This window comes from Mobula birostris, chromosome 16 (genome assembly GCF_030028105.1).
Source record: "Mobula birostris isolate sMobBir1 chromosome 16, sMobBir1.hap1, whole genome shotgun sequence".
In the NCBI taxonomy this organism is placed as follows: domain Eukaryota; kingdom Metazoa; phylum Chordata; class Chondrichthyes; order Myliobatiformes; family Myliobatidae; genus Mobula; species Mobula birostris.
Window position 1 is genome coordinate 75223219 of NC_092385.1, and position 288358 is coordinate 75511576.

The 288358-nt window shown below is 40.6% G+C and overlaps 3 protein-coding genes and 1 long non-coding RNA gene across 20 annotated transcripts; 1 reads left to right on the forward strand and 3 right to left on the reverse strand.

Moving 5' to 3' along the window:
- Positions 1–4593: 4593 nt before the first annotated feature.
- setd5 (SET domain containing 5) lies at positions 4594–189365 on the reverse strand. 10 transcript variants are annotated; one of them, XM_072280862.1, is made up of 26 exons: positions 188877–189365; positions 139698–139741; positions 138897–138952; positions 131398–131576; positions 115522–115627; positions 109005–109216; positions 108169–108227; positions 105405–105592; positions 104314–104352; positions 97889–98131; positions 97241–97389; positions 96717–96834; positions 83274–83383; positions 81824–82073; positions 79026–79121; positions 69731–69982; positions 65745–66053; positions 52186–52428; positions 49115–49256; positions 46372–46463; positions 35139–35195; positions 28324–28872; positions 22163–22506; positions 17793–17968; positions 11943–12052; positions 4594–6401 (listed from the first exon to the last, which is right to left on the reverse strand). In XM_072280862.1, the coding sequence occupies exons 4-26, from the start codon at positions 131466–131468 to the stop codon at positions 5763–5765; spliced, it is 4554 nt and encodes a 1517-aa protein (XP_072136963.1). In that variant the 5' UTR covers positions 131469–131576; positions 138897–138952; positions 139698–139741; positions 188877–189365; the 3' UTR covers positions 4594–5762. The 10 variants fall into 10 exon arrangements, with proteins under 10 accessions (XP_072136963.1, XP_072136961.1, XP_072136955.1 ...); XM_072280860.1 differs by having other exon boundaries at positions 4594–6392; positions 46372–46622; XM_072280854.1 differs by having other exon boundaries at positions 46372–46622.
- An 864-nt stretch (positions 189366–190229) lies between these two features.
- LOC140211235 (uncharacterized) lies at positions 190230–197476 on the forward strand. 2 transcript variants are annotated; one of them, XR_011889403.1, is made up of 3 exons: positions 190230–190577; positions 191886–191962; positions 194941–197476. It is a non-coding gene; the product is annotated as an uncharacterized lncRNA (long non-coding RNA). The 2 variants fall into 2 exon arrangements; XR_011889404.1 differs by lacking the exon at positions 190230–190577 and adding an exon at positions 190683–190711.
- LOC140211234 (probable peptidyl-tRNA hydrolase 2) lies at positions 191618–211725 on the reverse strand. 4 transcript variants are annotated; one of them, XM_072280871.1, is made up of 7 exons: positions 211641–211725; positions 207919–208010; positions 205972–206037; positions 201277–201369; positions 198535–198635; positions 196214–196328; positions 191618–195063 (listed from the first exon to the last, which is right to left on the reverse strand). In XM_072280871.1, exons 2-7 carry the CDS (start codon positions 207994–207996, stop codon positions 194977–194979), a joined length of 540 nt encoding a protein of 179 aa, XP_072136972.1. In that variant the 5' UTR covers positions 207997–208010; positions 211641–211725; the 3' UTR covers positions 191618–194976. The 4 variants fall into 4 exon arrangements, with proteins under 4 accessions (XP_072136972.1, XP_072136973.1, XP_072136970.1 ...); XM_072280872.1 differs by having other exon boundaries at positions 211597–211654; XM_072280869.1 differs by lacking the exon at positions 211641–211725 and adding an exon at positions 211552–211638.
- A 16423-nt stretch (positions 211726–228148) lies between these two features.
- Positions 228149–277607, reverse strand: LOC140211233 (SRSF protein kinase 3). 4 transcript variants are annotated; one of them, XM_072280867.1, is made up of 13 exons: positions 277275–277607; positions 267034–267075; positions 262004–262102; positions 258467–258575; positions 254249–254336; positions 251198–251285; positions 249771–249877; positions 244041–244197; positions 243213–243313; positions 242065–242172; positions 240113–240182; positions 234636–234728; positions 228149–228465 (listed from the first exon to the last, which is right to left on the reverse strand). In XM_072280867.1, exons 3-13 carry the CDS (start codon positions 262056–262058, stop codon positions 228266–228268), a joined length of 1176 nt encoding a protein of 391 aa, XP_072136968.1. In that variant the 5' UTR covers positions 262059–262102; positions 267034–267075; positions 277275–277607; the 3' UTR covers positions 228149–228265. The 4 variants fall into 4 exon arrangements, with proteins under 4 accessions (XP_072136968.1, XP_072136967.1, XP_072136966.1 ...); XM_072280866.1 differs by lacking the exon at positions 267034–267075 and adding an exon at positions 267241–267391; XM_072280865.1 differs by lacking the exon at positions 267034–267075.
- Positions 277608–288358: the final 10751 nt, after the last annotated feature.

The window sequence follows — 288358 nt, forward strand, 5'->3', positions numbered from 1 at the left end:
CCCACTATCCTGAGGCTGTGCCCTCTTGTCCTAGACTCCCCCACCATGGGAAACATCCTTTCCACATCTACTCTAACCTTTTAACATTGAAAACGTTTCGATGAAATCCCCCCCCCCCCCCCCCCCGGTTCTTCTAAATCCCAGCGAGTACAGACACAGAGCTATCAAATGTTTCTCAAATAATAACAGTCTAATTCTCAGGATCATCCTTATATAACCTCCTCTGAACCTTCTCCAAGGCCAGCACATCTTTTCTTAGATGAGGAGCCCAAAACTGTTCGCAATACTCAAAGCAAGGCCTCACCAGTGCCTTGTAAAGCCTCAGCATCACATCCCTGCTCTTGTATTCTAGACCTCTTGAAATGAATGTTGACATTGCATTTGCCTTCCTCACCACCAAGTTTACCTACAAGTTAACCTTTAGGATGTTCTGCACATGGACTCTCCTCCCTTTGCATCTCAGATTTTTGGATTTTCTCCCCGTTCAGAAAATAGTCTGCAGTTATTTCTACTACTAAAGTGCAAAATCATGCATTTTCCAACATTGTATTTAATTTGCTACTCTCTTGCCCATTCTCTTAATCTGTCTAAGCCCTTCTGCAGACTACCTGTTCTCTCGACACGACCTGCCCCTCCACCAATTTTGGTATCATCTGCAAGCTTGGCAACAAAGCCATCTATTCCATAATCTACATACAACATAAAAAGAAGTGGTCCCAACACCGTCCCCTGCGGAACACCACCAGTCACTGTCAGCCAAACAGAGAAGGATCCTTTTATTCCCACTCGTTGCCTTCTACCAATCATTACCACCTGAGACAAAAAGAAAGCTGTTGGCTTTAGTAAAGATTCAGGATTCTTTTTGATGGTTGAAAGCAATCAGTAAAGCCTTGCAAGAACTAGTTACTCCACTCCATTAGTCAGCAGAGTTTAACCAATTCCTGCTCCTACTTCCACAGAGCGATGAGGAATCCTACACCATCTACATATGACGCTTCTAATACTTTAATAAACATTACCAAAAATGTTTCTTTGTCCTAAATGTATAATGTTCTGTGTTCCTGAACTGCCCATCCATGGAACCATAACACTGTTCATTAGGAAGGTTGTGGGTTACCAGGGCCAGATGGTGTTCAAGGCTTTCTTGATTAAATTACCAAACCAGTATTCCCAAGGCCTGAATTACTGATCAGAAGCCAGGAGTTAAAATTCCATGAAGGCCAAGATATTTAAATCTGGTTAACAATAAAATTATAGACAATAGACAATAGGTGCAGGAGTAGGCCATTCGGCCCTTCAAGCCAGCACCACCATTCACTGTGATCATGGCTGATCATCCACTATCAGTATCCAGTTCCTGCCTTATCCACACAACCTTTGATTCCACTATCTTTAAGAGCTCTATCCATCTCTTTTTTGAAAGCATCCAGAGACTTGGCCTCCACAGCCTTCTGGGGCAGAGCATTCCATATATCCACCACTCTCTGGGTGAAAAAGTTTTTCCTCAACTCCGTTCTAAATGGCCTACCCCTAATTCTTAAACTGTGGCCTCCGGTTCTGGACTCACCCATCAGCGGGAACATGCTTCCTACCTGCAGTGTGTCCAATCCCTTAATAATCTTATGTTTCAATAAGATCCCCTCTCAGCCTTCTAAATTCCAGAGTATACAAGCCCAGTCGCTCCAATCTTTCCACATATGACAGTCCCGCCATCCCAGGAATTAACCTTGTGAACCTACGCTGCACTCCCTCAATAGCAAGAATGTCCTTCCTCAAATCTGGAGACAAAACTGCACACAGTACTCCAGGAGTGGTCTCACCAGGGCCCTGTACAGCTGCAGAAGGACCTCTTTGCTCTTATACTCAATTCCCCTTGTTATGAAGGCGGTTCTGTTCTGTTAAAATTGTTTTAACAGAAGGGACAGTATCAGCAAGTGACCATGAAACTATTGAAATATTCTAAAGACACATCTGGCTCAACAAGTGCCATCACAGAAGGAAACCTGCCATTCTTACCTGTTTTAGCTTTTACTTAAAACAGCAACATGGATGTTTATTCACTACATTCTGGCAAAGACCAAGGAAGCTACTCATTTTAAGAGCAATTGAGAATGAATAATAAGAGCCCAGTCAACAATCCATCCTCCATGAAAGAATAAATAAAAATCAATAAACCTTCAAATAGGTTGTCTTATCTGTGGATCAGCAAAAAAATATTAGTTGTTAGCTCATCATGAAAGTAACAAAATCAGAATTAAAAGAAATTCAGCCCATTATGGAAGCGAAGTTCCAGCATTTGCCTCATTCCGAATCACGTGTATTAACTAAAGGCTCAAATTATTCTTTTTGAAAATATAACCTCAAGTTACATTGGCAACTCTTCCAAAATTATTGAAGAGACCATGAGATGTATCTTTTTATTGCCAACACATTTTGTTGATGTTAAAATTGTATCAATAATAGTGTCTGCAATAGGTTTTTCAGTCATTCAAGCCTAAAAGCTTTCTCAATTTGTCCATGTTCTCCCTGATGGAAGAGACATTTCTCAGTTGATATATTCCCCTGAAAGACAATAATAAATGCAATACAAAATGGGATTGCTAAAAGCCATTGCAAATCCAATGCAGGGACACTGCACATTTTTTTTTAAAGTTAGGAATCAGTTTATGGAATTTGTCATGGATACTAGTCTCTGATTTTAAACTGACTCAGAGCTGGATGCCTACTGTTCTTTTTCTTTTTTTCTCTTTTCTTTTTTCTTCTTTCCTTTCTTTCCTCTGTCTTTTAAGTTTTTTTCTCTCCCTCCTTTTTTCTAAATGCAGGGAGATGGTGTTGGGATAGGTGTTTTTTTTCTCTCGGACTTAATGTATTTGAAGTAATTTTTTTTTCAATATGTATTAATTATCGTATTGAGTCCTTATATTTCTTCTTTAAAAAATTAAAAATATATAAAAATTAAAAAAAACTAGTCTCTGCAAAACGTATAGAAGATTTCCTCAAATTTAACACTTGAGAGCTGCAATAATTGGAGTTGGACAATTGAACGCCAACTAAAACTGAATCAAGTGAGACTACAGTGAGCCAATGCTGAGATACAGGAAATATCATTGAAGTGAAGTATTTCAACAGTACCTATTACAGGTTGGCATGTGTGTACTAATATTTAAAATGGGTATTACAATGGTGGAACTGATTGTAACTCACAAAGCATGGCTTGATAAGCAATTTCTCACTTCTAAAAGCAAATATCAATTAAGGAAATTTTTACCATCTGACATTTTAACAAATTCATATGAAACTTTCTTTAGTCACAATTATTCCACATTTACAATATACAAAACATTTTTTCTTGCCTTGTTCACGGAATTTCACTATTACATGTAATAAAGTTTCAGATTTCCCTTCAATTGCATACCCCCAACATTTCAAAGTCTAAACTTTGCCTCAAGTAATGAACTTACAACATATGGGCAGTTTAGAAGCGATCATATGATTATTATTAATTATTATTATATATCAGTTTCATACACAAATGTGACAAAGACAAACACATTAATTTCAGTTTAGGTGTTAACAATCAAGCCCACAAGCAAGCTTGCAATATAAAAGGCAACTAAAATACTGCTGGAAAACATTGATCCTAAGATTAAAGAGCTTTTTGGTTTTAAATTTATTACAGGTATTAGACTGTAGACGTTATTAGTAAGGTCTATTTTCTGTGTAGTAGGTGATGGTATATCAATGCAGGATGAAGGAAGGAAGTGACTTTCACCACGACTTGACAAACTCGTTCCAGGATTTTGGCATAGGATAAAACGCAATCTACAGGGGGACTGGCAATTGAAGGGGTCACCATGTCACAGTAGAGCAAAATCTCAGGTTTGGCAGTTGTTGTTAAAGAAGGATATTTTCATTCAATCTAAGGAACGCAGAGTACCCCTGAAATTAATAGCTACAAAATTAAGAATTTATCTGATCAATGGATATATATGTCTCATTTATTAAAATAAGAGCTCACCATCTTAAGTTAACTACAGAGAGAAAAAAAATCAGTCCATCTGTAGGAGCAGCTGTGTTACAAATTGTATTCTAGAATATGGTACAAGTATAAAGAATGTTTAAGATTTATTAGCAAGAAGCCATGGGAGAAAACAGTCACTGTAGTACGCACAAAAAAAATCCGAAGCATGAGGAATACTGTTCTTATCAATATTGTTTTTTGTTTCTAATCTCAACTGAGCTCCCATAGAAAATAATTGCATAGGGGGAAAATTTCAGAGAAAATCATTACGTAGCAGGTTATTTTTCCTTCTTCCTGAGCCAGTATATTTGACACAGGAAACAAAACTGAAGGCAGGTCCTGATGGAGGGTCTTGGCCCAAAATGTCAACTGTTTAGTCATTCTCATAAATGCTGCCTGACCCGAACTCCTCCAGCATTGTGTGCGTTTTGCTCCGGATTTCCAGTTCTGCAGAATCTTGTGTTTAAGAGAACAAGTAGGATGAGTTTGCAACAAAAGATAAAAAAACCACTGATCAAGCAGACGTTAAATTGTAATTTTAAAATGTAAAAGTGAAAATATGGAGAAAGAACTGCAGAAATGAACTGTTTTATTTTTGTACACTCCACAGGAGGGGTTGACTGTACATGTTTAGAAAGCAAGGCTACTGTTTCATTTTTTATTTTTTTAAAATCTCGATTGTAAATGATGTGCAACTCAGTCAACAGCTACATTCAGGAACAAACTCGCCTCATGCACATCGCACATCGAAAATTAAAAGACTGCACATGGAGATGCCCAATGGGAGATTGAAAGCTGTTGTCAAAAAAGAAAATACAGGAAAAAAAGGTGCACAAGAGAAATTATACACAAAAAATTACCAATGTACATAATGCAAAGTCAGGCAACTAAATCCTCTGAGGATAACAAGTAGCTGTGGTATATACAGAGTGTTCTGAATAAAAGAACAGTATTAAACTCCCATTATACAATATGCAGCAAGACTGCATCACTTTTTTTTTAAAACATGTATTTGTCACGTTACATCTTCAAAATGGAGATTACTTTCTCCCTTCAGTTGAACACAGACCTGAATTTAAGATTCAAATTAAAAAAAAAAATTGAGATTGTAACAGTCACTGAAATACACTTCTTCCATTCTTGCCTCAACATCAGGGAACTCACAGCATCAGGTGTAAAATAAAAACTCTTTGCAGCACCGTGGATTAAACTCCGCTGTGTGGGTAAGATAATAGCTAGCCTAGAATGGTTATATATAAAATTAGATAAATAAAATTTTCTACTCCAGGATATTACAGTATACATGTGAGAAGCTGGCACATGGAATGTGTGCCTAGACAAACTCTCCCCACCCTATCAACACCCTTTCCTCCATGCCTTTATTTTGACGCTACAAACGCTTTCATTTTGAATTTTAAAAAAGTCTTACTGCACATGACTAGTTTATTTAAAATAAACTGGAGGAAAAAAGCCTAAACAATATTTATCTGAATTATAAGCTTAAAACGTACCTTACCAATAGGTACACAATTCTTAACTCTTACTTTGTTTTTGTACAGGATTTTGTACAGTATGAAGTTCTAGTAAATGATAGCATAGGCCCAATAATCCACAGAACTCAAGGTCCATAATTTAAAGATGCTTATGCCTCACTTGCTCCATATGCTGGTGGCATATATGGAGGCACAAGCTATAGACCAGAGCAAACATCTCCCAGATGATCAAAGTTTACGTCCATCGTCTAATATGTGCTTGATTGCGTTCTTACATTTCCACTTTGGACCTGTGGAGGTTGGTACTGGCCTATCCCAGTATTTCGGTAGTGCTGAGAACTTGGTGCCGTGGGAATCTTAGCTGCAGAGTAAAGCGGTTGCCCTGACCCTGTTGGGCTTAAGGTCCATGATCCTGATTGTGATGGCCTTGCAGTCTGTGAAACAGTACAGTTTATGGTGCTTGGAGCTGGGGTAAACGTTGAGTCAGTTATGTTTTTTGTGGTGCTTTGTAGTGGGCTAGCAGCAATAGGAGTACACCCAGAATTAGTCTTTTGTTGAGTGTTACTCATTGTGTGTAAGACACTCCCAGAATGCTGCTGACCACTGTAGTATCCAGAATTCCCAATGTACTGGACCACAGAGGTATCAACGGACGCTGAATGAACTGGGCTTGAGTAGAGAGTGGAGAGAGGAGCTGTTGTTAGGCTGGAATCTATCTGATGTTGGGATCCACTCTGCCCCACTGCATGGGATGGAGAGCGATAGATATGTCCTTGTGTGAGAGTCGCGGAAACACTCGAGGAGCTGTGCGTTCTGTAGGGAGACAAGCTTTGCTGTGGAAGTACGTGAGATTCAGGGACAACTCCATCGGACTGTGCCTGTAGAAGCTGATTAAAGTTAATTAATGTAACAAAAACATATTATGCACTATTATAAATACATATAAAATAAACACTCCTTGTATAGTTCAAAAAAATAATTAAAAGAAAGCATATTCATTTGAATATCCAAATTATCCAACTTAGTCCTTTATTAACACTTTCAGTGTTAAAACAGAAAACACAGACAAAGCTTTTTTCAAGTATCACATGATCTTCCCAAGGATGAAAAAGCAAAGCTTGAATCTTGCAATAGTTTGGAGTGAATGAGAGATTAAGACGTGATGTGTACAAATGCATAATGTGGCCAATCATTCACCAAATCCGAGGGCATTCTGTCATTTGTGCAAGGAAGTTGAGTCAACAGAAAAGAAAATAAGGCTGAAAGCAACCCATCATACTCTCACAGTACAAAACAAAGTACAGTGATTTCGGTTCATTTGGTCATCGCTTAATTCAGTGGTCCCCAACCACCGGGCTGCAAAGCATGTGCTACCAGCCACGAGGAAACGATATGAGTCAGCTGCACCTTTCCTCATTCCCTGTCACGCACTGTTGAACTTGAACATAGGGCTGCCAACTGTCTCGTATTTGCAGGGACATCCCGTATATTGGGCTAAATTGGTTTGTCCCATATGGGACCGCTCTTGTCCTGTATTTCCCCCGCTAAGGTAGAGTGTTCCTATGAAACCATTCGTGCTGAAATGGTGTAAAGTGAAGAAGCAATTACCATTAACTTATATGGAAAAATTTTTCAGCGCTCCCAGACCCAAAAAATAACCAAACAAATCATACCAAATAACACATAAAACCGAAAATAACACTAAAAAAAAGCAGGAATGATATGATAAATGCACAGCCTATATAAAGTAGAAATAATGTATGTACAGTGTAGTCGGGAAGATTAAGGCAAAACCAATTTGTGGAGAAGAAAAAAAATCGGCACGTACGGTAATGCGCACATCACGCATGCGCACTCAGGTGCCCACGCAAGGCTTCATGGCCATGGTAGTCTTTCTCCGGGTAAACACTGTCCCGTACTTGACTGCTACTTTTGTCCTTTACTTGGGAACTTGGGAGTGAGAAAGTTAGCAACTCTAACTGTAAAAGACACGTTGAGGTGAGTTTAACCCTACTTGAACACCACTCCCCCCCCCCCCCCCCCCCGGGTCGGCCAGTCTGCAAGAATATTGTCAATATTAAACCACTCCGCGGTGCAAAAAAGGTTGGGAACCCCTGGCTTAATTGGTGCAGCCACTTATTTGGGACAACCTTTAAACAACAAAAACTAATTGAGAAAATACCCGGGATTCCTTTGTTTATCTGGAACACAATGCCACTTAATCGGGGAGGGGACAGCTGCCGAACGGTTTCTAACTAGCATCAGATAACCGTACTTGTGTGGCTGTTAAACAACAGTGTTTAGAGTGAACAGTTTTTCTAAAAGCATCAGTTGCGTGTGTTTGTGTGGGAAAAAAAGCAGTGATTTTTGTCACTGGTAGTTGGCAAGAAATAAGCAGCAAGACAATTCAGAACTATTTTGCTTACTTCGGTTTCAAGCATTCAGGCTCGGAGATACCAGCAACAGCTGACAGTGAAAATGAAATTATTTCCCTACTATGGAGAATTTTGAAGCTATCAATAATCATCTTGAATGTGACAATCAAAATTGAGGATGCAATTGCCGATAGCATTATATGAAGGCAGTGCATTATCTACAATAAGTGTGTGTGTTCATTTATAGTCAATCCCATGTACACTGGATGAATTTGTTCATCAATAACAATTACAAACAGAAAGTTTTATAGTTCTGCAGTAGTATTGACAGCATTCTAATTTGTTATTCAGTTTAAAGAGTAGTAGTTTGTCTTTTGATACCTTAACTATTTCCATGAAACTTTGGCTAACTGGCCCAAGATGTATTGGTCCCAATGTGTCCAAATTAACTGGAATCCACTGTACTTGGATACTCTTGTGAAAATGATCATCCAAGAATACTGTTGAGGAAGTGTGAAGTAGGTACTAAGGTAAGATCACTAAGTGCTGGTTATATGTGTAGCAAGTGCCCAATTACTGTAATTTCACAGTATCAAGGGCTCTCTGCAACTGTATACAATGGACAACAGCAAACCAGACTTCGTTGAAAGTGACCAGAATATGAGGCAAGGAACTACCCAAGTTCAAAAGAGAGGAGGACTTCACACAGAACCAGATATAATGGGTATTTCAATGTGGTGAACAAATGCGTTATTGCTAAACTTTACCTATATGGGTTTCAGGGGGATCAGGGTTTCAGTGCCAGGGGGATCAGCCCCTCCCTCAGTTGTTCAGCTGATCAGAGAGGGGTCGGGAAACTTAGTGGAGGCCCAGTGGGGGAATGGCTTGGGCTCTCTGGAGGAGCACATTACCAGCAATGTACCAAGCAACTTCCGAAAGAAAAAAACCCTATTCCTGAAGGCTTAGAGGGATCACACCCCAGGGTGTCGTTACAGATAGAGGGAAGCGATGCTAAAGCCATCCTTGACCCTGAGGCGCAGGTCAAGTTGTTGTACAGTTCGTTTTACAACCGGTGTCTGAAGCAGTTACCCTTGACAACCGCAAAGGCACCGGAGATTTGGGGTACCAGTGCCAGTAATTATCCAGAAGACGATGACTGGTTAGTGACCCTGGAGTTCATGGGGGCATTGTCTGGGCACCCAGCGTGTCGAGTTGCTTCTGAGGACGTGCGTAGCAGCCTTGAACCGGTACCGAAGTTAAACGAGACTCAACTGTGGTACGGCCTGGGGGAAGTAGCTGAGGGTGAGACCCTCTTAGTAGACGCTCCGAACTACCTCGAAGGAGGGGAGTTGACCGCTGAAGACACCTCAGTGAGAGAGAGGTCGCGACAACTGGACCCTGGCGCTGTGGAAGATGTAGACAGCCTGTGTGTGAATTATGCGACGTGGTTTAATGTGCTGGATCCGAGGAGTAGATGTTGCCAGATACCGAGCAGTGTGGCTGATGAGGAGAAGACGGTCGTTATTAGTTCCCTAGGATTCTTCCAATCCGAAAAGATGCCCAAGGACATATCCAGAGCCCCTGCATCCTTCCCGTGGGGCATGAGGAAGACCATGGGGGAAGTGAAGGTGTGTGGAGGTTTGGCGTATGTGGATGACCGCCTAGAGCTTGGATTCGCCTGGGGGGCTATGAGGCGAGGCGAGTGGCTGAGCCCGGGCGACAGAAGCGAAGTGTCAAATGTGGAGGAGTTCTTGGCCAGTGGAGTTTGGTGCAATGTGAGAAAAATGACCCGACATACCAGTTGAACTTCCTGGTGTTGGAACAGATGGTGGTGGACCTGGGGATGGAAACCCAGGTCGTCAATCGGAATGAGACACAGGGCAGAGGCGGGATTTGCACTGCTGAACTAAACGCTCAGAAATGCAGGCCGGAGATGGAGTGCTGCTCTTGCAGGACGACCATTGCAGGCTTGGAATTCACACTCGTGAAAGTGGAGAAGGAGAAACGGAATTCCGAGTCGACACTCCGGTCATGTACTGATGAATTAATCCAGCGAGATGAAACAATGACCCACCTTCGAAGGGATCAGCAGAAACTCAAGACATCGATCCTTTAAAGATTGGAAGACTTAGAGGTTGGGGAAGATCAAGGAAGTGGTCTGACTAAGGCCAACAGAAAACCGAGAGCCCAGGGACGGGAGTTTAACTACACTTCCGAGGAGGTGAAGCAATGGAGGACAGATCTTGGAAAAGGGAGGTGGACGCTTGAAAGGAACTTGAAGGTGACTATCGACAGTTTAAATGAAGTGGAAAAACTGAAAGTTGACCTGGAAGAAGTCACCAGGAAAAAAAAACTGGAGGCTGAATATCTTCCAACTGCTGCTTTTCAGGTCAGGGTGGAAGAAGCTGGTGGGGTAACTGCATCCCAGATTGAGATGGCCAAGAACCCTGAGTCAGAACTGCTGAGGCTGTGGAGAGAGTTGAAGGAGTCCCAGAAGAAGCTGAGGTCTCGACTGCAAGAGGCTGAAGGGGTAGCCCCGGCTAAATACTTCAGTTTGGAGAAACTCAAACAGCAGCTACTGATCGAGGGAATGAGGAAGAATACGGATTCGAAGGATGATGCGCTGGACATGTGGTACATGCTGTCTTTCGCTAATTTCCCCGTGACTGAGGAAGAGACCTTTGGCCCTTCTCCCACTGAGTCGGGTGTAGTGGGGAGGGTAGCTGTGGGCAGTCTGAATTACAGCAGGACCAGGAAGGAAAAGAAGCGGGGCCCCGGACATGAGACAGGGGGCTCTGAGTTGTAGTGGAGGCATGAGTGAGAGAGGAGTTGGCAAACAGACCTGAGGTATTTCCCGTAGGGTCCGAGCCTTAAGGGTTTGGGTGAGGGGGTACGAAGGATTAGGAAACTCCCAGATAGGTTGGCCTATGTAGCGCCTGTGCGTAAGGTCCACTGGGGAGCAAGGTCACTGTGTGTACCTGGATTGGGTTTTTGTGTCTGCAGGACTGGTTGGTGAGTTATTTAGAAGTCATGAGGACACGACTTTATTTGGTGGGGGGAGAGTGTAAGGGGTTTCTTCTTTTATGTTACTGCGTAGGTTAATTAAAATGGCTCCTTTGTTATGTTAACTGCTGAGAAAGTCCTCCCGCTAGTAGTTTGTTTGGATTATGTTATTGATGAGAGTGAACGAACCAATTGGGATAGATGTTATTCTTTCTGTGTGTCTGTAAGTTATTGTGATGCGTGGGGTTTTTGGGGGGGGGGGAGAAGAGAGAGGGAGAGGAGGGGGAGGAGGGAGAGGGGGGGAGGAGGGAGAGGGGGGGAGGAGGGAGAGGGGGGGAGGAGGGAGAGGGGGGGAGGAGGGAGAGGGGGGGAGGGGGAGGGGGAGGGGGAGGGGGAGGGGGAGGGGGAGGGGGAGGGGGGAGGGGGGAGGGGGGAGGGGGGAGGGGGGAGGGGGGAGGGGGGAGGGGGGAGGGGGGAGGGGGGAGGGGGGAGGGGGGAGGGGGGAGGGGGAGGGGGGAGGGGGGAGGGAAGAGAAGAAGAAAGAAAACAAGGTGCTGTGAGTCCGCTAACAGGGTCGGACCCTGAGCAGGAGTCCGAGGTCCAGGGTGTTCGGCGAGGAGAGGAGATGGGGACGGACTCATGTGGAGCATCTGGTCGACCACCATTGTTGGTCCCAGGCGGCAGGTCAAGGTGGTCCGAGGGGATCACAGGGTGAAGAAGGAGGGTCCCGAGCTCCAAGTGTTTGCGCACGAAGAGATTGAACTTTGATAAGTGTGGCGCCTTTTATCTTCCTTTTATATTTTTATCTCTGTTAATTATATAGTTGCAGTAATATCTATAAACTGCAATTCATTTAATCATATCTGGTGTATTGTCTGTTATTTGGGCAGGGTCGGGTACATCACACAGCATCCACACAAACTTATTACCCAGTTTGGCAGGGGCCAAGGGCTGTTTCCCTCGACGACAGCGAGCTGACTGACCCTGAGGCTTGCCAGGGGGGCTACAATAATCTGACAGAATTAGCTTTGTGAAGGAAGGCTTCCTTACCTGATGATTATATCTGGAAGGACTGTGACTATATCTCTGTGGACTGTGAATTGGGGAATTTTTAATGCGTACAAGGCCATGCGTCTCTGATCCTTCACCATCTGTGGAATCTGAAAATGCAGCATTAAAAGAGATGTCACTGATAGCAAAAGGAAATTACCACCTGCCCCAATATTATATGAATTAAGCATGAACTGCAACCAAAGCTTTTCTACCCAAACATCATTACAATCATCACTTTCTTTTCTAGTGCTTTGGATGCTATGCTAAAATGATCCCTACTGAAGTGATGGCTGGTTGGTGAGGTGGTGGTGCATGCATTATCTTCAGATTGCCACATGTAGCTTATGCCTTTTGAATGTGCTGTGATGCCAGATGCTAAGCCTTTAAAGCAACTATAAGTTCTATCGCTGACATTATTGAAACAGTATTTAACATTAATCTTTACTTTGCATCACCTCTCTACCACAGTCGCTGTTAATCTTTTATGGAAAAGTGAGCTGATTAATGCTGTGCAGTGCATTTTCTGATCTGCAGTTAAGACCTTAAAGATGGTGCACAAAAACACCAGGTTTGATACATTGCCCCTTTCACTTAGCATGACCTACTGGGGTTGTTATCTAGAATTCAAATAAATTAGCAATATGTTAAGTATACATGGATTTTAAAGGCAACAATGCTAATTGCCCTATAAATAGTGGATACAGCCCAGTCCACCATGGGTAAAGCCCTTCCCACTATAGAGCACACCAACATGGAATATGCCCTTCCAGCTGTGCCACACAGCAAACCCTGATTTAGCCCTAGCCTAATATATATATATATATTTCATTTAATATTCAGGATGCATTCCTGGAACATGGCACAAAAGGAATCAGCACTAAAAGGGATGAGTATAGCATCACAATTATTGAAAAGTGTGTTACTTACAGCGCTACGGTGTTATGAGTCGAGCATTGAATTGCTCCATGACACAGTAGAGACCACCTCTGACAGCTGGCGCTGGTTGAGCTGGGTGTGCAGAGATATGGAATCCAAAGCTGTATCATAACTGCACAGAGAACATGTCTATTGCTGGGACTGGCAGTAAAACTGCCCCATGTGCACTGTTCTGATCCTAAAATCTCTCACATTACCTTCTACAGGATGTGATTCAAGCTGTTCCCTTTCTCTTCAGTTCTCCAAAGTTTGGAGATTTCTTTATGCTAACGAGCTCAACTGAGTTGTTGGACTGGAAGATCAAGAGCATTACACCCAATTTGTATTCCACAGATTAGTGCTAATTGGGGGACCAGCACATGCAATATCCCATCTATGTCAACAATCTGACAATGACATTAGGAGCCAAAGGTATTTTAATCAGTATCACCTTGATATATTGCAGATATCAAGGGAGACTTTTAACAGTCACATCATAAAAGTGGAAAGCGGCCAGTGAGTGAGTGGGCCAGTGAAGGAGTGGAGCTTTGAGGCTTTGACTCAAGAGATTCTGGCACATTTGGCAGTTGGACTGTGCGATCAAGTCAATCAAGATTTCAATAGCTCAGACTCAGCAAAAAGCAGCTGATTGGGCAATCGAGGTAAGGTGAACAAGCAGTTTGAAAAGCTCAAACAAATAAATAGAGGAGTAGGTCAAGCGGAGCGGCCAATGAGTGAGTGGGCCAGTGAAGGAGTGGAGCTTTGAAGCTTTGACTCGAGAGGCTTCAACGAGAAGAGGCGGAGGACGAGCTTGCTCCCAGTTAGGCTTTACAATGCCTCCTGAGACGGTGATGTGCCTCTCATGTGAGATGTGGCAGTCTCGGGGGAACTTCCCTCTCCCACAGAGTCACGTCTGCCAGCAGTGCATGCGGCTAGACGACATGGAAGACCATGCAAGGAATCTGGAGCAGCAGCTGGATGACCTTCGACTCATAAGGGAGAATGAGGCAGTCATAGATGAGAGCTACAAGGAGGTAGTCACACCTAGGCTGCCGGAAGCAGGTCGTTGGGTGACAGTCAGAGGGGGAAAGCGAAGGTGAGTAGACAGGTAGTGCAGAGCACCCCTGTAGCCATTACTCTGAATAATAAGTTGACCGCCCTGGGTACTGTTGGCAGGGATGACCGACCAGGTGTGAGCCACGGTGGCAGGGCCTTTGGCACTGAGACTGACCCTGTGGTGCAGAAGGGTGGGATGGAGAAGAGGAGGGCTGTCGTCATTGGAGACTCTATAGTCAGGGGAGCAGACAGGAGATTTTGTGGATGTGAGAAGGACACCCGCATGGTTTATTGCTTCCCGGGTGCCAGGGTTCGGGATGTCTCTGACCGGGTGCACGACATCCTGGTACGAGAGGGAAAGCAACTAGAAGTCATGATACATGTTGGTACCAACGACGTAGGCAGGAAGAGGGATGAGGTCCTGAAGTTTGAGTTTCGGGAATTAGGCAGAAGGCTGAAAAACAAGACCTCAAGGGTGGCATTCTCAGGACTGCTGCCAGTGCTACGTGATAGTGATAGTAGGAATTGGAGGGGATGGCTGAGGGGTTGGTGCAGGGGGCAGGGTTTTAGATTTTTGGATCATTGGGATCTCTTCTGGGGAAGGTGGGACCAGCACAGATTGGATGGGTTGCACCTGAACTCGGGGGAGATCAATATCCTTGCAGGTAGGTTTGCTAGCATGGTTCGGGAGGGTTTAAACTAATTTGCAAGGGAGATGGGGCCCAGAGTGATAGAGCAATGGAAGAAGTGCATGGAGTAAAGCCAGATCTGACATATAAAGAGGTTTTGAAGAAAGAGAAGCAGAATAAAGGGTGTAAAGGTAGTAAGGTAGAAGAGCTGAAGTGCGTGTACTGCAATGCAAGAAGCATCAGGAACAAAGGTGATGAACTGAGAGCTTGGATATCATACATGAAACTATGATGTAGTGGCCATTACAGAGAGTTGGCTGGCACCAGAGCAGGAATGGATTCTCAATATTCCTGGATTTCAGTGCTTTAAAAGGGATAGATGGGAGGGGGGGGGAAGAGGAGGGGTGGCACTACTGGTCAGGAATACTATTACAGCTACAGAAAGGATGGGTAATGTAGCAGATCTTCTTCTGAGTCAGTATGGGTGGAAGACAGGAACAGGAGGGGAGCAGTTACTCTACTGGGGGTATTCTATAGGCCCCCTGGTAGCAGCAGAGATACAGAGGAGCAGATTGGGAGGCAGATTTTGGAAAGGTGCAAAAATAACAGGGTTATTATCATGGGTGACTTTAACTTCCCTAATATTGATTGGCACCTGATTAGTTCCAATGATTTAGATGGGGCAGAGTTTAAGTGGGTCCAGGACAGATTCCTGTCACAGTATGTTGACAGGCCGACTAGGGGGAATGCCATACTAGATCTAGTATCAGGAAACGAACCGGGTCAGGTTGCAGATCTCTCAGTGGGCGAGCATCTGGGGGACAGTGACCACCGCACCCTGGCCTTTAGCATTATCATGGAAAAGGACAGAATCAGAGAGGACAGGAAAATTTTTAATTGGGAAGGGCAAATTATGAGGCCATAAGGCTAGAACTTGTGCGTGTGAATTGGAATGATGTTTTTGCAGGGAAGTGTGCTATGCACATGTGGTCGATGTTTAGGGATCTCTTGCAGGATGTTAGGGATAAATTTGTCCTGGTGAGGAAGATAAAGAATGGCAGGGTGAAGGAACCATGGGTGACAAGTGAGGTGGAAAATCTAGTCAGGTGGAAGAAGGCAGCATACATGAGGTTTAGGAAACAAGGAACAGATGGGTCTATTGAGGAATATAGGGTAGCAAGAAAGGAGCTTAAGAAGGGGCTGAGGAGAGCAAGAAGGGGGCATGAGAAGGCCTTGGCGAGTAGGGTAAAGGAAAACCCCAAGGCATTCTTCAATTATGTGAAGAACAAAATGATGAGAGGAGTGAAGGTAGGACCGATTAGAGGTAAAGGTAGAAAGATGTGCCTGGAGGCTGTGGAAGTGAGCGAGGTCCCAATGAATACTCCTGTTCGGTAATCACCAATGAGACGAAACTTTATGACGGTGAGGACAATATGAATTAGGTTGATGTTCCGGAGCATGTTGATATTAAGGGAGAGGTGGTGTTGGAGTTGTTAAAATACATTAGGATGGATAAGTCCCCGGGGCCTGACGGAATATTCCCCAGGCTGCGCCACGAGGCAAAAGAAGACACTGCTGAGCCTTTGGCTAGGATCTTTATGTCCTCATTGTCCACGGGAATGGTACCAGAGGATTGGAGGGAGGCGAATGCTGTCACCTTATTCAAAACAGGTAGTAGGGATAGTCCGGGTAATTATAGACCACTGAGCCTTATATCTGTGGTGGGAAAGCCATTGGAAGAGATTCTTAGAGATAGGATCTATAGGCATTTAGAGACTCATGGTCTGATCAGGGGCAGTCAGCATGGCTTTGTGAAGGGCAGATCGTGTCTAACAAGCCTGATAGAGTTCTTTGAGGAGGAGACCAGGCATATAGATGAGGGTAGTGCAGTGGATGTGATCTACATGGATTTTAGAAAAGCATTTGACAAGGTTCCACATGGTAGGCATATTCAGAAAGTCAGAAGGCATGGGGTTCAGGGAAGACTGGCCAGGTGGATTCAGAAAGCAGAGGGTCGTGGTGGAAGGAGTACATTCGGATTGGAGGGTTGTGACTAGTGGTGTCCCACAAGGATCTGTTCTGGGATCTCTACTTTTCGCGAATTTTATTAACGACCTGGATGTGGGGGTAGAAGGGTGGGTTGGCAAGTTTGCAGACAACACAAAGGTTGGTGGTGTTGTAGATAGTGTAGAGGATTGTCGAAGATTGCAGAGATATTGATAGTATGCAGAAGTGGGCTGAGAAGTGACAGATGGAGTTCAACAAGGAGAAGTGTGAGGTGGTACACTTTGGAAGGACAAACTCCAAGGCAGAGTACAAAGTAAATGGTAGGATACTTGGTAGTGTGGAGGAGCAGAGGGATCTGGGGGTACATGCCCACAGATCCCTGAAAGTTGCCTCACAGGTAGATAGGGTAGTTAAGAAAGCTTATGGGGTGTTAGCTTTCATAAGTCGAGGGACAGAGTTTAAGTATCGCGAGGTAATGATGCAGCTCTATAAAACTCTGGTTAGGCCACACTTGGAGTACTGTGTCCAGTTCTGGTCGCCTCACTATAGGAAGGATATAGAAGCATTGGAAAGAGTACAGTGGAAATTTACCAGGATGCTGCCTGGTTTAGAGTATGGATTATGATCAGAGATTAAGGGAGCTAGGGCTTTACTCTTTGGAGAGAAGGAGGATAAGAGGAGACATGATAGAGGTGTACAAGATACTAAGAGGAATAGATAGAGTGGATAGCCAGCGCCTCTTCCCCAGGGCACCACTGCTCAATACAAGAGGACATGGCTTTAAGGTAAGGGGTGGGAAGTTCAGGGGGGATATTAGAGGGAAGTTTTTTTACTCTGAGAGTGATTGGTGCGTGGAATGCACTGCCTGAGTCAGTAGTGGAGGCAGATGCACTAGTGAAATTTGAGAGACTACTAGACAGGTATATGGAGGAATTTAAGGTGAGGGGTTATATGAGAGGCAGGGTTTAAGGGTCGGCACAACATTGTGGGCTGAAAGGCCTGTACTGTGTTGTACTATTCTATAAGTGAAACTAACATTTAGTTAAATTTCGATCTTGGACAACAGTCAAAACTACAATACAAGGAGTGCATCTCCTGAAGTTGCACTGTGTATTTTTCTTAATGACTGACGATAATTTAGCAGCGGAAAAATGCTCAAAAGAACATACAAGCTTCAGACAACACTAAACTACATTTTTGAACTTTAGAATCAACTCCAAATGAGTTCATACTTTCATACCTGCATCTTTGTCCCTAACTGAATCCACCGAACTGGTTTCTATTCTCCTCAGAACACGGTCCAATGTGCTTCGCTCATCTCCTGTTCGCTTCATACTTCCAATTTCCACTCGCCGAAGAACACGTTCCAACATTCCTCGATCTTCTCGCAAACGTTCTACTGATGTAGGAACCATCCTGAAATAAACACACAATCACATTAAAAAAATGCTTCTTTCCCATGTAACTACTTTGTTTATCTGTCCCTTCTGATAAAGAAAAGCCTCATGCTTGATCCTCTGCTTGCATTTGTTTCCCGTGTTGTTACTCATGTGGAATAACTGATCTTTAGGCCTTAATAATCTAGAATTTGGTTTCAAAAAGTAGATACTGAAGAATGTAATGTTCGTCTTTTCCAAATTCACTGTAAAGAGTGCAGCTTTGTAATGTCACTGATGATTAGCGCTATATAAAATCAGTGGGGAAAAAAGTTATAAAATAATGTATTTCATAGAACATAGAATGCAGCACACTACAGAGCCTTCAGCCAATCCTTTAATCTTTTTCAAGATCAATCTCACCTTTCCCTTGCACATAGCCCTCCACTTCAGATATTCAAAGAGTAAAGGGGAGGCATGAATGGATATCGGACTGCTGGAAAATTATGTTGGAGAGGTTGTAATGGGGTTAAAGAAATGGCAGATGAACTTAAGAACTATTCTGCATCAAACTTCACTGTGGAAGACACTAGCAGAAATTCCAGCGTGTCAAGGAGCAGAAATGAGTGAAGTTGCTATTACTAAGGAGAACGTGGTTGGGAAGCTGAAAGATCTTAAGGTAGATAAGTCACCTGGACCAGATGGACTACAGCCCAGGGCTCTGAAAGAGGTAGCTGAAGAGATTATAGAAGCTTTGTAATGATCCTTCAAGAATCAGTAGATTCTGGAATAGTTCTGGAGGACTGGAAAATCACAAATGTCACTTCACTCTTTAAGAAGGGTGGCAGAAAAAGGATATTACAGGCTGGTTAGCCCAACTTCAGTGGTTAGGAAGATGTTGGAGTTCATTATTAACTATGAGGTTGCGGAGTGCGTGGAGGCACGAAAACATAGGCCAAAGTGAGCATGGTTTCCTTTAGGGCAAATTTTGCATGACAATCTATTGGAATTTTTTGAGGAAATAACAGGCAAGGTAGACAAAGGAGAGTCAGTGGGTGCTGTCTACTTGGATTTTCACAAGTCCTTTGACAAAGTGCCACATATTTGCTTAACATAAGGCTTCATATTAAAGAAAATATACTAGCATGGACAGATGATTGGCTGACTAACAGTAGGTAGAGTGGGAATAAAGGGGGGCCTTTTAGGGTTGGTTGCCGCTGATGAATGGTCTTTCCCGGGGGTCGGTATCGAGACCATTTCTTTTCACGTTACATATTAATGATTTGGATGAGAGAACTGATGGCTTCGTGGCCAGGTTTGCGGACATCTGAGGATCAGAAGCGGAGAAGGTCAGTAACTTTAAATTCCTGGGTGTCACTAGTTCAGAGGACCTGTCCTGGGCCCATCACATAAACATTACTGCAAAGAAAGCACAATAGCACCTCGACTTCCTCAGGAGTTTGCGGAGATTTGGCATGTCATCGAAAACCCTGGCAAACTTCTATAGATGTGTGTGGAAAGGTTGCTGACCGGCCGCATTACGGCCTGGTATGGGAACAACAATACCTCTGAATGGAAAATCCTATAAAAGGTAGTAGATTCCACCCAGAACATCACTAGGAAAACCCTCCAAACCATTGAGTACACCTACATGAAACGTTGCCATTGAAAAGCAACATCAATCATTAAAGATCCTCACTACCCAGGCCACTCACTCCTTTCTCGCTGTTGCCATCAGGTAGAAGATGCAAGTGTCTCAGGACTTGCACCATCAGGTTCAAGAACAGTTACTATCCCTCAACCATCAGGCTGTAGAGCAAAAGCTACACTCATTTAAGGACTCTTTATATTGTTATTTCATGCTCATTATCTATTGCTATTTATTTATATCTGCATTGACACTGTTTACAGTTAACAGTTCCTGTTTACAGTTACTGTTCTATAGATTTGCTAAGTATCCCCACAGGAAAAAGAACCTCAGGGTTGTATGTGATGACATGTATGTACTTTGATAATAAATTTTACTTTGACTTTTATCTCAGGGTTCTTTTGAAGACCCTACCTGGAGTGGCATGCGGACTTCAGTTCTTTGCAGGAATGGGACCCAGTCTCGGGGTTTCATAACTGGCTGCTGTTCGGCACGCCAAGGGTGAAGGGTGAGAGTGAACCCACAGGAAGCATCTAGCCCAGACGGGGTACCTGGTCGAGAACTGAAGACCTGTGCTAATCAATTGGCTGGACTGTTCACTGAAATCTTTAATCTCTCGCTTCAGCAGTTTGTGGTACCAACCTGCTTCACACAGGTTATACCAGTGCCCAAGAATGTGGCAACTTGCCTCAACGACTATTGCCCAGTAGCACTTACATCCATGGTGATGGATTCCTTTGAGAGGTTGGTGATGAAACTTATTAACTCCTGTGTGAGAATTGACTTGGATCCGCCCCAATTTGCCACTCATCACAAAAGATCAACAGCAGATACCATTTCATTAGCTCTTCTCTCAACTTGGAATATTTGGACAGTGACGATGCATACATCAGGATTCTCTTCATCGACTACAGCTCTGCATTAAACAATATCATCTCAAAACTACTCAGAAGCTCCAACTAGCTCTCAATACCTCCGTTTGCAACTGGATCCTCAATTTCTTCACGTACAGGCAGTTCAGATAGGCAACAACCCTTGTTCCACAATTACCATCAGCACAGGTGCACCACAAGGCTGCGTGCTTAGTCTTCTGCTCTACTTGCTTTATACCTGTGTGAGGCCAAGTACAACTCAAATGCTATATTTAGGTTTGCTGATGAAACCACTGTCGATGGCCAAACCAAAGATGGTGATGAATCAGCATATAAGGAGGTGGTTCAGGTTTGGCTGAATGGTGCTACAACACGATCCCCAAATGTCAGCAAGATCAAGAAAGTGATTATTGACTGCAGAAGGAGGAAACCAGCTGTCCATGAGTCGGGTCCTCATCAGGGTATCAGCAACTTTAAATTCCTCAGCATTATCATTTCAGAGCATCTGTCCTGGGTCAAGCATGTAACTTCTATTACAAAGAAGGCACAGCAACAACTCTACTTTCTTAGAATTTTGCGAACATTCAGCACATCATCTAAGATTCTGATAAGCTTCTACAGATACACAATGGAGTGTATACTGACTGGTTGAATCACGACCTTGTATGGATACACCAAAGCCCTTGAATGGAAATGCCTACAAAAAGTAGTGGATATAGCTCAGTCCATCATGGCTAAAGCCCTTCACAACATTGAGCACACTTACAAAGAGTGCAGACGCAGGAAAGCAGCATTCATCATCAAGGACCCCAACCTTCCAGGCTATGCTCTCTTCTCATTACTGCCATCAGGGAGATGGTACAGGAACCTCAAGCTCTACAACACCAGGTTCAGGAACAGTTATTTCCCCTCAACCATCAAGCTTTTGAACCAGGCAGGATAACTCAGTCACCCTAACACTGAAATGGTTCCACAACCTATGGACTCACTTTCAAGGGCAGTACAACTCATGTTCTTGGTATTTATTGCTTAATAATATTATTATTTTGTTTTTTTTCTGTTTTTGCATTTGAACAGTTTGTCTTTTGTACATTGGTTGCTTGTCCATTTTTGTTGTGTGTTTTTTCATCTACTGTGTTACTTTGTATTATTGTGAATGCCCACAAGGAAGTCAATCTCAGTGTAGTATGTTTCATACATGTACTTTAATAATTTAAGTATTTTCAACTTTAAACTTCAACCTAGCTGCGCTTCACCCTTTATCTCCTGCATTATAGACAAAGAACAAGTATTAGAACAGCAGCCAGATATTATATGATGTGTACTTTAGCCACAATTCAAAAGGTTCCAGATTTGTGCCAAGCTAATTTTCTGAGGCCAAGTAGTATTAAAATTTAGGGAAATCATTATCAGGTCTCACAGTGCATGGCTAAGGAAAACTCAATGATGCTGAATTAATGCCTTCAAGAAAATATGGGAGAACAATGGAGTTACATAAGCAATTTAGGGAAATTATGAATGGAATTAGAATAGTCATTTAATGGAAAAATAGTTTCCATCACCATGTGCTCACAATCAGAAAATGACAGAGTAAATTACTCCAACACAAGGTAAAAACGCAGCATCACGCAGATTTCAATTCAGCTATTTAAAATGCAATCTTCATTCTTTCCCTCTGATAAAATTCTTGACTTCAATTGATTAATATACTCACCACCTCGTGCTCATGCTGTTCCTACTTTTATTGCTAGCTGCTGCAGAGAGAGTTGTATTCTTGTTGCTACCAGGATCCGTTGGACTGACCTCCTCTATCTGAGGTACTGAAGGGTGCACTGGTGACGAGAAACCGCTTGGGGGTGATGACGATCTATGGGATGACCTAGATATTGCAGTGGTATCACCATTGGTTGCTGATTGTGTACAAGTGCCGTCACTACCTCGTCTGGTTGGAGTGCCCATATTGTTGGGTGTTTTGGAAGGATCTGAGCTGAGGCTGTCTGACTTGGAGCTGCTTTCCCTTGCTTCTTGCTGACGTTTTCTATATTCCAGCAAAGATACCTTGAAGGCAAACACAACACAAGTCCTAAGAATCTCCATTTTATTTTTACATTTTTAATAGTGAATGGTGGGAATATCTTCAGGGAAGTGCAAATGGCTTACTTGTACAACTAAGCAAATCTTCTCAAATAGGCCAGGAAAAACTCAATTGCTAAATAATACTCCTGATACAAGCTAACATTTTAGTACCATTCAGTGCTGCATTGAACAAGAGGTTCTGTGTTAGAATTCAAAATGTATGGTGCCAACTATCTTTGCTTGTATTTTACATGGATGTGAAAGGACTCTGCTATAATCTTCCTTAAACCACCAGTATCAGTTACAAATTAATTGTCTCTTTGTTATATTTCCATTTGAACAGTGGTGGGGTAGAAAAAAAAATTAGGACACCAGCAGTTTAGAGATGAGAATGGAAAGATGGTGAGTTGGCTACAATGAGAAGTCAATATGCTTGAATAATGAAGGGATGGTGGATGGGCAATGGGTTGGGTGGAGATGAATTGTTGGCAATGGACATGGCAATTGCAAAGCTCCCTCCCTCCCTGCACTACCACAAATCTTCCTTTTCCACCCCCTCCCAACCCGCCCACACCAGGGCCTTCTGCCAAGCTCAGATTTGTCTGATGTTTCCACTTAGCAATTCCCTTTTAAGTTTGGCATGCACTTTGCTGGTTTTCTTTATGTCTTTTCCAAAGTGTCTGCATTTTTTTCCTGTTCATGCCAACTTTAGCAAGAGGTTCAGTGTATACAAGCATATCTAGACATTAAAAAAATGAAATTAGAATTCTAGCTCTTTCCAGCGGGAATTCACATTGCTATTTGGGCTGTATGAATAGGAAGGCATTTCATACATCATACACTCTTACAATTTCCTCTCTGAGAAAGAGCCAAAACCAGTACAAACAGCATATTCATCTCAGATGGCCAGAAAATTGTTTAGTTCCAGAGACATTCCATTTTCTTCCCTGCTAATTTACTGCATCCATTTGTTCAGTTATCTCAGCCACTGAAATGGCAAGCAGTTTGATTGACAAATGGGTAATCAACAAATTCATGTTTGTAGAGATATAACATTCACCAGCATTACCACATTCCTGTACTAAATACTCAATGTTTTTAAAATACCAAGAGTATTCCTCCTTTCTGGGAAAGGGCAGTACACTGTTACAGAATCATTACTAGTTTTTGTCTTAAAAACGCTAACCTGTGCAATTACCTTCCTCTCAGGGTGGACCATGCTGCCATTATGATTTGTGATCTTGAATCTTGAGTATGTCCTATCCTTCTCCCTCTGCTAAAACTCTGCCTTAATAATCCTGCATTGACTTTTCTTTTTCCTCTTTAACTGCAAGTAAATTGTTCCTAATATTAAAACTCAAGGGTACATTTTATGCTCCTGTGCCTGTCACCCTATGATTTTTTCAAAGAGTAGAAAGGGAAGAAAGTCATTCTTTGCAATATCTAAAGGACAAATAATGGGCTTGATCTTGTTGTAGTAAGATGTTTGCATCATATGACAACTTATTGCTTTTCATGAAACAGATCAAAAGTTTTCATAGAAATATAATTAAACAAAACTTCATAGCAAATGATGCACAGAGGAGGAAGAGAGCAGAGAGCAATCAATCCATCATTAGGGAAATGACATGTAGGACTCAGAATGATAAGTTCTTCCACTCAGAGGGTCTTTGACACCGTGGAATTTTCCATTACAGAATGCTCTGGAGACAAGTCATTGAATATATTTCAGGAGATGGATAGATTTCTAGGCTCAAAAGACATCAAGGAATATGGGGAGAGACTGGAAAATGGGATATTGAGACCAAGAGTCATGATTGTATCGAATGCAGGAGCAAGCTGAAAGGAGTGAATGGACTATTTCTGCTTTATTTTCTAGCTTGTGTGATCAAAGGTTGTTTGGAGGGTTGTTTCTGAAGAGCATCTTAATGTTGGAGAAAAGTTAAAATTAGGAAGGGAATTTAAATGCTTAGAGCCTAGGTAGTAAAGCTGTAGTCATCATTGGACAAGCAACTAAAATGTTAAGGTTACAACACTGTGTTTGGTAATAATGTCACTTGCTCTAATGTACAATAAAGACTGAGAGCATTAGAATTTCCCAACGATGTTTAAATTAGCAATAAAGGACCACTTAATCTTAACATTCTTCAGGTTTTCTGCAAAATTGAGTTTTACAGCAAATTAATATGTTGTTTTGAACTTCATTTTTTGTTCAAAAACTGCAATAATTTTTCAAAACATTAAAAGATTAGGCTGCATTTTCTGTTACATTGCTCATTAAATGTATAATATCCTACTTAGCGTAGAAAAGTAGTGAATATCTGAGTAGCCAGGGCATCAAAGGTTATGGTGAGAAGGCGGGGGAGTGGGACTAAATAGGAGAATGGATCAGCTCATGATAAAATGGCAGAGCAGACTGAATGGGCCGAATGGCTGACTTCTGCTCCTTTGTCTTATGGTCTTAATATTATGGTAGCAAGTACAAGGTGAAAAAACAATGTCCAGTGTTTCCTCCGTTAGTTTATCAGCTTTTTGATCATTACCTCAAGTGTTGGATACTCTATCCCTATAATATTCAGACTTCCAAAAATAAACCGTATCTAATCTTAAGTTTTTATTATTTATTCTTAACATTCCAATCTTGTCTTAATAATTACTTTTCTATGTATATTGTATCCTCATTTAGCCTTTGAAGGCATTAAATAACTTAAGTTTGCTCTTGAATTATGAATAATATTTTTAAACATGCCTGAAAAACATGACCCACAAATGGCTGAGACTAGTGTAGGGGGCAGGGCTTTGGGTTCCTGGATCACTGGGGCCTTTTCTGGGGAAGGTATGACTTGTACAAAAAGGACGGGTTACACCTGAACCCAAAGGGGTCCAATATCCCAGCAGGCAGGTTTAATAGAGCTGTTAGGGAGGGTTTAAACTAATTTGGTAGGGGGATAGGAACTGGAGTGATAGGGCTGAGGAAGGGGGAAACAGAAATACATCAAAGAGATGATAGAAAGGTCAGGCAGGAGATGAGGCATAATCATAGCCAGTGGGATGAGTTACAGGGCAATAGAGGCATGGTACAGTTAAAACAGAAAGCAACAAATACTGGACTGAAAGTGTTGGTATTTGAATACATGCAGCATAAGAAATAAAATGGGCGATCTTGAAATTCAGCTACAGATTGGCAAGTATGACATTGTGGCCATCTCTAAAACTTGGCTAAGGGATGGCTGCCATTGGGAGTTGAATGTCTAAGGATATACGGTGTATCGGAAAGATAGGTTAGTAGATAGAGGGGGTGGTGTGGCCCTGTGTATAAGAAATAATACTAAATCATTAGAAAGGAATGACACAGAAAGGAAGGTGTAGAGTCTCTATGGGTTGAGTTAGGAAATGGCAAGGGTAAAAGGACCCTAACGGCAGTTGTAAACAGGCCTCCAAACAGCAGCCCAGATGTGGATTACAAATTACAGCAGGAGATAGAAAAGGCGAGTCAGAAGGGCAATGTCATGATAATCGTTGGGGATTTTAATATGAAAGTGGATTGGGAAACCAGGCCAGATCTGGACCTCAAGAAAGAGAACTTGTAGAATGTCTAAGGGATGGCTTTTTAGAATAGCTTGTCGTTGAGCCCACGAGGGGATTGGCTGTGATGGATTGAGTATTGAGCAATGATCCGGAGGTGATAAGAGAGCTTAAGGTTACGGAACCCTTAGGGAACAGTGATCACAATATGATTGAGTTCACTTTGAAATTTGAGAGGGAGAAACTATATTCCAATGGAATGAGATGGGAACTGGCCAAGGTTGACTGGAAAGGGACACCAGCAGGAAAGAGAGCAGAGTAGCAATGGCTTAAGTTTCTACGAAAAATGAGGAAAGTGCAAGACAAATAAATTCCAGATAAGAAGAAATTTTCGAATGGAAGGACACTACCATAGCTGACAATTGAAGTCAGAGCCAAAGTAAAAGGAAAAGAGAGGGCATACAAGGTAGTCAAAGCTAGTGGGAAGATAGAGGATTGGGAAGCTTTTAAGGACCAATAGAAAATGACGCAGGAGATATCGTAATGAGAGGCACAGAGATGGTAGAGGAACTGAATGCGTATTTTGCATTAGTCTTCAAGGTGGAAGACATCTGCAGTATACTGGACATTCAAGAGTGTCAGGGAAGTGAAGTATGAGCAGTGAAAATTACGACTGAGAAGGTGCTCAGAAAGTTTAATGGTCAGACGGTGGATAAATCTCCTGGACCTGATGGAATGCACCCTTGGGTCCTGAAAGAAGTTTCTGGAGAGATTACAGCGGCATTAACAATGATCTTTCAAGAATCGATAGATTCTGGCACTGGAAAATTGCAAATGTTACTCTGCTATTGAAGAAGGGCGAAAGGCAGCAGAAAGGAAAATATTGACCTGTTAGCCTGACAGCAGTGGTTGGAAAGTTGTTGGAATTGATAGTCAGGAATGAGATTACAGAATACCTGGAAGCACATGACAAGATAGGCCAAAGCCAGTGTGGTTTCCTGAAAGGAAAATCATGCCTGTCTAACCTACTGCAATTTTTTGAGGAAATTACAAGTAGGGTAGACAAAGGAGATGCAGTTGATGTGGTGTACTTGGATTTTCAGAAGGCCTTTGACAATGAGGCTGCTTAGCAAGTTAAGAGCCCATGGAATTGCAGGGGAGTTACTAGCATGGGTGGAGCACTGGCTGATCGGCAGAAAACAGAGAGTGGGAATAAAGGGATCCTATTCTGGCTGGCTGCTGGTTACAGTGGAATTCCGGAGGGGTTGGGATTGCAACTGCTGCTTTTTACGATGCATGTCAATGATTTGGACTACGGTATTAATGGATTTGTGGCTAAATTTGCCGATGATGCAAAGGTAGGTGGAGGAGCAGAGAGCCTGCAGAGGGACTTAGATAGTTTAGGGGAATGGGCAAAGAAGTGGCAAATGAAATACAATGTTGGAAAGTGTGTGGTCATGCACTTTGGTGGAAGAAATAAATGGGCAGACTATTATTTAGATGGGGAGAGATTTCAAAACGCAGAGATGCAAAGGGACTTGGGAGTCCTTGTGCAGGATACCCTAAAGGTTAACCTCCAGGTTGAGTCGGTGGTGAAGAAGGCGAATGCAATGTTGGCATTCATTTCTAGAGGTAGAGAATTGTGATGTTGAGGCTCTATAAGGCACTCATGAGACCACACTTATTCTGGAAAGGATATACTGACATTGGAGGGGGTTCAGAGAAGATTCACGAGAATGATTCCAGGAATGAAAAGGTTACCATATGAGGAATGTCTGGCAGCTCTTGGGCTGTATTCTCTGGTGTTCAGGAGAATGAGGGGGGATCTCATAGAAACATTCTGAATGTTAAAAGGCCTGAACAGATTAGATATGGCAAAGTTATTTCCCATGGTAGGGAAGTCCATGTCTAGAGGGCACGACTTCAGGATTGAAGGATGTCCATTTAGAACAGAGATGCGGAGAAATCACTTTAGTCAAAGGGTGGTAAATCTGTGGAATTTGCTGCCATGAGTGGCTGCGGAGGCCAAGTCACTGGGTGCATTTAAGGCAGAGATAGATAGGTTCTTGATTAGCCAGGGCATTAAAGGGTATGGGGAGAAGGCAGGGAGTGGGGATGACTGGAAGAATTGGATCAGCCCATGATTGAATGGCGGAGCAGAATTGATGGGCCAAATGACCTACTCCTGCTCCTATATCTTATGCTCTTTCAAATGATCGTATTTCTACATAGATATCACATCTCCATTCAGATATCATGAATTTGTTTACTTGCCTTCTTTTTCTGTGGTGGATTTTGCTGGGGTGTTGTACTTCCTTCAGAATACAAAGGTTGCCGATCTGTTTGAGGAGACATGGATCCTTGCAAAGTTTCAGGCAAAAATCCTTGGCTTTGTCTATTAAAGCAGGAGTCTCCAGAAGGGCTCATGTACACAGCTTCACCAAACCCTCGCTCTGATTGTGAAGATTTCCTGTCACTGATGTAATTGGTTCTATTCTCGAGTCCTCGGTAGGGGCCCTCCAGCCGGTGTGTTGGAGTGAGGTCTCGGAGATTGGAGTTCAAAGGCGAACAGGCATATATCAAGTTAAACTCTGTCCTGAACGCTTGCTCTGTGTTTTTCAGGGATGAAGGACCATCATTATTCTTTCCTGTCAACCCAGTTTCAGATTCACTGGGGAATGTTGAAGTAGAACATGGAAGTTGAGCAGCAGAGTCTGACAGTGACCCCTCTGTAATCCGAAGAGTACTGGTGTCTGGATCAGCTTGGAGGGAAAGGTCTGAGAAGCCAGTCCTGGACTGGTCATTATCCGCTCTCAGAGGCGGCTGAAATGACAGGAGGAAGAATTATTTGTTAGTAACTTCAAATACAAATGAGCCTGATGAGGGGATTCAAAAAAAACTTTCAAATAAGAGAGTTGACTGAAATCTGCTTCTGTTTAAACACCAGCACAGTAATTTATTTGCTTTGATTATTTAGCTATAAACTGCTTAGATATATATCAAACCTTCCCCATGTATCAATTGTTTTACCCAAAGAAACTTTCTGATAAATTTATAGTGCATTTGTGATAATTACCACATCGGCACTAGTATTTTAGATGCAAACATAAATGCAGGTACAATTTTAAATAGTATTCTACAAAATACCTTTACAATGTTCTGCTTGTTTTAGCTCAAGGAATTAGATTCCTAATTTCCACTAACCCTTACTCCATGTGCATCTTAAAAACAAATCCTTGCTCATTAAATGCCAGCATCTGCAGATTTCCTCGTGCTTGCTCATTAAATGATTAGTTTCCATTTTGTTTAAAATTTGGACAGATGCACAGACAATACCAAGATGATTGAGAAAGTCTCCTCCAAGGTGAAATCTAATTTTCAGTTGAACTAACAAACAACAGTAAGCAGAGCACTGGCTGCTACATATTGAGATGATAATTCTTAATGCTCTATTGCTGGCGCTGGAAGCTTTGAACTAAAGAAAAATATACTTTATAACTTGCTATATTTTGAAACAAAATAAAAATTGACAAGATCTCTGAAGTGCATCCATTTTGAATTGGTTAGTCACATCCTCAAAATGTATTGAGGAAAAATAGAAAAAAAAAGGGGTAACGCATGCTCCCGTAACCCTCGCTGAAAAATGGGTACACAAAATATTTGGCAATGTTGGACTTGCTTCTGTGGATCAAAGATAATCAAATCTGTTGCCTTTCCCCTTGACCAAAATTATAGTCTATCCAAATGCAAACTTTTCAAAGCAGAATTGACAGAGGTCAGTAGGGGAACAATAACAGTGGTTAAGTTACCAAGCTGGCCAGAATGAACAATCTGAAGGCACGTATTCAAAGCCCACCACAGCAATTCAAAATAAATTTGGAATGTAACTAACTATTGAGAGAGAGCCTTGAAATGATCAGACTTTTAGCTGAAGTATTTTCAGTTCAATAATTCTCTACACTAATTACAAATTTTCAACATTATGACCAAATCAGACTGAAAATGCAATGATACATTTTAAATATATAATCTGAAGGGCTTGACATGAGAGAAAGCTTGAGAATTTTCCCGGTGCAAATCTGGAATTAAGTTTCATCGTTTCAGAATAAGGGAGTTGCCACTGAGAAGAGGAATTTCTTCTCAGAGGCCAATGGAGAGTTGTGGAAGCAAAGTTATTGAATGCATTAAGTTGAGACTGACAGATTTTTTTTGGACTAAAGCAGAGTCTTAGGTACTTGAAAACAGATGAGCAAACTTGAGACCAAGATCACTTCAGCCATGATCTTACTGAGTAATGGAATGTGCACAGAGGAACGCCTGGCCTGCTTCTTTTTCTCATGATACCTGTGTTGTAGCCCTTTACTGTTGTTGGATCCATACTGAAATAAATCTAGAAACTTCAAATTTAGATGTCTGAAGTCTAACAGAAGCATGATTATAAATAAATCAGCCAACTCCTCCCATCATCAGGCTTGGATCTTTTCATGCCTTCCCAAAATCTGGAATATTAAAAAACTGTGGGTGTACAGCATCTTACTAGTGTCAGTGCTGTACTTATAAAGACAATAACACTACAATTAAACAAATACCTCAGTACATTTCTTATTGAGAAAATATGTAACCTGGTGCTTTTCTGGTCACCTCCATTAGGTTAGTATAATGGCAGTTTTAATACATGTCCATTTCACAGATTCAGGCACAAGGAGTCTCGACAATTTTGTTGACAAGTAATCACAATAATTGTTATGCATCTACTGCAATGAATGTGTTAAGCCTGTTTAAAACAATCTCAGTATTCTTAAATCAAGGCAACAGATTATAGAAACGGGAAAAAATCTTATTTTAGAGAAACTACGTATTTGAAAGAACAGAAATTCTTGTACTATCATTATTTCTGAAATAAATCAAAAGTAAGGCTTAGTTAAACTGATCTCTTGAATAGTTAAAGGTGATGAAAGTGAACTCCTAACATAAACTGAATTCCTTTTGGCTTAACTAGCTACCTCCATACACTGGAAAAAAAGTTCTAAAATTAAAACTATATACACCTGTATTTAATACGTGCCAAAACACTTGGACTCAAAAGAACAGAAATTCTTTACCATTTCCTCTGGAGAATCCATTTTTATACTTTAACAAAATCATCTTCCTATGCAAACAAAGCCCCGGCCACTTTCAGACACATAAAAACAAAACTTCCAAAATATTGTAGTCTTCATCAGCCTATTTCGCCTCAGTTGCCAGAGTATACATTGGTAGTCTGAGGATTTGGCCATTCTGACACTCCTCCAATCAGGATGCAAGGATTTCAAACTGCTTGCTCTACAGGGTCTTACTTGGTCTTCTGGTCTCAAGCCAAATATCAGCCACAGTCAAATTATTAGCACTTAAAATTGACTGCTTCACATTCTTGAACTCAAAAGCCAAGAAAAAGACCGACTAACAGTGCATCTACAACTTGTTTTCCTATCATAAGCAAAGTTGGGAGCAATTAATCTGCTTATAAAGCATTTTTGAAAAAAGATTAGGCAAAAGTAAAATTGAAATCTTTGATGAGAAACTTGGAGCAGTTGTATCAGTATTTCACATTTACCTTGAAGGCAGAGTACAAGGTGAATAGCAGGATTCTTAGCAGTGTGGAGAATCATGGCGTCTCCATCCATAGATCCCTCAAAGTTGCCATGCAAGTTGATAGAGTGGTTAAGACGGCATATGGTGGTTTTCATTAGTCAGGAGATTGAGTTCAAGAACTGCAAGGTAATGCTGCAGCTTTATAAAACTCTGCTCAGTTCTGGTCAACTCATTATAGGAAGGGTGCAGAAGCTTTAGAGAGGGTACCAAGGAAACTTACCAGGATGTTGCCTGGATTAGAGAGCACATCTTATGAGGACAGGTTGAGTGAGCTTGAGTTTTCCTCTTTGCAGCAAAGTGGCATGAGAGGTAACTAGATTGAACTGTACAAGGACGATAAGAGGCAGAAATAGAGTGGACAGCCGTACCTTTTTCCCCAAAGTGAAAATGGCTAACATGATTTTAATGTGATTGGAGGAAAGTATGGGTGGGGGGGTGTCAGAGGAAGGTGTATTTTTAATTACACTATGATAAATGCATGGAACACACTGCCACGGGTGGTGTTAGAGGCAGATACATTAGGGACATTTAAGACACTCTTAGATAGGCACATGGATGAAAGAAACACAGAGGGCCATGCAAGAGGTAAGGGTTAGATTGACCTTGAGGTAGCTTAAAAGGTTGGTGCAACATTGTGGGGCGAAGACTGTAGTGTTCTGTGATCTACTGAAGGGGCAGATAAATTTGAAATAATAATCAAAAAAATTTGCAACATCGTTTTACGAAGGTGTATGCCTTGTAGATACATAACAAGGGAGTCATGTAATACCGAGCCAAAAAAAGAAATTGTATAGGCTTTACAGGTGGATGCAGCTACAAAAAAAAACTAATTGACTGGATAAGGGAATTACACTACAAAAGTCAATTGCAAGTTCTGAAAGTAACTGCCAATCAAATTTCTGAATCATCTTCAACCTCTAGTCAAAATATGTATTTTCATTCTGGTTTTCAGAATCGTAGAAACTTCTTTAATATTAGTTCAAATTCACTCACCTGCAGAAGCTAATAAATTAATATATTATCACCATAATATTGTCTCTCTAAAAGACTCCTTGTGCCTCATCTGTGAAGATGAATGGTCTACAGAATGCAATGCATCCTCAATATGAAGGTTAACATTTTAAGTTAGGGAGGCAGATGGATTTGCTACGTAATCAAAACACTTTACACACTCACAAAAAGATCACTTCAAATTGGTGACAGCTGAGAATTGATGTCCAATTCTCCTTTACAAAGCAGCATGTTAATTAGCTAACACCCATCTCAACAACCAAGGATCTGTCTGTGCATCAAAGCTTAACTATCCAATTTATTAAACACACAAGAACAGCAGACTTACAGTCTGACCAGACTGTGAAAGATTTCCTTTAAAAAATCATAAAATCATTCTTAAGTGGAACATTTTACAGTAACCATCCAATTTTTTGGAAGGTAAGCAGATATTTAGTAAATTTGCTTCTGTATTTATTAATCCACAAGCCCTCGAAATACCATAGTTCTACTGTATGTCTGTTCTGTTCCAGATTTAACAATATAGATTAACTATCCAAAAGATGACTGATTGCAGCCTGATATGTTGTCATGTCACTGTGAGTGAAGTCTTGTTGAATAGATATGGAGTACTTTTCCACAGTCAGGACAATAGCACTGAGCAAAATTCACTCATGACTTCGGGCTCTGTATAGCTTTTTTTCTGGATCCTGCAGTTTCCTCACATATGTCAAAGCTGAGATAACTACCCTTGCACGTGTCAGTACAGAAAAAAATCAAAAGGCAAAGTTGTCCATATGAGAAGTTACAAGTGAAAGTAAGAGGCAGAATGAGACCAAAAACATAAAATGCAAGAAACACCCACGTCAGGCAGTACCACTGAGGAGTTTAATATTTCAGGTTTGGGACCACTCATCATATCTTCTAATGAAGGACTTGGGAGCTGAAACAGTATCTGTTTCTTTGAGTCTTTCCAGACTCACTTTTATTTCCCATTTCTAGCATCTGCAGTTTTCATTTTTTAAAACTGAAAAACGGGACTGATGGGATTATGTTGCAGGGATTCGATAGGTCAAATTGCCTCCTTCTGTATGTACATTTGCAGACTTGGAATATTCTACAGTACATACAGCTGTTATCATTTAAGTTACTGCCTGTATGATAACAGCAGCAAACACCAAACAGCTATGTGTTCTGTGCTGCCAAACTCTATTACAATGGGAATACCACATGCACTTTCCACTAGGAAACTTACTGTGGAGCAAATGAAGGTGGGACAAGATTGCCCTAGCTCTGCAGAATTTAAGTAAACATTGGTATGTTAATTGGAACCAACCTATAATGCAGGGGTTCCCAACCCTTTTTTTTTTAATGCCACAGACCAATACCATTAAGCAAGGGGGTCAGTGGACCACAGGTTGGGAACTCCTACTATAGAGTATTGATTTAATGGACTTGCCCAACCAAATTTTCCATGTTAGTTTGTAAAACTGAGACAATTCCATTTCTCAGATATTCAAGAACCACAGTAGCCTTTGGGCGTACCTGCATTTCTGGAGGAGTAATTTTGGGCTTGGATGGTAAGTAAGTTTTTGCTTATAATTAAAAATAGGTCATTGCTTTCGTATTTATGTATTCTGAGTAGTAAGTGATAGATTATAGTTATTTTGTTATGTTGACTAAACAGACACACAGCATTGAAAATCATTGTGAATGTAGTAAAATGCAAGCTGGTGAGATATTTTAACCCAACTGAAATAAGTTTGTTTCATCACCCCAAGTGAAAGTGAAAATTATAAGTTATACTTAGATACAATTTATGAATACGTCCAACATCCTCAGTTTTAGTCCGAGAAGTTACTTTCTAAACTGATCTAGTCTGCAAGTGAGCAAAAAGGGTGGGCAATGAATGCTGGACTTGCTGGAACCGTTCATAACCCTTGATTTAAAGAAACTGAATCACACCATAAATGGATCTTTATTAGCACTCACAAAGAATTGATGTGTGTTAACGTGCTCCAGTTTAAACGCAAGATCAGCCAAATTAATGAATTGACACAACAGTTAGCAAACATGAAAATAAGTCAAATAATATTAATTTTGCCAGTCAGCATTAAATGCTTTGGAGTTCCAAGTTCCACTGGATGTGTTCCATTTAATGCTTTGCTGTCTCAGATACACAGACAGATCCCGGGCTCCATTCACTGCCTCTCTCTTTCTCCCCCTCTCTCTCTCTTTTTCTCCTTTCCAGTTATCATTACTATTTTATTCTTACCCCATATCACTCTTCTGGAAAAATCAGTGACTTAAGCTAGACATATACAAATTCAACCAGATGAATAAATACAAGAATCATGCTGTAAAAAGAATATGTTGGATCACCAACTAAGAGAGAGAGGGGGTGAGAAGAGATGCTGCAGGGGCTTATTTCAGCCTTTCTAGTCTAAGTGAGATACTAGGATAACTACCTCTGGTGAAAACGGCTCAGGCCTATGCACTGGGGAACTCTCAGGAGAGGAAATGTTCTAAGAGAAGGGAAAAGCATGTTATTAGAACACTACTCACAAGTTGAGTAAGCAAAAGCAAGAGAAAGCCACAGTCATTTATTGTAAATCTGATTTAGTTACAAACAAACTCAAGATAGAGAATATGTTTTAACTCAAAGACAACTAACTGGCAACTTGCAATCAAAGATAAGACTGGTTGTAAATACACAATGTCAAAATGCAACCTGATAATATTCTAAAACAGGGTTAATTTATTGAAACAAAACCATTTTGTAATTAAGAAGCTGGTTCAATAAGTGTTGTTTTAATAACATTGATATAAATCTACAAAAGAACCCTCAACCCTTGTAAATAGAGGAAAAAAAGATCAAATAGAGGAAACAAAGATCAGTTTCACTTAGTTGAACCTCCCTTAATTTGAGGAGCCAGACCAAAAATGAAACATTTACTAAAAGCTACATAAATAAACCAAAATTACAAAAAATTGGACTGGCATTAAAAAACTGGAATGCTTTGCTCTGCCCTCTATGCAATATCACACGATATTTGACAGATCCAGGGCCTTCTAGATAAGGCGTGAAAACAGCGACTTGCTACTATGCTATAAAAGTGTAAGAGCTGAGTAACAGAGCATCAAACATAAAAACAATGGATGTCAAAGATGAAATTTGACACTGAAAAATAAAACCCCCCAAATTAAGAGTAATTCGAAGAAAAAAATTAGCTTTATTTGTCACAAGCACATCGAAACATGAACCATACAGTGAAATGCGTCATTTGCATCAACACCAATATAGTCCGAGACGCGCTGGGGGTACCCAAGCGTTGCAATGCTTCTGGTGCCAAAACAGCATGCCCACAACTTACTAACTCTAATTCATAAGTCTTTGGAATGTGGGAGGAGACTGGAGCACCCAGAGGAAACTCACACAGTCACAGGGAGAACACACAAACTCCTTAGACAGCAGTGTGAATTGAAGCCCGATCACTGGCCCTGAAAAGTGTTACGCAACTGTGCTGCAATTAGCAAAAACCGCAACATAGAACAGTGAAACACAGCCCGCATAGAAAACTAAACCAATATTGACAATCTCTGCCAGATCTGTCCTGTTCAATGGGTTACTATAGGAAGGTGCCAATTCACCTTTATCCCTTTACGTTCATAATCAAAGATCCTTTTTTCCCCACTGTTTGTTTGTAAACCAAAGCACAACAAGAATAAAACAATAACCTGTGGCTTAATGTTAGGGTTTATTAAAATAAAATGACAATGCAAAATAAATCTGAAATGTTTCTTAATCTATGAAGAAGCATTAGAAGATTAAAAAGGGCAACATGTCAATGTTTAGACTCCATAGAGTCCGTTGTGGCAAGCATGTCAGAAGCCGGATGTGCACAATTGCAAGATTAAAGCCTTATGTTCTCAGGCTGTCAAGAATTTCTCTCAGGAAACCAGTTCCAAAATGCTCCTCGGTCTTGAAACTATGGCAATTAAAATGATTCTGTGAAATATCATGTATTAAGGTTATCAATAACAGTTCTTTATAGTTATCAGCAATATGATAGGGTTAACTCACACTGGAATGCATTTTCAATATAATCTTAAATATTCTCCAGGCTCATCAACATATTCTTCATTCATCCACTACTAGTTCAGATTGATATTCATAATATTCGTAGAGGCAATAAATTAGTAACATATGAAATTGAAAGAGCAATATTGCGAAGACAACAGCTACAAAATATCAGTATCTAGATAACCTCCGAGGCAATGCATTTAAGGAGATGGAGCTCAGGAAAATAATATTTCCCTTGATCTTTACTCATAGTAAACTTGAAATAGTTTTGGATGAAGGGGAAGATTATATTTTTTCCTCAAGGAACTTAATCAGTTCACCACTCTAAAAGTCTGGCAGAAACTGAACTCTATTCTGTCAGTATACCTCAGATCTGAACATTTTGTTTCAGTTTTTTCCACAGGTAACCTGCAGAACAAAGAGGGTGATGGCACAATTCAACATAAACACCAACATATACATACAAAACATAGCTCAGTAGGTTATTTAGGTTTTATTTCTATTATGATCTAAAACACTTACAAAATAGTATTTTAAAAGACTGATGTAAATAATAATACAAATTAAATTGGCCCATAAACCTTCATGTTGTAAAAATATAGGGTGAACTAAACATATTGTGCTTTGCCCTTATGAAATACTAAGAGCACACATCGCAAGGGGTAATTTTTAATACCTAAGCATCAGCAAAAAGTAAGGACTTACTTCAGAAATAAATACTACTTAATATATCATGGCCAAATATAGCATACATTTGCATGTATGATCATGAAAATATTATTGGTTAATTGGAAGATGCAACTATCCTATCCGAAGTCAGGAGCCAAAGGAAAATTATTCCAGATGATTCTTGCCAGTCACCACTTCAACACAAATGGGCAAGTTTGACTGGAGAGAAATAACAAACCATTAGTGGAGAAATAAACACATTAGCTTTGCTTTAGAATTCCTACAAAAGGGAGTACATCAACTTGCAGTTCCTCCTCTCTTCACAAGCTGTTTAAAAAGAGAACATTATGTAATGAAGACATTAGTTAATGAATACAGTAGATCCTTCAGATTAGTGTTAACAAGGCTGCAACTGTCCCAAAAATTAAGAATGGAATACTTTAAAAAACACCTTTGTCCACATTTCTCAAGTATCAATTAGGATCATAATTGAGGCAATTTTTTTCACGTACAGTGGCATGCAAAAGTTTGGGCGCCACGGTTAAAATTTCTGTTACTGTGATAGTTAAGTGAGTAGAAGATGAACTGATCTCCAAAAGTCATAATGTTAAAGATGAAACATTCTTTTCAACATTTTAAGCAAGATTAGTGTATTATTTTTGTTTTGTCCACTTTTAGAGTGGAAAAAAAAATGAAAGGAGCTCCATGCAAAAGTTTGGGCACCCCAAGAGATTTGAGCTCTCAGATAACTTTTACCAAGGTCTCAGACCTTAATCAGCTGGTTAGGGCTATGGTTTGCTCACAATCATCGTTAGGAAAGGCCAGGTTATGCAAATTTCAAAGCTTTATAAATACCCTGACTCCTCAAACCTTGTCCCAACAATCAGCAGCCATGGGCTCCTCTATGCAGCTGCCTAGCCCTGAAAATTAAAATAAATGATGCCCACAAAGCAGGAGAAGGCTATAAGAAAATAGCAAAGCATTTTCAGGTAGCCATTTCCTCAGTTCGCAATGTAATTAAGAAATGGCAGTTAACAGGAACGGTAGAGATCAAGTTGAGGTCTGGAAGACCAAGAAAACTTTCCAAGAGTAAAGCTCGTAGGATTGCTAGAAAGGCAAATCAAAACCCCCGTTTGACTGTAAAAGACCTTCAGGAAGATTTAGCAGACTCTAGAGTGGTGGTGCACTGTTCTACTATGCAGCGACACCTGCACAAATATGACCTTTATGGAAGAGTCATCAGAAGAAAACCTTTCCTGCGTCCTCACCATAAAATTCAGTGTCAGAAGTTTGCAAAGGAACATCTAAACAAGCCTGATGCATTTTGGAAACAAGTCCAGTGGACTGATGAAGTTAAAATAGAACTTTTTGGCCGCAATGAGCAAAGGTATGTTTGGAGGAAAAAAGGGTGCAGAACTTCATGAAAAGAACACCTCTCCAACTGTTAAGCACGGGGGTGGATCGATCATGCTTTGGGCTTGTGTTGCAGCCAGTGGCACGGGGAACATTTCACTGGTAGAGGGAAGAATGAATTCAATTAAATACCAGCAAATTCTAGAAGCAAACATCACACCATCTGTAAAAAAAGCTGAAGATGAAAAGAGGATGGCTTCTACAACTGGATAATGATCCTGAACACACCTCAAAATCCACAATGGACTATCTCAAGAGGCGCAAGCGAAAGGTTTTGCCATGGCCCTCACAGTCCCCCAACCTAAACATCATTGAAAAACTGTGGATAGACCTCAAAAGAGCAGTGCATGCAAGACGGCCCAAGAATCTCACAGAACTAGAAGCCTTTTGCAAGGAAGAATGGGCGAAAATCTCCCGAACAAGAACTGAAAGACTCTTAGCTGGCTACAGAAAGCGTTTACAAGCTGTGATATTTGCCAAAGGGGGTGTTACTAAGTACTGACCATGCAGGGTGCACAAACCTTTGCTTCGGGCCCTTTTCCTTTTTTGTTATTTTGAAACTGTAAAAGATGGAAATAAAAAAAGTAATCTTGCTTAAAATATTAAAGAAATGTGTCATCTTTAACTTTATGCATTTTGGAAATCAGGTCATCTTTTACTCGCTTAGCTATTCACAGTAACAGAAATTTTGACCAGGGGTGCCCAAACTTTTGCATGCCACTGTATCTAATAAGATTGAGGCATGTGGGTGGTCAGTAGCACTGAATGAAATTTTACACAACTGGATCTAACTACTAAGAGTACATAAACAGTATCTTTCACTACAACAATTCTGCATTAAAACAAAAATACTCAGTGCACTAAATATTTCAATAACTCAAAACACAACTCTTTCATTCTATAGATGCTATCTAATCTGTTGAAAAATTCGTAGAATGTTCTGTTTTATCTCATTTCCACAATCTGTCATATGTTGTTTTAGATTTCAAAATAAATTTGATGTCATTAATACAGTGATTTCTGTGGTACACTTCCATTCAATCCAGTGGTTATGTCTGTATGAAATCATATGGTATTCTGGAAATACTGGAAATCTCTGGAAATACTGTGTTGTTGCTGGTTTCATGGCTTATTGTATAGTTACAAAAAGTGGGGAATCTTGCTGCTTATCTCTCGCTGAGCAGAACTGTTCTACTTAATTGGTGATCCAATAAACAAACTGGGACCAGCTTAACGGTAGGACTTCGTGCACTAACAGTGTTCATCCCAGTGAGAGCAAGGAATCCCAACTTGAAAGTGTTTGGAAAAAAAGTCTCATTGTAGCTTTCAATGGGCTAATTCAGAGTACAGCTTAGTTATACTGAGTCCAGTTTGACGCGAAAGTCTCCTAGTCCCTTTTGTGATTGCTATTAGTGATAATCTCTGGAAATATTGTGTTGTTGCGGAGCTGGGAAAAAAAGATAATATTTTGCTGGAAAACCTACTACTGTCAGGTTATAAATAACAGGCTCCAGGCATAAATAAAAACATAGTTCAGTAAGGGATCTATAACTTCAAGAGATGAAAGGGAGAAAATGGATTAACTGTCTATTTCAAGCTCAACAGGATAGGTTGGGATCAGCTCTCAAACTTCAATCAGTGACATAAACTGGAAGATGCTATGAAGGATATGAAATCAGAATTTGTTTGTCCACAGTTCCCAGCCCTCGACATCAGGAAATAACATTTAATGCCAGGTTTTTTGGTCTGTTTTGCAAAGTATTTGCTGTTCTGTCTTGATACACTACAGTCTGCTCTGTACATGACCACAAATGATTGCAGACAGTTGTGGATACAGCTCAGCACATCACAGGCTTCCCTGTATCTACTCTGCTTACACTTTTTACTGCCACAGTAAAGCAGTCAGCATAACCAAAGATACACCGACATCGGGCAGTCTCTCTTTTCTCCTTTTCCATCAGGTAGAAGATACAAACATGTGCCACCAAACTCAAAGACAGGTTCTATCCTGCTGTTATGAGACTCTTGAGCAGATCTTTTATTCAAAAAGATGGACTCTTGACCTCACAATCTACCTCATTATGATCTTACAATTTATTGTTCACCTGCACTGCACTTTCTCTGTAGGCCTTTATACTTTTTGCTGCATTGTTATCGTTTACCTTGTTTTACTCAATGCACTGTGTAATTATTTGATCTGTATGAAAAGTATGCAAAGTAAGCTGATCGTTGCATGTGACAATAATAAACCAACACCTTTGACGTTCCCTTAAGGATCAAAGCAAAATTTAGCAATATATTGTACATAAAATTTCCAGTTAATTTTTACAGAAAGCATTTTTAGGATAGTTTTAGAAAATGCAAACAATACCAAAACAGTTCTAGTAGAAAGATACAAAATAGTTTGTAGTGTGCCAAAAATGACTTAAAAGAATGTAAAGAGAGAGCATTGTTCATAAACTTTTAGATATCCAAATCATAAGCTGATTGAATCAACATATGTACCAAACTGAAAGATCTTTCAATTCATCACTAGATCATCTTGTGATTTGAAGGAACAGCAAAGATGATAATGTGGACTCACACCTCTAAAATTGCATGCACATCCCATATCTTCGGCTATCAACCAGGAAGGCACCAAATAAAGTCCGTTTCAAATGGAAATATTGAAGTAAACTAATCAGTCAACCAGATCTCTTTGTGCCCCTCCTAAAATTAGGAAAGGCAGAAGTTTGGCAGAAAAATGGGGAGAAAATTTAAAGGTTAGATAACTAAATCAGCAAACATGGTTTGTCAACTGACTTGCAAGCATCTTCAATTTTCATTTCTTGTATGTCTGCAAAAATCAGGTTGTGTGAAGCAAAAGAATAATAAAGACAGTAGAAAGTAATAACATACAACTTAGTTAGCAATATCATAATGAGAGAGATAAATGGTAATATTCACAACACACAGCTTTTGCTACTTAAGTGCAAGGAGGTTTTAAGAGTGCCACTGTTCTTATTCCATTTGCACCTGAACCCGAGGGGGACCAATATTCTCGCAGGCAGGTCTGTTAGAGCTGGTGGGGAGGGTTTAAACTAATTCGGCAGGATGGTGGGAACTGGAGTGAAGGGAATCAGGATAGGACAGATGGTAAAAAAGTAAAGGTAGCATGCAGTCACACTGTCAGGAAGGGCAGGCAGATGATGGGACCTAGTTGCAACCAACAGGCTGAGTATCAAATCATTAGGGATGCAGAATCAGACAGGATAGCAAATATGGTACTCCAGGTGTTGTATCTAAAAGTGCGTAGTATAAGAAATAAGGTGATGATCTTGTTGCAAGATAACAGGTTGCCAGGTGTGATGTTGTGGTCATCACTGAATCGTGGCTGAAGGATGGTTGCAGCTCAGAGCTGAATGTCCAAGGTTAGACATTATTTCGGAGCGACAGGAAGGTAGGCAGGGGGGTGGTGTGGCTCTACTGGTAAATAACGGCATCAAATCAGTAGAAAGATGTGACATAGGATCAGAAGATGTTGAGTCCTTGAGGGTTGAGTTAAGAAACTGCAAGGGTAAAAGGAAGTTGATGGCAGTTATATACAGGCCTCCCAACAGTGGCTGGGAGGTGGACCACAGGTTACAACAGGAAATAGGAAAAATGAGTCAAAAGGGCAATGTTATGGTAGACAAGAGAAATTTTAACATGCAGGTTGATTGGGAAAATTAGGTTGGTAATGGATCGCAAGAGAGTGGGTTTGTTGAATGCCGAAGAGATAGATTTTTAGAGCAGTTTGTCATTGAGCCTACTAGGGGATCAGCTATACTGGATTGCGTGTTATGTAACCGGAGGTGATGAGGGAGTTTAAGGTAAAAGAACCTTTGGGAACCAATGATCACAATATGATTGAATTCAACTTGAAATTTAATAGGGAAAAAGTAAAGTCTGATGTAGCAGTAATTCAGTGGAGTAAGGGACATTACAGTAGTATGAGAGAGGAGTTGGCCAAAGTAAGTTGGTAGGAACTGCTGGCAGGGATGTCAGCAGAGCAGCAATGGCATGTATTTCTGGGAAAAACGAGGAAGGTGCAGGACACATGCATTCCAAAACTGAAGAAATACTCAAATGGTAAAATAGTACAATCATGGCTGACAAGGGAAGCCAAAGCCATTGTAAAAGCAAAAGAAAGGGCACACAACAAAGCAAAAATTAGTGGGAAGATAAAGGATTGGGAAGTTTTTAAAAACCTGAGAGCAACTAAAAAAATCATTAGAAGGGAAAAGATGAAATATGAAAGCAAGCTAGCAAATAATATCAAAATGGATAGTAAAGGTTTATTCAAGTATATTAAAAATAAAAGAAATGAGAGTGGATATCGGACCACTAGAAAATGAGGCTGGAGAAATAATAACGGGAGACAAGGAGATGGCTGATGAACTAAATAAGTATTTTCCATCAGTCTTCACTGTGGAGGACACTGGCAGCTTACCTGATATTGTAGTGTGTGAAGGAAGTGAAGTGGGTGCAGTTACTGTTACAAGAGAGAAGGTGCTCAAAATGCTTAAAGACCTAAAGGTGCACAAGTCACCCAGACCAAATGAACTGCACCCTAGGGTTTTGAAAGAGGTAGCGTTAGAGAATGTGGTGGCATTAGAAATGATCTTTCAAAAATCACTGGACTCTGGCATGCTGCCAGAGAACTGGAAAATTACAAATGTCACCCCACTCTTTAAGAAAGGAGGAAGACAGCAGAAAGGAAATTATAGACCAGTTAGCCTGACCCCAGTGGTTGGGAAGATGTTAGAATGAATTATTAAGGATGAGGTGATGGAATACTTGGTGACACAGGAAAAGATAGGACAAAGTCAGCATGGTTTCCTTCAGGGAAAATCCTGCCTGACGAATCTGTTGGAATTCTTTGAGGAATTTATAGTAGGTTAGATAAACTTTATCAACTTTATTGTCATTGTGCTGTGTACAGATACAAAGCCAATGAAATGTATTTAGCATCCGACCAGAAATGCAAAGAATAGTGCTATTTACAAAATAACTGTGAATAAAAAGTGCTATAGCACACAAATATAAAAGTACTGAGACAGTACAATATGGGTGCAATATTGCTTAGCACTGTGATGTGCGGTTCAGCAGGGTCACAGCCTCAGGGAAGAAGCTCTTCCTGTGCCTGCTGGTGCGGGAGCGGAGGCTCCTGTAGCGCCTACCGGATGGGAGGAGAGTTAAAAAGTCCATGGTTAGGGTGCAGTAGATGTTTGACAAGGCTACTTACCAACTTAAGAGCCCATGGTATCACAGAAAAGTTACTAACACGGTTCAGCATTGGCTGACTGGTAGAAGGCAGCGAGTGGGAATAAAGAAATCCTGTTCTGGTTGGCTGCCAGTGACTAGTGGTGTTCTGCAGGGGTTGGTGTTGGGACCACTTCTTTTTTATGCTGTATATAAATGACATAGATGACGGAATAGACGGCTTTGTTGCTAAGTTTTTTTTACGCAGAGAGTGGTGAGTGGAATGGGCTGCCGGTGGCCGTGGCGAAGGTGGAAATGATAGGGTCTTTTAAGAGACTCCTGGATGGCTACATGGAGCTCAGAAAAATAGAGAGCTATGGGTAAAGCCTGGGTAGTTCTAAGGTAGGGCCATATTCAGCACAGCTTTGTGGGACGAAGGGCCTGTATTGTGCTGTATGTTTTCTATGTTTCTATGATACCAAGATTGGCAGAGGGACAGGTAGAGTTGAGGAAACAGGTAAGATGCAGAAGGACTTAGGAGAATGGACAAGAAAGTAGTAAATGAAATGCGAAGTTGGAAATTGCACGGTCACTTATGTACTTTTAGGTCTTGCAGCTTTTTGAGCACCTCCTCTCTTGCACGCAACAAATTAGTATTTATCGTTAGTGGGAAAGTAGTAGAGAAAATGTCAGGTGTTGAATAGATGACTCTATTGGATTAGCAGTTATAGTTTTGGATTAGCAGCTATAGTTTCTTGTTAGAGAAAGACCTTGAAACATGTTACAGAAAATCTCAACAGGTTTCGACATTACCTTTTTTTAAACCCCATACATTTTCAGAAACACTGACAGTTTGGAGTGGGATTGGTTTGAGCCAACTATTCACCAAGTGAAGAGGGAAAAGATTCCTGCTTTTTATTTATTATGTGACTGCAAATTTATGTACAAATATAAAACTACTAAAAGCTTTACTACAGTATATTAAAAGAAGCTTTGAGAAGTACACTTTATGTTGCCTTGCACTTTAAACACTTCTTGGACATTCTTGTTCATATTATAGTGTTATAAAACTGTTCCAATGGTTATATTTTTATAATAGTTATATTTTCATGATAAGACAATGTACAGTGGAAAAAAAATCATGATTTTCTCCCATTCTCTTATTTTAATTACTTCTTTATACTATTGGCAATGTTTCCATGACAACAGAGCAGACTGCAATCATCCAATTCCACCCTAACTCTATCAAAGCCTCCTTAAAACTGCAGTGTCTCAGCTACAGATTAGCAGACTGATTAGTAACACACAAAAATGCATTTTTAGCATTTTGTCTGTGTTGTTCTAGATTTCTAGCATCTGCAGAAACTCTTGTGTAGACTGATTAGTAAGCTGTTTTGTATAAGCAATGAAAAAATATCGTATTATGAGAGATAAATGCAAATGCTCACAGTTTTTTTTGCTACTTAAATGCAGGATAGGTTCAAGAGTGCCACATCTACAGTTCCACTTAATACTATTTTGTATAATCAATGAAAAGGAACAGATTAAATTCAACTTTTAAACAAATTTGCAAAAAATGAATTTGTAACTTTAATCAGATTTATCCAAATTATTATTTCTATAAAGCATACTGTTGATAAAGGCATCTACTTCTATTATTGTTTTAAGACCGAGATTGCTGTTATGTAGGATAATAGCTTTCCATCATAACCACTGGGAAGAACTATTTCAATTACATACAAAAATGGTATGTCCTCCCCGGTTATATCTATAGGTTATATCAAATATCAACATTTTTAAAATAACAGTAAAAATGGGGCCTGGAAATTATATCACTTGTTCAGTATTACCTGACAAAACTGAATTCTGAAAGATGAAACATGGCCACCAGAATTCTGAAGGATGCATATTTGAAATATATCAGTTATTTTTAAAAGTTTACAAAATAGAGCACAAAATGAGATGATCATTCCCTGATTTGTCTGAAGCCTATATTTACAGACCTATTTTTAAAGGCTTAACAACTTATGTAAACACATCAGGAAATTAACAAGTAGTATGAAATCTACTGTCCAATGCTGCTGCTGATAAAATCTCAACATCACATGCATTTAGACTGTGAAGAGGCAAATACTGCTGGTATCATAATGAATCAGTGCAGTGTACTTTTGGTCAGTTGGCATAAAATTTAGCCCATTCGTATCCAAATTAAAACAATTTTTTTAAAACAAAAAACCACTTTTGGAACAGTTTTATTCATTGAGAAAGAAAAACAAAAGATTAACATGTTTCATTAGTGAAAATTTATTTACCTCAAATTGTAGTGGAGTATTACATCTGCTAGCAGCAAGGGAATGAAGGGGAGAATAAACCGTATTATATCCATTTTTCTTATCCTCTTCTCCTGGAAACAAGGTGCAAGGCATCATTATCGTCGGACTTGACATGACAGTGTCCGTGACAGATGCTGGCGCTGACAGTGGACTACAAGGTCCTGTCAAATCAGTCAAGCTCATGTCTGACAGATACCGTGTCTTTCGTTTCTTCAGAGGTGCAATCAACTCTACAAAACAGAATAAAATTATCTAACAGCCATTAGAAAGCGCACACATCTACACTGTACACAAGGTGCTGAGGTCAAGATGCAGGGCATAATGAATACATGAATGTTTCCTGCACAGCTGCTTTTTCCACTTGTTTTCAGATCTTTCATTTGTTTTGAGTCATTTTCATAAAAATTTAATATGCTCTTATCAAAATACCACAAATGTAGATTAACATGTTTACTCCTCGTTTAGAATAACTGAACATCTAAGCAACAAATTCTGATCAGGACTGGAACTTACAATCTTAACCTCAATAATTTTCAGAAAGGTTTCTTTTTAAATAGCAGAATGTTGAATAAACTAATATTTAGTAAATGCAACAAAGCTTATTTGACTCCAAACAGATTGGTTCTATGTATTTTCTGAAGTTAGCAGTGGATATGCTAACAGCAATAATCCAATATAATGAAATAAAAATTACATTTAGAACATTTCAGTAAGGATGAAAGGTGCAAGGGTAACTGTGCACATCAAAAACTATGAAAATAGCAAGAGAGGACAAAGCCAGCCAGATTCCATATGTCCTCACTAGAAGAAACTTTCTGCAGTACATACAGTATCAACAGATCATGAAAAGGAAATGGAGGAAGAAATATACAAAATGAATAAAAATAAAAGTATTATAGGAAATTACATTCCTGTTTTATTCCAGCAATGCATGTTCAATCTTGACTTCATATCCCATTTGCTTAGGGTTTTCATGTTCTAACTGTGATAGCATGGGCTTTTACAAGGTGCTTCAGTTTCTCACCTCATCCCAATGATGTTAGGTACAATACATTATCCCTGGCTTAGGTAAGTGGCAAAAGAATCACAGGGAAGTTGATGGGTATGCGAGGAAGAGGAAGTTGCAGAGTTACAGGAAAAATAGTGGAATTATTGTGCTTAGAGTTGCATGGGCTAAATTGCCTTCTCCATCATAACATACACTCAATGGCCACTTTATTAGGTACAGACGTGGAAACCCAGTGTAGGCTTCTGCTGCTGTAGCTCATCCACTTCAAAGAGTTGTGCAGTCAGATATTCTTCGATATACCACTATTGTAATGCCTGGTTATTTGAGTTATTGTCACCTTTATGTCAGCTTAAACTAGTCTGGCCAATCTCCTCTGACCTCTCTCACTATCAAGGCGTTTTCCTTCACAGAACTGCCACTCACTGGATGTTTTCAGTTTCTTACACCATCTCTGTAAACTCAAGAGACTGCTGTGCTGAAAACCCCAGGAGACCAGCAGTTTCTGAGACACTCAAACCACCCCTTCTGGCACAACAAACATTCCATGGTCAAAATCACTTGGATCACATTTCTATCCCTGTCTAATATTTGGTCTGAACAACAACTGGACATCTTGACCATGTCTGCATGCCTTTATGCACAGAGTTGCTGCCACATGATTAGATTAGATATTTGCACTGCACAAGCAGCTGTACCTAATAAAGTGGCCACTGACTGTATATTGGTTTCTCAACTAATGAGGAGAAAATGAGAAAGAATAGACAGATGAAGTGATTACAATGCTTACAAGATCTTTTGTTGACCATTTATAAGAGAATCCCATCAACATACTGCTTTAGGAAATAAAGCAAAAGATGACAAGCTGGACATGATGAACATCTTAAAAATAGTGATCACAATATAAACAAGCTTTAAGAAAATCATTAATTGATTATAGAGTAGAAAATGAGACTGGTATAGGAGGAACTGAGGAAAGAGCTTGGGAATGGAAACTGGAGAAAAAGTTTGATGACAGTGAGCAAAATTTTGAATTGGACCCGCAGAGTGCTGAAGATACAGAACTTTGCAAAAGTCCTGGATACAAAGACTTATGTAGCTAGGGAGCCCAAGACTTTTGGACTGTATTGTGGTAATTTAATGTATTGCACTGTATTGCTACTACTGCAGCAGAAAGAAAACTCATGACATATATGAGCCATGGTAAACCTGATTCTGATAGAAATCTCTACTGTGGACTGATGGTGGGAAGGAGGCAGGGAGAGGGGAATCATGGTTGGAAAAGGAGAAGGGAGCGGGAAGCACCAGAGACATATTCTATTCCAATTGTTTGGAATAACTTTCCTGGTGTCTCAGGGCTGGGTGTATCTGCACCCATGCCAACCCTCAGCCCATTTCTCTTCCACCTGTCCCATACCCCTCTGGCAGAACTCCACCCTTGCCAGTCTGAACATCCTCTTCTCCCACCAAATAAACAAACTCACTCTCTGCTTCACATTGACACAGTACTGTGCAAAAGTCTTAGGCACCCCAGCTATACGTGCGCCTAATAGTTTTGCACAGTACTGTATATATTTTAGTAAAAATAGGAATGAGATGCCCTGGATAAGGATTAAAAAATTGAATCAAAAGAAAAAAGTATATTCAAAATAGGTAAGCAATAGGTAACCACATGGCCTGTATAATAATGAATGCAAAGCTACTTTTTAAACTTACCCGTTGAGGTATGGGAGTCATTCAGTACTTCAGGCATATTGTTGTTGTCATTACTGTGGTATATGGGTGATGTCTCTTGTCCTATATTTGGTGTAAGGGGAAGTTGCACCATGGCCTCATCCATTGCCTGTTTCATCCATCTCTGAAAAGTACCAAGTTAATTATCCAAAATAGTTCAAGCACAACTCTGCATTACTTCTACCAATCTACCATCTGTTTGAAAGAGGGATCACTGAGGAAAATGCAGTATAGAGAACTATAAATAAGTTTAAAAGAAGTTTAATGTCTGGCAAAAATCTACCGTAGACAAATGTACTATTCTCAAATTTTAGATCCCGATAATAGCAAAGTTTTGGATTTCAACCAATAATGAGTCAATTTTGGACTTCAGCAGTATGAACAATGAATCTAGTATGAACTAGTATCACAATACTTGCATTAATTCTACAGTCACTTATTTCAGAGATATGGATCATAAATTTGGATCTTCTGTACCACCCCCAAGAAATATTCTATTTCAACATCATAATAGATTCAAATACACAATTTTCCAGATGGAATGGTCATGTGATAAAAACTCAAGTGACATTACCAGTAATAAGATAGACCAGATAGCAGTAAAAATCTACAAACGTTTGTATATTCTCATCCTTCAGGTAAGATATTTCTTCATTTTTTCCAAATCTCTGCCATATTGATTCAGGACACAACTACACACTTTATCTTGCAACATCAAGGAATAAAAAGTCAATTGTGCAAGATTATAGCCCATAGAACAACAGGATCTCATTCCTCATCATATTCACAATCCTACTCCTAAATTGATTTCTTAAAATGATCCATTATATCACTTGATTAAACACATAGCATAAGGATGATTCAATATCATAAGACTAAAGAGAAAAACTCCCATGTTGATTTAGTAACTAAACTAACAAATTAGATTATCAAGTTCTTTTAAACCTTGAACCTGGAGAACAGAATCAAATGAACTGTAGAACAGAAGAGATTCTGCAGATTGTGGAAATCTAGAGCAACACACACACACAAAATGCTGCAGGTACTCAGGTCAGGTAACATCGAAAGAAATGAATGAATAAACAATTGATGTTTTGGCCCGTGATCCTTCATTGGGAGTCCTGATTAACAGTCTTGGCCTGAAGTGTCGACTCTTTATTCATTTGCATAGATGCTACGTAACTTGCTGAATTCCTCCAGCATTTCCAGTGTGTTGCACCAAATTAACTGTTAATTTAATGTATCAGAGAAATTAATATTAACCGATGTACACTATCTAGTGAGAAATCCGTACTGCAGGGGAGGAGAAAAAAAATAATCCTCCTCTTGAAGTTGGGTTTGTAATTGCACATTCCGAACACATTATGATCAGATGCCATATACACAAACAAAAATCAGATCTCTCAAAAGGTCAGAAATGCATAAGTGAAATTGTCTAATTCCTCAAAAGTCAAAACGCTTGATTAAATTTGATCAACCTAAAAGCTTATAGAAAATAGCAGAACACAGAATTTGAGTCAACAATAGTAACAGTCAAAGTACAGATCTTATTCAATTTTAGCAATCAAAATTGGACACCATGCCTCAGCAGTGTGGATTGAACCTACTTTCCTAGTTCAAATCAGTTGTCTGCCGGAATGAGTTAACCAGTTTAGGTTTTTGCTGACGAGCAAAGAGGTCTGAAGCCAGACCACTATACTCAACTATACAGTGAATTTATTTAAATCTTACATCCATCCCACAACGAGGGAGTAAAATTCTTTGCGTTATAACTTCGTCGCAATGTACAGACATGTCAATTTAAAAGAATAATGGCTTGTAGAAAGAAGCTGTCCCATAACCTGTTGGTCTTGACTTTAATGCTGCGGTACCATTTGGCAGACAGAATTAGCTGAAACGGTCTGTGGTTGGGGGAACTGGTGTCCCAGATGATCTTTCAGGCCTTCTTTATGCACATGCTGCTGCAAGCGTCCACAATGGACGGGAGTTCACATCCACAGATGAACTGGGCTGTCTATACCACTCTGCAGTGCCCAGCGATCAAGGTTGGTGCAGTTCCCATACCAGGCGGTGATACAGCCAGTCAGGATGCTCTCAATTGTGCCCCTATAGAAGGTCTTGAGGATTTGGGGGCTCATGCCGAACTTCTTCAGTCACCTGAGGTGGAAGAGATGCTGTTGTGCTTATTTTGCCACACAGCCAAGATGAGATCTTTGGATATGTGTATACCGAGGAACTTGAAAAAATTCACCCTCTCAACTACAGTCCTATTGATGTGGATCGGGGCAAGCCTGTCTCCATTCCTCCTATAATCCACAATCAGCTCTTCTGTTTTTTGAACATTGAGGTTGTATTGAGGTTCTTCAATACAAGCAGACATTCTCAAAAGAATTAATTGTTTCACCTAGCTTGATTAATTGGATTTGGTCATGGTTTAGTTTCTTCTCAATTTGTTGAATTTCATCAGGGATAATACAGGCAGACATACAAGCTCCCCAAAGGATTTCACAGTTCATACTTGAGGCAAATTCACACTAAATCAACACATGGGAAATGTGAAACAACAATTGGTAATATACTGTGATGCTCTACAAAGCTCTCACTGAATTGTTGAATGCATTTTATGGTCTCCCGGTGATGCACCAGTGCCACCAACAGTAAGGAAAATGTTCCATTTGGGAACCTACATCTTCTACGTTTGAGTATAATAGGTTTCTTCAGAAAGTTGCACTTTCTGTTTGCACAATTTGCAAACAAAAATGATAGGAGAAAATTATGAGAAAGCAGTTGAGTAAGAGTATTCAATATAACTGCAGCAAACTGACCCCTGATAAAGTATGAGACTAGAATACTGGACATGTGGTTCAAACACAAATTTGATATTATGACCATAGCCTGCATTCTCTACCCGGAAGGTTTCCATTAAGATGCTTGAAAATAGCAGATAACACTGGAAATGCCAGCATTAATCACTGTTAAAGATTAATGATCTGATATTTTCAAGTTAAATCCAACATTTATCAAGTTGTTGTAGAGATAAAGAACATGCTTACCTTTTTGCAAGATCCATAATTGCCATCACACACAACTCTTTGTCTTCTTCTTTCAGGAGCAAAGGGGGAGCCAAAGCGGATGTAGTGTTTAGGGGTTGTGCAAATATGAGGACTATGGCTCAGACCTGGCAACATGTTCAGTGTTGTTGCCAATACAGTAGGATCAGTTGTGATGCGTAACGGGCGGTCATATGGGCAGTCAGAACGCTCAACCTTGTCATTTAACCATTCCGACACTAAATACTGCAACAAAAAAGCACAAAAAGTTTAGAAAAAAAATATAGCAATTCATTACAACTGTAAAGGACCTTTTCCCAATATATTTACATTGTTTCATCAAGCTGTATGCATTGACATATGACAAAATAAGACTGCCAAAAGAACTTGAGGAAGTGTGGTAGATCAATCAGTTCTTCATTTCAGTTCCACCACTCTATAAGACCATTATGATGCAATCTTGGCCTCAACACAATTTCACATTAGCTCCTCTTGCCCTTTGACTTCCTTTACTTGTCTGTAAATCTCTACCTTGAAAATGAGTGATGACTCTTTCCCCACAGCTCTGAGGCAGAAAATTCCATTCATAGCACACTAAAACAAAATCTTCATCTCCAGCTTAAATAGCTTCAAAGTGTGTTCTTCCATGTCCAGTAGATCCTTTCAACACCCACCCTGTCAATCCTATGCAGAATTTTTCATTTATCAATACAACATGTCTTATTCTGAACTTTAATGTATAGGCCCATTTCTTTGTGTCAACCGTTTCATCCCTGGAATGAATGTAGTGAACCTTCTTTGCACTGTTTCTAAAGCAAGCACCTCTCTTCTTAAATATGCAGATAACAAATACACACAATACTCAGGTGGTGATTTAACCAGTGCCTGTAAAGATGTGTAAAACTTTCCTTTCTTTATAACACTCACAACACGCTGGAGGAACTCAGCAGGTCGGGCAGCATCCGTGGAAAAGATCGGTCGACGTTTCGGGCTGGAACCCTTCATCAGGACTGAAGAGGGAGGGGGCAGAGGCCCTATAAAGAAGGTGGGAGGAGGGTGGGAAGGAGAAGGCTGGTAGGTTCCAGGTGAAAAACCAGTAAGGGGAAAGATAAAGGGGTGGGTGAGGGAAGCAAAGAGGTGATAGGCAGGAAAGGTGAAGAAGGAATAGGGGATAGCACACTGGGTAGTAGAAGGAGGCGGAACCATGAGGGAGGTGATAGGCAGCTGGGGGAGGGGACAGAGTGACATAGGGATAGGGGAAGGGAGGGGGAGGGAATTACCAGAAGTTGGAGAATTCTATGTTCATACCAAGGGGCTGGAGACTACTTAGACGGTATGGTGTTGCTCCTCCAACCTGAGTTTAGCCTCATCATGGCAGTAGAGGAGGCCATGTATGGACATATCTGAATGGGAGTGAGAAGCAGAGTTGAAGTGGGTGGCTACTGGGAGATCCTGTCTGTTTTGGCAGACGGAGCAGAGGTGCTCGACGAAGCGGTCCCCCAATCTGCGTCGGGTTTCACCGATGTAGAGGAGGCCGCACCGGGAGCACCGGATGCAATAGATGACCCCAACAGACTCACAAGTGAAGTGTTGCCTCACTTGAAAGTACTGTTTGGGGCCCTGAATGGTGGCAAGAGAGGAGGTGTAGGGGTAGGTGTAGCACTTGTGCTTACAGGGATAAGTGCCAGGTGGGAGATCCGTGGGGAGGGACATGTGGACCAGGGAGTCGCGGAGGGACCGATCCCTGCAGAAGGCGGAGAGGGGTGGAGAGGGAAAGATGTGCTTAGTGGTGGGGTCCTGTTGAAGGTGGCGGAAGTTGCGGAGGATAATGTGTTGGATCCGGAGGCTGGTGGGGTGGTAGGTGAGGACAAGGGGAACTCTGTCCCTGTTGTGGTGGTGGGAGGATGCTGTGAGAGCCGAAGTGCGGGAAATGGAGGAGATGCGGGCGAGGGGATCCTTCCTTACTAAAACTTGTGTGAATGAGTGTGTGCCTACAAAGACTTACTGTACATTCCCAAACCAAAAACCATGGATGAACCAGGAGGTACATCATCTGCTGAAGGCTAGATCTGTGGCATTCATGTCTGGTGACCCAGGCACGTACCAGAAAACCAGGTATGATTTGTGGAGGTCTATTTCAAGGGCAAAGAGACAATTTCGAACAAGGTTGGAGGTGACATCGGATGCACAGCAACACTGCAGGGTCTGCAAGACATTACTTCCTACAAAGCGAAACACAATAGCATGAATAACAGTTATGCTTCACTACCAGATGAACTCAACGCCTTCTATGCCCACTTTAAAAGGGAGAACATAACGATAGCTGTGAAGATCCCTGCTGCACCTGATGACCCTGTGATTTCCATCTCAGAGGCCAATGCTAGGCTATCTTTAAAACGGGTGAACCCTCACAAGTCGGAAGATCCCGAGTACTTGGTGAGGCTCTGAAAACCTATGCCAACCAACTGGCGTGAGTATTCAATGACATTTTCAACCTCTCACTGCTACGGGCAGAAGTTCCCACTTGCTTCAAAAAGGCAATAATTATACCAGTGCCAAAGAAGGATAATGTGGGCTGCCTTAATGACTCTCACCCGGTAGCACTCACATCTACAGTGATGAAATGTTTTGAGAGGTTGGTCATGACTAGACTGAACTCCTGCCTCAGCAAGGACCTGGACCCATTGCAATTTGCCTATCGCCACAATAGGTCAATGGCAGACACAATCTCAATGGCTCTCCACGTGGCTTTAGACCACCTGGACAACACAAACACCTACGTCAGGATGCTGTTCATTGACTATAGTTCAGCATTTAATACCATCGTTTCCACAATCCTTATTGAGAAGTTGCAGAACCTGGGCCTCTGTACCTCTCTCTGCAATTGGATCCCTGACCTCCTAACCAGAAGACCACAACCGGTGTGGATTGGTGATTATCAACACTGGCATACCTCAGTGGGATGTGCTTAGCCCACTGCTCTACTCTCTATATACACATGACTGTGTGTCTAGGCAGACTTCAAATACCATCTATAAATTTGCTGATGATACAACCATTGTTGGTAGAATCTCAGATAGTGACAAGAGGGTGTACAGCAGTGAGATATACCAACTAGTGGAGTGGTGTCGTGTCACAGCAACAACCTGGCACTCAATGTCATTAAGATGAAAGAGCTGATTGGGTCTTCAGGAAGGGTTAGACGAAGGAACACATACCAGTCCTCAGAGGGATCAGAAGAGGAGAGAGAGAGAGCAGTTTCAGTTTCTTGGGTGTCAAAATCTCCAAGGACCTAACCTGGTCCCAACATACTGATGCAGTTATAAAGAAGGCAAGACAGTGACTATACTTCATTAGGAGCTTAAATTTGGTGTGTCAACAAATCCACTCAAAAATTTCTATAGATGTTCAGTGGAGAGCATTCTGACAGGCTGCATCACTGTTTGGTATTGGGGGGGCGGGGGGGGGTGCTACTGGACAGGACCAAAAGAAGCTGCACAGGGATGTAAATGTAGTTGGCTCCATCTTGAGTACTAGCGTACAAAGTACCCAGGACATGCCCTTTTCTCACTATTACCATCAGGTAGGAGGTACAAGAGCCTGAAGGCACACACTCAGTGATTTAAGAACAGCTTCTTCCCCTCTGTCATCTGATTCCTAAATGAACATTGAACCCTTGGACACTACCTCACTGTTTAATAAATATTATTTGTTTTTTGCATGATTTTTAATCTATTCAATGTACGCATACTACAATTGATTACTTACTTACTATTGTACTGTTTTTCCTCTTTCTTCTATATTATGTGTTGCATTGAACTGCTGCTGCAAAGTTAACAAATTTCAAGATACATGCCAGTGATAATAAACCTGATTCTATTCCTTACCCTTTGCAATAATGGCAATATTGCTTCTTAATGACCTATATGCTAAATTGCAGATGTCATTACACTGCTACATTTTGCAGCCTCATTTCATTTAAACAATAACTTGTTTTATCCATTCTTTCTTCCAAAGTAGATAACCTCACATTTTTCTACATTATACAACATCTGGCAATTTTTGTTCACTAACTGAACACACTTGGAGTCCTCTTCAAAATTTGCTTACCTAGTTGTATTTAAATAGGCAGCAAGTCTGGCTGCAGTACATTGAGTTCCTTCATCCAAGTCATTAATACAGATTGCAAACATTTTTGAGCCAGCAATGAACCATATGGCATTCCACTGGTGATTAAGTGTCACATTTATTCCAAAACCATTTCCCATTCGTTAACTAATCCTTATATCCATGTTACTACATTATCTACAAATCTGATGTGCTCTTATTTTATGCAATAACCCTATATATGGCACCTTCTGGAAATTCAAATACACCACTTGACCTGCACTATTCAGTTTATACTTTTGAGTGCGTGGCAAAGTAGAGCTTCAATACTGCATGCAAGTTTGCTGATGACACCACTATTGTTGACCGAATCAAAGTTGTTGACAAATCTGCATATAGGAGGGAGGTTGAAAATCTGGATGAATGGTTTATAAAAGGAAGAAGCCAGAGGTCCATGAGCTGGTGATTATTAACGGTACGATGGTAGTGAAGGACAGTAGCTTTAAACTCCTTGGCATTAGCATTTCAGAGGATCTGTCCTGGAACCAGCATGCAAGAGTTATCACAAAGACGGCACAACAACAGCACCTCTAATTTCTTAGAGGATTGTGTAGATTGGCAAGCTTCTGGAGATGCACAGAGGAGAGCATCTTGATCTGTTGCATCAAAACCTGTTATGGCAACATTCATGTCCACAAACAGAAATGCAGTGGATACAGCCCAAACCATCACAATTAAACTTGCCACATACATCTCCATGAAACTTCCCTTGCCTCTCACCTTAAACCTATGCTCTCCAATATTTCCTAGTCCTGAAGAAGGGTCTCGGCCCGAAACGTCGACTGTACCTCTTCCTAGAGATGCTGCCTGGCCTGTTGTGTTCACCAGCAACTTTGATGTGTGTTGCTTGAATTTCCAGCATCTGCAAAATTCCTCCTGTTTGCCCTCCAATATTTGATGTTTTCATCTTGGGAAAGAGTAGCTACTTACCCTATCTATGCCTCTTATCATTTTTATACTTCTACCATGTTGCCTCTGAGCTCCCAATACTCCACAGAAAACAATCCAAATTTGTCTAGCTCTCACTCTTGATTAAACTCTTCTGCACCTTCTTCAAAGTTTCCACATCCTTTCTGAAATACAATGAACTGCATGCAACACTCCAATGTGGCAAAACAAAAAGCTTTATACTGTACATATGGAATATGACTTACCTGCTTTTATACCCGACACCCGCACAATGAAGGCAAGCATGCCATGTTTACCTTCTTTACCAACCCATCTATAGGATTTGCTTTCTTTTGTCTCCTTTCTTCCATTAGATTTTTGATTTCATCTGTCATCCATTTACTCTTTGTGCTTTTTTCTTTTTTAGGAATCACTGACTTTGCTGATTCTACCAAGGCATCCTTTAGAGAGTAAAATTTCATTTCTACATGTTTGCTATCATCTTCAACAGATTCTATTTCTAGACTTTGAAAGAATGGTTAAACCAGGAATGTGAGCAAATAGAAAGAATCCCTATTACTGATCCAAAAAGGTTACATCAACAAATCAAGAATATCACTGGTAAAAAGCTCCTCTGTTCTTCAGGTGGATGTTTGAAAGCTGAGGACGGTACCATATCATGGAAAAAGATGAAATTGTGAACAGATGGACTGAATATATTCAGGAATTGTTTGATGACAATCAAGGAGAAAAACCAGAAATTAAGAAAAACATTGAAGGTCCAAGTATTTTAAAATCTGAAGTTCGTAAAGCAATAAATAAGATGAAGGAAGGGAAGGCAGCAGGTCCTTATGAATTAGTAATAGAACAAATTATCACCCTTAAAGATTATGGAATTAAAAAAAGTTACTGATTTAATCAATGACATTTATGAGACTGGAATAATACAAGAGATGAAAAAAATCAGTATTTATCACTCTTCCTAAGAAACTTGGAGCAATAGAATGTGAATTACATAGGAACATAAGTTTAATGAGTCACATCACCAAGAATTTTGATGACAAGAGCTAAAAGTAAGATACAAGCTGAAATAGGTAAAGAACAATGTGGTTTTGTGAAAGACAAAGGTATAAGAAACGCAATATTGATGTTAAGGATACTATCAGAACGAGCTATTCAAGTGCAAAAAGATTTGTTTGTTTTATCGACTACTCAAAAGCATTTGATAAAGTGAAGCCCAATAAGTTATTCAAAATATTGCAGGAAACTCTAGACCTAGATTCGAAAGACCTCCGCCTAATCAGAAATCTGTACTGGGAACAAACTGCTGCTGTAAGAATAGATAAGTGAGTCAGTTTATGAAAATCAAGAGAGGCGTTAGACATGGGTGTGTTTTCTCCCCTGATTTATTTGATGTGTACAGTGAAACAATATTACAAAAAATTAAAGAGACATCTTGGGAATCAAAGTTGGCGGTGAAAACATCAATAATGTCAAATATGCACATGACACTGTGTTAATTGCAAGTACGGAGGAAGAACTACAAAACTTAATTGTTGAAGAAAGTGCAAAAATGGGTCTATCAATTGCAAAAAGACAGAATGTATGGTGATATCCAAAAAGGAGGAGAATCCTATCTGCAGGCTGAGAATAAACAGAGAAGACATAAAACAATAACAGAACTTTTGCTACTTAGGAAGCTGGGTGACATCAGATGGCAGGCGCAACATGGACATCAAAAGAAGAATTGGGATGGCAAAAGAGACCTTTACGAGAATGAAGAGTATACTGACCAACACTAAACTAGGCATGACAACCCGTCTCAGAGTACTGAAATGTTATGTTTATCCAGTTATGTTATATGGCTCAGAATGTTTGGACAATATCTAGTAACATGAGGAAACGAATTGAAGCAGCAGAGATGTGGTTTTTGAGAAGGATGCAAAGAATATCATGGATGAAACGAATATCTAACGAGGATATCAAGAACAGAGCAAACACAAAGAGAAATAATGTATGCGATCATGAAAAGGCAATGTAACTTCATTAGACATGTGATTAGGAAAGAGGAGTCAGAATGCACAGTAATTATGGGAAAGATTGAAGGGAAGAAAGCAAGAGGAAGACAAAGACAAATGATGATGGAGACAGCAGCCAGAGAGCTGGAAATGAATACCAATGAATTGATCCACTTGACCCGAAACAGGAGTGTCTGAGCCACGGCAGTCAAAGCTCAAACTGGGCACGGCATCTGATGATGATAATAAAAACCAACCTATCTACGCATGTTGTCACTTTCAGGAAGCTGTAAACCTGCATCTTAAGATCACATGGTATATCAGTGCTCCGAAGTGCCCTGCCATTTACCGCATACTGTCCTCTCACACTTCAAAGTGAAAGGGATAGAGGAAGGGAGGGTTGCTTGTAACACCTCATATACCGTCTAGGTAGTCTCCAGCCCCTTGGTATGAACGTAGAATTCTCCAACTTCTGGTAATTCCCTCCCCCTCCCTTCCTCTATCCCTATTTCACTCTGCCCCCTCCCCCAGCTGCCTATCACCTCCCTCATGGTTCCGCCTCCTTCTACTACCCATTATGTTTTCCCCTATTCCTTCTTCACCTTTCCTGCCTCTCACCTCCCTGCCTCCCCTCCCCAACCCCTTCATCCTTCCCCTTACTGGTTTTTCACCTGGCACCTACCAGCCTTCTCCCTCCCACCTTCTTTATAGGGCCTCTGCCCCTTTCCTCTACAGTCCTGATGAAGGGTTCTGGCCTGAAATGTCGACTGATTGTTTCCACGGATGCTGCCCGACCCGCTGAGTTCCTCCAGCGTGTTGTGAGTGAGGCCAGTTAATCTGATATCAGTGATTGGGAATATGTTGAAGTCAATTATTAAGGATGAGGGCTCAGGGCACTTGGAGGCACATGATAAAATAGGCCATAGTCAGCATGGTTTCCTGAAGGAAAAATCTTGCCTGACAAATCTTAGAACTCTTTGAAGAAATAACAAGCAGGATAGACAAAGGAGAATCGGTTGACGCTGCGAACTTGGATTTTTGGAAGTCCTTTGACAAGGTGCCACACATGAGACTGCTTAACAGGCAGAAGCTGAAACAAGAGGCGGCCATAGTTAAAACTGTCCACAGGTGGTCCGACCAATCGGCCCCCATGCTACAGAACTGCTTTGATGACATCAACTAGATGTCATGACGAGGATGCTGCCAAGTTCAAGAAAGGGTCACAAGCTTCATCTGGAAGTGCATTGAGGATGTTGTCCCCTGAAAATCAGTCGGGGTCTATCCAAACCATGATCAACAGTTCCATGCGAGCAACACTTATCACGCGAGACAGTGTTTACATTGCCGGTAATCAGCAGAAACTCAAGAAATACAGCTATGATCTACGCAAAGTCATCAAGGCAGTGAAACAATAATATAGGGACACGATCCAGACACAACTCTCCACTAACAACACATGCAGCTTATGCCAAGGTATGCAAATCATCACAGTCTTCAAAACAAAGCGCAATGGTGCTGTCAACATCACGCCCTCTCTCCCAGATGAGAACTTCGAATATAGAAATCTACAACACATTACAAGTCCTTCGGCCCACAATCTTGTGCCGACCATGTAAACTACTCTACAAACTACCTAGAATTTCCCAAGTGCATAGCCCTCTATTTTTCTGAGCTCCATGTGCCTATCTAAGAGGCTCTTAAAAGTCCCCATTGTATCTTCCGTCCGTGGACTCACTTTACACCACACGCTGTCGGAGCAGTGCTGCCAAGATAATCAAGGACACGACCGACCCAGCCAACACACTTTTCGTCCCTCTTCCCTCCGGGAGAAGGCTCAGGAGCTTGAAGACTCGTACGGCCAGATTTGGGAACAGCTTCTTTCCAACTGTGATAAGACTGCTGAGTGGATCCTGACCCGGATCTGGGCCGTACCCTCCAAATATCTGGACCTGCCTCTTGGTTTTTTTGCACTACCTTACTTTCCATTTTTCTATTTTCTATTTATAACTTATAATTTAAATTTTTAATATTTACTAATTTTTACTACTTTTAATATTTTTAGTATTTAATATTTGTAATCCAGGGAGCAGGAAGCGCAGAATCAAATAACGCTGTGATGATTGTACGTTCTAGTATCAATTGTCTGGCGACAATAAAGTATAAAGTATCTGCTAAATCGTTTTTACGCTCAGTTCGATATCACCAAGACTGAGCCCCCAAGGAAAGCCGCTGCAGCGACTGCACCTTGGTCATCTCTGAGGCTGAAGTACGCAGGCCTTTCCAACAAGTGGACAGTAGCAAGGCTGTGGAACCAGCGTAGGTACTCAGGATGTGCACGGCACAACTGGCAGGCATGTTTACAGACATTTTTAACCTCTCCATCTCCCAGTGTAGAGTACCCTCCTGTTTCAAAGCATCCACTATTGTCCTTGTACCTAAAAAGACCAAGGTAACTTGTCTGAATGATTGGCATCCCGTCGCACTCACCTCAATAATAAGCAAATACTCTGAGAGGCTGGTCAGGGACTACGTCTGCAGCTTGCTACCACCCACACTGGACCCTCTACAATTCGCCTACCGACACAACCAATCGACTGATGACGCAATAGCCACAGCCCTACACACTATCCTTACACATCTGGAAAAGAAGGATGCTTATGCGAGAATGCTTTTCTTGGACTACAGTTCAGCATTCAACACCATAATTCCCCCCAGGCTTGATAAGAAGCTTAGAGACCACCCTGCCTTGTGCAGCTGGATTCTGGACTTCCTGTCAAATCATCGGCAGGTGGTAAGAGTGGGCTCCCTCACCTCTGCCCCTCCACAGGAGCCCCCTAGGGCTGTGTCCTAAGCCCCCTCCTTTACTCTCTGTTTACCCATGATTCTATCGCCACTCACAGCTCCAAACTGTTAATTAAATTGGCTGACAATACTACACTGATTGGCCTAATCCCAAATAATAATGAGGCAGCCTACAGAGAAAATATCATCACTCTGACACAGTGATGTCAAGAAAACAACCTCTCCCTCAATGTCACAAAAACAAAGAAGCTGGTTGTTGACTACAGGAGGAATGGAGACAGGCTAACCCCTATCAACATCAATAGATATGGAGTTGAGAGGAACAGCTTTAAGTTCTTCGGCAACATATCACCAAGGATTTCACATGGTCAGGACATACCGGCTGTGTGGTGAAAAAGGCACAATAGCACCTCTTTCACCTCAGATGGTTGAAGAAGTTTTGTACGAGTACCCAGATCCTAAGGACTTTCTACAGGGGCACAATTGAGAGCATCCTGACTGGCTGCTATGGGAACTGTAATTCCTTCAATTGCAGGGCTCTGCAGAGAGTGGTGCGGACAGCCTAGCGCATCTGTAGATGCGAACTTCCCACTATTCAGGTCACTTAAAAAGACAGGTGTGTAAAAAAAAAAAGGACCAGCGGATCATTGGGAACCCGAGTAACCCCAACCTCAAACTGTTCTAGCTGCCACCATCTGGGAAGTGGTACCGCAGCATAAAAGCCAGGACCAACAAGCTGCGGGGCAGCTTCTTCCACCAGGCCATCAGACTGATTAATTCACCCTGATACAATTCTATTCCTATGCTATATTGACCGTCTGTTGTACATACTATTTACTACAAATTACTATAAATTGCACATTTAGATGGAGACATAACGTAAAGATTTTTACTCCCTATGTGTAAAGGATGTAAGAAGTAAAGTAAATTCAATTCAACAAGCTACGAACCCATGGCATTACAGGAAAGATTCTAGCATAGATAAAATATTGGCTGATTGGCAGGAGGGAAAGAATGGGAATAAAGGGAGCCTTTATTAGGGACTTATTAGGGAGAGTCAACATGGCTTTGTGCGTGGTAGGTCATGTTTGACCAATCTATTGGAGTTTTTCGAGGAGGTTACCAGGAAAGTGGATGAAGGGAAGGCAGTGGATATTGTCTACATGGACTTCAGTAAGGCCTTTGACAAGGTCCCGCATGGGAGGTTAGTTAGGAAAATTCAGTCGCTAGGTATACATGGAGAGGTGGTAAATTGGATTGGACATTGGCTCAGTGGAAGAAGCCAGAGAGTGGTAGTAGAGAATTGCTTCTCCGAGTGGAGGCCTGTGACTAGTGGTATGCCACAGGGATCAGTGCTGGGTCCATTGTTATTTGTCATCTATATCAATGATCTGGATGATAATGTGGTAAATTGGATCAGCAAATTTGCTGATGATACAAAGATTGGAGGTGTAGCAGACAGTGAGGAAGGTTTTCAGAGCCTGCAGAGGGACTTGGACCAGCTGGAAAAATGGGCTGAAAAATGGCAGATGGAGTTTAATGCAGACAAGTGTGAGGTATTGCATGTTGGAAGGACAAACCAAGGTAGAACATACAGGGTTAAAGGTAAGGCACTGAGGAGTGCAGTGGAACAGAGGGATCTGGGAATACAGATACAAAATTCCCTAAAAGTGTCGTCACAGGTAGATGGGGTCGTAAAGAGAGCTTTTGGTACATTGGCCTTTATTATCAAAGTATTGAGTATAAGAGCTGGAATGTTATGATGAGGTTGTATAAGGCATTGGTGAGGCCGAATCTGGAGTATTGTGTTCAGTTTTGGTCACCATATTACAGGAAGGATATAAATAAGGTTGAAGGAGTGCAGAGAAGGTTTACAAGGATGTTGCCGGGACTTGAGAAACTCAGTTACAGAGAAAGGTTGAATAGGTTAGGACTTTATTCCCTGGAGCATAGAAGAATGAGGGGAGATTTGATAGAAGTATATAAAATTATGATGGGTATAGATAGAGTGAATGCAAGCAGGCTTTTTCCACTGAGGCAAGGGGAGGAAGAAACCAGAAGACATGGGTTAAGGGTGAGGGGGGGAAAAAGTTTAAAGGGAACATTAGGGGGGGCTTCTTCACACAGAGAGTGGTGGGAGTATGGAATGAGCTGCCAGACAAGGTGGTAAATGCGGGTTCTTTTTTAACATTTAAGAATAAATTGGGCAGATACATGGATGGGAGGTGTATGGAGGGATATGGTCCGTGTGCAGGTCAGTGGGACTAGGCAGAAAATGGTTCGGCACAGCCAAGAAGGGCCAAAACGCCTGTTTCTGTGCTGTAGTTTCTATGGTTTTCTACGGTTCTTTTCTGGTTAGCTACTGGTGACTAGTGGTGGTCCACAGGTGTCTGTGTTGGGGCCAATTCTTTTTATGTTACGTGTCAATGATTTGGATGATGGAACTGATGGCTTTGTTGCAAAGTTTGCAGATGATATGAAGGTAGGTGGAGAGTAGGTAGTTTTGTGGAAGTAGAGGCGCTACAAAAGGATAGATGGATTAGCAGAATGAGCAAAGAAATGGCAGATTGAATAGTATTGCAAGGTGTATAGTCATGCACTTTAGTAGAAGAAATGAAAGGGTTGAATTTTCTAAATGGAGAGAAAATCCAAAAAATTGAGGCGGAAAGGGACTTGAGAGTTCTTGTACAGTATTCTCTGAAGTCTAAAGGTTAATTTGCAGGCTGAGTCTGTGGTGAAGAAGGCAAATGCAATATTAGTATTCATTTCAGTAGTACTAGAATACAAGAGCAAAGATGTAACGTCCAGACTTTATAAAGCATTGATGAAGCCTCTCATGGAGTACTGAGAGCAGTTTTCTGCCCGTATCTTTGAAAGGATGTGCTGAAACAGGAGAGGATTCAAAGGAGGTTCACAAAAATTATTCCAGGATTGAATGACTTGTCATATGAAGAGCGTTGGATAGCTCTGGAAGTCAGGAGAATGAGGGTGATCTCATTGAAACCTAATGACTGGTGAAAGGCCTTGATAAGGTGGACGTGGAGGATGTTTCCTATGGTGGGAGGGTCTAAGAGCAGAGGACGTAGCCTCAGAAAAGAGGGGCTTCCTTTTAAAATGGAGATGAGGAGGAATTTCTTTACCCAAATGATGACTCTGTGGAATTCTTTGCCACAGGCAGCTGTGGAGGCCAAGCCTTTATATATACATTTTAGGCAGGGTTGATAAATTCTTGATTGGGCAGGGCATGAAGGGATACAGGGAGAAGGGATGAGATGGGACTGAGAGGAAAATAGGATCAGTAATGACGAAATGGCAGAGCAGACTCGATGGGCCAAATGGCCTAATTCTGCTCCTATATCTTCTGGTCTTATGTGGTTCACAGTTCCAACTGTAATGTACACTTATATCATGGCTAACATAGAATCATAGAAAAACAAATCCAGCATGGAAACAGGCCCTCCAACCCAACTATCTTCAATTCAAGATAGTCTCATCTGCCAAGAACCCCTAAGGGCCAAACACTGAATATACATTGATTCATTTCATCAGGTTTTATAAATGTATTTAAAATTTACCAAATTCATAAAAATAGTTTAAGAAACTGCCCAAGAATTACAGGACCATTGAATAATGATCAACAAGTTCTTCAATGCAAATGACCTAGATCACATGTACACACACACTTACTCTTTTAGTTTTAGGATACTTGACACTGGTTCGGTTTGGCTGGGAGACAACTGTAGTGCCTGTTGTGGTCTCTACTCCTGGAGCTCCTGAACTTGGCATGCCTTCTGTAGATGTGGATTCTGTTACCACTGTCCCTGCTGCTCCCTCATCCACTGCGACCACTGGTGCTGGCTCTGACTGGCTGCTGGCTTGTCGTTGTCTACGTAGTCGCTGTGCTGAACTGGAGCGATAGCGTGAGAAACGATTTTTGGGTCGTGGCTTGTTTGGTTTTGATGCAGGAGGCTTAGCAGGCTTCTCAGGAACTTGCTCCTATTTTAAAGATGTAGGATGATTAACCAAAATAAAAACTCATCTCCAAGCATGCATTCAAAAAGTCAAAGCCTATCCCAGTAATTGTTTTTATAATATGAACTGATGACATATTGTAAAAATTGAAGAACATAACATATGGTAATCAGACCAAAAGAACTGCCAAGAAGCTAGAATTGGCTCTGTATCTTCATTTAGATTGACTGCAAAGACCTGTTTTCTCTCTTTGATAGTTTTCCCTCATGTTATCCACACTGAAGGACATTGTTGTAAAGTTATCTGATTTATTTCTTCCCTACATAAATGCATCAAGTTCAAAACATAGAAAGGTCAGGGAAATTAATTTTTAGTGAGATTAGGAAATGTTTATATTCTCTTAATCAAATTAATCTGCCTTGCGTGGGAATCTTAATTCCGCACAATTCTAATGAATTCAATCAAATATTAATACCTTGATCTCAGAAAATTTTACTTGTAAGCAAAAGCCTCATTATTTTATAGCATAATCATGTTCAAAGGGATATGGAACACATAATGGAAAGAGAACTATATCTGATTTGGATGATACGTAGACAACATCAGTTTTTTCTTCTGCACATACACATCTCATCCAGAAGAATATGGGGAAACAGTCTTCGATGGAGACATCTTCTGAATCTTTTAATACTAAAGGAACACATGAATCAATAGGACTGGTTCTCTGACCATTACTTCGCAGCTCTACCCAAGATGTTTTCAATCAACTATGATCTGAAGTCAGCTCAAAGTAAAGAAAATATGGATGCTTTAAAACTACTTACAGTATCACATTCAAATCTGAAACAGGAACTAAAATTCACTTGGTGGTCTTTTCAGTAAGTTTAGTTCTTTTCCCCACCTCATTTAAAGTGTTGAACTGGAGACAAACTGCCAAACATATAACCTTCCTGACATTCTGATCACTGCTACACAGATAGACTTAAAATTAGCTAGCTCCTGTCAACCTGAATACTACATAATCGCGAAATGTATACTGCACCAGCTAGTTTTCACCATACGCATGAATGTATATAGAAATTGAACAAAAACAGCCTCAGCGGAAATCTGTTATTTGTTTCCAAGTGGTAAGATTTATGTTTGACTTCTCCTCCAATCATCCTTCTATGCTTATGCCTGTATCAAAATTAAGGCTTATTTCTTTGAGCTTATGTTCTGCACTTTGGCCACGAAGTGCTTTTATAGGAAGTAGATGCTTATTCATCTTCTTTCACAGAAAAGGCGCTGAGTCTGTTTGTAACATCCACTAAATATTATTCTCCACATGTTGCAAGGTGCAAGTTATAGTTTTACATGAAAAGTATATGCATTCACTTCAAACTTATATTGCATAGGGAGGGGGGTCTTGAAAATAAGACCTTTTCTGGTAGAGTAGTAAAATCCACCTTGATATCTCCTTTGTAGGTCAGTTAGCCAGAGGGTGGTGAATCTGTGGAATTTGTTGCCATGGGCGGCAGTGGAGGCCAAGTCATTGGGTATATTTAAGGCAGATATTGATAGGTATCTGAGCAGCCAGGGCATCAAGGGTTATGGTGAGAAGGCAGGGGAGTGGGACTAAATGGGAGAATGGATCACCTCATGATAAAATGGCAGAGCAGACTTGATGGGCTGAATGGCTGACTTCTGCTCCTTTGTCTTATGGTAAATGGATTCTGCAGCTGAATCATACCTGAATTCCTTAAAACATCTTACTGCTATTCTCTAATTTTATTACTACCTGACAAGTCTGCCTCTTGACATCAGTCTCACCTGCTAACGTAGAATCAAAAATGACAGAAATGATAGAAAAATTAGAAAATAATAAGAATATGAAGTCTGTAGGGGGGAGGTAAAGTGGGTGAAAGGGACAGAAAATGAGTTGCCATTTCATTGTCACAGTACTGGATTAACACTAATAATAATATGAGTGGTCTGAAGTAGAAATCTTTTTGTGGTATAGGACTTAAAAGTTAGATAAATATATTGTCAACTTAATGCAAGGCTTTTTGTTCCGCTTATAAAATGTCACTGTGAGCTATAACTTCAGAAAATTTGTGTACATTTTCACTTTGGAGCAAAATAGAAATAACAAACCTAAAGCAGATCATATCAAGTAACACATGTCAACGGTGCTGGTGAACACAGCAGGCCAGGCAGCATCTCTAGGAAGAGGTACAGTCAACGTTTCAGGAAGAGGGCCTTCATCAGGACTAACTGAAAGAAGAGCTAGTAAGAGATTTGAAAGTGGGAGGGAGGGGGAAGATCCGAAATGATGGGAGAAGACAGGAGGGGGAGGTTTCGGATCTCCCCCTCCCCTTTTCAAATCTCCTACTAGCTCTTCTTTCAGTTAGTCGTGACGAAGGGTCTTGGCCCGAAACGTCAACTGTACCTCTTCCTAGAGATGCTGCCTGGCCTGCTGCGTTCACCAGCAACTTTGATGTGTGTTGCTTGAATCTCCAGCATCTGCAGATTTCCTCGTGTTAGCAGATCATATCATATGTGATTAACAAATCAAACTAGTTACTTGATTCAGGCAGTGTACTAACATTTTATAATGTGAGGGTTATTTGTGGTATATTATATACATATAATTTACACACCCGATAGATACACTTTATTAATAACCCATGTATTAATTTGTATGGAAAAGCAAAATATATAAGATGAAAATCTCAAATAAAAACATAAAACCTTGTAAATAGGTCATGAAACATCTGTGGGAAGAGTCTTAGCATTTGAAGTTGATGAGAATGACCAGCATTTTTATTTACAACTTGATGAGTTTGTGCAAAATACACTACCAGTATATTCACGGATCTATCACAAGCTACAGTCACAAATCAGAATGCCCAAGTTACTAGAGCACCAGATTTGCATCTGGAAATTGTTAGACAAATGCAGGCTGACACATCACCTGTTATAAAATTACAAAACTGAACTGTAAATAAGAGAATGTCCCCAAATGCGAAGCAATAAGCTATATTTTCTGTATTGTCTTCCACATCAATTTTGTGCATTTCTTTTAACACAAAAAAGATAATTATGCCTTCTAGATTCACCATTTTTCAAAAAATTTCCATCCATCATAAGGTGTACACTGAACTAACTCTGGATTTTTTTTTTAAATACCAGATGTTTATCCAATCTAGGGTGCAAGATAAATTCATTTCTCCATTGCAAAAGTGGAATATCTTCTCACCCATTCCCAGTCACTAAAACTACAGTTCACAAGACATCAAGGTTTAATAACTTCACAAGCTTAAACTTTTCCAACAAATCACATTAACTGTCCAAGAATCAAGGTATCCAAAAATGAGTTGATTTACAAGGGCTTGAAAAGTGAGCTTCATTCCCTCTTGGTGTGGAATAGATTCATTGTTTTACACTCTGCTGAAGAGATGAGGTGCAATGGCTACAAATCATCCTGCATGCCATCTTCACATATAACTGACTACACCCTTAGCAATGAACTACAAAATACAATTAGCTTGAGTACTCCTATAATTACAAGTAAAAAAGCAAAATCAAACCAAATGAAGCACTGACTGTGGAACAATTAGCACCAGAAAAATCCAAACCTTTACTGCTCAGAATTTACCATCAACAACAGTATCTTTCCTCATGCTGTATTAGCTCATTTGCCAATTAAATGCTCTGCTTACCCCTAACTGTGAAGTTCGCCGTGTGCTTACCCCTGCAAGCACAGGCTGTGGTGTTCTTGCCCCACTGGAGGGTGCTTCTTCGGCTGCAGGTTCCAGTTTCACCTCCTCCACATCTGTGGTTGGAGTCTCCGGATTGGCATCGCCGCCAGGGTGACTAGTACTGCGCTCAACCACCTGTTCGCGTCTTTTCTTTCTTTTCTCTAAATTCTCAAAAACCTGCATGATGGCTTCCATCTTCCGCTGCTCCCGTGACTGTGAACAATGAGCGTCAAAGAAAACAAACATAAAAAACACTTACAGGATCAAAATATTAACCTCAGCAATTTACTTTCTTTCACAGCTCGTCACATGCAAGCATGCTGCTAACTTCCTAAAGCCTGAGTGGCTTTTCTGGGTCACTAGTCTTGAAGGAACAATTGCTAACATGTTGGATCATCCTTAGTGCTCTCTATTTCTAGTTTGTTGATAGTTTTTCATCAGTGAGCATCTGTAGGCCACTACATCAATACCAGCTTATTACGGCTGCAACAAAAAAAAATATACTCAAAGGTGATAAAAACCTTCGACACCAATGTGAAGCAATATGCCCATCTACTGCACGGTCATTTTGACTTAATTTGAGTTCAGCTGACCAAAAGACAGTTTACTTCAAATCTCAGCAAGTAGCACTGTGATAAATTCAGATAAGCAAATTGCAGAAAGAGAAAGCTCTGGCTTCTGCTCATGCAGGCTTTCAAGAAGCAACGATTGTATACATTGACCCAAAAGGTAAACACATTGGTCCTCCTATACCAGCACTACCTGGCTGAGAGCATGAATGCAAAATGATCAATCTAGAACAATACTCATTATCGAGATTTCAAGAGACATTAAATCCATCAAAACTTACTGGAGCAGCAGACACAAAATGCTGGAGGAACTCAGCAGGTCAGGCAGCATCTATGGAAATTAATGATAGTTGATGTTTCGGGCTGAGACACTTCTTCAGGATTGAGAAAGAAGGGTGAAGATGGCAAAGTAAAAAGTTGGGGTGGAGGGAAGGCGGCTAGCTGGAAAAAGTGATAGGTGAAGCCAGTTGGCTAGGAAAGGTCAAGGGCTGGAGAAGAAGGAATCCGATAGGAGAGGAGAGTGGACCATAGGAGAAAGGGAAGGGGAGGTGGGGGAGAGAAACACAGAGGGAAGAAATAGGCAGGTGAGAAGAGGTAAATGGTCTGAGTGGGGAATGGAGGAAGTGGGTGTGGAGGGAAATTTGATTACTAGAAGGAAAAATTGATATTGATGCCATCAGGTTGCATGCTACCCAGACAGAATATAAGGTGCTGTTCCTTCAACCTGGGTGTAGCCTCAACTTTGCACAAGAGGCCATGGAATGATGTGTCAGAACAGGAATGGGAATCGGAAGTAAAATGTTTGGCCAATGGGAATTCCCGCTTGTGACAGACGGTGAGGAGGTTCTCGATGAAGCATTTCCTAAATTTATGGGGGGTGGGGGGGGGTCTCAGGAGGAGGCCTCATTGGAAGCACCGAACACAATAGACAACCCCAGTAGATTTGTAGGTGGTGTTGCCTCACCTGGAAGGACTATTTGGGGACCTGAATGGAGATGATTAAGTGGTGTATGGGCAGATGTAGAACTTAGGCCACTTTCAGGGATGTTCTGGTGGAAGGGATGAATGGACAAGGGAATCACAGAGGGAGCAATCCCAGCCGGTGGGGTGGAAATGGTAAAGATATGTTTAGTGGTAGAATCGAAGTGTAGGAGAATGGATTTCAGGTACTCAAAGGCTCTCCTGGGTTTTCAATGTATGCCATCCAAAGTCTTGATTAACTCTACAGCAGGAGTTCCCAAACCTTTTTGGCTTATGGACCAATACCATTCAGCAAGGGGTCAGTAGACACAAGCTCAGGAACCCCTGCTCTAGAGTGTTTTATTTTCTAAATCGTCAAAAAAATTGTTTCCCATCTAATATAAGGAGTAAAGGCTGCAAGTGTAACATACTACCCTAGAACAGATTTTACTGGAGTTGGAGAGGGCAGGGGGAAGATGAAGTTGCAAGATTAAGTAGGTATTTCTACTTCGACTGCGCAAAAGCCCTGAATTAAAGCATTTTCTACATATAAAAGTGATTGATGGACACATTACAACGGTGCACTACTCACAGGTTTCAAATCAACTATAAACAGGAACTTGTATTTTAGAACAAATTTTGCATGTAATATTCTCATCACACTTGCAAATTACATTTAAATTGCAGTTTCTTGTATAGACATATTATGGACTTAATAGATTTGACTAAAGGGGAATTTAGCATCATGATACTTACCTTCTGCAGTCTAACATCACAAAAATATTAAGCGAGAAGATGATTAGCACTTTAAAGACGCAAACAACAGGAAATCTGCAGATGCTGGAAATTCAAGCAACACACATAAAAGTTGCTGGTGAACGCAGCAGGCCAGGCAGCATCTGTAGGAAGAGGTGCAGTCGACGTTTCAGGCCGAGACCCTTCGTCAGGACTAACTGAAGGAAGAGTGAGTAAGGGATTTGAAAGTTGGAGGGGAAGGGATGGAGCCAAGAGCTGGACAGGACTTTAAAGAACCATTAGTATCTTATTGTAATTTTTTCTATTACTGGATGCAGCACAGTGGCATACTTAACATCCAGCTTTAAAGACAAATAGATACTTTATTGATCCTAAAGGAAATTACAGTGTCATAGTAGCATTACAAATGCACTGATATACAAAAATAAAAAGAGAAGTAAGAAAGAATATAAAAAAAAAAGTTACCTCAATTTAACAGGAAGGGGCCATCACTTCCCCAGCTATAGGTTGACTCAATATAAAGCTTAATGACAGAAGGCAAGATAGACCTCATATAACGCTCTTTAGGGCAGCGCAGTTGTCTTAGTCTATTACAAAAACTACTCTGCTGTTCAGCCAAGGTGGCATGCAGAGGGTGAGAAACACTGTCCAGGATTGCTTGGATTTTCCAGAGGGTCCTTTGTTCTACCACAGCCTCCAGTGTATCCAGTTTGACTCCTATAACAGAGCCAGTCTTTCTAATCAGTTTATTGAAGTTGCTGGCATCACCTGTGTTGATACCATTGCCCCATCTCACCACCGCACAGATTGTACTGCGACAACAGAAGGAGAGAACATGTGAAGGACAGCCCTGCATACTCCAAAGGACCCCAGTCTTCTCAGGAAGTAGAGGTGACTCTAGCCCTTCTTGTACACAGCCTCTGCATTGGTGCTCCACTTAAGTCCAACATTCAGGTGCACCCCCAGGTACTTGTAGGTCCTCACCACATCCATGTCCTCACCATCAACAGTAACAGAGAAGTGCCGGCTTAGTCACCATCACGATCTCCTTTGTCTTACTGGTGTTCAGCTGCAGATGACTCAGCTGCAAATAGGTCATCCAATGTAAATAATGCAACACACAAAACAGTAAAGGTGTAACATAGATACATATGTATATTATCCAAACTTGCGCACACAAAAGTTGAGAAGTGTTTTTCCTCAGGTTAAAGTGCAAATACAGTTCACGCATGTCCACAAGGACTAAACATGATTTAATGATCTGCACCTCACCTGCCTTTTGTGGTTGAGGAAACTAGCATAACATGGAAAAGTAATTCCCCATTGCTAAGCAGACCTTATCAGAGAATCAAAAGAAGATGCTTATTCAACAGGTGAGCAAAGCAGGTAGTAGGTTGACAGATTAATTTTCTAACACACCTCTTCATTCTGGGAATAAGCAAATTTATATGGAATGGAGAATAATATCAGGATCTTATATCACAGAAAGAGACCAATAAGCTTTAAGATCTCTGGTTACCAATATTTACACCAAGGAATGGTTTCCCTCTACCCAGGCTACAAAATAGCACATCATTCGTAATGTTTGTGCCCTTAGAAGGGGAACAGGAGTTTTCTAGATGTTCTGAACATCAGAAACCTTCATTTCTGGAAGTCTGAAATAATATTAGATAATTCCAGAAACTCTCAGCAGTTCAAGCTGCATTGTAGAATAAGAAAATGAGTTAAAGATTCAGCTTGAAGTTTCCTCAGAGCTAGGAAAGAGTGAAAACAAGTTAGTTTTAAGTTGTAGAGAGGGCTGGGGAAAGATAAATGGAACAAAGTGAATATCTCTATTGTTGCAAGTATAAACTGTGAGTGAAATCTGGGTGATAGGTTATTGACAGAAATTTTGAGACAACAAACACAAGAGAACTCAAAACTCGAGATGTAGGAAAGTTCCAGCAGAGTTAACGGAGAGATAACTAAACTACTGTTACAGATGGATAACAGAGCAGAAATTGCCAGTGCTGATATGCAAATTCTGTATAGTAGTAGAATTCCATCTTGAAAATGGAAGGCTGCAAGGTGGATATATAGAAGGCTTTCTATTTCTCAAGCTTATATTGGGCCTTGCTATAACAATGCAGGAGGCCAGACAGAGATCGACTAGTAATAGAACGGAGAATTAAAGTGGCAGACAATGTGAAGCTTGGGTCATCCCTGTGAACTAAGTGCAGGTGTGCCACAACGTGATCACCCAAACTGCATCTAATGTTGGAAATTAAAGAAAATGCATTAGCTTGAAAGAAGTGCACTGCTTCACCTGGAAGATGTGTGTGGGTCCTTGATAGTTAGGATGGGAAGAACTAAAAGGCAGCCATTCCACTTCCATGAGGAAGTGCCGTAAGATGGGAGTGGTTGTGGAGAGGGAGAGCAGACCAGAGTCAATAAGGGAACTATTCCACCAGAATACAGAATTGGAAGGGAAAGGAAGTACATGTTTGGTGGTGGGACCTCATTGAAGGTGGTGTAAATTACAATGGACGATCTGTATTTTTGTTCCTTGAAAAAAATTGATGGGAGAAATAGATGAGATGTGGTCAAGAGCTTAGGCAACTGTGGTAAAAGGGAAGAAATGGTTCAGAAAAAAGAAAAATATCTCAGAGGCAGCCATATGGAACATGTCATCACAAGAGCAGATACAACAGAGATTGGGAAACTAGGAGAAATTAACAGTCCTTTTTGCTGAGAATGCTGAAAGAAGTATCGTGAAAAGTGATGGCAATCTTGTAATGCATCTGTGTCACTAACATAGATAACTATTTTTCTCTCAAATATTTTCAGCATCTACAGTATTTTACTTTTCATCAAAACAGTTTAATTCAGCTAAATCTCATTTTGGAATGACTTCTTGGGAAGATTAATTATAGCACAGAACAGTCCATGAAATACTATGTCAGCACACAATAAAGATTTACTCAAATCTGAAATGATCACTTTTTAGCACAAAATTTTATTCATCACAGAAAGAAATATCATCACATGTTGACACCTGTGCAAGGTTCTGCTGGAAAGCTCTGGATGTTCTTACTTATTAATCATTACCAACTGAGCTCACTACAACAAACATTGTGGGTAGGCACAGTTCAACTGCCATCTATAAATTTGCTGACGACAACTATTGGTGACAAGAACGCATACAGGAGAGATGTAGATCAGCTGGTTGAGTGGTATTGCACAAACAAACTTATACTCAATGTCAGTAGGATAATTACTGATTTGGACTTCAGAAAGGGTTAACAGTTTCAGGATCCTGGGCCCAAAATATCGATGCAGTTACAAAGAAGGCACGACAACAACTATATTTCATTAGAGTTCAAGAAGATTTGGAATGTCATGGAAGAGATTTGCAAATTTCTACAGATGGACTGTGGAAAGCATTCTAACTGGCTGCATCACTAGCTGGTATGGTGGGGGTGGGGGTAACTGTACAGGATCAAAATAAGTTGTAAAAAGTTGTAAACCCCTGTCACCCAGGACATGCCCTTTTCTCATTGCTACCATCACAGAAGAGATACAGGAGTCTGAAGGCACACATTCAATGTTTCAGGAAATTTCTTTCCCTCAGGCAGATTTCTTAATGGATGATGAACCCATGAACACCACCTCATCACTCCCCCCCCCCCCAATTTTAGCATTAGTTACTTAAATTTTTAAATATATATACACTTCTTACTGTATTTTACTTTTTATTATGTATTACAATGTACTGCTGTTGCAGAAAAACAAATTTCATGACATATGCCAGTGATACTAAATCTGATTCTGATTTGGATAATGTTATGTACAACCAATGGATTCTGATCATATCAGAAGCTGCAATTATTGTGCAAAAATGGTAGTCAGGCCTGGAGGAGGCATAGCTTGTTGAACCATCAGGTACAGCAGTGATGACCAGGTCCTTAATTCGCATATCACAGTTTGAGAGCTCAAATTTCACTACGGTCATCAAATCAGTAGAAAGATGTGACATAGGATGGGAAGATGTTGAACCCTTGTGGATTGAGTTAAGAAACTGCAAGGGTAAAAGGACCCTAATGGCAGTTATGTACAGGCTTCCCAACAATAGCTGGAATGTGGACCACAGATTACAACAGGAAATAGAAAAGGAGAGTCAAAAGGGCAATGTTATGCTGGTCAATCAGGAAAATAAGTTGGTAATGAATCCCAAGAGAGTGAGTTTGTTGAATGCCTATGAAAAGGCTTCTGAGAGCAGTTTGTTGTTGAGCCTACTAGGGGATCAGCTATACTGAATTGGGTGTTATGTAACGAACTAGAGGTAATTAGGGAACGCAAGGTAAAAGAACACTGAGGAGACAGTGATCACAATATAACGGAGTTCAACTTAAAACCTGATAGGGAGAAAGTAAAGTCTGACGTAGTAGTATTTCAGTGGAATAAAGAAAACTACAGTGGTATGAGAGAGGAGTTGGTCAAAGTAAATTGGAAGGAGATGCAGTCAGGGATGTCAGCAGAGCAGGAATGGCACGAGTTTCTGAGAAAGATGAGAAAAGTGCAGGATAGATGTATTTCAAAAATGAAGAAATACTCAAATGGCAAAATAGTACAACTGTGGCTAACTGTGTCAAAGCAAATGTAAAAGCAAAAGAGAAGGCACAGAACAAAGCTAAACTTAGTGGAAAGACAGAATTGGGAAGGTTTTAAAACCCTAAAGAGAGCAACTAAAAGAATCATCAGGAGGGAAAAGATGAAACATGAAAGCAAGCTAGCAAACAATATCAAAGTGGATAGTTTTTCAAGTATGTAAAAAGTGAAAAATGAGAGTGGATATTGGGCCACTAGAATATGAGGCCAGAGAAATAATAATGGGGGACAAGGAATGACAAATGAACTAAAACAAATTTCATGACATCTGCCACTGATTCTGATTTGGATAATGTTATGCACAACCAATGGATTCTGATCATATCAGAAGCTGCAATTATTGTGCAAAATGGTAGTCAGGCCTGGAGGGTTCAGAGGAGGTTCAGAAGGATGATTGCAGGAATGAAAGGGTTATCTTTCGAGGAATGTTTGATAACTCTGGGTCTGTACTCACTGGAATTTAGAAAGATGGGGGGCGGGAGGGGGATTTCATTGAAACCTTTTGAATGTTGAAGGTCCTAGACAGAGTAGATGTGGAAGAATGCTTCCTATGGTGGCAGTGTCTCGGACAAGAGAGCACACCCTCAGGATAGAGGGTCGTCCATTTAAAACAGAGATGTGGTGAAATTTCTTTAGCCAGAGGGTGGTGAATTTGTGGAATTTATTACCACAGGCAGCTGTAGAAGCCAGGTCATTAGGTGTATTTATGGCACAGCTTCATAGATTCTTGATTCGATGTGGCATTAAAGGTTTTGGGGAGAATGCCGGAGAGTGGGGCTGGGATGGGGGGTGGGGGGTGAAATCATCAGCCATGATTGAATGGCGAAGCAGACTCAATGAGCCAAATGGCCTAATTCTGCTCTTATGTCATGGTCTTAAGGCAAGTTGCAAAAGTGAATTCAATAAACCTTAACTTGTGGACTAACACCAGGAGAAATAAAAGCGCAAACAGTTTCTAACCTCCAATGCAAGTTATTCCAGCGAGAGAGAAGGAGCTTCATTCACTCATGATTGATTGTTGCATTAATAATCTTTTTTATAGGATAAACTTTAATGAAAAGAGATGGACTTAGGGATGTAGATACCCAAATATGCACCAAAAACACACAAGTCTTCAAACAAAGCCAAAGTAAACTTAAAAGGTGTATCAATTTTGATTGATTAGTGGTAGTTAGGACTATTAGTATAATACAGTATTCACGTGCTTGCACATTTGAGATCAATAAATAATCAAATGCAAAATCTATTCTGAAGTGAAATCCTTCATAACAATAACCAATTCAGCAATCTAACATTATCAGTGTTAACCTGGAAACATTATAAGTTGTGTATACTAACTCCTCATTATCTGCAAGGATAAGAGCACAAACTTTCCACAGAAAACAAAAAAGGGCAGATACTATTCTCTGTACCTAAACTCTTCTTCCACCAAATACACACAAATATGCACCAAAAACAATAGCATGCTTAAAATATTTAACTACCTTAACAAAAATTATGTTATCTAACAAAATGCTTCCATTGAAATCTGCAAGCAGCAAAAGACTTGAAATCATGAGGTGTGGCTATGTAAACAAAGTCCAAACACAGCAGGGAACCACATGCCATAAGAGGTCAAGAAATTGGTCATATTTCTGCAAACAGCAGTTGGTTCCTCAATTTTTACTTGTATAAAGATATTTTTTTGATCAATAATATTTGAGACAGGACATATTTTTAGTACAAAGATCTATGAACAACAAATCAATGGATAAAAAAAGACTGCATAGTCCTGCCTGCTTTTGGAAAAGAAACCCAACTTATAGTAATAGACCTAAAATGTTATATTAATAAACAGGAACACTCTCCTAAGTCAACGCTGCAGCTTAAATGTGCAGGCAATTACATTGCTCCCATGTTATGGAAATTGTATTGGCTGAGCTAAAACATTCACATCAATGACTGTATTCTAGTTCAACGAATCCTTCAGAGTGAGCTTTTCAGAAATGCATGATTCTATAAACTTTTTCTATTCATACGTTGTTTTATCCTATTCAAAACATGTTAGTTTTATTCTTTTCTATTTCCTAAATACAGTCGCCAACATAAAGGATCTTTCTCTCCATATCAAATGACCATGTTTTCAAACACATTCCTTCCAATTGCTTTGTCACAAACATCAACAAAATAAAATGGCTTCCCTACACCTATTTCTTATATACAGTACCTAGCATGCAATATAGCACGTGCTATTAACCGCCATGCTCGGGATATGAGAAGTTTGCACGATTTTCAGTTGCAGAAAAATTCTTCCCTTTCAGTCTTTTTGACTGAATGTTCCTTACCAGTTTATTTTGTGCTAAGGCACGGAGTTGTTCATCCATCTCTGATTCTTCGTTTTCTTCTTCAACTTTTATTCGATTGCCTTCCCCAGGCCCTTCCTGTTTAACAGATTAGGCAAAGATTTAGGCAATTTAGCTGCAATTAAAAATTGCTTGCTGCACCAAGATACTGATTTCTCAATGGCATCTGCAAAAATGCACACTTTACCATCCAAAATAATATTACTCATGTCATAGCCCTTCCTTGTGACATCATAAAAGAACATAATGATTAGGTCATAAACTGCAGATACTGGAAATCCACAGCAACACACAAAATGCTGAAAGACTTCAGGTTAGGTAGCATCTATACAAATGAATAACAGTCGACGTTTTCAGCTGAGAGCCTTCTTCGGGACTGCAAAGAAAGGGAGATAAAAATGTAGGAGGTGGGGAAGGAGGTCTAGCTAGAAGGTGATACCTGAAGCCAGGTGGGCGGAAAAGGTAAAGAGCTGGAGAAGAATATAATAAGAGATGAGAGTGGACCATGGGAGAAAGGGAAGGGCGGGCGGGCGGGCACCAGGGGAGGTGATAGGCAGGTGAGGCGAAGATGTAAGAGGCCAAAATGGGGAATAGAAAAGGGGGGGGGGGGGGAATCACCAGAAGGAGAAGCCAATATTCATGCTATCAAGTTGGAAGCTATCTAGATGAAACACAAGGTGTTGGTCCTCCATGCTGAGAATGGCCTCATTGTGGGGAAAGGAGGCAGCCATAGCCCAAAATATTCATTTACTTGATGCTGCAAGACATGCTGAGTTCCTCCAGCATTTTGTGTGTATTGCAACGACTAAGTCATTAGTTTTCTTTTCCATTCCTAATACCAGTAACATTCTCACATTTTTGACAAATAAACAGCAATTGATGAATTGTTAGTTTATGAGCTGAGGTCATACTTTACAATTCCTGGAAAAATACTCAAAAAACAGTGCAAATTTTCACTGCTTTATGAGACTGGACCTATACTACCTTAGCTATTTTTTCTACACAGTAAATGTGTGGCATCTGGATATATTAGTTATTGATTGAATTGACCCAGCTAATGACATCAAAGGATTTCATTATGTTCATCGCATAGATATTTGATCTAATGCATTCCTAATATTGTTTGTGTGTGGTATTGTTTTTGCAACAAAATATTTGTTCTAAATGTTAATTATTAAGGATTATGAAGGCATTGTAACACCAAGAAACGTACGGCTATCATAGACAGCTGAAGAATCCAAATCCTCTCCCTGCTATAACTTCTCCAAATTTAATCAGAAAGACAGTTGTAAACATTTTTAAGCAGAAATGAAAAATCACAGCAGCTGTTGCAAATATATAACCTATTTACAAGCCAAGCTAACTAGATATGAGAAATTATGGAGAAATTATAGATGCTTTCTTTTATCATCTCTGCTTAACAAAGCGTACCATTAACACAAGTTGCTTCAAATACTGACTAAGGAATAAATACTGGTCTGGACATTAGGCGTAACTCCATTTGGTATTATTCCCTAAACTGTTTCAAAATAATGCCACAAGATATTTTAATGTGGATGTGCAAAAAGGGCCTTAGAGTATCATCTGAAAGACAAAACTACCAAGGTACCTGGCCCAGCCTTCTCAGCTCAAGTCTCTGGATACTGCTGGCTCAAAGTGCTACCAAATGAGGAGCACATGGAACAATGAACTAAAATTCCACCCAAAGTTAAGGAATTATCTGACTGATTGCCCCTCCTTAATGCCTGTACAGTATAAAACTCCTTTTAGCACAATTTCAAAAGTGCAGAGGGAGAGATGGAGGCATCCTCAATTTCCTGGGCAATCTTTATCCCCCAATGGACACTACTAACACACATTATCTGTTCATTGTGAGCAAACTGACTTGTTCAACATTATAACAAGGTCTATATTTATGAGTAATCCAATGGCCAGTAGGCATAAAATAGCCCATGTATGCTGATGAGAGAATAATTGAAGTTTACCATGCTGCCAAAATCTGTACTGCTGGATGATTACATGCAAAGGAGAGAAATCTCATGATCCATTGTGATATCATAACTTTCTCAATTCAGAATCAGAATTATTGTAACTAACATATATTGTGAAATTTGTTTGCAGCATCAGTACATAAAGTTACAATAAGAAATATATAAAAAATAAATAAATAGACCAAAAAGAGACCAAAACAGCGAGGTAGTGTCTGTGGATCATTCAGAAATATGATAGTGGAGGGGAAAAAGCTGATCTTAAGCTATTGAGTGATCATCTTTCGGCTCCTGTACCTCCTTCCTCACGGCAATAAAGAGGGCATGTCCTGAATGGTGAGGGCCACCAATAATAGCTGCCACCTTCCTGAGGCACCATTAATGATGAGTAATAAATGCTAGCCTTTTGATGTCATTGCACATCAACTAAACTGGAAAAAATGTGGCTGTACAATCAAATCAGCTACTACAAACTGACTCAGTCTAACTTTTTGCATTCAGTAACTGAACCAGATAGCTGGAAAACTAGTGGGTTCTTTTTACTTCAGATTAATTTTGCAGGAATATACTTACAAAATAAATTGTCTTAATATACTGTAAACTTATCGGCAACTCTACAATTTTGTTGGCGCCTCACCTTGTTCTTTTAGTTGTTATATAAAGTGAGAAAAAACAAAGGCAGTTTATCTCTGTTTTAAAAGCAAATGGATAAATATTATCGGATGTGTTTCACTCACATCTGGACACAATCTACTGTAGCAGTTACCTTCAATTACATGTGCATGCTCATACCTCACTGTCACTTGCTTGATTTTGTAAAGGTAACTCAGGCTGGTCTTTAGATTCTGCTGCTCCCTCCTGCTGTTGGCTGTTATTTTCATCAGACCCCTGATTGAGCTCCAACTCCATTTCCCATTCTTTCCGCCTGGCTTTTCTCCGCCTTGTCTCTGCACCAACAGGGGGCTCCATTGATTCCTGATTGTGTTTCTGCACAGGACAGTTCTGATTCCCCTTATGGCAGGCACAGTCAACCTTATATTTACTATTATGAATCAAAAAATTAAAAAAACTTAAGTGTACCTGTTAAAGTTTTCTTTCAGTTGCAAGTCATTGACTAACAAATATATTTTACCATATTACATAAAATAAACTACTCGCATGAAGGTGTGCAAATTCCCTATATTAATCATGGATGTTACATAAACTACAGATGTGCAAGAGAGGCAAATAAAATCAAACACAATTTACAGCTGCAGAAAGATTTGGGGAGCTCCACGGCCTAGTACATGTAAACATCAGAAGGAACAGGTGCAGCTCAACTTGCCCACTCTTGACTTTTATTTAGAACATGGCCAAACTGAAATTTCTTCAAAGACACAAAAAATCTCTAATTAAACTCATGGTTATTATGCCTCCCTGAAATTTCAGACTAACTTGCCAAGAGCATTTTCTGGGCTTTTGAGGTGCAGCAAAACTTTGATAATTCAGCCCCCATGGGTCAATGGTAATGTCAGACCACTAGAAGTTAGTCATATTCCAGACTACTGGATATTACCCAGATCAATTTTCAGTTCACTTATTTCACTTTCATGTTACACAGTAATATAATAAACTTTCCAGTGAACACTGAGGTTAAAGGGAACAGAAAAGACTCTGACTGAGGCCCAACCTTACTACCATTCCTAACCTCTGTTATTCTACCTGAATCCCAGTCACATACCCAGCCCATGGTCTGTACAGCACCTCTGTCTCCACTTTGACCCTGGATGTACACCCAACATGCACTGTGGGCCACTAGCTTATGCTCTGAATTTACCAATGAGCTAGATACTAAATTACCTGGATTCTAAACAAGTGGATGCTAGATTGTTGGAGTTGTATCTGCAAATTTGCAAAACTTTCAATTACCATTTAGAAAGTTTGTCCTATTGTGAGATAAGCCTATTTAAAAGTACTTTCCCACTACCTTCCTTCTCCAGCTGTTGCACTATTAATCCCTGCACAGTGATTATCCAACTCCATCCCAGTCTACTAACTCGTTAGTGTACAAACCCCATTTGCCCTGAAATGCAGTTAACTCCTTTTTGCAATATGAGCGAGAAGCTATGACAGGATTAACTAGTTGCATTGCAGCTGCTAAGTTGCAACTCCACTATGTATTTTTTTTCTTTAGAAGCACAAATTCGTGCTTCTAAATAAAAAGACATTTTGATAAATCTATGGTATTCCTCATCACACTTACCAGCTGCTGTATTCATAGTCAAAGCCAATAGTCACCTCATTGTCTTTTGGGATGTTTGTGATGGCATATATACAAAGGTGGATCATTCCATCAGCAATCATGTGCCGTACCTGGAGATACAAGAATGCAAGCTGTTGCTATTAGTTGTTCTTTCTTTTCAGATTCTTAAATGCTAAGTTGAATCCATTTTAATTCGTGCTACCTTCGGATTTGCATTTTTTAAAAAATATATAGTATTTGAGATAACACATTGTAAATCAACAAACAGAAACTCCAATTTTTGTTGCAGGATGCAATGACCAAAGATACAAGTGTATGACTACATCATAACAAGCACAATAGTAGGCAAAAGCATAAGAACATATGCATATGAAAATAAGATTTTAAAAATATGCATTTTAATTATATTTAAACTGTAGGCAAATAAAAGTCAGTTGAGCTCAAGTGACGAATTTTGTCTCTAGAGGACAACATTTATTTCAAAATTTGTTATTTTACTGAAATAAGTTAATGTCTTTTACGCTGGTTGCTTAGAGGAAAGGAAGCTTTGTCACATATTTGACAGGTATAATTCTTAAAAGCCATTTGGAAGATTAATGGAGAGAATTTTTGGAGGAATTTAGGTCAAGTACAGGCAAAATAGACTGGCTTAGGTTGCACGAACAAGCTAGGCTGAAGGGCCTGTTTCTGTGCTGTATAATTCTATGAGGAGAAATAAAACTAATTTAAAACTTATAGCCTCTTAAATACCTAAAGTGCTGCATGTAACTACTCACATTTTTCACTTCAGAATCAGGTTTATTATCACTGGCATGTGACGTGAAATTTGTTAACTTGAACAGAAAGAATCATGGATGGTAATCATCCTTTTTACTGAGGAATAATAAAAACAGTGGGTTTCACACTTTCTCATAACTGTATTGGATGAGATAGTTTAAAAACTAATAAACTTAACCAGAACATCAGATTAGAAATTATTTTTCTGCACGAAACTTCATGATCTGATACAATTTGTACTGAAGGCATTATTGTGTCACAAAGGATTAAGTTCACCGAACCGCAGACATGGAATATAGTTTAGGATTCAGATAACGTAGGAATAAAAGCAGGAGAAAGAGAAAGAAAGATTAGCTTTATGTGTCACATGTACATCAAAGCAAACAGTGAAATGTGTTGTTTGCTTCGAATCAAATCAACGGGGATTGTGCTGGGGGCAGCCCACAAGTATTGCAGCATGCCCACAACTTACTAACCTTAACCCTAGCTGCATGTCTTTGGAATGTGGGAGGAAACAAGAGAACCCAGAGGAAACCCACTGTCACGGTGAAAATGTACAAACTGCTTACAAACAGCAATGGGAATCGAACCCCAATCATGATTGCTGGTATTGTATATCAACTGCACTAGCCACTACGCTACCATGTCACCCTGATTGCCTGCCACATGGCTGTTCAATCCATGTCTGCCTCTCATGATGTCACTGGTTAACAGCATCCACTTATTACTTGATCCCACATCATTCTGTATAAAAACCTATCGAACACGCGATACACTTGACTACTCCAGGAATGAGCTGCAATGTTTATATTCACATTTAGACTGGTTTAACTGTAATGGGCCCTTCTAATTTTATTTTGTTTTTTGTAACTGTTTGTTAAAGCTTAAAATTTGGTGAATATGTTCCCTTGTAATCTTATGCTGGTGCACCATCTGTTAATTTTCTGGCGAATGATAGCTTTGCATGGAGCTGGAACATCCAGCCTTTCCTGTTTAGTTGAACCAGATCATATCAACCCTAAACGTATATTGCATATGAATTCTCACCACTGAGTCGCACGGCTGTTAGCAGATTTAGTTAACTATTTACCATTCACTCCATTCGGTGCCTTGAGATATGGGGGCTTAGCACTGATGAGTACCTGTATGTTGTTGAAACTGGAGCTTTCAGAAGCAGATGTTGGAGTAGCTGAGACCATTGGTACATTAGTGTTGGTCTACCCAGATCTGGTCGAAAAAGGTGAAGCTTTCGTTTTGGTGGGAACAAATACCTCCATTGTGAGAAAGTTCATGGGAGATGGCAAAAAGAGAGATGGAGAGAATTTTTTGAAACCCTGTCTGTTCACCCAGTGTTCAGAGCTGCTTTTGGGAAGGTGCAAGTTCCTCCTAAGCATGGTGATGTGCACAAACGAGGAACTGTGTGGCACACCCAGTCCAAGCCCTTCATGTTGTTCTGGGGAAGTAGCCAGAGTGATGGAAAATGTCAAATTCCCCAAGTGCTTGATGCCGAGGCCCTCCTGGTGAATGCTGCAGAGGATCACGGAGAAGAGTCACGCTAACCAGCTGGAGTGCTGGTGAGCTGTGAACTGCAAAAACCTTCAGCTGCCCATGCAATCAGGATGACTGTGATTGTCGGGAATACCTTGGAGAGAGACGTTACCCACAGATGTGGGATGCAGATGGCACGTCTCTTCCCTGTGATGGTATGTCCAGTTTTTTGGTGAGAAAACTGGGAGAGACAGTCTTTATGATCGGGAAAATTAACAGCAAAGTCATTCAATTTTAGTGACTCCCTGGTACCTGAGGAATGGAAAAGGAGACTAACAGAGAAGACGTTGAAGCTCAAAGATGTATTTTCTACTGACAAGTTTGATGTAGGTTGCTCCAAGAGTACTCGTCACACTATTAGAGTGATGGAGGACACCCCTTTCAGAGAGAGGTCTCGATGGTTGGCACCAACGGTAGTTAAAGATGTTCAACAGCACCTGCTGAAGCTGAAGGAATCTGGAATTATTACTGAGTTGAGAACACTCAGTGTGTCACCTATGGTGGTGGTGAGGAGGAAGAATGTGAAGGTATGAGTGTGTGTTGATTATCACACACTGAACAAACGTGCTGTCCCTGACCAATATACTGTTCCATGGATCAAGGTTGCTCTGGCCTGCCAGGTGGAGCAAAATGGTTCAGTTTATTGGGTCTTGGGAGTGGGTATTATCAGATACCCATGAGTAAAATTGATAACGAGAAGATGGCTTTCATATGTCCACTTGTGTTCTTTCGGTTTGAAAGAATGCCTCAGGCATATCAGGGTCACCAGCTACTTTCCAAAGTGTCATGGAGAAGACTGTTGGGGACATGGACTTGTTTGAGGTACTGATGTACTTGTACTCTTAGTGTTTGGATCAGCACTGGAGGAGCATGAGGCAAGGCTACTGAAGATGTTGGAGTCCCTGAAAGCTGAAGGTTTAAAACTGTCACTGGACAAGTGTGAGTGCTGTAAGAAGTCAGTAAGCTATACTGGTCACATTGCACATCGTCCCTCAGGATGGAGTGTCTGTGCTTTGTCTATGTCAATGAGTGTCTATGTCTATGTTAGGCTAAAGGAATCGGGGGTATGGAGGGAAGGCTGGTACAGGGTTCTGAGTTGGATGATCAGCCATGATCATACTGAATGGCGGTGCAGGCTCGAAGGGCCGAATGGCCTACTCCTGCACCTATTTTCTATGTTTCTATGTATATGAAACACCCTGGTTTCTTTGGCTGCCGAAGTCTAGGGAAGGCAAACTCTGGCCCCGTCAAACTGATGAGATTGAGGCACGCTCAATCCCACCCTAAACCCTGGTTTGTGTGGATGCTTTGTCATTCGCTACCCAGTTACGAGTCAATGCCATGAAATAACAGACAGTACACTGCATACGATAAAAGGAATCACATTTATGAATCTTAACTCAAGGGTTAGTAAAGAATAATAAAAAGGGCCCATTCTAATTAAACAGTGAATTGCGCACAAGTTGCAGCTCATCTTGAACTTCTCAGTCACTCACGTGCTGGGCCCTCGGTCAACACGAAAGCACACACCACCTTCCGAACGTTGCTTGCAATCAATCTCGAACAAATGGGTTTCCCAACGGATCCTATGCTACGACCGGTTCTCCCCAGCACCTTCTCTTCATCTCTTCTCCAACAAATCTCCAAGCCCCACCTTAGTGTCCCTCACAGAGAAACCTCCCCTTAATACAACCATCCTAATTGAACGGCACACATTCCTCCTCTCCCTCATCTTCAACAGTAAACCAAACAAGCATGAAAACAGAAGAGACTGCTCTTACAGAGCCACCAAAATGAAATACATACAGCATAACAGTAAAACTATGAACCAGGGCACTGCACTACACACACACACACACACACACACACACACACACACGCGCGCGCAAAAGTTTGGGCACCCCGGTCAAAATTTCTGTTACTGTGAATAGCTAAGCGAGTAAAAGATGACCTGATTTCCAAAAGGCATAAAGTTAAAAATGACACACTTCTTTAATATTTTAAGCAAGAAAACTTTATTTCTGTCTTTTACAGTTTCAAAATAACAAAAAAGGAAAAGGGCCCGAAGGAAAAGTTTGGGCACCCTGCATGGTCAGTACTTAGTATCACCCGCTTTGGCAAATATCACAGAATGTAAATGCTTTCTGTAGCCAGCTAAGGGTCTTTCAATTCTTGTTTGGGGGATTTTCGCCCATTCTTCCTTGCAAAAGGCTTCTAGTTCTCTGAGATTCTTAGGCCGTCCTGCATGCACTGCTCTTTTGAGGTCTATCCACAGATCTTCGATAAGATGTTTAGGTCAGGGGACTGTGAGGGCCATGGCAAAACCTTCTGCTTCTGCCTCTTGAGGTAGTCCATTGTGGATTTTGAGGTGTGTTCAGGATCATTATCCTGTTGTAGCAGCCATCCTCTTTTCAGCTTCGGCTTTTTTTTTTATTATACAGACAGTGTGATATTTGCTTCCAGAATTTGCTGGGATTTAATTGAATTCAATCTTCCCCCTGCCAGTAAATGTTCCCAGTGCCAATGGCTGCAACACAAGCCCAAAGCATGATCGATCCACCCCCGTGCTTAACAGTTGGGAGAGGGGTTCATTTCATGAAATTCTGCATCCTTTTTTTCTCCATTGTGGCCAAAAAGTTCTGTTCAAAAGGTTCAAAGGAACATCTAAACAAGCCTGATGCATTTTGGAAACAAGTCCTGTGCACTGATGAAGTTAAAACAGAACTTTTTGGCCACAATGAGCAAAGGTATGTTTGGAGAAAAAAAGGCTCACTTTGAGTTCTTCAAAACAGTAGCAGTACGGGTCAATTTTATTCAATGGCTCATGCAGCTCAGATCAAGAGACAATCCAGTAAATCCGAGGCAGGTATATTATTGCCTAAACACAGAGACCTAAACTATGCTTAGTGAGCTGTCACTGAAATTTTTAAAATGTCACGAAGACTTACTTTTTTTTATATTCCAGCCTTCCTGGAATCGAGACCAACATTCCCATTTAACTTCCCAATTACTTCATAATACATGCAAGTTTACTTCTGCTTCACAAGTTAGAGGAAAGCCCTTTTGAACATGCACATTTACCAACCAGCTGCTAAGAATTATTTTCATTTTCAAGAACAATCTCACATTTTCTATCGTTATGCTCCATCTGCCATCTTCTTGGCTACTATTTAACCTGTATATAGGCAAAAGGCCAAATGAGGAGGTGAAATTAAGAGTTCTTTGCAGAATGAATGTTAGTGTAAACACTGGTAGCTATTGTGGAGAAATGTTTCTATTCAATGAACCAATATTTGGTGTCTTGCCAAGAGTCTACTCTTGGAAGATGATAATTATTAGGCCTTCTGTATGGCAAAGTAAATAATCTATGCTGACATTTCACTTATTGTGAATACTTAAGAATGAACAGTAGCCAGTTAACTGGCTGACTAGACAGGAGGAGAAGGAAGCTTATCCTAAGGGAGGCCAAATTTTAAACCGAGTCTGTGATACTTAAAAATCTGATCAGAAATGTCAATGAATTCGCTTGAGAGGAATGTTTTTACCTATTTGCATTACTTTCCTGAGACCATAATTGTAAAACACAACTGGCTACACTGCAAAAAATAATTGTATTCAGGACAAATAAAATTAGAATTCACATTTTTATGTACAGCTGAGCAATCATATCAACATAACAAAGGCCTCCTTGAGCAAAGAAATAGAAATCAAGTAAGACAGGTGGATGAAGGCCATATTTTTGTTAATAATTTTGTTAATAAAATTGTTGCTATACTGCCTCACGTTTGGATTAGAGAAAATCCTCAAGAAATCCACTCCACATGGCAGAAAAAAACAAATTTAAACTCATCAGTTCTACGCAAATATCAAAGTCATCTGTCTATAACACCTGGCATATATAATTATATAAACATGCAACACCATAAAAATCACAAATAATGAACTTTAAAAAAAGATTATTTATATGGTTTTACAGTTGTTTCAAATGACTGTTCTGGATTAATCCTGCCATGGTCCTGCAATCCAGCTGGGAAAATTTCCCCAAAATGCAAAATGAAATGAACTAGTAACTTTCAAACTTTAACTACAATCTGTAGCACTCATTTACCATTTTAACTCGAGCCACAAGTGCAGCTGTAAATATCTTTTTCAATCTTTTTATTAGTTTCATAATAATAAACATAGCATAGTAATGGTACAAAGTTATTGGGAATACATTGTTATAATTGGCATAGTTAATTATAAAGCCAGTTGACACTTAAATGTTAAATCTCCCAATCATACAGGATACAGATCAACAATATAAACAAAGAAAAATATCTGGAAAAAATCATGAAGGAAAATATATATATATATCCCCCCCCCAAAAAAAAACTAACCTAAACAGTGTTAATCAACTAAACTGAAAAAAAAAAGACATGGGCTGTTATGTAACATCATAAAACAAAGGAACCATTAGTGTCGTCGACTCCGTTCCTCTCAACATATATTACAAAGAAATAGAATAAGTTTGGAAAAGGTCAAAATACATCATATGAAAATGTTGAATAAATGGCCTCCAAGTCTTTTCGAATTTAATAGAGGGATCATAAACAACACTTCAGATTTTTTTCCAAATTTAAACACAACATAGTTTGAGAGAACCAATGAAATGTGATCTTTCCAATTCAGCAAAATGGATCTTCTAGCCATTAATGTAAGAAATGCAATCATCCGACGAGCTGAAGAGGTTAAATGACTTGATTCTACCATTGGTAACCCAAAAACGGCATTAATTGGGTGAGGTTGTAAGTCAATATTCAAAACAGTTGAGATAATATCAAAAATATCTTTCCAATATTTTTTCAACAAAGGATATGACCAAAACATACGAGTTAAAGAAGCCATCTCGGAATGACATCTATCACATACAGGATTTATATAAGAGTAATAACAAGATAATTTATCTTTAGACATATGAGCCCTGTGCACTACTTTAGACTGTATCAACGCATGCTTAGCACATATAGAGGATGAATTAACTAATTGAAGAGTTTTTTTCCCCATTTTTCAATCGGTACAGTGATCTTAAGTTCTCTTTCCCAATCAGTCTTAACTTTATTAGATACATCAGGACATATATTCATAATTGTATTATAAATAATTGCTGTAACACCTTTCTGAAAAGGATTTAAATCTAAAATTTTTTCCAAAATATCCATTGAATATAAATTTGGAAAGTTAGGAGAAACAGTATTTAAAAAATGTCTAACCTGTAAATATCTAAAAAATTGAGATCTAGGCAGATTATATTCTTAGATAACTGTTCAAAGGACATAAAACAATTATCCGAAAGTAAATCACAAAATCGCACTATACCTTTGATTTTTCCAATCTAAATATGCTTGATCCATAGTGGAGGGTTGAAAAAAATAAATTAGATATAATAGGACTTGCTAAAATAAATTGATTCAACCCAGAAAGTTTTCGAAATTGAAATCATATATGTAAGGTATGTTTATTGGGTTATCCATTTGTTTACACAATTTAGAAAGAGTAAAGGAAAGCGAAGTCCCAAAAATAGAACCCAGTGAAAACCCTTGTAAAGAATTACATTCAAGATTTACGCAACGTGGACTCGAAATTACATCCAAGTCCCACGACCAAAATTTTAAATATCGAATGCTAATTGCCCAATAGTAAAATCTAAGATTCGGGAGAGCTACCCGTCCCCGCGCCCCCCCCCCCCATTTAGATTTCTGTAAATGTCTTTTACCTAACCTAGGGTTTTTGTTCTACCACATATATGAGGAAATCTTTGAATCAACATTATTAAAAAAGGATTTTGGAATAAAAATTGATACCGTTTGAAATACATATAAAAAATACATATAAAAGTTTAGACAAAATAATCATCTTGATAGCACTGATCCTACCAATCAATGACAGAGACATTGGTGACCATTTAGTAAACAAAAGTTTAATCTGATCAATTAAAGGTAAAAAAAATTAGCTTTAAATAAATCTTTATGCTTTTTCCTGATTTTAACCCCTAAATATGTAAAAGAGTCAGTAACCAATTTAAATGGTAGACATCCATAAATAGGAACCTGCTTATTTAGGGGAAGTAGTTCACTCTTATTAAGGTTCAACTTATAACCAGAAAAGTTACTAAATTGAGCCAACAAAGATAAAATAACTGGAATCGATTTCCCTGGATTAGAGATATATAACAACAAATCACCTGCATATAATGATAATTTATGTATTTCATTTCCACAGGTAATACCAAAAATATTAGGCGAGTCTCGGATGGCAATTGCTAAAGGTTCAAGGGCAATATCAAATAATAATGGACAAAGAGGGCATCCCTACCTAGTACCCCAAGATAAACAAAAAAAGGGAAATCTTTGATTATTAGTACAGACCGAAGCTACAGGGGTATGATATATCAATTCAATCCAAGGTATAAATATCAGACTAAAATTGAATTTTTTGAACACACTAAATAAACATAGCCATTCAATTCTATCGAAAGCTTTCTAAGCATCTAATGAAATAATACATTCCGGAGTGTTAAGTGAAGGAGTACAAACAATATTCATTAACCTCCTGATATTAAAACAGGAATAACAATTTTTAATAAATCCTGTTTGGTCCATAGAGATAATTTGAGGTAATACCTTCTCTAACCTAGTTGCTAAAATTTTAGAGAAAGTTTTTGAATCTACATTCAAAAGAGATAACAGTCTATATGATGCACAATCAATAGGTCATAAAATGATTGTAGTAATTTACCTAATCTGATTGCTTCTCTGAATATTCTAGACAACCAAGGAGACAGGATAGAGGAAAAAGAATTGAAGACCAGGTGCTTTGCTGGAATTCATTGAATTGGAGTTTCTAATGTTGAACAATCTTCGAGTGATAATTTCGGAAAGTTCAATTTTCACAAAGAGTCGTGCATGATGTTAGAATCATGAGGAAAATCAGAATGGTATAAAGAGGTATAAAATTCTTGAAAAGTTTTGTTTACCTCATCATGATCAACTGCCAAAGTATCACCATATTTATGGATCTTAATAATTTGACATTTAACCAAAGTAGTTTTCAATTGATTAGCTAATAATTTACCCGATTTATCACTATGAATGTAAAACTCACTTCTAGTTTTCATTAATTGATTTTCAATCGAAGATGTTAATAATAAACTGTGTTCCATTTGGAGTTCAACTCTCTGTTTATAAAGCTCCTTGCTAGGAGCAATAGAATATTTCTTATCAATTTCTTTAATTTTATCAACCAACAGAAGTATTTCATTCTTAATATGTTTTTTCAAACCAACAGAATAGGAAATAATCTGTCCACAGATAGAAGCTTTAAAAGCATCCCATACTGTTCCGTTGGAAATTTCTTCCGTAATATTAGTTGAAAAGAAGAAATCAATCTGTTCCTTCATAAACTTAACAAAGTCCAGATCGTGAAACAAATTAGAATTAAATAGCCATTGTCTATTAGTAAAAGAAGTATCCATTAACTTAATAGAAAGTTTCATTGGAGCATGATCTGAAATGGTGATAATGTCATATTTGCAATCAATTACAGATGGAATAAAACGAGAGTCAATAAAAAAGTAGTCAATTCGAGAATAAGAATGATAAACATGTGAGAAGAATGAAAACTCTTTATCCTCAGGGTGTAGAAATCTGCAAATTTCTGAAATTCCAGAATCAATAATAAAAGAGTTGATAAGAGTAGCCAACTTGTTCGGTAGAGCCGGACTAGATATGGATCTATCCACCATGGGATTTAAACATAAGTTAAAATCACCGCTCATTATCAACATATACTCGTTTAAGTTAGGAAAGGAAGTTAATAGGTGCTTAAAAAATTCAGGATAATCCACATTTGGGGCATAAACGTTAATCATAGCAACTTTTTTATTAAAAAGTAACCCAGTAATTAACAAAAATCTACCACTAGGATCTGAGATAATGTCTTGATGAGTAAATGTAATTGAGGGATCTATAAAAATTGAAACTCCTTTCACTTTAGCTTGGGAATTCAAGTGGTACTGTTAATCTTTCCAAAGCTTAAAGAAATGTTGGTTATCCTCTTTCCTTACATGAGTTTCTTGTGCAAAAATAATGTAAGCATTCAGTCTTTGGAATACTTTAAAAATCTTTTTCCGTTTTATTGGATGGTTTAAACCATTTGTATTCCAAGGAACAAAATTAATAATGTGAGCCATAACTTAATGTTGACCCTCTGGTATATAAAGTTAACCATAATGTGAACTCATGAGATCGGAAGAGGAATAAATATTCAGAGCGGAACCAGATATCACAACACTGCAGACATCTTTGTAGTACTAAATCGGCCCAATAGAAAAAATTAATAAATAAGGAAAAAGAGAACCCCCCCCACCCTCCACCCCTGAAATCCCCGAACTAAGCCAGAGAAGGTTGAAAAAAGAACGAGGAACTAACACTAAATCTAACCCCATTTCTGCAAGAGACAACTCCAAAAATATATGTTATAAAGAAAACCCCCTAAAATCCAATAAAAAAATTAAATACTGTACTATAATAATCTACATATTGTGATTTCTAAAATACACGAGAAAAAAAAGTTAGCGCCAATACATATGATTAGTCAATTACAAACAAAAGTAATTGGAAATGTCACTTCAAAAAAGAGAGGAATTATGGGAAGAAGAAACCTAAGAAAATGGCATATATAGAAAGAACAAAGGAAATTATGAGAAAGGGGAAACAACCCGCCATTTTAATTATACAAAACCAAAAATAAAGAAAATGTTCCTCCATACAGTCAAAATTTACCATCAGATCATTGGTGACTATGTCAGAAATCAAATAGCTAAAATTTACCTAGTTAAGTAAAATCACCCGCCGGAAAAAAAACTTCAGATGAGTTATGAAAAAATACCTACATTACTAACCACAGACAAAAATCTTGAACTTATAAAAGACCTTCTTCATACGATAATTGGAGGCTTTTTTTTTAAAAAAAAAAAGCCCGAGAAAAGAGCCGATGCTGAAAACGCGAAACATTAATTAAAGGATGGTATCCGTATCGGATAGGTAGTGCTCATCCACAAAACTTCGAGCTGCACTTGTGGAATGGATGACGTGACGAGATCCGTCCGAAAGAGAAATTCTTAGACGTGCAGGGTACAATAAGGCCGGTCTGAAATTTTTTTGATAGCATTCCGACATCAAAGGTTTAAAAGCCAGTCATGCCTTCATCACTTCAGGACTGTAGTCTTCAACCAATCAGAATAAATGTTGTCAATATTTGATCATACCTTGCCGGCTGGCAATACAGATAAGTGGTTCTTTAACGCTAACATAATGGAAGCAGAGAATAACTGGCCTCGGTCTAGATTTGGCGAATACCAATTTTGGACGTGGTATACGGTGGGCGCGGTTGAGCAATGGAGGATCATTGGGAAATACAGAACTAAACACATCCTTTAAAAGTTGAGAAGAATATTGAAGGGTCTCCATCCTCAACATCCTCGGGGAGACCAATTATACGTAAGTTCTGTCTTCTAGATCGATTTTCAAGATCAATAATCTTGGATTTAAAATGTTCCAGTTGTTTAGTGGTCGAAGCTAAATTCTGCTCCAATTCCGCGATCTTTAAATCTCTCTTCTGAGATTTAGTATCCAGTTCAGTAATTTTACTTCGATGTTGCTTAACTTCACAATCCAGCAATTTCAGAGAGTCCGTGACTGACTTTAAGTCTTCTTTAAAACTTTGACATCGTTGTTCAAATTTTTCAGTTAAACTTTGATGTTGTTCATCAAATTTTTCGTTTAAAAGCTTCATCATATTTTCATAAGATAGCTCCGTTTGCTTAGGATCACCTTTTCTTTTTCCTCCGTTCCCATCGGAATCCTTCCCGTCTTTTGTTTTGGATCTTGTACTTATTTCTTTGCTCATTTCTTCAGATTTCACAGTTACAGTTCAAGAAAAGATCAGTAGAATAAAATAAATCTTCTAGTGTAGGTAAAAATTAGTTAAGTAAGGGAGATCATAAGTAAAAAAAAGATAACGGGAATGGAGCAAAGCCAAAGACAACTTCACTCCATGAGCACTCCCTGCAGAATCCGCAGCTGTAAATATCAACTTTTAGATCCATTCTCAGTAGTCAGTTCATCTTCTTCCATCAAGTTTTCTACTTTTCTCTAAACTTGCTACGATTTTACACAGTGCTATTGCTCAATTACAGATTCAAACTATTCCTTAGGAACAGAATATATATTTCTTGAACATTAAAATCATGTTAGAATGCATTTAATTATGCCCCATTCAATGCAAAATGGTAGCGTAATACACAAGTTATCATAAGTACCAAATCATTGAATCAAATGTACAGGTCAAACTATAATCCTAACCGAACATTTTTATGAAGTAGCCCCAACACGTCATATATATTTTCCTTGTTTACTGATGAGACAGACGATGGGGGAGCTGTACGGCCTCAGACATAATGAGGAACAGGCTCCAAGCCACTAGCTTGACTGTTGCAGCAGACCAGGAAGGAAACGCCAAAGGCGGTGAGGTGTGGCATCCATGCTAGATTGGAGGCTGGTCCCTCCCATCAGTGATGCCTTCCAGTGTTTGATCGAATGAATGACAAGCAGGATTGCATGCATACATTTGTCTGCACACTACTGAAAACTGTTTGTTCTTGTCAATAACACTCATGTGCCATCAATTTACAGGACATATCACTCAGGAACTTTGGCTATAATATATATAATTTTTTTTTTAAAAAGAGTACGTACATGTTTTCTGCTATCTTTTATGTGCTATATGTACCATGTGCTGTGTATGATTGTTGGCACTGTGTTTTGCACCTTGGCCCTGGAGGAACACTTTCATTTGGCTGGATTCATGGGTATTTATGTATGGTTGAATGACAATTAAACATGAACTTAAACTTGATGCGCAAGTTTAAAATAGTATCTAGGAATGTCAGAATTTTCTATCCATGTTTTCACAAAGGCCATAGATAATATTTACCTATTTCTCCTTAATGATTTTAAGTGATGATTACCATAGAAGCATAAAATTAAATAAAAGCACAGATAATTAGAAAATACTGACCTCAGCATTGGGGGCACACGACCGTCTAATGAAACGAGCATCATTCCCAAACGTTCGGGCATCAACGCACATCTCCACCTCATTGAATTTTGAGTAGAAGAGTACAAAAGGATAGGGTCTGTAATCCAAGGCGACAAAGTGTCATTGTCAGAATTACAGCCTATTTATCCAAGAGATTGTTCTATATAAGTGAGACATATATTGATAGTATATTGAATTGAAGTCAAGAAGATCAGTCATATTTGATCCCGTCTCTATTTGCTAATCGTATCAATTGTATTTTTAGCATTACTACAATTTCAAATGAGAAACTAATGACATGAAGCAAATAGTAAACATTATTAACCAATGTGCAACCCAACATAATGCAACAAATATGACAAGAAAATTAAGGGGTCACAGTTAACAAGATCTTTGAAACATAAATTAATGCAGGATTCTCCAACTGACTAAGTTAAGAAGGTAAAACCTACGCAGTTACTTTTACGTCAGCAGCATGTTACTCAAATTTTATACTGTCCTACCTTTTAAAGAAATGACCATTGACTTCAAACTGTTGCCGCAGCATCACCTTTCCACGGTATTCAATAATGAGTATGTCTGGTGTTAGGTCTCTGGCTGCTCTCAAAATTTTGCGATGCCGCTGAACTCTTGTGACTTTACCAAGCTGTAGCTGTCAAGTGAAGGAAAATAACATTCAAGCAACTAAACTACTATTTTCCTGGTGATGCTGTGAGGCCTGATGGCTTAACAACCTTTTACAACACAAAACACAAATTGAAAAATGGAAGAAAGCAAAGTTAATATATTGTCACTTTTTCTTACAAAATGTTATTAAGTTAAAATGGAAAATACTTCAGGAATATCTACAAGAGATAGCCTTAATTGATTGACATACAGCACGGAATAGTCTCTTCCAGCCTATGAGCCACCAGAAACCTCCAATCAGCCCTTGCTTAATCACAAGACAATCTACGATGACCAATTATCCAACTGCTATGTCTTTGGACTACTGAAGGAAACCGGAGTATCCGATGAAACTCACGTAGTCACAGGAGAACATACAAACTCCTTACATGCAACAGTAGGGATTGAATCCGAGTCACCTGTACTGCAGTGCTGCTGACCACTACACTACCATACCATGTAGATTGTCTGACCCCTGATCTTACCTGCATCTGAGAGCCGAGAATTGTGTTGTTGCAGGCCAATTCCGTTTTGTTAATAGTGTCCAGCATAACGTTTTTACCCACAGAGTCTTTCATTGTTAACCGATGCAGTTCCAGGAGGTTTTGTACATCTGCACTGTACTGATTTGCAAAAGATTCCTCATATTGATCAGTCCAGAGTCGAATCCTGTTCTCCCATCCTTCTGCAGTATTTTCATCCAATGCATGCGCTTCTGACAATGAATTCTAATTTAAAAAGAATCAGAAAATAACCAAACTAAACTTAACCACCTGCTGAAAAGGGTAAACAAGAAATTCTCTTAACTCTACTTAAACCTGCTTCTAGAATATTGCCCTTTTAATATGCAAACAGTGGTGGCAGTTTCACAGTCAAATCATATTTTAAATTTCCCCTTCTTAAAGCCATTTCCACTATATGATGCAACACAAGACACCTACTGAAATACTTTTCCATTGGTAAAAGATCTACCAGCTACAACTAAATCAGACTGCTCATTGAAGTGAGAATAAACCACAGAAAACAGTGGCACTAGAAAAGTTACTTAGCTCTTTTGTCTTTGCCAGTTAATCTGTAGCTACATTTTTCACAGACCTATACGTCCTCTGTTTTAAATAGTTTTCACTGAGATATAATGTATTATTTATTGAGATACAGTGTGGAATAGGCCCTTCCCGCTCTTTGAGCTGCACCATCCAGCAACCCCGATTTAACCCTAGAGTAATCACGGAGCAATTTGCAATTACCAATTAACCTGCAATCCAGTACTTCACTGAATAGTGGCAGGAAGCTGGAACACTTGAAGAAAACCCACGCATTCCACGGGGAGGACACACAGACTGACTCAGAATTTAACTCCCAACTCTGATGCCCCAAGCTGTCATAACATCGCACTAACTGCTATGTCACTGAGCCACCCACTGGAGAAACATGGTAGCATCTACAGTGGGTAGCAATTATTTTCTATAATTATGCTCTTCATTCAACAGTCTTATTCCTTGTCCTAATTTAATACTGTAAAACAATGCACAGATGGCTCCTGCATTCAAGATAGTAGAAGACAAAATTTGTTAAAAATATTGCCAATGAGAATTGGCTGTAGCAGTTTTCAGGAGTGAATGTGTGCAATCCCCTTATTGGGCTGGTATAGAAACTTGGCTGATTAACTAACTCTGCTACCAGCCACATGACTCAGCGGTGAGGCCACCTTTCATAAGTAATATACGTCTAGGGTTGGTATGATTTGGGGTTCAACCAAACTGGAAACTGGATGTTTCGGGGAGCAACACAAATTCTAGTGAATCCTGTGTAAATACTGCTCCCTGCAAAGTTATCATTGACCAGAAAATTAACAGATCGCACTCCAGCATAAAACCACAAAATAAATACATTTACCAAATTTTCAATTTTACAGGAAAAGAGAAGAAATTTAGAAGGGCATAAGATTTGGAGCTTATTTCTGGTGTATTGCTTTACTCAGGTGCTGAACCCACAGTCTGCTTGAAGGTACCTGTCACAGTATGAATTTCCCTCAAAGACCATCTCAAATGAACTGGCTCTCTCAGAAGTATTGATCCTTCCTCTTTGGAGCCATTCATCTACACAAAGCACTTCTTACAACGGGGACTCTCCTTCAAATGACATTCTGTGGCATCTTCCCTTGTCCCTCGATCCGCAGCTCCCACCAAAAAAACAACCTAAATCAGACTACAGTCCTTCAAAAAATCTGCTTCCACCCAGTACTCTCAGATGTACCACTGGACAGAAAGTTATTATATGTACCAAGATAACCGTGATTGGCTGACACTATGTTCCTAAGTAGGATAACATTGCTCCTTTATCTTTAACTGAAGCCAAAACACACATACTAGCAGGACATACTGATTTTACAGAAAACTGCTGAAGTAAAAACCTCAGACAGGGCATTACATTCTCCTCCCACCAAAGACAGCCACGTCCTCATGCCTTTGGATCTTATTAAACCATAATTAATAACACAGTATTCAAATGAATTTTGAGATTCCAGGACTCCCAATCCATTTTTAAGTGGAAGCAACATATCTCACTATTTGGATGGACGCAACACTGTTTCCCCGGTGCATCATACGCCTGTCCATCTGGGGTCTCCTGATTCTCGAAGACCTCCTTATCTCATCTTTGGCTTCAACCACTCCTTGTGACCATTCCTGTCTACTAGTGGCTGCCTTCTATCACTCAGGTCCCCTGCCACCTGACTGAGTTCAGCTTCATCCCAATTTTACTGGGACTAGGTTCCCCTCACTGTCTATATCACGTTTGACTGTCCACTGCTAGTCCTCCCCGCCATATCTGAGTCAGGGCTGGAAGATTCAAACATCTTCTCATCAATTCTTAGGGAGTTTGCGCAAGGCAAAGCATAACACACTCCCATTTCCTCATTCACTGAGTCTGTACAGCACTCAGTGGTTGGTCCCTCTTCAGGCCTTTCCACTGAAATCACACTATTTTCCGCCTGTTGCCTTTCTGTTCTCCTCCTCCTGTGCAGAGTTTTCCTACTAGTCGTAGATTCTGTGTCAAGCTCTGGGTCATCAAGCACTTCCTGCCCCAAGGGTACAAGGTGATTCTGATGGAAAATTTTGACAGGACTATTTCCATCCTCTGGCTTCATCCAGAAAACTAGCAAATTTGGCATTCGGCTCTCCGCTAGGTATGGCGTAGAAACCCAGAGGTTGGCCAATTAATGCTTCCCTAATAGCCCCAAATTGCTTAAACTCCATCTCCAGGCATCAGTTGAGAGAACCTATCTTTTGATCACATCTCCTAGTTTCCTTGATTTTGCCTGGTAGCAGAAACTGCCAGTTCATAAGCTTTTTATGGTTCTTTCCTCATGTCACACACATCTCCTTTCACGTCCAAACATCAAATAGTACGGTCAGTAGCCAGTAACTTCATCCTGTGTACAGTTGTTGCAGTGTAATGCCCAATAAAGTGACTTCACTTGTTCTTTTTGTTGGCATCCAGGGTTCCAAGTATGTCCAACAATGTCCGGTTGAACCTTTCAGGCTGAGGATCACTTTGAAGGTGATATGTCATGGTCCTTGACTTTTTGACACCAAGCATGCTCAGTAACTCACATATGGACCAACTTTCAAAACCCTTTCCTTAATCACTGTATATCGTTCTTGCCATAATTAACAAAATATTTCTCCTGTAGCATTTTGGCAACTGTGGATGCTCTCTGATCCTTTGTGAAGAAGAATTAAGCATATCTGGGGTAGTGATCTATGACAACAAAGACATCTGCAACGTTACTAGAATCAGGCTCGATAGAAAGGAAATCCATGCACACTAAATTAAGTGGTCCCATACTTTATAAATGAGATATTGGAGCAAATCTTATGGGCAGCATCTTCCTCCGAATACAATTGGATGCACATTTTAGTGCTCTTCAATCTCAAACTTTATTCGGAGTCAAAAGAACTGATCTTGGACCAATCCATAGATCTTATCAAACACCAAATGACCCGAGTCATCATGAAGTGACTTTAGTACAATCCTCCAGTACTTCTCAGGCAAAGCCAACTGGGAATGCCGAGGTCTGTCTGGAAGAGGCATGACCCTGTAAAAAAAAAACACTTTGTTTCTCAATTCTAGGTTGTCCTATTTCCTCATCAGTAGGGAATGGTATGGTAGGGTGTTTTGTCTTCTCAACTTGGGCTGTATCCCCTTTGACAACAGATGACCAAATGACACCTATACAAGGGTCATCTTGCCGGGCTGCTGCCAATTCCTCAGGACTCAAGGCGTGCAACTGCTTTGTATTCAGAGGAATGAGTGCAGGGCACTCACATTCTTGGACCTTGGCCATGTGGTTACCGCCACTATTTTGGATGAAAACATAGTAACATAGAAAATAGGTGCAGGAGTGGGCCATTCGGCCCTTCGAGCCTGCACCGCCATTCAGTATGATCATGGCTGATCATCCAACTCAGAACCCTGTACCAGCCTTCCCTCCATACCCCCGATTCCTTTAGCCTAACATAGACATAGACACTCATTGACATAGACAAAGCACAGACACTCCATCCTGAGGGACGATGTGCAATGTGACCAGTATAGCTTACTGACTTCTTACAGCACTCACACTTGTCCAGTGACAGTTTTAAACCTTCAGCTTTCAGGGACTCCAACATCTTCAGTAGCCTTGCCTCATGCTCCTCCAGTGCTGATCCAAACACTAAGAGTACAAGTACATCAGTACCTCAAACAAGTCCATGTCCCCAACAGTCTTCTCCATGACACTTTGGAAAGTAGCTGGTGACCCTGATATGCCTGAGGCATTCTTTCAAACCGAAAGAATTCAAGAGGACATATGAAAGCCATCTTCTCGTTATCAATTTTACTCATGGGTATCTGATAATACCCACTCCCAAGACCCAATAAACTGAACCATTTTGCTCCACCTGGCAGGCCAGAGCAACCTTGATCCATGGAACAGTATATTGGTCAGGGACAGTACGTTTGTTCAGTGTTTGATAATCCACACACACTCATACCTTCACATTCTTCCTCCTCACCACCACCATAGGTGACACACTGAGTGTTCTCAACTCAGTAATAATTCCAGATTCCTTCAGCTTCAGCAGGTGCTGTTGAACATCTTTAACTACCGTTGGTGCCAACCATCGAGACCTCTCTCTGAAAGGGGTGTCCTCCATCACTCTAATAGTGTGACGAGTACTCTTGGAGCAACCTACATCAAACTCGTCAGTAGAAAATACATCTTTGAGCTTCAACGTCTTCTCTGTTAGTCTCCTTTTCCATTCCTCAGGTACCAGGGAGTCACTAAAATTGAATGACTTTGCTGTTAATTTTCCCGATCATAAAGACTGTCTCTCCCAGTTTTCTCACCAAAAAACTGGACATACCATCACAGGGAAGAGACGTGCCATCTGCATCCCACATCTGTGGGTAACGTCTCTCTCCAAGGTATTCCCGACAATCACAGTCATCCTGATTGCATGGGCAGCCGAAGGTTTTTGCAGTTCACGGCTCACCAGCACTCCAGCTGGTTAGCGTGACTCTTCTCCGTGATCCTCTGCAGCATTCACCAGGAGGGCCTCGGCATCAAGCACTTGGGGAATTTGACGTTTCCCATCACTCTGGCTACTTCCCCAGAACAACATGAAGGGCTTGGACTGGGTGTGCCACACAGTTCCTCGTTTGTGCACATCACCATGCTTAGGAGGAACTTGCACCTTCCCAAAAGCAGCTCTGAACACTGGGTGAACAGACAGGGTTTCAAAAAATTCTCTCCATCTCTCTTTTTGCCATCTCCCATGAACTTTCTCACAATGGAGGTATTTGTTCCCACCAAAACGAAAGCTTCACCTTTTTTGACCAGATCTGGGTAGACCAACACTAATGTACCAATGGTCTCAGCTACTCCAACATCTGCTTCTGAAAGCTCCAGTTTCAACAACATACAGGTACTCATCAGTGCTAAGCCCCCATATCTCAAGGCACCGAATGGAGTGAATGGTAAATAGTTAACTAAATCTGCTAACAGCCGTGCGACTCAGTGGTGAGAATTCATATGCAATATACGTCTAGGGTTGATATGATCTGGTTCAACTAAGCAGGAAAGGCTGGATGTTCCAGCTCCATGCAAAGCTATCATTCGCCAGAAAATTAACAGATGGTGCACCAGCATAAGATTACAAGGGAACATATTCACCAAATTTTAAGCTTTAACAAACAGTTACAAAAAACAAAATAAAATTAGAAGGGTCCATTACAGTTAAACCAGTCTAAATGTGAATATAAACATTGCAGCTCATTCCTGGAGTAGTCAAGTGTATCGCTTTACTCACATGCTGAACCCACGGTCTGCATGAAGGCACCTGCCACAGTCCGAATTTCCCTCGAAGACCATCTCAAATGAACTAGCTCTCTCAGGAGTATTGGCCCTTCCTCCTTGGAACCATTCATCTGCACAAAGAACTTCTTACAACAGGGACACTTCTTCAGATGGGATTCTGCAGCATCTTCCCTCATGTCCTGCTCTGCAGCTTCCAAAAAATACCAGACCAGACTACTGTCCTTCAGAAATCTCCTGCCCAGCACTCTCAGATTAAGGGAGAGGTTGTTTTCTTGACACCATTGTGTCAGAAAGATGACTTCTTCCCTGTAGGTCACCTCGTTATTGTTTGAGATAATGTAGTGTCTTTAGCAAATTCAATTAGCAGATTAGAGCTGTGGGTGGCGACACAATCATGGGTATACAGGGAGTAAGGAGCCCTGAAGCCCCATTCTTGTCTCAAACAAAGGTTTATGCCCAACGGACATTCCCTAGGTCCTTCATAATAAATCACTTTCAATTTAAAATAAAAACAGAAATATAAATGCATAAATTTTTCTCTATCCATACCTTCATCCTCATAGATCTTCTGGAACCTTCTCGAAAGGCCTACAAAAGAACAATCAGAGAAGTTACAGTGAAATTGGAAAAAACAATCAGTCAGCATTTTCTGCATCCAGTAAATCTCCTCACACCCACAAACATTTCTAAAATGTTGGCAAACTTTTGAAACAAAGCAGTGATATCTACTAAAAAAAACATGGTTTTTCTTTCATACCAAGCCACACTCCTGTCTCAAACAAATGTTCATGCCCAACAGATATTCCCTAGGTCCTTCATAATAAATTACTTCCAATTTAAAATCAAAACAGTAACATTGGATACGTCTAGCAGTTCAGGCAGCATCTGTGGAAACAGAAAGAACTAATGTTTCAAGTTAAAGGCTTTTCATTAGAGTTAGAAAATTTTAAATTAATTCTCAACAAAATTACTAAGTTAACAGATGTAGCAGCTAACCATTAAAACCTACTTAGTGGAATATAATGAAGTATATTCCACAATCTTATTTCTGTGCTTTACATATTGTGCACATTGATAATTTTTCCAGTTCCTCTATCACTAACCATACGCCTCAATAACTGTTACGTTACTGAGCAGGTCTGCAAAATAAAAACTATTTCTTTCACTCTAATATATGTAAAAGCAACCCACTGTAACAAGTGTTGTATGGTAGTTCTCCTGACTGCATGTTGACCTTGTAGGCTATGCACATTAAATTAAATGTTTGAAATTCATTACTTTTCAAATGTTCTGGGTAAAATCCCTGCAGAAATTGGCACATACCTAATAATCTCATCTCTACTTTGAAAATAGCATTGCCAGTTACTAAAAAATACACTAAATAAAGACTTCTAGAAGCAATTTGCAGATCTAGCCTTAGACTGCCTTGAAGACAACCTGCCTTAACAATTATTTGTGAACACTCTTGAGTCCACAGACGTCATGTGAAAATCTTGGATGTAAATAAGTATTTATTTTGCTTTGATCTCTTCAGATGAGGTCAATCGTGGTCAAGTTGTAGCAAAATCGTTTTGTAACTTTAGGGGGGTAAAAAAAAACAGCTAAAACGTTTACATTTGCACTTGAAGTACAACACCTACCTTTATCTTTTTGGCTTTGGGGGCATTTTTTGCTTTTTCTGTACTTCTCTTTCTCTTCTTTGCCTTGGTTCTCTTCACACGGTTGACTGTGAGTGTGATGCTAGTTGGTGTGTGTTGTGTTGCAGTATAGGATACAGTTGATGGTGATACCTCCTCATCCCCACTTTCAGTTGCACTGCTATCTCCAACTGTGAGGAAAAGGTGATAACAATTTAAAATTATGTGCTTATCTTCCTTAGAATGGCCAACAGAACTATCTCGATCTTGGTTTGTTATGGTGCGAAAGGTCACGACAATCTATCCACGCTCAGTAATTTCAACACAGCAGAAGTTTTATCAATTAGTTGTTTCATCTAACCGCAAAAGTTCCTGCCATTTAGTTTAAGGTACTAAATGTCTAGTGTACAAATTACTTTTCACTCTGATAACAATGGAGAGTACTGTTCCTAAAATAGCTCAAAAATACAATTTTTATGGATTTGTCACATAGAATAACTGAAAGCAAGAAAGTGAATTGCTTGCAAGTCCATATTAAGTACACAAACCAAATCACTGCACCTGACTCCTTTGACTGACATTAGTCCCTTACATTAGTGGATCACATTTCATCACTGTTTCTATTTAATTCAAATGTTCAGTAACCCCCCCCCCCCATCGTGAACAGGGCTGAAAAAACAATATTTTAACAACTTCTTTTTCCTTGGAGGATCTAAGGAGAACATTACAACTATATATATTTCATGTCCTTTATTCCCGTTACATATTTTACAAATATTTTACATTTGATTTCTTTTTATTCTTTGGAAACTATTCAATTATACAAAAATGCATGCATTTCTAAAGTTCAAACGCATTTTAGTTGAAAGATAGTCAAGTCATTGTACTTATTTAACTTTCACAATGATACATGGAATACCTAACAAGTCAGTAAAATCAATCATATTCCTTTAAAATAGAAAATTAAAATAAAAAATGAAAAAACAAATAACAGCAGGTAAATCAAATAAGTCACCCTAAATGTTAGCAAGTATGCAAATAGTGAAATACAGTGCTGTGCAAAAGTCTTAGGCACTCAAGTGTTTTAATATAATTTTTTTGTCTTCTGCATAAGTGTCAGTAGAAAAGAGCAAATTTTAAATTTCCAAACATTAATTTTCCCAAAAATTAAAGAGAGATTTTATTGTATTTCATTAAAGGTAACATATTAAGTAATAGACCATTTTCAATAAAAATCTGATTACTTTGTAGGTATATAGCCCAGTGGATGATTCAACAAAGGTAACAAACAGGTGCTAATGATCAATGCCAAGGGTTAAATGAACTAAACTGATTAACTGAAACAGAAACAGGTTGAAAAGGAATCAAACTAGGCAAAAAAAAAACAAACTAAAAAGATGAAAATGTGGCAGATGTGTGTTTAACTTTCAAATCGTCAATTCTTACACCATGGCAAGAGTGAGTGTAGCAACAAAGCATAAGGTGGTAATCCGTATCAGCAGAGTTTCACCCAAACAGAAATTTTGCAGCGGACGTGAGTTTCAAGACGAGCTGTCCAAGCACTTCTGAAGAGGCATGAAGAGATGGGCAAGGTTAAGGACCAGAAATGTAGTGGTCGGCCACGGAAACTGAATGCAGCAGACAAGAGATACATCAAACTGATATTGCTTCTAATTTGGAAGTCCAGATGTGAACTCACAGAGATCACTGGAACTCAAGTACACCTCTGTACATTTCAGAGAAGTCTTAGCAGAAGTGGTCTTCATCTGAGAGTTGCTGCCAAAAAAGCCATTCCTCTGAAGTAGAAACAAAGACAAGAGACTCACCCATGCACAAAAACACATTTACTGGAGTGTTGAATAATGGCAACAAATGCTCTGGACAGACAAGTCAAACTTTGACATTTTTGGCTCAAACGGGGGCAGTTTGTCTGTCGAACAGCTGGACAGTACAACATGGATAAGTATCTGCAGCCGACAGTGAAGCACAGCAGAGGTTCCCTACAAGTTTGAGCCTGCATTTCTGCAAATGGAGTTGGAGATATGGTCGTAATTAATGGAATCCTAAAAGCTGATAGGTGCAAGCAAATTCTCATCACTCAATACTATCAGGGAGACACGCAAAATGCTAGAGGATCTCAGCAGGCCAGAGAGTAACTACAGAAAAGAGAAAACATCCGATGTTTTATGTGTGTTTCATGTGAATTTTGTGTGTATTACTTTGATTTCCAACATCTGCAGATTTTCTCTTGTTTGTGATATGACCATCAGGAAGGTGTCTGATCAGTCACAGCTTCATTCTGCAGCAGGAAATGACCCTAAAGACACAGTCAGGTCATAAAGAACTTCAGCAAGTAGAAGAACAAGGAGTTCTGCAACAGCTAGTATGACTTCCAAAGTACCATGATCTCAAGATCATTGAGGCTGTCTGGGACTACCTGGAGAGACATCTAAAGACTGCAGAACTGTAGTAAGTTCTCCATGATGCTTGGGATAACTTACCAGCCGATTTCTTACAAAACTGCAAAACAGCGTACCCAAGAGAAAAGATGCAATTTTAAAGGCAAGGGGTGGTCACACCAAATATTGATTTGACATAGTTTTTATTCCGTACTGTCCTTTACGATTTTTTTTGATATTTAGAAACCTAATTTCATTATTTTGAAAGTATTTTCACTTTACCACATCTTTTTTACATGTGCCTAAGACTTTTGCGCAGTACTATATAAACCAAATATAATTACTAAATCAAATTTCTTTCTTCTTACCTGACACATTCTCCTGCTTCCTGCGCTGGAGTCTGATAACCTTTCGCCTGTCTAGGCCTCTGTGATAGTCAGTGTATGCAGCAAAACAATGAGTAAGTAAGGACAAAAATTGTGAATAAATATATTAAAATCAGCCTGAATATAGTTTGCCAAAGATCAGGATAAACCATTTGAACATTTTTTTAAATACTACTTTACCCCAGAAATGTACATACTTAAAACAGAATTATTATACATTGCTAAGGCTTTCATTGAGAAATTTATGGCAACACAAAGGTGCAAGCAGATCTCTAGGTTACTAGCTTTAGCAAGCATTCAATGCTGACTTCCAAAGCTACCAGTGTGAAATCTGGTATTTTTAACGTGACCACGTGAGTTTCTTCCAGGTGCTCTGGCTTTCTCCCATGTCCGAGAGACATGCAGGCCCAAGAGGTTAATTGGCCACTATAAGTTGTATCAAGTTAATAGGGGTAGGAAGAAGAATTCATCGGGCTTGTGGTGTTGAGATGAGTTAATGTGAATTCAAGATAAAGAAGTCACAGGGAAAATTAGCAAGGTGAACGAAGTGGTCTTGCTCTGTTTTGTGAGGAAACAATTAGACAAATTATTTTGTAGTGGCTTTTAAAAACAAAATCTTGAATATTTTTGTGGATCATATCGAATACCACTTCAACACACAAGTTGACTAATTGCAGTAACTTCAACGAAACTGTTGTTGAAGTGGGTGTTTAAAGTTACTAAACAGTCTATCTGTGAACACGATGCTGTCATACTAAAGCAACAATCCATCCATGCATGCATGCAAATAAAAACCTTAATTATAAATTACTTCATACCTGCAGTTCTCACATGTGATAATAAAACCATCCTGAGTTAAGCTACAATGACACCAGGGAATGTTTTCATCTTCAGATGAACTGTCGCTATCCTCAGAATTATCATCGTATCGTTGGCAACGCAGTCTATTCAACTCTACTCGGGCAATTATAGTCTGTGCCGGTGGTGAAGCTGGGGGTGTTGGAGGTGGTGGAGCACCATAGTTATGATCCTTTAAACAAAAACGAGAATACTTTGAGAACATGAATTAAGTGATACAGAACAACAGAATATAAAGAACCAATTAACTACCCTACTACGTAGTTCCAGCTTTTAATTCCAAAACCATATTAAACACATCTCCATTTGAATCTAACAGTCATTTGTTTCCCATTTTCTTTCCAAATGCAGTGAACATCACTCAGAAAGGGATTGGCTTCCTTATTTCACAAATCAAGCCATTACTAAAGTCAGCCATTTTACCAAGAGTACAGTACTATCCCATGTAATGATATTTAATGCAAATCCAACCAAGGGATTGGCATATTAAAAAGGTTTACTTGAACTTTTCCCCATTTCAATCAACTGGTACATCTTTAGACTACGGGAGGAAACAGAAGAACCTAGAGAAATCCCACGCATTGGTGAGGCCGAATCTGGAGTATTGTGTTCAATTTTGGTCACCAAATTACAGGAAGGATATTAATAAGGTTGAAAGAGTGCAGAGAGATTTACAAGGATGTTGCCGGGACTTGAGAAACTCAGTTACAGAGAAAGGTTGAATAGGTTAGGACTTTATTCCCTGGAGTGTAGAAGAATGAGGGGAGATTTGATAGAGGTATATAAAATTATGATGGGTATAGATAGAGTGAATGCAAGCAGGCTTTTTCCACTGAAGCAAGGGGAGAAAAAAACCAGAGGTTTAGGGTGAGGGGGGAAAAGTTTAAAGGGAACATTGGGGGGGCTTCTTCACACAGAGTGGTGGGAGTATGGAATGAGCTGCCAGACGAGGTGGTAAATGCGGGTTCTTTTTTAACATTTAAGAATAAATTGGACAGATACATGGATGGGAAGTGTATGAAGGGATATGGTCCGTGTGCAGGTCAGTGGGACTAGGCAGAAAATGGTTCGGCACAGCCAAGAAGGGCCAAAAGGCCTGTTTCTGTGCTGTAGTTTCTATGGTTTCTATTTTCATTCCGCTGGGAGGATATACAGACCCTTTACAGATGACATTGTAGTTGAACTTTGAACTCCAACCGCCACACCAACCAAGTTCCCAGTTGCAATAGTGTCACACTAACTGCTAGGCTACCATGTTCTCCTTTGGCATTGGGAATACTTAGCCAGGGAGTCACCTTCAATATAATAAGCTAAGGTATACCTATACTTTCTCCAGCATGATCTACAATTTCAACAATATAAACTCTAAAAATGTTTACAAAATCTCAAGTTATTATTCTTAAATTGGACCTAATTTTAACACAGCAATTTATTTAATGTAATTTCATTGTAAGTTGTTCTTCACCTATATTTTTCAGAAAGTTTTGCCATTTACTGCCTATAACTCATTTCCTAAAAATTACCAATATTCCTCCGACAGAGATCAGTTGTAATTGGGCAGTAAAAATCAACGAAATATCGGAGTCAAGACAAAGTTATCAAGGAATATAATATTTTGAAACATAAATACTTATAAAAACAGCTTTAAGCATACTTGTTGACTAAATTTAAAAGACATTGGTTTCAAAAGGCTTTCCTTCCACAAACTGTGCTCCGAACACAGCACTGACATGATACTCCAAGACAGTTTTCTTTTCAGAAATATATTATTTTGCCCAACTTATTATTCTCATACTCATGATAATTAAAAGCCACAAATCTCCCAATTCAAGCAGAACAAAATTGCACAGCGAGATGCAAGAATTTATAATCCTGAAATTTAACTTCACTTTTAAAATACAAGGAAAATATAAAAACATTCCTGATGGAAAACAGGTGCTTAAAACCCTCCAAGGCAGCTCTTTTTCACTTGCATAGGATCCTTTTAATTTTGGTAGACTACCCACAGAGATGGAACCCAAAGACACAAGGTACTGAAATTCTTTCAACTAGTAATGGAACTATGGAGCTGCTGCATAAACAAACCCACAAAACAGGATTTTAGCACAATGTAATAAAATATTATGCAAACAATTTCACATTTACTGAAATGGTGTTATAATATTCCATTACAATATTTCACATTATAAAGTTCTCCTATTGAAAGGTCAGACACCTGCTCAGGCTCACTTTTTACTTTATTAATATACAGCAAGTAACAGGCCTTTCCGGCTTATCAAGCTGTACCACCCAGCAACCCGATTTTACACCAAGCCTAAAAATGGGATAATTTACAATGACCAATTAACCTACCAATTGCTATGTGTTTCAACTGTGGGAGGAAACCTGAGCACCCAGAGTATACACACGCAGTCAAGGGGAGAATGTACAAGCTCCTTACAGACAGCAGCGAGAATTGAACCCATCACTGGTACTGTAAAACACTGGACAATCTATGCATGTGTTTTCAGAAACCCTACTGGATGCACCTAACATATTCTGCCCTGCCTAAACCTCCTGCACTTAGGAGACCCCGGTCTATATTAGGGAAGTTGAAGTCATCATTTACAACACCTTTATTGTTTTTATACCTTTCTCTAATCTACCTTCCCGCACATCTGTCCTCAATATCCTGGTGGGATATTATAAGCTTTTAATTTGGTTTCTCATATTGGCTTTACCAAACTACATTTTCCACACCATGCTCTCTTTATTGGCTCATATGAATTTTTAAGTTAACTTATTTCCAAGTTCCACTAGTTGCTGAGATGCACGATTTCATATTTGCCCTAATGGGTTTCACACAAGGGATCAATTCTAAATAAATCTGTGTGCAGAGTAGACACTTCTATAATCCAAGTTTTTGTAACTATACCATGTTTTACATTTAATAAAGTTTTAATTAGACTACAAAAACACCTCATCTGAGGTTTTTTTTTGGATTTTATGAACCCAACACAGCTGCTTGCAAAAAAATAGAAAATCAGCAGGTCAATAGCATTAAACCATAGAAGTCGTCATTGGTCCAAAATGTTAATTGCACTTCTTTCTCTCACAGATATTGTCCTACTTACTTGGAATGTTCAGTACAGGCAATCCCCGGGCAATAAACAGGTTCATTAGATGAATATGCTCAAGCACTTGGTAGTAGAAATAAATGTGTGGACTATTTTCTAAATGGGGAGAAAATCCAAAAATCTGAGATGCAAAGGGATTTGGGAGTCCTTGTGCAGAACACCCTAAAGGTTAACTTGCAGGTCAAGTGGGTGGTGAGGAAGGCAATTGCCATGTTAGCACTCATTTAAAGAGGTCTAGAATACAAGAGCAAGGATGTGATGCTGAGGCTTTACAAGGCACTGGTGAGGCCTCACCTTGAGTATTGTGAACAGTTTTGGGCCCCTCATCTTAGAAAAGATGTGCTGGCTTTGGAGAGGGTCCAGAGGAGGTTCACAAGGATGATTTCAGGAATGAAAGGGTTATCATACGAGGAACATTTGATAGCTCTGGGTTTGAACTCACTGGAATTCAGAAGGATGGGTGGGGGGGGGGATCTCATTGCAACTTTTTGAAGGTTGAAAGGCCTAGACATAGTAGACTTGGAAAGGATTTTTCCCATGGTTGGAGAGTCTAGGACGAGAAGGTACAGCCTCAGGATAGAGGGGCGCCCTTTCAAAACAGATGTGGAGAAATTTCTTTAGCCAAAGGGTGGTGAATTTGTGGAATGTGTTGCCACATGCAGCTGTGGAGGCCAGGTTGTTGGGTGTATTTAAGGCAGAGATTGATAGGTTCTTGATTGGACATGGCATCAAAGGTTACAGGGAGAAGGCCGGGAACTGGGGTTGAGGAGGAAGGCAAAAAAGGATTAGCCATGATTGATTGGCACAGAAGACTCAATGGGCCAGATGGCCTAATTCTGCTCCTATATCTTATGGTCTCATATCTCCACAGTATTGTAATGAATGGCATACACACAGACAAGATTGAAAAGAATGAATAATTATTTAAAGTGGAGGGGGAGAGGTGTCAGCTAGTCTGCCATTCATTGGAATGAACATGTGTAAGCAAGATGGACTTCTGAGTTCAATCATATTATGACAGCTCATTTATGCAGCATGGGTTTTCACAAGTCAGGCTTTTACAACCTGGGAATTACCTGTACATCCTGTTTTGTTTTGGCAATTTTTTTTTTTTATCTTTTTTAAACAGCAGTTTGTAAAATAACAAGGGTCTAAATTCAATATTTTGGATCTGAACAGTTGTTCACATAGTTCTTTTATTTGTACAAAGTGAACTGGTGTTTCCCCCTCCCCTTTCTTTCTCCCTAGGCCTCCCATCCCATGATCCTCTCATATCCCTTTTGCCAATCAACTTTCCAGCTTTTAGCTCCATCCCTCCCCCTCCTGTCTTCTCCTATCATTTCAGATCTTCCCCTCCCCATCCCACTTTCAAATCTCTTACTGTCTCTTCTTTTAGTTAGTCCTGACGAAGGGTCTCGGCCTGAAACGTCGACTGTAACGCTTCCTATAGATGCTGCCTGGCCTGCTGTGTTCACCAGCAATTTTTATGTGTGTTGCTTAAAATTCCAGCATCTGCAGATTTCCTCGTATGTTGCTGTTTTATTTTCACCAATTTGCTTATAACAGTTACCTCCTTCTGCACTTATTAATGCAAAAGTCTTGATAGTAAAATCAAGAACTAATAATTTGTGTTGTCAAATATATCAAGCAGGAGCAGAAACCCTGACTTTCTATTTCCAGATTTATTTCAAATTGTATTCAGTTCTCAAATTACAAGCACACACTGCCTTATATAGGAGGGCAATGACAACATACCCAATATATAACTGGCCTCAATTCATAACCTGCAGGTTTAAATGACAACTACTCGATCAGTCAACAAGGATACCATCATTAATTATTTTAAGTTTACAATGGTAAAGTACCATATTTCAATGATTACAGTAAATGTATAGTGCTAATGACAGAATATTTTCTATTTTAATTAAAATAGATTTGCACACCCCAATAAAATTCCTCAATCTGAGTAAAACAGAAAACTTCAGCAGATATAACTCCAGTGTTCAGAGTATTGAATAATGAATAATTTGATAAGAAATTCTTCCTGTCCCCAAATTAAATTTTACTAAAATATCTGTAGAGCCATACCTAAATGGCACCTCCACTTATGTTGTCTGTGTGTTCCTCCAAAGACTGTTTTTGTTTCAAATTCCTTCATCTGAAGTCTTTTGATGTCCCATTGCTTTTAAGGTCTTATGGATATGAATTCCCAAATTGCTCTACGTTTCCACACCACTCAGTTAGCTTTATTCATCCAAGTATAATTAACTGGCATTTAAATTGCTTCAGCCACATTTTCGTCAATTGCACCTAATGTCTTAATGATCCTCAGAATTATTTACTGTCTCTTATTTTGGCTTATTCTGCAATTTTAACCAACATTCTTTTTAAGTCTCTTCTCAAATTATTAATGTTCCTTTCAAAGAGATGCAGCTTCAAATTGAAACAGAGCCATAGCAAATATCGCTATTCATGTGCATGTGCATTTTCTAAGATGCTATTCTTAATTCCTACTCCTCTTGTCCTTTAATCTCATTTCCTATTTGGTATTGGTTTTATTATTGTTGCACGTACCAAGATACAATAAAAAGCTTGTCTTGCATACAGATCAAATAGTTACACAGTATACTAAGCTAGAATATGGTAAAACAATGCAGAATAAAGTATTAAAACCTATTGAAAAGCATGTGGTGCATATAACCAAACAAGTGAAAGATCATAACAATGTAGATTGTGAGGCCAAAAGCCCAGTTTATTGAATGAGAGATCCATTCAAAAGTCTGATCATGGGGAGGGGGGAGGGAGGGAGGGTCATACCACCAGGATATGACCTGTCAAACTGTCCTTGAGCTTGGTGGCATGCACTTTCAGGCTTCTTGATCTTCTGCTTGATGGAAGAGGGGAGAAGAGAGAATGTGGAGAGTGGTTAGAGCCTTTGATCATACTAACTGCTTTACTGAGGCAGCCAGAAACATAGACAGAGCCCATACGTGCTGAGTTGCGTCCATAACGCTCTGCAGTTTCTTCTGGTCACGTGCAGAGCATTGCCATACCAAGCTGTTATGCATCTAGACAGAATGCTTTCTATAGTGCATTAAAAAAAATGGTAAGGGTTAGGTTTAGAGGTGTTGGTGAGCCTTTTTCGATCATGATATCAACATGCTTGGACCAGGACAGGTTATTGCCAATTCATACTCCTAAATTGTTCAAATAATTTCATACAAGGCTAACTACATCTTAGTTGTATTTCAGGGGCAAATCTGGTAGTTTGAAATAACATACTCATGCAGTTTTGTCTTAAACCAACCAGAAAGGAACGTACATGAAGTATAATATGTTTGAACAGGACTTGTATACTTACTGCATAAGGCAAACCTCTGTATCCATGATGTTGAGCACTTCCATAGTTGTGATTTGAGTAGCTGTTCTTCTCAATAACCGCAGGACTAGCTTCCACTGACTCTGGGCTAAAACAGTCAAGCCAAAATATAAAAAAAAATTTAGTTCTCTATTTTCAAGATACAGTTTTGAAGTTCTATTTTGTTAAGGTCTAAATCAAATAAACTGTTCCCTTCTTCGTCTCAGTATCAAGAGTACCTTCAAAGTGAAATTAATATACACCTTTAGTCTTAGTACCCTTGCTTTTACTGTCACCTTTGAACTGAAACAGTGGTAAACAGGTGTGTGAAAAAAGGTCACCACCCCAAATTAAAAAAGACTTGGTTTTCCAGGCCAATATTTATCATTCATGCACTGACACTAAAAAAAAGTATCTTGTACTGTTGAAGAGTATGATGATATTATTAATGAGCAAAGGACTCATGGGTTTTTGTGGGAGATTGCTGCACACAAACTGGAGACCTATTAAATATATTTGAAAGCATATGTCCATAATCTTCTTTGGAATAACTTTAACTGAAAGGAATTCTTGGAGTACATCTATATTGGGAGAGTATACGGTGACAACAGTCAATTTTTAAAGAGTGGACAAAAGAATTCAATATTTACTTCTGCTGCATCCTGTACACAGCAAGATAGAATGGCAAGATACTCAATGCTTTCCACTGATAAAAACTATTTGTACATTTTAACACCACACCCAGTCACGCTCACCAGTTTCCTGCCAGTACAAAGTTCAAAGTAAAATTGTTGAAATACAGGTGTCCCCCGCTTTTAGAACATTCGCTTTACGAAACCTCACTGTTACGAAAGACCCACATTAGTTCCCTGTTTTCGCTAACAGGTGTTTTCACTGTTACGAAAAAATCAGCGCGTGAAAACAACGCCCGATAAAAAAATCAGCACACGTTTAAAAAAAGCAGCGCACGCCCCGAGCAGCCGCTCTCTCCCGGATTCGGAACGGCATTCTAGCCAGCATTGCTTAAACACGTGCCTGTGAGCAGCCGTTTGCAAGATAAGTTCTAAGGTATTGGAAAAGCCTGAAAGAGCTCGTAAGGGTGTTACACTTAGCATAAAACTAGACATAATTAAGCGTTTCGATCGTGGTGAACAGAGTAAGGACAGTGTGAGTTTGGCTTGTGGAAGTTGACGAAGATGATGTTGAAGAGGTTTTGGCATCCTATGACCAAGAACTGATAGATGAAGAGCTGATGCAATTGCAAGAGGAAAGGATAATAATCAAAGCCGAATGCAGTAGCGAAAGTGAAGTCGTCCAGGAACTGAACGTGAAGCAACTGCGTGAGATTTTCGCTGCAATGATAAAGTACAACTTTAATTTTGAAAGGGTACGTCAATTTAGGGCATATTTGCAGGATGGTTTGAGTGCTTACAAAGAACTGTATGATACAAAAATGCGTGAGACTAAGCAGTCAAGCAAGCCTTCCACATCAGCCACAGCAGACGACGACCTCAACCTTCGACATTGAGGCAGGCAGACATAGAAGAAGATGACCTGCCTACCCTCATGGAAACAGACGACGAGATGACACCCCAGTGTCCCACCACCCCAAACCCTGGGCCGCTGACAGATACTGATCCGCGGAGAATACAGCAGTAGCCGGGAGGCACCCAGCACATCAATAAGAAAAAAGAGCCGAAATAAACAAGCTAATTAATTAGGTGCCACCGGGCACGTAAATGTTGGCCCAGATCAGAGGTGGTTGCTGATTGCGTCGCCTCTGATCTGGGCCAACATTTACATGCTGAGCGGCACCTAATTAATTATCTTGTTTATTTCAGCTTTTTTCTTAAAGACATGCTGTGTGCGTCCCGGCTACCGCTGCATGCTTTGCGGATCGGTATCGGGTCGCTGCCCAGAGGGTGGGGGCCACTGCACCACCCCAACCTTCGAGGACTCAGCCTAACACACCATCATCAGTGTGTTCGGCGCTGTCCCAATTCCGGTAAGTGATACTACACTGTACATACATTATTTCTACTTTTTATCAGCTGTGTATTTTTATGTGTTATTTGGTATGATTTGGCAGCTTCATAGTTTAAAGGTTACTGGAGAGTGCTTGTGCCGTGTTTATGCCAAGAGCGCTTGCGTGAGATTTTCGCTACAGAGAAAAGTGCAGGCAATTATTGTGGAAAAGTATTTCTACTTTATATGGGCTGTGTATTCATCATATCATTCCTGCTTTTACTACATGTTACTGTTATTTTAGGTTTTGTGTGTTATTTGGCATGATTTGGTAGGTTATTTTTGGGTCTGCGAACGCTCACAAATTTTTCCCATATAAATAAATGGTAATTGCTTCTTCGCTTTACGATCAGTGATGGGGCAAGTGAAGTTATCCCCTGTGGTCCAACAGCCTGATGGCTGAGGTGTAATAACTGTTTCTGAACCTGAGGCTCCTGTACCATCTTCTTGAGGGCAGCAACGAGAAGAGAGCATGACCTGGGTGATGGCCATCCCCGATGATGGATGCTGCTTTGCAGCACAACACTTCATGTAGATATAGATGTGCTCAGTGGTTGGGAGGGCTTTTCCTATGACAGGTCCTCTACCTTTTGTCGGATTTTCTGTTCAAGGACATTGGTGTTTCCGCACCAGGCTGTGATGTGGCCATTCAATATACAACCAGCACACACCTATAAAAGTTTGCTGCTGTCCTCAACCAGTCCAACACCCTTCCTCTCCACTAATCATCACATGCCTAGCATCTCTTGCAGACATGGGGCCACTGCCCACTATCACCCAATACTTGAATGTACCTTGTCCAATTGTGGAGAATCCAAAGTGTCCCTACTTAACACTGGTGTGGACTGAATATTACCAGGCTATCAACAGTACACTGGATCTAAAAGCTCTCAAGTTTCAGAAAGATCAATGTTTCTGACATTCAGAAATATCAAAAACATTTTCAAATATTAATATTTTTAAAAGTATCCAATGACATAAATAAATACATTAAAATAAGCTGCTTTCTGGTTTACAATCTATCTGTCCAATTCTCCACTGCAAGCATTGGGGAAATCTCAGCACCATTGATCTTCACAACTATAAACTGATCCATTGATTTGTTGTATGGAAAAAAACTGAGGCTACTTGTGTTTAAAACAGGTAAATCTTTGGGTATCAAATTTTACCAGCAAAATCTGGACAGTTAGATTGCTCACAATATCCAGGCAGTTACGCTCCACACATAATATTCATCTCCACTTTATTCACACTATCAATTCCTTCCCTGCATCTGATTGTTGATGTTCATCTAACATACAGTACTGGATAAGCAAGAAATGTTCCCACTCAAATTAAAAATGAAGCTGTTTAGCACTAGAAACATAAAGTCCTAACCAAAAGTTCCAATACTTTTACCAGTGTCCAAGCCTAAACCAGACTGCTCTCACACTCTGTGCCCATTTTTAAAAAAAATCCCGAGGAAGTTGAAGTTTAGATCCACACTAAAAATGCCCAGTTCCAAACACATACAATACCGAGAAGTGTATAATTTTAGCAATAACTGTTTGCAATCCAGTTTTTGTGAACTAAGTGCAGGATTTAAGTTTCATGCTCAGAATTACTGCTACAGAACCAAGACTCAAGACCTCTGACATCATCTACTTGGAGGACAACTATCTTGAGCATTTTGAATAGATGAATACAAAATAATGAAGTACAGAACATTACAAAAACTATTACATTCCTAGTTCCGACTTAATCACCAGTTCACAATAGGTGACTTTCTGAAACTTGCACCCATAAGATACAGGAACAGAATCAGGCCATTCTGCCTAATTCTTCCACAACTTTGTCTAAAATGAAAAGCCCCAGTGTTGCTCACTCTCCCCATTTCCCCAATTGTCCGAGGTTGCTCAGATGCCAAGCTTGCAATTCCAAGCAACATGTCAAAAACGGGAAAAAATCTTTCTCTTCCACTTTTATTTAAAAATTCTCCAAGAATTCATCCTAGTCGATAAAATATCAGGTACCAATCAACAGCTGACAGAGATAACTGGAGTGCTGAAATCTACAACTGCATGCTTGATGCATCTGCGAGATAAACTGCAGAGAATGAGCAATATGCAAAGGACAACAGGGAATCAAAAATGAAAGCATGAAGGTAAGGATCCAGATTTCCATTGTAACTGGTCGAGGTATGGGTGTCAGTAGAACCATATTAAAAAGCAATTCTGAGGAGATAGCTAAGAAAGTGGGTCACAAAGATTTTAAAACAGACGGTTGGTTGTCTTGATAGAAATGTAGGCACCACAGTAAGTTCAAGAAAGCACCTAGAAAGATAGTGTTAATGCTGCAAGTACAGAAACATGGAAATCTACAAAATTCCCTGATTTGCCTCAAAAATTTTGTGCCGATGAAACAGTTCTTTTTTTTATCATGCCATGCCTTTGCTATAAACACACAACACTATCAGGTTCAAAGAAAGCAATGGATCGCATGATTGTGTTGTTGTGTTCAAAAATATTAGGAACTGATAAAAAGAAATTGTTGGTTATTGGGAGAAGTAAAACTCAATGCTTTAAGGAGCTAAGAATGGATAGTTTCCTGATCAGGTACCAATGTATGCTGGCATACAATCAACAAATTCCTCTGTTGGTAACCATTACAAAACAAAGTAAAACACAGTTTTATAAGTACTGCAATGTTCTAATGTGTTCTGTTTTTTATTTAAACACATAATTTGTTACTCAGTTAAACAGTTTGTTTTTCCTATACCTTTTTAACCATTTCCTGAAACTTCAGGTAGTTGGGGCATTCGCTTAATTGGGCCAAAATGTACTGATCCTGATGTACCCCAATCAACCATAATCCACAGTACTATAAGGAGATAATTTCCAGGTTAGATGGGACTAGGTAAAATTGAATTGAATTGAATTGACTTTATTACTTACACCCGGCTGGTGGCGTAGTGGCATCAACGCCAGACTTCGGGACAAAAGGTCCCGGGCTCAAATCCAGCCAGCTGGTTCCCCTGCAGCTTTCCATCCGTGCTGGGTTACGAGTTGGTGATCTCTTTGGAAACTCACCCGGCAGAAGGCAATGGCAAACCACTGCTGTAAATTGCCCCGTACGTGGTTCCCCACTATGTCAGAGAGGTGTGGAGGGAAATCGTCCGCTAACCGGAGAAACTCTGGATGCGATGTACCTTTCCTTTCCTTATTACTTGCTTCCTTCATATACATGAGGAGTAAAAATCTTTACGTTACATCTCCATTCAAATGTGCATTGTGCAATTATAGTAATTTATAATAAATATTATGTACAACAGGATAGTCAATATAATGTAGAAATATAGATGCGTCAGCATTTTATTAATCAGTCTGATGGCCTGGTGGAAGAAGCTGTCCCAGAGCCTGTTAGACCTGGCTTTTATGCTGTGGTACTGTTTCCCAGATGGCAGCAGCTGGAACATTTCAACTCCTCAGACCCCCAGTGCATGTGGCATGGCATACAGGTCATTACAGGCTTCAAACCTCCAAGTACTGTGCCCCCTTCCAGATCTGCTTCCCTCTCTGATGAGCTCAATTACTTCTACACTCGCTTTGGCTGAGAGAACAAGGAGGTCACCCTCAAAGCGAATCTCCCACCTGGTGAACTGCCTCTCTCACACTCCACCTCCGATGTTTGTGCCACCCTGAGCAGGGTGAATGTACGGAAGGCAGCTGGTCTGGATGGAATACCTGGCTGTGTGCTCAGAGTCTGTGCAGGGCAGTTGGCTGGCATCTTCATGGACATTTTTAATCTGTCCCTGGCACAGGCAGCTGTCCCCACGAGCTTCAAGATCACCACCATTGTGTCAGTGCCGAAGCATTCCACTACCACGAGCCTGAATGACTTCCGTCCAATTGCACTCACCCCCATCATTGCAAAGTGCTTTGAGAGACTGGTTCTATCACATCTGAAATCCTGTCTGCCCTCTACCCTGGACCCCCATCAATGAGCCTATCGCACCAACAAGTCAACAGAGGATGCCATCTCCACAGCATTTCACTCTGCTCTGACCCACCTGGACAGCCCCAACTCTTACGTCAGAATGCTGTTCATTGACTTTAGTTCAGCATTCAATACTGTGATCCCCTCCAAGCTGATGACCAAACTTCGCCAGCTTGGTATCAGTGTATTCCTCTGCAATTGGACCTTGGACTTTCTGACTAACAGACCCCAATCAGTTGTTAGACAACCTCTCCTCCTCCACTCTCACCCTGAACACCGGCGTGCCTCAAGGCTGTATGCTGAGCCCTCTTCTGTACTCCCTTTTCACCTATGACTGCATTCCTGTACATGGTTCTAACTCCATAATCAAGTTTGCAGACCACACCATGGTGTTGGCCTGATCAGAGGGGATGATGAGACGGCCTACAGGGATGAGGTCCAGCACCTGGCCACATGGTGTGCCGACAACACCCTGGCCCTTAACACCCAGAAGACCAAGGAGATCATTGTGGACTTCAGGCATGCCAGGAGTCACACTCACGTCCCCATCTACATCAACAGAACTGCAGTGGAACGTGTATCAAGCTCCAAATTCCTTGGTGTCCACATTTCCGAGGATCTCACCTGGTCCCTGAACTCCTCCATCCTGATCAAAAAGGCGCAACAGTGCCTTTATTTCCTGCGGAGCATCAAGAAAGCTCACCTCCGTCCCAGGATACTGACGGACTTTTAACACTGTACCATTGAGAGCATACTCACCAACTGCATCTCAGTGTGGTATGGCAAATGTCCCGTATCGGACCGCAAAGCACTCCAGCATATGGTGAAAACTGCCCAGCAGATTATCGGCACTCAATTGCCCACCATTGAGAACACCTACCATAAACGCTGCCTGGGCAGGGCAAAAAGTATTACCAGGGATGCATCTCACCCTAACCATGGACTTTTTACTCTCCTCCCATCCGGTAGGCGCTACAGGAGCCTCCACTCCCGCACTAGTGGGCACAGGAAGAACTTCTTCCCTGAGGCTGTGACACTGCTGAAGCTCTCATCACAGCGCTGAGCAGTATTGCATCCGTATTGTACTGTCTCAGTACCTTTACATTTGTGTGCTGTAACTTTTTTATTCGCAGTTATTTTGTAAATAACAATATTCTTTGCATTTCTGGTCAGATGCTAAATGCATTTCATTAGCTTTGTATCTGTACTCGGCACAATGACAATAAAGTTGAATCTAATCTAAACAGTTTGTGGTTGGGGTGACTCAGGTCTCCAATGATCCTTCAGGCCTTTTTTTTAAAATTATAAACACACCCGTCTTTGTAAATGTCCTGAATAGTGGGAAGTTCACATCTATAGATGTGCTGGGCTGTCCGTACCACTCTCTGCAGAGCCCTCTCATTGAGGGAGGTACAGTTCCCATACCAGGCAGTGATGCAGCCAGTCAGGATGCTCTCAGTTGTGTCCCTATAGAAAGTTTTTAGAATTTGTGGGGCCATACAAAACTTCTTCAATCATCTGAGGTACAAAGGGCACTGTTGTGCTTTTTTCACCACACAGCCAATATGTACAGACCACGTGAGATCCTCAGTGATGTTTATGCCGAGGAACTTAAAGCTGTTCACCCTCTCAACCCCAGACCCATTGATGTCAATAGGGGTTAACCTGTCTCCATTCCTCCTGTAGTCCACAAACAGCTCCTTTTTTTTTGCGACATTGAGGAAGAGTTTGTTTTCTTGACACCGCTGTGTCAGGGTGATGACTTCCTCTCTGTAAGCTGGCTCATTATTATTTGAGATTGGCCCAGTGTAGCGTTGTCAGCAAACTTAATTAGCAGATTGGAGCTGTGGGTGGCCACACAGTCATGGGTATACAAAGAGTAAAGGAGGGGGTTTAGGACACAGCCCTGAGGGGCACCTGTGTTGAGGGTCAGAGGGGCAGAGGTGAGGAAGTCCACTCTTACAACCTGCCAGTGATCTGACAGGAAATCCAGAACCCAGCTACACAAGGTAGGGTAAAGGCTGAAATCTCTGAGCTTCTTGTTGAGCCTGGAAGAATTATGGCGTTGAGTGCTGAACTGTTGTCCAAGAATCAGCATTCTCACATAAGCATCCCTCTTCTCCAGATGTGTAAGGACTGTCTGTAGAGCTATGGCTATTGCGTCATCTGTCAAGTGGTTGTGCCGCTAGGCGAACTGTAGGGAGTCCAGTGTGGGTGCTAGCATGCTGCAGACGTAGTCCTTGACCTGCCTCTCAAAAGCATTTGCTTATTAATGAGGTGAGTGCGACAGGACACTAGTCGTTCAGACATGCTACCTTGGTCTTTTTGGATACAGGGACAATGGTGGATGTTTTGAAGCAGGAGGCCACTCTACACTGGGCAAGGGAGACAAGTAGGATCATGATATTGAAATTAATGATCAGCAAGACTGGAGTCATCTTGAAATGATGAATCGCAGAGTTATATATGTTGACATCTGTGCACTTTGATGATAAATTGACATTGAATTTTGAATGACCCAATAGCCTCATCCAGTTCACATTTTTTTATTTTTCTCTGGGACTACCGGTTTTGGAATTGCGAAAACAAAATGGAGCCTAAAAGAGTAGATATAATTAAACTTACATAAAGAAATCTAGAACAAGAAAAATAAATTCAGGAAATCTATTTATCAACTTTACCTATACAAATTATGACTATGTAGGAATGATACACCTTCTGGCAGAGGCCACAAGGTTCTTTTAACAGGCAACTGTTTTCTGTCCATTTATCATAGTGATCAGATTTAACTCGTATCGAGTAGTGCCATGGTAGCAAGCAGTTTTCACGATGCAATTACTGCTTGGGCATCAGAGATTAGAGTTCAATTCCGATGTCATCTGTGTGGAGGTTACACATCCACCCCACAGAATGTGTGGATTTTTTCCAAGTGGTCCAGTTTCCTCCCACACTTGAAAGACTTACTGGTTAATTGGTCATTGTAAATTGTCCTGTGATTAGGTCAAGTTAAATCAGGCATTGCTGTGTGCCACAGTTCAAAGAGCCAAAAGGGCCTAACTGGCACTCTATCTCAATAATAATAATAATGATGATGATGATGAAATTTTCAACTGGGGGTCCTTACCACAAACCAGCTCTTTTGGATAAGTAAATACAGAACAAACACACCAGTTAAAAGTGGTGATTACACTAATATCTTCAATTTAAACAGGCCTCATACAAGAGTTGAAACTAGGCAACTTTAGTACAGAAGGTGAATCATTATAAACTACCAGTAGATGGCAGCAAATTATTTGGTAACTTGTAGCACTGGGTGCACTTTAGTAAAATGCAGGGCTTGAGGAATGAAAACATATTACTAAATCATGAATAGTCATACAGTCATCAATACATTCTTCCTAGTGAAACAAATTTATTCCAAACTGTGTTCAATTAAAACAATTTAATTCATTAGTTTCTGTCTGCTATCCACTCTCTATGAAATCAGAAGGCATTGAGTAGATACAGCTAATACTGCAGACAAATACCTCGGAATCATGACACTGCCCGTGCCACTCCAAAGGCTTTTTGAGGAAGGACAACAATTAAAAATAACGTTGCACTGAGCACTGAGGGGCTGGGTCCTATAAGACATAGGAGAAGTACACCATTTAGCCCATCAACTCTGCTCTACCATTCCATCGTGGCTGATCCATTATCCCTTTCAACCCCATTCTCTTGCCTTCTCCCTGTAACCTTTGACACCTTTACTAATCAAGAACCAATCAAGTTCCACTTTAAACACAATGACATGGCCTCCACAGCCGCCTGTGGCAATGACTTCCACAGACCACTATCTTCTGGCTAAAAAAAAGTTTTCTCATCTCTGTTCTAAATGGACATCCCTCTGTTTTGAGACTGGACCCTTGGTCCTAGACTCATCCATTATAGGAAACACCCTCTCCACATCTACACAATCTAGGCCAATTGAACACTTCCTGGAAGTATAGTTTAAGGAGGAAATATGAATGGCTTTGATACGTTGTAACTAGAACAATTATATTATGATATTTTTTAAAATGTATGGAAGACACACTTTTATTTTGAAATAAATGCTGCTGGCCAGCACAGTCCAAGCTCCAGGACTATGTGCTAACAGGTGTGCTGAAGCTCTGTGCTACTGCAAAGAGTTTGTGGGGCAGGACCACGGGATACAGCAGGGTTGAATCCTTTCTCAAATGCCTTATAGGTATTCGTTTAAAAAGGAAACATAAATGGCATTGGTGCTTAGTAAGATCATGGCTTTGATGGCACAATGAAGGTATTGATTTGATGGCAAAATTAATGCAAGACATATATTGATTAGTGAATTACCTGCATATACATTTTTTTGGGAAAAAGGTACACTTTTACAATAAGATGATGTGGAAAGATCTTGTCTACCTCAAGCTGGAATAAAAGATCAAAAGACTCATCTGCAAAGCAAAACAGTCACGTCCTGGATGATAATTATCCTTAGGCACCGTCACAAAGAACTTAAATGTTAATGTGGCAATAATCAGTTAGGAATTATTTCTTTCTTTCTAGAGAGTACAATGCATGGCTTATTTGTCGCAATTCTTTCAAGCTGCTTCTCAATCCCTACCAATGCTATGAATTGCACACTGTATATTTAATGAAATTCACAAAAGTTACCATTCGTATTATTACTAACACCTGCAAAATTTCAATTGCATTAACAAAAGTAAACAAAAAGTTTGGTTAATTAACAGGCCTTTAATGGATAGAAAACTTGTTTCATTTTGTCCAGTAAAAAAGGCCACAGGTACCAGAATGTCACTAAACAACACTAAATGCAGCCATTTTTTGCAACGGTGTTAAAGACAGAGAGTATGTTGTTCCAGTCACCATGAAGATCTAATATCAAACTTGATTTGCCAAAAACAGTGGTTTGTATGAATAGCATGAACAGGGACATCTAGCGTTTATCAGGCAAAATTTTATAACAATTTCCAAGGTATCTGCACAATATACTTGTCAAAAGAAAAAGACACATTACATAATCAGATAGTCATGAGTTGAAATACAACTAAACTTCAGTATAAAAACATGAAATGCAAACATATTTGTTCCAGCAAATTTTTACATATTCCTTATGAACAATTCACTGCAAAAATTGAATTTATTTTCTGCTACATCCAATGAATTCTCCTAAAGATTTTAGCTTCAGATAAAAATATCAAAAGTTTACTGAGAAAAGTCACTACAGGATTCTCATTCTAATCACAAAACTTTGGAGCTGCATGGATGCATTGCATGATATACTTGGTATATCAGTAGGATATACTTTATTCTACACTTGCCCTGGGCTAGAACCTAAATTTAACTTCAATGGAGAAGACTCCAAGTTCTTTGACATAATCTTTCTCAAGAGTATTCTGAAGATGTTACACTTTGCTACTGTTTTGCCATTAATAACCTGATAAATAAAAGGGCATTTCAGATTGTTTTCCAAGGAATCAACTTTAAGCTGACATATCTTATGGTCATATGGTCTTATGACAACATACAGAATAATCAATCAAAATTAATTGACCAAGCTTACTAATTTTTTGACATAACTGAACAAGTGGCAATTTAAAAATGCCTTCAATACCTCATCCTAGAGCACACTTGTGTATGTGCAGCAAAAATATATCTTATCCCATTGGGCAAAGATGGAAGTGGACTTCCACAGGGGCTGTTGCCTTGCCTATTGCTATATACCATTGGTTTGGATGATCAGAAAACCAGTTTCAAATTTGCTGTGAGTTTAATTAACGCCTTTCAGAATAGATATGCAAATATACAAGTGAATTCCAATAGTAAGTATGTGTAAAGTAGTTCAACTTGGCACACGTTGAAGAAAGAGGACACATAGATTAGCCACAAAACTGTCAGAAAATTACCATCGAGACAAAAAAACCCCACATAACCCTTTCAATGAATTACCACTGTAAGTCCTTTACCATCAACATGCCAGTGATTACCAAAAATCAAAACCTCAATTGGACTAGCTACACTAATACAGCAGCCAAAGTACAGGTCAGTGGCTAAGTATCCTGTAGTTCGCAGCTCACCTTTAAATAAATTGAAAGCTTTGTCCACCATTTGCAGGAATCACATCAGTGGTGTGATGTTAAACTGAACAGAATAGGTGCATCTCCAACAACTCTTAAATTGAAGGGATGCCAATTAAGCCCATCATCCTCATCTTCCCAAGGCAGCTCTCATACCCTTTTCTATACTTTCCTTAGTTTCTTCTCAATTGCACTTCATCATTTTCAGTATCCTTTCTGGCTTCCTCTCAGCGTCTAACAAATATTTCTTTTTTTTTGCCTAATCCTACCTTCTTACTGCTTGTTCAAAATGCTAGAGACATTTCATTGTGTTGATGTAGAGAAGATATTTTCACTTGTGGAAGAAATCAAAATGTGGGCTTTAAATCTATAAATACGCTAGATTGTACAGATGCTGGAAATCCAAAGCAACAAACACAAAATGCTGGACGAACTCAGCATGGAGAATATGAAGTGTTACTCCTCCAATCTGAGAGTGGTTTCATCTTGTGAGTAGAGGAGGCCATGGATCATTGTGTCACGGTGGGAATGGGGATTAGAATTAAAATAGTTGGCCACCAAGAAATCCTATATTTCGCAGATGGAGTCAAGGTTCATGACAAAGCAGTTCTCCCAATTTATATCAGGTCTCACCAATGCAAAGTATTGCCTCACCTGGAAGCACTGTTTGGGGCCCCGAATGGAGGTGAAGAGGAAGTGAATTGACAGGTGTAATACTTATTTCACTTGCAGGGATAGTACCAGAAGGAAAATTAATGGGGAGGAACAAATGGACAAGAGAATCAAGGACAGAACGATCATGCAGAAAGTGGAGAATGAGGCAAAGTAAAGATACCATGAAGATGCAGAGAGGCGGAAGTTGCAGAGAATGATGTGCTGGATGCAGAGGCCAGGACAAGAGGACCATGAGGATCACTGGGGGCTCTCTTCCACCCAGAGATATTCATCAGAAGCACTGCATATGCAGGGCCCTTAGCATAACCTATGATGATCATTAATAATAAATATAAGAAACACAGGAAAAACTCCTTATCAGATAAGAATGGGAATCCTGCAACATTAAAAACAGGGATGCATTTAAAGCAGATTGGAAAACTGCAAAAGAGAAAGGAAAAAGCTGAATGCTCCACTTATGTTTTGTAATCTCTAACTTACCAAACTGTGATAGAGCATAAATTGAATGCTGGTTTTGTTAGGAAATGTGGGCCACCAAGATCTGTCAGGCTGGCTTGATTGCTTTAACAAGTCAGTGAGTAATTCCTTAGAGTCTATGTTTAACAGTGCAGTGTGATATCTCTTCTGCTGTAGCTGGAAAATGCAAGGGGGTGGGTGACTGAATGATACCACATGCATAAAAGGTCATTCGCTTTGCCGACAAGGATAGAAAAACAGTACCTTTTAAATGTGCGCTGGTTCATGAAATACAGAAAATTAACACAGCAAGCAAGGGCTGGACATGGTCTTTAGATCAAGGAGTACAGCAGGAAGAAGTGACTTAAGGAAGCCTCTGTAGGCAAGGTACATGCCTGTCATTCCACTCAAGTTATAAACCACTCCATCTCACTGAAGCAAATACCATCTCAGGATTTAACAAAGCACTGTTAACACTCTGCATTCCTATACTGCACTAGATTCCAATTGCCTCGCACACTGAATATCACATCCTGATGCACACTATACTCAAAATCTAAGACTCTTAATTTGTAGCAATTTCAGATCAAGTTTTCTGAACTTGTTGTATGCCAATGTTCCACTTCAGTTTCCCATTGATTTAATTAGCTATCAGCAGCTAACCATTCTACTACTAATCTCTAGTTTTAGGTCCATCTTTTCCCACTAGCACGCTCATTTCTTCCCCACAGTCTGCTCACTACCACATTCAAATCATCAAGTAACTGTGTTTTCCTTGCTCCAAAGTGAACCCATAAAGATGGCAGAAAAATGATGGCGATGAAGGGTGGGGTCCTTTCAAAAACATATTTTAAAAAATTAGCCTGTGGAGGACTCGCATCAAACTAAAATCACATACAAAGTTCACTAACGGTTTTGAAACTAAATCCCAGAACAGACAAATTTATAACCCTCTCCAGGTAAAAGGGCATCAGATAATACTCAAGAGTTCTGCCAATGTTTTCCACTTGAAGGCAGAACAACAGCCATGTCTGAACTCTATAAAGTGCAAACAAACTGTTGAGTATAGGAATACCTTATCTGTTTGCTTAATGTCCCAAATAACAGAAAAAACTCGAAAAAGTTATAATGCAGATTTATCTGTACCCATCTCCGAACAAAGTAGTCAGAGGATCTATTCTTATAAATATACACATTTTCTTTTGCACAAAAACATACAGCTTATGCAGATAATCTTACACAATAGGTACTCAACACCCAACAGGATGTAACTGAACACCCTGCACCAATCTGGTCTGAGCCCATGATTTACAGTAATGAATCTAAACTTAGTACTAATTCCTGTTTATAGTGCACCCCTAGTTGAAACATGATCCTGCAACTGGATTACTCATTCCCTCCTTTAGAGTTTAGCAGCAGGATAATACACTGGAATAGGACTCTTAATGTTGGGATAAAATAAACATGTTTCAGGCACAGGGTACATTATAGTGAATACAAAATATACCCTACCATCAGGTTAACTATATTAAACTTCACCAAGAACAAACCCAGAGCTCAGCTATGACACACACAGGACTTCTTCTATCTCCAGCAGTATAATTATTCTAATACATTGTCATTAAGTTTCTATGTAGAGGTTCAAAATGGTTGACAATAAACAAAAATGAAACTTAAATATTGTTGGAGCTCTTTCAAGATGATACACTGAACATTCATATAACTTCTGGTGTTCAAAACCAAGCTGCATAGGTAACATGGATCTATGGCGATTCCCTATAACCTTTGGCAAGAACAGGAAATATCCCAAAATAATTAGAAAGCCACGTTCCATTTGATTTTGAAGAAATACATTCTAATTTAGCCTAGTTTGTCAAATAATTTAAAAAATATCAAAGACAGTGGCAAGCAAATAAATTTGCTGGGGAGAAATGGAGCAGGAGGAAAGGATTTATGCAATTGTGCATAAAATTGGCTCAAGGAATGGAATGGAGCACTTGGATGACATGGGCTTGAATGGAACCAATGGCCTGGTTGAAGCAGGAATGGATCAGATCAGTTTCCTACTATTGGACAGCAGCTACGTTCAGTATCTAAATAAAGAATGGAGTACAGATTTTGGAAGCAAGATGATAATTGAAAGCTGATGAGCACCAACAATATTTCAAAGGTTTGCATTACTATTAAATCCTATGCATTGGTTGATCAGCTGTGTTGGTTAACAGGATTTCTGTACCATGAAGTATGCTCGCTGTGTTTAGCTACTCAGAATTTGCTGTTAAAAAGGTGCATTCAGATAAATATTACAAACACTTTTAGCACTTACAGGATAAAAAGATTGGTAGTGGGAAAAGGTGGGGGAAGGAAATGGTAAGGAGAAGATAAATTAACAAACAATTTGTAATTAAAAAAGATACAGCAGCATCACTGGTGAAATAGCATGGCTACGACTAAGAAAGTCACTGGTCCTTGAGACAGTAATATCTTCTTAAGCATTCAAATTATTCAATTCTTTTAGAGCTTATTGCTTTAATATGCACCCATAATTACCATAGCAATGTATTCATCCAATACCCTGGTCCACAAATATAAAAATCTCTTTCCCTGACTCTTGCTCACCCACATCTTCCAGTATCTTTATTGTACTCACTCTGATCCAGCAGCCATATCAGAGTATGAAGTATCTGGTGTAGTAACTCCAAGTGGAATTACTATGCTCATGACGTCCAACACCAAGTCGTGTTTATCACGGGGTCCGAAGCAAAATGCCTGACCACACCGAGGCCGAACAGCCGCAGTGTCGTGTGCAGATCATGGACATGAGGGAAACTGTAAAATAAAGGAAGATCGATAAATTGAACAGTTTAGACAGATAAAATTCTCATTCATCATACTCTGGGAACATTAGTATTAACATTGTGAAGCAAAACAGTAATGCTTCAAGACAAAATAAAATCAATGGCATTTTACCACCACACACTTCAATACTCATATCTAATATGTTATCTAAGTGACGCAAAAGACTTCAGATGCTGGAATCTAGAGCAAAAAGAAACACACTGATGGAGGACCTCAGCAGGTCAAGCAGCACCTGTGGAAGGTCAGATATGAAACATTGCCTATCCTTTTGCCTTCACAGATGCTGCTTGACTAGCCGAATTTCTCTATCAGTTTGTGATTTATGTTTTCAGTGTTACGGCAAGTAAATATTTTAGAAGGCACCTGAGACTCTTGTACCCAGTTGCTAAAAGATGCCCTTGAAAATCCTGACTTATGTGAAGGACCATTAATAGATTTAAGAACAGCTTGTCCAGTTTTCTTTCACTGACAACACCACAGAAAGTCTGCGCTATGTTGCAAGGCATACAATCAAAGCATGTGAAAGAAAGGGAATGATGATTAGTTACAGTACTCTTTGCTGGTAGAGGTGGGGGCGGGTCATTGTTTTGCTGCTGCTTATGTGTGGGTGGGGAGAGCCGGGAGGTGGACATTTGGGGTTCTAACATTTAAAAGTCATCCATTCTTTGGAGCTATCCTGTTTTCGTGGATGTTTACGAAGAAAAAGAATTTCAGGATGTATATTGTATTCATTTCCCTGACATTAAATGCACCTTTGAAACCTTTGAACAATGTGTTATACTGTACATATTGTTAGAAGTCAAATGTTTATAATACATTCATATACCGTTAAGTATATTATCAATTCACACATTTCTCTTTTAATCACATTATATAATGCTAACCTGGCAAAAAAAGACCTTCACTGACCTCTTTTTCAGAATATTTTTGTAAAATATCTTAAGTTTATCTTAATGGTTGCTTTGGTCAATGATTTTTTTTTGTTAACTAATGTACTTACTCCTAGAATACTTGGCTAATTCCTGGGTTTGTTTTATTATTGTTCTGAAAAGTGTCTGAAGCAATTATGGTGACAAAACACAGAGTAATCAATGACCATCTGAAGGAATATAAAGCTTTCCAATGTTTCTCTTGAAGACAAATTAATATATAGAAGTGTGCTCATAAATAAGGGTTGGTGGGCGAATATCACAAAAGCTTGATCAAAGTCTTAATAATTTTAAAGACAGAGTGGTGGAGAGCTTATATTTCAGTCAATTGAAGACGTGATCACAAAAAGAAATAGTCCAGAAATGAAGGGACACAGAACACAGCACTTAGTTGTATGGCTCAAAGCGGATAGAGATGGAGCATGGGACAACCCTGAAAGACTACCGATATACAAATTTGAACTAGGGGTTAGATATCCAAAGATAGACACATTCATTGGCTAGGAGCTCATGAAGGTCAAAAGGGGACAATTATACATGACTTAAGGCAAATCATGCTAAAGGCAGCAAAGGTTTTCTTATCTAGTGGACGGAAGATGTGCCTGATAGAACATTAGAATAATCATGGCTGCAGGTAACAAAGGTATGGTTGAGAGCTTCAAATTGCAGATGGGTTAAGATAGGATGGCAAAGTGTTTACGTAAAGTCAGTGGCCATTTTATTAACTACCTCCTGTGCCTAATAAAGTGGTCACTGAACGTAGTGACAGAGGACCACAAAGAAATGAGTCAGGAGAAATAATAACGGGGGACAAGGAGATGGCTGATAAACTGAGTGAGTATTTTGCATCATTCTACACAGAGGAAAACACTAGCAGTATGCCTGATGTTGTAGAGTGTGAAGGAAGAGAAGTGGATGCAGTTGCTATTACAAGACAGTAAGTGCTCAAAAAGCTAAAAGACCTAAAGGTATGTAAGTCACCCGGACCGGATGAACTGCAACCTAGAATTCTGAAAGAGGTAGTGTTAGAGATTGTGGTGGCTTTCAAAATGATCTTTCAAAAATCATTGGACTCCGGCATGGAGCCAGAGGGCTGGAAAATTGTACATGTCACTACACTCTCTAAGAAAAGAGGAAAGCAGTAGAAAGGATATTGTAGACCAGTTAGCCTGACCTCAGTGGTTGGGAGGATGTTAGAGTCAAGCATTAAGGATGAGATGATGGAATTCTTGGTGACATAGGATAAGATAGGACAAAATCAGCATGGTTTCCTGCAGGGAAAATCTTGTCTGACGAAGTTGAGACCATGGTATTACAGGAAAGTTCTAACAACATTAGATGATTGGCTGATTGGTAGGAGGCAGCGAGTGGGAATAAAAGGAACCTTTTCTGGTTGGCTGCCAGTGACTAGTGGTGTTCCACAGGGGTCGATGGTGGGTCAATTTCTTTTTATGGTGTATATAAATGATTTAGATGATGGAAGAGATGCTTTGTTGCCAAGTTTGCAGATGATATCAAGATTGGTGGAGGGGCAGGCAGTGTTGAGGAAACAGGTAGGATGAAGAAAGACTTAGACAGATTAGGAGAATGGACAAGAAAGTGGCACATGAAATTCAATGTTGGAAAATGCACAGTCATGCATTTGGTAGTAGAACTAAATGTGCCGACTATTTTCTAAACGGGGAGAAAATCCAAAAATCTGCGATGCAAAGGGACTTGGGAGTTCTTGTGCAGAACACCCTAAAGATTAACTTGTAGGTCAAGATGGTGGTGAGGAAGGCAAATGCCATGTTAGCATTCATTTCAAGGGGACTAGAATACAAGAGCAAGGATGTGATGCTGAGGCTTTATAAGGCACTGGTGAGGCCTCACCTTGAGTATTGTGAAGAATGTGGGGCCCTTCAGCTTGGAAAAGATGTGCTGGCATTGGAGAGGATGCAGAGGAGGTTCACAAGAATGATTCCAGGGATGAAAGGATTATCATACGGGGAACATTTGATGGCTCTGGGTCCGTACTCGCTGAAATTCAGAAAGATGAGGGTGAAATCCCGTTGGAACCTTTTGAATGTTAAAAGGCCAAGACAAAGTAAATGTGGAAAGGATACTTCCCATGGTGTGAGAGTCTAGGACAAGAGGGCACAGCCTCGGGACAGAGTGGCACCCTTTCAAAACAGAGATGCGGAGCAATATCTTCAGCCAAAGGGTGGTGAATTTGTGGAATTTTGTTGCCACATGCACCCAGGTCGTTGGGTGTATTTAAGGCAGAGATTGACAGGTTCCTAATTGGACATGGCATCAAAGGTTACAGTGAGAAGGCTGGTAACTGGGGTTGAGGAGGAGGAAAAAAGAAGGATCAGCCATGATTGAATGGCGAGGCAGACTCAATGGGCCAGATGGCCTAATTCTGCTTCTACGTCTTAATGTCTTATGTTTGTGGTCTTCTGCTTTTATAACCCATCCACTTCAAGGTTCAATGTGCTATGTGTCCAGAGATGCTCTCCTGCAAACCACTGTTGTAACATGGTTATCTGAGTTACTGTCGCTTTCCTATCAGCTTGTACTAGTCTGGCTATTCTCCTCTGACCTCTTTCATTAACAAGACATTTTGCCTACAGAACTGCTGCTTACTGGGTGTATTTTTTATTTTCTCCCACACCATTCTCCATAAACTCTAGCCACTGTAGATTATATTTCTTCCCCATTCTGATGTTTAGTCTGAACAACAATTGAACCGCTTGACCATGCCTGCATCATTTTGTGCGTTGTGTTGCTGCAATATGATTGGCTAATGAGATATTTGCATTAATGAAGTGTACAGCCGTACCTAATAAGTTGGCCCTGAGTGTAAGTGTAAGTCTCAACGACATGAAGGGCATAATTGGAAAGTGGTAATATTCTCTATACCACTTCAGAAAAGGCAGAGAGAAGCACGGAACTAGTAGCTGGTGAACCATCCTTACAGGGTAACTGGAAAAAATTTCTTTTCTAGAATGAGGTTCAAGCAAGCAGCTGGGGTACTGCTGAGGACAAATGAGGTGTTGATGAGACGACTATCAGTATACCTGATATTGATCTTGCCTTGAGGTTAATAAAAAAATATAAGAGTGTTAAGTTTTACTTTAGATGACATACTACTGGGTTATGGTCACTATTACAGTCTGCACCTGGATATGTTTTGCATTGAGTCACTGAGTTTCTAAATCTTTGGTTTATAGAAATAAAGTCAATTTGATTTCTAGTGTTATCACCTGGACTTTTCCAGGTCCACAAGCATCTTGGATGTTTTTTAAAGTAATAGAACAAATTATCGCCCTTGAAGATTATGGAATTGAAAAACCTAATGACTTAATCAGTGACATTTATGAGATGGAATAATACTAGAAGAGATTAAAAAAAAATCAGTATTTATCACTCTTCCTAAGAAACCTAGAGCAATGGAATATGAATTACATAGGACCACAAGTTTAATAAGTCATATCACCAAGATACTTCTAAGAATTTTGATGACAAGAGCTAAATGTAGGATACAAGCTGAAATAGGTAAAGAACAATCTGGTTTTGTGAAAGACAAAGGTACAAGAAACACAATATCGATGTTAAGGATACTATCAGAACGAGCTATTCAAGTGCAAAAAGATTTGTTTGTTTGCTTTATCGACTACACAAAAGCATTTGATAAAGTGAAGCACAGTAAGTTATTTGAAATATTACAGGAAACTTTAGATCTAGATTCGAAAGACCTCCGCCTAATCAGAAAACTGTACTGGGAACAAACTGCCATTGTAAGAACAAATGGAGAAGTGAGTCAGTTTACGAAAATCAAGCGAGGCGTTAGACAAGGGTGTGTCTTCTCTACTGATTTATTTAATGTGTACAGTGAAACAATATTACAAAAAATAAGAGACATCTTGGGAATCAAAGTTGGCGGTGAAAACATCAATAATTTCAGATATGCAGATGACACTGTGTTAATTGCAAGTACAGAGGAAGAACTACAAAACTTAATTGATATAGTTGTTGAAGAAAGTGCAAAAATAGGTCTATCAATCGCAAAAAGACAGGATGTATGGTGATATCCAAAAAGAAAGAGAATCCGATCTGCAGCCTGAAAATAAACTGGGAAGACATAAAACAAGTACAGAACTTTTGCTACTTAGGAAGCTGGGTGACATCAGATGGCAGGTGCAACATGGACTTCAAAAGAAGAATAGGGATGGCAAAAGACACCTTTACGAGAATGAAGAGTATACTGACCAATACTAAACTAGGCATGACAACCTGCCTTAGTACTGAAATGTTACGTTTATCCAGTTATGTTATATGGCTCAGAATGTTGGACAATATCTAGTAACATGAGGAAACGAATTGAAGCAGCAGAGATGTGGTTTTTGAGGAGGATGCAAAGAATATCATGGACGAAACGAATATCTAACGAGGATGTCATGAACAGAGCAAACACAAGAAGAGAAATAATGTATGAGATCATGAAAAGGCAGCGTAACTTCATCGGACATGTGATTAGGAAAGAGGAGTTAGAATGCATGGTAATTATGGGAAAGATTGAAGGGAAGAAAGCAAGAGGAAGACAAAGACAAATGATGATGGAGACAGCAGCCAAGGAACTGGAAATGAATACCAATGAATTGATCCACTTGACCCGAAACAGGAGCGTGTGGGCCATGGCAGTCAGAGCTCAAACTGGGCATGGCACCTGATGATGATGATGATGATGATAAGAATGTTTCAGGTTAAGGACTGGGCATTAACAGTGTTGTGTATTTAGTAAACTTGCTTATAACTAGGCAGTGAATTTGCTTATACTCAGTGCCTTTCAAATTGCAACATTCCAAAGAGCTTTACAATCAGTGAGTTACTTTGAAATAGTTTTTTTGTGTGGAGAAAATACATTGAGTGGGAGAGTTGACAAAAGTGAGATGGTGTTTATTTAGAAGTAGTGATATCATTCAAGTTAAAAAAAAATGTAAGGGATTGGCTATTGGTGGGTCATCAGGTGGCTGTAGACACCAATCTAGGATCCACATATTCTTGCAGAATGGATATGAGTAAGTGGTGCCTGTGGCTAGTGGCTGGTCTTTTGGTTGTTCAGTCTCTCGTTGCAGCTGTTGCTTATTCTCTGCAGCAGAGTGGAGGTCACTCTCATGTAGTGCAGCCCCCTCTTGAACAGATTTCCTCCATCTACTGTGTGTAAGGTCTTCCCAGTTTTTAGATGTGATGTTGAATTTCTTCAGGCTGATATTGATGTTATCCTTAAGGCATTTCCTTTGCCCACCAGGGCTCACTGGCCTTCCTTCAACTGGGAGTAAAGGATCTGTTTGGGGAGACTGCAAGCAGCTGACATGAACAGCATTTCCACCACAATAGAGCAACACAAACTCCAAACGATAAGATTATGTCATTCCAATGCCTAACTCACATCTCCTCAAACAGATCCTTCAGTTTTTAGAAAGCATGTTAATACAAAGCTGTAAAAAAAAATAGAATTTGAAATTTCACCAAGGCTTACAAGACAAGGTTCCGTGCAGACCATACGTTATGAAAACACAGCAAACTGAAGTTAAACTATATACTACATATTTCTGCCACAAGAGGAGATATAAACAGTTAAAACTATATTGAATGCAAATCTATGAAACGCTGAAGAGTTGCTGGTAAAGTCCTGGACCAACATATTCCGAAAAAATTGGTGTTGTGTTTTGACTTTGTGACCTTAGGTATTTTTGTTAGGTATTCAATTTATTCCCAATCTTGGAGTCAGATCACTAGAATCTGGGGCGGGGGGAAGCATGATCAGGTGGAGAAAGAAAATACGACATTAACTTCTCTCGTACATCAACAATAAAATGTTTTGACAACGCTGCAGTGATAGTTACCAGTGATCTTTCTCAGCTGGGAAGGTGGAAACGGATACAGCAGGATGTGCATAATTTTTGTGTCAGGTGAATTAGGATAGTAGTAGCAGAGCATATAGTTTCAATAAAATCAGGGAAATAACATCAAATATTCAAAGAGCAAAGATTTAGATCATAAATACACCAAGTATTTAAAGCACTATTCTATTTGATCAAAACATCATGTTTAATGACAAAATGGCTGCTTAACATTAAAAGACTTAAACTCTACAGATCATAAAATAATTTATATTACACGCAACAGGGAGCTAAAATGTAAAGTAAATGTAAAGCTCAAGGGCTTGAAAAATGCTTACATCTAACTGTTGGACTTATTTTGGATCTGATCCAGATCCACCATTTTGCCTTAGTTTAAAAATGATTTGGTCTGTAGACGACCATGTACCCGATGTCTTTGGTGACACAGTTAGGAACTAATTCAACCAACTTACCAGCACATCTGTCACTGTATCTGTCCTGGGGGAGGATGAAGACCAGCAAAAGCAGCCTAATTGAGAAAGGACATGAGCCTAATCATTTACAAACAGCAAAATAAAACAAATTTATCCTCTTCAGAAGGATTCACTCAAAATAATGTAGCTTTTCCCCAACTTCTATAATGCAAAGTGGCAATATATCAAGTATCAAGGTTTTGTTTAATTAGTGACAGGATTACTCAAAGACATAGAACGTTCCTGTTTCACTAATTTAGGCATTTTCCAATCAATGGGCAGATACAAGCAGCTGCTGCATTTATTTTACTGCGCTAGCAGTCACTGTCAGATTTGGGGAATACTAATTTTTATTTTTCTTCCTGTTGTAAATTAGTAAGCAGATTGATCAGGCTTCCCACCTACGTAGATGCACAGATGCATTCATTATCCAACTAGTGCTCAATTACCCAGAAAATTTAATTATGCACAGTTTTTCTACTTCAAATAAGAAAAATTAGTCTTTAGCATTGCTATTAGGATTAAAACAACTCACTGAATACAGCACCAAGGCAAAATTAAAGGCAGAAGTGAGGGGTACAAAACCCCACAAAGTACAAAAACATTGCTCCTCAAATACAAATAACACAAGATCTTTGAGAACATTGCTGACCTGTGACCTATTACTTATAAGGTACCTTTACGTCTTTTCCCCAGTTACAAATATATATCAAAGTCAAAACATTAAAAATCTACTATTAATTATATTTTTGAAGCATTCAAATTTTCTACCATCCTCTAGAAAACAATTATTTTTTTTACCTTCATTCCTGAAAGCTCAATTCTTAAGACTATTCATGCTGACCCTGGAATACACAGACAGTAAAATCAAATTCTCCATCAATCCTCCAAGTTCCCCTTTGAATAAAGAAAACTTCAAATAAATGATCCCTTAATCTAAATTCTTAATCATTCATTCTTAGTTTATGTAATCTTTCTTGCAATTATATTTGTAATTCAGGTAGAGCTGTTAAATTGATGAAGTACCCCTTCCAATTCTAATACATCCTTCCTATGATGTAATGAGTAGTCCCACCCAAAATGTGGTCTAACTCAGAATCAGAACCAGGTTTATTATCACCGGCATGTGACATGAAATTTGTTAACTTAGCAGCAGCAGCTCAATGTAATAATATCGAAGAGAAAAAATAAATAAAAATTTTAAAAATAAGTAAATCAATTATAGTGTACATATATTGAATAGATTAAAAACATGCAAAAACAGAAATACTATATATTAAAAAAGTGAGATACTGTCCAAGGGTTTAATGGCCATTTAGAAATTGGATGGCGGAGGGAAAGAAGCTGTTTCTGAATCACTAGAGTGTGAGCCTTCAGGCTACGCTACCTCCTACCTGATGGTAACAGTGAGAAGGGCATGCCTTGGGTGCTGGAGGTCCTTAATAATGGACACTGCCATTCTGAGACATTGCTCCTTGAAGATGTCCTGGGTACTTTGTAGGCCAGTACCCGAGATGGAGCAGACTAGATTTACAACCCTCTGCAGCTTCTTTCAGTCCTGTGCAGTAGCCTCCCCCATACCAGGTAGTGATGCAGCCTGTCAGAATGCTCTCAATGGTACATCTATAGAAGTTTTTGAGTGTACTTGTTGACATACCAAATATCTTCAAACTCCTAATGCAGTATAGTCGCTGCCTTGCCTTCTTTATAACTACATTGATATGTTGGGACCAGGCTAGATCCTCAGAGATCTTGACACCCAGAAACCTGAAACTGCTCACTCTCTCCACTTCTGATCCCTCTGAGGATTGTTATGTGTTCCTTCGTCTTACCCGTCCTGAAGTCCACAATCTGCTCCTTCGTCTTACTGACATTCAGTGCCAGGTTGTTGCTGTGGCACCACTCCACTAGTTGGCATATCTCATTCCTGTACGCCCTCTTGTCTCCATCTGAGATTCTACCAACAATGGTTGTATCATCAGCAAATATATAAATGGTATTTGGGCTATGCCTGGCCACACAGTCATGTGTATATAGAGAGTAGAGCAGTGGGCTAAGCACACACCCCTGAGGTGTGCCAGTGTTGATCATCATCAATTCGCACAGATTGCGATCTTCCGGTTAGGAATTCAAGGATCCAATTGCAGTGGGAGGTACAGAGGCCCAGGTTCTGCAACTTCTCAATCAGGATTGTGGGAATGATGGTATTAAATGCTGAGCTATAGTCGATGAACAGCATCCTGACGTAGGTGCTTGTGTTGTCCAGGTAGCCTAGAGCCATGCGAAGAGCCATCGAGATTGTGTCTACAGTTGACCTATTGTGGCGATAGGCAAATTGCAATGGGTCCAGGTCCTTGCTGAGGCAGGAGTTCAGTCTAGTCATGACCAACCTCTCAAAGCATTTCATCACTGTAGATGTGAGAGCTACCGGGCGAGAGTCACAAAGGCAGCCCACATTATTCCTCTTAGGCACTGGTATAACTGTAGCCTTTTTGAAGCAAGTGGGAACTTCTGCCCGTAGCAGTGAGAGGTTGAAAATGCCCTTTAATACTCCTACTAGTTGGTTGGCACAGATTTTCAGAGCCTTTACCAGGTACTCCATCGGGACCTTCTGACTTGCGAGGGTTCACTCTCTTTAAAGACAGCCTAACATCAGCCTCTGAGACAGAGATCACAGGGTCATCAGGTGCAGCAGGGATCTTCACAGCTTACTCACTCTTCCTTCAGTTAGTCCTGACGAAGGGTCTCGGCCTGAAACGTCGACTGCACCTCTTCCTACAGATGCTGCCTGGCCTGCTGCGTTCACCAGCAACTTTGATGTGTGTTTCTTCACAGCTGTAGTTGTGTTCTCCCTTTCAAAGTGGGCATAGAAGGTGTTGAGTTCATCTGATAGTGAAGTATTGCTGACATTCATGCTATTGGATTTCACTTTGTATGAAGTAACGTTTTGCAAACCCTGCCAGAGTTGCCATGCATCTGATATGGTCTCCAACCTCGTTCGCCCTTGAAAGAGTCCTCCGCAAATCATACCTGGTTTTCTGGTACAGGCCTGGGTCGCTAGACTTGAATGCCACAGATCTAGCCTTTAGCAGACAACGTACCTGCTAGTTCATCCACGGCTTTTGTTGGAAATGTATAGTAAGTCTTTGTAGGCACATACTCATCCACACAGGTTTTAATAAAGTCGGTAACAACTGCAGCATACTCATCCAGGTTTGAAGAGGAATCCCTGAATACAGTCCAATGCACCAATTCAAAGAAGTCCTGTAGGCGCTCCTGTGCTTCCATTGTCCAAAACTTCTTGGTCCTCACTACTGGTGCTGCAATCTTCGGTCTCTGCCTATACTCAGGGAGTAGAAGTACAACCAGGTGATCAAACTTCCTGAAGTGAGGGTGTGGAAAAGCACGGTAGGCATTCTTGATGGTGGTGTAGCAATGGTCCAGTGTGTTGTTTCCTCTAGTATTGCAAGTGATCTGTTGATGGTAATGGCTTAGTGATTTTTTTTCAGACTGGCCTGGTTAAAATCTCCCAAAACAATGGTGAAGGCATTAGGTGCACTGTTTCATGCATGTTGATCCCATTGCTCAGATCATCTAAAGCCTGATTGATATTGGCCTGATGTGGAATGTATACCGCTACCAAAATGACCCCAGAGAACTCCCATGGTAGGTAAAAAGGACGGCACTTAACTGCTAGGTATTCCAGGTCTGGTGAGCAGAATTGCGCGCCAAAAAGAGTTGATTGTGAGGCATACTCCATCTCTTCTGCTTTTGAGAGACTCTATTGATCTATCCCGAAAATGTACAGTAAATCTGTCGATCTGAATCGCTGCATCCGGTATAGAAGGGGATTAACCAGGATTCCGTGAAACATAGGACACACGCAGTCCTAATGTCCCTCTGATTCAGCAGCCTAGCTCTTTCATTTGTGCAGCACAGGATAGCCATTCTTTTAATCGGTCAGGCACAAGGCCAGTGATTCAACAGGTCTTATGTATGCAGATCCCAAATCACTTTTGACCATTAGTGCTTCTAGCTTTTCTTCGAAATGCTTCATGCTTTACACAAATCACATTAAATGAAAAATAAGTTTTCTCCTATCTTTCTCAAATTGGAAGGCACCTATTCCAAGTTTCAAATGTTAACTAAGAATGCCTAATTCCCAAGATATTTCTTAATGGTATAGATTCAAATACAACATAGCATTTTCAATAAGGAAAATCAGTAATACATATCTAATCAAACAGACGTAGGACTAATTGGAATGTACTTTCAAAGGACCAGCATGAGCTGAATGGCCACCTTCCATATTGTAAGTCTAAAACAATAGATTTTTGAAGTAAAAGCTACAAGTGTCAATTAACACTGAATCACAGCTTTCATCATTGTGAATCTGTCGATGCATGACAAAATACACAATTCCTTAAACAATTTCTTCTATCAGGAAAATTATCCAAATGGCCCAAACTGTAAGGTATGATGGATACATGAGTGTAGACACAATTGCCTTTCAGTCAGAAACTTTAAACATGCAATGCTTTGAAAAATTATTCGGTTCTCAACCCTTTGTTTACAGAAATACGAATTACAACCAGTGATTTTGATCAATTTAACTGGGATCATTTACTTGTGAATCACATGCTTATTTTTTTCCACAGAGCCCAAAAAACAGGGAAAATTTTAAAGCATGAAAGACTAAAATTCAAAACTGAAAAGTCAGCAGTTTAAAAGTCATCCCCCTTTGCTCAGCACTTAGTTGAACCACCTCTTGTAGCTATTAAAGCCAGTAGTCTTTTTGGTCAAGTCTCTATTAGCTTCACACAATGTGATGGAGCAAGATTTGCCCATTCCTCCTTATAAAATTGCTCAGGCTGTGTCAGGTTAGTTGGGGTACTGCGGTGGACAGCAATCTTGAGCTCATGCCCAAGATGTTCGATCAAGGTAAGGTCAGGATTCTGACTGGGCCACTCAAGGACTTCAATTTTCTTCATCCGAAACCACTTCATGGTTGCTCTGGCAGTGTGGACATGAGTGTAGACACAATCACCTTTGAGTCAGAAACTTTAAACATACAATGCTTTGAGGCAATGTCATTGTCCTGCTGAAAGGCAAACTTCCTCCCCAGTTTAAGCTTGCTGGCAGAGGCTCGCAGGTTTTTATCCAGGACATCACTATTTAGCAGCATTTGTCTTGCTGACCCAGATTTCCAGTCCCTGCTGCTGAAAAAATCCTCATAATATGATGCTCCCTCCATCATACTTTACAGTAGGGATGGCATTAACCGGCTAATGCACAGTTTTAGATTTACTCCACACATACCACTTAGTGTTGAGGCCAAAAAATTACACTTCTGTCTCATCCGACCACCAAACCTTCCTCCACATCTTTGCAGTATCCTCTAATTGACTCTTTGCACAGTCTTTACAGGCAAGGATATGCTTTTTTGCCAGGGCTTCTTCCTTGCCACTCTTCCATAAATACACTTTTGTGCAAGGCCTTGGAGATTATGGAGCAATGAACTTTTCTCCAGTTGTAGCCACTGAATTCTGCAGTTCACTCTGAGTGACTGTTGCCATCACAGTCGCCTCTCTTACAAGTGCCATTCTTCTCCAGCGACAAAGATTGGGGTGGGGGGGGGTGCACTGTGACTGTGGTTTTATATTTTTTCAAAACGGACTGCACTAACCTCCAAGGTGCTCAGTGCCCTTGAGATGATCTTGTACCCTGACCCAAATTGGTCCTTCTCTACTATAATTTCTCCGGCTACTCTTGAACGCACTTTTGTCTTCATTTTGGTTTGGTCTGTTGAAAATCTACCATACTGTTGGACCTTACAGAGAGTAGGGATATTTACAGTATTCTTATGAATTCATTGAAACAGGTGATTCTCCAATTTTCTACATTGACAAATTAGGCGAGGTAAGGTTAGGTAATATATTGTAAACACAAAATAATCTGCAGATGCTGGGGTCAAAGCAACACTCACAACACACTGGAGGAACTCAGCAGGTCGGGCAGCATCCGTGAAAAAGATCAGTCGACGTTTCGGGCCGGAACCCTTCGTCAGGACTGTAGAGGGAAGGGGCAGAGGCCCTATAAAGAAGGTGGGGGGAGGGTGGGAAGGAGAAGGCTGGTAGGTTCCAGGTGAAAAACCAGTAAGAGGGAAGATAAAGGGGTGGGGGAGGGGAAGCAGGGAGGTGATAGGCAGGAAAGGTGAAGAAGGAATAGGGGAAAACACAATGGGTAGTAGGAGGCGGCGGAACCATGAGGGAGGTGATAGGCAGCTGGGAGAGGGGGCAGAGTAACATAGGGATAGAGGAAGGGAGGGGGAGGGAATTACCGGAAGTTGAAGAATTCTATGTTCTTACCAAGGGGCTGGAGACTACCTAGACAGTATTGCTACTGAGGAAAGTTAACATAGAAATTACAAAGGGGATAAATACTTTTTCAGCCTCACAATTTTGGTTTTTAACTTTTAGTAAATTTCTGACAGGTTGCGGAATTTTTCTTTAAATTTGACATGATGCACAATGTTTTGTAGATTAGCTCAAAAACATTCATCAATATATTTTAAGTTTAAAAAAATGAGACAGTAAAATGTGAAAATAGTTGTGGAGGCTGAATACTTTTTCCAAGGCACTGTAAGTTCTAACTTTCTTAAAATAAAACAAATATTTACACCTGACAAAAGCAGAAGCAGAGAAGTATAACTTTCAACCTCACCACAATGAAATAATGTGTGTTACAGTGGCTCTTCTGAAATCAGATAGTCCTATTCAGAGCAACAGAATTTTTTGAAACATTTTGACATTATTAAACCATTCACAGAAATCGAGTGCATCAAGCGCGCCAATAACAAAATCCATATTTTAAAAACGAGGACAGAAATTTCGCCATTAATTACTGATGGGCCATTGAGTACCTTAATTTTTCCACTCCTTATTTTAACTTGGTTGAACTTGGAATTCCTTGTCCATGAAGGACAAACACTAATATCAATAAACTAGCTGACGATGGCAGTGCTGTTGTGGCTTAGAACAATTTTGCAGAGGCCAGATGTCTGCTCTCAGACTGTCTGTCATACTTCCATCTGGACCAGTGAATATCATGCCACTGAATCCCAAAAAGGTTTGAATATCAAGATTTTTCATCCACAGACTCCAACCTTATAATTCCCCAACCCTCTGCAGGCAACCTTCTCCCCAAGATCTATTGGCAGGATTGTCCCAGCGGATCCATTGTTTCAGCATATATTTTTCCTACCTCCACCTCATCCTCCAGTGGCATCTCTAAAACTTTGATAATCATACCCACTTTAGCAGTTTTCACAACAGGATGCTCTGAATCCCTTTCACTTCTTGCTTGAATACAGATTCAACCACTTCCCCTCATCAACACACTTAGATTATGAGAACACTCAGTCCTCTTTTATTGTCATTTAGAAATGCATACATGTATTAAGAAATGATACAATGATACACTTGCTTAATTGGCTGAATTCATTCTCATATTGAACAACTTCTGCAACTCTATTTCCTTTCTCCACATGAAATATGCAATTCAGATGGGTTCAAGCTTTTTTATAGGATGTATGGAACAGTTGGTATGTCAGCCCCACTCAAGCCTCCTCCCTCTACTCTTTATCTTGCACACAACTGCATTCATTCAGAATTTTCATTTTAACATCCCAACTCCCGTCCTGGTATCACCTTCACATAGTCCATATGACTGCCTTTTCCTTTCTGAATTTCTCCCTCTCAGGGGATAAGCTAGCAGCAAACACCAGTCATAAGCCCTGACACTCTGTTATCTTGCCAATACTTACTCCCACTTTGCTTTCTACAAAGTCTCCGGCTCCACTCGTGCTTCCAGTTCCTCCATCTCCATTTCAGCTGCTCCGATGACACAAATTTCCACAAAGATTCATCTGTAATTACGTTTCTTAAATGTGGCTGCCCCTCGACTATAGTTGACTGCATCTAATTTGTTCTCCTGCACTGCTGCACTTATTCTGTCTCATCTCTGAGACAGCAAAGATAAGTTTCCCTTGTTCCTCTCATCCCACAGCCTTCACATTCAATAGATCACCTCTCACACTCTCAGCCACATTCCACAAGTTTTGCAGCAACACACATAGCTTCTCTCCTCTCCTCTTTCAGCTTTTCAAAGGAGTCATTACTTTCTCAACTCCCTGGTGCTTTTCTACCACCCTGAGAACCAAAGATTCTTTCCATTTTGGTCATGTTTGTAATGCACTGTGCTATTGCTGCAAAAGCTAATTTTCATGGCATTTATACCCTGTCTATGTATGCTTATGATAATAAACTTGAACTTCAAGCAGTGATTCACTTACACGTCTTCCAATCAAATGTACTAATTACAATTGTCATAATATCCCTTCACATTGGAAAGAAATGCAGATTAGGTGAATCCTTTCAACCTGTGGAAGTGACCCTAACTGTGCAGTTCCTGTCACTTTTATTCTTCATCCTCTTCCACTTTCACCTGTTCTGCCTGTGATTTTCTGCACTGTTCCAATGGGACCCAACGAAAGCTCCAGGGAACAAATCCCCTCCTTCCATCTGGGCACATTCCAGCCTTCAGGGCAATATCAAATTCAATAATTACAGGTTACTTGCTTTTTTCTGTTTAAGAACTGTCTAATTTTTCTATAAGCTACACACACAAAATGCTGGAGGAACTCAGCGGGTCAGGTGGCATCGATGGAAATGAATGTTTTGTGCTGAGACCCTTCTTCAGGGCTCGAAAGACAGTAGACACCAGAATAAAAAGGTGGGGGAGGAAGAAGGACAGCTAGGTGGGTGGGAAAGGTAAAGGGCTGGAAATGAAGCAATCTGATAGGAGCTCTGATAGGGTTGTCAATTGTTCCGGCGTGTCTAATGAGACCTCCTCTGCATTGGTGTGACCCGTCGTAAATTGGTGGACCACTTTGTCAAACACCTCCATTTCATCATTCAAAAACTGAACTTCCCAGTGATCCAACATTTTAATTCTGATTCCTAAGCCCACTTGCCAGTCCCTGACCTCCTCTTGTGCCACTATGAGGCCACCCTCAGGGTGGAGGAGCAACACTTTATATTCTGTCTGGGTAGCCTCCAACCTGATGGCATGAATACTGATTTCTCTTTCCAGTTTTAAAAAACCTCTCCTTCTCCCCTCCTCTTCTCTTCTCCACTCTGGCCTTTTAGCTCTTCTCTACCTGCCTATCATCTACTCCTCCTTCACTTTCTACTGTGGTCCACTCTCCTCTCCTGTCAGATTAGCTTCTTCTCCAACCCTTTGCCTTTCTCAAGTACCTGGCCACCTATCACCTTTTTGACTCTGACTTCGTCCCCCTTCTTTTCCAGTCCTGAAGAAGATTAGAAGACCTAAACGTCAACTATTTGTTCACTTCCATAGATGCTGCCTGATCTGCTGAGTTCCTCCAACGTTTGTATATATTGCTTTGGATTTCCAGCATCTGCAGAATTTCTTGTGTTTATAGTTTTGTGATGAGCTTTCTATCTGTAGTGATAACTGATTTTCTTTAACCACAAGCAATGCCCAATCTGCTGGGCATTTCTGGTGTTCTCCTTGTAGTTCAAATATCAGCTCTGAACTGCATTTCAGATTTCATACATCCCTTTGTTTTCTCTCACTGCACTCTAATCTTTTATAATCAGACATTCAGATCCTCTGGCCTCATCCTATCAAACACATCCCTTTTCTCCCAGCTACACACCCAACACCCATTCTTTCCATACATTAAAATCAACTTCTTCCTACTGTTCTCAATTCTGATAAGTTACCTTGACCTGAAATTAACCTGAAATGTTAATTCATTAGTTCTCCTTCCATAGATGCTGCCTGATATTCCGAGTGTTTTCAGTATTTTCTTTTTTTTATTTCAGATTTGCAGCACTTATACAATCTTGAGTTTCAAAAATTCATTGTGGCTCATTTAAGACTCATATACATAAACTGGCAATTCTTGAAAAAGAATACAGCAAAACTACACACATTCTATTTCAGGAAGAACTGATACCTGGATATCAATGCTCTACAATTAAATATGTGCAGGTATATTGCAAAACACCTTCTTAAATGCTCTTTTCTTTCCATATCTCTCTCTTTAGATGATCATAACATCACAAATTGGCTTGCTAAATCATGAAGGAAGCCTTCGCGAGAACCACAAAGACATACTGTAAGTAGCAAGGCCTCCCACAGTAGCATAGTAGTTAATGTGACACTATTACAGCTCAGAGTGGAGTTTGGAGTTCAATTTCGACACTGTCTGTCAGGAGATTGTACATCTTCCTCATGAAAGCATAGGTTTCCTCTGGGAACTCCAGTTTCCTCCCACAGTCCACAGACACACCAGTTAGTAGGTTAAGTTGCCCTGCGATTGGACTAGGGTTATATAGGTGGGCTGCAAGGCAGTGTGGCTCATTGGGGCGGAAGGGCCTGTGCCGTGTTGTATTTCTAAAATAAATAAATAGGATTGTCACCTTCTGTTTCCACACCAGAAAGGAGTCCAGAAGGCCCTTTGATCCCACCAGCAGCAAGTTTTGTCTTTCAAAGACAAATAGTAGGCAATTTTGTTGCCAACTTTGAGGTTGATACACATCAGGAAGATCTTAACTTAAATGCCAGATATGTGCGACAGATTGAACGCAGCAGTAGCTTATTAGCTTAGAGCAGTAAATGCATCAATCATTTCTCAGTTGTGAGGTCAAGCTCCATTTCAAAATTCTAGACTGACACTTCATTGGAGAGGTTAATACGTAGTGACCTGTCAAACCCGCTGTCTTGGTTCAAGGTCCCACCAGCTCTCAGAAGGACACAACAGATCTTACAGTACTATTTTAAAGAAGAGGAGGCAGTTAAAATTGGTGTTTTGTGATAATTATCCTTTAACCAATATCACTAAAACATTCTGTCTTGTTACGATCTATAATGCTATTTGTGGGAGTTTACTATGCACAAAATGGCTACGATCTGCTACAATGCTTAATTGTTATGAGCCACTCGGCACATCCTGAGCTCATTGCTTTTATCTACTCCTTTGAGTTACAGAGCAGGTTGCCAAGTGACAAAAGTCTTTTACTGGGAAAACTATAATGGCAAACAAGCAATTCAAAAGATGCTCAATGACTTATACAATGCGCAGCTTAATACGAGCATGTAAAATTGTGGCAGAAAGACCCTTAATCACTGGAAGAAATTAAGTATTTCATTTTCCTTAATCGCTCAAACTATATCTATATTTAATTCAGCCAGAGAATTAAAATTACACAGAAGAATCAATGTAACAAATTTTTGATTTAAACACTGAGAATCAGGTGACAAAATATGATATGGAAAGAGTAAGACAGGAAATGATACCAGGTGGGGCATTAACTAACAAACTGAACAGTTTAGCAAAGACAGACAGAAATTTCACAAGATATAACAGGCTTCAGAAAAATGTTTCACTGCCACTTCATCAAGCATGGTAATAATTGGCTTAAGTTGAAATGTGTAAAAGGATGAGTCCCTACAGATTTCCCTAAACTAGAGGAGTTTGAGACATTGTTCTACTTGCTTAAGATCTCGAATATACATTATAAGTATATTGTATGACACGCAATAGAACATTTCAAAAGTCCAGATATTGGAAACACGAAATAAAAATGTTGAATACATTCAACAGGTCAGACAGCATCTTCAGAATGAGAAACAATAAATGTTTCAGTTCAAAGGCCTTTCATCAAACCTGATACCTTATCACCCATTTCCCTGCCACTTCAAAACATTTTTGAATACATGCAATATATCTAGTGTCACACCTCGCTATCAGGTGTGGGTAAGCTTGTCCGACTTGGGTCACCAGTTGGGGAAAAAAAAACAGATGGTAAGCGGCAACAGCACTTTGGTACAAAGGAGTTTTATTTAATGCCAGGAGGAAAAAGTGCAGAAGCTACATAAAAATTGTGAAGAAAAAAAGTAGTTACAAGATGACAAATGAAAAATAAACATACAAAAATACAGAGGCTTTCTTCATGACACACTTTGTCTTTAAATTTCCAATATAACTATTCATCAACTGTCAATTCCAGCCTCCCCACCTCTCCAGCAAAGCCAAACTGAGGGTTTAGATAGAAAGACAGACATACTTTATTGATCCCAAGGGAAATTGGGTTTCGTTACAGTTGCACCAGCCAAGAATAGAGTATAAATATAGCAACATAAAACAATAAATAATTAAATAATAATATGTAAATTATGCCAGATGGAAATAAGTCCAGGACCAGCCTATTGGCTCAGATAGTCTGACCCTCCAAGGGAGGAGTTGTAAAGTTTGATGGCCACAGGCAGGAATGACTTCCTATGATGCTCTGTGTTGCATCTCGGTGGAATGAGTCTCTGGCTGAATGTACTCCTGTGCCCAACCAGTACATTATGTAGTGGATGGGAGACATTGTCCAAGATGGCATGCAACTTGGACAGCATCCTCTTTTCAGACACCACCATCAAAGAGTCCAGTTCCATCCCCACAACATCACTGGCCTTACTAATGAGTTTGTTGATTCTGTTGGTGTCTGCTACCCTCAGCCTGCTGCCCCAGCACACAACAGCAAACATGATAGCACTGGCCACCACAGACTCGTAGAGCATCCTCAGCATCGTCCGGCAGACGTTAAAGGACCTCAGTCTCCTCAGTAAATAGAGATGGTTCTGACCCTTCTTGTAGACAGCCTCAGTGTTCTTTGACCAGTCCAGTTTATTGTCAATTCGTATCCTCAGGTATTTGTAATCCTCCACCATGTCCACACTGACATGGTCTGCCTTCATCTGGCCTAGAAGGACCAGGAAATTCTATTGTTGGTGAGGGGAGGGGGATACTCAAGTGGCCAGACCATAATAATTATTTCAGATGCAGAACTGGAACACTTTAAACAGGGATTCTAACATCCTACAGTTTTATTCCACAACAAATATCTTAGTTAAACCCATAGATCTGTGTCCACATGCTCAAATAAATATGAAAGAATAATGCCTCCCCACCAGTGGTATTGCCTGAGTAAGGTGTAGTGCGCCTGCCTCCACTGGAAATTTTCCACTGGATCATTTAAACCTAAATAATACAGAAAGAGTTTAGCAGCAGATGTGCTGAGCCAGGAATTCAGGTCAGAGTTAAATAGAACACCAAGAATGCAAAAATCTGACAGGATAACAAAAGACTGTAGTAATTAATTTGTCTAAAACAGCGTGCCACAATTGATAAATGCTTGTCAATGGCCAAAAATCTTAGAGATTTTATTTTCTGATGGGACACAGCTTAAAAAAAAGTTCCTAATCATCTTTTACTTATCAAATGTAGTTGGAATAATTCAGTCCTGTATCTGTGGGCACATAGGTTCACACTTTAAACATATTCAAAGTGGAAAGATCGACATATGCAAATTCCACGAGTTGAAGTTAAAATACATGTGGAGTTGTTACAATATACCTGAAAGAAGCTGGCACTGTTTCCATTATCATTTGAAGCATCTCACAACCCTCCTCCCTAAAACTTAAAATTTCACCTTAAGAGCATACAAGTTCCAGAATTACTCAACTCAAAATTAAAAATGGAAGTCCCAATGTGTTATCTGGCAGTTACAGAACATAACTGAACTGTAAAAACTGCAATACCCAGAAACGATTAACAAACTGTATCTAGTTAACTTCAACAGGATCTGCATCAAGGGTTATTAATTTGCGTAAGCACTCAGGCACAAAGAAAAGAACTGGCTAGGATTTTTGTTCCAGTAAGTCCTATTAAAATACATTTATGGTTGGAGTTAAGACAGTCATAGTGATCACAATTAGCAGTTATAACCCACTAGATGCCCACTCAACAACTACCACACAGACATGCACTTTGACAAAAAGTACCAAAATGGGGACTGCTGTTCAAAACAGGACAATTCAAAAATATCAACAGGTTTAGAATAGGAACAGAACATTTAAAAGGGAAATGAGTTTCAAGCTTAATTGTAAAAACAAAGCAATAAATATTTAACAGGTCTTTTTTATGTCATTTGTACAAATCCATTTGGTTTTGTAATATTGGCACTGCATGAATAACACCAACATATCAGTAAGGTATCAGAAAACATCCTTAAGCATGTCATGAAAATTAGGGAACAGGATTATTGAATTGTGACATTTAAGAGCTTATGACAGATTTTGAGAAGGTTTTTTTTAAGAAAAGGAACTGCAGTGAATAGTCAGAGAAGCTTGTGAATCAATTTTTCAGAAGCAACGAGGTCAGAGTTTTAAAATGTGCAAAGAGATAGAGGTAAGACATGCAACTGCAGTAAAATTAGAAATCTGCTGAAAGGGAAGAGCACTTTTCCTGTGGGTGGATGCTAGACTAGCTAGGATAAGGCCATAAGTAAGTTTTGGGATCAGGAATTTATATCTGATGAATTGAAGATCAAGCAGCCATGAGCAGACAGGACCTAAATATGCAGCATGATGCAACGGTCTAAATTCTGGACACAATGATAATGTCTTATTCCATGGGAGGATGAAATAGAAAAGTCAAGAGGCTTTGTTATACTGTCCTAATTGTTGATGTAACAATCCCAGAGATATTTTATACTTTATAGTTGCCAAACAATTGGTACTAGAACGTAGAATCACAGCGATATTTGATTCTGCACTTCCCACTTCCTAGATTACAAATATTAAATATTAAAAGTATTAAAAATATCAAAAGTTGGTAAATATTAAAAATTTAAATTATAAATCATAAATAGAAAATAGAAAAATGGAAAGTAAGGTAGTGCAAAAAAACCGAGAGGCGGGTCTGGATATTTGGAGGGTACGGCCCAGATCCGGGTCAGGATCTGTTCAGCAGTCTTATCACAGTTGGAAAAAAGCTGTTCCCAAATCTGGCCGTACGAGTCTTCAAGCTCCTGAGCCTTCTCCCGGAGGGAAGAGGGATGAAAAGTGTGTTGGCTGGGTGGGTCGTGTCCTTGATTATCCTGGCAGCACTGCTCCGACAGCGTGCAGTGTAAAGTGAGTCCACGGGCGGAAGATTGGTTTGTGTGATGTGCTGCGCTGTGTTCACGATCTTCTGCAGCTTCTTTTGGTCTTGGGACAGGACAACTTCCACACCAGGTTGTGATGCACCCTAGAAGAATGCTTTCTACAGTGCATCTATAAAAATTAGAGAGGGTTTTAGGGGCCAGGCCAAATTTCTTCAGTTTTCTCAGGAAGTAAAGGCGCTGTTGGGCCTTCTTGGCAGTGAACTCTGCTTGGTTGAACCAAGTCAGCTGCTCATTTGTGATATTGACCCTGAGGAACTTAAAGCTTTTGACCTGTTCCACTTGCGCACCACCAACATAAGTTGGGTCGTGCGGTCCGCTACTCCTTCTGAAGTCAACAACCAATTCCTTCGTCTTGCTGACGTTGAGGGATAGGTTATTGTCTTCGCACCATGCCACCAGGTTCTGTACTCAAACTCATTATTACCCGAGATATGGCCTACAATTGTTGTGTCATCAGCAAACTTATATATTGAGTTTGCTGGAAACTTAGCTAAACAAACATGGGTGTACAGTGAGTACAACAGGGGGCTGAGTACACAGCCTTGTGGGGCACCGGTGCTCAGAGTGATTGTAGAGGAGAGCTTGTCCCCTATTTTTACAGCCTGGGTCCTGTCTATGAGGAAGTTGAAGATCCAGCTGCAGATCCAAGTGCTAAGGCCCAGGTTCCGGAGCTTAAGAATCAGTTTATTTGGAATGATGGTATTAAAGGCAGAGCTATAGTCAATGAAAAGGAGCCTTACGTATGCGTCTTTATTCTCCAGGTGTTCTAAGGAGGAATGTAGGGCCAGAAAGATGGCATCTGCCATTGACCTGTTGCTCCAGTAGGCGAATTGCAAAGCGTCGAGGTTGACTGGTAGGCTGTGGTTGATGTGTGCCATAACCAATCTCTCGAAGCACTTCACAACAATTGATGTCAAGAGCCACAGGTCGATAGTCATTCAGGCATGCCACCTTGCTCTTCTTCGGCACTGGAATTATCGTTGCCTTTGTAAAACACGAGGGGATCTTAGACTGAAGCAAGGAGCAGCTGAAGATGTCAGCAAACACTCCAGCTAGCTCGCTTGCACAGGCCCAGAGAACCCGTCCTGAGACACCATCTGGGCCCGTCGCCTTCCTTGGACTTATCTTCAGGAAGGCCCTTCTAACGTCCTCCTCGGTGATGATGAATCTCGATGCCACCAGGTGCGGTTCATCCGGAGGGAGCGGGACGCTCCTCTTCTGTTCGAATCTTGCGTAGAATACGTTAAGTTCGTCAGGAAGAGAAGCGCCACAGTCTTTTCCCAGCCTTTTCTTTGCACCCAGTGATCTCATTTAGACCCTGCCATAGTCTACTGGCATCCCTTTGGTTAGCCTGGGCTTCCAACTTGGCTCGATATTGCCTCTTGGCGCCCTTAATGGCTTTCCGGAGTTCACACCTGGATTCCGTGTAGCGACAGGTGTCCCCAGACCTGAAAGCCGCAGCTCTAGCCTTTAAAAGGCACTTGACCTCATAATTCATCCAAGGTTTCCGGTTAGGGAATACCCAGATTGTCTTGCGAGACAGTCCTCCGTGCATTTCCAAATAAAGTCCGTGACAGTTGAGGCATACTCATCGAGGTTAGCTGCCGAGTCCTTGAATACTAACCAGTCCACCGATTCAAAGCAGTCTCGGAGGACCTCATCCGTTTCCTCCATCCAACGCGACACTACTTTTGACACCGTGACCTCCCACTTCAGTTTCTGCTTGTAAGCCGGGAGAAGGAGTGTGGCCTGAATTTTAGTCTTCTATTAATGATAGAAAACATACAGAACAGATGCAGTTCAATGAAGGTTCACTGGGTTGATTACTGAGACGAAAGGGCTGTCTAATAAGAAATATTCGCATATTACCTATTGTCATTCAGAAGAAAGAGGTGAAATGGGATTTAACAAGGTAGATGTTGAAAGGTTGTCCAATCACTAGAGAAAATCTGCAGATGCTGAAAATCCATGCAACACATACAAAATGCTGGAGGAACTCAGCAGGCCAGACAGCATCTATGGAAAAAAGTACAGTCGGCGTTTTGGGTCAAGACTCTTCATCAGGACTGGAGGAAAAAGACAGAGTAGAGTTAAAAGATCAGGGGAGGGGAGGAAAAACCCAACATGGTAGGAGAAACCAGGAGGGGGAGGGATGAAGTAAATAGCTGGGAAGTTGACTGGTATAAGAAATACAGGGCTGGATAAGGACTGACAGGTGAGGATAGAAGGCCATGGAAGAAAGAAAAGGGGGGAGGAGCACCAGAGTGACTTTGTAGATTGGGAGACCCAGTGGCCACCCATTTTAATTCAACTTCCTATTTCCTATATGTCTATCTATGGCCTCCTCTAATGTCGCAATAAGGTCACACTCAGGTCGAAGGAGCAACACCTTATATTCCGTCTGGATAGCCTCCAACCTGATGGCATGAACATCGATTTCTCAAACTTCCAGTAATGGTCCCCACACCCTTTCACTATTCCCCATACCCTTTTCTCACTCTCACCTTATTTCCTTGCCTGCTCAACGCCTCCCTCTGGTGCTCCTCCCCCCACTTTTCTTTCTTCCATAGCCTTCTGTCCACACTGATCAGACTCCCACTTCTCCAGCCCTGTATCTCTTATACAATCAATTTTCCAACTCTTTACTTTATCCCTGCCGGTTTCACCTATCACCTTACATTTCTCCCTCCCCTTCCTCCACCTTCTAACTCTACTCATCTTTTTTCACCAGTCCTACTGAAGGGTCTCAGCCCAAAACATCAACAGTGCTCTTTTCCATAGATGCTGCCTGGTCTGCTGAGGTCCTCCAGCATTTTGTGTGTGTTGTTGAGAGTTTGTGTCCCCTTGCTTGTGTAATCTAGAGCGAGAATTTCAAAAAAGGTCAGCATTTAAAACTGAGAATCTTGAATCTTTGGAATTAACCACTCTAGAGAACTATAAAAACTAACTCATTGAATGTAATCAGTGCTAAAATGGACAGAGTAGTGGATTATAAAGGAAAAAAATGTGAAAGTACATAGCAGCAAAGTGAATTTGAAGCCAAGTTCAGATCAACCATTATCTATTAGATCATTTGGCTAGAATTGCGGGCTGCTTACCTTCTGCTGCTCCTATGTTTGAGACAGAGAACAGGAGGATAAAAAATATAACAATGTAATCAGAACAGCCAATGTGTACCTACTTGTACCTCATTACATATTGTTTCATGTTTTGCTTATTTAATGTATATTAACCACCTATTTTGTGTGCAAAACTATCTATTGACATTTGATTTTGTGTTGCAGTTCACTGAAAAGTACTGAGTGATTAACTTGAGGATTCTATCAATAAAACGATACTATTTATCTCTAATAAAGAGACCATGACCTTAAGTTTTGCCATGACATCTTTCTAAAGAGAAAAATTGCCTTTACAAGTAACTTCACTGAAGCTTGATCAAATATTCTGGAATACATTCTGAACACCAAGTACAAATCTCATCAAATTAATGAAACTTCATAAGAATGGCAGTCAACTATTCTTCAAAAAAAAAATCAATACTGTGTATGATTTTTGTTTTAGTTTCAGCTCATAAATCTTACATCTTACAATGACTCAATACCATGTTGTTATTAATCTTAGGTAAAAAGTTGGACTTTCTGGAGTTAACCCTTCAAATGAACCATCATTTTCTGACACTGGGGCAGTTATGGAAGAAACAATGCTGTTGTAAAATTTTGTGGAATGAATCAAAAGTTTGACCTGAAAAAAAGCTGCATACTATCAATCAAATGCAGAAGAACTTGCAATGGAACAGTCTTCCAGATTTAAATTTCTAAAGCATCATTTTCAAAACAAGTATATATCCAAACACCACCTGGTGGAAATAATCCTCATTGTCCTTTCCTCCGGATAGTTAGTGCTCCATCTCTGTTATAGTTGCCCATTGTAACACAGAAATAAAACTGGCAACAGCATATATCTAAACCCAACTTCAAAGTTGATCATCTTTCCTAACCCATAAAAAAAGTCATCTGATACACTTGAAGAGTATGCACAGGTGGACTGATTGCAACAACTAGAATGACACAAAATTTATAATTAAATCAATGAAATTAGAATCATTACAACGCAAACACTATTCAACCTATCAAATTTTTGCCAGCTTTTTGTAGAAGGATTTATGCATTTCCATTCCCCAACATTTTCCTCGGGAGTATTTGCAAATTATTTCCCCTCGAATACCTATTCAATTCTCTTTTGAGAACTTCAATTGATTAATTTCAACTAACATTACTGACCTGCAATCCACTCTTAAATACAGTAGACTGTGCAAGGTCCCCTGTCCTTGAGCACAGCAGATGAAAAATACTGATCAGATCCATTCATACATCATCTGAACTCGCATCCACCTCGGCAGCAGTGCTCATTCCATCCAAGGTATGCTAATGCACAGTTAAGTAAACTTTTCTTAAAAGGGGAATAATGTTAGACACACTGAAACAAAATTCAAATAACTACTCATTAGTCTACATAGCAAATCAGCAAAATATTGCTGGTTGATTAATGGAACTGACCAGATAAAAGTGCTGTAAGATAAAAGGATTTAAGGGTTGCTTCATATACAATCAGCTGGTCACACAACACTGCCACAATAAAATTCATGAGTTTTAACAGAAACATATACAAATAGCACTATGTGCATGTTTCCAGTTCAGCAAAGCAATTAATTTAAGGTACTAAACAAAATCATTTGCTTCCAAATAGGAAGGAACTAATATAGATCTCCTACATCTTCTCCAACCCTTGACCCTTCCCCACACACCTGGCTTCACCTGTCACCTTCCCGCTTGCCTGCCTCTCCACCCCCTCCTTTTTATTCTGGCATCTTCTGCTTCCCTTCTCAGTCCTGAATAAAGGTCTCTGTCCGAAACATTGACTGCTTATTCATTTCCATAGATACTGCCTGACCTGCTGAGTTCCTCCAGCATTTTGTATATGCTGTTTTGAATTTCCAACATCTGCAGACTTTCTCGTGTTTATAATTAAAATACTTCTTTGGATCATCTCTATGAAAACATAAACTTTAATTCTCAAATCAAGTCGGTGAAAACTTCCATATGTACACTTAAGGATTCCCACTGTTATCTCAACTATACCTCTTCCCACCCTATCACCTGTAAAAATGCTATTTCCTTTTTTCAGTTTCTTCACCTCTGCCTCGCAGGATGCAACTTTCCATTCCAGGACATCCAAGTCCTCCTCCTATAAAAGACAGGTTTTCCTCTCTCCACAATTGATACTGCCCTCGCGAGCATCTCCTCCACTTCCCCATACATCAGCACTCACCCATCTTAATAGTGATGGAGTTCCTCCTGTCCTTACCTACCACCCTATCCAACACATTATCCTCTGCAACTTCTGCCATCACCAAAGGGATCCTACCACTAAATATATCTTTACTTCCCCCTCACACCCCCACTTTCCACAGAGATTGCTCCCTCTGTGATTCCCTTTTGCATTCATCCCTTCTCACTAATCTCCCTCACAGCACTTATTCTTGAAAGCAGCCTCAGTGTTACACCCACCCATATAACTTCTCCCTCACCTCCATTCAGGGTCTCAAACAGTCCTTCAGGGTGAGACAACATGTCACCTGTGAATCTGCTGTGGTCGTCTACTGTGTCCAGTGCTCCCTATGCAGCCTCCTCTACATTGGTGAGACCTGCGATAAATTGAGGGCCCATTTTGTCAAGCACCTCTGCACCATCTGCCACAAGCGGGACTTCCCGGTTGGTGGCCAAACATTTAAATTTTCATTCCCAAGTGCTGATCCATGGCCTCCCCTTATGCCAAGATGAGGCCATCCACAGGATGGAGAAGCAACACCTTGTGTTCTGTCTGGATACCCTCCAACCTGATGGTATGAATATCAATTTCTCCTTCCGGTAAACAAATTTCACCCCTCCCTTCCTTTATTCCCCACTCTGACCTTTTACTACTTCTCACCTGGCTATTACTTTTCCCTGGGTCCCCTCCTCTTTCCATTTCTCCTATGGTCCACCTTCTTCTCCAGTCTTTACCTTTCCCACCCACCTGGCTTCACCAGTTTCCAGCTAACCTTCTTCCCCTCCCACCTTTTTGTTCTAGCACCTTCCCCCTTCCTTCTCAGTCCTGAAGGGTCTCAGCCCAAAACATCAACTTTCTATTAATTTCTATCGATGCTGCCTGATCTGTTGAGTTCCAGCATTTTGTGCATGTTGCTTTCGATTTCGTGTTTATAAATACAATTTTTCTGAACCTTTCTACACATACCTCATGCAACAAAATTCACAGGTTATCAACATCCTTGACCAAGATATTATCAAGACTGTAAAGGAGCATTGTCAGAAACACTTTTGGAATTTAAATATACATAAGTAATCTCCTCTTCCTTATCTAAACAGGTTTATCATACCTAATGGGTTAATCAATTAGAAACAATCACCACTTTCCACAGAGGGTGTCAATAATATCAGATAAATCAGTTCATAATCCACAGTAAAGTACATAGCAACACACATCAAAGTTGCTGGTGAACGAACAGGAATTCTGCAGATGCTGGAAATTCAAGCAACACACATCAAAGTTGCTGGTGAACGTACATAGCTCTGGATTAGGTGTATTAACATTGTCCTAGAGACAAACTACATAGAAATTGGTTTGTGTCACTCATCAAACTGGGCAAAAGGAATTATCCCTATTTTAGAACAAGTGTGTCTAGGGTTTACTCAATGTTGTTACATCAGGCCAGCAAGCAACCAGAACTTGCTGAATATCAGTAGGTAGCTTATCAGGGAAGAGGATTTCAACTTCACTGTGGGTCACTCCAAAGAAATATCATTAATGTTTACAAATCAAATACTAGACAACTAAGTGTGCATTTGTGTCCTTGCTAGGCGTACCTCAGGGGTCCCCAAACTTTTTTGCACCGCTGACCGGTTTAATATTGACAATACTCTTGCGGACCAGCTGTAATGTAGGTAACAAGTCAATTATAAGTCACTTACAAGTGGCTAATACATACAATTTTGTTTCTAAAAGGGTTTATATAGCAAATTTAATATTAAACACACAGAACATATTTTCCTCGCATGAATATAGTGATAAGTCAATTATAAGACACTTATAAGTCAATAGCATCATAACATTCTAAGTAACATTTTGATATTAAACACAGAGCATATTTTCCTCGTATGAACATATAAAATCATTGCAACACACCAATATTGCTGAATCAGTGGGAGCCCTGGGCTTGTTTTCCTGCAACAAGACGATGCCATCGAGGGGTGATGGGAGACAGCAATACTCAAAGGGGGTTCCTTATGTCCAGTCTATTCTGCAATTTAGTTTTCATTGCATTCATTGCAGAAAACCCCGCTTCGCAGAGATATGATGTTAGAAATGGAAGCAACGTTTTCAGTGCTTTCGTGGCTACCTCAGGATATTCAGCCTTGACTTTGATCCAGAATGCTGACAGAGATGTTATACCAAACATACTTTTCAGCCCACGGTCATTTGCAAGCTCGAGGAGTTGATCTTCTTCCTGCGCTGACATGGATGATTCACCAGGAATATTCACAAATGGGTCACGGATCCATTCCTTTGCACGTTTTGGGCCATTTGCAGTTGGGAAGTAACGCTCGAATTCTGTTCACAGTGAAGATAGGTGATCGCGCACCAGCTGTGAGCCTCTTCCAAATTCAGCTGTGAGTCTCTTCCAAATTCTCAGCTAATGCTGGGAACATGTCAAATATGCCCTTGTCTACTCACTGTCCCTACAGTTCCAGTTTGGCTTTGAAAGCAGACACTTTATCTTCCAACTTGAAGACAGTTGTCATTCTCCCCTGAAGTGACAAATTGAGTTCATTGAGCAGGTTGAAGATGTCACACAGATAAGCGAGTTTTGCTATCCACTCCTCGTCACTGAAGTATGCTGCCAGTGGTGGCTTTTTTCCTGAAAGAATTCTCTGTAGTGGCTCTCTTAACTCAAAAACCCTGGCCAGGGCTCTCCCCCTTGATAGCCACCTGACTTCAGTGTGTAAGAGAAGCGTCTGTGCTCTGCATCCATCTCCTCGCTAAGCTGCTCAAACAAACGTTTCTTAGCCTTAGTAATACGGCTAGCTACTAAGTACGACGTTCTCAGAGCAACAGCATTTATGGAGGTGGTGGCTCTCAGCACTTGCTTCTGTCCCGCTTGCTCACGTTTTTTCCACTCAAAAACCTCAACGGGTTTGTCTTCAAGTGCAGGGTGCTTGGACACAAGGTGCCAAAGCAGTTTTGAGGACTTCATTGCCTCATTAGGCAGCTTGTCTCCACATATCACACACAGGGGGCTTGCAGCGTGCGAGTCACCAGTCACAATAAAGCCATATTTTATGTACGACTCGTCGTATTTTCTGTTGAAGAAAGCTTTCTTTTTTTTTGTAGTCTCAGCCTTAGCTGTCTCTGCGTTATCATCATCATACGGCCTTTTATGTCCCCTACCACCTCTTCTAAAGAAACTCTCAAGTGATGTTCGTTTTTTACTCATCATACCACCAAATCATATCGTTTCCTCGCGGCCCGGTTGCACATGCTTTGCAGCCCGGTGGTTGGGGACCACTAGTGTATCTCATAAGCAGCATATTGACTCACAATATCAGAGTATATTGCTACCATCTTTGTGACCAAATAAACACAAACTATTATCACTGCAACATAGAGATTTTATAATATCAAAAGTTGGTCTCTCCTTGGACTCAGCATGACAGGAATCAAACCTTATCTAAACAAGTTTGTGGTCCAATACCAGCTAATGGTTTCAAGCAGCTTTTAAGACTATCTATCCCCAGCATGCAAAGATCAATTTTTGATATCCCAACCACCATGCTGCAGTTGTACACAGCAGATGTATTCTTTTCCCACTTAGCTTAAACCTATGACCTCTAATTTTCCCCTTAACCTGCCCTATCTTTGCCCCTCAATATGATAAACATCTATAAGGTTATCCCTTAGCCTCCTTCACTCCAGGGAAAACAGTTCCAGCCTATCCAATCTCTCCTGAAAACAAATCCTCCAGTCCAGGCACATTCCGAAGATTCCCAAGATTCTTTTCTGCACCTTCTAACTTAATCTAATCCTTCTTGTATCTGGCAAGCAGACTTCAGACAATACTCAGAGCAGCATAACCAATGGTCTACAAATCTGCTACACGATGTCCCAACTCCTGTAATCAGTACCTCATCTGATGGAAGCAAGCATACGCCTTAAAAATTCTTTCTACCTGTATCACCACTTTCAGAGAACTATGAACTTGTGTTGCATGGTCTTGCTGTTCAACACTCCCCAGGGCTCTGCCATTTACTGTGCATGTCCTTTCACATCACAGGCCTTGCTTTAGTCCATGGCGAGATCATGAACTAGCCCTGTTTCATCATTCCTCATTGTCACCTCTTCAAAAAACAAACAAATTTTTGGGATAGTATCTTCCAATACAAGGTCTGCTGACTACCCCTAATTTTACTGATAAATTAACATTGTTATTATCTCCAAAACAACCTATCAGCCAATAGCAGGCCAAATAAACAAGGTGGCATGAAGTTCACTGATTTTATTTGTGGAAATGAATACTAAAAGGATAATTGTTTAAGAGCAAGAAAACACAGGGTCAAGTCATTTAAATATTACCTTGATCAGAACAAAGTCCAAATCCTCAAAGGGGATTTGTTGTGAAATTAACCACTTAAAATGTCATCGATGGACAGACTAAGAGACAGTCCAAGAATTTTCTCAGAGAAGGCTAAAACATTAACCAAGCTTAACAAAGTATGTAACATTAATTACAGACTCTATTTAAAGAATAACATCTTTCAACTTTAAACAGCAACTGCTACAGATGTAAATTGGAGTGACTAAATTGTTAAATCATAAAAGTGAAACTTCACTGAGTTTCTGCTCCTGAAGGAAGTCTGGTTCCGCTATCCTTTCTGAAACCACCCTAATTTAGTCAAAACCCAGCTCCAAAACCAATTTCTTAAAATAATCAGGGCTACAAAGTTGTTCAGATCTTTGGAAAACTCCGATCTAATCTGAACGATAACACTTTGCAGCAAGATCTCAGTTGCAGAGTATACCTGAAATGTATTTCATAGCCTTCCAAGCTATAGGCCACTTATAATAGCTTCCTCAGTAATAGCAACTGAAAAATTGGCATCAAGCATCATATTTTTCACTAAATGCTTAGAAACTTGAAAACACTTGTACAGTATCTGCTAATGACTTTTAGTTTGCAAATGCTTAGCTAATACACAGAAAATATGCATGTTCCATCCCATATTACAATTACAGAGGTAATGTTGCAATGTAGAAATCAATTGGATATGTACACAAGTTTCCACAAAAAGTAATGTGATAACAAGACATTACAGGACTTTTACTAACTAATTCAGAAAGCAAGTACTGCATCAGTAACCCACATCAGCCTAGATTTTTGTACTCAAATTTTTTAGAATGAACCTTTAAGACCTGGGGTCAATATAATTTAAGCTTCTTCAACTGACTAAATATATTCGACCAACACGTTTTTGCCAATAGTTCACTGCAGAATCCAGAAACATTAAGGTTACAGTTACTTTGAAACCAGTCATTTTAGTCATTAGGCAACATTCAAAAAAAAACAAGCTCAAGACTGAACAGCTTATTGACAGAATACTGGAACTGGAGTCAGTGAATCAGCTTATGGGAATGTGCTATATTTGTAACGTACGAGCAAAAGCAATGCCTAATGACGTCATTCTAAAATCCTTCCATGATCATACTTGAGCCTAATTATTTTTCCCCATCTACTGTCTGAGTGCTCTATCCACTTCATCCTTTCTTAATGTGTCAGATGAGCCAAAAATGTTTAGGCATATCAACAAACTTTCTGGTAATTCTTTCTCAGCAACACGCACAAAATGTTGGAGGAATTCAGCATCTACAGAAAAGAGTCAACGTTTTGGGCTGAGGCCCTTCTTCAAACCCGAAAGGTTGACTGTTTACTCTTTTCCCTGGATGCCCGAGCATTTTGTGTGTGTTGTTTTGGATCTCCGGCATGTGCAGATTTTGTGTTTGTGATAATTCTTTCTGTTCACTTTCTGCTTCAAAGAGTTGAATTCCAGAGGGAAAGACTGTTCTTGATATCCCCCATAGCTTTAGCCATATTCTCAGTCTTAAACATGACTTTTTCTTTGCTTCTTCTCTTGTTTAGCCCCTAGGGACCTACATCCATGACTCTATGGATACCCTCCTCCAACTGGATGTGGAGATTTTAGAGAGGGTGCAAAAGAAGTTCATCCAGGATGTTGTCTTGATGACAAAGTATTATCAATAAGAAGATAATCTCCTTGATTAGAGAATATTATTCATCAACAAACTTAAGATTGATGTCACTGGAGCATCAGATGCTGAAGGGCTACTTGCTGAAGTTTACAAAATTAGGAGGGGTACAGATGTTTCCATTTACTTCCTCCAGATATCGTTATTTTGGTACAATATAGAAAGCTCAGTACCAAGTATGCGTACTTTTAAAATAATCTCTTCAGTTTATCTTCATTCATTTTTGGGCCCATGGGCATTACTGACACATCCAGCATTTATTGTCATTCACTAACTGCTCTTGATAAGGTGATCATCAATCACCTTTCTGGTGAGTGAATTCCAGGATTTAGATCCAGTGACGAAGGAAATATGGATCGATTTAGTACTCAAGATGGGTGTTTAAATTGGAGGAAAAACTGCAGGTAGTGGTGTTCCCATGCACCATTTCCAGGTTCTTGCTGGGCAAAGCCATGCAGTTAGGAAGTAATGCAGCAGCGGTCAATCAAATATTAGCAGTGTGTGGTGTGGATGGTAAACACTACAGGCATTGTCAAATTCCTAGAAAAAGTAAATATTAAAGCTAGCAGAAAAGGTAACAATTAACTTGGCTGCTTTGTCCTAGAAGCTGCCAGGTTTGCAGTGTGCAGTTTCAGCTGCACTTGACTAGATAAGTACAGAGTTTTTTTTAAAATCACACTTCAAAGTTCAAAGTACATTTATTATCAAAGTATGTATACCTGGTACAATCTTGAAATTCATCTCTTTACAGGAAGCCACACAAAAAAGAAACCCTATAGAAGCCGTTAAAGCAAGACAGTTGAACATCCAATGTGCAGAGAGAAAAAAAAAGATTCTGCAATCAATAAAAGTAATCAAATAGCATTCAGAACTGAAGTTCATAAAAGTGAGTCAGTCTACAGCCAGGCATCACTGCAGCTGATTGAGAAGCCTGTTAGTTGCAGGCCACAGCCCCAGTTTAGTGCAGAAACAAGTAAACTTCGCAGAGCAGCCAGCTAAATGGGCCTGTCCCTCAACTCCAGCCCTAACATCCTGACCTTTTTAATATGGCCTGCACTTAAATCCTCCAACCGTCAAGTTGTTCTTTGCTACCAGATCTGGGCTTCACCTCGTCTCTGCCTCTCCCCATTCCTGCTGCATCAAATTGCCTCCAAGTCGACTCCTGCAATGGCCATACATTGGCTCATTTCAAGCTCTCTGGCCCGGACCCCGCTGCCTCGATTTGGCCTGACACGCCATGCTGCAATAGATAGATAGACATACTTCATTGATCCCAAGGGAAATTGGGTTTCGTTACAGTTGCACCAACCAAGAATAGAGTATAAATATAGCAACATAAAACCATAAATAATTAAATAATATCTAAATTATGCCAGATGGAAATAAGTCCAGGACCAGCCTATTGGCTCTGACTGTCTGACCCTCCAAGGGAGGAGTTGTAAAGTTTGATGGCCACAGGCAGGAATGACTTCCTATGACGCTCAGTGTTGCATCTCGGTGGAATGAGTCTCTGGCTGAATGTACTCCTGTGCCCAGCCAGTCCATTATGTAGTGGATGGGAGACATTGTCCAAGATGGCATGCAACTTGGACAGCATCCTCTTTTCAGACACCACCTTCCTGCACCTTCAAGACTTCAGTTCACGCCGGAAAAAAACCAGGTCACACAGCGAGTTCAAGAGCTCAACTAGGCCAGGGAAGTTACAGGTTATTACTTGCAGTGATCATTTACCAGAAAATGTGTGAATAATATTTTGTTATTTTGTTTTATTTGCCACCAGCAAGTAGTTGCTTAAACTTCACCAGTGCCATCTTAAACAGGAAGTGCACCTTGCAGAAGCTAAAAAGTTTTTAGTGTTACAAAATGAACCATTTGCAACACCTTACCCAACCTCAAATCTGCCCTTTGGCTTATAAATAATATTTGACTGGAAATGTTCAGCTTTTGGTCAATGATAACCTCCATAATAATAAGATACCCTTTGACCACCAGCAACAGCAAACATGTCTTTCATCAATCATACTAAATGGACCTTAGTCAAATCTATTAATCAAGTATAACATGATAGATTCCTCTAAGAATAAAAAAACAATATATCTGAAATATGTACCCATCAAATTAAAATAAAATGGAATTTGGTTTATTGAGAGACACACTGGAATTGAGAAAAATCTTGTAGACAATACTGATCAAATATTCCTGAACTGGTAATTTAGGATTATTTCTCCACAAATGCTGCTTGACATTTTATGATATATAGTGGATCAAGAAAATTGGTTACAGAATTATGCAATATGACAGTTATTTATCCTGTGTACTAACTTTGAAATCATACAATCTACACAAGTCATACATAACTTTGACTACTATCAACTCTTCCCTTTTGCTAATAAAATATATTTCAGCACATAAGTAGGTTCTGTATCATATTCAAGCAAGGAATTCTGTATCATCTTAGTGGAAAGCTAGCTTCAATTTGAGTCATACAGCTGGCCTTGATATCCCCAGCGATATATCAACTTCAAGGATAGTTATTTTACAATAATGATCACTATTATGTCTGTGGCTGCTATTTGAAAAGTGTGAAATGTGATTAGGTATATTTAGAAAGTGAAAAGCCTCTACAATGTTACGGGTGAGACTGCAGAGTGCTGAGCTTCTTAATACTTCAGTACCAGGAAATATCTCTATCTTTAAGACTATTTTAGTTCAAATTTGAGATTTAACTGATATCAAATCATCCTTCACTACAGCAAAAATTCCAATTAGCTGCTATACTGTGTGTAGAAATGCTTATGATTTGGCATTTGGCTCACCTGGGTTCCCTTTAAATGCACTGGAGTCCCAACCCACATTCCTTTCAAACTCACTAGTGTAACCCTGCTTCCTCCCTCCTTATAAACTCAGAGATCACATTCTCTTATGCCCTATCAACTCACAGGTGCACCATTCTCTCTGTCCCCCATAAGCTACCAAGCTCACTGGAAAATTTATTGTTCTCCTGTGAAACATCTTTAAAAATGGATTAAAAGTACACTGGTCTATTAGTAGCAGCATTATGCAATAGCCCAGAAAATCTGCTACTACAGCTGTGAAAACCAAGAGTGCCAGATTTTTGGAGCTTTACTGTGTATTTCACCTTTCATCACCTTGTGAGCTTCAGTCAATCTTTAACATTAACAAATATCAAAATCAACAGGTTTATTCTGCTAATTTATGAGTTCAAAAAATAAGCAGCTCCATGAAACATACAAGAGTGATGGCCCATTGGTTCATCTATATAATGTGTATGGGGTGTCAGGGAGGGGTAGCACCTCTGGTGGGGTAACATGTCGCGTCCTTTTCAAGGCGGTTAGTCCACCTTTGGTCCCCACCTGGCACTCAGCTCTCACCTGTGGCTCCCCGTAGCTGTTTGCGTGCGACAGCGGCCACACCCCGGGCAACGGCTTCGATAAGCTGGCTAAACCAGGTGAGGGTAGCCGACGGGTCTTGAACCCTCGGTGTGATAGGGAGCTGTCTACCCCAGCATGTGAAGACAGACTCCGGCGGATTGAGCGGACGAGACCAATGGAAGGTCCAACAGTCAAGAAGGCGGTCTCTGTAAGCGTCGTGGAACGTGTGGAGCAGGACAAGACACAGAAGACGTCCTGGTCATCCACTGCGCCTAGTCCCATCTCCAGCCACCTCGACTCTGTCTTGCCACTGGATCCAGATGGGAATTGGGAAGAGAGAGTGAGGCTGACGCTGCGCAACTCTCCCTCACTTAAATCCAAGTCACGCGCTAGCCTCGACACCATCAATAATGGTGTCGAGGTCCTCATCGACGTACAATGGACGAACAACAACATAACCAAAAAATAAGAAATAGAATTAGGAATAAGCATTGCCTATTCAGCTATTTGATAAGATTGTGACTGATCTTTCCTCAAACTCTAGTGGCTATATTGTGGTGATACAGGTAACAGCTTGGGGTGCTGCATGTTTCCTTTCTCTCCCTCAATGAACTTAAGCAGATTATTGAGCCTGACCTTTCAATAAGAGCAGCAGTGTCTGTTTGCCTTTTTCTATGCTTTGCATTGGTTTATTATTGTCACATGTACCACCCAAGATACAGTGAAAAGCTTGTCTTGCATATTGTTTATACAATGCGCGTGTTCAGCTGTTGTACAAGGTATAACAATAATAGTGCAGGTAAACAGTAAAGTGCACAATCATAACGAGGTAAACTGAGGCCATACAAGAGGTCTCTTCAAGAATCTGATAACAGTAAGAATCACAGGCAGTACTTGAGCCTGGTGGTACGTGCTTTCAGCCTTTCGTATGTTCTGAATTATGGGCGCGGAGGCAGGCGGGGGAGGAAGGAGAATGTTGATGCTTTGATAGTTGCTGCTGCTTGCGCAGGGGAGGGGGATGCGGGGGCCTTGGGTTCTCTCTTCATTTTTTGGGGGTTCTTCTGTTTTTCATGGAGGTCTATAAAGACACCTATTTCAGGTTGTATACTATATAATATGCATTCTCTGATAATAAACTGAACCATTGATGGGAGAGGAAGAATAGAAAATGTCCAGTGTGATCAGGGTTTTGATTACGCTGGCTGCTTTAATGATGCCTTTTCCTGGTATTTCTGTTAGCATTTATTACTGGAAACAATTTTTCTGCATCCACTAAGATAGCACTATACATAAAATCTTATGTTCTAGTATCCCCAGTCATATTCATGATGAAAAAGCCATGATTTGTACTTCATTCACAAGTGAAATGCAGTCATTATTAATTGATTACAAAATCAAGTACTGAAAGTTCTCTGATATTACAAATATTTCATTAGCTTTGACAAATGAATCTAGAGTAAATTAAGAGGTATCACAGCACACCTCAGCAAACCACAATGAATTAACTCAAAACTTAACAGACCAAAGGTTAGCTCAATAATTGTTTCCCAGGGATGGGAGTCATCTTAAACTCAGAAAAAAATGTATGGTGATTAATCAACATATTTCTTTTACTAACTACCAAATTATTATGGATGGATTTAGAATATGGGGAACACCTTTAAGGTTTCATATGATTTACCCTGTCTTTGAAATTTCTACAGCCCCAAGGAGAGATAACATGCATTCATGTTCCCCCCCCCATACATTTTCTTTCTTTTCAAATCTTTTTATTATCCAAAATTTACAAGAGTACATCGAAGTAAGCAAAACTTACAATGTCTCAAGAAATCCCCCCCCCCATACATTTTATCTAGGCTTCTGCATCTAAGCTATTTTGATGTGCAGCTAATATCAGAGCTAAAAACGCATTCAGGAATTTAACATTCCATATTATTTCATTGATAATTAAACAGATTTCCCAAGTCATAGGTTTTTTAAAAATATTGTTCATGGACTTATTAACATACAAAATGACTGCTTGGGCCTTGATGGCATATTTGAATCTTCACTGGCCAAAGGTGAATTGCCAGATGACTAGCGACAGCAAATGAGGTACCTTAATTCAAAATGGGCAGCAGAGGTAAGCTAGTTAATCTTATGTAGGTGGTAGGGATATTTCTGAAAAATAAATCCGAGAGGCAGGATTAATCTGCAAGTGGAAAGGCAGGGATTGATCACGGATAGTCAATACAATTTGTTCATGAAAGATCCTATCTGACTAATTTAAGATTTTTCAAGATATATTAAAGGCAGCAGTGCAGTTAATATGGCTTACATGGATTTCATTGAAACCTTTGACAGGGCCCTTCTTGGAAGGCTGGTCCAAAAGGTTACAACCCATGAGATAACTTTATGAATTGAATATGTAACAATATTATTGCTAGATATGAATATAGAAGATATGATTAGCAAGTTTGCAGATGACATGGAAAATGATGATGCTGTTCACAGTGAAGAGGGTAGTCATAGGCTGAGTGATACCAATCAGCTGTTAAATTGGGCAGAACAACAGCACATGGAAATGAATCCTCTACGTGTGAGATAATCATTTATGGAGGTTCAAATTAGAGCAGCATGTATCCCAAGAATTATTATTGTGAAACAAAGAGAGGTTGTTGTACAAGTTCGAAGATCCCTAAAGGTGGCAGTACAGAGGAATAAGGTAGTGAAGTCATGAATGATTCTCATCTTCATTAACTGAGCAAAGTATGCAAGTTCAAACTCTCAGTAGAACTTTATTTAACATTTGTTGAGCCACAGCTTTGTTTGCTAAACTCTTAGAAAGAAATTATTGCACTGGAGTAGATGCAAAGGAAATTCACCAGGATGATGCTTGGTTTGGAGTATTTCACTAATAAGTACACACCAGGTAAGTGGGCTTGTTTTCCTTGGAGTGGAGGAGATACCTGATAAAAATATACAAAATTATGAGGTATAGATAGGTAACATTGTAAAAAAAAATGTCATGGCAGTGGTGTCCAAGACCAAAGGGCATTGGTTAAAGTTGAGGAGTAACAGGCTCAGAAGGGACCCAAGGAAAATGTTTTTTTCCATTCAGAGCATGGTTGCAATCTAAAATGCACTGCTTGTGAAAGCAGGTGAGGCAGATATTCACACAACCTTTAATAAAACACCTGGATAAGTATTGAATTGCCAAGGTATAGTAGGCTGTGGACTACATGCTGGTAAATGGGATTAATATAGATAGTAACTTTATAGTTGGCACAGAAGGACCAACTTCTGCATTATATGACGCTATGACTCTGATTCCACCCAAGATGCCTGAGGAATAGTGCATGCTCGTTTCAGGCTAGCTCATGACACAGTAATTAGGTGAATGAACATTGCACAGTGCTATGCACCTTGTATTAGATATGTTGCTTTCTTCTCCAGTGTGTTGATTAACAACCCTGCATGACACAAGGTGGTTAAATGCGGCACACAATTCCAGTGGCAGCATAGACTTAATGATGAAATCACATTCCCAGTTCAAACTGATTTGATCCACTTAATGTGTGATTCTGCAGGACATACAGTATGGCCAACTTTTCCAAATTCCTTTGATTTCCTTTTTCTCAACTTAACGGTATGAGGAGTAGCAATAGATCCTATGGAAAACAGAGTCTGAAGATATGTCATGCTTACAAGTTAGGAGTGAAAAATGGCCTTAAGGACAAAAGTAATCCACATTCCACCGCTCTGAATTGTGCCCATTATCTAAAGATAGTGCATGTTACATGCTCCTGCACTCAAAAATACTATTTTAACAAAAATACAATTATTTGTTGAGTCTCTATTCATCATATAATAACTGCATCTAAGTAAAAATCACTGTTGTTCATCTTGCATGAAATATTTTTATTGTATTGTTAATCATATAAAGGCTTCTCAGTATGTGAGAACCATGGTTAGTTAGTTACATCTCTTTTCTCTCCACCTCAAATACGTACCATCTATAAAGAATTTAATTCAATTTGTTTGGTTTTCAATTGCTGGGATAATCTAAATACTGAACTCCACTCAATCCTATGCCTTCACTGCCATTCTCAGGGAAATATTTAGGACTTGAAGTTGAACATGAAAGGACGAAAATCTTCTGTTTATGAAATGGAAGCATCAGAATGTGACCAGTTGGAAACAGGCCAGACTTTAAATTTAAAGAACACTTTTCTACTTGATTGCTAACATTAATGTTACTTGTCAGACCATCTTTAAATCCATTAAAAATTTCTCTACCATTGCACATTTTGCTCCCATTCAAAACTGCTGAAAATTATCAATCTTGTGTAGGCATTTGAGTTAAGTGAAAACCAGGTTATAGCCTAAATAAAGGAAAATCTCCTAAGGTAGGCTGTGTGGAATTTTAAAACTATTCAGTGAATGCAGGGAATAAAGTATAATTGATGTACAACATATACACATTTTTATTACAAAATTTTAAATTTGAATTGCAAATATATGATGCTGGATTGACAATGAAAAAGGCTCACTGATATTAATTACAACAGACCGCATTCATGTCCTTGGTAACTAGAGATCACTATCACTGTATTTCATGCTTAAAGCAACATTAAGTACTGGATATTAATGCTCATAGTTAATTTTTTGCTTGGTATATTTCAATTCCAGAAGGAGGAATTAAACAGATTAATCAATGTAAATATTGGCCAGGCCAATATTTAAACCTATTTGCCACTTACTACCAAAAACACTGTTTTCATTAATTTTCTAGCAGAAGGCACACCCCATCCTGTTTGCCACATATTCTATTGTAATGTAGATTGAATAATACATTTTAAAAGGAGGATGTTTACAAAATTTGGAGACAAATGTTCCCTGAACCAAGAATGTTAGTCCAGTAGTATTCCAAATAAAATCTTGTATGGATTCCACCAAAACAGCCTGGCACAAGTATAAAACCAGACATTTCTAATTTATATATTCAATGACATACCTTGTCACATCTTACACCAAATTAATATGCAGTAAGTGAGCTTTAAAATAGTAATCCCAAACTACAGGATTTAGGATGTAAGAGTATTCATGCACAAAGAGGGTGTGGCACTGTGAGAAAGGGAAAGTGTAAAATCAAATTGTTCAGAACACAAATGTAGCTGCAGAAAGGACCGATTCTGAAGAATGACATGCTGGGAGCTGAGAAAGAAGAAAAAGCTATATTTGCTCCTGTTTACAACATAAAGTTTTAACGCTGTTTGTAGAGTAGGCCTCTTCTACATTAGACACCAATCAGTAAGGACAGGCAGCAACCTATTCATGATTATGATGTTCTACGAGACTGCTTCCTCAGTCCCCTAGCCTATTTCCTATACACACATGCCAGATTCTGCTCTAATTCCATTGCAAGTTTGCAGATGATATTGCCATAGTGGCTGTATCTTGAACCGGAGTACCGAAAAGAGGTGCAGAGTTTATGATACATGACAACCTTTCCCTGAACATCAGCAAAACTAGAGAACTGGTCACTGACTTCAGGAAAGGAGTGGTGCATATGCTCCTGTTCACGTCAGTGGTACTGAGATTGAGAACTTCCAAGTTCCTAGGAGTGAACATCACCAACAGCCCATCTTGATCCAACCACAGACATCACAGCCAAGAAAGCTCACCAACATCTCTACTTTCTCAGGAAGCGAAAGAAAATCGGGATGTCTCCATTGACCCTTATCAATGCATCATAGAAAGCTTTCTCTCTAGACGCATCATGGCTTGGTGCAACAACTGCTCTGCCTGTGACTGCAAGAAACTGCAGAACTGTGGACACAACAGACACAACACAGAAACCAGTCTCCCCTCTTTGGATTCTATCTTCTCACTGCATCTGTAAAGTAGCCAGCATAATCAAAGACCCACCCACCATGTATATTATCTCTTCTCCCTCTTCCATTGAGCAGAACATTAAAAAAACCTGAAAACATGTAACACCAGACTCTAGGACAGCTTCTACCCCAGTTCTCCAAGACCAGTGAAGGTTCCCCAGTACAAAAAGATGGAATTTAGAACTCAATTTACCTTGCACCTTATCATCTACGTACACTACATTTTCTATGTAGCTATTCTTTATTCTGCATTTTGATATTGTCTTACTTTGTACTGCCTCACTGCTATATAATGAGTTGATATGAACAGTATAAAACAAGCTTTTCATTCGAACCACAGTAAACAACAATAAACCTGAAGTTCAAAGTAAATTTATCAAAACACATGTCGCCACACAACCCTGCATTCATTTTCTTGTGGGCATACTTAATAAATTGAATAACCACAACAGAATCACTGAAAGACTGCATCTAACATGGCTAACAACTAATGTAGAAAAGACAAACTGTGCAAATGCAAAAGAAGGAAATAATTATAATAAACAATAAGTATCAAGAACATGAGATGAAGAATCCTTGAAAGCGAGTCCACAGGTTGTGGAAACAGTTCAATGATGGGGCAAGTGAAGTTGAGTGAAATTAACTCCTTCGCTTCAGGAGCCTGATGATTGAGGGGTAGTAACTACGCCTAAAGTCGATGGTGAGAGCCCTGAGGCTCCTGTATTTTCTTCCTGATGGCAGCAGTGAGAAGAGTTCATGACCAGGTGGTGGGGGTCCCTGATGATGAATGCTGCTCTTCTGCAATAATGCTTCATGTAGATGCGTCCAATGGTAGGGAGGACTTTACTCATGATGGACTGGGCTGCAAACATTACTTTTTGTAGGATCTTCTGTTGAAGGGCATTGGTGTTTCCATACCAGGCTGTGTTCTACAGCCAGTCAATATACTCTCCACCACACATCTATGGAAGTTTGTCAGTTTTAGATCTCATGCCGAACCTTCGCAGACTTCTAAGAAAGTAGAGGTGTTGCCGTGCTTTCTTTGTAATGGCACTTGTGTGCTGGACTCAGGACAGATCAATAATCAGCTCCTTGGTCTTGCTGACATTGAGGAAGGGGTGGTTGTTGTGGCACCACTCAGCCAGATTTTCAAGCTAATTTGTCACATCTCTGATTCAGCCAACAACAGGTTTGCTGATGACACCACTGACAGTTGCATTTACCATCTCTTCAATATTGACACCCCAGTAGACTTCAAAACAAATTAAATGATTTAACCAATTAAAGAAAAATAAGATAATTTTAAGATTTTCCCATGTGCATAATCTGTACATGCTCAACTCTGAGGATTTTTGCTCTGCAGATGTTTCTATCCAATAGCAAAATAAAAATGAAATCCAAAACATTCTCTCCCAGTTATATGCCCTTTTTTTTTTAAGAAGTTATAATAGCAGCAGAAATTCAGCAGCCAGTCTAATGAGAGTTTAGCAAAGTAAATCCTAGTGACATCGAGATAAGTGCTCCTGGTAGCTGGTCACACTCACCTAACAGAGGAGTACATACTACTGGGATGGGTACTCAAAATGGCAATTAGCATGCACTAGAAACACTGAAAAGTCTTATAGTTCTACCAGTCATTTCAATATATTTACCTAAATATGTACTTTGCACTGCATTAACCAGGGAGATGGACACAAATATTAAACATTTAATTCAATAACATGATTTGTTCCTGAACATTTTACCTAATATTGTTCTGATTTAGGCCAAAGCTCTTTCACATTTACCAATCTTCAGCCTTTTCTGAAACAAGGAAGTCAGTTTACTGACCCAATGTCCACAATAAACATGGCTCTTTACTCATTTCAAATATTATAAGATAAGCACGATCAAGCCTGGCATCATTTTTTTATCAACATAACTCTAACTTAGGCTCTGGGCAATATTCGCATTGTACTTGTTTTTTCTTCTACAATATAATGTCATTATGACTGAATCAATAGTAATAGGATCAGAATGAAAATTAACTAAAAATCAACAATTAACTAGAACATAGAGCAGAAAATGTCTAAATGTTGAATAAAGAGAAACTCAGAAATTAGAATAATGAATCACTCGTTACAGTAAATAGTCACATTACTGTCAATCTTCAGTTTTACCTCACTTTTCATTGTGGGTTACCTGTTACTTTTAACAAATGAAAACAAGTTGCCTCTGATTACTGCAACTCTTTGGCTGTGTAAAGAAGCAACAAATAATAGCAAATATTACAAGGAAATTCAAACTCAATAGAATGCTCCCTTGCAGAAAATTCATTACGTAAGAGCTGGGAAATCATGATACAACTTTACAAAACATTGGTTAGGCCACTTCTGGAATATTGTCTACGGTTCAGACGAATGTGGCATAGTGTACCTTGAGAGGTCCTTTGAGCCAGTGATGTACAGAGGGATCTTGGGGTACAAGCCCATAGCTCTGAAAGTAGCAATACAATGGATATATCAGTTTAGATTCAACTTTATTGTCATTGTGCCCGAGTACAAATACAAAGCCAATGAAATGCAGCTAGCATCTAACCAGAAATGCAAAGAAGTGTTATTTACAAAATACCTGCAAATAAAAAGTGCTACAGCACACAGATATAAAAGTACTGAGACAGTACAATATGGGTGCAATACTGCTTAGCACTGTGATGTGAGGTTCAGCCTCAGGGAAGAAGCTCTTCCTGTGTCTGCTGGTGCGGGAGCGGAGGCTCCTGTAGCGCCAACCGGATGGGAGGAGAGTAAAAAGTCCATAGATAGGGTGAGATGCATCCTTGATAATGCTTTTCACCCTGCCCAGGCAGCGTTTATGGTAGATGTTCTTAAAGATGGGTAATTGGGTGCGGACAATCCGCTTGGCAGTTTTCACCACACACCGGAGTGCTTTGCGGTCCGATATGGGACAATTGCCATACCACACTGAGATGCAGTTAGTGAGTATGCTCTCAATGGCACAGCAGTAAAAGTCCATCAGTATTCTGGGACAGAGGTGAGCTTTCTTGATACTCCGCAGAAAATGAAGGCGCTGTTATGGTGGCAAAGAAGGGAGATGATATGCTTTCCTTCAGTGTTCAGGACATTTGAGTATAAAAGTTTGACTATGAAACTTTTAGTTGACCACATTTGGAGGACCGTGTGCAATTCTAGTTGCTGGATTACAGGAATGATAAGGAGGATGCAGAAAAGATGTACTTTGATTGGGGAATAAATCTTGATAAAGATGGAATCATTTTATTGCTGGAGCATAGGGGGCCAAAAGTAAATCGGATAGAAGTACATAAAATTTATGAAAGCTATACATAAGGCAAATTCTAAGTCCTTTTCCCCCAGTGAGAAAATGGCACTGACTGGAGAGCATATATTTAAAATGAGAGGGGAAGAGTGTGAAGGAGATTTACAAAGGAATTTTTTTTTTTAAATATGGAAAGGGTAGTAGGTGCTTGAAACATGATGTCAGGAGAACTGCCAAGAAGCAGATACGATTGTTAGGAAGCATTTAGACAGACACATAAACAGGTAACCAATAGGATATGGATCTAGTGCATGCAGATGGGATTAGTTTAGACTGGCTTCACGGCCAGCTCAAAGGGCCGGTTTAAAGCTGTAATGACTCTATGGCTCTTTCAATATGGAATTAACTTTAATGTGGTTTAACATACTACAAAAAATATATATTGCCTCCTTAACTCAGTACAGAACTATATTAAGTCCTTCAGCTAAAGAAACACAATGAAATTAACAACTGTCTCCATGGACCTATACTAGAGGGATAAACAATAGTCTACAAGAGAGAGGAGTCAGCAGATGTTGGAATCAGGAGCAACAATTAGCTGGAGGAACTCAGCAGGTCAAGCAGCGTCTGCAGTGGTAAGTAATGGTCCACACTTCAGACTGAAACCGTGCATCAGGAGACAACCAGTATAAAGGGGACAGACAGAGAGAGATGAGCGAGTTGAAAAATCTACAGCTCCCTTTCACAATCTTAAGGTTTATTAAAAATTGACTAATACTGCAATTGGTTAATGATTAATGCCTGTAAAATTTTAAACAGTATTATTGCCGAAATTCAAACTCTATCTGAAAATATTCACACTATGGGTGAACAATTTGCTGGATGAAGAATTTCAGTCATTTAACAATCACTGAAAAACTACAACATAATATTTACATTGTACCATTTCTTCAGTTTTCCAGTTCACAAAAGTCATCTCTCATTTTACACAACTAGGTATCTATGACACTGAACTTGTTTGTCAATTCATTAACAGGATCTAAGCATCACTGCCAAGGGCAACATTTATTAATTATGAGAAGCAATGAACCACTTTCTTGAATGACAGACATTAGTACACCTAGAGTGTTGTTATGAATGAAATTCCAGGATTGACTGCAGCAATGTGAAGCAATGGCAATTATTTTCAAGTCAGTGTGAATGTAGGGGAACCTTCTGATGATGTTTCCAGGTGCCTGTTAGTTTGTGATGGTAACAAAAGGGCGCCACAGAAGCGTAGCAGTTAGCATGATGCCATTACAGCTCGGTATATTCCAGCATTGTTCTAAAAGGAGTCTCTGTGCATCCTCCCTTTGGAATGTGTGGCTTTTTTCCAGCTCCTCCAGTTTCCTCCCACAATCCATATACATACCCGGTAGGTTAAACTGTCCCGTGAGGAGGTTAGGGTTAATCGGGTTTCTCAGGGATTGCTGGGGCAATGTGGCTCGAAGGGCCAACTCCATGCTGTATCACTAAATAAAGCTTCAAGATTGCAGTCGGAGTAGCTCAGATAAATAACTGCAAAGTACTTTGCAGACACTGCAACCACCTTACCTATGTTGCTAAAGGTTATAATCAAGTGGGCTACTTTGTCCTGAAGAGTGTCATTGCATTCATTGATACTGAATCCATCTAGATAAGTGCAAAATATTCCATCACATTCCTGAATTGTAATTTGTAGATGATGTTTAAGTTTTGGCAGTCATTTGCTGGACACCCAGCATTACTTGAGGCCAATGTATCTGTTGGCTGCCCAGCTCAGTTTCATTGAGGTTAATGGTAGCATTCTCAATGACGACATTAATATCTGATGTCAAGAGTAAGTGATTCTCTCTTGATGCAAACAGATACTGCCAGGCATTTTTGTGCTGTAAACGTTAGTTGTTATTTCACAGCCCAACCCCAAATATCAGCTAGATTTTGATGCAAGCAGGAAAGAAAACAGTTCATGCTGAGTTAAGAACAGAAATGAACATCTTGCTATTGTTGACATGCATCTGAACTCCTAACCTCACGACAGAAATAAAGTCCTTGAAGCTGCATCCTAAGGTGGTTTAGCCTACAAAAAAAAAGCACTCTGAGTAACTCTCACAGATGTGTCCAGTCACTAGGATAACTGACCTTTAACAACCATGATCAATCAGTCTGCAAGATATGACTGCAACCAATGGATCACTTTACACCTAATACCCCATTGATTTCAATTTACCACTCATCTCACTCCTCAAATTCAGCTGCTTGCACCAAATCTGTGATGAATTCTGGAACTGAGTGTTTGCAGCAAGACTCAAAATGAATCACTAGTGATATCATTGATAATGTCTGTACAGTATCACCATCAGAAAAGCCTGTCATTGCTTTGCTCCATTTATCAGAAGAGATTTGTATAGTCTGCCCCTGATAAGCTGACTCCCACATACAGCAACATCCACAATGTTAACACACCAAATTCGCTAAATTCTAAGTGGGAAACATTCCTCCAAAAGGCGAGTTCTTTCATTAAGATGATGAACTAAAACTTGAATTTGCTTTTAAACAGTGTGAGACAGCCACTATTGATGAAAACCTGTCTCCTGTGGCCAGTTGCAATGTACTGAGATTAAAAGGTAGGTCCTTGAGGATGCTACTTAATCTCATCCAAATGTCTAGCTTTAATAAATCAATCAAATTTACTTTCAGGCTCAATAAAATCTGTGTATAACAGCTTGTGCACCCACTTCTGGGAGACACTTTTCTAAAGTCTATTCCTTGCTCAAAGAAAGGAAATGATGAAAACAAGCAGACCTTCATGAACAACTTCTTACACCTTCACCCTCTAAATTTTTTGATAACCCTAACCGATTAAAAAAATTGACTATTCTCCCTTTTAAAGATAAACTGAGAACATTTCAAATATATCCTATGTTCTTTCTCCTTCCCTGCATCTTCAGATCCTGGCACTCCATAGGGATGTGTGCTTAACCCACCACTGTACTCTCTCTGCACCCATGACTGTGTGGCTAGGCATAGCTCAAATACCATCTATAAATTTGCAGATGATACAACCATTGTTGGCAGAATTTCAGATGGGGACGAGAGGGTGTACAGATGCGAGATATACCAGTTAGTGGAGTGGTGTCACAGCAACAACCTTGCAATCAACGTCAGCAAGACCAAAGAGCTCACTGTGAATTTTAGGAAGGATAAGACAAGGGATCAGAAGTGGAGAGAGTGAGCAATTTCAAGTTCCTGGTTGTCAATATCTCTGAGGACCTAACCTGGATGCAACATTGATGCAGCTATAAAGAGGCAAAACAGTGACTATAATTCATTAGGAGTTTGAGGAGATTTGGTTTGTCACTTGCAAAAATCTAGAAATGTACTATGAAGAGCATTCTGACTAGGTGTATCGTCTGGTATGGAGGTTGGGGGGGTGCGCTACTACACAAGATCAAAGTAAGTTGCAGAAACTCGTAAAATTAGTCAGCTTCATCATGAGTACCAGCCTCCATAGTCTCCAAGACACCTTCAAGGAGCGGTGCCTTAGGAAGGCAGCACCAACCACCCAGGACAGGCCATCTTCACCATGTCACTGTTGGGAAGGAGGCACAGGAGCCTGAGGGCACACACACTCAGCGATTCAGGAACACCACCTTCCCCTCTGCCATACCATTCCTAAACGAACATAGAACCCACCAACACGACCTCACTACCTTTTTTTTGCACTACATATTTCAACTTAACTGTTATATATAACTCCATTTTTTCCTCTATGTTTATCATGTATAATGCCGGTGATATTAAATCTGATTCTATGACCACATCCTAATATCACACTGAATTCATTTTCTCTTAAAACAATTCATCCTTTTGCTTCAAAAAGCCTTCCTGTGTGTTTTTAAAACCCAACTTCAATGTTGCAAAATTTTTGATTCATGTTTGCACAGGTACAATGACGATTTTGTTTCATTCCATAGTTCAGTAATTTCTAAAACTGCAAAATATCAAAACTACCTTCACATGGACAGCACAAGTCAATACAGCCTGTGCACATGCACAAACATGCATAAGCTAGAGATCAACGATTAGGTCTGAACTGCAAATTGAGAAAATAAAAATGGAGTTGACACTACGATTGGATCAGTTATGATTAAGGAACAGCAAAGAGGGGGGACTTTATTTTTCTGGATTTACTGCATTTTAGGTTGTATTAATATTTGACCTCGGGAAGTTTCATCTTGCGTTTCTGTTTTTCCCCCAACTTTACATTACTTTGGCTTTTCTACCGCCCTTCCCCCACATTTGCTATTTCCTACAATTTTGGTTTTTTTCTGGCTAAAGAGATCTTGAAGCAGGATTCGTGGTTGAATGGATCTTCTCATTTGACTGGAACTTGGTGGTTTGCAACGGGAAGCGTAGATAACAAACCAAAAGTGATTTTGTATTTACGTGTAGGATGCCCCTCGGAGAAAGGACAGAAGAATGGCTACATTTTATTTGTGCGCATGCGGAACGTCACTACGCAAAGCTAATCTGGCACAAAATTAATGAATCGTTTACTTCCTATCAATTGAACTCCTTTTGAAGTGTTAGCATAATATGTTCCTCCATGCCCAAAGCAAACTAGAGCGATTCACTTTATCTTCGAAGGACACTTTTGAATGTATCTCCGGCCTAATTACAGATGTTGCGATGTAATTTTTTTTTGTTTACTCCTTGATATTTGTGTGGATAACGAATGAGATAATTTCAGAAAAACAAAAAAATGAATTAACGCGATCGGTTAGCTGCGATGGGATAAGGGCACGACTGCCCCGCTCCTTTATACATACGCTGCAAAAAATCAGCCGCCTATGTTTGTGCTCTCTCATAATTGGTTTATTTTTGGCTACTTTACAGCTGGAAAGGTTTTAGAGGCCCAGTGGGAGCGAGGATGATGCAATCTCTTTTGAGAACATTAATCCACCTCCAGGCACCGGCTGGCTGTTTCTGCAATCGCACACCCTGCATTCCTCTCCCTGTTGCATTGTGACATTACACTCACAATTACACAGGAAAATCCGAAGTGAGGGCAGCCATTTCCAACTGAAAATTTATTTTCGTTTTTCTTTTAAACGCAATCCGATCTCACCAAAAAAAATTAAAAGGATTGTGTACGTGCTCATTGCACTGTAAAAGATGGCGTCCCTAATTCACGGCTGCCCATAGCTTCCCATTCAGTCTTATCGTTCCCCCCCCATCCCCCATCCAACACACCCTTTGCGGAATCGGATACTAGAGCGTTACTGGGGCCAGTTTTTCAATAAATCTTCATTTAATTCAGTAAACTCTCTAAATGGACCGGTGTGTCCCCAGTCTCTCTCGCCATCAGCTATATTTCATTTCCAGGTGTCTCAGCCTTTCTGATGAGGAAATTGTCAAATACTGGAAGAGCGAAGCGATGCACGAACGAATGGTCCGGGGTGGCAGGCGGACTGTCCGCCATCGGGCACAGCACTGACCACAAAAGTTAAAACGAGGGAATATCAGTCGAACAGTTTAAAATGCTCGTCTAAAGCTTTGTAACACATTAAATAACGGATCGAAACAATCACCTACACAGACGGTTGGCTGTAGCGTTCTCCATAAAAGGAGAAGTTTGCTGTTCGTATTTGAATACGTGGAGTAAGCCTCGCAGTATTCCAACAATTATTTCCGGTTGAGGATACGTCGAAACCATGTTTAATAAAACACAATCTTAGAATATTAATCAGCAGAATTTATTACTCTTAAAACAAGCGTAGTTAGCAAATTTCTCCAAGCAAGGGCTTTGTTTTTTTAAGTTTTCTGCAATTCTTATAAATACAATCAGCCAATCAAAAGCAAATAACCAATCGCTTGTTAAAGATGAAATTCGACTTGGAAACAATCCAAACGCCTGAAGAAAATGGGACCAAAGAAGTTAATTTGCATATCTCACCATAAATCCTTATACAGGATAAGGGAAACGCAACTTGAACCAATTACCTAATGTTAGATCAACTGCGGTCTGTCAACACGCCATGATCCAAAGCTCTCAAAGGAAACAACCCATTGCAAACTAATTTCTAAAGGTGCCGTGTGTAGAACGACCAATAATTTCTTATTTGTATCATCTACTCATCACTACAGTTATGAAATAAAGTTACTGGGGTAGACTTACTTGATTTCCTTGTCTTCATATTTTATTTTATGATTGGAATTTTGCAGGAGTTCTGTAAGCCTTACCATAAAACTTTGCAAAAAAATCGAATGGGGGTTGGAGGAGAAGAGGACCGAAATTAGGAAAATTGCTATCTTAAACATAGCTTCCTTTAGTGTGAGTGCTGATCATGCCTTTGAAAATAAGTGCTTCAGTCTTTGGGATTGTGGCCATTTTTCTTTTCGTAGACGTTAGACATAAAATTAGCATTCGAAAAAGCCCACTATGATAATTATCCTTTCTCTGAAATTCCAGTACCATTTCAGGTACAAAACATTAAGTGACAGCTGTGAAGGGCAACAATGTGGTACAATCTCAGAAAACAGCATCAGATTTTACGTCCCCACTTTCCTAATTTTACTAGCACTACATATACAATATATGGATACAAGAGGCTTCCCAATAACAAACTGAAGCACTACTATTTGGATTTGCACATAATATTCGTACCCAGGCAAATTAAAACATTTTTTTCACATCAGCAAACACATCAACTCCCGTTCAATTTCCAACAAAATACAGTCACTGCTTGTAGGATGGATAATGGGGTAACACAATAGTTTTGCAATCACCAGATTTTCCTCGGAAGCTGTTTTGTTTCAAAGATAGATCAATTTCATTCAAAAATTGGTTATTACTGCAAAAAAAAACACTAAAACATTCTCTGGTGTAATTTGCACATTGAAAAAAAGGTTGTAACTCCCAGGAAACCAGTTCACAAGCAACTAGCTACTTTCCTAAAAAGGCCTACTGGAGTTTAAAGTACATTAATTTTTAAGTGATTTATTATACATTCCTCAAACAGGCAGATTAAGCCATCGGTGTTCACGGATTTTCCCCAAGATAGTATTCTATGGTACATACAATAATGTTCGAGAAACGGTTTGCTCAAATTAGAGCAATCCCGTCAACCCAGATCCGTGTATTCTGATCTGGGGTAATCAAGCACGCCAAACCCCAGGGTTGATGTGGGCCGCCACCGATCGGTGATTATTGCCTAACAAAGGTTTAAATGTAGTTGTTTATAATTTTTACAGATTGATTATAATCTCTACTTTTATTGCGATAAAATTATAGACGTTACAGCCTGAAATAATGATTTGCCTTTATCCATTGGCTAATCTACTCGCATCCTCTGCAATGGATGAAACAATTTCCTAACATCCAATTCGTCAGTTCACTTACTAAAGCAAAAAAAGGCTGTTGCTTTACTTTGTCTAACTGTTCTATACCGAAACAGGGATAATACAAAGTCCGAAAGATGTGTTTATTCTTGGAAATGTGATGTCGGAAAGATGGACCATTTATAAGCGTGACCAAAATTTAAACATAATCTTCACTCGCCACGAACGCACCACGGCCATCTGCCTATTCATTAATATGCTAGGAAATTCATGCGAGATCAAATTTCACTGAAGGCATGAGACAGTTTCTTCCACCACGCCATATTTTTGCAACTTTTCAATGAAACATGTTAAATTTTATTTCATGTACTTATATTGATAGGTCACACGTTCGAAGTAAGCGTTAACCACTCACAAAGAGAACGTCAACAGAATCCTTGAGACTGATATTAAACAAGAGGCATATTAAAATCGATTTCCTAACACCATAAAATAATGCACAAACCATGCAAATACCCAAAATATATATTTAGTCCCGGGAGCAATTTCAGCTCGTGATTCGAAGAAATGCATCACAACATTGACTACAGTATCAATGAAGTTGCAATTCTACGCTGGTGCTCCTTCCCCTCCCCCACACCCACAACTGCAACACAATTTTTAAACTAACTGTTAGGATTGTCCCGTAGCCACAAAACCACCAACTTCGGTCGCTTATACATTTACTGATCACCGGTGAAGGTAATAAATAATAAATGAACGCTTATTTGCAATATCTTAGCATTTGAAACACGTACGGTTAATAGAATAAGTGAATCATTCTGACCCACTTTGATTTTAAACTTTTTTTCTTTTTTGGGACGGGTCATAATAGCCTAAAGTCCTCCAGCTATACAGTCACTGCAGTAAGATCCGTATTCGTTAAAACACAAAAAAGATTTGCCTGGATCAAAGACTGGTATGGAACGTAACGAAAATATGGACTCCTGAACAATAAATACTTTTGCTCGTATTATATTGAAGTTTTCCAGGTAAATAGCATACTCTTGCTCCAATATCAAGCGTCTTAAATTGGAATTAAAAAGCTGCAAGCATGCAACCCACAGATCCTTTAAAGCACCAAAATATGAATAATGTCTTTTTTTAAACTTTCTTCTGACACAAACTCTGCAATCAGCACACAAAAGCGTTTTTGATATCACCAATTTTGAGCCTAAAATCTGTCGAAGGGCTGGGACTGATGGAGCCAGACTAAAATCAGTCCCCTCCCCCACTGATTCTTGTACAGGAATTCTTCCACTCACCCTCACAAAATTCATCACTAGTTTCAAAACAGCAATCTCAAAACTTATTAATAAGATAGTTGAAGCTGAAGAGGAACAGGCAAAGTACGATTCTGTTACTATATATTTCTATTTCAGTATCCAGTACGTGGTGGTTCTACACCTACCCCTCCCCCTTTTTATTAAAACTCCATGGGAAAATCACCATTAATCTCTACAACAAAATAAACGTAATCAATCCACTTTTACCATCTATATCCCAGAAAGACGAAGACCTGTACAGGTGATGCATCGACTGTTCAGCGCTAAACATTTGTGTCAGGCCCTTGAAATGCAATCCAGCCTCCCAGACATATCGGGCCTTGCCCTAACTTCAAAGCCTCAGACTCAATTTCCGCCAGCGCCGAATATAGAAAGCTTCGTTCAGCATATAGCTGAATTCTCTGTTCAGACAATAACAAGTTCTACTGAAAGAACACAATACCAACCTGTTTTCTCTCTTTTTTGAATTCTGCAATTACAACACGGGGTCCTAATAATCGATGTTATGCTTTCTCGACCACTAATATGGATTAAATTATTTTAAATAAAGCAGTAAATCAGATGTAGCTTTGTAAGTTAATACACCAAAAAAAACATATATGCAATTAATCTATACCTTTCGCAGATCTTAATAATTTCAGGAAAATAATAAGTACGGTTCTACGTATAATATCTTCAGTTAATGCCATTCTTACCTTCAATTACTACTGAAGCAATTTCCAAGAAATTTAATATTAAAACCAAATAACTTTCAAATAAGCACTCGAAGACCAACCTTTAAAAAACCTTCAGACAAAACCAACACACAGTAAGAGCAGACTACCAACCCTTCCCCCAACACCAACCCCCCCCCACACACACACACTCCTCTCACACACACACACACACAAACACGGCACAAGTTACCTCTGAAGATTTAATAAATAACTAGGTCAGAGTTTAGATTATGGGTATCCACGATTATTTTACACCCCGAGAAAATTAAGTTGCTATGCTGCTTACTATTGGAGGGGATCTACGTTGAAATGAATATCGTAGATACAAAGTTAGCAATTAGCATTCCCCTGGTCTGAAGATCTTTTTTTAAGACACAAGATTTGGCTTCCTGGTGACGCAGGGGAATGTTGCATTTACAGCGATTTATTGTTAGGCCTCTGAGAAACATCGAAATGAGAATAGAATCACCGGCACACAATTTATTACGCTAAACAAAGTGCATCGTTCGTTACGATTTGGAACCAAAGTATTGCCCCTCACCCTCCCAGCAGCCAAGATTTTAAAGGAATCCTTGGGTTCCGAGAAGAATAAGATATTGGGTTCAACTCGTGCGTCTCAGAAACGACACTGACAAAGATAAAATGCACTGACGGCGAGAATTAACACATATCATAACAAGGTCTGGATTTATGATGAAATTATCTTTTCATCTAGGAAACTAAAAGCATCTACGTTTGGAACATAACACATTTTGAATTTTGCATCTCATTCCAAAATCATTTATTGGAAAGTCTGGAATAAAAATCTATCTAAGGTAGGCAAAACTAAAACAAACATGTCATCATCAACTGGAACACCTTTCTAGACCATGTGGTTCGAAGAGGCCATACTCTATTATAAAAGATTTCCAAAAAAAGTGCTATTTCCTTCATCACCGATAATAATCAAACTATTTCTTTATAATCATCCAAAAACAGCAACAAAAATCATATCTATTTTTTTCCTTACCGGTGAAAACTGGATGCCACAATCGGATTTGAAATAAAGTCAAATCTGAAGTATTCTATATTAATTTCAAATTAATGTATCTTGAAAATAAGCCTTATGATACAATGTATTCAAAACGTCATTTCTAATAAAATTTGGACAATATAGATAACAGCATTAAGCATTTTAACATTTTGATAATTGAGCAGGTTGAATGTAAATTATGTTTTTTGAGGGGAATACCTGAGCAAGACCCCAAGATCCGATAATGTCTCCTGGCTGAGAGCTACCCTAGAGCCCAGCCCCTCTGTCCCTCCCTTTGATTTTGCATTCTAATGAAGAAAATATTAAAGATAGTTGTAGAGGTAAAATAAATCTGTCAAAATGCACATATGCTAACTAATTCATTCGTTTTAAGTGTAATTATCAAAGTCTGCAATGGAAAGAAAGGATGTTTGAAATAGGATTAAAATTATTCATAAATCTTTAAAAGTGAGTCGTGTTCATCGTGTAAACGCTATCAACACTCACACCAATAAAAACCATCAAATTCCTAGGCAACCTAATTATAAACAGGAAAACTCACCGATTTCTCTCTCAATAATCGTTTCTGAATGGGACTGCCTTCTCCCCTCTTCTAATGTTCTTTTTTTCCTCTCTCTCACACTCTCTTTCCTTCCTTGTGTGTTTATTTTTTGTGTTATTGTTAAAAGCTCAGGATTCATCCAACCAGGCCTTAAGCAGAGCCTCGGGCTTTCCTGGGGACACCGAACGAGCCTTTACAGCTTCACTCTGACGTTTCAGGGGGGTGGGGAAAAGAAAGAAGATGGGGATTGCTGAGGAAGAGGTGTGGGCGGAATTTGCAGATGGTTGAGAACGCTCTCGACTGACAAAGTAGGATCTTTAAACAAAAAAAAACTTGTTCCGAAGGGAAGCCAGGCGGGATAGAGTTTGTTGTTATTTTGGGGACTTTCGCCCTCAGGTAACCATTCGTTATCACGAGACAATTCACTCTATTTGCAGCTGGGGCCAACTCCGTCTTGCCTAAACCAGCCTCAGTCTGAGAGGCGATGCAGCTGCAGCCGCGGCTACTTCCGCAGCCCGTCCCCCTCCCTCCCTCCCTCCCGGCCCTCTCCCTCCCCCTCCATTCGCTCGGAAATGGCGGGCCCGGCCCGGCCGGGCCGCCCTGACAAAAGACGACGGGGTTCCCTAAGCCGGCGTGCAGGGCCTGGCCGGGAAGGCGGCGATTGCCACCTCCTCCTCCTCCTCGCACAGCCCGAGAGGGGCGGCTCCGCGGCTGAAACCAGTACCGCCCCCTCCACTCGCCGATTGGAGGATTTGAAATAAACCGGGTCGTGATTTGAATCTCCCCTCAGGTTCATTGGTCAGCCTGCATGCCAATCCAGGCGACATCATACGCCCCTTTTTTCCCCTGCGGGGGTGGGGTTTATTTGATCGGTAGAATCGGGTGGAAGTCAAGCGGGAGTGAGAAGGCTAAAGGCAGTTATGCGGGAAGGACATGGTTAAAGACACGTCTAGTGGATTTTCAGTACCAAAAAAACCGAGAAAAGTTGCCTTTTTTCCTCAGCTATTTTAACGGAGTGTTGAATGCCGTCCGTACTTACGTGTGGATTATAAAACCAATCACTGTTTCCAATGAAAAATAAAATAAAAGCCTGATCGGTTTGGTAGTGTGGAGCGCAGATAGCCAGGCGTTTGTCGGATTTCTGTATATATATTTTAAGAGAAAATGTACAGTTAATTTATAAAATGTATCGGAATGGCGTCGAAAAATAAAACTTAATTTGCGAGGCGAGATGTTGGCTTTGGCTTTATTTGCAGGACAAAATGGCGCTGGCGGGAGCCCGCCCCACCTAAGGTGGAGTCCGGGTGCTGCTCGCTGCTCATCCACTCGCGGTTCTTTTGTCCGGTATGTAAGTTATCTTTTCGGTTTTCACGGTGGATTCTTTTGGTCAAAGAGCTTCCCCCTTTTAAAAAAAGATGTTTTAAATGCGGGAGTTTTTGCCTCGGTGGTGCGGGAGAAATTGCCCGAATCGTCATGTCCGCTTGCCCCAGTGCCCCTTTCACGAAGCGAGTGATCTAATGGACGGCCAACACCCATTGTGGCTAGCGGCAGCCCCAAAGGCACGGTCTCCTGCCCTCCCTCACCCTTCCGTTTCCTTTTTTTCCCCCGAATGCAAATCGACTAGGGTAGAGTCTCGTGTGTTGCGTTGTCTCATGTTTATGGATTGTTTGTTACACAATACACAATAAATGTGGAATGCTGGTATGTAATTGAGAAAAGCTGTTCGCTATCTCTCTTAAATCGCACGCTGCCCACCCAGGTTTTCCCTATGTTGGCTGTGGCATCGAGTACAAAGCAAAGTTTAGCTGCGTGCCAGACTTGGCATTAGATTCATGGTAAATGCATTTTTTTAAACAAATGGACATGTAAACAATATTAAGAGATTGCAGGTCCCCTGGAGTAGTTTGAGATACTAATTCTACAGTAGGTGAATTGATGTTATTTTAGCAAATCCTTCAAGGCCTGGAACAATCATTAGGTCTAACCTTTGTTTCAGGCCTTCCTTGTGAACAATAGATGATCAATTACTAGTGGCTAACCATACCTTAAGCTTTTTGGTAGATTGGATTATGTGTTTGCCCTTGTATTGCTTCCGCTGAAAAGAAGTCCTAGTGCACATGACACTTACGATAGGAATCGTTTATGCATATTACAGGCCTATGGACTCAACTGCCATCTGTAATAAAATGATAGACTGCAAAATGTGTTTTGGAAGGGAGACATTTAGTCCAATTAGTTCACAAGATAGAATTTATTAGTTATTTACTCATTTGAATTATATACTGTAGTATCTCCACTAATGTATTTTCTAAACATGAGGGAAAAATTCAACTGCAGATTAGTTCATTTCAATTTCCAAAGGTTAAATGTGAGAGGGTGAAGGGGAAAATATGCTGTATAAGTTTCACACTTAATTTTTGTGTATTGAATTGGTGTTACGATAGAGCTAAAATGCAGGAGAATTGATCACATCATAAAGAAGTCAGTTTTTTTTTGTATCTGGCCTTGTAAAACTACAGCTAATGCCAAAATGTCCATAGCTGTTGACCTGACTTCCCCAACTCATCTGTGTGCCTGTTTTTGCCAGAGCAGTCTAACATAACTTTATAACTTCAAGGGATTGTTTTTTTTTTAAAGCTTGCTTGCTAACTTCCTTGTAAGATTAAGAATGGAAAATCAAATTAACTTGGCACTCCTTGATGATGCAATGTGTTTTGCAATTTACTGGACATATTTTTAATGAAATAATTGAGTAATTTTACAGCAAGCGCTCTAAGGGCTGGATCTAAATTAAAATGTATATGAAATGCTATAGTAATAGTTAACAATTTTACTCTTCTAGGGTAACATCAATAAATTCTATTCATTTTAGAAATTATAAATTCTTATGATACTTTTAGAATTCTAAAAACTATTCATTCACTCCAAACTTATCTATGGAAAATAAAATTGCTCCCTGTATGATTTTAAAAACATGGTTCAAATATGCATTACATACCTTGAATGCAGATGCTGTGCTACAAGTCAAGAACAATAGCTGGGCAATTGAACATAATTGTGTCACAGCAGCTAGGCCTCAGTTGTGGGTAAGTTGCACGGAACCACCCAAACATGAACAGACATTACAAACAGATCCTTACATTACAAACAATACTGGTAAAGTTATTTGTTACCATTTATAATGAACCTCCTAGAGAAATTGAGTGAACATGTTGGGACTTAATAGATGCAAAACCAGTTTACACCAGCTAGTCCGTTTTCAATTCTTGACAGTACATGTCCCCAAACAAAAGCAGAAACAGTGTGAGTATGAGGAATGCTTTGTTTTTTTTTGTAATGTTTACTGATTGGACAACAGAATTAATGTCTCTTGTAAACTTAATTTTCTGCCACAAACTGTTTATTTTCATTGAGATATAATGTGGAATAGGTCCTTTCTGCCCTTCGAGCCATACCCTGCAATCCCCCAATTTAATCCTAGCCTAATCATGGGAAATTTATAACTACCAATTAACCTACCAACCAGTACATCTTTCGACTGGAGGAGACTGGAGTACTCAGAAAACCTAGATGGTAACGGGGAGAAAGCACAAACTCCTTACAGGCTGCAGCAGGATTGTCTTCCATAGCTATGTAATGTATAAAAGTAGATTCTGGTCATTGAATTTGTTATTGTTAATGACGATCATTCGACTGTTCTCACAACAGCTTAAATTCATTACTTTTACTGATTGAAACAATTTAACTTGCCACTTTATTCAAAGAAGTAGGATTACCTATTTATCTTATCCAAAGATATGCTTAGGTTTCTGCAGCATTACACTCCCATTGTTAATAAAATGATACATAAGGTCATAAGATAACACCCTTAATTAAGTTGATTCTCACACTTGACTGTTCAGCCAATGGCTTCTTGAAATGCCTAATGATTAAGTAAAGTTTTCTGCCTCCTATCACTGGTTAATCAGCAAGTTGATGATATGTTTAATGATTTGAGACTTATGGCCATTAGTGGAACAGATTGCCAGAACAATCATGGTCATGAACCCATAAAGAGATGTCCATTGTCACCAAGTGAAATTAAAAACCAGGGACCATAGTTCTTAAGTATTTTCCCATACATTGTAAGCATCACAGTTCTTCTATCTGCATAGTAGATTAATGTCCACAGCATATATAATATATGCTTCTCCCCCCCCCCAAAAAAAGGCTGATGTTATCTTAAGTGCTTCTGTGATAGTTCCGTCAATTCTTTGTTCATCGTATGATAGTGTTGCTTATGAGGAACAGTGGACCAGCACAAGGAGCCATTCAATTGAAATGGGTGGAGAAGCCCTGACACTATCTGCACAGTGGCATTTAGTCGCAAATCCAGTCTATATCTGCATAACTAGGAGACAGCACTGTCCCGTAGCAGTTTCAATTGTACTTATTAAGCAAGGTATACCACTATAAACTGAGTGGTTGCCAGTTATACTGAGCATGTTAACCAAGACAATTTCAGCAATAATACACACAAAATGCTGGAGGAACTCAGCTCGTCAGGAAGCATCTATTGAGGATATAAACAGTCCATAGTTTTGGGCCAAGACTATTTATTCCCCTCCATAATTGCAGCAGGACTTGCGGAGTTCCTCCAATATTTTGTGTATGTAGCTCTAGAGATGCAGCATCTGCAGAATTGCTTGTGAATTGGAAACTGCAAAATCTGTTATAATTTAATTAACATTTTGGTTTAGTGAATGGTTTTTCAAGCCTGTTACAAATTCACTACATGGTTCAGGACTAACTGGTCACTACAGTAAGATAATATTTGCTCCTCTTGAATGGACATAAGCTTATAAAGGGTTGGCCATCATCTATTAACAAAAAAATCTATCACTGGCAGTTATAAAACTTTGCAAATTCATTTTTACATTTGCCTACACTATTAATAAGTAAGGGACTGCTCATTTAGAGATGGTTGAAAAGGTGCAAAGTTAAGGTTTAATTTATTTTCACAAAAAAATAGACTGGATGAAAAGGGCCTCTGTTATACATTCCACCAAGGGTCACATATACAACCATAAATCATTATGAATGTACTTACATGACAGTTTTAATACCATAGTTTTACAATACACTGACCTCTGTCATACTCAACCACACAAGATGATTTCACATTAGTTCGTTATGACTGGTTTCTGGAATTCTGAGTTGTATTCTCAGAACTAATATTTTATAAATTTAGCCAAGGATAAGTGTGACCTTCACTTCTTCCTAAAGTTGCAATGTAAGCCAAATGCAATGTAGTGTTGCTGTTTACAACAATGTGGGATGCATGTTTAAAATGTGAACTGTCACAAATGGAATTTATAAAGATGTACAGCGTAGCAATAAATAACATTTCAGCTGAATACATCTTTTCACCAGAAGAGAGAACACCTCAGAAACACTTCAGTAACAACTCATAAATAAAACTTCATAGACTAAATCCAAAACACTAGCTTTGACCGGAATGAGAAGTACCAGTTAACTTGTCATTTAACTGGATCAGAATACATGGTCATTCAATAAATAGTTGTTTATACAATGCCCATATTTTGCAGGGAACACTAAGAGCCATTTCCTTTAATTCATGTGAGTTGTTATTTTACCCTATTCATAATTTTGCACATCCTTAACTATTAAGCTTAAACAAACTAATTCAGCACAAAAAAAATTCAGGACCACCTTAAGTAGATCACCTTGTATTCAGAAGCTTAGCCATTAATCTGCTATTATTGCCTATATCTATGAAAGACAGCTCCAGCTGCTTGACAAATGTCAGTTCCTTTACCTTCACAAATGTCCTTTGTCCCAAATATTATTCAGTCCAAATGACTTTGAAAAATTACAGAATACTGAAACAGAAAGCAACTAAACCAAAAGTTGATATTTTCTTGGAAGGAAGAATCTTAACCTTCAAGTTTAAAGGCACAACAATGATAAAAAATACTTAAGAATCAAATTTTATGTCAATAAACGTATCATCACGCAGCTACTCAGCAAGTACAAGTTAACGTCTCTTTCATTATTCCTTCAGTGACACCTCTGCCGAAGCCGATATTAGTTGTTAATATCACAACACTGGAAGACTCCCTGTGACCTGATTGACCAACTTCTCCTCCCCCATGACTGCCAGGACTGTGCGGGATCCAGCTGCAATCTTGAGTTCAAAAACATATATATTATTCATCATGAAAATACCAATTTGAAACTAGAAACAGTTTTCTTGTTAACCTGAGATTAAGATTCCATTTTACCATGTCACCCTCAGTATACAATCACAAAAGTTTAGTGTAAATGGCAATGATTTTATTCCTCCTTTTATTCAAACTGAAATAATCCTACTTTCTGTCTGTTAATTCAAGTACTTACCCAGTTACAATGAAGATTTCTACACCACCATCCTTTAATGCAATGTATTCCAAATTGCCCCCAATCCATGGGTGAAGAAAATTACCCCAAGTCCCTCTTATTAACTTAAAACAATGCTCTGTAATTGCTGGTTTTGCTGGTCAAAAAAGCCAGTCACTCCATATTGAGTACACTATTTTATATATCCAAATAAAATCTCACAAAACTGTAAACATCTAGTTTTATAGGTCTTTCCTCACGCCTAAACTTCCAAATCCCTTGCATTCTCATTACTTTTCTCTAAACCCTCTCTGGTTCTGTCACCTCCTTCTTGTAATGGGACCAGTAATGCATTCAGTTATTTCACTGCAGCCTCAACTAATATTTCTGCATTTGTATGACTTCTGCATTTCTCTGCTCTAAAATTCTATACTGGGGCCATTAAGAGGAATTACCCTTTATACCTGAGCACCTTGTTAATCTGCCTTTCTGCATTCATGGGCTCCTTGATTAATCTGATCTTGCATTAATGGTCAACATTGGGAAGCAAGCTTCGGTGGTGGTTAAAGATCAGTAGTTAGTTCTGCCAACCAAAGAAAATCAGGCCCAATCACAAAGTAAATATTAATACAGTACAGGTATAACATTTTAATAGCAGTGTAGGCATTTTTAGAGAATCTGAAGAGTCATTCATCCACAAGCTGATTATCATTCTGGAATGTTTGTGGTGGGTGTTCCTTTTTAGGCAGCAGCTGACCTGTGAGGGGTCCCTCAGTTATGAAAAACCTCACTCGCTTTTGAGGCTCAAATGTCAAAAAGAGTTCCTCACAAAATCGGAACTATTCTACAGTTTTAATTAGCATCCACATAAAAATGCATAAGAAACTAATGTTCAATCCCAAATGTGATATTTATAGCTAAAAGGTATTTTTAAGTTCAAAAAGGAAATTAATATTTACCTGGGTTCTTCCTGCATCTTGCACCAAGTAATTTGGAAGTTTCAATTGGCAAGCCAATTCTTGTAACTCTAGGAGGTGCTCAGTGCTCAATCCCTTCAATACAATCTTTTTGGCTCTAAAAAAAAGTAGATAATCAAGTTTTTTTTTTAAGAGGTACTGTAAGTGGAAACAGTCCTTAAGGGAAGAAAAACGTATGTTATTTAGGCACAATGACAGTCACTTCCAACCTAATATTTTCAATGAGAGAAAGTAATACAAAATATTCTTGTTTATTCTCATTGCCCACTACTCTTCAATTTATGGATATATTAATTCATTGTAGCAAAACAAACATGAAATAAGTAAATGTTACTTAAGAGTACTACAAAGAAGTCCCATTTTGTTTGTTTCTAATATCATCCTCACATATTCCCATATTGAGCAGCTAGCAACATGAACAAGCCCAACAGTGCACTGTCGTAAATTTCTTTATTCCAGGACATCTCTTAAAATGAGAGAGTTATTATCTTGTCAACAAATAAGCATCACTTAACTGGAACGATTTAAGCATAACACCAGCGATAAAGTTCCTCCTTTGCAGAATTAAAGTTTTAATTCTGCAGGAGGAGGAGAAGATGGCGGCGCGACGCAGTGCGTGTGGCCGCTCCGAGATGATATACTATGTGTTAACTAGGGGCCGTGCACAATCTTGATTTGATGGAGACAGACATGGAGGAACACCTGGAGAAACTTCTGAAATGCCTGCTTCGCTGCCGTTGCTACTGTGTGATCGAGAATCTCCGGAGGGGAAGGCCCCAAATCCTCAGCTTTGCCTATTGCCGGGGCAGGGGTCGGGGTTGAAACTTCCAAATTACTTGGTGCAAGATGCAGGCAGAGATGGTGCTCGGTGCCGGAGGCTCGAAGTTTTTGGACGGACTGAAGAGTCGGCTATGGTCGGGTGCTTCCAGGATGCTGCATTGGCAAGTTTACAGCGCTGGAAGCTCATGGCAGGAAGAGTTTTTTTTCTTCCTTCTAATGTCTGCGTGAGATGATGGGACTTTCAAGATACCTTGAGACTTTTTTTTAACCGTGCCCATGGTCTGTTCTTCATCAAATTACGGTATTGCTTTGTATTGTTGTAACTATATGTTATAATTATGTGGTTTTTGTCAGTTTTTCAGTCGGTTTGTCTTGTGTTTCTGTGGTATCATTTCTGGAGGAACATTGTATCATTTCTTAACGCATGCATTACTAAATGACAATAAAAGAGGACTGTGTGTTCTCATAATCTAATCTAAATCTAAAATTCCAGGGATTAAAAACTAAAATCTGAAAATTGTGTTAAATCTACATCTTAAGCAAAATCTACATAGCACAAGGACGTGGTGTATATAACTTAAAGGAGTTTTATTACAGTCATTACTTACACATACTGCCTGGTATTCTCAGTCGGCCTTCCTTGACCTTTGTTAACCTCATTATTAAGCAAATTTTGTTCAGGCCTCATCTGAGGTAATGTCAGATTTTTTTCATTTCAAAGAAAATGATTCGGAGTAAAAATCCCACAGAATAACTAGTTGCTGAAATACAAATGGGATCACACCAGAGTAACAAATTATGAAGGTAGAATCTACAACTTCTCTCCTGACTTGTATATAACAAAGCAGCTGTGGTGTTATGGAACATTTTGTTAGTTCATTGTCTCTTGAAATCAATCACAAAAAAAGGTGCAGTGTTTAGTCAATAACTGCAACACCAGCATTATGCTACATGAATTTAATTTGTACAAAATAAATGGAAATCTGACAGAGTTTAGGCAAGTTCCCATCAACATTTGAGACTGATGTCTGCCATTTGCCTTGCTTTTTATTGGTTTCAATTATTTCAAAGAGCCCTCTAGTGACAGATGCAGAAGTCTGCATTAATAATGGAAGAGTGCTCAATTTGGATTTATTGTGAACCAGGCAATACGATGTAAATGATATTTTGTGCATCCCAAGCTCTAGACATATATTTAGTTTTACAGATTGTTTGTTGCAACCCAATTCATATCCTACCGCAACTTGATAGTACATTTCCAGTTCAGCATTTATTAAAACAATCATATTTTACAGTCACACAAGAGATTCTGCAATTGCTAGAATTCCAGAGTAAAACACACAAGGAACTCACATGTCAGGCAACATCTATGCAAAGAAATAAAGACATTTTGGGCTGAGACCTTTCATCAGGACATTTATATTTCACATTATAGTCTTCCCATTTAAGTTATAATGCACAGTAATTTCTACACAAGTGCACATATAATAATCCTGTGACAAGATCATACTAGCAGTGCTTACCCATCGTCATCCCATATCCTTAACATCTGCTGCCAATTGTCTGATTCTTCCATCATTATTTGATACAAGCCCAAAGCTCCATGGGCCACCTGTGCCGCAACCTACAAATTTTTGAACAGAACAGCTAATATTTAAACATCGAATACTAAATTGAAACCATTCAAAAACATTCTACCTGGTTAGGTATTGTTTACAATAAATCAAGCAAGGTTGGGCTTTAAACTACCCCTTCTGCATTTCCTCAAAGATCTGATTTATAGTGGGTGATCATTTTCACAACTCTGGTTATTCATTATTATTTTAAATAATTCTGTCCAATGTGGTCTTTGCTTTTGTACAAGACCTAAGATTACTAACTACCTATGGAGCAGTGGGAATTCTTTTGTCACCATAATCATTGTGAAGGGATTTTCATGGCAGAGTTAGGAGTTCCTGGAGATTAACCTGGCCACACTGAAGGCATAGTGTTTCGATGGTATTTTGTAACAGAATCTTAAACCCATTTCACCTTCTTAATGAGGAGAAATGAACCAGTGAGGCTATTTCTAAGATATCTTAAGGTCTTGGTTTGAGGCACCAAATGAGACTTCAATACCTCATCCATTTCTAGAGCAGAAATGCATAAATCCAAACTGCAAGCCAAGCTCAGAATAGAGATTATTTGATCAGAAGAACTTCATTTATAGAGCACTTTCCATACAGACGATATAGTTCAAAATGCTTTACAATGAGCTAACATACAAACATAGAAATAGAATATAAAATAAGAATGAACATGATAATAAATGACAAATAGATGCTAATTAAAAGCAAGGTTAAATAACTAGGTTGCGAGCTGGTGTTTAAAAGTGGCTACTAAGTCTGCATTCCTTATAGTGTTAGGTATTGAATTCCACAGTTAGGAGTGTACACATTTGTAATTCAAAAAAGCTGACCTGCCAATTATCTTTTAAGAGAGATTGTTTAAATACAAGAGACAGGAAGAAGGCGGCCTAAGAAATCGAGCTGGATTAAAAAACAAAAACAATTCTGTAACGTACTCCTGTCCTAGACTATTAAGAGCGTTAAAAACAAGTAAGGAAACTTTTTAAACAATTCTAAAAGATACAAAATACAAATGCAGAGTAGCTACTATGGCAGTGATAGGTTCCCTCATTCTACTTTTGGTTAAAAAACTAGCAGTAGTGTTCTGAATGAGTTTAAGTTTGCCAATAGATTGCTTTGGAAGGCCAGTAAAAGTGCATTGCAGTGATCTTGCCTATTCAACATAAAGGCATGAATTAGTTTCTCAGCATCGTTACATGACAGAAACGGAAGTACCTTTGCAATATTTGATATCTCTCTCCACAATCTGGAGTCTAAGTTATGTGAGTAGTTTGGAAAAAAAAAGCTGGAGCTGGCAGTACAAAACACATAAAGCAGAGTTTCTGAAGAGTAAAGTTCCTGAGTTCAGCTCTACAGCTATAAGCAGCAGTTTGATTAAGGCACTTCCAAATCACTAAGACTAGCCCAGTAGGAAGAATAGTTACTTTCTTCATAGAATTACAGCTGACTTCTAATGGGTGTTGAGGTTTAGGGTGGGTGAAAATCACCTAATTTTGGAGAGAACTTTATTTGCAGTAATCATCATTAATATCATATTGTATATTTCCATCTTTTTGAGATGCAAAATATAAATTTAGACCTTGTAATGAAATTTTCTGTTCTAGTTTTAGGTCATTTCTATCCCTATTTCCATGTAATTATTTTTTTTAAGATATGGGCAAAGTTGGCAAGATCAATATTTATTGCCCAGCCATCGGTATCTGTGGAAAAGTAGTGTCATCTTCATGAATAACTGCAATTCTTCTGATGAAATTACAACCACAATGCTGTAAATAAGGAGTTCCAAGATTTAGACCCGGGGCAATGAAACAATGGCAATGTACTTTCACATCAGGATAGTGTTCTGCAGATAGAAGTTTCACATCCTGATGCTCTTATCTTTTTGACAAGTACAGCTTGCCTATTTTGACAGATAGCTGTAGAACATTTTGAAAATGCTATGCACTGGAGTATGGGAGCTGAAGGACAGAATGAATCTTTACAGTATGGATGTGTTACCAATTAAGCATGTTACTTTGTGCTTGATGGTGTTGAACTTCCTGTATTGCTGGAGCTGTATTCATCCAGGCAAGTGGTGAATTTTCCATCATGCTCTGTGCCTTGTAGATAGTCGGAATATCTAGGTTTTCAGACAGCATATAGGAGATCCAGTCCCTGACCTGCTCACGTAGCGACACTAGCAGTCAAGTTTCTCATCAATGTGTCCCCTTGAGTATTGATGGTGAGGATCTCAGTACTGATTATGCCTTTGCTTCCAAAGGAGTTTGACTCTACATTAATGTAGATGCTTGGTGTCTGGGACTTAAGTGGCAGAAAAAAATATTATTTTAACCAGACTGCAACGCTCATAACCAACAAAAGCCACTATTTTATCTGTAGGTAGATGAGAAGAATACAAAAAGTTCCAATCCTTCTGCATCTTCCCAAGACGTGTAGCAGACACAATGAATTCATCATCACTTCTATAACACTGACTCCAAAGAGACAAATCCAATACTGATCTCCCTAAAGTCTCATCTAAAGGTTCAATAACAATTTAAATATAAACAATGATTGTAGTTTATATATACATTAAGATTTTCAATTGCGAATTAATTTGTCTATGCCTTTAATTTGGAATTGTCATAACCACAATACCTTTCCGATTCCCATGGTTAATTCCATGTTCACAACAAGCACCATCTTGTACTCCTTGTTCAAAGACTCATGAACCTCAAGCCCAGGAAACATCTAGAAATTAAAGTGTAGAAAAACAGATGAATTGAAACCTCTGGCAGTTAAATTTTCACATGCATCAATTGAAGATTTGCAATTTTGACCATGAACTTGAAGGGATATTTCGTTAACGAAGATATCACTGGGTTTTTACGGCAAATCAGGAAAGAAATAACAAGCAAAAGGCTGCAGCTATTTGAGTAGGGGATCAGCTGTCACAAATGAAATGAAGTAGTTATTGAAGCTATTATCTTAACAATGAGGTGCAGAAGTTGTATCATTATCGCATTTCTGGTAGGCATTTACACATCAGATGCTGAGAAGGATTCACAGCATGGTGGTCTAGCTAGATCAACCAGGAGCCCAGCAGGCAAATGATTCACAGCTAGTCATCCAGTCCTGAGACATGAAGAGCTTTGTCTTGGACTCAGTTCTTAACCAGGGAGCAAAAGAAAAATGCATGTTCTAATAAATTAATAAATGCTACTGAGAAAGCCAAGCACTTAGAAAACAGCAAACTTCGCTCAATGTGATTTACAGTTTACAAAGAACTTCCTGTGAATGAGCATATTAAATTCAAAGTCAAGTTTATTGTTATCCACATAAGTATACGTGTGCACAGGTGCAATGAACATCTTACAACAGCATCAAAGGTACAAAGCAGCATTCACAAGAAAAACTAATTAAATATAAATTATATGTAATTTTTAAAAGAAAAAAACAATTAGAAAAAGCACAAAGTGCATCTCTTTTGTTTAAAAAAAGCAGAAATATCAGTCCTGAAGCATTAACTCCTTTCTCTCCACAATTGCTATGTGACTTAATATATGTTGACAGCAATTTCTATTATTAATATTTCTATTGTTTCCTTTGTGCATTCATGGCAGACTGTAAGCAAGATTATTTGTATGGCATTTTTCAAACCCAAGGCAGTTCAAAGTGCTTTACATACATAGAACAAAATATAAAAATCAATCATCAAAATTCAGACAATATATTAGAGAATAAAATCACAAAAAAAATGATAAATAGAAGTTACAGTGCAGGAAATTCTAATTAAAAGCTACAGCAAAAAGAAAAAAATTAAGCCTCGATTTAAAAGAGCTTCAAGTTGGGGCAGACTTCAGATCCTCTGGAAGGTTACTGCAGATACGTGGAGCATAGTAACTAAACGCTGCTTCACCATGTTTAGCTTTGGCCCTGGGGATGGTAAGCAGACCTACCCAGAAGACCTGAGAGCTCAGGAAGGTTCATAATGCAGCAAGAGGTTGGAGATGTATTTTGGCTCTAGACTATTCAGTGCTTTAGAAGCCAGTAGTCATAATTTAAAGTCAATCCCCTGATGGACAGGAAGCCGGTGTAGCGATCTGAGAACTGAAGTGATGTGTTCTACTTTCTGGGTCTTAGTGAGGGCTCTAGCAGCAGCATTCTGAATGAGCTGCAGCGGTCTGAGGGATTTTTCACAGAGACCTGTGAAAACACCATGACAGTAGTCAAGCCTTCTAAAAAAGTAAATGCATGGATGAGTTTTTCTAGAACTTGCTGAGACCCAAGCCCTTTAACTCTCGCTATATTTTTAAGATAGTAGTGGGCTGATGTTGTAAGTGCCTTAATGTGGCAGTTAAAGTTTAAGTCCGAGTCCATCACAACACCAAGATTTCTGGCTTGGTTTGTGGTCTGTAACAACAGGGATTCTAAATAAGCACTGACTGTGAAGGAATGTGACTGGATGATTCGCATCTGGTTTCACCTCATTTAAATGTTAAATCATTTTTAAAAACAGCCAGGAAGGTACACTTCATGGCACACATTGGGATCAAAATGGCAACATCACAGAACATATTAATATAGATCACAATGACTTATAAATATTGTGGAAAGTAAGAATTTAAGGAAGACACCAATGTGGCCGAACCTTCTGGAATAGCTAAAACTTCAATATGGATTAAAAACATTGTCAAAAGACTTTCCTGTCTTAGAAAGTACTACATTGCTTGTTACAATAGTGTGGTACTAGCAGCAAGAATAAAATTAAGTAAAAAAATTAATAGCCCAAATGAAAAGGGAAATTCTGTGCTGCAAAAATAAACTTGGAATCAGGTTTATTATCACTAACATATGTCATGTAATTTGGTGCTTTACTGTAGCAGAACAGTTCAAGACATAAAAATTGCTTAAATTGCAATATAAACAGTGTAATCAAGGATTACTTAAGTGGTGGAAGGGTTGAAAAAAAGTAATGAAATGGTATTTGACAAAATGTGACATACAACAGTTAAAATCCAAACTACAGGATTAAAATAAGCTTCAATTTAAGTTGGATGCAATTGCTGTACATTCCCCACATCCTACAATTATACGAAGAGGATAACTGGTCTCAGAATATATCACTGAATGGTTAAGTGAAGCACACTGTAAAACCAGAAATTATAAAAAGATTAACATTGTAGAATGGGATAAAACACCACGTACTTATGCCACAGTATTATGGTGCCACTGTGGTGCCAAGGAAAATTACACGTAAAGCTCCAGCTTCACAGCAAAGGGGTTTCATTGAAAGACCATAGATTGTGATGCTCATTGTGATTTAAATTATATACAAAAAATATAAAACTTAAAGTTGGTATCAACATCCCCGTGGTTTTCTATCTTCAGGATCCTGATCTAAGATATACAAATGGTAGCATAACGATTAGCACCACGCTATTACAGCTTGGGGCGTAGCAGTTCAGAGTTGAATTCCAATGTCCTCCCTGTGGAACGCATGAGTTTTCTCTGGGTGTTCCAGTTTCCTCACACAGTCCAAAGTAGTACCGGGTAGGTTAATTGGTCTTTGTGTGTATTGTCCTATGATGAGGTTAGGGTTAAATCGGGGTTGTTGGGGATTGCAGGGCAATGCAGCTTGAAGAGCCAGAACGGCCTATTCCGCACTATATCTCTAAATAAATAAATACTTTCCCAAGTGTCACTTTTAGGATCATTATGTGTTGTGTATGTATGCCTGCTTCATTTCCTTCGTTGCATCCAGACTTCCCTGCAATTTAGTGCCACAAATACTTTCACACATCCTGAAAGCTGGTGCAATAGCTTCACCTTTGCTTAATTTTCACAAACTGTTCTCAGAGCCAAGACAACAGAACATTAGACTGGATATTATATTTCACCGATTCCTTGCACTTCCATGGGTATTATACTTTGTGCAAATCTCAAGCTAGAGGCCATGAAAACCCTTTATCAGGACAATTTGGAACAATTTCACTTTATTTTTTTATATATACTTATTGTAATTTATAGTTTTTATTATGTATTGCAATGTACTGCTGCTACAAAATAACAAATTTCATGACATACTCCAGTGATATTAAACCTGATTCTGATATTCAGTAGCTTCTCAATAAGGAGGAGGAGGAGAAGATGGTGGCACAATACAGCGCGCAGCGGCCACTCCAGTGAATCATATCTGTTATTGGGCAAGTAGGGTGCCGTGCACAATCCTGATTGATGGAGACAGACGTGACAGCACGGAAGAACATCTGGAGAAACTTCTGAAGTGCCTTCTTAGCTGCTGCTGCTACTGTGTGATCCAGAATCTCCAGAGGAGGCCCCGAGTCCTTGGCTTTGCTTGTTGCTCGTCGGCCGGGGTGAGGTCGAAGCGCTCGGCAGAGATGGTGTGCAGTGTCGGAGGCTCAAAGTTTTTGGACAGACTCAGAGTTGGCTGTGGTCAGGTGCTTCCAATGCATTGGCAGTTGTCGGCGCCTGGAGGTTCATGGCAGGGAGAGTTTCTCCCTTTTGCCGCCTGCTATTGGGACTATCGGGAGTCAATCGGAACTTTGAAACTATTTTTTACCGTGCCAATGGTCTGCTCTTTATCAAATTATGGTATTGCTTTGCACTGCTGTAACTGAACGTTATAATTATGTGGTCTTGTCAGTGTTAGTCTTTGGTTTGTCCTGTTTTTTTTGTGCTATCACTGTGGAGGAACATTGTATCATTTCTTAATGCATGCATTTCTAAATGACAATAAACGAGGACTGAGTATCCTCATAAACTAATAATCTAGTAATGGACTGTGTGCGTGAGAGGGCAGTACATGAAAACCAAAACTGGCGCCTCTAAAGAAAAAGTGATACTGTAGTGTATTCCCTTTTAAAATCACAAATGATCTTGACAGTGAAATTTGTTCTTTGTTTAATTACAAGAAAACAACAATGGCTATGGGTCACAACCTCTTGGTCTCTTCTGTAGCAATTACAAAAGGTGCATTGTATGTTGATATCATTACTTTCAAAATCATGACAAAGTGCCAAGTCCAATTTACTAAAACAAATGTGCTATTTATCTTTAAAAAAAAGGATGTTTTCTTTCATCTGATTTCTCATCTAATATTTCTCTGAACTCAACAATTCTTAAACCAGACCATTTAAAAAGTGACTGCAACATACCTCTTTTGCTAAAAATGGTTCAAGGAAGCTAAAACAAGTCAGGCAGTGCCTTGGAAAAATGCTAAGCACATGGCTATGTTTTTAAAATTAGATCACATTTATAATTCTGTGTTGTTGCAGAGGCACATGAACAATCACTGATTCCTCTGAGAAACATCAAGAATAGGACACTTACTTCAAGCCCATTGAAGTAAAACAGAGCAGCAGAATCGCTAGATTGATTCCCAGTTTTAATCAGAGCCTGTGACCAGACAGAAAATATTGATTAGATAATTGAAGACTCAGCAGCCTTGATAGAATGAGAACCCAACCTGATATATGAATAGAATACGTTAGCATAATCTGAGTGACTGGCTATAACAAAAGCCAAGATTATTGCAGTTTGGGTCTTTTCATTCAGCCAAAGATATTTCCTTTTAAATAAAGAAAAAGTTAAAATTAAGCAAAAGGTGGAAATCACATAAAAATTGAAAACTGAAAATGAAAATAAAAGAGGACATTAAATTGCTGAAAACTGATACCAGGAGTAATGATGAACCCATTTAAGACATTGGTCATATGCATAGATTCAGGGGAGAGAGTTGAGGAGGGGCAGGGTAGAAACAAGGTTCTAGAATGATGGAATTATAATGTAATTTCTCCCTGGCAATGAATTCTATAGGGAAAGGGGAGGATGTGATTAAAGAAGCTTGCCAGATATTCTGTAAACTTTCCATGGGTTGGAAAACAGGAACAAGGGGTTAGAAATTCAGACACAAGAAACTGGAATCTGGTGCAAAAAAAATATCAAACTTCTAAGGAACTCAACAAGTCTACCAGCATCTGTGGAGGGAGACGTTTGGTTGATGTTTTCAGAGCCTGTGTACGGACTGAGAATGTAGAGAAAAGATAGCCAGTATTTAGAAGTGAGAGGGCAAGGTAAGGCAGAGGCTAGAGAAAAGGATGGGCACATGGAACCTGCTGGACAAGGGATGGAGTGTTGAGACAGATTGATGTGATGTACGGATTGGGTTCCAAAATTCATTCTTGGACACGTGCCAAATATGAAAAGCCAAGTACAACCCATTACTGTTTATTACATGTTATGTTTAGTCCAAGTGACCATGCTTGAATTTCAACCCAAATGAGATAGACATACATGAATAAAGTTCATGCTGGGGAAACTTGCTCCGACACCGTGCAACAGGGAGGCAGGAAAAGTTATTTAAAAATAAACAAAAGCAGTGGATTCCAGTTAACCAGGACTGCTGCTTATTTGAAACAACTCTTAAAGAACAAAAACTAATCAAGAAAATAGCTGAGATTACCTTAGTTTATTTGGGACACTACGCCACTTAATTGGGGCACAAAACTGATGCAGAACAGTTTCTAACTAACATGTCACGTATGTTTGTGCAGCTGTTAGACACAAAATCATGATTCAAGTGGACAATTTTTAAATAGCATCAGTTGCATCTGTTTGTGTTTAAAAAGCAACAATTTTTGTCACTGATAGTTGATGATAAATAAGCACTAAGACAATTCAGAACCGTTTTGCTCACTGCGGTTTCAAGCATTCAGGCTTGCAGATACCAGAAATGGCTGGGAGTGAAAATGAAACAATGTCACTACTTAATCAAATTAGAAACTACTCAGAAATTTAGTTATCAACAATCATCTTGAATGTTACAATGAAAATGAAAATTTGGAGGATGCAACTGTGAAAAGCATTGTATGAAGGTAGTCCATTATCTGCACCAGGTGTCTGCACTGATTGGTTCATTGCATACACTGGATGAATTCCTCCATCCATAACTATTAAGAACTAATGCCCAGTTTTCTGGCACCTTAGCAGTGTTCTAATTTGTTCTGTATTTCATTTTAGTACATAATTTGTTTGTCTTTTTTTTTTATACCTTTTTAACTATTTCCCTGATACTTCAAGTAATTGAGGCAGCTGCTCGATTTGGCCAAAATTTACTGGTCCCAGTTAACCAGAGTCCGCTGTATTTGAAAAAGAAGAATATAAAAAGAGCTACAAAAGACATTTAGTGTAGACACCTCCAACTGAAGAGATTTCAGCCACATTAAAAAATGGGTAAATGAACATTTCCTCTGCTACAACAATAAATGTTTCACCTACCTCCTTGGCCTTTTCTTCTGAGATACCCAACTCCATCAGTTGCTGTAAAAACACCGAATTAACTTCTGTCTCTGCCATCTTTGATCATGAAACTACAGAAGGTAAATACACCATATGAAATAAATTGTAAATGGAGTTCTGATTACAAGTTGCTACTGGTCCCTACCTCTTCTGCTTATGAATTGTATTATATTCTTCACTACATGAACATATATAGATAGCTAAAATTAGCATTTCTCCTGCAACATAATTCACAGACCAAGTATGAAGCAGAGGTTGTAGAGGAAGCAAGTCCAGGAAATCTAGCTTTTTGCCAGTTTGAGTTTTCAGGTATTGGGGAGATAAGTTGTAATAAGTATTTACAGATTAAACACAAAAGTAATGACCAGGCATGTAAAGGAGGTTGCTGCATAAAAGGACTGAAGTAAGATAGTCAGTTACTAGTTCCTTAATCCAAATTTACAGACTGTAGGAGGTACAGAACCTCTATCTTAGTGTGCCACTATGTGTGGTTAATGCACATTCACTTATTTTCTTAGGCAATTCATTCACAGTACCAATTTAAGTCCATTTTCTATCATTGCGACAAAAGGTGGATAGAATCTGGACCACAAAACCAAATGCTGAAAGAACTCAGCAGGTCGATTAGGTTCTGTGGATGCAAAAGGTAAATGTTGATGTCTCGGGCTGAGATCATACTTATATCTTGTAGCCGAAATGTCTACAAACATCTTTTGCTTCCTCAGATGCTACTTGAACTGATAAGTTCTCTTAGTCATATCCCGGAGGCAACTGCATTTTATTTTGTTCAGATGCCTCATAACTAAGGAGTTTTGCAACAGTCACTTTATTCCAGAGCTAATATTACAGCCACCATATTAATTTATATTTAGGACTACAGCTATTATTTCAAATATTAGAATACAAAATGTCATCTGAAATTCAATTGATAGTTTCAGACTTGGGGTCCTTGGAGACTAGGTCACCAAAAAACATATTACCAGGGGAATACCACACTGCAAAGAGGTACAGATGTTCAGGCAAGGTATTAAACAAGCACCCCACCTGAAGATGTACCATTAGTAAAAGATTCAAATGTATAAAACAAACAACAGCATAATTGTTTTTATCCTTAATCAGCAATAGAATAGCTTTACCGATTTATTGCTATACTCTTATTAGTAGTAACCAGCTGTGTGCAAACAGACTGTTCTATTATCCATGCAAGCAGTTTTGGGCCCATTATCTAAAAATAAATTGCTGACATTGGGGAGGATCCAGAGGAGTTCACAAGAATTATTCCAGAAATGAAAGGGTTAACATGGAGTGTTTGATGACTCTGGACTAGTATTTGCTGGGGTTCAGAAGAATGGGGGGGTGGGGTTCTCATTGAAACCTATCAAATATTGAAAGGCCTAGATAGAGTGGGTTTCCTAAAGCGGGAGAGTCTGGGATCAGAGGGTATAGTCTCAGAATAGATGGACCTCCCTTTAGAACAGAGGTAAGGAGGAATTATTTTTTTTTTAGCCAAAGCATAATGAATCTGTGAAATCATTGCATACATTTAAAGCCGAGGCTGACAGGTTTTTGATTAGTAAGGGTATCAGTTACAAGAAGAAGGCAGGAGAATGGGGTTGACAGGTATAATTAATCACCGTGATGGAATGGCGGAGCAGACTCGATGGGCCGAATGGTCTAATTCTGCTCCTTTCCCATTTGTAAGAGCACAGGCAAAATCTGCAGATGCTAGAAATCCAAGCAACACACACAAAATACCAGAGGAACTCAGTAGGCCAGGCAATATCTAAGGAAAAGAGTATAGCCGATGTGGCAGGACTGGAGAAGCGACTACTCTTTTCCACAGATGCTGCCTGGCCTGCTGAGTTCCTGCAGCATTTTGTGTGTTGGTTGCATAGGATGATGCACAAGGTTTCCTTTAATATTGTTCTTCCAACATAATAAATGTACTCTCTACAGCATTAAGGTTGTGCTGAGTTGATTCAAGACTGAGCCCAGACATCAGTGCATGCGTGCAGAAATTTCTTCTCAAATACTTAGGAACTCCTTGACATTGGACCAAGACTGCATCTTCAAAACTGTGCAAAGCTGATCTACAATAGCTGTTCCACATTAAGATAATTCATCCACATCCATTCCTCTGAAATGATTTGGAAGATATTACTAATATCCAACAATTTCTTTGACCCCCCCCCCCCACCTTCAAGCAGGAGGTACCACAGCACTAGGATAAGGACTGTTAGGGTGGGAAACAGCTTCTTACCCCAAGCCATTAGACTACTAAACTCCTGGCAACCACCCAGGTCTCAGCACACGAGGCACCAGTAGCATTATACTGCTTGCATATTAACTTGTGTTGTAAATCCATCTCATCATTTGTTAATTTATTTGTGGTAATATTACCTTATGTGCTGTATGTGAGTTGTGTAGTGTTGTGCACCTTGGTGCAGAGTTTTGTTTGGTGGTATACAGGTGTATGGTTGGAACAGATTTCAAAAATCACATATCACATAAGATAATAGGATTCCTCTTCCTTTCTCTTTGGTCAAGAAAGCACAGTAGTGTCTCCACTTCCAGAGGAGATTAAGGCAAGTGAGGCTCACCCCAACCCCCTCCCATTTTAACCAATTTTTACAGGAGCACTATCGAGGTGTCCTATCCAGCTGCATCATTGTCTGGTACAGGAATTTCAGGGCAACTGACCAGAAGTCCCTACAAATGATTGCAAGGACTGTTGGGAGGATCATCAGTGTCTCTCTTCACCTAATGCATGCACAGGACACTTAGAATTGTCAATGATCCCTCCCATTCTGACAAAAGTCTCTTTGACTCCCTACCATCAGACAGGAGGTACCATAGCATTAGGACAAGAACTGTTAAAGTGGGAAATAGCTTCTTCTGCCAAGCTGTGAGACTGCTGAACTCCCTGCCACCACCCAGGTCTCATCATGTATGAAGGACCAATTACATTATACTATTTACTTTTTCACTTGTATCATATATGCACGGTAGTATTTGTTGATTTACGTGTAATATTTCTTTGTGTTATTGTGAGTTATATTTACTGTGTTGTACAGTTTAGTCTGCAGGAAGGTTATCTCATTTGGCAGTTTAGGTACGTACAGCTGAATGACAATAAACAAACTTGACCAAGTGTGCAACACCAATAGAAACATTATTTTAAAACATTTGTTCCAATATTAACAGGGCAATATTTAAAGAATTATAATGATTATAAATATCAAGAACCACAATTTCCTCATGAAATATTTTTTAAAAAATTACTTCCCTCTAGATATTATCCCCTCCCACAGCAGAAAGGCATAAAGTGTTAACAGATCACCAGAAGGCAATATAAGGTTTCTCCTTACTTCCTCCGCCCCTCCCCCGACACTTTTCGCCTTCCTCTTGATGCACACGTGCAATATATCATCAGACTCCAACACAAGAATATAGATCAGCAAGAAATATGCGTCAGCAGTGTCAAGACGAACACCCTCACTCCTGTCCGCCGCCTCTCCCTTGCAGTCCCCGAGCCCTCGGCCTCAACACTGGGCAACCTCACAGACCCCCGCCCCATCACACCGAGCAGCCCCACAGCCCCCATCCTCTCACCGGACGGCCCCCCGGCCCCCGGCCCGTCGCACCAAGACTACTAACACGGTCACCGACAGCTCGTTAGCTAACAATGGAAGCGTGCCTACACGATAATGTCCGCTTCCAGTCCGAGTCTTTAATCCATCCGGCAACGGAAGCACAACCCCGTCAAAGGGTTCCACACTCTGCTCGTTCCCAATAAAGGCTCCTATCCTTAAGCAACTTAAAATACGATGAAGGAACTCAGGCAGCATCTATGGGAGGTTTCGAGTCGAGACCTTCTCCTGTCCTAAGTATAATTTTATAATAAATACGAATACTTGTTTCCATCATTCCAACAATTGGGCGTGTTTGGACTTTGTAAATAAATTTGATATTAAATATCTCTATCAATAATATTGTTTTAACACACAAAAATCTGGAGAAACTCAGCGGCTTTGGCAGCATCCACCGAGAGTACTGTGCAGTCGACTTGAATAGCTGAAGTGGAGAAATACCGCAAGCAAAAGGAGTGGGAAAATTTAACTACAAGAGAATATATGTTAAATGTTCGGGAAAATTAATCAAACATCTTTCAGTGTGAAAATTAGTATTTTAATTTTAGGCCTAAAAGAAGGATTAGATCAGATTAAAATAAAAGTGTGGTACGGTTTTGTAGGCGCGATGTTGCTACCTTACACCTGCGGGAAGTTCGCTCGTTCTTCCTGTGGCCATATAATTAACTAGCCACGAAGACATGCTGGTAGCTTAATATTCTACTTTAAATTATCCCTTGGCCTAGGTTAATTATAAAACAAAAATCTAATGAGAAATTGATGGGCATGCATTACAGGAGGTAAAGGGCAACACAATGGTACAGCGAGTAAAGAGCTGGATTCAATCCTGACCTCCGGTTCTGCACATGATATATGGAACTGTGTGCGTTCTCTGCTTTCCTTCCACATTCCAAAAATGGGTAGGTTGTCAAGTTATTCGTATCTGTAAATTATCTTGCAAGTGGTTGAGGAGCTGAATCCCAGGGGAATAACTCGGATTAGTGTGCATGAATACTCAGTAGACCAAATGACCTGAATTCCTGCAGTGTGACACGTTAACTCTAATAGGCAGAAATTTTCTTATGATTTATTTACAGATATAGCGAAGAATAGGTCCTTCGAGCCGCGGCATCCAACAACCCCCAATTAACCCTAGGGACAATTTACAATGACCAGTTAATGTACTAATTGGGACGTCTTTCGATTGTGGGAGGAAACCAGAGCACCTGGAGAAAACTCCAGCACATGTCCAGGATGATCACGGATGGCGTCAGAATTGAACTCTGAACTCCAGCGCCTTCCAGCTGTAATGGAGCCGAGTTATGCTACTATGGTGCCAGGAATGGGACTAATAAATAGGACTGCTTTGCTAGAAGCCCGTATGCACCTAATTGACCAAATAGACTCCGTCGTGACGTCTCATTGGGAGACCATAGTCAATGCAAATCGGAAATAACGCCCTCCTCGCTAACAAGCAACAGTGGCACCCCATGCGGATGCGTGCTTAGTCCACTGCTCTGCTCTCTACATTGACGATTGTTTGGCTACGCACAGCTCAAACGCCATCTGTAAGTTGAGCAGATAATACAACTATTGTCGACAGAATTTGAAATGGTGTTGAGGAGGGAGATTATAGATCAGTGGGGTGAATGCTGTTTTGCGCTCAATGTCGGTAAGACCAAGGAAGTGGTTGTGGACTTCAGGAAGGGGAAGTCTAGTGAACATACACCAATCCTCATCATGGGATCAGCAGTGAAAAGGGTGAGCAGTTTCATATTCATAGGTGTCAACATCTCTGAAGATCTATTCTGTGCCCAGCATATTGATGCAATTACAAAGGCTCAGTAAGACCATAACAGATAGTTGCTGAATTAGGCAGTTCAGCCCATCAAGTCTTCTCTGTCATTTCATCATGGCTGATCCAGTCTCCCTCTTAACTCCATTCTCCTGACTTCTCACCATAACATTTCACACCCTGACTAATCAAGAACCTATCGACCTCTGCCTTAAATTCACCAAATGACCTGGCCTCCACAGCCACCTGTGGCATCAAATTTTACAGAATCACCACTCTCTAGCTAAAGAAATTCCTAATCTCTGTAGTAAATGGACATCCCTCTATTCTAAGGCAACCAGACTATGATCTGGAAATCACTGACAATATGTCTGGTTAAAATATTTTCATAAACACGAGATCCTGCAGATGTTGTAAATCCAGAGCAACACACACAAAATGCTGGAGGAACTCAGCAAGTTAGGCAGTATCTATGGAGAGGAATAGACAGTCGAAGTTTCAGACTGAGGCCCTTCATCAGGACTGGAAAGGAAGAAATAAGAAGTCAGAATTGTTCCCTTTCTCCCATGATTCACTCTCCTCTCCTATCAGATTTCTTCTCCAGCCCTTTGCTGTTTCCAATTATCACCTCCCTTCCACCTTCTTATCCCCTGTCCCCCACACACCTGGCTTCACTTATCACCTTTTAGCTTGTCCTCCTCTCTCTCCACCCATCTTCTTATTCTGGCTGCTTCTTTCTTCCTTTCCAGCCCTAATGAAGGGTCTTGGGCCAAAATGTTGACTGTTTATTCATGTCCATAGATGCTGCCTGACCTGCTGCATTCCTCTAGCACTCTGTGTAAAACTCTTTCAACCAAAATTTTCCAGAGGCAGTTGAGGAAAATAATTTGTAGGGTTGCATGATAAATGGCAGGAGACCAGGACTGATTGGATTTCAGTACTGAAGTACTAGCATGAACTTGATAGATTGAAAGACAAGCTTTTTATCAAAATGACTCTATGTTACAGATGAATATCCTGTAAAGACTGAAGGGACAAAAGGAAAAGGGTGAGGGAAAATAATTGAAAAATCGACAAGTTAGAGTGCGCAGGTGATTAACTGTCAATGAGGGTAGCATAAGACTAAGCAATGACTTGGAGGATGGCTGAATGCTTGAAGAGTATTGTAGAGGGAGAAGCAGCAAAAACCATATGTTCAGGTGGCAAAAAAGTATATTGAAAAGTAGGTAGACAGTAGAGTAGAGAAGTCATCACTAAATGCATATATGGAGAGTCCACCTACAAACCAAACTACAATGTTTTCCCACCTGCACTGCTTTATTCATCCTACATCCTTATTAAGTGAAGGCTATGGTTGATGGAATTTAATTTTGCTTCAATGGGATTTGAACTCATGACTGGATCAATATTCCTGGATACTAATTTAGCAAGTTCTCCACTGTGCCATGATGGAATTGAGTCCCTATGGCCAAGTCTGCAGTTAATGCAGGTGGAGGGGTAGGAGTCTGTAAAAAGATTTGGACAGATTCGGAAAATAAGCAAAGAAATTAGGAGAATAGGCAGATTAATGCAGTGTAGGGAAGTGCATGGTCACCATATAACCATATAGCAATTACTGCACGGAAACAGGCCATCTCGGCCCTTCTAGTCCGTGCCAAACTCTTACTCGCACCTAGTCCCACCGACCTGCACTCAGCCCATAACCCTATATTCCTTTCCTATCCATATAGCTGTCCAATTTAACTTTAAATGACATCGAACCTGCCTCAACCACGTCTGCTGGAAGCTCGTTCCGCACAGCTACCTCCCTCTGAATAAAGAAGTTCCCCCTCATGTTACCCCTAAACTTTTGCCCTTTAACTCTCAACTCATGTCCTCTTGTTTGAATCTCCCCCACTCTCAATGGAAAAAGCCTATTCACGTCAACTCTATCTATCCCCCTCATAATTTTAAATACCTCTATCAAGTCCCCCCTCAACCTTCTACGTTCCAAAGAACAAAGACCCAACTTGTTCAACCTTTCTCTGTAACTTAGGAGATGAAACCCAGGTAACACTCTAGTAAATCTTCTCTGTACTGTCTCAATCTTATTGACATCTTTCCTATAATTCGGTGACCAGAACTGTACACAATAGTCCAAATTTGGCCTTACCAATGCCTTGTACAATTTCAGCATTACATCCTAACTCCTATACTCAATGCTCTGATTTATAAAGGCCAGTGTACCAAAAGCTTTCTTCACCACCCTATCCACATGAGATTCCACCTTCAGGGAACTATGCACCACTATTCCTAGATCCCTCTATTCTACTGCATTCTTCAATGCCCTACCATTTACCATGTATATCCTATTTTGATTAATCCTACCAAACTGTAGCACCTCACATTTATCAGCATTAAACTCCATCTGCCATCTTTCAGTCCACTCTTCTAACTGGCCTAAATCTCTCTGCAAGCTTTGAAAACCTACTTCATTATCCACAACTCCACCTATCTTAGTATCATCTGCATACTTACTAATCCAATTTACCACCCCATCATCCAGGTCATTAATATATATGACAAACAACACTGGACCCAGTACAGATCCTTGAGGCACACCACTAGTCACCGGTCTCCAATCTGACAAACAGTTATCCACCACTACTCTCCGGCATCTCCCATCCAGCCAGTGCTGAATCCATTTTGTTACTTCAATATTAATACCTAACGATTGAACCTTCCTAACTAACTTTCCGTGTGGAACCTTGTCAAAGGCCTTACTGAAGTCCATATAGGCAACATCCACCGCTTTACCCTCGTCAACTTTCCTAGTAACCTCTTCAAAAAATTCAGTAAGATTTGTCAAACATGACTTTCCACGCACAAATCCATGTTGACTGTTCCTAATCAGACCCTGTCTATGCAGATAATTATATATACCATCTCTAGGAATACATTCCATCAATTTACCCACCACTGACATCAAACTCACAGGCCAACAATTGCTAGGTTTACTCTTAGAACCCTTTTTAAACAATGGAACAACATGAGCAATACGCCAATCCTCCAGCACCATCCCCTTTTCTAATGACTTTTGAAATATTTCTGTCAGAGCCCCTGCTATTTCCACACTAACTTCCCTCAAGGTCCTAGAGAATATCCTGTCAGGACCCGGAGACTTATCCACTTTTATATTCCTTAAAAGCGCCAGTACGTCCTCTTCTTTAATCATCATAGTTTCTATAACTACCCTACTTGTTTCCCTTTACCTTACACAATTCAATATCCTTCTCCTTAGTGAATACCGAAGAAAAGAAATTGTTCAAAATCTCCCCCATTTCTTTTGGCTCCACACGTAGCCGCCCACTCTGATTCTCTAAGGGACCAATTTTATCCCTCACTATCCTTTTGCTATTAATATAACTGTAGAAACCCTTTGGATTTATTTTCACCTTACTTGCCAAAGCAACCTCTTATCTTCTTTTAGCTTTTCTAACTTCTTTCTTAAGATTCTTTTTACATTCTTTATATTCCTCAAGCACTTCATTTACTCCAAGCTGCCTATATTTATTGTAGATCTCTTTCCTTTTCCAAACCAAGTTTCCAATATCCCTTGAAAACCATGGCTCTCTCAAACTTTTAACCTTTCCTTTCAACCTAACAGGAACATAAAGATTCTGTACCCTCAAAATTTCACCTTTAAATGACCTCCATTTCTCTATTACATCCTTCCCATAAAACAAATTGACCCAATCCACTCCTTCTAAATCCTTTCACATCTCCTCAAAGTTAGCCTTTCTCCAATCAAAAATCTCAACCCTGGGTCCAGCCCTATCCTTCTCCATAATTATATTGAAACTAATGGCATTGTGATCACTGGACCCGAAGTGCTCCCCAACACATACTTCCGTCACCTGACCTATCTCATTCCCTAACAGGAGATCCAACACTGCCCCTTCTCTAGTTGGTACCTCTATGTATTGCTGCAAAAAAACATTTTGCACACATTTTACAAACTCCAAACCATCCAGCCCTTTTACAGAATGGGCTTCCCAGTCTATGTGTGGAAAATTAAAATCTTCCACAATCACAACCTTGTGCTTACTGCAAATATCTGCTATCTCCTTACAAATTTGCTCCTCCAATTCTCAATCCCCATTAGGTGGTCTATAATACACCCCTATAAGCGTTACTACACCTTTCCCATTCCTCAATTCCACCCAAATAGCCTCCCTAGACAAGTCCTCTAATCTATCCTGCCAAAGCACCACTGTAATATTTTCTCTGACAAGCAATGCAACACCTCCCCCTCTTGCCCCTCCAATTCTATCACACCTGAAGCAACAAAATCCAGGAATATTTAGTTGCCAATCACACCCCTCCTGCAACCATGTTTTACTAATAGCTAAAACATCATATTTCCAGGTATCAATCCATGCTCTAAGCTCATCCACCTTTCTTACAATGCTCCTAGCATTAAAATAGATGCATTTAAGAAACTCTCCACCTCATACTCTCTGTTTATCCCTAATGGTTAACTTTGTCATCTTTTTCTTCCTTCTCCCCTACATCTTTAGTCTGAGTGCTCCTGATCTCTTTCCCCTGCCTATCCCCCCTCACACACTGTCTACTAGCTTTCTCTGTTTGTGAACTAACCTCCTCTCTCCTTGTCTCTTCAATTTGATTCCCACCACCCCCCAACCATTCAAGTTTAAAGTCTCCTCAGTAGCCTTCACAAATCTCCCCGCCAGGATATTGGTCCCCCTAGGATTCAAGTGCAACCCGTCCTTTTTGTACAGGTCACACCTGTGCCAAAAGAGGTCCCAATGATCCAGAAACTTGAATCCCTGCCCCCTGCTCCAATCCCTCAGCCACGCATTTATCCTCCACCTCATTCCATTCCTACTCTCACTGTCGTGTGGCACAGGCAGTAATCCCGAGATTACTACCTTTGTGGTCCCTTTTTCTCTACTCCCTTCCTAACTCCCTATATTCTCCTTTCAGGACCTCTTCCCTTTTCCTACCTATGTCATTGGTACCTATATGTACCACAACCTCTGGCTCCTCACCCTCCCACTTCAGGATATCTTGGACATGATCAGAAATATCCCGGACCCTGGCACCAGGGAGGAAAACTACCATCCGGGTCTCCTGACTGCGTCCACAGAATCGCCTATCTGACCCCCTATCGAATCCCCTATTACTAATGCCCTCCTCTTCCTTTCCCTACCCTTCTGAGCTACAGGGCCGGACTCTGTGCCAGAGGCACAGCCACTGTTGCTTCCCCCAGGTAAACTGTCCCCCCCAACAGTACTCAAACAGGAGTACCTGTTGTTAAGGGGCACAGCCATTGGGGTACTCTCTAGTACCTGACCCTTCCCCTTCCCCCTCCTAACTGTGACCCACTTGTCTGCCTTCCGTGGCCCCGGTGTGACCACCTGCCTGTAACTCCTCTCTATCAACTCCTCACTCTCCCTGACGAGACGAAGATCATCGAGCTGCAGCTCCAGTTCCCTAACACGGTCCCTTAGGTGCTGCAGTTCGGTGCACCTGGCGCAGATGTGGACGTCCGGGAGGCTGAGAGTCTCCAGGACCTCCCACTTCTGACACCGAGAACAGCAAGCTGCCCTCACACTCATACTTCCCCCTTTCCTCAAATAACAGGGTGGAAAATTGAAAACCAAACCTACTTTGCCTCGCCCATTTCCGCCTAAGCCCGTTGAACCAAAGCCCATTTCCCCCATGACAGTAGGTTTGCTCCAGGTACTCCAGTTTCCTCCCAAATTCCAAAGATATACGGGTTAATAGGTTAATTGGTCACATGGGTGTAACTGGACGGCACAGGCTTGTTGGGCCAGAAGGACCTGTTATCATGCTATACCTCTAAAATGAAAATAATAAAGTGGGGTCAATGTTAGATTGTTTTAGAGAAAAAGAAAAAATCTTGCTGATAAAGTGACAATGGCTGCTATTGTTATACTTGAATTGTAATGTAATAGGTTAAAACAATAAAATGAAAGCAGGGTACAAAATACTTTCTCATTTTTGTAGGAAAATTGCTGGAGAAAATTCTTTGGGATAGGACCTATGAGCACTTGGAAGCCCATGGCCTAATTAGGGAGTGCCATCATGGCTTTGTGCAGGCATGTTGTGCCTTACCAACTTGATGGAGTTTTTTGCCAAGGTGCTGAGAGAGATTGATGAGGGCAAGGCAGGGGATGTTGTCTGCATGGATTTTAGTAAGGTGTTTGACGAACTCCCTCATGGGAGGCTAATCCAGAAAATTAAGATGCATGGGAAGCGCAGTGAATTGGCTGTTTGGATTTACAGCTGGGTTGCGCATAGAAGACGGTGGGTGGTGTTTGAAGGGACTTATTCAAGCAGGAGGTCAGTAATTAGTGGAATTCCACAGGGATCTGTACTGGGACCTCTGCTGTCTGAAATATATATAAATGACCTGGATGAAAATGTAGATGAGTGGGTTAGTAAGTTTGCAGATGATACGAAGATTGATGGAGTTGTGGATAGCGTAGAAGACTGGCAAAGAATAAAGCACAATATAGGTCAGTTGCAAATATTGGAGAGAAATGGCAGACAGAGTTTAACCCAGGTAAATGTGAGGTGTTGCTCCCTGGTAGGGCAAATGCAAGAAAAACTACACTGTTAAGGGCAAAATCCTAAACAGTGTTGCTGAGTAGGAGAAATATTGGGATTTGAATTTATAGCTCCTTGAAAGTGGCTACACAAGTCAATAAGGTGGTTAAGAAGGCTTATGGAATGCTGACTTTTATTCATCGAGGCTTTCAGTTCAAAAGTCAAGAGGTTATGTTTCATCTTTATAAACCTCTGGTTAGGCCACACCTGGAGTATTGCATACAGTTCTAGTTGCCTCACAATAGGAAGGATGTTGAGACTTTGGAGAGGGCGCAGAAGAGGTTTACCAGAATGCTGCCTGGCTTGGAGAACATGTGCTATCTCGAGAGGCTGGATAAGACCATAAGACTTAAGAGCAGAATTAGGCCATGCAGCCTGAGTCCGCTCCACTGTTTCATCATGGCTGATCCCGGATACCAGACAACCAACAACCATATACCTTGATGCCCCGACCAATCAGGAATCTAACAACTTCCACTTTGAGTACACCCACGGATTTGGCCTCCACCACAGACCGTGGCAGAGCATTCCACAGACTCACCACCCTTTGGCTAAAAAAAATCCTCCTTACTTCTGTTCAAAAAGGTTACCCCCATTTTTAAGGCTGTGCTCTCCAGTTCTGGATACACCCACGAGAGGAAATATCCTCTCCACATCCAACTTATCTAGTCCTTTCAACATTCGGTAGATTTCAATCCGATCCCCTTGTGTTCTTCTAAGTTCCAGTGAGTACAGGCCCAATGCTGCTCATGTGTTAACCCTTTATTCCTGGAATCATCCTAGTGACCCTCCTCTGGACTCTGTCCAATGACAACACATCCTTTCTGAGTTAAGGCGCCTGAAACTGTTGACAGTACTCCAAGTGCAGCCAGACTAGTGTCTTATAAAGCTTCAGCATTATCTCCTTGTTTTAATATTCTATTCCCTTGAAATAAATGCCAACATTGCATTTACCTTCTCTATCACAGACTCAACCTGTAAATTATTCTTCTGGGAGTCTTGCACAAGGACTCCTATGTCCCTCTCCACCTCTGATGTTTGAACCTTCTCCCCGTTTAGATAATAGTCCACACTACTGTTCCTTTTCCCAAAATGCATTATCATACATTTCCCAGCACTGTATTCCATCTGCCACCTTTTTCGCATTGCTTCCTCAGCCCTACCTACCCCTCCACCTATTTTGGTATCACCCTCAAACTTTGCCACTATCTAAATCATTGACAAACTGTGAAAATTAGTAGAGCCACTACTGACCCCAGAGGAAGACTACTAGTCACCGGCAGCCAACCAGAAAAGGCCCCCTTTATTGCCATTTGTTGCCCCTTCCCGTTAGCCATTCCTTTATCTATGCCAGTATATTTCCTGTAACACCGTAGAATTTTATCTTGTTAAGCAGACTCATGTGAGGTACCTTATCAAATGCCTTCTGAAAATCTAAGAAAGTGATGTCCACTGCCTCTCCTTTGTCCACCCTGATTGTTACTTCCTCAAAGAACTAACAGATTTGTCAGGCAAGATTTCCCTTCACAGAAACCATGCTGACTTTGATTTATTTTATCATTAATCTCCAAGTACCCCAAAACCTTATCCTTAAAAATAGACTCCAACACACTTTCAACCACTGAGGTTAGGCTAACTGGCTTATAATTTCCTCTCTTTTGTCTTTCTCCCTTCTTAAAGAATGGAGTACCATTTGCAATTTTCCAGTCCTCCAGGACCTTGCCAGAATCAAGAGATTCTTGAAAGATCATGACTAATTCATCTGTTGTCTCTTCAACAACCTCTCTCAGGACTCTGGGCTGTAGTCCATCTGGTCCAGGTGATTTATCCACCTGAAAACCTTTGAATTTGTCTAGCACTTCTTCCTTTGTACGTTTGTAATAGCAACAGCACTCATTCCTGCTCCCTGACACTTATGAACCTCTGGCATACAGCTGGTGGCTTCCACAGTAAAGACCGAAGCAAAGTACTTATTAAATTCATCTGCCATTTCTTTGTCCCCCATTACTACCTCACCAGCATCATTTTCCAGTGGCCCAATATCAACTATCACCTCTCTTTTATTCTTTATATAACTGAAAAAAAAGTTTAGTATCCTGCATTATATTATCGGCTAGTTTGCCTTCGTAATTCATCCTTTCCCTTCTTATACAGTAGCTTTTTCAGTTGCCCTTTGTTGATTTTAAAAGCTTCCCGATCATCCAACTTCTCACTCACTTTTGTCACCTTATATTCCCTTTCCTTGGCTTTTATGCAGTCCTTAACTTCCCTTGTCAGCCACCGTTGCCCAGCCCTGCCATTTGAAAATAACTTCTTCTGTGGGACATATCTATCCTGTGACTTGTGAACTATTCCCTGCAACTTCAGCCATCTCTGCTCTGCTGTCATCCCCGCCAGTATCCTCCTCCAATGCACCTGGGCAAGCTCCTCTCCCATGCCTCTGTAATTCCCTTTATTCCATTGCAATATTGATACCTGATTTATGCTTCTCCCTCTCAAATTTTACAGTATGAATTCAAAAAAATAATGATCACTGCCTCCTAAGGGTTCCCTTACGTTAAGCGGACTAATAAAATCTGGGTTATTACACAACACCCAATCCTAGATAGCCTTTCCCCTAGTGGGCTCTAGCACAAGCTGCTCTAAAAAGCCATCTCATTGGCATTCAACAAATTCCCCCTCTTGCGATCTGACACCAACCTGATTTTCCCACTCCTCTGAAATCCCCCATTACAATTACCCTTATTCCATGCCCTTACCAAATCCCTTTGCAATTTTAACACTACATCTTGGCTACTATTTGGAGGCCTGTAGATGATTCCCATAATGTTTTTTTTACCCTTGCGGTTTCTTAACTCCACCCAGAAAGGTTCAACATTCTCTGACCCTGTCACTTCTTTCTAATGTAATTCCATCTCTTACCAACAGAGCTACACTGCCACCTATGCCTTCCTGCTTCTCCTTTCGATAAAGCTCAACATTTTGGGCCGAATGGCCTCTTCCTCTGCTGTACTGTTCTATGTTCCATGTTCATTCACCTCAAGACCAGGGATGTATGTAATGCGTGCGATTACTCTAATCCAGTATGTTGTTCTCCTAAGGGAGGGTGTCTATTAGTGGGTCCTCAGGTGACTGTCGAGGCCAACCTGTCTATATATAGATATTAGCAACAAACATACTACAGATATTTTATTTATAGATTTATTTGGAGGTACGGTGCGGAATAGCCCGTTTTGACCCTTCGAGCCATGCTGCCCAGCAACCCCTGACAATCTCGATTTACCCTAACCTAATCACGGGACAATTTACTAAGGCCAATTAACCTACCCGGTACATCTTTGGACTGTGGAAGGAAAACAGAGCACCCAGAGAAAACCCATGCATTCCACAGGAGGATGTACAGAGACTCCTTACAGGGGACAGCAGAACTGAACTTTGAACTCCAACGCCCTGAGCTGTAATAGCATCACGCTAACCACTATGTTACCGTGGCGCCCAGCATTTAATATTAACGACAAACAATCTGCTGAAGGAACTCTATGGGTCGAACAGCATCTCTGGAGGGAAAAAGAGCCACCAAGATTTCAGGTCCAACATCTGATTCAGGACTGAGCGAAGAGGAAGACAGCCAGTATAAAGATGAAAGGGAGAATGATGGAACATGGTAGATGACAGAGCAAGAGTGAAGGATGACAAGCTGATTGAGCCACATTGGAGCAAGGGGAAGGATGGAGCTAAGAGAGTTAGGTGTGGGTGTGGGTGTTCGTGTAGATATTTTCTGTGGAAAATCCTCCTTATGAGCTTTTGACCTGGAATACCAGGCTTGTTTTGAGGATTGTGTAGGATAACATGAAAATCTCATCCAATGGTTGAGAACTCAACAATATTTAAGGAATTACCTGTAATCCAATTTTCTCCCTCTATCACTAGCAACTCCTTGGGCGTGTGCTATGAAAGGCCGTTCCATTGCTTTCTATGCAATTTGTTCTCCTGGCGCAACAGAATCACAATCAAGTTTAATATCACCGGAATATGTTGTGAAATTTGTTGTCTTACATCAGCAGTACATTGCAATACATAATTAAAACTATAAATTACAATATATATATAAAATAAATTTAATAAGTAGCACAGAAAGAGAGGAAAATACGGAGATTGTAGTCTCTTGCTTAAACACATCCTAAATGGAATTAAAAATAGAGCTTTTATTTGTGCTTATGAGTTTTCACTTGCCATCATAGACAAAGCTCAATTCACTCCGTTGGATTTGCCAACTGCCTAATTGATCTGTCGATAAAACATTGGCAATGGTTTGGTCAAACCCCTGGCCTTGTTTCATCTCTACAGTGTTGGTCTGTTCAAAGTTATTGAACGATTAATGGCCGTTGAGTACCAGAGCCATTTGACAAGTGCAAAAGTCCTCTAGTGCATAGAAAAGGGTGCCAACAGAAAAGGCAGTTTAGGCTATGCAGAATTGAAAAAGGTTCTTCATGTCCACTCTATATAGGCCTTTCAATATTTGGTAGGTTTCAGCAAGATCCCCCCCCCCCCACTCCCATTCATTCTTATAAACTCCAGTGAGTACAGGCCCAGAACCAGCAAACTCCCCTCATACTGTATGTTAACGTTTTCATTCTCGGGAATATTCTCATAAACTTCCTTGCCAATACCAGCATTTCATTTCTGTGTATGTGTGCTCCTTTGCCAAAGTTGTAAAGACCATAAAATATAGGAGCAGGATTAGGCCATTTGGCCCATCGAGTCTGCTCCACATTTCATCATGGCTGATTCATTTCCCTCTCAGCCCCAGTGTCCTGCCTTCTCCCCGTATCCCTTCATGCCCTGACCAATCAAGAATCTTATCAGCCTCTGGCTTAATTATACCCAATGGCTTGGCCTCCACAGCTGCCTGTGGCAACAGATTCCACAGATTCGCCACTCTCTGGCTAAAGAAATTTTCTTTGTCAACTCCATTCTAAATGGATGTCCCCCTATTCTGAGGCTGTGTCCTCTGGTCTTAGGTTACCCCACCACAGGGAACATCCTCTCCACATCCACTCTATTGAGACCCAGAGTCATCAAACACTCCTCACATGATAAGCCTTTCAATCCAGGGATCATTTTCATAAATATCTCTGATGTCAGCACAACCTTTCTTAGGGGCCAACAACTGGTCACAGTACTCCAAGTGAGGCCCAACCTGTGCCTTGTAAAGTGCCTTACCTTGAGAGGACTAGAATATAAAATCCTTGATACATTTATTTTTACTTATAATTTGTAACGAATTATTTAAACAAAGAAGGATGGTTAATCAACAACATATTTACAATATTACTGAAACACTACTGAAATATTAAATACACAACACTTAATCAGGAAGTGTTCAACCTCCATTTTAAATATACTCAGCAGTTTGGCCTCCACAGCCGTCCATGGCAATGAATTCCACAAATTCACTACCTTCTGACTAAAGAAATTCATCTTCATCTCTCTATTCAGAGGCCACGTCCACTGGTCTTAGACTCTCACTCTATAGGTAACATCCTTTCGACGTTCACTCTATATAGGCTTTTTAATATTTGGTAGATTTCAACAAGATTTCCACCTCCCCACCCCCCTCACCACCACCACCACCACCACCATCTCATTCTTCTAAACTCCAATGTGTACACACCCTGAACCATCAAACGCATCTCATTCATTAATCCTTTCATTCTCAGGACTATTATCATAAACCTTCTCTTGATCCTCAAGTTCAAATTTATTGTCATCTGACTATACGTATATACAACCAAATGAAACAACGTTCCTCCAGACCATGGGACACCCACAAAACATGTGTCACACGCAGCACATAAAACAAAATATTACCACAAATGATTTAGTAAAATATAATTCCAAGTACATGTCGTGCATAGCACAAGTAGACAGTAAACAGCTCGCTGTCCTAGTGACGGGACCTCACGGTGGCAGGGAAGAAGCTGTCACCCAATCTGGCAGTCCTAGTCCTGATGCTCCTGTACCTCCTTCCTGATGATAGTGAGTCTAAGAGATTGTAGGATGGGTGATAGGAATCATCAACAATGCTTTGCACCCTTCGTATACAACGTTCCTGGCATGCTGATGTAGTGGTTAGCGTAATGCTTTACAGTATCAGTGACCTGGCTTCATTTCCTGCCACTGTCTGTAACGAGTTTGTACATTTTCGTCATGACCGTGTGTGTTTCCCCCAGATGCTCCAGTTTCATCCCACAGCCAAGGACGTTCCAGTTAGTAGGTTAATTAGTCATTAGAAGTTGTCCTATGATTAGGCTGAGGTTGAACTGGGGGTTGCTGGGCAGTGCGGCTTGAAGGGCCAGACGGGCCTGTTCCGTGCTGTATCCCAGTAAATAATTAAATAAATGTCACAAACTTGGGAGAGAGAGACCCCAGTGATCCTCTTGGCGTGTTTTCCTATCGTCTGTAGGATCTTGCAGTCTGACGCTTTGTACCTTCGTATCACACAGTGATACAACCAGGTAGGACACTCTCCATGGTACTCCTATAGAAAGTTGTTGGAATGGGAGCAGGGGAACCTTGCATGCCTGAATCGCTTCAGAAAGTGCAGACACTGTTGTGCCTTCTCGACTTGTGAGGAGGCATTACAGGTTCAGGTTAGATTGTCCGTTACGTACACACCAAGGAACTTTGTGCTGTGCAGTGGAGGGTGGTCAGCCTGTGCCTTCCTGAAGTCAACTACTGTCTCTTTTGTCTTGTCCATGCTGAGACTCAGGTTGCTGTTCTCACATTGCCAGCACATCCTCTCTTGGATGTGGGGCCCAAAACTGCTCGCAATAAGAAGCTGGCCACTCAGCCCATTGAGACTGCTCCACTGTTCCACAATATCACGGGTGAACTTCTTCCTCAATGCCATTTTCTTGCACTTGATTCACCTAATATCCAGAAAGTTTTTGCTCTGTGCTTCTCAATACTCCAGAATAATTTATAAGATGTGGTAGGGTTGTCACCTGTGATGAGAGATAAAACAGACCAAGGCTATTCTCTTTGGTGTTTCAAAGAATGGGAGGTGATCTCACAAAAATGTACAAGCTTCTTAAGTACTTTAAAACTGTAGAGACAGGGATGATGTTTACCCTGGCTTCGTGGTTTAGACCAGGGTCACAGTCTCAAAATAGAACATTGAGCAGTGCAGTACAGGGACAGGCCATTCTGTCCACAATCTTTGTACCGACCACAATGCTAATTTAATCTCTACATCTGCTGCACAAAGTCTATATTCCTCCAGTCCCTGTCTGTTCATGTGCCTGCTGAATGCCTCCTAAACGTTCCACTGTATCTGGGCTCAAGGGCTGAGTTGCTGAGTATGTTCAAGATACAGATTGGTAGATTTTTGGATCTCAATAGAATCAAAAGATTGTTGGCTGAGTCACTGAGATTGAAGATCAGCCATGATTGAAAGGCCTAGATAGAATGGAGGTGGAGAGGATGTTTCCTATAGTGGAAGATTCTATGACCAAAGGGCATGGCCTCAGTATAGAAGGATGTTCCTTTAGAACAGAAGTGAGGAGGAATTTCTTTAGCCAGAGGGTGATGAATCTTTGGAATTCGTTGCCACAGACGGCTGTGGAGGCCTAGTCATTTGGGTAATTTAAAGTGGAGGTGAATATGTTCTTGATTTGTTCTTGATATGTTCTTGGTATGGAGGGAAGGCTGGGGCGGTGTGCTGAGTTGGATAATCAGCCATGATCATAATAAATGGCGGTGCAGGCTCGAAGGGCCGAATGGCCTACTCCTGCACCTATTTTCTATGTTTCTATGATTAGTCAAGATGTCAAGGTTATGGGGAGAAGACAGGAAAATGGGGTTGAGGAGGTAAATAAATTAGCCATGATGGAATGGCAGAGCAGACTCAATGGGCACAATGGCCTAATTCTGCTCCTATATCTATCGTTAAATGGTGGAGTAGGCATGCGGAATCAAACCTGTACTCCTGTTCAGAGGAACAGCTACCAGCTGAAATCCAGTCTTTCCACAGAATGTTGACAGGTCCAAGCCTTGAATAAGACATTTGCCTAGTGCACCTTTTGCAAAAGAATTTTCATTTATGTTTGATTATGAAATTGAATTTATTGAACTTAACTTTATTCCATTGATTTACATATTCCTGCACAGATCATATCAAGCCACACTTTAGGACTCAATCAATTTTAGCAATATCCATTATCCACTGGGAAGGTATACCTCTATTATAATGGGTAATAGAAATCTAACTGAAAGAGTCTTTAGTGTTCAGCCATGGGTGTTGGAGACAATGTTCTGCAGTTGCCCTTTTTTCTGGTATAAAGCAAAGCATTTGATGAAGGAAATCTGAAAACATTGCTGCATCAGCCAATGGGAAGTCATATTTCTCGATGAGAACATCATACAATCCCCAAGGTCTTAGTGTCTTGATATGACGTAGCTCACCTGTAGATAGAAACATAGATAGAACAAGAAAGAGTACAGCACAGGAATAGACCCTTCAATCCTTATGTTCTGTGCTGACCATGTGACCGTGTTTTTCAGGTGTGTTTAGTTCCTTACCGTAAGTATTTTCCATCCCTACTGCTGAATGTAAGCAACAGGAATTCTGCAGATGCTGGAAATTCAAGCAACACACATCAAAGTTGCTGGTGAACGCAGCAGGCCAGGCAGCATCTGTAGGAAGAGGTGCAGTCGACGTTTCAGGCCGAGACCCTTCGTCAGGACTAACTGAAGGAAGAGTGAGTAAGGGATTTGAAAGTTGAGGGGGAGGGGGAGATCCAAAATGATAGGAGAAGACAGGAGGGGGAGGGATAGAGCCAAGAGCTGGACAGGTGATAGGCAAAAGGGGATACGAGAGGATCATGGGACAGGAGGTCCGGGAAGAAAGACAAGTGGGGGGGGACCCAGAGGATGCGCAAGAGGTATATTCAGAGGGATAGAGGGAGAAAAAGGAGAGTGAGAGAAAGAATGTGTGCATGAAAATGAGTAACAGATGGGGTACGAGGGGGAGGTGGGGCCTTAGCGGAAGTTAGAGAAGTCGATGTTCATGCCATCAGGTTGGAGGCTACCCAGACGGAATATAAGGTGTTGTTCCTCCAACCTGAGTGTGGCTTCATCTTTACAGTAGAGGAGGCCGTGGATAGACATGTCAGAATGGGAATGGGATGTGGAATTAAAATGTGTGGCCACTGGGAGATCCTGCTTTCTCTGGCGGACAGAGCGTAGATGTTCAGCAAAGCGGTCTCCCAGTCTGCGTCGGGTCTCGCCAATATATAAAAGGCCACATCGGGAGCACCGGACGCAGTATATCACCCCAGTCGACTCACAGGTGAAGTGTTGCCTCACCTGGAAGGACTGTTTGGGGCCCTGAATGGTGGTAAGGGAGGAAGTGTAAGGGCATGTGTAGCACTTGTTCCGCTTACACGGATAAGTGCCAGGAGGGAGATCAGTGGGGAGGGATGGGGGGGACGAATGGACAAGGGAGTTGTGTAGGGAGTGATCCCTGCGGAATGCAGGGGGGGGGGGAGGGAAAGATGTGCTTAGTGGTGGGATCCCATTGGAGGTGGCGGAAGTTACAGAGAATAATATGTTGGACCCGGAGGCTGGTGGGGTGGTAGGTGAGGACCAGGGGAACCCTATTCCTAGTGGGGTGGCGAGAGGATGGAGTGAGAGCAGATGTACGTGAAATGGGGGAGATGCGTTTAAGAGCAGAGTTGATAGTGGAGGAAGGGAAGCCCCTTTCTTTAAAAAAGGAAGACATCCGAAGAAAAGGAAGAAAAGGATCTCTTTATCGCTAATTGCCGACGGGACATCAACCGTCTCGACTTCACCGCACCTTGTCCCCATTCCAACCTCACTCCTTCCGAACACTCTGCTCTCCACTCCCTCCGCACTAATCCTAACCTTATTATTAAACCCGCCGATAAGGGGGGTGCTGTTGTAGTCTGGCGTACTGACCTCTACCTTGCCGAGGCACAGCGACAACTCGCGGATACCTCCTCTTATTTATCCCTTGATCGTGACCCCACTAAGGAGCACCAGGCCATTGTCTCCCACACCATCACCGACTTTATCCGCTCAGGAGATCTCCCATCCACTGCTACCAACCTTATAGTTCCCACACCCCGCACTTCCCGTTTCTACCTCCTACCCAAGATCCACAAACCTGCCTGTCCTGGCCGACCTATTGTCTCAGCTTGCTCCTGCCCCACCGAACTCATTTCTGCATACCTCGGCACTGTTTTATCACCCCTTGTTCAATCCCTTCCGGCCTATGTTCGTGACACTTCTCACGCTCTTAAACTTTTCGATGATTTTAAGTTCCCTGGCCCCCACCGCTTTATTTTCACCATGGATGTTCAGTCCTTATATACTTCCATCCCCCATCAGGAAGGTCTTAAAGCTCTACGCTTCTTTTTGGATTCCAGACCTAATCAGTTCCCCTCTACCACCACTCTGCTCCGTCTAGCGGAATTAGTCCTTACTCTTAATAATTTCTCCTTTGGCTCCTCCCACTTCCTCCAAACTGAAGGTGTAGCTATGGGCACCCGTATGGGTCCTAGCTATGCCTGTCTTTTTGTTGGCTTTGTGGAACAATCTATGTTCCGTGCCTATTCTGGTATCTGTCCCCTACTTTTCCTTCGCTACATCGATGACTGCATTGGCGCTGCTTCCTGCACGCATGCAGAACTCGTTGACTTTATTAACTTTGCCTCCAACTTTCACCCTGCCCTCAAGTTTACCTGGTCCTTTTCCGACACCTCCCTCCCCTTTCTAGATCTTTCTGTCTCTGTCTCTGGAGACCGCTTATCCACTGATGTCTACTATAAGCCTACTGACTCTCACAGCTATCTGGACTATTCCTCTTCTCACCCTGTCTCTTGCAAAAACGCCATCCCCTTCTCGCAATTCCTCCGTCTCCGCCGCATCTGCTCTCAGGATGAGGCTTTTCATTCTAGGACGAGGGAGGTGTCTTCCTTTTTTAAAGAAAGGGGCTTCCCTTCCTCCACTATCAACTCTGCTCTTAAACGCATCTCCCCCATTTCACATACATCTGCTCTCACTCCATCCTCTCGCCACCCCACTAGGAATAGGGTTCCCCTGGTCCTCACCTACCACCCCACCAGCCTCCGGGTCCAACATATTATTCTCCGTAACTTCCGCCACCTCCAACGGGATCCCACCACTAAGCACACCTTTCCCTCCCCCCCTCTCCCTGCATTCCGCAGGGATCGCTCCCTACACAACTCCCTTGTCCATTCGTCCCCCCCATCCCTCCCCACTGATCTCCCTCCTGGCACTTATCCGTGTAAGCGGAACAAGTGCTACACATGCCCTTACACTTCCTCCCTTACCACCATTCAGGGCCCCAAACAGTCCTTCCAGGTGAGGCAACACTTCACCTGTGAGTCGACTGGGGTGATATACTGCGTCCGGTGCTCCCGATGTGGCCTTTTATATATTGGCGAGACCCGACGCAGACCGGGAGACCGCTTTGCTGAACATCTACGCTCTGTCCGCCAGAGAAAGCAGGACTTCCCAGTGGCCACACATTTTAATTCCACATCCCATTCCCATTCTGACATGTCCATCCACAGCCTCCTCTACTGTAAAGATGAAGCCACACTCAGGTTGGAGGAACAACACCTTATATTCCATCTGGGTAGCCTCCAACCTGATGGCATGAACATCGACTTCTCTAACTTCCACTAAGGCCCCACCTCCCCCTCGTATCCCATCTGTTACTTATTTTTATGCACACATTCTTTCTCTCACTCTCCTTTTTCTCCCTCTGTCCCTCTGAATATACCTCTTGCCCATCCTCTGGGTCCTCCCCCCCCCTTGTCTTTCTTCCCGGACCTCCTGTCCCATGATCCTCTCGTATCCCCTTTTGCCTATCACCTGTCCAGCTCTTGGCTCCATCCCTCCCCCTCCTGTCTTCTCCTATCATTTTGGATCTCTCCCTCCCCCTCCCACTTTCAAATCCCTTACTCACTCTTCCTTCAGTTAGTCCTGACGAAGGGTCTCGGCCTGAAACGTCGACTGCACCTCTTCCTAGAGATGCTGCCTGGCCTGCTGCGTTCACCAGCAACTTTGATGTGTGTTGCTGAATGTAAGGCTCGCTAGCCTATAATTTCCTGCTTTGTTCCCTCTGCCCTTCCTAAGCAAAGAAACAACATCGGCTATTCTTCTGAAAAAACTTTTGCACAGTATTGCCTTCAGTCCTCAGGTAATTATGAGAGAATGTTCAGTAGCTCTACCTCCTTCCCAAATAAAAGCAGAAAATATTAGAAACACACAGGGAGTATCTGGGGAAGGAGAAACAGAATTCACATTTCAACTTGAATACCATTTGTCTGAGGGAGAGGGAGAAATCAAGTATTAAGTTGCATGGAGAATGGGGAAAGGATGGCTAGGGCAAAGGGAATATCTGCCAGGCTGAGACCAGGGACATCCTGGGGATAGACTGTAAATGAGGTCGTCTGGTTGATAGATTAAAGGAGGAAGTTAGGAAGAGCATCACTGTCTGCCTGCAACAGACCAAGGGGTGGGAAATAGGATGTTTTCCAGTCCTGATGAAGGATGTCAGCCTGAAACGTTCACTGTTTATTTCTCTGCATAGACGCTGCCTGACCTGCTGAATTCCTCTGGCACTTTGTATGTTATTTGCTCAAGATTTCCAGCATGTACAGAATCTCTTGAGTTTAGTCAGAACAGTCCTTCTTTGGCTCGTTGAGTTAAATGGCCTGCTGCGGTGACCCTTGGCCTGTGCTCAGTAGCCAATTATACCTGAAGTAGCAGGAAGGCTTTAGAATTGATTGAGATGAGGAGAGGGAATAATGGCCAGAATTGCACGAATTGGCTTTAAGACGGCTGTGCTGGAATTGTGTGTTGAGATGGGTAGTGGTAGCAGTTAAAGAAGGCAGTTCACCACTAAATTTTCCCAGAGTAGATAGGGAAGGTCAATAAAATTTGTCTTTCTCAGCAATGCTCAGATTCTAGAAAATGATGTAGATTGACTAAACAGTGCATTAATCTATCAAGCTTTATGGAGGACCTGAGTTACAGGGAAAGGTCGAACAGGTTCGGACTTTATTCCCCGAAGTGTAAGAGAACGAGGTATACACAATTATGAGGGGTATAAATAGGGTGAATGCAAGCAGACTTTTTCCACTGAGGCTGAGCGAGACTAGAACGAGAGGTCATGATTTAAGGGTAAAAGGTGAAATGTTTAAGGGGAATTTAAAATTGTTGAGCGTGGAACAAGCTGCCAAACGAAGCAGCGGATGGGGGTTTGGTTTCGACATTTAAGAGAAACATAGAAACATAGAAAATAGATGCAGGAGTAGGCCATCCGGCCCTTCGAGCCTGCACCGCCATTCAGTACGATCATGGCTGATCATTCAACTCAGAACCCTGTACCAGCCTTCTCTCCGTACCCCCTGATCCCTTTAGCCACAAGGGCCATATCTAACTCCCTCTTAAATATAGCCAATGAACTGGCCTCAACTGTTTCCTGTGGCAGAGAATTCCACAGATTCACCACTCTCTGTGTGAAGAAGTTTTTCCTAATCTCGATCCTAAAAGGCTTCCCCTTTATCCTCAAACTGTGACCCCTCGTTCTGGACTTCCCCAACATCGGGAACAATCTTCCTGCATCTAGCCTGTCTAATCCCTTTAGGATTTTATACGTTTCAATCAGATCCCCCCTCAATCTTCTAAATTCCAACGAGTATAAGCCTAGTTCATCCAGTCTTTCATCATATGAAAGTCTTGCCATCCCAGGAATCAATCTGGTGAACCTTCTTTGTACTCCCTCTACGGCAAGGATGTCTTTCCTCAGATTAGGGGACCAAAACTGCACACAATACTCCAGGTGTGGTCTCACCAAGGCCTTGTACAACTGCAGTAGTACCTCCCTGCTCCTGTACTCGAATGCTCTTGCTATAAATGCCAGCATACCATTTGCCTTTTTCACCGCCTGCTGTACCTGCATGCCCATCTTCAATGACTGGTGTATAATGACACCTAGGTCTCGTTGCACCTCCCCTCTTCCTAATGGGCCACCATTCAGATAATAATCTGTTTTCCTGTTTTTGCCACCAAAGTGGATAACTTCACACTTATCCACATTAAATTGCATCTGCCATGAATTTGCCCACTCACCTAACCTATCCAAGTCACCCTGCATCCTCTTAGCATCCTCCTCACAGCTAACACTGCCGCCCAGCTTCGTGTCATCCACAAACTTGGAGATACTGCATTTAATTCCCTCATCCAAGTCATTAATATATATTGTAAACAACTGGGGTCCCAGCACTGAGCCTTGCTGTACCCCACTAGTCACTGCCTGCCATTATGAAAAGGTCCCGTTTATTCCCACTCTTTGCTTCCTATCTGCCAACCAATTCTCTATCCACATCAATACCTTACCCCCAATACCGTGTGCTTTAAGTTTGCACAAGTTTGGATAAGTACATGGAGGCATGGACAGGATGTGCTGAAGGGCCTGTTTCTGTGTTCTATGACTCAGTGACGAGTTTGGGGACCAGCATTGCAGATAATAGGTTGTATTTGATTGAGATTAGGATTCAAATGATTTGCTACTTTACCTTTAAGGTTGAAGAAATCTTTGGAATACTTGCCAGAGAATGTACACTTCAAGGGGATTCTCCCAAGCAGCTCAATAATATGTGCAATGTGGTCTGTCACAGAGAAGAGCAGGAGGAAGGATAAGCAACAAAGGATCACAGACTTTATTTTGGCATCACTGTAAATCTGAAACCATTCTTAAACTCTAAACCACAAACGTGTTCTCTGGAGTGACACAAATGCATTAAAATCCATTTTCAGAATTAAAGTAGCCAGAATCAATTCGACAAAAAAATTTAAATTGGCATTGACAGTAAATGCATGCAAAAAAAAATTGGAGTACATTTGAATGTGAGAATGTGTAAAATGTGAGAGACCAGTAAACTTTGGAACTGGGCCTAAAATGTCTGCTTAGTCCTTATCACTTGATAGGTTGTGTCTAACCAATTTTATAGAATTTTTCAAGGAAGTTACAAAGAAAGTTAATGAAGGCAAGCCAGTAACGTTGTCTTTATGGACTCTAGCAAGGCCTTTGAAAAGGTTCCGCATGGGAGGTTGGTGAGAAAGGCTGAATCGCTTGGCATTCAAAATGAGGTGGTAAATTGGATTAGACTTCAGCTTCACAGACGCCAGAGGGCGGTAGTAGATGGTTGTCTCTCTGACTGGAGGCCAATGGCTATTGATGTGCCACTGTGCCGCAGGGATTGGTGCTGGGTTTGAGTTACTGTCGCCTTCTTGACAGCTTGAACCAGCCTGGCCAATCTCCTTAAGACACAGAAACAGAATTAGGCCGTTCAGCCACTCCAACATTCCATCATGGCTGATTTATTATCCCTCTCGACCCCATTCTCTTGCCTTCTTCTTGTAGGAGGGCCTTCCTGAAGATAAATCCAAGGAAGGCAATGGGCCCAGATGGCAACCCGGGATGGGTTCTCTGGGCCTGTGCAAGCGAGCTAGCTGGAGTGTTTGCTGATATCTTCAACTGCTCCTTGCTTCAGTCTAAGATCCTCTCGTGTTTTAAGAAGGCAACGATAATCCCAGTGCCGAAGAAGAGCAAGGTGGCATGCCTGAATGACTATCGACCTGTGGCTCTGACATCAGTTGCTATGAAGTGCTTCGAGAGATTGGTTATGGCACACATCAACCACAGCCTACCGGTCAACCTCGACGCTTTGCAATTCACCTACTGGCGCAACAGGTCAACGGCAGATGCCATCTCTCTGACCCTACATTCCTCCTTAGAACACCTGGAGAATAAAGACGCATACGTAAGGCTCCTTTTCATTGACTACAGCTCTGCCTTCAATACCATCATTCCAAATAAACTGATTCCTAAGCTCTGGAACCTGGGCCTTAGCACTTGGATCTGCAGCTGGATCTTCAACTTCCTCACAGACAGGGCCCAGGCTGTAAAAATAGGGGACAAGCTCTCCTCTACAATCACTCTGAGCACTGGTGCCCCATAAGGCTGTGTACTCAGCCCCCTGTTGTACTCACTGTACACCCATGTTTGTGTAGCCAAGTTTCCATCAAACTCAATATATCAGTTTGCTGATGACATGACAATTGTAGGCTATATCTTGGGTAATGATGAGTTTGAGTACAGAGAGGAAATTAAGAACCTGGTGGCATGGTGCAAAGACAATAACCTATCCCTCAACGTCAGCAAGACAAAGGAATTGGTTGTTGACTTCAGAAGGAGTAGCGGACTGCATGACCCAATTTACATTGGTGGTGCGCAAGTGGAACAGGTCAAAAGCTTTAAGTTCCTCGGGGTCAATATCACAAATGACCTGACTTGGTCCAACCAAGCAGAGTCCACTGCCAAGAAGGCCCACCAGTGCCTTTACTTCCAGAGAAAACTAAAGAAATTTGGCCTGTCCCCCAAAACCCTCACTAATTTTTATAGATGCACTGTAGAAAGTATTCTTCTAGGGTGCATCACAATCTGGTATGGAAGTTGTCCTGTCCAAGGCCGGAAGAAGCTGCAGAAGATCGGAAACACAACTCAGCACATCACACAAACCAATCTTCCGTCCTTGGACTCACTTTACACCGCACGCTGCCGGAGCAGTGCTGCCAGGATAATCAAGGACACGACCCACCGAGCCAACACACTTTTCGTCCTTCTTCCCTCCGGGAGAAGGCTCAGGAGCTTGAAGACTCGTACGGCCAGATTTGGGAACAGCTTCTTTCCAACTGTGATAAGGCTGCTGAACGGATCCTGACCCAGATCTGGGCCGTACCCACCAAATATCCGGACCTGCTTCTCGGTTTTTTTGCACTACGTTACTTCCCCATTTCTGTTTTCTATTTATGATTTATAATTTAAATTTTTAATATTTACCATCGATTTGTAATCCAGGGAGCACGAAACGCAGAATCAAATATCGTTGTGATGATTGTACGCTCTAGTATCAATTATTTGGCGACAATAAAGTAAAGTAACCTTTGATGCCTTGGTTAATCAAGAACGTATCAGCATCCACCTTAAATATACCCAATGACTTGACCCCCACAGCCATCTGTGCAAATTAATTCCACAGATTCATCACCATCTGGCTAAAGTCCACACCTTTATTCTTTCTACACAAGGTGCATGACCATGCACTTTCCTACAATATATTCCATTTGCCACTTCTTTAATATATACTTGAAAAGAAGTGGTCCCAACATTGACCCCTGCAGAACACCACTAGTCATTGGCAGCCAACCAGAAAAGGCTCCCTTTACTTCCACGTTTTGCCTCCTGCCAATCAGCCAATTTTCTATCTTGCAATTCCTTGGGCTATTATCTTGTTAAGTAGTCTCGTGTGCAGCAGCTTGTCAAAGGCCTTTTGAAAATCCAAATAAAGAGTATCCACTCACTCTTCTTTGTCCATATTTCCTGTTATTTCCTAAAACAATTCCAACATATTTGTCAAGGAAACCATGCTCACCTTGGCCTATTTTATCTTGTGCCTCCAAGTACTCCAAAACCTCATTTTTAAGAATAGACTCCAACATCTTTCCAATCACTGAAGCCAGGTTTCTCTCCCTTCTTAAACACTGGAGTGATATTTTCAATTTTCCAGTCCTCTGGAACCATTCCAGAATTGAATGATTATTAAAAGATCATTACTAATGCCTCCAAAATCTGTTCAACTACCTCTTTCAGAATCCTGGCATGTAGTCCATCTGGTCCAGTGACTTATCTACCTTCAGACGTTTCAGATTCCCAAGCACCTTCTCTTTACTGCTAGCAATGACACTCCACTCTTGCATTTCTGGTATTCTGCTAAGGTCTTCCAGTGAAGACTGACGCAAATACTTATTGAGTTTGTTGTCATTTCCTTGTCTCCTTTTTTCTCCTCTTACCTCTATCATTAACAAGACATTTTCACACACAGAACTGCTGCTCACTGAATGTCTGTGTTTTGCACCATTCTCTGAAAACTGTTGTGTGTGAAAATCCCAAGAGATCAGCAGCTTCTGAGATACTCAGATCCCCATCTGGAATCAACAATTAATCTGAACAACAACTGAACCTCTTGACCATGTCTGCATACATTGAGTTGCTGCCGTATGACTGGTTGATTAGATATCTGCACTGCTGTACCTAATAAAGTGGCCGCTGCCTGTAAAGTGTTGGAGAAATTCAGTGGATCAGGCTGCAACAGACAGTCAGTGCAAGACTCTTCACTTGGATAACACCAAAGAAAATCATTGGGTACAGGCCTGGGCTGGGAATGATGAAACAGTCTGGAAGGGTCCAATGCTTTAGTATTCACTATGGAAAAGGACCTTAGCAATTGTAGGGATGACTTACAGTGGACTGAAAAGCTTGAACATATAGACATTAAGAAAGAGGATGTGCTGGAACTTTTGGAAAGCATCAAGTTAGATAAGTCACCGGGACTGGACGAGATGTATCCCAGGCTACTGTGGGAGTCGAGGGAGGAGATTGCTGAGCCTCTGGCAATGATCTTTGCATCATCAATGGGGATGCGAGAGGTTCCAGAGAATTGGAGGGTTGCAGATGTTGTTCCCTTATTCCAGAAAGGGAGTAGAGATAGCCCAGGAAATTATGGACCAATAAGTCTTACCTCAGTGGTTAGTAAGTTGATGGAGAAGATCCTGAGAGTCAAAGGCAGGTCATGCCTTACAAGCCTGATTTAATTCTTTGAGGATGTGACTAAGCACATTGATGAAGGTAGAGCAGTAGATGTAGGGTATATGGATTTCAGCAAGGCATTTGATAAGGTACCTCATGCAAGGCTTATTGAGAAAGTAAGGAGGCATTGGATCCAGGGGGACATTGCTTAGTGGATCCAGAATTGGCATGCCCACAGAAAGCAAAAAGTGGTTGTAGATGGGTCATATTCTGCATGGAGGCTGGTGACCAATGGCGTGCCTCAGGGATCTGTTCTGGGACCCCTACTCTTCGTGATTTTTATAAATAACCTGGGTGAGGAAGTGGAGGGATGGGTTAGTTAATTTGCTGATGACACAACGGTTGGGGGTGTTGTGAAGTTACAGCGGGACATCGATAGGATGAAAAACTGGGTTGAGAAGTGGCAGATGGAGTTCAACCCAGATAAGTGTGAGGTAGATCATTTCGGTAGATCAGTATGATGGCAGAATATCGTATTAATGGTAAGATTCTTGGTGGTGTGGAGGATCAGAGGGATCTTGGGGTCCGTGTCCATAGTTACTGCGCAGGTTGGCTGTTTGGTTACAATGGCATACAGTGCATTGGCCTTCATCAACCATGGAACTGAATTCATGAGCCGAGAGGTAATGTTACAATTATATAGGACCACTTGGAGTACTGTGCTCAGTTCTGGTCGCCTCACTACAGGAAGGATGTGGAAACTATAGAAAGGGTGCAGAGGAGATTTACAAGGATGTTGCCTGGATTGGGGAGCATGCCTTACGAGAATAGGTTGAGTGAACTTGGCCTTTTTTCCTTGGAGCAACAGAAGATGAGAGGTGACCTGATAGGGGTGTACAAGATGATGAGAGGCTTTGATCATGTGGATAGTCAGAGGCTTTTTCCCAGGGCTGGAATGGCTAACATGAGAGGGCACAGTTTTAAGGTGCTTGGAAGTAGGTACAGAGGGGACGTCAGGGGCAAGGTTTTTTTATGCAGAGAGTGGTGAGTGCATGGAATGGGCTGCCGGCGACTGTGGTGGAGGCGGACACAATAAAGTCTTTTAAGAGACTCCTGGATAAGTACGTGGAGCTTAGAAAAATAGAGGGCTATGGGTAACCCTAAGTAATTTCTAAAGTAAGTACATGTTTGGCACAGCGTTGTGGGCCAAAGGGCCTGTATTGTGCCGTAGGTTTTCTAAGTTTCTAATGTCGCTCCTTGTTCTACACATATTCTTTTGTCTGTATGTTTCTTACATTGAAAACACTAACGCTGATTGACTTAGAGGAAGGGAATCTATTGGAGAATATATTTATGATTGGATCAATGTTCCCATTTGATCTTGATTAAAATATGCTCCCTTACCCTCATCTTCAGAGAAGGTCTTTCCAGGTCGAGGATCAAACAAGTATTCACCTGTTGCCAACTCAAATGCCTGTGTATGTAAAGAGAGGTTTACACTATTTCCATTTTGAAATGTTGAGCATGAGATGCGCAAAGCACTCGCACTTAGTAAAACACTGAAGGTAACAAAGCACTAACAACTCTAATACTGCACACAAATATTGACAGCGCACTGCTTGCAAGATTAAAGTGAGTAGATTCTCCCCTTTTTCCTAAATTTTAGAGGATTCTTCTTCAGAGACTTGGCATGCAGTGGCGTGATTCTTACTTTGTGTTTGCTCAAACTGGGCTCGTCTAGAAGATGATAAATAAAGGATGCAAATTTGGAGAGATGTGAGTTTCCCTTATAAATTCCTCTTTCCCACCTCAGGTATCCATGTGAAGTGTACCAGGGGCAGACCGCACTTGAAATTGAGTTTGGTTTGAGAGGGATCAGTGTTCAGTTTGTCGCTTACAGAATGTGGAAGTCACAGATAAGATAATTCATCTGTATTAGACCCTGTGGTCAATAAGGGTATTTCAGAGGGTAGTTTAGAATCAACCACATATCAGTGGTAACGTAATCAGATAAAAGTCAAAAGGAGGCAGCAGAAGGGTGCAGTTGCTGGAACTGCTGCCTTACAACTCCTACAATGTCTGGTACTGCCTGTGGAGTTAGCCTAATCTTTGTGACTGTGTGCCAGCTGTTAGGTCAATTAGGCACTGTAAGTGACCCTTAGTGTGTTAGTGAGTAGTAGAATCTGGGGTGAGTTCATGGGAATATAGGGAAATAGGATGGGTCAGAATCAGATTACAGTTAAGATGGGTGCATGTGGACTCAATAAACCGTAGGATCTGTTTCCATACATAATCTTATTATGACTCCTAAAGGTACTAAAGGTATAATTTATTCCCTGAAGGACATGAATGAATCAAATTGTTTTTTAAAAATTCTGTTGCTTCATGTACAAATGTACTTAATTCCTCTAGAACCCCAGGGTTCTGAAAGAGGTGGCTGAAGAGATCGTGGAGACATTAGTAATGATCTTTCAAGAATTAGTAGATTTGGGAATGGTTCTGGAAGACTGGTAAACTTCAAATGCCACTCCACTCTTCAAGAAGGGAGAGAGGCAGAAGAAAGGAAACTATAGGCTAGTTAGTCTGACCTCAGTGGTAGGGAAGATATTGGAGTCAGTTATTACGGATGAGGTCTTAGGGTACTTGGAGGCACATGATAAAATAGGTCATAGTCAGCATGGTTTCCTTAAGGGAAAATCTTGCCTGATAAATCTGTTGGAATTCTTTGAGGAAATAACAGGCACGATAGTCAAAGGAGGGAAAATCTTGCCTGATAAATCTGTTGGAATTCTTTGAGGAAATAACAGGCACGATAGTCAAAGGAGAATCAGTTGATGTTGCATACTTGAATTTTCACTGGAATTTAGAAGATTAAAGGATGACCTCAGTGAAACCAGTTGAATGGTGGAAGGTCTTGACACAGTGAATGTGGAGAGGATGTTTTCTATGGTGGGAGTCTTTAAGACCAGAGAACACAGCTTCAGAATAGAGAGGCATCCTTTTAGAATGGAGATGAGGAATAATTTCTTTAGCCAGAGAGTGGCGAGTCTATGTTTATAAACTAAATTTATGTATATATGGTCTTACTCAAACATTACTTGTTTTTTAGGATTGCTTTTATGTTTGTATTTGTGGTGGGTGTTTTTTTTTGTTTTTTAGTGTGTTCTTTATGCTTATTGTGTTTGTTTATGCTACAGCTGATCTGAAGTAACAGTCATTTTGTTCTTTACACTCAAGTGCTGAGAATGGCAATACCAATCTTGAATGTTGAACTCATACAATTTGTAATGCATTAAGTTACAAAGTAATAAGTAGCTTCAGGGAGTGTAAACTGGAAACATTGCTCTTTCTTTTACCACACAAGCTGTGCTCCAAATGTCAGCAGGAGGCCCATAACCAGCGCCAAGGATGGTCTCCAGTGCACGGTACGGTCTTGTCTGGATCTTCTCTGTAACATGTTTGAACTGGAACCAAGGTTAAAAAAATAGTTTAATAAAGAGATAAGTAATCTCAGGAGCCCAAGTCATTCAGTTTATTTATTTATTTACTGAGATACAGTGCAGAAAAGGCCATTCTGGCCCTTTGACCCAGCAGTCCCTGATTAACCCCAGCCTAAATATGGGGCAAATTACAATGACCAAATAACCTACTAAGTGGTACATCTTTGGACTGTGGGAGAAAACAGTACCACCCAGAGAAACCCCAGGCATTCCACAGGGAGGACATACAGAAACCTTAGAGATGACATTGGAACTGTACTCCAAATTTTGATGCCCCGAGCTGTTTTAGCATCACTCTAACCGCGATGTTGATAGGTTAATAGATTCTTGATTAGGTGTTAAAGGTTATGAGCTGAAGGCAGGAGAATGGGGTTGAGAGGGATAATAAATTAGCTATGATGGAATGGTGGAGAAGATTTGATAAGCCAAATGGTCTAATTCTGCTCTTATGCCTTATGGTCTAATGGTAATTTGAGAAAGTTAAACAAGGTTTTTTCGTGAGCGTATATATCATTGCTTTGTTCCATTGCTGTATGACGAATGCTGCGACTTTGGCACATGCAATGTGATAAACTGCACTGCACTTGCAGCATTATAGTTAACTGAAATCTGATTGTACTTTGTTATCACAGATGTGTGGGTCTAGTGAAATGTGATTGCATGGGTATTTTATATTGAAGTCACAATTTCTTCCAGAATCACTTCACATTGACCCCAGTAATGGTAATTAAGACACTGAATGATCTTCAGCCACATTGTAATGGTACACACTTCACACTATCATCAACAGAAAAGAGAACATAATTTATTCAAAGAATAAGGGATGATGCTTCAGGGAGCTAGAAATATGAGGTTTAGGGACAATGTTTCAGACCAAACTCAGAGAGGAGTTCCTTGGTTGAGACTTATATGCTCCAATTATGTAAACCAATATTCGAGCAATCTATATGAAGATCATCTCGACAATATTAATTCCTGTCCTTCCATGACTGCATGGAACTCACTGTCCAGCAACCGCTTCCCAGGTCCACAATCTTTACACTTATTTCTTCAGCATATTTAGGATCCAAAGGGTTCGGGAGTGAATATTCTGTGTTAATTTCTCCTGAAAATGATAACAAAAATCAGATCAAAGGAGATAAACAACATATCTCTGGTCATATCTAACATATGTCTTACCAGTATCCAAGGACCAGAGTCCTTGGACTCTGAGAAGAGTTTTGATAACAGTAGTATATTGTTGATGGAATTTTGACCACTGCTTCAGTATAAAATATACAAATGAAGGAAGACAACTCAGAATTCCTTATTTGAGGAATACCAGATTCTGTAAAGGAGGAAGGATGGAGGGAATGTAAGAAAGGAAGACAGATTAATCTGATCCCAAAAACACTTTACAACCATCAGAATATACCAAAATGTACTTGTTTTAATCCAGGAAGTGCAGTGGGGAAATACAAGTAGCAAGCTCTTGCAACAGCAAAGGGATAATGACCAATCTTTAGGTTTTCTTAGTCAAAGTAGAGATAACATCCTTGAATAACAGATTAGGAGGAAACATTTTGTGTTTTTGGTGTCCTGGTTCAGCCTTATCTTTGGAATATTAAAATATTGTGAATTTAAACACAAGAGATCCTACAGATAATGAAAGTCCAGAGTAATTCACTAAAATGCTGGAGGAACTCAGCAGGTCAGGCAGCTTCGTTGATGTTTATGGACAAGTCTTAGTCTGAAACATCAACTGTTTATTCCTCTCCACAGATGCTGCCTTACCTTTTAGTTCCTCCAGCATTTTGTGTGTGTGATATTGTAAACTTCCTGCCATTAACTACCTGTTAGACTCCGTGCTTCTTTTCCAGCTCCTGGTTGCATGGAAACAGCTATTTGATTGAGATATTGTTGGTTGACACAGAGAAGAATGTTATCTGGTTTGATATCCGTATGCAGGATCTTGCACTTGGTATGCAGATAATTCAACCCTTGTAGAACCTAAGATATGAGGACAGAAAGCAGCCTATCAGTTAGTACAGTTGAACTGCTTCCGAAATAAAAACTGAATGATCAACCAAACAAACTACAGTGGATTCAGGTTAATTGGGACACAACAGGAGCAATATATTTTGCCACAACTAAGGGGAAGCCTGAGTAACAAATACTGTATTTAAATGAAATACAAGACAAATTAAAACAGTGCTAATACTACTACAGTATTATAAAACTGTGCATTTGTTCCTAATTGTTATTGACAGTGTATAGTATGATTGTCTGCAAATGAACAAAATCAGTGCAGACATCTAATGCAGTTAATGGACTGCCTTCATACAATAATTTCGATGATTACATCCTCCAAATCTTCATTTTCATTGTAACATTCATGATAATCGTCGATAACTTCAAATTCTTTATATTGCTTAACTTATTAAAGTAACAAAATCATGTCATTTTCACTCCCAGCAGTTTCTGGCATCTCCAAGCCTGAATGCTTGAAACTGCAGGGAGCAAAGCAGTTCTGAATTGTCTTACTGCTTATTTATCGCCAACTATCAGTGACAAAAGTCACTGCTTTTTCAACACAAGCACGTGCAGTGAACACTATTTAGAAACAGTTTGCTCTGAGTATGGTGTAGTGTCTACCGGCCATAGAAGTGCACACATCTGACGCGAATTAGAAATTGTTCAGCAACAGTCTCCCTTCTCAAACAAACAACATAGTGCCCCAAATAAATGAAGGGAATCTCAATTATTTTCTTGATTGTTTTTTGTTCTTTAAGAGTCGTCCCAAATAAGCGGCTACCCTGATTAACCAAAGACCCAATTAACTGTATTATCAGATGTTAGGCATTCTGTCCAAAGTGCAAAGCCATCTAATTTTAAAAAACTAATTTACATTTTTCTTATATTTTACTGTAGAGATCCTCTGTCAGATCTATTTTCTGGCTATAGAACTGAATAAGATAGTTTGATATTTATTGGAACTGTAGAAAAGTTAGAAGTGGCTCATTGAAAGAGATTGAGTAAGAAGAGGATGGAGAGCCTGTTACTGAAACCGTTGTCTCGGGCTAAAAGTTCTGGCGTGTAAGTCTGAGTGAAAGGAATATACATACCATTCAGAATTGTAGATAATTGCAAATCTTACATGGAAACTAATGCTTAGTTTTTCAGTATTCATTGATTTTATTGGACACTAAAGGATTCAATAATATGAGAACTTAAGAACCAGGAGCAGGTGTAGGCCATTTGGTCTGTTGAGCTTGCTCCACCATTCAATAAATTCATGGCTGATCTGCTTTGGACTCAGCTCTACCTACATGCTTTTTCCCCATAACTTCATTCCCTGGCTGTGCAGAAATTTGTCTAACTGTGCCTTAAATATATTTAATGAGGTAGCCTCTATCTATGCTTTAGAAAAAGCAGATTCTCTACATCTTCATCCTAAATCTATTCCCCTGAATCTTGAGGCTATGTCCCCTACTTCTAGACTTACTTCCCAGTTGAAACAACTTTCCAGTCTCTGTCTTATCTATCCCTTTCATAATTTAGATGTTTTCATAAAATCCCCTCTCATTCTTCTGGATTTCATTGAGTCCCAGGCAACATTAATCTTTCTTAAACACGAGGAATTCTGCAGATGCTGGAAATTCAAGCAACACACTTCAAAGTTGATGGTGAACGCAGCAGGCCAGGCAGCATCTCTAGGAAGAGGTACAGTTGGCGATTCGGGCCGAGACCCTTCGTCAGGATGAAGGGTCTCGGCCTGAAACGTCGACTGTACCTCTTCCTAGAGATGCTGCCTAGCCTGCTGCATTCACCAGCAACTTTGATGTGTGTTGCATTAATCCTTCTTCATAGGTTAACCCCCTCATCTCCAGAATCAACCCAGTGAGCCTCCTGTGCACCACCTACAAAGCTAGTATGTCTTTCCTCAATTAAGGAGACCAAAACTGCATGCAGTGCACTAGGGTGTGGGCATACCAGTACCCTGTACAGTTGCAGCATAACCTCACTGCTCTTAAATTCAATCCCTCTAGCAAAGAAGGCCGACATTCCATTTGCCTTCTTGATAGCCTGTTACATCTGCAAACCAACATTTTGCGATTCACACACAGACACTTCCAAGTCCTTCTGCACAGTCACATACTGCAATCTTTCACCACTATATAATAACCTGATCTATTATTTTTCCTTCCAAAGTGGATGGCCTCACACTTACCAGTGTTGTACTCTATCTGCCAAACCCTTGCCCACTCATTTAATCTGTCGATATCTCTCCACATCCTCTACACAGTTTTGCTTTTTCACTCAATGTAGCATCATCAGCAAAACTTAGATTGCTACACTTGGTCCCCTTATCCAAATAGTTCGTACATACTTAAGGCCACTTTAGTAGGTACAGGAGGTACATAATAAGTGACCATTGAATGTATATTTGTGGGCCTAGCACTGAACCCTGTGGCACTCTGCTCACCACTGACTGTCAGCCAGGGAAACACCAATTTATCCCAACTATCAGGCAAATAGAAATTAGGCAGGATAGTGGCTTGAGAAACAGTGTCCACTGTGTTCTTATCGAATGGCAGTGCCATTGTGAGGGTCAGACAGCCTAGTCCTGCATCTGTTCCTTATTATCTGCCCAAGAGAAGGGGGCATAGATACAACTCTATCCCCATTCATGTTCCAATATGTCAGTCTATGGCTTCCTCTTCTGCCACGATGAGGCCACTGTCACAATGGAGGAGCATCACCTCATATTCCATCTAGGTAGTCTCCAACCTGATGGCATGAACATGGATTTCTTCAAGTTCCAGTAATTTCTTTTTTCCCAACCCCACTTCTTCTGTTCCCTACTCTGACCTCTCGTCTCTTCTGCTCACCTGCCTTTCACATCCCTCTTTCCCTTTCCCCTATGCTCCACTCTCCTCTCCTATCAGATTACTTCTTCTCTGGCCTTTGCCTTTTCCACCCATCACCTCCCAGCTTCTTGGTTCATCACCCTCCCCAACCCACATGACTTCACCTATCACTTTCTAGCTTCCCCTCCCCCAGCCTTCTTATTCTGGCATCTTCCCCCTTCCTTTCCAGTCCTGATGAATGCTCGTGGCCCAAAATAATGACTGTTTATTCATGACCATAGGTGCTGCCCGGCCTGTTTTTATCTTGTGTTTATGTTTATATATACAATTCTGTTAAGATAAAGAATGCACCTATTTACTAAGTCATTAGATCAGCCCAGAGCTCCGCACCACCAGAGAATAAACTTTGAAATGTAGCCACTGTTGTGTTAATGGGAAATGCAGCAGAATTTGTACAGACTGCAAGATCCCACAAACAGCCTGTTCCCGAGGGAAGGAAAATTGTCACGTTGCTGGGAAAATGCTTAGGCTTGTTTCTGATGGATGTGAAGTGTTACTGTCAGAGAAAATCGCCATAGTACTGGATAGGGACACAAAACTCAAGGGCAAGACATAAAATTCTGGAAGAACTTAGCAGGTCAGATTGCATCTATAGAAGGAAATAAATAGTTGTTTCGGGCCAAGACCCTGGAAAGGAAGAATTTTGGCTTCTTTCCCGTTCCTTTCCTGTCCTGGTGAAAGGTCTCTGCCTGAAATGTTGTCTGTTTATTCCTCTTCATAGATGCTGTCTGACTTGCTGAATTTCTCCACGCATATTGCTCTGGATTTCCAGCTTCTGCAGAATCTCTTGTGTTTTCCAAATTCAAGAGTTCTGGACAAAACATGCTAAATAACATTGAATGTAATACATCTGATCATGTCTCATAGCAGGTGAAAGAATACCCTGGACTCTAGGAAAATTGTTGCCATTTTCTGTCCTGTAGTTTTGAGAGAATGGCGAAGCATTGGTCAGGCTGCGAGTTAGGTATTGCTCCAACACTGGATCTTGTAGAGTTCAGAATGGGCAAAGGAACTTGGCATAATAGCCAATTCTTATGTTATCAACACATCAATGAATTCAACACCAGGTCTGAGGAGGTGCAAAGGATATCCTCTCCTTAACTTGAATGACAGCCGACAACTGTGAGAGCCGCAGATAAAAGTATGCTAATTTACATAGACTTTCTGATCTGTGATTAGATCTGTCCAAGAAGCTTCCAGAAAAATTCTAAGTTGCTTATTAAGTTAAGATGTTTTGAGGTTTTGAAGGGTATTTTTAAAAGTCTTAGGGTTTTTAGGAACTTCTGAGCTTTATATGTTTTCTTTAAGAATTATTTGAGCATTTTAAAAGATCTGATAACTCAGGGGGTATGATCTATTTGAGAATTTTTCACCTGCTTTGAATGTGGGACTGGATTTGGCTAACCCTCTAATGACATGGAAGCCCCTTTTAACAATAGGATCACAGTATCACAACTTTTCTATGTTGCTCAGGAGGCCACTAAGGAGTGTGGAGGCAAGGGGTGTAACTGATTAATTCACGTGTAAGTTACTATAAAATGGACATTTAGACAGAGATGTAATGTAAAGATTTTTACTCCTCATGTATGTGAAGGATGCAAGTAATAAAGTCAATTCAATTCAGATGTGCTCACCACTCACTGCATTGTGACAAATTGTTACAAAAGGTAACCAGTTTGCTTCAGGCTGTTGTCTTTTATCAGGGCAACAATGTTGGGCTGGAAATGAATAAGGGACATGTCACTATTTATATCCTGAGGCCAATTAAAAACAGTGTAGTACCAGTTTATTTGAAGCTTGTCCATAATTTCGAGTCATAGGGTTATATTACACAGAAGCAGGCCTTTTGTCACGCACATCCATGCCAACCATTTTGCCCATCTACTGCCCACTTGCCTGCATTAAGACAATATTCCTCTATGTCTTGCCTATTCAAGTGTCTGTCTGTCTAATAATGTATATACGACTACACCACCTTCTTAGCTAGTGCCATCCTTGTATCTGTGTGGGGAAAAAAAACTTACCCTTCAAATCCCCTTTAAATCTTTTCCCTCTCACCTTAAGCCTATACCATCTGGTATGTGATACCCCTACCATGAGAAAAAGATTGTGGCTTTCTACCCTGTCTATGCTCTCATAACTTTATACACCTCTATTAAGTCACCCTGTGCTCCAAGTAAAACAACCCAGCCTATCCAGTCTTTCCTTACATAGGACAGAGAACCTAGAACTCTACATCACAGTACAGGCCCTTTGGCCCACCATGTTGTGCCGACCTCATAACCTACTCTAAGATTATCCTAACTAAAGTCTTCCAATCCAAGCAACATCCCGGTGAACCCTCTTCACCCTCTACAGCACAATATTTAAGCTCCTGACTTGAGTGGATCAGGAGCTGGGCAGGAATATTCTGTGATTGGCGTGACCTAAACCCCAGGGCAGATTTAACAAAAACCATTCCTGTGGCACCAGGAGGAGCTGGTTCTCTACAGAATTCTGAATCCCATTAGTTGGAAGACAGCTTATACCGAAATATTAGTCAAGATTCAGGACAAATGTCAGGCAAGTTTCAGAGACCTCCTGATCAGCAAACAATAAGCATTTCCTATTTTAAAAAAGGCTCAGGATATGTTCTTATTCATTTCATCTTACCTGTCGAATGATTTTCTTGACACAAGGCATGGGTAGCCCCTGCCAATTGGATTTAATAATCCAATGATAAAGATGATTACCTAGTAGTTCTGTAACTAAACACACATCTGGCACAGGAGTTAAGGTGGTTACAGAAAGTCTGGACCTGATCAATAATGAGTGAAGTTATGAATGTAGAAAATTTATTCATATTGAGTTTTATCACTTCACTTTGAAACATCTCAGAGTAGTTTAAGTACAATCACTGTGGATTGTAGTGATTGCCACTATGAAGTCAGACCCAGAAGATATTTTGGACAATGTGATGAAGAGAAAAATAAATCAATATTTCCCAGCAATGTTCAGAACAAAGACAGAAGATCCTCATCTCTGAATTATTTTCACATTATCTGAATAGACAGCATAGTTTCACCTGTCACCTACAGGATGCTATCCACAAATTTGCAATATTTCTTCAAGAGATTCATGGAATCATAGAGATACGGTAGAATCACGAGGAAAACATCCAGCCCGTCAAATCCACACCAGTTTCTTGTAGAGCAATTTATTCAGTCACATTGTATAGCAAAAATCCATTTCAGAATTTTATAAACTGGCATGAAGCTAAAATTAAAAACTTTAAACTCTGAAGGCAAGGAAACTAATGTCTATTTGAGACTATTTAATACTATTTAAACTAAAAATTACTAGAATCAAAATTAATACCACTGACATATGTCATAAACTTTGGTATTTTGCATCAGCAATACATTTTAAAAAACTATAAATTACAGTATAATATATATTTTATACAACAGAGTATGTCTGAGGTGATAGGGGTCTGTAATGATGAATGCTGCCTTTTTGAGGCATCACATTTGAAGATGTTAGTTACATGATAATCTGTAGATATGGCCTGAAACCTCTAGTTATACAATTAATGAATATCCATAGTTTCTAAATCCACCATTCATGAAAACCAGACATTAAAAAATTCAACATAGTCAAACGCCCTTGACACTGGGCTCATTTATAAAGCTCTCTGATCTCAAAATACATGATTCACAAATCACTTTTTAAGGTAAACACATTCAAAATAGTCTGCAGACATTATTCATATAAATCTAGGTATCATGTGTCATGTGCAATTAGAGATAAGCAGGTGACAGTTTCCAGGTCATGCCATTTAATAAAGGTTTGCAGAGAAGGTCACAAGAGCTGCCTGGATTATTCTGTCCTCGTATTTCCCTCCCTGTGGTGACATATCTGTACAGTACTTGGAAATCTGTGTTGTAACTGAGACGCAGAGGTCGCTGTATGAATCACTTACACACTCCCTAATCAGGCAGAAAACATTTTGCTGCTGTCATCAAATATACACACGTTAAATACATCTTCCTGTACATCTTTTCACAACAAATCAGTAATGATGTTGAATTAAAGGATACGGACACCATTCAGACCGGTGATTATAAATTGATCTAATAGTTGGACAATTCGTTCCTTATCTGGATCCTTTGAGCATTTCCATCTCACCTGAGAAAATAAATATTTTTAAAGGATAAATATGTGTTCATGCAGCATGGAAACAGGCCCCCAGACCTACCAAATCAGTTCACCCATTCACTCTCATCCATTTTACACTAATTCCATTTTATTCCTCTCACATTTCCATCAATTTCTTCAATGTTCTACCAATTACCTACACTTTACAGTGACCAATTAACCTACCAACATAGACATCTTTGGAATATGGGAAGAATCGTCATGGTCAGAGGAAAGCATGCAAACTCCACACCGACAAGCACTCAAGGTGAAAATTGAAGCCAGTATATCAGAGCTGTGGAGAAAGTGATGGATTAAAAATCTTTTGCTGATGATCACTTGTTTCTAACAGTTACTTTACTGCCTGGGATTCAAGCCTCTCACACTGGGAAACTATCGGAACAACATTGTTCAATTTCCTCAGCATTCTTGATAGTAATGTGTGGAGGAAAAGTATAAAGTCATCCTTTAGGAAATAATGTAATAAATCATCTGCTTTTGATAATGTGCATGAGCCATTTTGATGAGAAATTCCAAGACTTCATGGTATTTCTTTAATATTGTAGAAATATTAACAACATCATCTCCATTTGGCATTGAGTGCTCTAATCAACAATTTAAAGGTGGTTCCAAAGGTCGCTAAGAATTGAAATTTTAGTATTATATTTTTGTAGGTTTGGTAAGAGATGGAGAGTTGTTCCTGATTTTCTGTGCAAACTTCAATTCTCTACAAGTCAGTGTGAGGCCTCTGCGTTTCTCTCCTGTGTACACCCACTCAGCCCTACATGGTTAACAAAGGGAGATGTCCAATCCAGCAAGCTAAAGTGGGGCACTCAACTGCCAGGTGCTTTACTTTAAAAAAAAGGGGATGATCTTACATTTAAACACTTCCTTTCGTAACTTCAGGACATTCCTAAATCACATGCAGAGGGTGATAATATTTATTTTTATTTATTGAGAGACAGCTTGGAAAAGGCCCTTCCAACCTTTTAGCCGCATCACCCAGCGATCCCAAATTTAACCCTCCATAATCATGGAACAGTTTTACAGTGACCAGTTAACCTACTAACTGTTACATTTTGGACTGGAAACTGGAGCACCTGGAGAAAACCCACACATTTGGTTTGTCACCTGAAACAGTCAAAAACTTCTACAGATGTACAGTGGAGGGCATTCTGGCAGGCTGCATCACTGTCTGGTATGGGGCGGAGTGGGGGGGGCTGCCTCACAGGATCAAAAGAAGCTACAGGAAGTTGTAATATTAGTCATCTCCATCATGCATATTAGCCTCCATAATATCCAAGATATCTTCAAAGAGTGGTGCCTTAGAAAGGTGGCATCCATTGTTAAGGACCCCCATCACCCAGGACATGCCCTCTTCTCATTGTTACCATCAGGAAGGAGGTACAGAAACCTGAAGGCACACACTCAGTGATTCAGGAACAGCTTTTTCCCCCCCTCTGCAATCCGATTCCTAAATGGACCTTTAAAAAAATTTATGTTTTTGCACTAATTTTAATTTAACTATTTTATATACATATATACCTATTGTAATTGATTTACTTATTTTTTCTATGTCATCATGTATTGCATTGTACTCTTGCGGCTAAGTTAACAAATTTCACGGTGTATACTAGTGATATTAAACCTGATTCTGATTCATTCCACAGGGAGGACATACAGAGACTTCTTACAGATGACGTCGGAATTGAACCCTGAACTCCGAACTCCGACGTCCCAGACTGTAATAGTGTTGCGCTAACCACTATGCTACCGTGGTGCTCAAATATATTCCAAGCGCAAGCATATAAGAAATGGCTACAAAAAATTAGTTTTTTCATTTCAATGCTGACTATATCAGTAGTCAGTTCATTTGTAGACTGTGAACTAAATATCCTTGATGCAGGGTTTCAACACAAAACATGAACAATTCCTCCCATCCTCACCCTTGCCCCATACACAGACACAGATTAATGATGAAAGATTAGCTTTATTTGTCACATGTGCATTGAAACATGCAGTGAAATGTGTTGCCTGTGTCAATGACCAACACATTCTGAGGATTGTGCTGGGGCAGTCCACAATTGTTACACGCTTCCAGTTCCACCAGAATATGCCCACAACTCACAAACCCTAACCTGTAAGTCTCTGGAATGTAGGAGGAAATCAGAGCACCTGGGGGAAACCCACCCAGGTCACAGGGAGAAGATTCCAGAGAGCAGTGGGAATTGAACCCGGATCAGTGAATATTGGTGTTGTATATTATTGCACTAACAGCTACACTATTGTACTGCTGTGCCAACAGGTCAAAATGCTCTTTGACTTGCTAAATTCCTCCAGCAGATTGTCTACTGTTGAAATCAAGTATAATTTTCTGCTATCTAATTTATATTTCTGTGTGTTGAGATATTAGGGCATGCATGTTCACCACATTAACATAGTGGTTAGTGTGACACCAATACAGCTTGGGGTGTCAGAGTTCAAACCCACTGTCTTCTGTAAGGACTTTGTACGTCCTCTCCATTGAATCCACAAGTTTTCTCTGTGTGCTATGATTTCCTCCCACAGTCCAAAGATGCACCAGTTAGTAGGTTAATTGGTCGTTGTAAAGTTATTTAGTGTTAAGTTATTTAGGGTTAAATCATGGTTTGTTGAGGGTTGCTGGGTGGCATGGCATGAAGGGCCAGAATGGCCTATTCCATGCTGTAAAATTTAAAGAAAGTGTCAACAGCTAGATCCTGCAAAAGATTGCAATGAGACAAGCTATTAGGTCAGGATACCAAGTCAAATAATCCTTCTGGGATCTTTTCCAGCTTCCTGAGAGAAATGATGGTGTTTTAGATAGTGCCACCTCTGAAAGTCACTACTCTGGAAGCAGAACTTTAGATTTTTCCTTTGGAGTGGGACACTACTGTCTTAATATTTATTTTGCACATGTTTCAGTGGTTACTCACACATCTGAGAAGCTTGATCTCGTCCTGGGCAGCCTCTGTAAACCCACTTCCACTCTTCGCCACCTTCACTGCCACACATTTATTTTTTCTGTTAGATGTAATACAATACAACTCTCATTCACTTTGCACCTTTAGTGTAGGTAAAATACGTTCAAAAGTATTTGTCAAAGGTTTAGGCATTTCTTCATACAATGATACAGTCTAAATGTAACATAAACTGATCAATCTGGGTGCCACACTGGAGTGGCAGTTAGCATGATGCTGTTACAGCATGGACATCAGAGTTCAATTTCAATGTCCTTTGTAAGGAATGTCTGAATATCCTCCTGTGGAATGTGTTGGTTTTCCCCAAGCCCTCCGGTTTCCTCCCACACTCTAAAGACGTACCAGGAAGGTTAATTGGTCATTGTAGATTGTACCGTGATTAGGTTAAGTTTAAGTCAGGGTTGTCGGAGTTGATGGGCGGTGCACCTTAAAGGTCTGAAAGGGCCTATTCCGTGCTGTATATCAAAATGAAATAAGTACAATATTTGTGCATATGTTCATAATCAACAAGTAGTATTTATGCTGCATGACCGGAGATGAGGAGGAATTTCTTTAGCTAGAAGGTGGTGAATCTGTGGAATTCATTGCCACAGATGGCTGTGGAGGCCAAGTCATTGGGTATATTTAAAGTGGAGGTTGATCGGTTCTTGGTTGATAAGGAGGTCAAAGGTTACAGGGAGAAGTTAGAAGAATGGGATTGAGAGGGATAATAAACCAACCGTGATGAAATGGTGGAGCAGACTCAATGGGCCAAATGGCCTCACTCTGCTCCTATGTCTTATGGGTTTATTGTCTTATGTGTTAATCCTAGGCTCTCCAACAGGAAAACCTAACACTTTATTCTGCCATTGCTGTGTATTTATTAATAGGAGGCTGAATTGTTCTCTAATTCACAATGAGATGGTGGTGAGCTACCATCCAGTGAAAGTTCTCTTGTGGTGCTGCTTTGTGAAAAATTCTAGGGTTTAGGTGCAGTGAGGATGAAGTAGTGGGGATTTACGTGACTTGGTGGAGAAGCTGAGAGTGTTGCTGTTCCCATGTGCCTGCTGCTATTGTCCTTTTAGGCATTAAAATAGATGAGGCTTGGAAGTATTGTAGGAGTAGTATGAGTGAGTATGTAAGGAAGGTGGTGCACACTTCAGCCAGAATACATCTGCGGCACAGAGGCTGGTGGGCACGGTGCCAATCAGGAGGGTTGAACTTTCTGAGTAATATTGGAGTCTGTATTCACCCAGGCAAGTGGGAAGGATTCTTCCACACACCTGACTTGTTGAAAGTTCAAAGTAAATTTATTAAAGTAAATTTATTATCAAAGTACGTGTATGTCACTATATACAACCTTGACATTCATTATATTGCAGGCATACTCAATAAATCTAATAACCATAATAGAATCAATGAAGGACTACACCAAGTGACCATACTGCCAGTGTGCAAAAGACAACAAACTGTGGAAAGGAAGATTAGAAGATAGATAGAAAGAAAAGCAAGCAAGCAATAAATATTGAGGAAATGAGATGAAGAGTCTTTGAAAGTGAGTCCATAGGTTGTGGTAACACTTCTGTGATGGGGCAAGTGAAGTTATCCCCTCTGGTTCAAGAGCCTGATGGTTGAGGGGTAATAACTGTTCCTGAACCAGGTGGTGGTGGTGAGTCTGAGGCTCCTGTACCACCTTGCTGATGGCAGCAGTGAGAAGAGAGCCTGACCTGGATGGTGGGCGACTCTGATGCTGGATGCTGCTTTTCTACAACAGCACTCCATGTAGATGTGCTCAATGCTTGGGAGGGCTTTACCCGTGATGGACTGGGCTGTATCCATTACTTTTTGTAAGATCTTCTGTTCAAGGGCATTGGTGTTTCCGTACCAGGCTCTGATGCAGCCAGTCAATACACTCTCCACCAAACATCCATAGAAGTTTGTCAGAGTTTTAGATGTCATGCCGAATCTTTGCAAACTACCTAAGGAAGTAGGGGTACTGCCATGCTTTCTTTGTAACTGCACTTATGTGCTGAGCCCAAGACAGGGCCTCTGAGGTGATAACGCCCAGGAATTTAAAGTTGCTGACCCTCTCCACCTCTGATCCCCCTGTGAGGACTGACTCATGGACCTCTGGTTTCCTCCTCCTGAAGTCAGTAGTCAGCTTCTTGGTGTTGCTGATATTGAGTGACAGGTTGATGTTATGACAACACAGCCAAATTTCCCTCCTATGTGCTGACGCATCACCACCTTTAATTCATCCTATGACAGTGGTGTAATTAGCAAACTTGAATATGGCATTGCAGCTGTGCTTAGCCACACAGTCATGAATATAAAGTGAGTAGAGCAGGGGACTAAGCACACAGCCTTGTGGAGCACCTGTGCTGATGGAGAGAGTGGAGGAGATGTTGTTACCAATCTGAACTGACTGGGGTCTGCAAGTGGGGAAACTGAGGATCACGTTGCATAAGGAGGTATTGAGGCCAAGGTCTTGAAGCACAATGAATAGTCTTGAGGGGATGATAGCATTGAATGCCAAACGGTAGATGATAAAGAACATCCCAATGTATGCACCTTTGCTGTCCAGATGTTTCAGAGTTGAGTGAACAGCCTTGTGACTTGAGGGAAGATTTTGCCATGTTGGGGAGTGAATCAGTCACTGCATAATTCCCAATTTTGTTTTACCTGCTTTTGGAGTTGTGCCATATCACCCTCCTGGCATTATAAATATCTAGAAAATCAATGGTATCAATTAATTACAGTTAATTCCGGTTAATTGAGCCATTGGTTAATTGGGGTACCTGCTTACTTGGTTCACCTCTTAAAGAACAAAAACTAATTGAGAAAATTGCTGAGATTCCCTTCATTTATTTGGGATACTATGCCCCATCTTTGGGGCAGGAGACTGTTGCTGGAAAGGTTCTAACTAGCATCTGTCAGGTGTACTTATGTGGCCATTAGACACTGCACAGTACTTAGAGCGAACAGTATTTAAATAGTACCAGTTGCATGTGTTTGTGCTCAAAAAGCAGTGATTTTTCTCACTAATATTTGGTGAGAAATAAGCAGAAAGACAATTTGGAACTGTTTTGCTCACAGCAGTTTCAAGCATTCAGGTTTGGAGATGCCAAAAATGGCTGGGAGTGAAAATGAGGTGATTTCACTACTTCAATAAGTTTGGAACTACGAATGTTCTGAAGGTATCAGCAATCATCTTGACTGTAATGAAGAATGGAGGATGCAATTGTCAAAAGTATTGTATGTAGGCAGCCTATCATCTGCACTAGGTGTCTGTGCTGATTTTGTTCATTGCGTACACTGGATGAATTCCTCTATCAAAAACCATTAGAAACTAACAGTTTTAAAGTACAGTAGTACTAGATTTTTAATTTGTTCTGTATTTCATTTAAATAAATAATTTGTTACTCAGTTTTTCTTTTTTCGTTTTTACTATTTCCATGAAACTTTGGCACATTGGGGCAGCCCCTTAATTGGGCCAAAATGCACTGGCTGCACTGTGTCCCAATTAACCAGAACCAACTGTAAGTGCCATGAAACCAGAGCTGGTCAAAGCTTGAGATTTGGACAGTGAGCAGAGTGGTTTATCTCTTAAATGAAAGAGGATGATTTTGCATCAATGCTCAAGAAGTTGAAACCATCCAGCTCAAAGGAATCTTTTTGATCAGCAGTCCACCAGACTAAGGGTAGATAATGGTTATGCCCATGTGGACTAAATGGACAATTTTACACTGTTACTCATTGTCAAGATATATCCAACACACATCAAAGTTGCTGGTTAACGCAGCAGGCCAGGCAGCATCTCTAGGAAGAGCTACAGTCGACATTTCAGGCCGAGACCCTCCGTCCTGATGAGGGGTCTCGGCCTGAAACATCGACTGTCCTAGAGATGCTGCCTGGCCTGCTGCGTTCACCAGCAACTTTGATGTGTGTTGCTTGAATTTCCAGCATCTGCAGAATTCTCCTTGTTTGTGTCAAGATATATCCCTCAGTTTTTCCTTCCTCCTGAACTTACAGAGCTCCAAAGGCCAAGTTCAACATCATCCAGTCATACCTTTTATTACTTTTATCCTTCATTGTATTTAGTACAGTGCACCTTAACTATAGATCTTGGTTTCTAATTAGAAAAAGTAATTTAGGATGCTGTGACAGCTGATATAAAGGAAATTGGATACTTACAGCAGGTCCAGACAAAGCCACACTGTGGAGTAAAAGCCCCATCCCAACTTTCTCATTACTTGATATCTTCCATTAAAAATGTCTCCTAATTTCACTGGATGGTAACCTCCTGTAAAGAAAAAATTGTTACACTTATATCAGCATTTTTCAAGGAAAAACTTTAAAGCATCCTGTGCATAGAGACTGTATTTCTCCTTCACATATGAATGAACATGAATTCATGGATCCATCCCTAAATTAATTTTCATGATGTGATTGAAATAGTTTTATTTTATTTGTTATTAACATTGAATCATGAATCACAGTAATACACGCAAAATGCTGGAAGAACTCAGCAGGTCAGGCAGCATCTATGGAAATGAATACACGGTCGATGTTTTGGGCCGAGACCCTTCACCAGGACTGGAAAGGAACATGTCAGAGTAAAAATGTGGGGAGAAGGGAAGGGGCACAAGCTCAAAAGTGATAGGTGAAGCCCTGTCCGTGGAAAAGGTAAAGGGCTGGAGAGGAAGGAACCCGATAGGAGAGGAGAGCGGACGATAGGAGAAAGGGAAGTAGGAGAGGACCCAGGGGGAGGCAATAGGCAGGTAAGGAGAGGTAAGAGGCCAGAGTGGGGAATAGAAGAAAAGGAAAGGGGGAGGGACTTTTTTTTTAAAAACTAGAAGGGGAAATCGATATCCATGTCATCAGGTTGGAGGCAAACCAGACAGAATGTAAAGTGTTGCTCCTGCACGTTGAGAGTTTTCTCATCGTGGCATGGACCAACATATCAGAATGGGAATGGGAATAGGAATAGGAATTAAAATGGTTGGCCCCTGGGGAATTCCGCTTTTAGTGGATGGAGTGGAGGTGCTTGACAAAGCAGTTCCCCAATTTATGTCGGGTCAATAGCAACAAGTTATTGTGATCGATCTAAATGTGGGTTACAAGTGCTCTAACACCAATTATACTTTTTAAGAGGTTGCTTTCTCTATTTAATGTTGTGTCTAATATATCACATACTAGACATGAGATTTTGTGACAAACTAGCCAGGCAGGTTGTCATTGGCAGAATTTAAACTCTGCTGTTTGTGAAAGTAAAAAGGCATCCGTTAGTCTTGCGAGACCATGGATCTGCACCTGGAAAGTCTTCACTCTCCAGGGCGCAGGCCTGGGCAAGGTTGTATGGAAGACCAGCAGTTGCCCATGCTGCAAGTCTCCCCTCTCCACGACACCAATGTTGTCCAAGGGAAGGGCATTAGGACCCATACCAGTGTCGTCACAGAGCAATGTGTGATTAAGTGCCTTGCTCAAGGACACAACACGTTGCCTCGGCTGGGGCTTGAACTCACGACCTGCAGGTCGCTAGTCCAATGCCTTAACCACTTGGTCACATGCCCACGGGTTTGTATCCCACCGGAATAAATCCAATTGCAATCAAGTATCACACATCAAAGTTGCTGGTGAACACAGCAGGCCAGGCAGCATCTGTAGGGAGAGGTGCAGTCGACGTTTCAGGCCGAGACCCTTTGTCAGGACTGCTCCCTACACAACCACTAAGCACATCTTTCCCTCCCCCCCTCTCTCTGCATTCCGCAGGGATCGCTCCCTACACAACTCCCTTGTCCATTCGTTCCCCCCATCCCTCCCCACTGATCTCCCTCCTGGCACTTATCCGTGTAAGCGGAACAAGTGCTACACATGCCCTTACACTTCCTCCCTCACCACCATTCAGGGCCCCAAACAGTCCTTCCAGGTGAGGCAACACTTCACCTGTGAGTCGACTGGGGTGATATACTGCATCTGGTGCTCCGGATGTGGCCTTTTATATATTGGCGAGACCCGACGCAGACTGGGAGACTGCTTTGCTGAACATCTACGCTCTGTCCGCCAGAGAAAGCAGGATCTCCCAGTGGCCACACATTTTAATTCCACATCCCATTCCCATTCTGACATGTCTATCCACGGCCTCCTCTACTGTAAAGATGAAGCCACACTCAGGTTGGAGGAACAACACCTTATATTCTGTCTGGGTAGCCTCCAACCCGACGGCATGAACATCGACTTCTCCAACTTCCGCTGAGGCCCCACCTCCCCCTCGTACCCCATCTGTTACTCATTTTTGTGCACACATTCTTTCTCTCACTCTCCTTTTTCTCCCTCTGTCCCTCTGAATATACCTCTTGCCCATCCTCTGGGTTCCCCCCCCCCCCTTGTCTTTCTCCCTAGGCCTTCTGTCCCATGATCCTCTCATATCCCCTTTGCCAATCACCTGTCCAGCTCTTGGCTCCATCCCTCCCCCTCCTGTCTTCTCCTATCATTTTGGATCTCCCCCTCCCCCTCCCACTTTCAGAACTCTTACTAACTCTTCCTTCAGTTTGTCCTGACGAAGGGTCTTGGCCTGAAAGGTCGACTGTACCTCTTCCTAGAGATGCTGCCTGGCCTGCTGCGTTCACCAGCAACTTTGATGTGTGTTGCTTGAATTTCCAGCATCTGCAGAATTCCTGTTGTTTGCAATCAAGTATCAATATTTTCCAGGCAAATAAATATACTGAAGCAAAATTAAACAAAGTCACATTGCATGCTTTTAAACAAATCGTGCCAGTTGCCACTTTGCATGCTGAACTAGACTGGGAGTTTATTGTTGAGCATTAGATTCAGAGTATCCAACTGTAAAAATATTTACTAAGTTGAGTGAAAGAGTAACAATTCCTAAAGAATACGGTGCAACTTGCCTGGCTTCTGTTTGGTTTTAATGGAAGCACAAATCAAGGATAAAAAGCTCTGCTGCTCCTGTCCGAACTCTCACCCGTCATCCTCATGCTTACTGACCAGTATTGGCTCCCATTTCATCAACTCCTTTATTGTAAAGTTCTCTCACCTTGTTTTTAGATCCCTCTGTGGGTTTGCCCTTCCTATCTCTGAAATGGCCTCATATTAAATTGTCTCCCGATTTCTGTTCTAGGGCGTTCAAATGCCAGTGTAGGAATCAGCTTGCCCCGCACACAGGGAAGAGAAGAAGAATGTAAAATATTATGTGATATATTATCGGTTTTGCTCAGTTTTCTTTTAAAAGGCAACTGGTTTAAGAGTAAGATCCATCCCCAAATCCTTTTCCATGGAGTGCTGCCACAAGAAATCAGCATCCATCATGAAAAGCGACCCCCCCCTCACCCCCGCCAACATCCAGGGCATGCCTTCTTGCTGTTCCCATTGGGAAAGAGGTACAGGAGCCTCAAGTCCCATACCACTGGGTTCAGGATCAGTTATTACCCCACAGCCATCAGACCCCTGATCCATCACTCAGTACTCCCCTGAATCCATGTGTTCGGTATCATTTTACCTGCACCTTTTGTCTTCTTTTGCACATTGGTGTCAGTTCGTCTGTTTATGTATAGCTTTTCATAAAATTCTACTGTATTTCCTTTTTCCTGTAAATGCTTGCAGGAAAATGAATCTCAAGGCAGAATATAGTAACATACATGTACTTTGAGAATAACTTTAACTTAAGTGCCCTTTGAAAATGTGGTTATTGCTGAACAGTAACCCTTGGCTCACCAATGCAGTACTCTGCTGGGTCTTCCTCTCCCTCCTCAACAAACTGCCTCGACATATTGGCGACTCGACTCGTGTGCTCTTGGCCAGGAACCTCTTGTCCTTTATATTGGAATTAGAAATGACAATGCTCGGTAACACACAAGCAGGAACATATTCTGCAAGGCAATTCGATCACAGGATTCTCAGTGCAGAATTCTAGATAATTAGTTGCTGGAACCATAGCAAGACAGAAATTGTGTTCTTTTTCTCTGGCTGTACAGAATATATACGTAATACAGTATTGTGGGTGTAAGTTAAATCTGCAAGATTAATGTACAGTTTAGTATTTTAACATGGATGATTAATTCACCAAACTGCTGCACGATAAAAGAACATAATACACAGAAAATATAATAATCAGGAGTTTATGTATATATGATATTTCACATCCCTGTACTCTCTATGGAGACATGAATCGTGTTGAGCATTGATTTTCAGCAGAGTGAGACTAGAACCAGAAGTCACAGGTTAAGGGTGAGGCGTGAAATACTTCAGGGGAACCTGTGTGAGGGTGTGGAATGAGTTGCCAGCAGAAGTGGTAGATACAGGTTTGATTTCAACATTCAGGAGAAATTTGAATAAGTACATGGATGGGAGAGATACATTGAACATCGAGCATACACCGGAACAGCACAGGATCACGCCCTTTGGCCCAGAATGTTTTGCCAAATGAATTAAATTAGTGATCAAATGGCTAACTAGACTAATCCCTCCTGACTGCACAATGTCCAAATCCCTCCATTTCCCTCCCATTCATGTGTCTATCTATTAAGGTCTTGCTGTTAACAGTCTTTTTACATTTGACAAGGTGCAACTCTTTGCATTTTGCCAGGTTAAACTCCGTCTGCCATTTCTCTGCTCAGATCTGGAAATGATCTATATCCTGCTGGATTTTTTTGCCAGTCATCTACGCTATCCACAACACCACCAATCTTCATATCATCTGCAAACTTACTAAGCCAATCATCAACAGTTTCATCCAGAATATTTATACACATCACAAACAGCAGAAGTCCCAGTACGGATACCTGCAGGACACCACTAATCACACACCTCCAGCTGGACTAAGCCATTTCGACCACTACTCTCTGTCTTCTGCGGGTATGAAGTGCTATGGTCTGGGTGTGGGTCAATAGGACTAGGCAGAATAACCTGTTTCTGTGCTGTAGTGCTTCATAACGCTACGAGTTTTCTTTTCTCCAGTCAGCTCCTATATCTTATGGACTTAAGCATCATTTTTGGCCCTGTATTCCACTGCAATCTGCTGTCTTGGCTGAAAGAGTGTTCTACCATCTGAATTGGAATGCAAGCCATCCAGAACATCCTATTCTCATAAACAACAGTGAGCTGCTAGTGAGCCAGACCACCCCACCCACCCTGACGAGGTAAAACTTGAGATGACCAGCTCCAAGGTGATCAGATATCCTGTCATTGCATTCCTGTCTGAAGGATGCCATGTAAAACTAACATATTTTCCAATGTTCTATAGATTCAGGCTCAGTTCCCGTGGACTGGAGGGTAGCTAATAGGCAATTATAGACCAGTTAGTCTGACATCAGTGGTGGGGAAGATGCTGGAATCAATTATAAAAGATGAAATAACGGCATATTTGGATAACAGTAGCAGGATAGGTCCGAGTCAGCATGGATTTATGAAGGGGAAATTATGCTTGACTAATCTTCTGGAATTTTTTGAGAATGTAACTCTGAAAATGGACATGGGAAAGCCAGTGGATGTAGTGTACCTGGACTTTCAGAAAGCCTTTGATAAGGTCCCACACAGGAGGTTAGTGGGCAAAATTAGAGCACATGGTATTGGTGGTAGGGTACTGACATGGATAGAAAATTGGTTGGCAGACAGGAAATAAAGAGTAGGGATTAACGGATCCTTTTCAGAATGGCAGGAAGTGACTAGTGGAGTACCGCAAGGCTCGGTGCTGGGACCGCAGCTATTTACAATATACATTAATGATTTAGATGAAGGGATTAAAAGTAACATTAGCAAATTTGCAGATGACACAAAGCTGGGTGGCAGTGTGAAATGTGCGGAGGATATTGTGATAATGCAGGATGACTTGGACAGGTTGGGTGAGTGGGCAGATGCATGGCAGATGCAGTTTAATGTGGATAAATGTGAGGTTATCCACTTTGGTGGCAAGAACAGGAAGGCAGATTACTAACTGAATGGTGTCAAGTTAGGAAAAGGGGAAGTTACAATGAGATCTGAGTGTCCTTGTTTATCAGTCACTGAAAGTAAGCATACAGGTACAGTAGGCAGTGAAGAAAGCTAATGGCATGTTGGCCTTCATAACAAGGGGAGTTGAGTGTAGGAGCAAAGAGGTCCTTCTGCGGTTGTACAAGGCCCTGGTGAGACCCCACCTGGAGTATTGTGTGCAGTTTTGGTCTCCAAATTTGAGGAAGGACATTCTTGCTATGGAGGGAGTGCAGCGTAGCTTCACTGGGTTAATTCCAGGCATGGCGGGAATGTCATATGTTGAAAGTTTGGAGCGACTGGGCTTGTATACACTGGAACTTAGAAGGATGAGAGGGGATCTGATTGAAATATATAAGATTATTAAGGGATTAGACATGCTAGAGGCAGGAAACATGTTCCCGATGTTGGGGGAGTCCAGAACCAGAGGCCACAGTTTAAGAATAAGGGGTAGACCATTTAGAATGGAGTTGAGGAAAAACTTTTTCACACAGGGGATTGTGGATCTGTGGAATGCTCTGCCTCAGAAGGCAGTGGAGGCCAATTCTCTGGATTCTTTCAAGCAAGAGTTAGATAGAGTTCTTAAAGATAGTGGAGTCAAGGGATATGGGGAGAAGGCAGGAATGGGGTACTGATTGTGGATAATCAGCCATGATCACAGTGAATGGCGGTGCTGGCTCGAAGGGCCGAATGGCCTACTCCTGCACCTATTGTCTATTTGCAGTTCACCAGCCTCAGTTCCTTCACTAGGCCTACACTTCAGCTTCCCCAACTCTCAGTCACATCGTCAAATCATTCTCAAACTATCTTATTTTGTGCTTTTACAAGGTTTCAGTCATTCAACAAATTAAATATTCATTTTACACTACATGTGCTAATCAATACAAATATCCAATCATGTGGCAGCAATTCAATGCATAAAAGCATGCAGACATGGTCAAGAGGCTCAGTTGTTGTTCAGACCAAACATATATAGACCTCTATCTAGGCTATTCAATAAGTTTCGATGCGATTACCCCCTCATTCTTCTAAAGCCCAGCGAGTGCAGACCCAGAGCCATCAAAAACTCCTCATACATTAACCCATTCAATCCCGGAATCATTCTCATGGACCTCTTCCAATGCCAGCTCATCTTTACTTGGGGTCAAAACTGCTCACAGCACTCCAAGTTCAGCTTTATTTGATTTTAAATGTGAATTGACAAGTTTATTCTTTCCCATTCTCTACGGGAACTGGAACTGGATGTATTTGATTAATCACCTGCAGAAGACAGACCATGTTAAGGACCTCAGCCCAACCACCTGCCCTTACTGGAGGATGATATTAGGCACAAAGCAGCCATGGGTGGAGAAGAACAGACACCCTGTCCCTTGTCACTTCTTCAAGCAACTGATGATCAAGGAATTATTTTCTAGGGGTCACAACAGAAAAATGAACAAAGGAAGTTTTATTGAGAAAGTATGAAATAAAATTTTAAAAAAAAGTTAACATATGTTGAATTTTATAATAACTCTGCACTGTCACAACAGTGCATTTTATCATTAAGTGCACCCGTTGTATTTTCCCAGGAGCAATTTGTTGCTACAGAAACAATTGCCATCTCAGAGACAGGAAAAGAAACCAGGATTCAGTCCCTATGGCAACGATCCTTTCTTAAGTGATGGCAAAGCTTTTAATGGACTGAGTTCCTCAACAGAATCTTTGAAAAAGTGGCCTCAGTACCTGGAAATCAAATAAAGCTAGGCTCTTTGAAATATTATCACAACGAATATAATAAATAGTGGGTTCTGCTTAAGTTATATTACTTCAGCTAAAACTGATGATATTGTATGGTATTATAGTTCACATTGTTGTTGTGGTCATCTTAATGTAAATAACTGAAACTCATTCAAAACTTCCAGTTATTTTCTTTTGCAATTTTAATCAGATTCAATTTTCATAGTCTCTGAGTGCATTTGCCATCTTGTAGAAAATTAGGGACCATTCTATACTTTAAAGGAGGGAATAAGGTTTCGATTTATGCCATAAATGAACCAGAAATAAGGTTTCACTTATCTATGGTAATTGAATGTAAGATTTACAGATAAGGAAACAATCATGATTTTAGCTTGTGACTCAGTGCATATTTTCCTTTTGATCGAGGACCAGGTTCTAATATGTTGGTGTAGCAACAGAAATCATTTTATATAATTACTCTTCCCTGATGTAAGTGACAGATGGGTGAATTATTTCCTAGGTAACTGATCTGAGGTGTTCAAAGTAGCTTGTGTTATTCAGAGCTGCATGGTCATTGGCTAATATTGAAAATGTCCCATAAGTTTTTTATTTATTTAGAGATGCAGGGCAAAATAGGCCCTTCTGGCCCTTTAAGATGCACCACCCAGCAATGTACAATTTAACCCTAACCTAATCCTGGGACAATTTACACTGACCAGCTTGGGAGGAAACCAGAGGGCCTGGAGAAATCTCACACATTTCACAGGGAGGACATACAGACTCCTGGGAGGATGCCGGGACTGAACGGCAAATTCCGATCCACCGAGCTGTAATAGCATTGTGCTAACCGCTACATCATCGAGGTACCGATCATGATGATACTGAGAGGAATCAGAGCTCAGTCCCTTCTTAAGTTTTATCATCATTAATAGTACAACGTCTTTTGTGGTTCAGACTATTGTGACAGGATGTGGGCGTCATCAGCATTAAATACCTTTCTTTAATTACTCCTGAAATGAATAGTTTACCAGGCAATTTCATCAGCTAGTTACGAGTCTACATACCAAAAGAAAGTAATCAGTTGATCTTCCTGCATTCTCTTGATCCTTTTCATTGCAGTGGAAAAGAGAAGACGGAAGGATATTACTTTATTTAAATAAAAGTACTACCAACAGGAACAGCAAAAGCATGGATAAATATCCACCAGCAACACATATTAGAAACAGAGCAAAGTAAACAGCAACAAACTGCAACCTATAATGATCACTCACCTTTCCAGCGAAATACCCTCAAGGACACTATTAAAGAATTTAACACTGAACCTCACGACAAGCCTTTGAAGTTGTAAGTAGGTTTATTATCAATGTCACCACGTACAGCCCTGAGATTCCTTTCGGTAGTTTAGAGATTGATGTCCAAAAACTTAAACACAGAAATAAGATATAATAATCATCAAAAGGAACATAAAACGTTTTGGAAGTAGAGCAATTTTTTAAACTTTTGAAGGGGCTTCAGCGATAACAGGTCGAGGTGAAGCAAGTTACTTGTGAAGAATAGGAATTGCAAGTATGTGTGTGAGGCCGGTGTTCTGTACTGGGTGTCAGATGTGGGAAGTCCGGGAGACTCCCACCCACCTGGACAGCCACACCTGTGCCAGGTGCATCAAGCTGCAGCTCCTTAGGGACTGGGTTAGGGAACTGGAGATGCAGCTTGATGACCTTTGTCTGGTCAGGGAGAGTGAGGAGCTACAGGTAAATAATCACACTGGGGCCTCGGAAGAAAGATAAGTGGGAAGCAGTCAGGAGAGGGAAGGGCAGGAGTCAGATACTAGAGAATACTCCTTTGGCTGTCCCTCTTAACAATAAGTACTCCTGTTTGAGTACTGTGGGGGGGGGGGAACGGCCTACCTGGGGGAAACATCAGTGGCCACGCCTCTGGCACAGAGTCCGGCCCTGTGGCTTAGAAGGGTAGGGAAAGGAAGAGGATGGCGGCAGTGATAGGGGACCCTATAGTTAGGGGGTCAGACATGCAATTCTATGGACGCAGGAAAGAAACACGGATGGTAGTTTGCCTCTCAGGTGCCAGAGTCCGGGATGTTTCTGATCGTGTCCACATGGAGCTTAGAAAAATAGAGGGCTATGGGTAAAGCTGAGGTAGTCCTAAGGTAGGGACATGTTTGGCACAGCTTGGTGGGCCAAAGGGCCTGTATTGTGCTGTAGGTTTTCTATGTTTCTCTATCCTGAAGTGGGAAGCTGAACAGCCAGAGGTCGTGGTACATATTGGTACCAACAACATAGGTAGGAAAAGGGAGGAGGTCCTGAAAGCAGACTACAGGGAGTGAGGAAAGAAGCTGAAAAGCAGGACCACAAGGGTAGTAATCTCAGGATTACTGTTTGTTCCATGTGACAGTGAGTATAGGAATAGATTGAGGTGGAGAATAAATGCGTGGCTGAGAGATTGGAGCAGGCGGCAGGGATTTGGATTTCAAAGGTTCAAAGGTTAAGTTTAATGTCAGAGAAATGTGTACAATATACATCCTGAAATGCTTTTTGTTGGCATTGATTTCTGGATCATTGGGACCTCTTTTGGGGCAGGTGTGATCTGTGCAATAAGGATGGGTTGCATTTGAATCTGAGGGGGACCAATATCCTGGCAGGCAGGTTTGCTAAAGCTGTTGGGGAGAGCTTAAACTAGAATTGCTGGGGGTTTGGAACCGAACTGAAGAGACAAAGGAAGGGGCAGTTGGCTCGCAAATAGAGAAAGGTTGTAGGCAGTGTGTGAGGGAGGATAGGCAGGTGATAGAGAAGGGATGCACTCAGACTGATGGTTTGAGATGTGTCTATTTTAATGTAACGAGTATCATGAACAAAGCAGATGAGCTTAGAGCGTGGATCAGCACTTGGAGCTATGATGTTGTGGCCATTACAGAGGCTTGGATGGTTCAGGGGCAGGAATGGCTACTTAGAGTGCCAGGCTATAGATGTTTCAGAAAGGACAGGGAGGGAAGCAAAACAGGTGGGGGCGTGGTACTGCTGATCAGAGATAGTGTCATGGCTACAGAAAAGGAGGAAGTCATGGAAGGATTGTCTACTGAGTCTTTGTGGGTGGAAGTTAGAAACAGGAAGGGGGTCAATAACTCTATTGGGTGTTATTTTTTTTTATATAGACCACCCAACAGTAACAGGGACATTGAGGAGCAGATAGGGAGACAGATTCTGGAACAGTGCAATAATAACAGGGTTGTCATGATGGGAGATTTTAATTTCCCCAATATTGATTGGCATTTCCCTAGAGCAAGGGATTTAGATGGGGTGGAGTTTGTTAGGTGTGCTCAAGAAGGTTTTCAGACACAATATGTAGATAAGCCTACAAGAGGAGAAGCTGTACTTGATCTGGTATTGGGAAATGAGTCTGGTCAGGTGTCAGGTGGGAGAGCATTTTGGAGATAGTGATCACAATTCCACCTCCTTTACCATAGCATTGGAGAGGGATAGGAGAAGACAAGTTAGGAAATCTTTTAATTGGAGTATGGGGAAATATGAGGCTATCAGGCAGGAACTTGGATGTATATAAATTGGGAGCAGATGTTCTCAGGGAAATGTACAGCAGAAATGTGGCAAATGTTCAGAGGATCTTTGCATGGCGTTCTGCATAGGTACGTTCCAAGGAGACGGGGAAAGAATGGCAGGGTACAGGAATCATGGTATACAAAGGCTGTAGAAAATCTAGTCAAGAAGAAAAGCTTATGAAAGGTTCAAAAAACTAGATAATGATAGAGATCTAAAAAATTATAAGGCTAGCAGGAAGGAGCTTAAGAATGAAATTAGGACAGCCAGAAGGGGCCATGAGGAGGCCTTGGCAAGCAGGATTAAGGAAAACCTCAAGACATTTGACAAGTATGTGAAGAGCAAGAAGATAAGACGTGAGCGAATAGGACCAATCAAGTGTAACACTGGAAAAGTGCGTATGGAACCGGTGGAGGTAGCGGAGGTACTAACACAACAAAAAGGGACCTTGGTGATTGTAGGAATGACTTACCGTGGACTGAAAAGCTTGAGCATATAGACATTAAGAAAGAGGATGTGCTGAAGCTTTTGGAAATGTTGCAGATGTTGTTCCCTTATTCAAGATAGGGAGTAGAGATAGCCCAGGAAATTATTGACCAGTGAGTCTTACATCAGTGGTTGGTAAGCTGATGGAGAACATCCTGCGAGGCAGGATTTATGAACATTTGCGGAGGCATAATATGATTAGGAATAGTCAGCATGGGTTTGTCAAAGGCAGGTTATGCCTTACGAGCCTGATTAAATTTTTTGAGGATGTGACTAAACACATTGATGAAGGTAGAGCTGTAGATGTAGTGTATATGGATTGTAGCAAGGCAATTGATAAGGTTCCTCATGCAAGGCTTAATTGAGAAAGTAAGGAGGCATGGGATCCAAGGGGACCTTGGTTTGTGGATCCAGAATTGGCTTGCACACAGAAGGCAAAGAGTGGTTGTAGGCAGGTCATATTTTGCATGGAGGCCAGTGACCAGTGGTGTTCTGCAGGGATCTGTTCTAGGATCCCTGCTTTTCGTGATTTTTATAAATGACCTGGATGAGGAAGTGGAGGGATAGGTTAGTAAGTTTGCTAATGACACAAAGGTGGGGGTGTTGTGGATAGTCTAGAGGGTTGTCAAGAGTTAAAGCGTGACATCGATAAGATGCAGAACTGGGCCGAGAAGTGGCAGACGGAGTTCAACCCAGATAAGTTTGAGGTGGTTCATTTTAGTAGGCCAAATATGATGACAGAATATAGTATTAATGGTAAGACTCTTGGCAGTGTGGAGGATCAGAGGGATCTTGGGGTCCGAGTTCATAGGACACTCAAAGCTGCTGCGCAGGTTGACTCTGTGGTTAAGAAGGCATATGGTGTATTGGCCTTCATCAACTGTGGAACTGAATTCAAGGGACATGAGGTAATGTTAAAGCTATACAAGACATTAATTAGACCCCACTTGGAGTAGTGTGTTCAGTTCTGGTCACCTCATTACAGGAAGAATGTGGAAACTATAGAAAGGGTACAAGGATATTGCCTGGATTGGGGGGATGCCCTATGAGAATAGGTTGAGTGAACTCGGCCTTTTCTCCTTGGAGTGACAGAGGATGAGAGGAGACTTGATAGAGGTATGTAAGATGATGAGGGATATTGATCATATGGATAGTCAGAGGCTTTTTCCCAGGGCTGCAATGGCTAACACAAAAGGGCACAGTTTTAAGGTGCTTAAAAAACACAGAGAGTGGTGAGTGTGTGGAATGGACTGCCGGCAACAGTGGTGAAAGCAGATACAATAGGGTCTTTTATGGACAGGTACATGGAGCTTAGGAAAATGGAGGGCTATGGGTGACCCTAGGTAATTCCTAAGGTAGGGACATGTTTGGCAACGCTTTGTGGGCCAAAGGGCCTGTATTGGGCTGTAGGTTTTCTATGTTTCTAAATTTTTCAACTTCCCTTCTGCCTGTGGCTTGCCTCCAGAAAAGGTGGAAGTATTTTTTTAATACTAGGAAATACCCTTCATGCTGAAGGAAACCGCAATGGGGCTATTTAGTAACCTGGAACACATTGATACACTGTCAGTGCCCATTTGCCTCTTGTGGATTTGTATGGGCAGAAGGTATAAGGAAAGTCTTCCCTAGTGTATCTGCAAGTCGCTGCATGAAATATGTAGTCAATCAGCCCACTGAGAGAAGAAGCGTGTTAGAATTTGTATCAAGTGGTTGATCCTTGAGTCTGCACTGGCCATCTCAGTGACAAAGATAGAAACAGAGTGAAGGCAAGAGGGGGATATACTGACTATCCAATTTCTCAGTGTGGTGCTCTGCCTGAATATTTTCAGATCAACAAGGGATCAGTGAACAGCTTGCATTGCAGCTCTTCATTCCTCTTAATGGCCTCTACATTTTATATTGCTGCAGGCTCTACAGGAAAAATGCAGCAAGCAAAACTAATTGCTGTGTCACCTTCAGCACGTCCAGACAGAGAAGCAGGTTTCAGGTTATGCTAATCCCCAACCATAGAATTCCTGCAATTTACAGATCGGAAAGAGGCCGTTTGATCCATTACGTCTCAACCACCAGCTTGGTTATCTCCAATTTCCTGGAAACAACTGCTGTATAAGATGAACTACAAGCTGCCTGGTATGCCCAGTGTTTAACTCTTTGCTTCTCAGTGTATGCAAAAGAAGCAGGTGTAGAGCTGATGTGTTAGGCCATAGGATACAGGTGCAGAATGAGGCCACTCAAGGCATCGTATCAGCTCCACCATTCCATCATGGCTGACTTTTTATCCCATTCAGCTCCAGTCTCCTGGTTCTGCTCGTAACCTTTGATGCCTTGTCTAATCAAGAACCTATCAATGTCTGCTTTAAATATAGTCAATAACTTAGCCCCTATGGGTTCACCACCCTCTGGCTAAAGAAATTCCTCCTCGTCTCCGTTCTAAGTGGACGCTCCTTTGTTCTGAGGCTGTGTTCTCAAGTCCGAGACTCACCTATTACAGGAAACATACTCTCCACATCCACTATATCTAGATCTTTCAATATTCAATAGGCTTCAAACAGATGCCCCCTCATCCTTCTGAAATCCAGAGTTTTGCATGCCTTACCAATTTTGATCATAGAAAGCATCCTATCTGGATGCATCACGGGTTGCTGTGGCAACTGCTCATCACGTGACCACAAGAATCCACAGAAAGTCATTGACACAGCTCAGCATATCAGGGAAACCAGCCTCTCCTTCATGAACTGTCTATACTTTCCACTGTCTCAGTAAAGCAGCCAGCAAAATCAAAAGCCCCACCACCCCAGAAGTCTCTATTCTCACCCATCCTATTGGTGTCAGAAGATTGAAAAGCCTGAAAGCATGTACCACTACACTGTTATAAGACAATAAATGGTTTGCTACCATGATAAGCTGGACTCGACCTCACAATCTACTTCATTAGGACCTTGTACCATATTGCCTACCTACACTGCCCTTTGTCCATAGCTGTTACACTGTATTCGGAATTCTATTCTTCAAGGAGCAGTGTCTCAGAAAAGCGGCTACTATCATGAAGGACCCCCTCCACCCAGCACATGCCCTCCTCTCATTGTTACCATCAGGAAGGAGGTACAGAAGCCTGAAGGCACACACTCAGCGATTCAAGAACAGCTTCTTCCTCTCTGCCATCCAATTTCTAAATGGACATTGGACCAATGAACACTACTTCATTAAGTCAAGATGTTGGTAAGACCTCAGACAAAGTTAGGAATTAAAAGGTTGAGCATAGTGTGACTCGTGTCCTGAGCTGCATATATTTCAATGCAAGAAATATCTTAACAAAGGCGGATAACAGTGCTGGAGATGAGGTAGCTGGTTTACAGACAGAGGCAGTGCAGTGAGGAGAGGCTGTGCAGTGAGGAGAGGCTGTTGATAGGGCAAAATTGCAGTCAACAGAATGAGTCACAAGTGAAAGTCAGACAAAATTGAAAAGGGTGAATACAGTACTGAAGGTATGTATCTGAGTGCACACAGTATACAGAATAAGGTAGATGAACTTGCAGCACAGTTGCAGAGTGGCAGAGTAGGCATCATGGAATCATGGCTGAAAGATTCGAGCTGGGAGCTTAATGTCCAAGGATGCACTTTGCATCTAAAAGATAGGCAGGAAGGAAGGGGGCGGTGTTGCTGTTGGTAAAAAAGTGAAATCAAATCATTAGAAAGAGGTGACATGGGGTTGGAAGGGAGTAAGTCATGATGAAATGGCAGAGCAGATTCGATGAGCCAGATGGCCTAATTCTGCTCCTATATCTTATGGTCTTATGTACTTAAGACCATTGAAGAAAGGGAAGGGAGAGGAGCACCAGAGGGAGGTGACAGGCAGACAAGGTGAGAAAAGGAAACAGGAATAGGGAATGATGGAGAGGGAGGGGGAAATTGCCAGAAGTCCAAGAAATCAAAGTCCATGCCATCAGGTTGGAGACGACCCAGTCAGAATGCAAGGTGATCCTCAGCAATCAAAAACAAGCAGCCAGGTCTCCTACCCTCTCTGATCATATTGTACCTTCTCCAGCCCTTTATCTGTTTTACCTATCAGCCCCAGCTGTTTACTTCACCCCTCCCCTTCTCCTGGTTTCACCTATCACCTTGTACTTCTTCCTCCACCCCCCCCCCCCACCTTCTTGCCCTAACTTGTCATCTTCTTTTCCCGTTCTGATTAAGGGTCTCAGCCTGAAAAGTCCACTGTTTACCCTTTACCATAGATGCTGCCTGGCCTGCTGAGTTCCTCCAGCAGTTTGTGTGTGTAACACAACATCACTACTTTTTTTTTTAATTCTGTTTTTGCGCTACTTATCTTAATTTAACTATTTGGCATACATACAGATGTACTTACTGTACTTCACTAGATCTTTATTTACTGTAATTTGTTTTTTATATTTATCATGTATTGCATTGTACTGCTACTGCTAAGTTAACAAATTTCATGTGTATGTCGGTGATATAAACTCGATTGTGATTCTATTATTGTTTTACCCTACTTTACCTCAATGCACTGTGTAATGATTTGATCTGTATGACCAGTGTTGCAAGATAAAGCCTTTCACTGCATCTTGGTACATATGACAGTCATAAAACAATTCCAATATTGGCTCTATATTTACAGGCATGGTTTGGGGGAGTCCAGCAGGTGGCTAGCCTGGACCGGTGGAGGTCATGTTGAAGCAGCAGGCCTTCATTACTGTATGCCAGGCCATTTTCTGCTCAAGGAGGAAAGCCCAGCTGAAGAGACTGTAAGCAGATACTGCTCTAACGATCTGTGAGGAGATGTGAGATGTGAGGAAGGGAGCTGGGTGGGGAGGGATAGATTGGGAAGCATGCGTGAGACCGTGCTTCGTTCCTGACAATTGGGGGTTGGGGGAAGTGTTAGCCTCTGTGACAGTGAAAGCTAAAAACATTAGGGCTGTTAGAAGGCATCAGTGTAAAAGAGAGGCTCAGAGTAATAGGGTCCTTGAAGGGCCCAGTGGCAGAACTGTAGACATACCCAATTAATATGGTGTTGCAGAAAAGGCCTCCATCTCTGCTGGTAGGAGCTCCCTCCTCAATGCCCCCCCAACCCCATGAAACACAGCAGTAATGAAGTGTAAATTTTCCCCCTAGTTGTACAAGGTAATTCCACTTAAAGATGTTAAAGCAGTGTTCTATTTCCTCAGTATCCCATACCTGCCACTATAAAAGGGGCATTTACCATGTTTCCATTGTGCTGGAGAAATAATGTCAATCACACCATCACCCCTGCATTAGCTCTAAGCTCTGTCCCTATCTTGCAGTGTCATTGGTTGGAGCTGGTGGTGGCCTGGGAAATAAAACATAGGTATGAATAAAGGTTTGGAGGAGGCATAACTCCCCCTTCATTGAGGAAGTGTAAATTAAGCTTTGTTGAGAGATACAACCCCAGTTGCTTTCATGCCAGCAACAACTACACCTCATTTTCATCCTCTCTCTCCCCCTCTCCTCCCCCACCCCCACTTTGCTCCTGTGAAATCCTGTCAACTGCAGTCTGAAGCCCTTATTTCCCTTCAGCATGTTGTCTCCATGAAATGTAAATGTCTCTGAAATGGTTCATCCTTGTGTTCTTGTTGTCGAGGGGCTAGAGAGGAAGGAGTCAGGTGGGAGGGGGTTTGAGATTAATCAGGTGTGTGGTAAACCAGAATGGAGTAGCTGTAGTTATGGATGACAGATCAAGGATCAACTTTATTCCACATATATGTTGACATATATTAGGAACTCTGTGGTGTGACAGGCAACAAGAAACATTTTTCAACAACTATAAAAATAAAGACTTTGCCAAAAAATAAATGTAGGCGGTTGAAACATGGATGTGGAATAAAATATACATAAATTCATAAATACCAGCAGGTATTTACAATGTAATAAGCAGCATTATAAAATGTGGTCAAAATTGTTTACTGTACAATGGAGTGACTGAGGAAATAGAGAGAGAGAGAGAGAGAGAGAGATGAGGGAGGGCTAACTGGAATGGTTGATCAGGTGAACTGCCTAGGGGAAGCAACTTCTAAAAGGTACATATAAATATAATTATAAATGCACCAATTACTGTGCTCCAAGTCAACAGATAGGAAAGACAGGAAAAGGATGCTAGGGAATGGTAAAGTTCTCAGTACCTGATTGGTTATTTCCCCCATCCATAGCAAGGAATTTTACCTTTCCGTAGTATTTTCAGTTACTAGATTTGGCCACACCATGTGGATTATGCTAGGAATAAACAAACACACCTATATACAGTGGCCACTTTATTAGGTCCACTTGCACACCTGCTCATTAATTGAAATATCTAATCAGCCAATCATGTGGCAACAACTCAATGCATAAAAGCATACAGACTTGGTCATGAGGTTCAGATGTTGTTCAGACCAAATATCAGAATAGCAGGAAATGTGATCTAATTGACTTTGACGTGGAATGATCGTTGGTGCCAGTAAACGTGGTGGTTTGAGTACCTCAGAAACTGCTGATCTTGGATTTTCACACACCACAGCCTCTAGAGTTTACCAAGAATGGTGCAAAAATGCCTTGTCAATGAGAGAGGCCATTAAACAATTTTGACCACTTTTTATAATGCTGCTTACATTATAAATACATGCTGGTATTTAGATGACAGTAACTCAAATGAGCGTGCATTACAACAGTGGTGTGCAGAGAGCATCACTGAACATACAACATTTTGAGCCTTGAGGTGGAGGCAGAAGACCATAAACATACACATCGTGGCCAGCTCATTAGCAGCTGGGAGCGCCTAATAAAGTCGCCAGACTGTGGATTTGGAAATTGTCGGGTGTCACCTCAAGTTGGCTCTCCTGCTGAACTGTCAGTCACAGAGTGAGCATGACGCCAACTCCTTGACATTTCAGTTGCCAAAGACAACTGACAAGTGGAAACTACAAAGTAAGTGCAGAACAAATCGTAATACAAGCTACGCATTTTAGGGTCATAAGTTTATCTAAGAGGCACTATGTTAATGCAACTTGCCATTTATGCATTGTTCTGCAATGGGTCAAACATCCCATTCAAATTCAGATTCATTGACTTACCGCATACGCGTCAAAACATACTGTGAAATACAGTAACAACCAACATCACCTACCGGAGAGAGCCCACAAGTGCCACCACACATAGCATGCCAACAATGTTCAGCAGATCGCCTTTGAGACTTTCATGACCAATTGCATGAGGCTTCCAATAGGTCCTGGTCCCATTGTACTCACCGTTTTTCCGGTGTGTGGGTTCACAAATTATCTCCTATAACAGGAAAAGTCCGCCCTGAAGAATTGCTGTCAGTGTGACTGCTTTAATTCAATCTGGGGTTCGATCAAGATTCAGCTACAACTCAGGAATAAAGTCCCGCTGTGATCAATTTACGGGACTATCCGCTTACAATGCCCTATTCTAGATTTATAGTTTACTTTGCAAAAAAAAAGGAAACCGCCTTCAAAAGGGAACCTCAGTTTACATGGAGTGCTGTCTGTTTTAAATTGCTAGGGCTTCTCCAGCCGGGAAGCTGCTGACTATTCTAACTGCAGAGCAGAGCAAAGCAAAGCGGCGCAGCAGGATAAGTTAAATAGTCTAAACCAGTGGGAGGAGTCCGTAGTTACCTCAGTATAGCAATGGTTACTACACCAATAGATATAGATATTATAACTGGCTGGGTTGTGGGGAGGAGTGAGAGTGGGAGTGGGGTGGGGGAAGGGAAGAGAAGAGACCGACCGGGACCGTTGTTTGTTCAACACAATGCATTTCACTGTGTGATGCGATGTTTCAATGTGCACATGACAAATAAAGCTCTTTTTGCGTCACGATAGTACAGCGGTTAGCACGAAACTATTACAGCTTAGAGCGTTCTGGACTTGCGAGTTCAATTCCAGCACTACCTGTAAGGAGTTTGTATATTCTTCCCGTGGACTGCATAGGTTTCCTCCCACAGTCTAAATACGTACCGGTTGGTAGGTTAATTGGTCATTGTAAATTGTCCCGTGATTAGGCTAGGGTTAAACAGGTGGCGCCAGAAGAACCTGTTCTGCACTGTATCTCTAAATAAATTGATTAATTAAGATTACTGTGCTCCACGGCTGCTGATTATAAGGATGTGGAAAATACTCAGTATCAGTAGTGGAGTTGCTCGATGTTGGTCTGCGTGATGAGTGTAGCTTGGAACAAACAAGGACTCGTAGACAGGGAAATTCCTCCCAAGTCACCTCCAGTTACTTTACCAGTGAACAGCTGGCCACAGAGTGAGGACAAGGTCACCTGCCTGACCGCTCAGCTAAGACGACTGCAAGAGGAAACTGCAGTAAGTACAGACCAATGCAAAATGCTTGCCTCAGATAATGTTGTAGTCCCTCCCCATCCAGACTTTCCTTCTCTCAGATGACACCTCTTCTGCAGATAACACTCTAATAGTTAAGGGTAACATAATACTGAAGTAGAGGTCAGAGACACTGTACTAAAGCCATTCCATGTCATTTGGGAAGAGGAATTTAAAAATATTTCTGACTTTTTCTCACGGTTTGGATATTTTAACAGTACAATTCTATAAGACAGGAGATGGCAAGTCCTCTTAATAAAAACACAGAGACATGACACTTTCTAGGAATCAATAACTTTAAATGATTATAAAATGTCTTAAGATATTGCCAGAAAAGAGGTTAAACAGAAAATAGCTCAACATAAATACTAAATGTTAAGGCCCATATTAAGACGTGGGTTTTAGTTAGTAGATGGGGATTAATTCCTGTTAGGGAAAATATGAATTAAAGTGGGTGCGTGTCCCAGTAACAAGAGATGGTGTACGGCAATAACTACAGAAAGTGGAGTGGGACAGAAGCGTGGTGGTGGTTCTGACCCCATTGACCTAATCCTTGTTACTTTGCCAAATTCATGGACAAAATGAATAAAACATCAGATTCAGACTCAACAAACATTAATCAGGCCTACTCTTACAAGCTGCTCTCTGTCTTCCTTAGCACAAGTTAGTTTTAATTACCTCTGCATCATCTATAAAAGTCTTCAGAAAGCAGTCTGCCTGTTTCAGCTTTACAAGTCATTCTGATAGGCAGCCATAAATATTCTGCTGGAATTTAGGCTGTTAGAAATACAAGAGTAGGTGAACTGGAAACAAAGAATAGAGAATAACTGAGCTCAGCTTTAATTCAAAGGTTAATTTTGAAAGTATATTTAGTTATCACATATGTTACAGTGCATAAGTCTTGGCAGCTTGTTATAAAGAGGGCCCTGACCCCAATCTGTCAAGAACTGTGTGGTGGCTGCCCATGCGTCAGCCTCCCCACTTCAAACAATGCACAGGCGTTCTCCATTGCAGGGATCCATCCTAGCATCTTGGATTATGTCCCATGGTGATCAGCAAGTGGTGAAGGGGGAGAATTATGAGGTCTGGAAACCCTTCAGAATATATGGATCCTGGATCAACCTCCAGCAACCTGAGGACCTTCCAATAGACAACCCCTTAGGAGAACATCATTCCCGACCCAAGTGATTACACTACTTGGCTCAATGGTAGCAGTCATTATGCTATGGTCATGGACTCACAGCCCCATTTGGAGTTTTGAACACTTAATCCAGATTAACACTCAAAAGTAGGTGTGATAGCAGTTCCACAGCATGATAACTAGCCTCATTGTTGATTGTGGGTGTTGACTGTGTGTAAATGGGCCATTTCATTTCCCTCCCTTGCAACAGTGAACATACTTCAAATGTAATTAATTAACTGTGAAGTCCTTTGGCACATCTTGAAGCTGTGAAGGATTAATCATTGAAGTTCAAAGTTCGAAGTAAAATTTATTAAGAGAGTACATACATGTCACCACACACAACCCTGAGATTCTTTTTCCTGCAGGCATACTTAGCAAGTCTATAGAACAGTAACTGTAAACAGGATCAATGAACAACAGACTGTGCAAATGCAAACATAAATCAATAACAATAAAAACATGAGCATGAAATAACAAGATAAAGAGTCCTTAAAGTAGGGTTATTGTTTGTGGGAACACCAGAAATAGAATGAATGTAGTTATCTTTCTTTGTTCAAGAGCCTGATGGTTGAGGGGTAGTAACTGTTCTTGAACCTGGTGGTGTGAGTACTGAGGCTCTTGTGCCTTCAACGGTTCAAAGGTACATTTAATGTCAGAGAAATGTATACAATATACATCCTGAAATGCTTTTTCTTCATAAACTTCCATGAAAATCAGGGGAGTGTCCCAAAGAATGAATGACAGTTAAATGTTAGAACCCCAAAATCCTCCCCCCAGCTCCCCCCTCCTGGCTGTAAGCAGCAGCGAGCAACAATCCCCACCCCCACCCCCCACCGGCATAAAAAAGCATTGGCACCCGCCACCAGGCACTCAAGCGTGAGCAAAGCAATAGCAAAGGCACAGACTTGCAGTTACCCCAAAGATTTCACGTTTCACCGGGTATTCGACATACCACAGGTTCCCTCTCTCCCAAATAAGGGAGGAAGAGATGTCTCCATTTTCCTAATGAGCTGGGAGACATAGCAAACAGCTCGTTGGTTTATGATGTTAAAAGTTTGTTATGTCGCTTTTTTTGAGCTCTGTGCCTGTAGATCACAAAGATCGCAGGTCTCCAGGCACACCGTTGCAGATAACCCAAATCCCCCGATGACGCACGGGTCTTCTGTCGTAACACCGACCCTCGATCCGCCGGCCTCCAGAGCACCAAGATCAGAGGCTTCCAAATCTGAGCCGCACTCTTAGGCCGAGCCTTTAGCATGCCGAACAACAACAGCCGATCATGGAGCCCCAAGTGTGGGTCCCATTCCCGCAAAGACTGTAATCAGTGTGTTCAACCATAGTCAATCTTCTACCTGATGGCAGCAACGAGGAAAGAACATGGCTTGGGTGGTGAGGATCCCTGATGATAGATGCTGCTTTTCTACGGCAACGTTTCATGTAGATATGCTCAATTGTTGGTAGGGCTTTACTCATGATGTACTGGGCCGCATCCACTACCTTTTGTAGGATTTTCCATTCAAAGGCATTGGTATTCACATACCAGGCCATACTGTGGCCAGATCTTCCTTCCTCTCCAACAATCCTCTGAAATAGAGATGATCTCAAATACTGGGATGTTTCTGTGACATCATCAATCTGAAACTTTAACCCTGAATGCTGAATGCTGAATATTTCCAGAATATTCTATTGTGTTTTATATAACATAAATGCCCTGGTCTGGCTTGCATTTGACAGCAAGGATGCAGCATCCATGGTCAACCCTGACTAATGGAGGGTTTCATAACATATAACATTTTATATTAAATACTTTATATAATATTAACTAGTTTATAACTATATAAGGAGTCAGTATAATAATCAGAATCAGGTTTACTATGACCGTCATGTGACATGAAATTTGTTAACTTAACAGCAGCAGTTCAAGGCAATATATAATCTAGGAGAGGAAAAGTAATAGAAACATAGAAAACTACAGCACAATACAGGCCCTTCGGCCCACAAAGTTGTGCCGAACATGTCCCTACCTTAGAAATTACTAGGCTTACCCATAGCGCTCTATTTTTCTAAGTTCCACGTACCTATCCAAAAGTCTCTTAAAAGACCGTATCGTATCCACCTCCACCACCATTGCCAGCAGCCCATTCCACACACTCACCAGTCTGCATAAAAAATAAAACTCACCCCTGACATCTCCTCTGTACCTACTCCCCAGCACCTTAAACCTGTGTCCCCTTGTGGCAACTATTTCAGCCCTGGGGAAAAAGCCACTGACTATCCACATGATCAATGCCTCTCATCATCTTATACACCTCCATCAGGTCACCTCTCATCCTCCGTCACTCCAAGGAGAAAAGGCAGAGTTCACGCAACCTATTCTCATAAGGCATGCTCCCAAATCCAGGCAACATACTTGTAAATCTCCTCTGCACCCTTTTTATAGTTTCCACATCCTTCCTGTAGTGAGGCGACCAGAACTGAGCACAGTACTCCAAGTGGGGTCTGACCAAGGTCCTATATAGCTGCAACATTACCACTCGGCTCCTAAATTCAATTCCACGATTGATGAAGGCCAATGCACCGTATTCCTTCTTAACCACAGAGTCAACCTGCGCAGCTGCTTTGAGCGTCCTGTGGACTCAGACCCCAAGATCCCTCTGATCCTCCACGCTGCCATCATATTTGACCTACCAAAATGAACCACTTCACACTTATCCGGGTTGAACTCCATCTGCCACTTCTCAGCCCAGTTTTGCATCCTATCAATGTCCTGCTGTAACCTCTGACAGCCCTCCACACTATCCACATAATCTTAAATAAAATAATAATAATTAAGAAACAAGTAAATCAATTACAGTATATGTGTATTGAATAAATTTTAAAAATGTGCAAAAATGGAAATACTGTATATTTAAAAAAAAGAGGTAGTGTCCAAGGATTCAATATCCATTTAGGAATCAGATGGCAGAGGGGAAGAAGCTGTTCCTGAATCGCTGAGTGTGAGCCTTCAGGCTTCTGTATCTCCTACCTGATGGTAACAGTGAGAAAAGGGTATGTCCTGGGTGCTGGAGGTCCTTAATAATGGACGCTGCCTTTCTAAGACACCGCTCCCTGAAGATATCCTTGTACTTTGTTGGCTAGTACCCAAGATGGAGCTGACTAGATTTACAACCCTCTGCAGCTTCTTTCAGTCCTGTGCAGTAGCCCCTCCATACCAGACAGTGATGCAGCCTGTCAGAATGCTCTCCACGGTACAACCATAGAAGTTTTTGAGTGTATCTGTTGACATGCCAAATCTCTTCAAACTCCTAATAAAGCATAGCTGCTGTCTTGCCTTCTTTACAACTACGTCGATATGTTGGGACCAGGTTAGATCCTCAGAGATCTCAACACCCAGGAACTTGAAACTGCTCCTCTCTCCACTTCTGATCCCTCTATGAGGATTGGTATGTGTTCCTCCGACTTGCCCTTCCTGAAGTCCACAATCAGCTCTTCCGTCTTATTGACGGTGAGTGCTAGGTTGTTGCTGTGACACGACACCACTCCACAAGTTGGTATATCTCACTCCTGTACACCCTCTTGTCACCATCTGAGATTCTATTAACAATGGTTGTATCATAAGCAAATTTATAAATAGTATTTGGGCTATGCCTATCCACACAGTCTGTGTATATAGAGAGTAGAGCAGTGGCCCCGAGGTGCACCAGTGTTGATCGTCAGCGAGGAGGAGATATTATCACCAATCCACACAGGTTTTCAGAGCCTTACCAGGTACTCCATCAGGATCTTCTACCTTGCGAGGGTTCACTCTCTTTAAGGACAGTCTAACATCAGCCTCTGAGACAGAGATCACAAGGTCATCAGGTGCAGCAGGGATCTGCACAGATCAAAGCAGGCATAGAAGGCATTGAGCTCATCTGGTAGTGAAGCATGGCTGCCATTCATACTATTGGGTTTTGTTTTGTAGGAAGTAATGTCTTACCGACCCTGCCAGAGTTGCCGTGCACCTGACGTTGCTTCCAACCTCATTCAAAATTGTCTCTTCACCCTTGAAAGAGCCCTCCACAAATCATACCTGGTTTTCTGGTACAGGCCTGGGTCGCCAGACTTGAATGCCACAGATCTAGCCTTCAGCAGACGACGTACCTCCTGGTTCATCCACAGCTTTTGGTTTGGGATTGTACAGCAAGTCTTTGTAGACACACACTCATCCACACAGGCTTTAATGAAGTTGGTAACAACTGCAGCATACTCATCCAGGGTTCGATGATGAATCTCTGAATACAGTCCAGTCCGCCGATTTAAAGCAGTCCTGTAAGCACTTCTGTGCTTCCCTTGTCCATACCTTCTTGGTCCTCACTACTGGTGCTGCAGTCTTCAGTCTCTGCCTATACTCAGGGAGTAGAAGTACAGCCAAGTGATCAGACTTCCGAAGTGAGGGTGTGGAAAAGCACAGTAGGCATTCTTGGTGGTGGTATAGCAATGGTCCAGTGTGTTGCTTGCTCTGGTATTGCAAGTGATCTGTTGATGGTAATTGCTTAGTGATTTTTTCAGACTGGTCTGGTTAAAATCTCCCAAAACAATGATGAAGGTATTAGGGTGCACTGTTTCATGTATGTTGATCCCACTGCTCAGATCATCTGAAGCCTGCTTGGCATTGGTCTGAGGTGGAATGTAAACTGCTACCGAAATTGACCCCAGAGAATTCCGTTGGTAGGTAAAAAGGACGGCACTTGACTGCTAGATATTTAGTGAGATTATTCACTCAATCTCCTAATCTGAATTCTGCCCTAATTTGTACAATTACCATCTGTTTATATTTAACATGTATATTCCTCTATTGCAATTATGACTCCAAAAAATAGTAGATTAATATATTATTGGGATGTTTTGTTGAAATTGTAGAAGGTGTTTGTGAGGCCTAAATTGGAGTATTGTCTGAAGTTTTGGTCACCTACCTGGAGGAATGATGTAAACAAGGTTAGGAAGCATCAGAGAAAATGTACAAGGATGTTGTCAGGACTTGAGGACCTGAGTTACGGGGAAAGGCTGAACACATTAGGAATTAATTCCCTAGAACAGAGAAGAGTGAGGGGAGATTCGATGGAGGCATACACATCTGCAAGCAGACTTTTTTCCACTGAGGTTGTGTGAGACTACCACTAGAGATCATGGTTTAAATTTGAAAGGTGAAAAGCTTAAGGAGAGCATGAGGGGGAATTTCTTCACAGAGAATGTTGAGCATTTGGAACGTGCTGCCAGCACTGGTGGTGGATATGCAGGTTCGATTGCAACATTTCAGAGAAATTTGGATAGATATATAATGGGAGCGGTATGAGGTGCAGATCGATGGAACTTGGCAGATTCATAGTTTGGCACAGACCAGGTAGGCTGAAAGGCCTGATTCAGGGCAGTGGTGTTGTATGACTCTCTATTTATTCTCTTCTGTCGAGGTGATTAACGCATCATCTCACACCGTGCACCATACTGAAAATGTGAGCAATTAAAATCCTTTGAAACAAAAGACAGTCTTTATTCTGTTAACAATTGCATGATTTTCAAATTTAAATATGGAAAATATGTCAATACGTTGTTATTTTCATGTATACTGGTATCCATTTTTTGGATTATTTGCTACCTTCTAGATATGTTCAGTGGCCACTTTATTAGGTACCCCTCTTTATGCCCCTTTGCTGCTGTGGCCCATACACTTCAACATTCAACATGTTTCAAAGGTACATTTAATGTCAGAGAAATGTATACAATATACATCCTGAAATGCTTTTTCTTCACAACCATCCGTGAAAATAGAGGAGTGCCCCAAAGAATGAATGAGTTAAATGTTAGAACCCCAAAGTCCCCCCACCAGCTCTCCTCCCTCCCACGCGTAAGCAGCGGCAAAGCAACAATCGCCCCTCCCCCCAGCCCCCACCAGCAAAAAAAAGTATCGGCACCCACCACCAGCAAAGTAATAGCAAAGACAAAGACTTGCAGCACCCCAAAGACTACTTGTTCACCCGGTATTCAACATTCCACAGGCTCTCTCTGTCTCCTTAATAAGGGAGAAAGAGGTGTCTCCGTTTCACAGTGAGAGGGGAGACATAACAAACAACTCGCTGGTTTACAATGTTAAAAGTCCGTTGTGTCACTTTTTTCCGAGCTCTGTGCCCAAAGATCTCAGGTCTCTGGGCACGTAGCCGAGATCTTCAGACTCCCACAACACATCGATTTCCTGCTGGGACACTGACCTTTGATCCGCCCATCTCCAGAGCCACGAGAGCCTGGACCTCTGAAGGTGAGCTAAGCTCTTAGGCCAGTCGTGAAACCCCGAGAGCGGATCCCATTCCTGCAAAGAACCGGAGTAAGCGTGTAACTACAGGACAGGGTCTTCAAAAGAACCCTGAAAGGGAAAAATAGAGATATTGAAGATGGAAATAGAGCTGTTTCTGAAGATGTTGTGTATTCAGGGATGTTCTTCTGACACCACTGTTATAATGCATTTTTATTTGAGTTCCTGTTACCTTCCTGTAAGCTTGAACCAGTCTGGCCATTCTCCTCTTTTCTCCCTCATTAACAAAGCGTTCTTACCCAGATACCTATTGCTCACTGGATGTCTTTTTGTTTCTCGCACCACTCTCTGTAAACCCTTGAGACTGTTTTGTGTGAAAATTCCAGGAGATCAGCAGTTTCTGAGATACTTAAACCACCCCATCTGGCACCAACAATCATTCCACTGTCAAACTCACTTAGATCACATTTCTTCCCCATTCTGATGTTTGATGTGAACAAGAACTGAACCTCTTGATTATGTCTGCATGTGTTTCATGCATTGAGTTGCTGCCACATGATTAGCTGATTAGATTTTTGCCTTAATGAGCAGGTGAAAGGTATACCTAATAATAGGCCACTGAGTGTAACCCCTGCGTTTGTGTCACTAACAGACCACACCATTGATAGCAGGCAGTTGGCAGGACTAGTACATTCCTTCCACATTCTCCATCAACTGTTACATGAATAGACTTGACCACAGATAGCAGCCAATTGGCTGCAGAGGGAGCACAGCAGAGCACAGGACTGTCCTGTTATAAGGTGAATACACACACTGATACTCACACTCGCTCGCCTGTGATATTTTTATCTCGTAGCAACTTGAACAGATGGTATCTCTCCTGGGCAAGATAATAAAGGCCATAACAAGGAAATTGTTATCACCTTAAATGGATAAAAATAGAAAAGATGAATAAAATCTGATAAGGAACCAATTTAATCTGTTAGAATTGAAGATTTAGGAAGCCAGGTAATTCCATTCAAGGCTGACCATAGAATTCTATGGCCTCTACCCTCAAGTTCAATCCTCAAAAACAAAACAATATTGCTTTCATAAAAAATTGCATCTGGGTGTTGTCTTAATGCAGAGTAATAGAAACATAGAAAACCTACAGCACAATACAGGCCCTTCGGCCCACAATGCTGTGCTGAACTCGACCCTACCTTAGAAATTACCTAGGGTTACCCTTAGCCCTCTATTTTTCTAAGCTCCATGTACTTATCCAGGAGTCTCTTAAAAGACCCTATTATATCCACCTCCACCACAGTTGCCGGCAGCCCAATCCATGCATTCATCAATCTGTGTAAGATCAGAATTAGAATCAGGTTTATTGCCACTGGCATGTGATGTGAAATTTGTTAACTTAGCAGCAGCAGTTCAATGTAATACATAATCTAGCAGAGAAAATAAATAATAAATAAACAAGTAAATCAATTATATATATTGAATTGATTATAAAAATGTGCAAAAACAGAAATACTGTATATTTTAACAAAGTGAGGTAGTGTCCAAAGATTCAATGTCCATTTAGGAATCAGATGGCAGAGGGGAAGAAGCTGTTCCTGAATCACTGAGTGTGAGCCTTCAGGCTTCTGTACCTCCTACCTGATGGTAACAGTGAGAAAAGGGCATGCCTTGGGGGCTGGGTGTCCTTAATAATGGACACTGCCTTTCTGAGACACTGCTCCCTAACGATGTCCTGAGTACTTTGTAGGCTAGTACCCAAGATGGAGCCGACTAGATTTACAACCTTCTGCAGCTTCTTTCGGTCCTGTACAGTAGCCGCACCCCCACCCATACCAGTCAGTGATGCAGTCTGTCAAAATATCCTCCACAGTACAACTATAGAAGTTTTTGAGTATATTTGTTGACATGCCAAATCTCTTCAAACTCCTAATAAAGTATAGCTGCTGTCTTGCCTTCTTTATAACTGCGTCAATATGTTGGGACCAGGTTAGATCCTCAGAGATCTTGACACCCAGGAACTTGAAGCTGCTCACTCTCTCCACTTCTGAAACCTCCAAAGGATTGGTATGTGTTCCTTCGTCTTGCCCTTCCTGAAGTCCACAATCAGCTCTTTCATCTTCAATCTCATTAGTGTGTCATATTGTGGAATGATACAGGCTGGAGCTGGATTCTGCATTCTGTACTCGGGTAATTTTATTTGTCCCACCCCAGTCAGGGAGGAGGCTACATGCCATCCACACCAGGACCACTAGACTCCAAAACAGTTACTTTCCCCAAGCAGTAAGACTGATCAACACCTCCACCCACTAACTCCACCACTACTTTATATTTTTCCATCAGCCACCTTGTGTACAGCCAAGTTTCACTTCATAGACATACAAACAGTCTCTGCTTATAAGCTATCTTGTGTATTTATATTTATTGTGTGCTTATTATTATTACTATTTTTCTGTTCTTTATCATTTGTTTTTTTTTGAAGCATTGGACGATTGTTAATTATTAAGTTACTGTT

Coding starts and splice junctions, on each gene's coding strand:
- setd5 (XM_072280857.1), bottom strand. CDS start 131,468: ATGAGCATAGTAATTCCACTTGGAGTTACTACACCAGATACTTCATAC. Junction 115,628..131,397: donor GATATGGCTGCTGGATCAGA/GTGAGTACAATA, acceptor TGACTGTTTTAG/CCCAGAGTCAGTGGAAGCTA. Junction 46,623..49,114: donor TGACTCCCATACCTCAACGG/GTAAGTTTAAAA, acceptor TCTGTTTTGTAG/AGTTGATTGCACCTCTGAAG.
- LOC140211234 (XM_072280871.1), bottom strand. CDS start 207,996: ATGGCAGAGACAGAAGTTAATTCGGTGTTTTTACAGCAACTGATGGAG. Junction 206,038..207,918: donor CAGAAGAAAAGGCCAAGGAG/GTAGGTGAAACA, acceptor GTCTGGTCACAG/GCTCTGATTAAAACTGGGAA. Junction 195,064..196,213: donor AAGATGCAGGAAGAACCCAG/GTAAATATTAAT, acceptor TTTGAACTCAAG/ATTGCAGCTGGATCCCGCAC.
- LOC140211233 (XM_072280865.1), bottom strand. CDS start 262,058: ATGTCGAGGCAGTTTGTTGAGGAGGGAGAGGAAGACCCAGCAGAGTAC. Junction 258,576..262,003: donor CCCAGCAGAGTACTGCATTG/GTGAGCCAAGGG, acceptor TTTTCTTTACAG/GAGGTTACCATCCAGTGAAA. Junction 234,729..240,112: donor GACCTTCTCTGAAGATGAGG/GTAAGGGAGCAT, acceptor TCTCTGTGACAG/ACCACATTGCACATATTATT.